The 280,726-nt window shown below is 49.2% G+C and overlaps 7 protein-coding genes across 17 annotated transcripts; 3 read left to right on the top strand and 4 right to left on the bottom strand.

Moving 5' to 3' along the window:
• Positions 1–18,509: 18,509 nt before the first annotated feature.
• On the bottom strand, positions 18,510–20,642 carry C13H11orf86 (chromosome 13 C11orf86 homolog). 3 transcript variants are annotated; one of them, XM_048359922.1, is made up of 2 exons: positions 20,351–20,642; positions 18,510–19,386 (listed from the first exon to the last, which is right to left on the bottom strand). In XM_048359922.1, the coding sequence occupies exons 1-2, from the start codon at positions 20,609–20,611 to the stop codon at positions 19,249–19,251; spliced, it is 399 nt and encodes a 132-aa protein (XP_048215879.1). In that variant the 5' UTR covers positions 20,612–20,642; the 3' UTR covers positions 18,510–19,248. The 3 variants fall into 3 exon arrangements, with proteins under 3 accessions (XP_048215879.1, XP_048215880.1, XP_048215882.1); XM_048359923.1 differs by having other exon boundaries at positions 18,510–19,383; XM_048359925.1 differs by lacking the exon at positions 18,510–19,386 and adding an exon at positions 19,558–19,678.
• Positions 20,643–113,939: 93,297 nt separating this feature from the next.
• Pc (pyruvate carboxylase) lies at positions 113,940–138,806 on the top strand. 3 transcript variants are annotated; one of them, XM_048361478.1, is made up of 21 exons: positions 113,940–114,095; positions 118,735–118,864; positions 118,979–119,163; positions 119,343–119,508; positions 119,601–119,746; positions 119,890–120,007; positions 120,281–120,432; positions 121,667–121,785; positions 123,730–123,892; positions 126,883–127,065; positions 134,497–134,641; positions 134,894–134,983; positions 135,070–135,291; positions 135,926–136,082; positions 136,229–136,469; positions 136,550–136,799; positions 136,912–137,156; positions 137,245–137,424; positions 137,500–137,748; positions 137,982–138,122; positions 138,200–138,806. In XM_048361478.1, the coding sequence occupies exons 2-21, from the start codon at positions 118,735–118,737 to the stop codon at positions 138,446–138,448; spliced, it is 3,531 nt and encodes a 1,176-aa protein (XP_048217435.1). In that variant the 5' UTR covers positions 113,940–114,095; the 3' UTR covers positions 138,449–138,806. The 3 variants fall into 3 exon arrangements, with proteins under 3 accessions (XP_048217435.1, XP_048217434.1, XP_048217436.1); XM_048361477.1 differs by having other exon boundaries at positions 136,550–136,852; positions 136,887–137,156; XM_048361479.1 differs by lacking the exon at positions 113,940–114,095 and having other exon boundaries at positions 118,734–118,864.
• Positions 129,238–132,975, bottom strand: Lrfn4 (leucine rich repeat and fibronectin type III domain containing 4). 2 transcript variants are annotated; one of them, XM_048361481.1, is made up of 3 exons: positions 132,188–132,975; positions 130,412–131,770; positions 129,238–130,078 (listed from the first exon to the last, which is right to left on the bottom strand). In XM_048361481.1, the coding sequence occupies exons 2-3, from the start codon at positions 131,758–131,760 to the stop codon at positions 129,517–129,519; spliced, it is 1,911 nt and encodes a 636-aa protein (XP_048217438.1). In that variant the 5' UTR covers positions 131,761–131,770; positions 132,188–132,975; the 3' UTR covers positions 129,238–129,516. The 2 variants fall into 2 exon arrangements, with proteins under 2 accessions (XP_048217438.1, XP_048217437.1); XM_048361480.1 differs by lacking the exon at positions 132,188–132,975 and having other exon boundaries at positions 130,412–132,165.
• A 1,568-nt stretch (positions 138,807–140,374) lies between the features above and the next one.
• Positions 140,375–143,369, bottom strand: Rce1 (Ras converting CAAX endopeptidase 1). Of its 3 annotated transcripts, none has more exons than XM_048359637.1 (8): positions 143,157–143,369; positions 142,917–143,019; positions 142,731–142,814; positions 142,420–142,498; positions 141,802–141,969; positions 141,620–141,691; positions 141,328–141,390; positions 140,375–141,016 (listed from the first exon to the last, which is right to left on the bottom strand). In XM_048359637.1, exons 1-8 carry the CDS (start codon positions 143,339–143,341, stop codon positions 140,781–140,783), a joined length of 990 nt encoding a protein of 329 aa, XP_048215594.1. In that variant the 5' UTR covers positions 143,342–143,369; the 3' UTR covers positions 140,375–140,780. The 3 variants fall into 3 exon arrangements, with proteins under 3 accessions (XP_048215594.1, XP_048215596.1, XP_048215595.1); XM_048359639.1 differs by having other exon boundaries at positions 142,731–142,810; positions 143,157–143,192; XM_048359638.1 differs by lacking the exon at positions 141,328–141,390 and having other exon boundaries at positions 143,157–143,356.
• Positions 143,370–143,510: 141 nt separating this feature from the next.
• C13H11orf80 (chromosome 13 C11orf80 homolog) lies at positions 143,511–205,618 on the bottom strand. Its single transcript, XM_048359641.1, has 16 exons — positions 205,481–205,618; positions 202,951–203,089; positions 197,340–197,390; positions 179,554–179,663; positions 174,644–174,727; positions 172,258–172,313; positions 171,821–171,892; positions 169,520–169,700; positions 167,364–167,520; positions 164,916–165,062; positions 160,355–160,476; positions 158,668–158,778; positions 154,933–155,031; positions 145,506–145,581; positions 143,733–143,932; positions 143,511–143,657 (listed from the first exon to the last, which is right to left on the bottom strand). The coding sequence occupies exons 1-16, from the start codon at positions 205,508–205,510 to the stop codon at positions 143,592–143,594; spliced, it is 1,701 nt and encodes a 566-aa protein (XP_048215598.1). The 5' UTR covers positions 205,511–205,618; the 3' UTR covers positions 143,511–143,591.
• A 13,819-nt stretch (positions 205,619–219,437) lies between these two features.
• Positions 219,438–263,315, top strand: Sptbn2 (spectrin beta, non-erythrocytic 2). 3 transcript variants are annotated; one of them, XM_048359628.1, is made up of 38 exons: positions 220,420–220,462; positions 220,504–220,524; positions 229,170–229,348; positions 233,749–233,900; positions 234,282–234,455; positions 235,436–235,527; positions 235,698–235,778; positions 236,065–236,180; positions 238,441–238,553; positions 238,670–238,857; positions 242,157–242,274; positions 242,717–242,875; positions 242,982–243,284; positions 244,533–244,686; positions 244,846–245,716; positions 247,543–247,680; positions 248,615–249,371; positions 249,760–249,962; positions 250,570–250,660; positions 250,906–251,052; positions 252,865–253,128; positions 254,798–255,022; positions 255,188–255,277; positions 255,502–255,762; positions 255,852–255,982; positions 256,136–256,340; positions 256,994–257,368; positions 258,750–258,994; positions 259,085–259,223; positions 259,467–259,551; positions 259,966–260,162; positions 260,370–260,500; positions 260,591–260,666; positions 260,737–260,787; positions 260,927–261,147; positions 261,364–261,537; positions 261,927–261,969; positions 262,491–263,315. In XM_048359628.1, exons 3-38 carry the CDS (start codon positions 229,192–229,194, stop codon positions 262,716–262,718), a joined length of 7,155 nt encoding a protein of 2,384 aa, XP_048215585.1. In that variant the 5' UTR covers positions 220,420–220,462; positions 220,504–220,524; positions 229,170–229,191; the 3' UTR covers positions 262,719–263,315. The 3 variants fall into 3 exon arrangements, with proteins under 3 accessions (XP_048215584.1, XP_048215585.1, XP_048215583.1); XM_048359627.1 differs by lacking the exons at positions 220,420–220,462; positions 220,504–220,524 and adding an exon at positions 219,438–219,869; XM_048359626.1 differs by lacking the exons at positions 220,420–220,462; positions 220,504–220,524; positions 229,170–229,348 and adding an exon at positions 231,423–232,026.
• A 3,968-nt stretch (positions 263,316–267,283) lies between these two features.
• Positions 267,284–278,157, top strand: LOC125361276 (RNA-binding protein 4B). Of its 2 annotated transcripts, XM_048359635.1 has the most exons (4): positions 267,286–267,577; positions 268,236–268,659; positions 274,361–275,022; positions 277,575–278,157. In XM_048359635.1, the coding sequence occupies exons 2-3, from the start codon at positions 268,248–268,250 to the stop codon at positions 275,011–275,013; spliced, it is 1,065 nt and encodes a 354-aa protein (XP_048215592.1). In that variant the 5' UTR covers positions 267,286–267,577; positions 268,236–268,247; the 3' UTR covers positions 275,014–275,022; positions 277,575–278,157. The 2 variants fall into 2 exon arrangements, with proteins under 2 accessions (XP_048215593.1, XP_048215592.1); XM_048359636.1 differs by having other exon boundaries at positions 267,284–267,577; positions 274,361–278,157.
• The last annotated feature ends 2,569 nt before the right edge of the window (positions 278,158–280,726 follow it).

Here is a 280,726-nt window from a genome sequence, read left to right as displayed (position 1 = left end):
CCGCGAGCCGGCGCGCGCTCCGCCCCGGGAACTGAACCCGAGATCCCCAAGCGTCCTCCAGGACCCCCCTCCCCCCCCCCCGCGCCTGCCCGCCGCCCAGCCCGGCCCCGGGCTCCCATCGACAGGCGCGAAGCCCCAGGCGCAGCGGGCGCAGCGGACCGGCCGGACGCCGCCGCCCTCAGCAGGCCCAGTCTCAGCCCCGGCCTGCTAAGCCCCGGCTTCCCTCTCTGGGCCTCAGTTTCTTTATCTGTCAAATGGATACTGGGGCGCCGGTGCCTCCCGCCTGTAATCCCGGCTACTCGGAAGGCTGAGATCTGAGGATCGAGGTTCACAGCCAATCCTGGGCGGGAAAGTTGGTGAGACTCCCATCTCCAGTAAAGCACACAAAAAAAAGGCCGAAAGTGGAGCTGTGGCTCAAGTGGTAGAGCGCTAGCCTTGACCAAAAAAGCTTCGGGCCAAGGCCCAGGCGCTAAGTTCAAGCCCCAGGACTGGCACAGAAGAAAAAGAAAGCGTAAGGTTTCCTTCTCCGAATGGATGACACCCCCTCGGGCCAGTGAGCTGTAGGCCGGATCCATGCTGGCCAACGGTGGCCTAATTGGGTGGCTCGTGTCTGCTTTTGTTTTAAACAGAAGGGAGCAGGCTCAGAGGGGAGACCGGGGTCACACAGGGCCCAAGGTCAGAGCCAGCACTTGAATCCAGGTCTGCATGACTTCAAAGCCTTTGCTTTTTAGCCTTTTAAAGGGTGATGGTTTCTTTCACAGAGAAATGAATGAATCATTCGGGAGATATTTATGACGCCCTTCTCGGGCTCTTGGGCGCAGTGCCAAGTGTGGGCGATCCACCATCTTCCGGGAACAGGGCACAGGTCCCTCCCTGCCAGCGCAGTCTGGCGGGGAGGCCGGGCACTGAAGGGTGAGGCTCCCAGGTGGGAGCCAGTGTGGGAAGGCCGCAGTGCTTGCTGGGTTGTCCACACTCTGGGCCTTTGGAGCTGAGAGTAGCAGGTGGGCCCTGCCTTAGAAGAAGATTCGGGGAGGCTGGGTTTGTGCCAGCCTTGTGGAGAGCAGACATCCTGGATCCAGAAGGCCAGGCCCTGGGGAACCCTGGGAGAGAAAGACAAAAGGTGTGAGCCATAGGTACCTTTGGGCTGGGGAAGGGGCTGAGTACTAGGCCACCTCCCAACCTTACTTGGGTTTGAACTCAGGACTCCTACTTGCTAGGGAGCTGTACCACTGAACCACATCTCCAACCCTGATCATGGGCTTTTGCTGTTATTTCCTTCCTTCCTTCCTTCTTTCCTTCCTTCCTTCCTTTCCTTCTTCCTCTCTCTTTCTTTCTTTTCTTCCTTCCTTCTTTCTTTGAGCTCATTTTCTTCCTTCCTTTCTTCCTTCTTCTTCTCTCTCTCTCTCTCTCTCTCTCTCTCTCTCTCTCTCTCTCTCTCTCTCTCTGCCAGTACTGGGGCTTGAACTCAGGGTCTTGTACTCTCATTTGCATTTTCCCTCAAGGCTGGTACTCTACCACTTAAGCTACACCTCCACCTCCAGCTTTTTGCTGGCTAATTGGAGAAGAGTCTCATAAATTTTTCTGCTGGGGCTGGCTTTGAACCTTGGTCCTCAGACCTCAGCCTTCTGAGTAGTCAGGATTAAAGATGTGAGCCACTGGCGCTAGGCAGCGACCCCCTTTTATGTCAAGGCCCGCAGATTGACTGAGTTCTCCCTTAAGGAAGGAGAGGGGAGTTAGACGCACAGTCTGTCTTTACAGACTGCAAGGGGCTTCCATTGGGGTAACCAAAGGTGAAGCTTTGACTAGTCCAGTTTGGGTTGTAACCTAGGAGCTTGCTGCAGGACCTGAAGTGAATGCAATCTTGCTAATTTCATGCTTAAAACCCTTCAGTGGGGCTGGGAATATGACCTAGTGGCAAGAGTGCTCGCCTCATTTACATGAAGCCCTGGGTTCAATTCCCCAGCACCACATATACAGAAAACGGCCAGAAGTGGCGCTGAGGCTCAAGTGGCAGAAAGAAGCCAGGGACAGTGCTCAGGCCTTGAGTCCAAGCCCCAGGACTGGCAAAACAACAACAACAACAAACAACAACAACAACAACAAAAACCCTTCAGTGACCAGAAGAACGTTCACATGTGCATCAAAAAACATGACTAGTCGCCTGGTAGCTCACACCTACAATCTTAGCCACACAGGGGACTGAGATCTGAGGAGAGTGATTGGAAGCCAGACAAGGCAGACAAATTAGACAGACTCATGTCTTATTAAACCAGCAAAAGTGGGCCTCAAGTGGTAGAATGCCACGTTCTTTCTCTTTTCTTTTTTTGTGCCAGTCCTAGGGTTTTTTTTTTTTTTTTTTGGCCAGTCCTGGGCCTTGGACTCAGGGCCTGAGCACTGTCCCTGGCTTCTTCCCGCTCAAGGCTAGCGCTCTACCACTTGAGTCACAGCGCCGCTTCTGGCCGTTTTCTGTATATGTGGTGCTGGGGAATCGAACCCAGGACCTCGTGTATACGAGGCAAGCTCTCTCGCCACTAGGCCATATCCCCAGCCCCCAGTCCTAGGGTTTTAACTCAGGGCCTGGGTGCTGTTCCTGAGCTATTTTGTTCAAGACTTAAGCCACGGGACCACTTCTGGATTTGTTTTTAATAGTTAACTGGAGCTAAGAGTCTCATGGAATTTCTCACCCAGGCTGTGTTTGAACTGTGATCATCAGAACCCAGCCCCCTGAGTAGCTAGGGTCACAGGTGAGCCAGGGTCTTACTACATAGCCCAGGCTGGCCTTCAACTTTAGGATCCTCCTTTCCCAGCCTCCTTAGGGATTATAGGAATGAATGACCATCCCTGGCTCAAACCTCTTTTCTTTATGCATTACCCAGGCGTCCCTCTGGTATTTCATTATAGCATCAGAAAATGGATTAAGACAAGGGACTCTGGAGTGCTGTTCCTATCCAATCTTGGTTCTCAGCCCTGGTGTCCCAAGTATGTACACTATATGACATGGTACTGTGTGATCTGTACAGAAAAATTCTGCTCCAGCTTCAGAAGACCTGTATGGCTGCGAGCTGCACGGGACAAAGACAGCAAACTCCTGTGCTCCGTGAGGTGCAGCCGAGTGACGCGGCTCTTCTGGGGTTTCTGAACTGTCAGGCCACCAACGTCCTCACCAACCAGCTTCCCAATCCCCATACCTTCTGGCATTTCCCTCCCTCCCCTCCCCCCCCCCCCCCCCCCCGCCATTTTCTGCCTCAGGGATTCTCCTGCTTGCCGGCTTCTCTGCTCTCAGCACACCTGCGTTCTCTGCCTTGCCCACGTCATCATCGTCATAGAGGGCGGGGCCTCCCGATGACCCCACTAGAGGAGCCCTCCACCCACACTGCTTCCCACAGCTCCAGCCATCATCTCTGCAGCAACCTTTCCCCTTTGTTAATCACACTCCAGGCTGGCCTGGTAACAAAGGGAAACTTTACTGTGAAAATATCCAAGGTGGCCAGGCACTGGTGACTCACGCCTGTAATCCTAGCTACTCACAAGGCTGAGATCTGAGGATCATGGTTCAAAGCCAGCCTGGGCAGGAAAGTCTCGGAGACTCTCATCTCCAATAACTACTCAGAGAAGGCCGGAAGTGGCACTGTGGCTTAAGGGGTGGAGCGCTAGCCATGAGCAGAAAGAAGCTCAGGGACAGTACCCAGGCCCTGAGTTCAAGCCCCAAGACTGGCAAAAAATAATATCTAAAGCAAAAAAAAGTACATGGAGCTTCTCAAGCGATAGAGCACCAGAGGCTCTGAATTCGATCCCTAGTACTGCCCCAAACCCAAACAACAATGACAGGACAAAAAGAGAAAAACATTAGGCACACCAAAGGACACTGGGAGGAAAGTCTGACTATGTGACATTTCCAGACCTTCTTTATATTCATTACCTCACTTAATCCTGGAAGGTTAAAGCAGTTCCAGATCCAGAACCCTGGTATTAGCAGGCCAGGGGACCCCTTTGTCCTGGCTTCCGGATTGTTATCTCCAGACATGACCTTTAACCTATAGGGCAGCATCAGGACGTATTGGGACACATGGCAGCTGTCACCAGCAGGGCGCCAAGCGGCTAGTTAACCCAGAACTGGAATAGGCCTGGTCAGACCGCCCATGGCATGAGCCTAGGGTTGGGCATGGAGTCCAGAGAGAGGTTGGAGGGCTTGGCACCGCCTACTTCCAGCTCTACCATGCGGCTCCCTGTCTATCGACATTGCGAACGTCCTAGCTGCCATCTGCTCCGCCCACAGCTCAGGACCCAGCATGTCAGAGCTAGAGCCTGGATTTGGGGCGAGGTGGTTAGCTCCCTCCCTGGGAGGGGGTCTGGGTACAGTTAGCGCAGTTTCTACAGTGGAGGAAAGAGTGAAGGAAGATTCCTCTTCGTGGTGATTCCTGGGACTGTGCTCTTTGCTTTTCTTCTCTCCCTCCTCTCCCCATGGAACTGAAGTGCTCAGCTGGTGCTCTGACACTTGAGCCGCACACCTCCACTTCTGACTTTTTGCTGGTTAATCAAATATAAGAATCTCTCAGCTTTGGGGCTGGGGATATGGCCTAGTGGCAAGAGTGCTTGCCCCGTATACATGAGGCCCTGGGTTCGATTCCCCAGCACCACATATATAGAAAATGGCCAGAAGTGGTGCTGTGACTCAAGTGGTAGAGTGCTAGCCTTGAGCAAAAAGAAGCCAGGGACAGTGCTCAGGCCCTGAGTCCAAGCCCCACGACTGGCCAAAAAAAAAAAAAAAAAAAAAGAAAAAAAAAAAAAGAATCTCTCAGCTTTGTCTGGCTTCAAACCCTGGGCCTCAGCTCTCAGTGGCCTGAGTGGCTGGGGTTATGGGTGAGTCACTGGCCACTTGCTGGTTTTTTGAAACACTTTCCCTCAGGCCACAAGCTTTACTCTGGCTGGAATGCCCCCTCCCCCCACCCAGCCACCCTAAGCCTTTGCCTATCTCCATACTGGGCTCAATGCATTTGCTCCCCCCCCTACTCCCCCTCATCCCTGCATTTACTTTTACCTGGAATGGCCTCTCTCTGCTTCTTTCCAGAGGATGTAAACTCCTCTTCATCCTTCAAAACCCTTTCCTGTGAAGCCTCCCATAACTGTTCCAGCAAGCCAGGCACTCTCCCCTCCTCAGCAACAGGTCTGTCTCTCAACATATTCACATTTGCTGCCCCTACTGAGTGCTAGAGACTTGAAGAGCAGATGCTGGGCTTCCGCATCTAGCCAAGGCTTTGCCAATATTTAAAAACCAAGAACCCACGTGTGGTCAGGTGCTGGTGCCTCATGCCTGTAATCCTACTCAGCAAATGGAGATCTGAAGACTAGCGAAGCCAGCCTGGGCAGCAAAGTCCTTGAGACTCTCCACGTAACCAGCAGAAAGCCAGAGGCAGAGCTGTGGCATGATGCCAGCCTTAAGCAAAAGAGCTCAGGGACAGCACCAAGGTTCTGAGTTCAAGCCCCCAAACCAGCACTACACACACACACACACACACACACACACACACACACACACACACACACACCCTGCCCTAAACCCACAGTATCTCCAGATGTTATACGTACTGACTCATTCAATCTCCCCAGCCACCCTTATGACGAGGTTTCATTTATCAGCCCTCATGGACCATTCAGAATCAAAGACAGAAAGAGGTTCCAAAACGTGGCCAAGAACAAACACTAGTAAGTAGCAGAAGTCGGATTCAACCCCATAGTAACAAGTAGTAATAATAAGTAATGAGCTGGTGGATAAACAGGTCAGTAGAAGAATGGAAAGGAGAAAAATCAGATGAGGAAGGACTTCCTCAGGATGTGGAGAGGGGCTCCCCCTCAGACATGATGAGAAAGAAATAAAAAAAAAAAACCCTCAATCCAAACCCAGTCTTTCAATAAAAAAGAATGCATCTTTCCTTCTCCCCTTCCCACTCGCTCATTACCACCTCCCACTCGAGAGCCCAGAACTCTCCAGGTAAAAATAGCAAACCTGAAGGAAGACGTTTGAAGGAAGTGCTCCTCCAATCGCCGGGCGCAGCTGAGACCCTGGAGTCCAGCAGCACCTGAGAGGCCAGCCCTGGGCAAGGCCAGGGGTCAGCAGTCAGGCCACAAGGTCATTTGTCCCCACATCTGATCCAGGGCACAGATTTCCTCAGTTTCTCTTGGGGATAAGGTTATGTCTCAGCCTGGCAAGGATGTCTCAGGCTTGTAATCCTAACTACTCAGGAAGCTGAGATCTGAGAATCACGGTTATTTGCTATAACCCATGCACATCCTCCCCTTTTTTTTTTTTTTTTCCAAGATTTAGCAATTATTTATCTTAGTGTAGCAGGGTAAACCAGGGAGGAACGAAAAGAGAATCAATTCTCATGTGCTTTAAAAGGTCAGCTCTGGGGCTGGGAATATAGCCTAGTGGTAGAGTGCTTGCCTTGTATACATGAAGCCCTGGGTTCGATTCCTCAGCACCACATATATAGAAAAAGTCAGAAGTGGCTCTGTGGCTCAAGTGGTAGAGTGCTAGCCTTGAGCAAAATGAAGCCAGGGACGGTGCTCAGGACCCTGAGTTCAAGGCCCAGGACTGGCAAAAAAGAAAAGTCAGCTCTATATTACTCATCTTTTTATAATATAAATGTAGATAAATAGTTGTTATTTACCTATTTCAATATAAGTGTATGTGAAAATGTATTGTTTAGGGTATGATGTCAAGAAAAGGAAGTCAGTGACCATTTAGTGCAGATTTAATTTTTTCCTTAATTTTTTGGGGGAGGTGATACTGGGGATTGAACTCAGGATGTCACACTTGCTAGCTAGGCAGGTACTCTACCGCTTGAGCCACACCTCCTGCCCCCACTCTAGTATTTTCCATCTGAAGTTGGTTGAACCCATGGACACAGTCCCACAGATAAGTAGGACTGACTGTATGGTCAGTCACCTTAGGGTAGAGCTCTGACCCTGGAGTTGCTGGGTGGGGGGCATAACCAAACTCAGCCCTAACGCTGACTTTTTCCCTTGGGCAGACTCTTCGTGTTGACCCGGTGATTACTTAGCTTCAGGTTTTTCTCCTTGGGAAGCACCCTGTCCTACCCAGTCTATTCCCATGACCTTGTCTGACATGGCCCTTGTGGGCCAGCCAGGAGGTGGGCATGGCTGGCTGCTCTTCCGTGCTTGGTGAGAAGCTCTCTTACCCCTGGGGCATTCTGTCATTCCACTAGAAGGTGCTTTCCCAGCATGCCTCACTCACACTCAGTTCAGAACTTGGCTCAGACTCCTCTTCATCCTACATACTGTTCTGCCCACCCCCACTGTCCTCATGGCTGGGTTCAGAGTTCCCTCCTGTGAATGGGATCTTACCCCATTGACTCTCCTGTCATTCCCTGTCAGTGACCAATTTGTACCTGTGAGACAGACCCACTGGTCCCTTTAGGATGACAGGGACCATCATTAACACTTTTAGTTACAGAAGGCATATAGTTATAATTGTCCTTTGTTATCCATAGGGAAATTGGTTCTAGAACCACCCTCGGGACATAAAGATTCTCCAAAATAAAATGATACAATGTTTGCACATTCTCCTGTGTTTTTTAAGTCATCCCTAGATTACTTGTAACAGTCAATTCAATGCAAATGCTATACTTTTTTTTTTTTTTTTGCCAGTCCTGAGCACTGTCCCTGGCTTGTTTTTGCTCAAGGCTAGCACTCTGCCACTTGAGCCACAGCACCACTTCTGGCCTTTTCTATATATGTGGTGCTGAGGAATTGAACCTAGGACTTCATGTATACAAGGCAAGCACTCTACCACTAAGCCACATTCCCAGCCCCACTTTTTTTTTTGTACTGGTCCTAGGTCTTCAACTCAGGGCCTGGACACTGTCCCTGAGCTTCTTTTGCTGAAGACTAGTGCTCTACCACTCGAGCCACAGCTCCACTTTCGGCTTTTTCTTTGTTTTTGGTAGTTTAGAAGGTAAGAGTTTCACAGATAAACTGGGTGTTGGTGGATCACGCCTGTAATCCTAGCTACTGAGGAAGCTGAGATCTGAGGATTGGGGTTCAAAGTCAACCCAGGCAGGAAAATCCTATCTTCACTAAATTACAAAAAAAAAAGCCAGTAGTGAAACTGTAGCTCAAGTGGTAGAGAATCAGTCTTGAGCACAAGAGCTCAAGTGCCCAGGCTGAGTTTAAGTACCAGGACTGGGGGTGGGGGTGGGGAGGAGAGTCTCACAGAGTCTCTTGCCTGGGCTGGCTTCGAACCATGATGTTGGGTATCAGACTCTTGAGTAGCTTGGATTACAGGTATGCTTGTTACACCATATGTACACTGTATTTAGTCAAGGAATAATAGCAAGAAAAAGTTTCTTTGTTTGGTCCTGGGGCTTGAACTCTGGGCCTGGGTGCTATCCCTGAGCTCTTCAGCTCACAGCTAGCTCTTTACCACTTGAGCCACAGTACCACTTCCAGTTTTCTGGTGGTTAATTGGAGATAAGAATCTCATGGACTTTTGTGTCCCTGGTTAACTTTGAACCCTGATACTCATATCTCAGCCTCCTGAGTAGCTAGGATTACAGGCTTGAGCTGAAAAAAGTTTTTATATGCTCAGTATGGGTGCTTTTTTCCCCCAAAGATATTTGATCCATGGTTGATTGTGAGGCAGGATAGATTACGTGCTATGGGATATGAGAACCAAGCCAAATTAAGAAAAATGCCATACTGATGCTAAGTTGATTAGGAACACTATGCCTTTTTCTTTAGTCTCCCAATTCCCAACTGAGCTATCGTATAGAGTAGGAAATCAGCCCCTGTTGCCTATGTCCTGGGAATTGGACAAACAAAACTTAAAGAACGCTTAGTATGAGAAAGATATTTGATCAAATGACTCCTGGGATTGCAAGAATATTTGCGGAGGAGAAAAAGGCATTTATGTTGGAATGACTCAGATCTAGTAAGACTGACCTAGACTTAATGTCTCTGTGCCACACTGATGTGAACACTTTATAGCAACCAGGATGATTAAATAAACCAGGGTCTCAGAACAAAGGAACTCCTCCTATCTAAAGGAGTGTTTAAGCTAATCTTCCTGCTCAACATTACTTGAGCATATATATTCCTGATGCTGGATAGATTGATGACATACCCCAGAACAGCTGTTCCACCCCACCTTTGTGTGTGTGTGTGTGTGTGTGTGTGTGTGTGTGTGTGTGTGTGTGTGTGCTGGTTTCTGGGGCTTGAACTCAGGGCCTGGGCCTGGTCCCTGTCCCTTAGCTTTTTTTGCTCAAGGGTAGCACTCTACCACTAAAGCCACAGCACCACTTCTGGCTTTTTGGGTGCTTAACCAGGGATGAGTCTCACAGACTTTCCTGCCCAAGCTGGCTTTGAACTGCCATCCTCAGATCTCAGCCTCCTGAGTAGCTAGGATTATAGGTGTGAGCTACTGGTGCTGGCTACTTTCTGCTTTTGGTTGAGGAATGAAAGTGAAAGTCTCTTAATTGCTATTGCCTCCTGAAGTTATTTTCTGGGTTGTGGTCAGATATCTACACAGGGTAAGTTGAGATGCCTCTCTCTTTTAGAGACATCTTTGGACCCTTACTTTCCTGTAATGACAGCTATATTTTTAAGTGTACAATGTAACTCACAGACATGGAAGGCTGAATATATATCCCTGTAGTACAAAAAAAAGTCAAACAAATGGCTCTGGCTTAAATGTCTTTTCTTTTTGGCAACAGTGAGGTATGAACTCAGAGTCTTATGCTTGCTAGGCAAATATTTTTGTCACTTGAGCCATACTCCCCCAAGGTCCTTCCCCCCTTTTTTCTTCATTTGTCTGTTCAGATAGAACCTCACGTTTCCCCCCCCCACCCCGCCCCAGGGGCCAGCCTTAGATTGTGATCTTCCTATTTATTCCTCCTTCCTGGACAAGAGTGTGTTTGCAGGGAAGCACGGAGGGGGGGGAGGGGGAGGGGAGTAGTACCCATGGCTGGCTCATGTCTGTAATTTTAGCTACTCAGGAGGCAGAGATCTGAAGATCACCGAGATCACAGACCTGAGATCTGAAATTCAAAGCTAGCCTAGGCAGGAAAGGCTGATCTCCAATTAAGCACCAAAAAAAAAAAAGCTCCAACTGGAGCTGTGGCTCAAGTAGTAGACTGCTACTCAGGGACAGGACCAGGCTCTGAGTTCAAGCCCTAGGACCAGCACACATATACAACACAAGAGAAAGCACAATCTTCTAGCGATCAGCTACACTAGAGTTCACAGGAAACTCACCTGGTCTGTCTGACTGTGGACATGACTGCCAAAAGGCAGCACTAAGGTCCAGATATGCTCCTTTCAGCCCACTCAGCAAGTTAGTGGGCCTGCGCAGGCCAGCCCCTCAGACCAGGCCGCCTCTGACACTGCCCACTCTGCGGTGGCTTCCTGTTCTCTTGCCCTGGACTCTGCCTACCCCCTGCTTTGTATCCTTCAGTCACCGTGGCTTCCAGCACTCACAGAGGAAGAGACCCAGACTTCCCAGCAAACAAACACACCCACAGCTTTCCACGGGGACAAGAGTGTGCTCCCACTGCAGCTGGAGTGGGCTGGAATGCCAGACATTCCACCTGGATTCTCATGTCCCGGTGATGGTGGCGAGTTCCAGGTCCTCAGTGCCCTCCCAGTGTGGTGGAGGCAAAGCTGCGCGCACCACACAATCAGAGCAACAGCAAAGTAGTAATAGCAGCCACAAAGAGCAAGTGTGTGTGTGTGTGTGTGTGTGTGTGTGTGTGTGTGTTGGTCCTAGGACTTGAACCCAGGGCCTGGGTGCTGGCCTTGAGCTTGCTCAAGCCTGGCACTTTACCACTTGAGCCACACCTCCAATTCCAGATTTTTGCCTGTTAATTGGTGATGAGTGTCTTGGATTTGTCAGTCTGGGCTGGCTTTGAACCTCGATCCTCAGATCTCAGCTTCCTGAGAAGCTAGGATGACAAGAGTGAGGAAGCAGAGGTCTGGCTGCTTCACTTTCTCTGATGCAACCTTCTAAGTTGTAACTCACTCTTCTCTGGTGCCTCTGCATCCTGAGCCAGTCCCTGCGCTGCAGCCAGTCCTGGGGCGTGTCCCTGCTGGGCTTCGGCGGTGGGGCTGGGGAGAGAATAGGTCTCATCCTTGGAGGTGATTCCTGGGGCTTAGATCAGATCGAGGCTTAGATCCACTGCTTGTGCTAGCTCCATGGAGGGAGCCTAGGCCTGGCTGGGGGGAAGGGGGTTTGTCAGGGGAGGGCAGAGTGGATCAGAGGTAGCCACAGCAAGCGTGAGGTGGGAGCCAGGCCTTCCTCCCACACCATCCCTGCCCATTCCCACATAGCTCTGAGGGAGATGCCTTCCCCCTCCTGGGAGGCCCCCAGGGCCATCTGGTCTGTGGCTGGTCCCCATTTCCTGGATGTGATGGCCCCTCCCTTCTGCCCACGGCCCTGCCAAGGCCAGGCACAGCCAAGGTGAGCTGAGGACACCCAGGCTCCGGGTGCCAGGCTTCCTGAGGCTGGAGTGGGAGCTTCTGTGGCCTGGCCCTGGGCTCTGCACAGTGTGTGCCTTGGCCCCGTCTCATCCTCCAGGTGTCTCAAGCCAGGGGCTATTATTAACACCCCCAATTTCCAGAGAAGGCTGCTGAGGTACGGAGAAGAGATCTGTCCAGGCCACGTGCACAGAACCCCCCTGGGAATAACGACCAGGAACCAAGGGCTGACCAACTGCTTCAGTGTCTTCTGTGTGTGTTGACTCTGCAGCCCAACAGTCCCGGAAGGAGCCGCTGCTATCATTTCTATTGGACAGATAGGAAATCAAGGCACAGAGAAGTCGAGCCATTGGCCTGATGTCACCCAGCTTAGCAAGCTGGAGGCAGGATCCACACTTAAGACAGATGGCATTGGACCTTTCTCTAACCTTTCCCTCCAGTTTGATGATGAGGGGGGATGAGAAGTGGAGATGAGGTTCTGTCTGAGGACACTGCCCCATGAAGCTTTTGCCTACTTTTGCACACCGTGGCATACTTTTACCTGCTTTGCGTACATTTGCATATTTTACCTGCTTTGCGTGCATTTGCATATTTTACCTGCTTTGCATGCATTTGCATACCTTTGCCTAGTTGACATTTAGCTGCCCTGCAGCCTAAAGGAGATATGGAACCCACCATCCCCATTTTACCAAGGAGACAATTAAGAGCAGAGAAGGGGAGTGATTTCCCCAAGGTCACCCAGCAAAGAGCTCAGATCGCAGGCATGGACTTCCTGGCTCTCCTGACTAGCTGTGCACTCTGACCTCAGTGTTCCCCAAGGAACAAGGCTTTGGACACCTGCTGTGGATAAAGAGCTGCAGTGGGGGGGGGGGGCAGAAGTTCTTGGAGGAGAGCTGTGGAGCCTCCTCATCCTCGTCTGGAACAGGGTGTGCTGGACCTGCCGGCCCTCCCCGCCGGGATCCGCAGCCTCGCGCCTCCCTGGTTAGAGCAGCTGAGAGTTCGCACTGATTCCGTGGGGTATCTGCTGTCCACAGGAGTCTTGACACCATAGGAAGCCGGGCAAGATGTCCACCCATCTCAGGTCCGGTGAAGTTGGCTCACAACCGTAATCCTAGCTACTCAAGGCGGCTGAGCTCAGAAAAGGCTGTGCAACTCTTATCTCAGGTGAAGCAGAAACAAGGGGCTCAGTGCTAGAGCCCTCGCCGTGAGCAAAATAGCCAAGCAAGGGCGTCAGGCCCAGAGTGCTGGTGAACGCGCAGGCTCAGGCGCTCCCGCCCACCGCCCACCGCCCACCTCCACCGCCCACGAAGACGTCCATCTCAGCCCAGCTCGGGAAGCCTCTCTACACTGCCTGGTCAGCGCTTACGCCATTGTACCTTGCAGCAGAGCAGCACTCACAGTCCATCTTCACAGTGAGTGCCCAGGCCCAAACCCACCCCAGCAGAGGCTACCGAGGCACAAGAAACGAGCAGGAGGTGTTAGAGCCATATGCCACCAGGACCAGCACAAGCTGATCTCCTTCTATCAAGATCCTTACATTGATCTCATCTACAAAGGATCTACAAAGATCCTACTCCTGGCTCCTCCCTCTCTCCCTCCCCTTCCTCCCTCCCCTCCCTTCCTCCTTTCCTCCCTTCCTTTCTCCCTCTCTCTCCTGCCAGTACTGGGGCTTGACCTCAGGGCCTCATGCTCTCCTTACTCTACGGTTGAGCCATACCTCTATCCATTTTTATTCTTGTTATTCTTCGAATATAGTCTTGTATTTATTCCTGGGGTAGCCTGGACCATGATTCGTGTGTGTGTGTATGTGTGTGTGTAAGTGTGTGTGTGGTGTGTGCGTGTGTGTTGGTACTGGGATTTGAACTGAAGGTCTTGAGCTTTCATTTAGCTTTTTCACTCAAGGCTGGTGCTCTACCACTTGAGCCACACCTTCAGTTCTGGCTTTTTGCTGCTTAATTGGACATGGAGTCTCGGGGATTTTTCTGCCAGGCTGGTTTCGAACCTTGAGCCTTAGATGTCAGCTTTCTGAGTAGCTAGGATTACAGGTATGGGCCACCAGTGCCCATCTTTTTTTTTTTTTTTTTTTTTTTTTTAAATCTCTGTAATGCTGAGGGTAGAATCCAGGGACTCACATATGCTAAGCAAGAATTCTACTGCTGAGCTCCACCCTTGCCAGAACTTTTTTTTTTTTTTTTTTTTGCCAGTCCTGGGCCTTGGACTCAGGACCTGAGCACTGTCCCTGGCTTCTTTTTTGCTCAAGGCTAGCATTCTACCACTTGAGCCACAGCGCCACTTCTGTCCATTTTCTGTGTATGTGGTGCTGGGGAATCGAACCCAGGGCTTCAACCCAGGGCTTCATGTATTCGAGGCAAGCACTCTTGCCTCTAGGCCATATCCCCAGCCCCGCCAGAACTTTCTTTTCTGAATGAAGTCATGCCTATAAATTCTAGAATCAGGATATGGAAAAACTGTGTGTGTGTACATCGTTAAACCTACTCCATATCTGTTGTCAAATTGTTCTTGAGCTCTGGGTAGGAGCCCAGGGTTCGGGAAGGAGAGTAACAAGGAGACAGCCCATCCTGGAAGAAGAAGGGAAAAGACATCTGTGAGGAAGCCTGAGGGCTAAGAGTAAACAGAGAGTCAACCAGAAAAAGGCAACTGGAACAATAGGTACAAAGGCCCAGAGGCAGCAGGGAGCCGGGCCAGTCCAAGACCTGTGTGGCCACAGTGCGGGAGCAGAGGCATGGAGAGCGGCTGGGATAGGGTGGGGAATGACCAGGCTACCCGGCATCAGTACCGTCTTCCCCAGTGACCCTGGCCAGCAGAGGCATGGCCCTGGAGAGACCCTGCAAACACTCCTTTCTTCTACTGGTTAGGTATCGTGGTTCCCCAGAGACGATTACTGATCATAATGTGACAGCCCGATTTAAGAACTCCAAGGTCACCCTTTTGCCCTCTTCCTGCCCGGGGACTAGTTGGTTGATGGGTCTGGAGCCTGTTGCAACGGTTATACCCCTATTGTAGAAGCCGGCCTGCACTATTGGGTGGTTGTGCTCCTTCAAGAAGGCATAGCAAGGGCTGGGGATATGGCCTAGTGGCAAGAATGCTTGCCTCGTATACATGAGGCCCTGGGTTCGATTCCCCAGCACCACATATACAGAAAATGGCCGGAAGGGGCGCTGTGGCTCAAGTGGCAGAGTGCTAGCCTTGAGCAAGAAGAAGCCAGGGACAGTGCTCAGGCCCTGAGTCCAAGCCCCAGGACTGGCCAAAAAAAAAAACAAAAAACAAAAAACAAGAAGGCATAGCAAACACTTTGACAAGAGGTCTTGAGTAAACTGTCCCCTCGCTGAGAGCTGCCCTCACAACCGAGCCCTGGGGGGAAGTGTGTTCTGGTTAGCTGTTGTGCGTTTCAAACTGCCTCCCTCTGTGGAGTAAATTTGTCTCCCTAAAGTTCGTTCATATCTGCCTAGACTCTGTAAATATGACCTGATTGGAAATAGAGTCTTTTCAAATGTAATGAAAATAAGATACAGTCATATAGATTAAGCTGGCCCCTAAATCTAATCCAGTTAATGTCCTTAAAAGAAGAGGGATGATCACACACTGATAGCTCATCCGTGTAATCAATCCTAGCTACTCAAGAAGCTAAGATCTGAGCTGGGAATGTAGCTTACTGGTAGAGTGCTCGCCTTGCATGCATGAAGCCCTGGGTTCGATTCCTCAGTACCATATACACAGAAAAAGCTGGAAGTGGTATTGTGGCTCAAGAGGTAGAGTACTAGCTTTGAGCAAAAAAGAAGCCAGGGACAGTGCTCAAGTCCTGAGTCCAAGCCCTAGGACTGGCAAAATATGAAATAAAATAAAAATAAGAAGCTAAGATCTGAGAGTCACAGTTCAAAGCCAGCCTGGGCAGGAAGCCCATGAGACTCTTATCTCCAATTAGTCACAGAAAAATCTGGAAGTGGAGCTGTGGTTCAAGTGGTAGAGTGCTAGCCTTGCACAAAAGGAGCTCAGGGACAATGCCCCAGCCCAGAGTTCGAGCCCTAGTACTGGCAAAAAAAGAAAAAAAAAAAAAGGAGGGATGTAACCAGCAGGCTGAAATCTGAAGATCTCAGTTTGAAATTAGCCTAAGTAAGAAAGTCTATGAGGGTGCTGGGAATATGGCCTAGTGGCAAGAGTGCTTGTCTCGTATACATGAAGCCCTGGGTTCGATTCCCCAGCACCACATATTTAGAAAATGGCCAGAAGGGCTAGGAATATGGCCTAGTGGCAAGAGTGCCTGCCTCACATACATGAGGCCCTGGGTTCGATTCCTCAGCACCACATATGTAGAAAAGGCCAGAAGTGGCGCTGTGGCTCAAGTGGCAGAGTGCTAGCCTTGAGCAAAAAGAAGCCAGGGACAGTGCTCAGGCCCTGAGTTCAAGCCCCAGGACTGACGCAAAAAAAAAAAAAAAAAGTCTATGAGATTTTTTTGTCTCCACTTAACCACCAGAAGTGGAGCTGTGGCTCAAGTGGTAGAGCCTGGAATAATAAAGCTTGGGGACAGTACCCAGGCACTGAGTTCAATCCCTAGGATTAGACGGAGGAGGAATAGGAGGAGGATGAGGAGGAGGAAAAGGAGGAGGAAGGGGGAGAGGAGGAAGAGGAGGAGGAAGGGAGAGAGGAGGAGGAGGAGGAAGGGGGTAGGAGGAGGAGTCAGGCGCAATGGAGTGGAATGCACTTATAATCTCAGGTACTCAAGAGGCAGAGGTAAGGAGGATCAAACTTTGAAGCCAGCCTGAACAAAAGCATGAAACCTTGTCTGAGAAACAAAAGCAAAATGGACTGAGGCATGGTTCAAGTGGTACAGTGTTACATGAGGGCCTGAGCCCTGGTACCATGAAGAAGGAGGAGGAGGAAGAGGAAGAGCACACAATGATTTGTGGACAGACACAGGGAGAATGCCACATGCGGATGGGGGACTGTCACTGACACCCCACAAGCCAGGGAATAAAGCATTGCCAACAGCCTCAAGAAGTTGGAAGAGGCAGGAACACATGGCCTCCAGCTCTGTGAAGGAATAAAGTTCTGTTGCTCTAAGCCAGGTGCTCTGTAGTTATTTGTTACAACAGCCCTAGACCGAGTGGTGTCAGCCAGAGGGTTTCTCAAATCCCCATTCTGAGGGTTAGCTGGGCTGGGCTGGATGGGTCTTCGGTCTCATGGTCAACCTTGAATGACAGGCCGCAGTCCTCTGGGAGCTGGGCCAGGGCCTCATGACTGGTAGTTGGTGCTGGGTGCTGGCTGTTGGCTGGGGTGCCTCCGTCTTGCTCTATCTGATCTTCAACTTCCTTTCTCTCGCAGGCAGCTGGCTCCCAGAGGTGGGAAGAGAAGGAGCTGCGAGCCTCTTCCAAGTCCTAGGCGCTACAGTCCTCTAATAGTATCCCTGCATTCATGCTCTGTGGGTAAAGGCAGGATACATGGGCCACCCAGATTTGAGGAAAGGAAAAATGGACTTCATTCTTGATAGGAAATGTGTTATCTGCTTTCTAGGGCTTTAACAAAACACCTGAGAAAAATCACATTATAAAGAGGAAAGATTTATCCTGGCTCCTAGTGTAGATTCCAGTCCAGGATCGGTGGCCTTGCTGCTTTGGACTCGTGATGAAGTAACACATCATGGTGGAAGGCTTGTGGCAGGGCAAAAGTGCTTACCTCAGGGCCAGGAGGCAAAGAGGGGACAGGAGGAGGCTGAGGTCCCACAATCCACTTTGGAGGCATATCCCCAATGACCTAACAGCCTCCCGCTAAGCCCCGCCTCCCAACAGTGCCACGCTGGGGACTGAGCCTAAGCTTCAGAACGAAAGCAGTCGATGTGACAAGGACGCAAGGCCGAAGGTACCCCTAAGGGGAGGGACAGTCATGGCCAGTTTTGGAAATGACTCAGCAGAGTGCGGGTTGGGGGAGCAGTCTCTGTCAAGGACCCCAGAAATGTGCTCCCCAGAAATAGAGTTGCTGATGTGTTGAGGCAGGAATTGTGACCTCAGGTCTACAAGGAGAAGATCAGACTGTTAACTCACCGGGTGACCTTGAGTGGATCCTTAATGGACTCAGTCATTTATGGAGTACCCACTAATTGTCAGGCCGAAATCTTGGCACTGACAAGTGAACAGGCCAGGTCCCTGTAGGATTTTTTGTACCAGTACTGGGGCTTGAACTCAGGGCCTGGCTATTGTCCTTTAGCTTTTTTCCTCAAGACAGGCACTCTACCACTTGAGCCACAGCTCCACTTCTCACCCTTTGGTGGTTAATTGAGATAAGAATGTCACAGATTTTCCTGTCTAGGCTAGCTTTGAACTTTGATCCTCAGATCTCAGCCTCCTGAGTAGTTAGGATTATAGACATGAGCCACCAGCATGGCTCTCTGTGGAACTTTGGATCTGGATGAAGAAGGAAGTGCATAACTAGACAGATCTCAGAACCTGTGGAACAGAAGGAGAACGGCAGGGACCTGGAGGCTGAGCTTCTCCCAGACACGGAGAGGCCTAGTCAGAGTTGTAGAATCCAACTGCTTTCTGGAGTCGGGGGTTTCTTGGGGGCATCCTGCTAATGCAAAAGGGGCCTGAGAAGTAATCTGAAGTTTGGAACTAATGAGCCTGTGTTCGAATCTCACGATCTGCTTTTCAGGCTAGGCTCTAGTGACTGGGATAAACATTTCTCAAGCTCATTCTTGTACCTGGGAGGCCCTGCTAGAGTTCTGAGCTCTAGGGGACCAGGGAGCCCACCATTCTGTGGCTGGGACATCCTAATCTCCAAGCATGCCAGATGCTTGGTTTGCCTTGACCTTGGGCCTGGTCCAGGAGGCCCATAGGAAGGGCTAGTATCTCTTAAAGAACTCAGGCTCTTCTGGTCAGATCCTGTTTCTCTGTGTGGCCCTGGGAGAGTCCCTTGCCCTCTCTGAGCCTCAGCATGAGCTCTGTGTGTGCTCTGGCCCAGCCTGCCTTGCCTGGACTGCTGTTGGGAAAGACTGAGCCAGCAAGTTAGTCATGAGGCAAATTGTTTATTTCAGCTCAGCACCTTTATTACTTTGTTTTCAGCCCCAGTCTTGGCAGCCATTGGGGGGGGGGTGAGGTGGGGCTAGAGAAGTCATAAAGAGCAAATCCCTTCCATTTCCAGGCCTCAGTTCCCCCCTTTACTCCACCTTGGGCCTCAGTTTCTCCCTCTGTTAAATGGAGATGGAAGGTTCCCCTAATTCCCTCATTGGGATACTATGAGTCCCAAAGGCAGACACATTCAGGCCTGTGCCTCTCAGCACAGAAGACCCAACTGAGGACTGAGCAGATGGGGTCCTTGCCCTCGAGGGCTCGCCATCTGTAAGGGAGACCTGCCATTTTCTGGCTCCTCACAAGCAGGTGACCAGAAGGTGCAGGTGACCGGAAGGACAGGCCAAGCTTGGCCCTGTGACCAGATGATGTCCAAGAGCCTCAGTCATGGGTTGACTTCACCAAGCTCTGTCCTGGACGTGGATGCCTGGTTTTGTGGGGGGGCCAGGGGCACTGACACCCCCCCCCACTTCTGTGGAGATGAGCACTTCCAAAATCTTAATATGCGTCACGGTCCAAGGGCCCAAACTCAGTGGGCAGAGAGCTGAGCCCTTTCTCTGTTCTGTTGAGGTTGTGGCCAAGATATCCAAGCAGCAGGACCGGCCTGCAAGGCGCAGAGTTGATTGCAGAGCCTCCTCCAGGAAGGCAGGAGCAGTCCAGAGTCCAGAGGAGAAACAGATCAGCTGGCAGGCATTCCCAGGGGGGCGTCCTGCATCTCTAGCTGGGGGTGCTCACAGGGGGTTTCCTGGGTGGCTGGCCGACTCAAGGTCACGCTGGGGAAGCTGGCGACAAAGTTCTCCCACCTTCTCTTCACCTGCTGGAAGACCAAGGTAGGGGGAGAAGCTGGCTGAGTGGTGGGCTTCAGGTGCTACTCCACTCACAGCCACCAGGTGGGGGTAGAGCCCGGAGAGAAGGCTGCTCCCTCTGGGAGACCCTCCGAGCTGGAGCCCGTGCAAAGAATCGGCCCTTGTCAAAATGCAACTTGTGAGAAGTTGGTTGTTCTCCTGGCCTCCTGCCAGGTCCATTCACCCATTCAACATTTGTACATTGATCATGGAAAATCGCTCTGGAATCTGGGTGTGGTGGCACACACCTGTGACCCCAACTCTCTGGAGGTGGAGACAGGTTGATCATAAGTTCAAGGTAACCCTGGACTGTGCAACAAGATCCTACTTGAGAGAGAGAGAGAGAGAGAGAGAGAGAGAGAGAGAGAGAGAGAGAGAGAGAGAGATCCAGACAGGCAGCTGGTGGCTCACACCTGTAATCCTAGCTATTCAGGAGTCTCAAATCTGAAGACTGAAGTTCAAAGCCAGCCTGGACAGAAAAAGGCTATGAGGCTCTTATCTTCAATTAACCACCAAAACACCAGAGGTTGAGATATGGCTCAAGGGGTAGAGTGCCAGCCATCAGTTAAAAAAAAAAAAGCCAACCAAACGCATCAGGCCCTAAGTTCAAGCCCAGTATTGGCACAACACACACACACACACACACACACACACACACACACACACACAAATAACAACACCCTCCTCCCCCAAAAAGAACCCAAACAAAAGCCAACAAATCCAGCTCTGACTATTACTTCCTCTCCTCCTCTGGAACTTTAAAATGACTCCCCAGTGATATGGAATAAATCTCAACTACACCCCGGGGGTGGGGGGGGGGTGTTGTCTCCTCCAGACAGCTGCCTTGTTTTCCTGATCCTGGACCTTTGTTTTCCTGGGTCCCTCTCCTGGGAACCCTTACCCCAGCAGCACCCCAACTTCAGCTCTTGGCCATACCTGTCGGTACTGCCTCAGCCACCGCCGGCTGCCTCCTCGCTGGGCTTGGATCAGCTGCTCTGTGTCTTCCAGGGTCCCCGACAGCCGTTCAGAAACAGGGGTGTCTAGCCCTTCTGTGCCACCATCCAGACCTTGGGACTTGGCCTTCTCTTGGCCCAGTCTGAGGCTCAGTGCCCGGCGGGGTGTTCCCCGGGGCTCCTGGAGCTTCCCATAGGAGGGCCGGGGTCCCCGCAGGGACTGACTGCGCAGGCCAGTTCCCATGGCTCCGGAAGCTGCTCGCCCTCTGCGAAGGCGGCTGTCTCTCCCCATCTGATGAAGGAGCTCTGGGGGGCAAAGGTTAGTGCTGAGTGAGGTGGCGGCCATAAACCAAAGGGCAGGTCACGGAGACTGAGTGTCCTGAGTCACCCACCTTCTGGGGCAAGGAGCACAGCCCAGGGGGCGCACGCTCCCTGTCTGTCTCTCTGTACCTGTCCTGGGATTTGAACTCAGGGCCTGGATGCTGTCCTTGAGCTTTTTAGCTCAAGGCTGACACTCTATCTCCTTCTAGATTTTTGTGGTTAATTGTTGATAAGAGTTCTACAGATTTGTCCTCAGATCTCAGCCTCCCGAGTAGCTAGGATTTACAGGCATGAACCAGGGGGCTCAGCGCTAGCTCTCTCTCTCTCTCTCTCTCTCTCTCTCTCTCTGTTGTTTGAGATAAGGTCTCACTGAGTAGCCCAGGCTGGTCTGGAAGTCTCCATCCTCTTGCCTCTGAAGGGTGGCTCTGGCTGTCCTCACCATCCATCCTGATGACACTGAGTACAGATGTCTCGGTGGCAAAACAGACAGGATTTTATAATTCAGGACAGCATCAACCTAATACAATCACATTTGGAGCGTTACAAGATAGTACGGGGCTTGCCAGCTGCTGCAGACGCCTGTTCAGTGGCTGTGGATGCTTAGTGTTATGAGCTGAGAAGACCTCGGGGGCTGACTGCACAATGCTGAGTGCACTTGTGCTACTTCACTGTCCACTTCAAACATGAGGTGGGGGCTGACGCCAATGGCTCCCGCGTGTCATCCTCCCTACTCAAGAGGCTGAGATCGGAAGACCGAGGTTCAGAGCCAGCCTAAGCAGGAAAGTCTGTGAGATATACATACCCGCTTTGGTCATGGGCCTTGAACTCTGGGTTTGGGTGCTGTCACTAAGCTCTTCAGCTCAAGGCTGGCGTTCTTACCACTCGAGCCACAGCGCCACTTTCCATTTTCTGGTGGCTAATTGGAGATGAGAGTCTCACAGACTTTCCTGCCTGAGCTGGCTTTGAACCGAGACCCTCAGATCTCAGGCTCGGGGTAGATAGGATGACAGGCTTGCGCCATCGGCGCCCGGTTTTCTGTGAGACTTTTATCTACAATGAACCAGCAAAAAGCTGGAAGTGGAGCTGTGGCTCAAACTGTAGAGCACCAGCTTGAGCACTAAAGCTAGGGGACAGTGCCCAGAACCTGAGTTCAAGTACACACGCGCGCACGCACGCACACACACACACACACACACAATGAAGAGGTAGTAGATTGTATATAATACATATTTCACTATGCTAGAAATATGTGTGTGTGTGTGTGTATGTGCGCACGCACGCGCATGCTGGTACTGGGGATCAAACTCGGGGCTTTGTACTCTCCATTAGCTTTTTTGCTAAAGCCTAGGGCTCTACAACTTGAGCCACATCTCCACTACGGGGCTTCTGCTGGTTTATTAGAGATCAGAGTCTCTGAGACTTGTCTGTCCAGGAGGGCTTTGAAGCAGGAGCCTCGGGTTTCAGTTTCCTGAATAGCTAGGGTTACAGGCAGGAGCCACCAGTGTCTGGCAATTTTTTTAAAAAGGAGGATCACAAATTTGAGCCCAGCCTAGGTTACATAGCCAGATCCTGTCCAAAAAACAAAAAGAGGAAGGGGAGAGATGAGTGGGAATATTGAAAGGGGTGACATTGCTTAAGATATAGTGTATTCAGGCTGGGAATGTGGCTTAGTGGTAGAGTGCTTGCCTAGCATGCATGAAGCCCTGGGTTCGATTTCTCAGTACCACATAAGCTGAAAAAGCCTGAATTGGCACTGTGGCTTAAGTGGTAGAGTGCAAGCCTTGAGATTAAAGAAGCTCAAAAACAGAGCCCAGGCCCTGAGTTCAAGACCCACTACTGGCAAAAAAAAAAGTATATATATATATATATATATATATATTCAGAAACTTCTTTGTTAAATGGCAACTCCTTTGTACAACTACTTGAAGATAATAAAAGAAAAAAGGGAAAGAAAACAAACAGGAACAGTGGATCAAGCCCGCAATCCTAGTAGAGATCAGGGATCATGGTTTGAGGTCAGCCATGGGCAAAAAGTTTGCATGATTCCATCTCAACCAATGGCTCAAGTCAGTGGCACCTGCCTGTCATTCCAGCTGAGGCAAAACACGAGCCAGAGGCTCACAGTCCAGGCCAGCCTAGATGTAAAGTGAGATCCTATTGCAAAAATAACCAGGGGTTGGAGGTGTGGCTCAGGCGGTAGGGCACTGGCCAATGAATATAAAGCATCAGATTCTGACTTTGAGTCCTGGTCTTGGAGCAAAATGAAAGTATCCAGTCCAAAGAAGGTTGGCAAAATGGCTCGAGTGGTAGAGTGCCTGCCTAGCAGGCCTTGATTTAAACCCTAGGACCATAAAAGACTGAGAGCGGAGACAAGAGGCCTGGATATTTCCAGATCTAGCTAGGTTTTTCTAGATCTAGCCCAGCAGAGCTAAGATCTCAGGCTCCAAGAACCAAGTGCAATGGGGAAAAGCCATCATGGCTTGATGCTCTGTGACCGTGGGCAGCCTCTCGTGGGTGCCCTCTCTCGGGCTCCTGTCTGTAGCAGGGACAAATGACTCCTAGATGTTCATGCGAAGGAAACGTGGTCCACAGGGCCTGGCATTCAGCCAGTGTGTTAGTGATAATTCATTAGTGTGGGTGAACCCTTCTCATCTATAAAATGGGTGGTTTAGGAAATAAAATGAGGCCGAAGTCGGCTGTTGGGGAGTCCGGCACTGGTGGAAGGGAGTTAGGCCGACAGGGAGAGTGAATAGGATGAATATGGCTGAAATGGCTTGTGTGCATCTATGAAAATAGAAAAATGAGGCCAGTGGAGATTGTGTAGGGAAGGAAGGGGGAGGCAGAGGGGAATGAAAAGGGGGTGAGCTTGATGGGGATCCCTTGAGTATATGCATGGAAATGTCACAATTTCCCTTGTAGAGCTAATGAATGCTAATCTTAAAAATGCTTTAAAATCTGGCACTGGTGTCTCATGCTTTTTGGCCTAACTACTCAGGAGGTTGAGATCTGAGGATCACAAAACCAGCCCAGGCAGGAAAGCTGTGAGACTTATCTTCAATTAGACACCAAAAAGCTGGAAGTGGAGCTGTGGCTCTAGTTGGTAGAGCACTAGCCTTGAGCAAAAAAGTTCAGGGACAGCATCAGTCCTTGAGTTCAAGCCCTAGGATTGGCACACACACACAAAAAGATTTTTTTCTACTTTTTTCCCTTTATTAAGTTTAAATAGCTACATAAATTTTACAGTTGAACCTTCCCAATGATGGACATCATCATTCTAATCTACGAAGCTTATGAACTCTATGAACATTATGAACATTAACAATAAAACGATTTCTCCCAGATCAGGTGATATGTGCACCTCTTTCCTTTTGCTTAGTATTGTCAGTTCCCTCTTTTTTCTCTCATTTCCTCCCTTCTGTCACCACCCTTGAGTTGCGTAGTTCACGTTCACCAATGCCTATTACAGCTGTTGGGCCCCTCTGCTGTATTTTTTCATCTGCTTTCCACTCATTCTATGCTCTCCTCCCAGCTTCCCTCAGATGTGCATATGTATATACCATATGTGAGATAAAAAATATATAAACTCCTCTAAAACCTACAAGACAAATTAAAAAGAGGTCCTTTGTTTCCTTATCTTTGGGGTTCTTTTTAGTCGGTATATTATCTTATGTACATATGAGGAGATGCTGTCCTTCTTTTGGTCTCACTCTGTATTGGTATCTTAAGTCCTGTTTACTTTGTTATACCCTGTTGCATTTAAATTCTAACATCTGCATATCAGGGAGAACATGCACTGTTTATCTCTCTGATCTTGGCTTATCTCACTCAACATGATTTGTTCTAGTTTTGTCCGTTTCCCTATGAATGACATTATTTTTATTTATTGATTGATTGATTTTTGCCAGTCCTGGGGCTTGGACTCAGGGCCTGAGCACTGTCCCTGGCTTCTTTTTGCTCAAGGCTAGCATTCTGCCACTTGAGCCACAGCGCCACTTCTGGCTGTTTTCTGTATATGTGGTGCTGGGGAAACGAACCCAGGGCTTACATGTATAGGGGCAAGCACTCTTGCCACTAGGCCATATCCCCAGCCCCGAATGACATTATTTTATCTTTTCTAATGGCAGCGTAAAATTCCATTGTATCTAGGTACCACATTTTTAAAAATTCATTCATCTGTAGTGGGCATCTGGGTTGTTTCCATATCTTTGCTATTGTGATCAGTGCGGCAGTGAACACGGATATGCAGGTGTCTTTGTCGTATCCTGGTTCCTGTTGCTCAGGGTAGATGCCTAGGAGTGATATGACTGGGTTGGAGGGAGGGTCTATGTTTAGTATTTTGAGGAACCACCAGACTGCTTTCCAGAGTGGTTGCACTAGTTTACATTTCCACCAGCAGTGCAGTAGGGTTCCTCTTTCTCCATTACCCTGCCAGCATTTGTTGTCTGAGTTCAGAATATAGGCCATTCTGACTGGGGTAAGGTGGTATCCTGAGTTCAAACCTCAGAAGACACACACACACACACACACACACACACACACACACACACACACACACAGCTTCTTGCAGAAGCTGGGAAGCTAGGATGACAGGCATGTGTCACCCACATCGCTGTTTCACTTGAGACAGAGTTGTCTTTTGAATTACTTTTCCCGGGCTGGCCTAGAACCACACTCTTTCCAATGTCAGCCTCCCTAGTACCTGAAATGTAAGGCACCACTGTACCCAGCTATCTTTTGGTTTTAACCACTACTTTTTGTTAAAGCATTTTTTTTATACTGATTCTAGAGTTAATCCCTGGGTGGATTTCATTTAAATCTCATGATAGAGTAAATGAAATTTAGTGGCTTAAAGGAATTTAGTGGCTTAGGCCTGCACACAGCTGTCATTTCAGACTTTCCGGGGTGGAGCGTGACTGCGCCTTGCCTTGCACAGGTGCACTTCATGGTCCTTTTCCTGGTGCCACTGGGGGTGGTTGCATTTCCAAGCTCATTCTTGGGCTTGCTGGAAGAATTCTGTTCCTTGTGGGGTGTTGGCATGAAGGGCTCAGTTTCTTGTTGGTGGTTGGATGTCACTACCGAGTTGTCCCCAGACAGCTCACCACGTGGCAGCTGCCTTCAACCCCACTTAGCAAATGAGAGCCAGAGATGGGGAGCAAGACCAAGAGCCAGGGTCTCTGGGGACTTCCTTATGTCAGTGACACTTCTTCGGCTGTATTCTGTTCCTTAGAAGTCATTAGGTGGGATGTCTGTGGCTTATACCTGTCATCCTTAGCTGCTCAGGAGGCTGAGATCTGAGGATCACAGTTCAATGCTAGTCTGGACGGGAAAGTCTGTGAGACTCTTGTCTTCAATGAACCACCAAAAAGTCAGACGCGGAACAGTGGCTCAAGTGGCAGAGTGCTAGCCGTCAGGGAAAAAGTTAAGAGACAGTGATCAGGCCCGGAGTTTAAACCTAGTTCACAACTGGCGGGGGTGGGGTGGGGTGGGGGGTGGGGGGTGGGGGAAGCATTGGGATTTAGGCTTCTTTAACCTCAAAACTGTTCCCTGGGCAAGAGTACTGGGCTGCTTTGTGCAACAGTTCCTACCCTGCACAAATGGTGCAAGAGAGGGCTGCGATCCAATCCATGCTCTGCCGGCTCAGTCATGCGCTGATAGGACTCCACAAGGACTGGCCTCAGCCCCAAGCACGTCCAGGGAGCCGCCTTTTCCTCACTGTCCGTGAAGGCCCAGGAAGGCTTAGTGGTGGTTGTGGAGGGAAGCCCAGTTGTTCCAAAAGTCCTTCTGGAGTGTCCTGGAAACCGGGAGAGGGAAACTTACCAAAAGAGAGCCAAAGAAAGCCAGGCGCTGGTGGCTCACGCCTGTAATCCTAGCTAGTCAGGAGGCTGAGAACTAAGGATCTTGATTGGAAGCCAGCCCCGGCAGGAAAGTCAGAGAGACTCTTGTCTCCAATTAAGCACCAAAAAAGCCAGCAGTGGAGCTGTGGCTCAAGTGGTAGAGTGCTAGCCTCCAGCATGGAAGCTCAGGGACAGTGCCCAGGCCCCAAGTTCAAGCCCCAGCACTAGCACAAAAAAGAAAGAAAGAAAGAAGGAAAAGGAGCTACTCCTGCTGCCCCCACCCCCCACCCTGTCACCCACAGAAGGGTTCTTGCTGCTTAGAAGGCACAGGACAGCCAGTGGGGAGTGTCCTGGCTCATCTGCAGATGTAGTAGGAGTTTTTGTTGTACCTTAAATCAGATATATAAATGCAGCCACAAGAAAATAGAGAAGCCACATTTTGAGAGGTGGAATTTAGTAGTCTTTAGTGGAGCGCTCGCAGTCTGCAGGCAGCCAATTACAAAGACCAACGGCCTCACACAGAGCTTGCACCAAGCTTTTAAAGACCACCCTCACTTGTTAGAGTGGAGACCAAGCCTCGGTAAAGCACACACAAACACAGCCCTAGGAGCAGGGCTCCCCCGCTGGCTCTGCCCATTGAGCCAGACATCTGCAACTCAAAGGATGGCTTGTCTCACTTCTAGGCCTTAGAGCTGGGTGGATAGCCCCCATCTCCTGGCTAGGTTCCTGGATGGCTTTGCAAACAGCTCCCAGCAGCTGGCCAGGCGCCCAGACGCTGTGACTCAGTTTCCCCACTACACTTTCACCAAGTTCATTGTCCTGGCCGGGTCTCTCCATCAAGGGCTAACCCCTCTGAATTGCCAGCAACCAGGTCCTCTTGAGGCTCAAGTTGCCAGAATTTGGTCTTCCTTCCTTTGTTTGGTGTGGGTCCTGGGGCAGCCTGGGTATTGACCCTGAGCTTTTTTTTTCTTTTCTCTCAAGGCTAATGCTCTACCCCTTGAGCCACAGCTCCATTTCCAGCTTTTTGGTGAGTAATTGGAGATAAGTGTCTCATAGACTTTCCTACCTGGCTTCAAACTACGATTCTCAGATCTCAGCCACCTGAGTAGCTAGGACTACAGGCATCATCCTAGACAAGTAGAACTGACATATCTGGAATGTCCTGTCAGGACAATGCCTGACCTCTGAGCTGTAAACTCAGAGGGGGGTGGACTATTCCTGGGCTCATAGTCTCTGTGTTAAGGAGCTTGCTGGTGGGCTGTCCTCACTGCACCTCCGACCCTCCGACCCTCGTCAAATTAACTAGAAACCCCCCCCCCCTCTCTCTCTCTCTCTCTCTCTCTCTGCCTAGGCACTGACTCCTTCAGGAAGTTCTCCAAGGTTCCTTTCGTGAGGTCGGGACCTCCCTAGACTCCCATGACTCTTGGCTATTGTCTCTGACACAGTGACACAGTGTCATGGTATTTTGAAATCAAGGATTGTCCTTTCCCCCTCTCCTCAATGATTTGTGGGGGGTGAGGGGTGGGGGGGAAAGCAGTGTGATGATGGAGTAAACAGCTCATTCTTCTCCACAACTCTAGTGTGTGCAGTTGACAAGGTCTAGTTTCCTCCTTGTATGGTCCAGGGACTCTGCCAAAACCACTTCCTCACAGTTTGCAGTTCATTGATAACACCCTGACCTAAATCTGGTCTATTCCAGGTTGTTGTCTCTTTAATTTTCCCTACCCCTCTAAATGTGGGGCCTTCTGGGTTCCTTTTTTTCCTGCTGAACTTTTGGATTCTGGGACCAGGCTTCTGGGGAAGTCTTGTTCACTCTTTCCTTCCTTCTTTTTTTTTTTTTTTTGAATTTTTGCTGGTACTGGGGTTTGTACTCAGGGCTACGCAATTGCTAGGTAGGCACTCTACCACTTGAGGCAGACTGGCATTTCACACTATTTTCTTTTCTCTTCCTTCCCTCCTCGTCCTTTTTCTATATCTTTTTTTCTTCCTTTCTCTCTCTTTTCCTCCTTCCCTCCCTCCCTCCCTTCCTCCCCCTCTCCTTCCTTCCTTCCTTTCTTGTGCCAGTACTGGTGCTTGAACTCAGGGCCAGGGCACTGTCTTTGGCTTAAGGCTGGTGTCCTATACTTGAGCCATAGTTTATTTTTGGTCTTTTGGTGGTTAGTTGGAAATAAGAATCTCACAGAGTTTCCTGCCTAGGCTGCTTTTCAACCACAATCTTCAGATCTCAGCCTATTGTGTAACTAAGATTACAGGTATTAGTCCCTGGTGCCTGGCGGGAATTTCATTCTGGCCTGTTTATATACACATACAATGTACCTTGATCAGCCACCTTCTCGGTCACTCTTCCTCATCCTCCTTCCTCTCTCGCCTTGCCCTTTCTAAAGGACACAAGGTATGGCCTATGCAGCAGAAAGATTAGACAGGAAGTCACATGGTAGATATTTTCTAGAAGACTAGAAGAGACAATAAATAAATGATAGGCTGTCCTCAAGTCTCAGGGATTTAACTCTTTTCCTGAATAAATAAAAGTTTGGTTGGAACTGGGTGCCTGTGTCTCACGCCCATAACGCTAGCTACTCAGGAGGCTGAGATCTAAGGATCACAATGTGAAACCAGAACAGGCAGGAAAGTCCCTGAGACTCATCTCCAATTAACCACCAAAAAATCCTACAAGTGGAGCTATGTCTGACATTGTAGAGCACTAGTCTTGAGCACAAAAGCTCAGGGACAGTGCCCAGGCCTTGAGTTCAAGCCCCAGAACCAGCACACACACATTAGGTGAGAAAAGTCTTTGTACTAGACCATCCAAGAATGTGAACTCTATGACATAATGGTAAAGCTGGATGGGTTTTGCCCACCACTGTCCCAAACATAGCATTGATATAGAGTAGGTGCTGAAAAGGAATGGGTGAGTCTAGAAAATTGGGATTTAAATTCTTCTACTGAAATGCTAGTGTTGAATCCACCCAGTGGTGAGATTTTGACAGGTAAGTTGGAAGGAAGTCAAGTTGGGAGTGTTTTTTTTTTTTTTTGCCAGTCCTGCGGGTTGAACTCAGGGCCTGAGCACTGTCCCTGGCTTATTTCTGCTCAGGGCTAGCACTCTACCACTTGAGCCACAGCACCACTTCTGGCTTTATCTCTATATATGTGGTACTGAGGAATCGAACCCAGGGCTTCATGCATGCTAGGCAAGCACTCTACTGCTAAGCCACATCCCCAGCCCCTTAACCAAGTCTAAGAAGAGAAAAGTCATAATCTCTCTCCCCATGCTCCATAAACATTTTCTAGTTATTATGACATTCTCACAGTCCTCGAACCTCCCATCTGGAAGCAGATTTAAAAAAAAAAATCTATGTCCCTATTGCTATTTCATGTGCATTTTAATTAGTGTCCGGTCTCCTTTCAGTGGAAGACAGGAGTGTGGGGTTGTTTTGGTCTCTTCCCTCTCCCTTGGTTGGCACAGAACCCAATTTCTGGAGCTTTCCATTCCAATCTCGAGCAGCCTCCTAAGCCCAGTCCTGAGCGGCTCAGCTTTGCAGATTGGGAAACTGAACTCAGAGACGTGCAGCTGCTCGTCCAAGGTCACGCAGGGGCGGCCTCCGGACCACCCAGGCCACCCGCGCAGCCGCTAAAGGATGCAGGCGCGTGAAGGCGGGTGGCAAGGGCGCTCTCGCTCTCGCTTTCCTCCCGCGGGGCGCTCGTCGGTCCTCCGGCCCGTCCTTCCCAGCTCTCCTTTTGCTAACATGCAGGGCCGTGTGGACCGGACGCCTCAGCCCCAGCGCGTCTGTTATGCTTGCGGTTACGGGAGACACGTGCTACAACCAGTGAATGAATCGCACGTCCCCACCCCCGCCAGCAGCCAATCACAATGCGCAGGAGGCCGGCAACTTCCGCCTATTGCGGACCGCCGCCAAGCCGGGCGGCCCACGTGAGGCTCGGGAGACAAGGGAGTAGGCGGTGGCGCGACGGAGGCGGGCTTTCTCCGTTTTTGTACCAATCCAGAGGCCCGCCGGGGGCGCGAGGGGCGGGGTTGACGTGGGGCGCCAAGGCTCAAACGCGATGAGTAGGCGGGCGCGGGGAGGAGTCGTGACTGGGGGAGCGGTGAGTGACGTAATGGATTGCCCAATACCAGGAGGGGTTGGGCTGCCTGAGCCAATAAGAAGTCCGAGAGGCGGGGCCGGGACTGCAGCAAGTTCGGTTGCGCGGAGACCGCAGCTGTTCCCTGTCAGTGGAGGCAGCGGCTTGAGAGGCGGCGGCGGCGGCGGCGGCGACGATTTGCAGCGGCGGGGCGGAGGTGAGTGTCCGCCGTGCCGCGCACCTTCCTCTTCCTGCGGCGGGTCGGAGCGGGTGGGCGTGCACCGGCGCCGCCGTCAGGGATGCTTATGTAAGGGTCGCGCGCGCGGAGACGACGCGGTCTTCGCGAGTGACGGCTGGAGGAGACGGCGGCGGGCGGTGCGCGACGCGACGCGGCACGACGTGCGGCGTCCCTCCCCCTCCCTCCGGGGACCCGACCGGTGCGGACCCGCCCCCCGCTCTGCCCGCGTCGTGCAGCGCCCCACGACCCCGGTCCCTCCGGCCCCGCTCCCGCGCTGCGCGGTCGCGTCCCGCCCCACGGCGGCCGCCGGAGGCGTCAGTCTCGCCCTCCGGTCCATTTTGCAGATGTAGAAACTGACGCACCGCGCCCCAACCTGCCCCGCGCCCGGCCCCTGAGGGCCGGAACCCACCGTCGGCTAGAATCGGGCACCCGATCGTCCCCGTCTAGACCTGGAGAGACCCCGGGCCGTTAAGGGAGGGTTGTCCTCGTTCCCCGTGGATGCTCCAAGCACATCCCGGAGCAGGGATTCGCCCGGGGTTGGCCCAGCCCGTTATTTCTACTGCTTTCTTTCCTTTCCATTTTATGAAGTTGATTCAGCAAGGCTCTCCTGGGCAAGGAGTCAGGATCCTTGGCTTTTAAGGACCTGCCCTGCAGGTTCCTCTCAGCATGAATTACACTGTGTCCTTTGTACAAATTGTTTTACTTTTAGAGAGCTCTTTCCTCATCTCGAACTACGGAATTAAGCCAAGTTCCTGGCTACTTTGACGTGTGTGTGTTGGTACTAGGACTTGAACTCATGGCCTGAGTGCTGTGCCTTAAGTTTTTCACTCAAAAAAATGGCTCTCTGCCACTTGAGCCACACAGCTCCAGCTCCATTTCTGGCCTTTCGATGGTTAATTGGAGATAAAGAGTCTCATGGACTTAACTGGCTGTGCTAGCTTGGAACTGTGATCCTCAGATCTCAACCTCCTAAGTAGGATTACAGAGGTGAGCACTGGTGCCTGGCACCTTTGACATTCTTTAAACATTGATTGCACTTTCATTTTATTAGAGATAAGTCACAGCTTATTATTCACTTTGTGCAGCTGAGAAAACAGACTCCAAGAAGTGGCAACACTCACTTACTCCATCTCTAGAGTCCCCAGAGTCAGCCATGAGCCTTCCCTCTTACCCAGTGCCACCAGCAGCCTTGGATGGCCCATGTCACCCTTTTCCTGTGAAGGAAATACTTGTGCCTGATGGGCTTGTGCCATGCTTTGCACTTGCAACTTTCTGTTTGTCTGCTCTTTATCCTAACTCTTGAACTCTTAATCATATTCTCTTGTACATTGACTTTTTGCAGAGACCTAGACTGAGAAATGACCTAAGTGATGAAGCTTATCCTTTGTCTGAGAATTACTGACAAACTGGTTGGAGGAGAGAAAAATAAAGCCCAAGCCACAAATGGACATACTACAGGTGTTTGTAGAGAGCAGGTGAAGCAAGGCACAGTCTAGAGTAGGAAAGGAAGTTGAGCAGAGTTCAGTAGAGTCCCCCAAAGCAGGACAGACCACATGTAAAAGCCTGGGAGAAGAGAAATCAACTGGCCTGGGCTAGAAGGGATGGATTTGAGCAGGCTTCATGGAGGAAATTTCTTTTTGATGCTGGCATTGAAGCAGCGGTGGTGATTAGAGGTTTTATTATGGAAGAGGAGTGGATTTCAAGTAGCTAGAACCTGCAAGAGGAAATCCTGGAACATAGAAGGAGAGTTTGCAGGAAGTGGTATTTCTCAGTTGGATGTGAGAAATCTGGTTGGCCACTGAGTAGCCGGGGTAACCAGATGAGGACAATAGGGTTTTCAGGTAAGTCAGTGAGGAAATGAGATCAGATCTGAAAGTAGCTAGGTGCTTGGCTTGACTTTGAAGACCTAAGCAGTAGACTTGAACTGTATGTTGTATGTTTGTGTTCTGGTAAGCACTTTAAGAACAGCCATCCTTTTTCCCTTTGCTGGGAATTGAACCCAAGGCCTTGCGCTAAGTATGCCTCTCCCACTGAACTACACTCTAGCCTATTCTTTTGTTTCTTAATAGTTTCCCTGTTCCCTGCCCTTAGGGGAAGGTCTCTGCTCACTGTGGTTGCTTAATGTTAATTTAGGTTACCCCAGTGAACCCTTCTCCTTGTCTCTCCTTACAGAAGCCTGCTGCTTGCAGCCTGGTTGAGCTAATTAGCTAATTCTATCTCTAAGATCTCCCCATGTCCTGGTGGCCCATGTCTTGCTTCTCCTGCCTTTGATGTAGTGATAGAGGCTGTTGCCCTCTTTGTGTCCTGCTCCTTGCTTTCTTCCTGTCTCCCAGTACCCCAGGCCATGTGCTGGGTGTCTGTTCCCCCAACAAGCTCTGGAGGCACTGAGCCCAGTGACAGGGCTGGACCTCAGACCCATGTCTCTTGTTCCATGCTATAGATGTCTGCATCCGTCTTTGCTGGATCCTCAGTTCTTAACACAGCACTGGGGACAAGTTAGAAACGGCTCAAATTGAGAGCCAGTAAGGTGAGAAGGGTAGAAGCTGATAAGGGATGATCAGCAGCAATGACAACTCAGTAAATTTGGGAGCAAGTCCCATTTCTCCCAAGCATCTTCTGTGTGAGCTAGATGCCTTTTATTCACTGCTTCATGGAAGATAATGTTGACCTCTTTTTTTGGCTGCCTCCTAATAATAACCCCAGCTTCCCCCTTCCCCACCCAGTACTAGGGATTGAATTTAGGAGCCCTGCTGCTAAGCAAATTACCACTTGAGCCATACTCCTAGTTCTTTTGCTTTTCATTTGTTTTTCAGGTAGAGCTTGTGTAGTCGGGCTCAGATTGCTATCCTTCTGCCTAGCCTCCCATTGCTGAAATCACAGGCATGTGCCAAGATGTCGGGTTTAAACTTATTTTTTCAGTGCTGGGGATTGAATCTGGGGCCTTGGGCATCCTAGGCAAGTGCTTTACCACGGAGTCCCATCCCCAGCTCTTCTTTACTCTCTTCTGAATGGGCCCTGTTCTTTGTATTGCAGGAATACCAGGCTGGGGCTATTTTCTCATCAGAGATAGCCATCATGGGAGCAGGGAGTTGTGCTTGCTCCCTACTGAAACCTCACCTGGCCTGACTGAAGATTACTCACTGCTTTGTCTTAGCCTTCTAGTGTCAGCCATTGATGTTTGGACATAGGAGGAAGGATTGATAGTGGAACATGGGAAACTGACAAAGAATATCCATTATTTCCTCTTGTTCAATGGGAGTTTGCCTCAGCTTGGCAATCAGGATTCAAATCTTTTCTTCCATTGACCTCGCAGGTTGGTCACTTCTGCTTTAGTTCCCCATGAGACGATTCACTGTTCCTCCCAAACTTGTTTCCTACCCACCTCTGCTTTTGGTGACTTGTTTCCTGCAGAGTCTGATCTCTAATCTTGTTTGTCCTGTCAAAATTAGGACTCAGGGATTATCTATATTAAGCATTGCCAAATCTATTAGTTGGAGGGGGGCTCTCTCTTTTAATAGTAATGATGATAAAATAGTGATTTATTGCTGTTAATAATAAAAGCCAATCTGAATGCACTCTGTCTCCTATATACACAGAGAGTGCATACCAAGTCACAAAGCTAGGAAATGGCAAGGCTGGAACTGACACTAGGCTCTTGGCTTGGGTGCCTGTCAGGTGTCATCTGTCTCAAAATCAGCCCCAGGAACTTAATTTGCTTTTTTGGCACTTTTTGGGCAGAGCTTATGTCTTCTAGCATAGCTCTTTGTGCAAGGTGCACACTCAATAAATATTTGATTGAATGCATGCCCCAAGCATCGCATTTCAGCCTTGACATAATCTACTAAGGCAACTGGTTTTCTGTGAACATGGATTCAATCCCTTTGACAGCTTGCTGGTTGGTTTCCATTTGGTGTTTATTGACTAGCCACTTTGGCTGTCTCACAGCTGTCTTACAGATTGAAAAGAAGCAATCTGTAAACTCCAAAAAGTGGTCAAACACTGTGGGCTCCTGTGGGCCAGAATTTGGTATGTACTCTTAGGCATGACAGGATGGGGTTCTGCAGGAAATGTCAGGGCTCTGAGGAAAAGGTTGGGGAGCTAGAGACATCTTAGATCACATCAAAGAGTTTCTTATTAGTGTCTTGTTGCATCCTGAGATAGAAACCAGAGTCCACAAAACAGGAGCACAGGTAGTGATGGAAGATTAGAAGCAGCAGCAAGGAGAAAATGGATCTGGGACCAAATGAGGTGGGCAGGAAGAGAAAGTGCTTTAGATAAAACAAGCACTCGTTCTGGAACTTTTTGTTCTTGTGCATTGGTTTTGGACAAAGGTTTGACTTAACTGTTTATTGCCATCCATGCTGGTTAAAGTCAGAATGTGTCCTTTGTGTTACCTCATCAGGCACTCCCTAGAGCCTATGAAGTGGGTATTGTTTCTGTTCCCATTTTACAGATGAGGAACCAGGTACAGCAACATGGTCTGGGGCCTAGGTAGCTGGACAACAAAGCTGGCTATACCCCCAACCTTTTGCTGTCCCCCAAGGCCCCTCTGAGCTAGAAGCCAACAAGCAGTTCTTGTCTGAGTTCTAACTCCTAAGATCTTTGTGAACTGCTCAGCTAAGTGAGGTTATTATTTTTTTTTCTTTAGATAGCACCTGTCTTCTGAGGAGATCCACAGAACGCTAAAGGTAAGTCCTGTGTCTGCATCTAGACCAGTGGGTTGCCGGGGGTCATTGCCAGCAGTGGCAATGCACATCTGGTCAGTACAAAAGGCATTCTCTGAGTTTTGAAATCTTCCTTTTATCTTGGTCTCTGCATTTTCTTGCTTTTCACAGGAAAGTAACATCTGGCTCCCCACTGGGCCCAGTTGGCAGCTGGCCAGCTGTAGCAGGAGGCCCTACTTGTGAAAGGATGTGGCTTGGGAAGCTGGGGCAGGAGCAGGACCTTGAGGCTTGACCACCCTACGGCTGGGAGTGACTCAAGGAAGCATGCATGCATGCGTCTGGGATGGGAGAGGTGGCTCTGCAAAAACCCTTGACCTGTGTTTCCCGCCCCTGCCAGTCACAGTGTCAAGGAGGTAAAGGTGGACTTGTCCTTTAATCCTCCGTCTGGTTCCCAGGCTATGCTGCCATTTATAACCTGGGCTCTGCCTCTGAGATTGTTGGCTCAAGGCTAGTGTGTTATCATTTGAGCCATAGCTCCCTTTTTGGCCTTTTGGTGGTTAACTGGTCATGAGTCTCACAGACTTTCCTGCCCTGGCTGGCCTCAAACCATGAGACTCAGATTGCAGCCTCCTAAGGAGCTAGCTATGAGCCACTGGCACCTGTCTATAATCTATTGCTTTAAGGTTTCTCCTAATATGGTTCTCCCTGAATTCAGAGGCCTGGGAGATGCAATTGCACAAGGGCCTGGACCCTACCTGATACCCAGTCCTGTCTATATGTCTCAAAGAACAGCCTGGCCAGATACTGTCCTGATTTTGGGACACAGTAATACCCTTCTGTGTTTCTTAGCTAGGTGCTCTGGGACTTTGTAGTTCAATTTTCTCTAGAGCTCATGTCTAGTGTGAAGTGGGGAATTCCTTTGTATAGGGATTTTTCTTGTATTCTATCCATTATGTAGGGATTTTCCTCAGGGCACCTTTTATGATCCACGAATCGGTCCTTATAGATTTCTCGCAGTCCTCTTGCTCTAGGCCTTGGGTCAGCAGTAGTTGTCATCTTATGCTTGATTTCTTTTTAGAAAGCTGGTGGAGAAAGCAGATGGGTACTGACCTGGTAGAAATGGTTCTGGATGAGTTCCACCCTTTGCCAGACCCTTTCTTTCCTCTTGCTATGTACACTAATTCTTGATTGGTAGAATTGAATGTCATTTCTCTTGTATGCATCCCTGTAAGGAGAGGTGGAGGAACAATGAACCTCAAACCACCTATCTTATGGAGTAGAAGAAACTGAGGCTCAGAGAAGGCTCATAAGCAGAATCCATGGGGCCATATCTAGTTTTATGAGTTTGTCATCTTTTACTCGTTTTCCTCCAACTCCATCAGGAATTTTTTTTTCTTTTGTGCTAATACTAAGGCTTGAACTCAGGATCTTTCTCTTCCTTCCTTCCTTTCTTTCTTTCCTTCTTTTCTTTCTTCCTTCCCTTCTTTCTTTTCTTTCTTTCTTTCCTCCCTCCCTCCCTCCCTCCCTCCCTCCCTCCCTCCCTCCCTCCCTCCCTTTCTTTTTTGTGGGACTTGAACTCAGGCCCTAGGTGCTCTCCCTGAGCTTTCTTGCTCAAGGCTAGTACTCTACCACCTTGAGCTACAGTACCACTTCCAGTTTCTGGTGGTTAATTGGAGATGAATCTCACAGCCTTTCCTGCCTGGGCTGGCTTTGAACCACGATCCTTAGATCTCAGCTTCCTTAGTAGCTAGGTTTATAGGTGTGAGCCACTGGTGCCTGGCAGAGCCTCACATTCTTGCTTAGCTTTATCTGCTCAAGACTGGTGCTATACCACTTGAGGCAGACCTTCACTTCTGGTTGTTGTTGTTGTTTTTCCTGCTGGTTAATTGGAGTGTCTCAGACTTTTCTGCAGGTTGACTTTAAATCTTCATCTTCAGATCTTAGCTTCCTAAGTAGCTAGGTAGCATTACAGATAAGAGCCACCATAGCCCTGGAAGGGAAATGTAATCACCAAGAGCCCTCTCCTCCCAGGTCATCTGGTTTCTCTCCAGTTCAGCTCATCAGTTCCCAAGGCCCTGCTGATTCCCCTGCGCTTTCCTTAGTTATAGTAACCAAGGCTCTGTCGTCTTGTCGGGGGAGCTCCCCCCTCTGTAGCTTTCTCCTGGGTAATCTCTGAGGGAAGTGGATGTAGGCTGTTGTTATTGCGCCCTCAAAAGGCAGAACCCCTGGTCCTTCCAGCCCACCTCAGCCACAGCTCTTTTCTTACCTTCTTGTCCTGGTTTGCTGCCAGGGCATGGGCGGGGCCTGGAATATCACAGACCTGCAAAGCCCATTTCCACTAGCAGGGTGGGGAATGGGCGGGGGGGGGGGCTGCTCGGGCTGCTCCTCTCCAGACCCACATGCAACATGACATCTGAGGCTGAGGCTGCGGAAAATTCCGAGTCCTGGCTGTGCTGAGTCATGCTTAGACTCTGAGCCACGTGGGTTCCCAGCCCAGGGACTGGGAGGTCAGCAGTTAGGCAGTGAGATACTGTGCTGCTCATTCTTACCCTCTGCTCACTTTCTGCCTGAGTACTTTCCTTTAGCAATGTTCTGTGCATCCATATGAAGTTTATTCATAGTAAATGATTAATCATAAGTACATTGTTTATTCTGGGAATCATTCCTCTCTTACAGATGAGGAAACTGACAATCTGAGAGCCCTGAAAGGGTGAATTTCGGGTGACCTGTGAGTGGCATGTGTGGGTGGGGTTATAAATGCCACACCCCATCCCTGCCCCTGAGTAATGCAAATTATTCAAGAAGTGCTTTTGACTGGAGAAAGTTAATTTTCAATTTGTCAAAGTTGAAAATTTAAAAAAATCTAGTTCTTAGCCTGGCTCCAGTCTGTGAGATCTCAGGACCACTATTCAAAGCCAGCCTGGGCAGGAAAGTCTGAGAGACTCTTACCTCCATTTAACCACTAGAAAGCTGCTAGTGGCACTGTGGCTCAAAGTGGTAGAGGGCCAATCTTGAACTGAAGAGGTCAGGGGCAGCACCTAAGCCCAGAGTTCAAGCCCCATGATCGACCTAAAAAAAAAAAAAAATCTAGTTCTTCATTTTAAGGGTTAGATTTTTAAATTTATCTTAAGAATAATCTCCAGATCTTTCCATTCTAGTTATATTCTAGAAAGTTTTAACAGTTACTTCAAAATTTCTTTTGATTAATGCTGGCTCTATCTGAACACCTAATTAGACTAATTTGAAAATTTGTAATTGAATTTATCAATTGCAGTTACTTTCTTTTAATTATTTTAATACTTTTTCCAATTGCCTGTAACTTATATAATTCCTATAAATTGAATAAGTTAAGCTGATTCTTAATTTTTCTCTGTCCTGCTTTATATTTTATTCCCAAAGCAACTTTTACTGAAGTATTATTTGCATAATAAACTGCATACATATGCTTGTATGGAATTTGTTAAGTTTTGGTAAATGTGTGCACTTGTGAAACCATCACCACAGTCTAGACTGTCAACACACTGGGTACCTCTTTCTATTCTGTCTCCCTCATTCCAGATAACCATTAAACTGCTTTTACTTACTATAAATCACTGCATTTTCTGGAATTTTCCATGAATGGGTTCATACAGTGTTTTATCTGCCTTCTCTTACTCTTTTGTTGCTGAGTAACTGTTCCATTATGTAAATGTCACACAATTTATCTGTTCACCTGTTGTTAGTCATTTATCTCAGCTGCTTCCCTTTTTTTTTTTTTTGGTAATTATAAAGTTGCAGTGAATATTTGTGTACAAGTCTTTGAGTAGACATATATTTTATTTTATTTTTTAACTCTGGGCCTGGGTGCTGTCCCTGAGCTTTTTTGCTCAAGGCTAGTGCTCTACCACTGAGTCACAGCACCACTTCTGGTTTTCTGGTGGTTATTTGGTAAGAGTCTCATGGACTTTCCTGCCCATGCTGGTTTTGAGCTGCAATCCTCAGATCTCAGCCTCCTGAGTAGCTAGGACTACAGATATAAGCTACCGGCACCCAGCCTATTTTTTTTTTTTTTTCGGTGGACAAATGCCTTGTGGAGTGGTTCGGTCATACCACAGCCCAATGTAACTGAAACTGAAATTGCCAATTTTTTTTTTTTTTTTGGTAGTGTTGGTGGTATTCCAGTACCCAGGGTTTTGTGCTTGCTAAGCAGGCATTCTACCTCTTAAGCTATGCCCTCAGCTCCAAGCCCTTCTAACGTGGTTATACTATTTTATGGTCCTACCTGCAGGAGTTCAGCCCCTTTCTGTCTTCCTTAGCACTAGGTATGGTCAGCCTTTTTACTAGTTATTTAAGAAGTTTTATAGTGGTATCTCACTGTGGTTTCTTTCTTTCTTTTTTTTTTTTTTTTTTTGTTGTTGTTGTCAGTCCTGGGGCTTGGACTCAGGGCCTAAACCACTCTGCCACTTGAGTCACAGCGCCACTTCTGTATATATGGTGCTGGGGAATTGAACCCAGGGCCTCATGTATACGAAGCAAGCACTCTTACCACTAGGCCATATCTCCAGTCCCTCACTGTGGTTTCAATTTTAGTTTCCCTAGTGACTAATGATATTTAGTTTCTTTTCATATGCTATTTTTTTAAACTTGGTAAAATTCCTATCTAAAAATCCCCAATCTAATCACATGTTTTAAAGGGAATGGACCACACCCCCCCCCCCCAACTCCTTTTATCCTACTTCAATGTTGGGGATTGAATCTAGGGCCTTGAGCTTCCTAGGCAAGTACTCTGCCACTTGAGTCCCTCTAATTGGAATCTTCAAACTGATTTGTGGGAGAATAGAAAGGATACATTCTTATGTAATTGACACGCTTCATTGATACTATTTATGACATATTTCAAAACAATAAAAATAATAAAAAGAACTTGTTACTCTGCTCAATTTCCCTTAAACATTAAAGTACACAATGTAACAGATGTGGCTGACTCTACTGGGACAGAGTGTTCAAGGCCAGCCTCAACAAAAAGTTTGTGATAGCCCCCTACAACCAATAACTAGTCATAGAGGTGTGTGCCTGTCATCCTAGCTACTGGGGCAGGGGAGCATAAAATAGGAGGATTGCTGGGTGCTCGTGGCTCACGCCTATAGTCCTAGCTATTCAGAAAGCTGAGATCTGAGAATCACAGTTCAAAGCCAGCTGGGGCAGGAAGGTCTGTGAGATTCTTACCACCAAGAATCTGCTAATAAACCCCAGTAGTGGAGCTGTGTCTCAAGTAGTAGAACACTAGCCTTGGCAAAAAAAACAAAAACCCAAACCAAACAAAAACAAAAACCCAAACCAAATGAAAAAAACAACAACAAAAACCCCCAAACAAGACCAAAACAAAACAAAAACCCTCAGGGATAGTGCCCAGGTCCTGAGTTCAAGCCCCAGGGTAGACACACACACACACATACACACACACACACACACACACACGATTGTGGAACAGGCATGGTCCTTGGCAAAAAGTGAGACCCTATCTCAAAAATAATAACTTCAAAAAAAAAAAAAGAGCTGGTAGCATGGCTGAAGTCTGAAGTGGTAAGGCATCTACCATATACCTAGGAAGTAAGAGATCGTGAGTTCCAGAGAGAAAAGAGGAGGGGAGGTGCTTAGAACTTTAAAATTATTGCTTAATTGGTTACCAAGAAATTCTGGCCACTGGAACCAGTGAATGTTCTTCCTCTCACTCTTTAGTGCATCCCCAGGCACGATGAGAACTTGACCTATTCCCAACCTTCTTTGAAGGGGCCATTTCCATCACATTTCTTGTGAGAGGTTGGATTTTGGCTGATGAACAGATGTGGAATTGCTCTTCTGTTGTGGTCAGTGGGTTGGCCCCAGGAAGTGGGTGGATGATGAGTAGCCTGCCCTGGGAATTAGTTCTGCAGCTTGACCTCTCTCCCTTGATGTTGGATGATTGGTAGCCCTACGTAGGTATGTTGGAGCACTGTGATGTTCCAAGGAAAAGGACCTTTGGGCGTGGGAGAGAGGCAGAGAGGCAGGATTTTACCTTAGATTCTTTTTTTTTTTTTTTGGCCAGTCCTGGGGCTTGGACTCAGGGCCTGAGTACTGTCGCTGGCTTCTTTTTGCTCAAGGCTAGCACTCTGCCACTTGAGCCACAGCGCCACTTCTGGCCGTTTTCTATATATGTGGTGCTGGGGAATCAAACCTAGGCTTCATGTATACAAGGCATGTACTCTTGCCACTAGGCCATATTCCCAACCCCTTACCTTAGATTCTTGCTCTGAAGTAGTACCCCTTCTATTTTCTTTCTTTTTTATTTTTTTGTAAATTATGGTTAAAAAAAATTCGGAGTCCATTTTGGTTGTATAAGAAAAATACCATAGTGGCTGAGGATATGGCCTAGTGGCAGGAGTGCTTGCCTTGTATACATGAGGCCCTGGGTTCGATTCCCCAGCACCACATATACAGAAAACAGCCAGAAGTGGCGCTGTGGATCAAGTGGCAGAGTGCTAGCCTTGAGCAAAAAGAAGCCAGGGACAGTGCTCAGGCCCTGAGTCCAAGCCCCAGGACTGGCCAAAAAAAGAAAAGAAAAGAAAAGAAAAATACCATAAACTACATAATTACTAAACAACAAATTTATTTCTTACACTTTTGGAGGGTGCCATATCTAAGATCAAAGTGTTGGCAGATTTGATGTCTAATGATGGCTTGTTGCTCATAGGGAGCACCTACTTGCTGTGTTCTCACTTGGCAGAAGGTTCAAGGCAGCTCTTTCACTCTCTTTTATATGGGCTTTAGTTTTGTTCATAGGGTGGAGCCCTCATAATTTAATAGTTCCCTAAAGATTTCAGCTGGAAGCTGCTCTTGCATTTGGTGCTGGATTTCAATATCTGAATTTTGGAGGGCACCAATATTCAGACTATATCATACCTATAAAATCTACCATTGTAGTTGGGCACCAGTTGCTTATGCCTGTGATCCTAGCTACTCAGGAGGCTACGATCTGAGGATCACGGTTCAAAGCCAGCATGGCAGGTAAGTCTGGGAGAGACTTATCTACAATAAATTACTGAAAACTTGGAACTCTGGCTCAAGTCGTAGAGCCTTGAGCAAAAAAGCTCAGGGATGACGCCTAGGCCCTGTGTTCAAGCCCTAGAACCATCAAAAAAAGTTGTGTTATTTTTAAGTGTACAATTCTGTGTCTCAAGTACATTCATGTTGTATAATCATCACCCACCATGTATCCCCAAAACTCTTTTCATCTTGCAAGACTAAAATTCTATAGCCATTAAGATAATTCCTCATATTCTGCTTCTTTTTGTCTGTGCTTTTGACTGCTCTCGATGCCCGGTATAAATGGAATCATGAAGTATTTGTCTTTTTGCAACTGGCTTATTTCATTCAGAATAATGTCCTCAAGGTTCACCATGCTATAAATGTATGCCAGAATTTCCTTCTTTGGATTCTTGTTTCTATGTTTTAGCTATTATGAATAATGCTACTATGAATGTGTTTAACTATCTCTTCCATACACTGTTTTTACTTCCTTTGGGTCTGTATCCAGAGCTGTATCATGGCAATATTATTTTAATTATTTTGAGGAGCCATTGTATTGTTTTCCATTGCAGCTGCATAATTTTGCATCACCATTAGCAATTTGCAAAGATTTCAGTTTCTCTCTCTATACTTACTGTCCAACACTAGTTATTTTCTGCTTAAAAAATTAATTTATTTTGCCCAGTACTGGGGCTTATATCCAGGGTCTTGAACTCTTACTCATCTTTTCCAGATCACAGCGGGTACTCTATTACCTGAGCCATGGTCTACTTCCAGCTTTTTGCTGCTTGTATGGAGATTAGAATCTCAGAAATTTGTCTGCCCAGGTGCCTCAACTATGATTCTCAAATCGCAACTTCCTGAGTAGCTCAGGATTATAGTTGTGAACCACCTGCTCTCTTGTCAGTCATGGGGCTCTAACTCAGGACCTGAGTGCTGTCCCTCAGCTATATATATATGAGTTTTATTTATTTATCTATTTATCTATCTATTTATTTTTGTGCCAGTCCTAGGGCTTGGACTCAGGGCCTGAGCACTGTCCCTGGCTTCTTTTTGCTCAAGGCTAGCACTCTACCACTTGAGCCATAGCGCCACTTCTGGCTTTTTTTCTATATATGTGGTGCTGAGGAATTGAACCCAGGGCTTCATGTATACGAGGCAAGCACTCTTGCCACTAGTCATATTCCCAGCCCACATCCCTGAGCTTTTTTTGCTCAAATGCTCTACTACTTTGAGCCACAGCACCACTTGGGGTTTTCTAGAGATTAATTGGAGCTAAGAATCTCATGAATTTTCCTGTCCTGGCTGGCTTTGAACTAAAATTCTCAGATCTCAGCCTCCTGAGTAGCTAGGATTACAGGCGTGAGTCACCAGTGCTCGGTTTGGCCTTCCCTTCCCTTTCCTTTTTCCCTTCCCCCTTTCCCTTCCTTTCCCTTCCCTCCCCTCCCCTTTCCTTTTCCCTTCCCCTTTTCCCTCCCCCCCCTTTCCCTTCCCTTCCCCTTTTCCCTTTCCCTTGCCTTCCCTCCCCTCCCCTTTCCCTTCCCCTTCCCTTTCCCCCTTCCTTTTTTTTTTTTTTTTTTTTGCCAGTCCTGGGGTTTGAACTCAGGGCCTGAGCACTGTCCCTGGCTTCTTTTTGCTCAAGGCTAGCACTCTACCACTTGAGCCACAGCTTCACTTTTGTTTTTTTGTTTTTTTGTTTTGTTTTGTTTTTTGTAGATAGTTAATTGAACATAAGAGTCTCATGGACTTTCCTGCCTGGGCTGGCTTTGAACCCTGATCCTCAAATCTCAGACTCATGAGTAGCTAGGATTATAGGTGTGAGCCACTGACGCCTAGCTTTTCTGGTTCATGATAGTAGCCATCTCCATGGATGAGAGGTAATATCTCAGTGTAGTTTTGGTTTGTACTTCCTTAACAATTAATGATGGTGAGCATCTTCTTCTGTTATTGTCTGTTTATTTTCTTTGGAGAAATGTCCATTTAAATCCTTTGCTCATTTTGAATTGAGTTGTTTAGGGATTTTGTTGTGGAATTGTAGAAGTTCTTTATTCTAGTTATTAATCTTTTGTCATATATATTATTTGTAATTTTTTTTCTATTCTGTAGACTGCCTTTTACCTGGTAAATAGGTGATTTTGATGACCAAAAATTTAAAACTAAAAAAAATTAAAACTATTATCTATTAAAAAACTATTAAAACTATTATCTATTAAAAACGATTAAATCTAGTTGTCTTTTCTTTTGTTGCCTATACCTTTGGTGTCATATCAAAGAAATCATTGTCAAATCACTATGATGAGACATATCTTTTATATATTTATATATAATATATAAAATATATAATAATTATATATAAATATAAGTATATTTATTTATATTTATTTTTTTCTGTCATAGGTCTTGAATTCAGGGCCTGGGTACTATCCATGAGCTTTATGCTCAAGGCTGGTGATCTACCACTTTGAACCACAGTTCCATTTCCAGTTTAGGGGTGGGTAATTGGAGATAACTGTCTCATGGACTTTCTTACCCGGGCTAGTAGCTTCAAACCACGATCCCTCAGCCTCCTGTGTTTCTAGAATTACAGGAGTGAGCCACTAGTGCCCATATTTCATTAGTTTTATTTTGTTTTTAAAGCATTTATTTATTATTATTTATTTTTTATTTATTAATTATTTATTTTTGCCAGTCCTGGGGCTTGAACGCTGTCCCTGCCTTCTTTTTGCTCAAGGCTAGCACTCTACCACTTGAGCCACAGTGCCACTTCTAGCTTTTTCTATATATGTGGTGCTGAGGAATCGAACCCAGGGCTTCATGTATATGGGCAAGAACTCTACCACTAGGTCATATTCCCAGCCCCTTTTATTAGTTTTAAAACACACTGTTCTGAGTATTGTGATGAAATCTGTGACCAGGACATGAATTATCTTTGTTTAACAAATCTATACTATATACATTACCTGCCCACTAATCACCTAGTAACAATCTTGGTTATCCAATTAGCTGGGCTGGGATTACAGTGAAATGTTCAGGCAACTTGTATGTAGTAGCCTAACATTACATCACAGTGCCTGTGCCATCTACCTCCCTTCATCTCATCACAGAGACATTCTGTCATCCTCATCATCACAAGAATGATAGTGAACCTGAAGCATGCATGGCTCAGAGGTAGAGAACCTGCTTAGCCAATGTGATACCCTGTGTTCGAATCCCAATACCACCAAAAGAAAAAAAGAATACAGTATAATGTTATTTTCAGAGAGAGAGGGAGAGGGAGAATGTTGAAATTACTTTTTTTTTTTTTGTCAGTAGTAGGCCTTGAACTCAGGGCTTGAGCACTATCCCTGACCTCTTTTGCTCAAGGCTAGCACTCTACTACTTTGAGGCACAGCTCCACTTCCCATTTTCTGGTGGTTATTTGATGATAAGGGTCTCACCCACTTTTCTGCCCTGGCTGGCTTTGAACCACAGTCCTCACATCTCAGCTAGGATTATAGGCATAAGCCACCAGCACCTGGATTAACATTGCTTTTGTAGTAATACATTGTTAAAACTGTCTTATTTTACTGTTGTTACTTTCTTACTGTGCCTCCAGTTAATCTCATTTTATTTCCATTTAACCAGCAAAAGGTAGAATTGGAGGCATGGCTCAAGTAGTAGAATGCCAGACATAAGTGGAAAAAGCCAAGTGAGAGCTTAAGGCCCTGAGTTCATGCCCTGGTACCAGCACCAAAAACAAAAACAAAACTAGTCTCTCTTCACCTGTAGTTCTGTGTTCATTCCTCCTTCAAGTCATGAAGGGACACTGTGTGATAAGTAGTGTACCATCCTCCAGTCTGGAATCTACACCTGTGGATTCAGAGCCATTAGGACCTGTTCCCCTTGTCATGATTCTCTAAGCAATACAGCATATCAACTATTTATCTAGAATTTAGATTGCATTAGGCATAAGTAACCTAGAGGTAATTTAAATTATACAGGAGGACGTGTGTGGGTTGCACATCTGCTATTTTATTATATAAGGACTTCACCTGTACATATTTTGACATCTAAGAGGGGGTTGTATGTCCTAGAATGAATCTACCTCATGTACCCAGGGATGACTAATATTAACCTGATGGTAGTGGTGTCATGAAGACAGGCTCTCCTTGTCCTCCAAGCTAGGGTGTTAAGTAGTACAGAGTGCAGACATGAACCTAAGTGAAGAACATTTGACCTAATTCCAGTTTGAGAAGTATAATGGGATAGGCACAGCATTTTTGGAGCAGAAAAATGGGAAATCACCAAAATGTACATAGGGTAGGGTGGCTACACCTGTGATCTGTTTGGTGTCGTATGACACAGCCTTTAAAAATAGCTCTTGTAAGCTGGCGTCAGTGGCTCAATGTCATTCAGGAGGCTGAGATCTGAGGACTGCGGTTCAAAGCCAGCCCAGGCAGGAGAGTCCTTGGGACTCTTTTTTTTTGGCCAGTCCTGGGGCTTGGACTCAGGGCCTGAGCACTGTCCCTGGCTTCTTTTTGCTCAAGGCTAGCACTCTGCCACTTGAGCCACAGCGCCACTTCTGGCCATTTTCTGTATATGTGGTGCTGGGGAATCGAACCCAGGGCCTTATGTATACGAGGCAAGCGCTCTTGCCACTAGGCCATATCCCCAGCCCTCCTTGGGACTCTTATCTCCAATTAATCACTGGAAGTGGCACTGTGACTCAAGTGGTAGAGAGCTAGCCTTGAGCTGAAGAGCTCAGAGACAGCACCTAAGCCCAGAGTTGAAGTCCCACCACCAACCCCAAAAAAAGCTCTTGTACCCTAATCAACTGTTACTCCATATTTATTACCCAGAAAAAGATCCATGATCTCTTCACATAAAAAAGTTATAAAACAGAATGAATAGCATCTCATTTATGGTTACTTTAAAATACTAAACCAACCATTTTTTTTTTCTGCATGCTGGAATTCCAACATTGTGTTTAACTTTTTCTTTGCAGTATATTTTAATTGAGTTTTGTGCTGAGGATTGAACCCAGGGCTTCACATATCTGAGGAAGATGCTTTTCCAATAAACTATATCCCCAGTGCATGTGTTTTGTTTTGGTTTTATGAAGACAGGGCCTCACTGTGTAGCTCAGGCTAACCTATATAATTCCTGATCCTCCACTCTCCCAAGTGCTGAGACTACAGGTCTGCGCCACCATGCACATCTTCCTATTCCATATTTTGGTTGTAAATAATCAACTGAAAAACTTTTTTAAATAAGAAAAGACAGATATAACTCATAACACTAACTTGGGGCTTAAGATAAAATGTAGGAAAAGTTCTACTGTTTTACACTTCTACTCAAAGAAATGATGGTGATGGTGGTGTTCCTGGGTCCAGGCACTGTCCCTGAGCTTTTTGCTCAGGGCTACTGCTCTATCACTTGAACCACAGCTTCACTTATGGCTCTTTTTGGTAATTGGAGATCAGAATCTCACAGGATTTCCTGCCTGGGCTGGCTTTGAACCACATTCTCAGGTTTCCTCAGATTTTAGTCTCTGAGTAGTTAGTATTACAGGTGTGAGCCACTCGCACCTGGATCAAAGAGATTACTTTTGAGGACTAGCACCTGGCTCAAAGAGATTATTTTTGAGGATTAAAACCTTCCTAAATGCCATGTGAATTATAGCTTCACATTGTTCTCATGGGGCTAGTCAAGGGCAAGGTTAAGGTTCTGGTTTCTCTGTTTGTAGAAGGGAAACCTGAGTTCAGAGAGATTTAGTGAGTCACTCAGCTTCACTGTCCCTGGCTTCCTTTTGCTCAAGGCTAGCACTCTGCCACTTGAGCCACAGCGCCACTTCTGGCCGTTTTCTGTATATGTGGTGCTGGGGAATCGAACCCAGGGCCTCATGTATACGAGGCAAGCACTCTTGCCACTAGGCCATATCCCCAGCCCGCATAAGGACTTCTTAAAGGCTGTTTCATCTGGGAGCCCATGGCTCATGTCTGTAATTCTAGCGACTCAGGAGGGATCTGAGATCTGAGATCTGATGATTTTGATTTGAAGCCAGCTTGAGTAGTAAAGTTTATAAGACTCCTATCTTCAGTTAATCACTGAAAAGCTGGAAATGGAGCTGTAGGTCAAGTGATAGAGCGCAATAACCAAAAAAAGGGGGGGAAAAGCGGGGAAGTGGTACTGTGGTTCAAGTGGTAGAATGCTAGCCTTGAGCAAAAGGAAGCCAGGGACAGTGCTTAGGCCCTGAGTTCAAGCCCCAGGACTGGCAAAAAAAAAAAAAAAGAAGAAAAAAAAAGAGTGCAAGCTGGGTGTTGGTTCCTCACACCTGTAATCCTAGCTACTGAAGAGGCTGAGATCTGAGGATCTTGGTTCAAAGCCAGCTCAAGCAGGAAAGTCTGTGAGACTCTTATCTCCAATTAACCACCAGAAAACCGGAAGTGACGCTGTAGCTCAAGTGGTAGAGCGCTAGCCTGGAGCTGAAGAGTTCAGGGACAGCACCCAGGCCCAGAGTTCAAGCCCCATGACCGACAAAATAACAACAACAACAATAATAATAAAGTGCAAAAAAGGGGTGGGGGATGGCTCAGCCATAGATTAGGGCTCTAAATAAAAATTAAAAGAAAATAGAACAACTGCCATAATTTAACACTGTCAACCATCCATTCCCTGTCCAACAGCCATCAAAGTTCAACCTGATACTGAGATTTGATCTCAGTGAGGGCGCCAGGGAGCTGACTGCTGATATTCTATTGCTTTTGTTGTTGATGCTGTTTCTTATGTGTGCAGAGTACTTTATAGCTACATTGTTCTTGTGGGGCTAGTCAAGGGCAAGGTTAAGGTTCTGGTTTCTCTGTTTGTAGAGGGGAAACCTGAGTTCAGAGAGATTTAGTGAGTCACTCAGCTTCACTAGGAAGATGCTCTCAAAGAACAAAATTACAACAATTAGATTTAAAAACCTTAATTGGCTTAATTTTTGGCTCAAGAGCCAGGCAACACTTCATAAAATAGAATAAATGTTCCAGTGAGCTTAGCAGAGGAGGCTTGTTTTATAGACAGAGGAGAGAAACAGAAAATAAGCATATTGCTCATTTCAGTGTTCCTATAAGTTGGGGACAGGGAAACAGAACTATAGAAAATTAATTGATTGGCTAACACTTGATTTTTTTTTTACTGTTTTTATTACACCCAACCTTATTGTTTAAACAGCACTACAATTCACTTTCACCACTGTAAAAGCATAGAACACTGCTATATTATAATGCCCATACAGGAATGTGCATTTTTAGGCCACATCACCAGTCTAGTCAGCATCAACAAGATGATTTCATTTTGGACGATTTGTCTCTATGCACAGATAGAATAGCATGAAGGGTTGACTTAGATATTTTTAAGTAGATGGCACAAGTTAGGGTATACCTGTGCAGGCACAAAACAGAAGCACATATGTAAATTCTAATCCTAAATTCAGCTATTCACTATTTTCTAGGTAAAAACATGGAAAAATATTTAAATTTTAATCAAAGGCATATTACTAAGGCAGAAGCCAGTGCAGATACTGAAGCTTGTACAACTGGTACAGTACAGAGAAAAAGCGACTAGCAAAGCACTGGGCATACATTCCACGACGGATGAACAAACGGTAGTCGTGATTTACAGCAGCAAAAGAAACAAAGTTGTTTGTTCAGTTCAAGTGTTAGAGAAAGGACACAATACTTAAGACAAATTTTACACTTCCATAATTTCAAAACAACTTAGTCAAGAGAATCCACACTAACCTGTCAAAAGTTCCAACAAAAATAATCTAAACAAGATTCGATCATTTCTTGTTTCTCCAGTTGTTTTAATTTCATCGTGAGGTTATTCACCTGCTCTGCTTCCATTCTTTTTTTTTATTTTTTATTTTTTTGGCCAGTCCTGGGCCTTGGACTCAGGGCCTGAGCACTGTCCCTGGCTTCTTCCCGCTCAAGGCTAGCACTCTGCCACTTGAGCCACAGTGCCGCTTCTGGCCCTTTTCTGTATATGTGGTGCTGGGGAATCAAACCTAGGGCCTCGTGTATCTGAGGCAGGCACTCTTGCCACTAGGCTATATCCCCAGCCCCTGCTTCCATTCTTTTAATGTGAGTGCTGAGGGCAACGATCTTGCCCCTCAGTACTGCCTTAGCTGTGTCCCATAGGTTTCTTTGTGATGTATTTTCGTTATCATTGTGGCTTATGAATTCGTTGATTTCATCTTTAATTTGGTCTGTGGCCCAACTGTTGGATAACAGTGTGGGGTTTAGCCTCCAAGAATGTGTATAGCCTCTGTGGTAACCGTTGTTATTGAGGGTTACCTTTAATCCACTGTGGTCAGATATAATACATGGGATGACATCAATACTTTTGTATTTGCTGAGGTTCTTTGTGTGGGCTATGACATGGTCTGTTTTGGAATATGATCCATGGGCTGCTGAGAAGAAGGTGTATTGAGTCTCTGTAGGGTGGAAGATTCTGTATAGATCTGTCAGATCCATTTGGGATATGGTGTTACTTAGGTCCTCAGCTCCCTTGCTGATCCTCTGGGTGTTGGATCTGTCTCTTGGAGAGAGTGGGGTATTAAAGTCTCCCACTATGATTGTGTTTGGGTCTATCTTGTTCTGTAGTTCTGTGAGAATTTGCTTGACATGTGTAGGGCCACACTTGATTAATAAGGATTAATTATTACCTTGCCAATTGAAAGTGGTCTGTTTGGAAAATTTAGCTATCACCTCTATAATCCTAATTTCTCCAACATCAGATAAACTGTAGTTTCACTGGTCCAAAATACTGGCTTCCTATAATATTTGTTTAGTTAAAGCCAAGTTTGGAAAGCTGCAATCCTGATTTGTGCCCTAGGATTCTAAGAGTGGGCTATTGATCCACAGGACACAGAGCTGAAAGATAACTTGAAACTCCCTTTTTCATTCCTTTATTTCTTCCTTCCTTCCTTCCTCCCCCCCTCCCCCGCCTTCCTTCCTTTTCTTCCTGTTTTGAGGTTTGAATTCAAGACTTCAAGTCCTTGTTCACCTTCCTTGCTCACAGCTGGTATCCTACCACTTGATCTATGCCTCCACTACTGTTTTGGGTATTTTTGTGTGTGTGTGTTTTTTTTTGCCAGTCCTGGGGCTTGAACTCAGGGCCTGAGCACTGTCCCTGGCTTCTTTTGCTCAAGGCTAGCACTCTACCACTTAAGCCACAGCACCACTTCTGGCTTTTTCTGTGTATGTGGTACTGAGGAATCAAACCCAGGGCTTCATGCATGCTAGGCAAGCGCTCTACCATTAAACCACATTCCCAGCCCTTCCACTACTGCTTTTTGCTGGTTGTTTTAGAGGAATTTTGCACCCTTGCTGGCTTCAAAGTAAGACACTGTGGATCTCAGCCTCCTGAGTGGATAGAATTATAGGCATGAATCACCAGAGTTCCTTCTGGTGTGTTATGTGTGTGTGCTGGTATGGGATCTTGAATTTGGGGCCTGGGTGCTGTCCCTGAGCTTTTTTGCTTAAGGCTAGCATTTTTCCACTTGAGCCACAACACTACTTCTAGCTGTGTGTGTGCATGTGCGTGTGTGTGTGTGTGTGTGTGTGTGTGTGTGTGTGTGTGTGTGTGTGATTAATTGGAGATAAGAATTTCCTGCTGGGCTGGGGATATGGCCTAGTGGCAAGAGTGCTTGCCTCGTATACATGAGGCCCTGGGTTCGATTCCCCAGCACCACATATAGAGAAAATGGCCAGAAGTGGTGCTGTGGCTCAAGTGGCAGAGTGCTAGCCTTGAGCAAGAAGAAGCCAGGGACAGTGCTCAGGCCCTGAGTCCAAGCCCCAGGACTGGCCAAAAAAAAAAAAAAAAGAATTTCCTGCTTCAGCTAACTTTGAATTGAGACCTGAGTACTAGGATTATAGGTTTGAGCCACCAGTGCCTGGCTCCTGCTATTTTTAAAAGGAAAATACAACATCTGGCAGAATAAATTCCCTGTGATACAATTTTGAGTTTTCTCAATCAACTGAATGGTTTAAGAAGGACAAAAGTTACCTTGTTGCAGTGTAGGAAACTGATCTTTCCGCAGGCATTTACTCCACACTGATGGTGAGTACAGCTCTTCATTGGATACTGGAAGGCTACAGAAGATCTGGCATGGCCCTTGCCCTTGGTGGCTTTCCTGTGGTTGAAACAAAATACCTACTTACTCAAGTAGTGACTAATTAATATAGGACAGTAGTAATTACTGTTGGTTGAGTGCTATTTCTGGGCAGGCAAGGTGCTAAATGCATAAGCACAGACTGGGGGTTACTAGGGAAATGGTGTAGCAGCTTTGAACACCTGGACTCTGGAGTCAGATGGATACAGTGTAGTTCAAGCCTAGGCAATTACCATCCACCTGTCACCACTTCTTAGTTATTCTGTGACATTCCCCCCTCTGCCCAGCTGTGTGTTGGAACTTGAGATATTATGTAGCCCCTGAGATGCTAAAACCTCCATGATGAATAGGGTTTTGGAAACCTCTTCTGGCAGGAGTGGGTAGACTCACAGGAACTAGAGGAAGTCAAATGGTGTAAGTGGGCAGCTTGGTATGGTGGAGTGGGCACGTGGTCATCCTGGAAGGAGAAGCAAGTGCAAAGTGGCACAGAAAAGATGGTGTCAAGGCCTAAAGTAGAAGGTGGGCGGGGGGGGGGATTAGGAAACTCTAATTTACAGTCCTGTCTTCCTTCTGAAATGCAGGTCTGGAAAAGCTACATTCATGCAAACTGAAGGTAGCTGACCCTAAGACCTGAGGTCTAGAAGAGAGGGAGGGAAAATAGGGAACTCTGAGAGACTTGAATTCACTTGAGACCAGAGCAAGGCACGTGAGGAGAAAACACTGCTCGAGAGGGGAGAGACCTGGCACAGCACACTGATTCCAAAGCTCAGTGCTGCCTCTTGCCTCATCTTTTTCTCCTTTTGACCCAGGATCTCTGGGTGAGACAATAGAATGTCTGTGTGAGCTGCAGCTGCTAGGAGAGGCTAGGCTGGAAGGTCAAAGCCCCTGGAAATACTAATTTCAAGAAAAACATCTTCCCCAAGGTACTTGGAGCTTTTCCTGTGCATCTAGGGCAGGAGAAGCAAAGCAGTGGACCTTTGGAGCAAACAAGAAGGCTGCAGGAGTGAGATCTGAGATGGTTAGAGTTTTTGTTGCATTTCTTTGGTGCATGGTGTCAGGCAGACACTTTTAGAAAGAGGTTCCCTGTATATTCAGAACAGGGATTTACAACACTTAATTCTGTTTCTCTCCCAACTTGTTGATGAAACCATGATGATAGGGATAATAGGATTTGGTCAGCAGCACAGACAGATTGGGACATCTGCTGCCACTTTGAGTCTAAAGTCACAAAATACGCTTTGCCTTCTAGGAAAAGCTGTGTCTTCTGTCTGGTTTCATACTTTGTGCTGAGCTCTGAGTCAGGTTTTCATGTCCTGATGTCTTGCTTCTTACATAGTTGGAGACAAGTCACAGTTGAAGGAGGCTTTGTCCTCACTGAAGTCCAGATTGGGGGTAATTTTTTTTTAAGCAAAGGACAAATGCAGCTATTCCTAACAACTTTATAGCTTCCAAAGGATATTTCAGCTACTGCCTCTTAAGAGTTTTGTCCCGCATCAGCCTGCTGATCATGATTCCATTCAAGGTGAGTATGAGGGGCCTTTAAGATGACAAGAAGGGGGGCTGGGAACATGGCCTAGTTGCAAGAGCGCTTGCCTCGTATACATGAAGCCCTGGGTTCAATTCCCCAGCACCACATATACAGAAAAGGCCAGAAGTGGCACTGTGGCTCCAGTGGCAGAGTGCTAGCCTTGAGCAAAAAGAAGTCAGGGACAGTGCTCAGGCCCTGAGTCCAAGGCCCAGGTCTGGCAAAAAAAAAAAAAAAAAGACAAGAAGGTGGCATTGTTTGTTTGAGGGACAGTCTGCCCTCTGTTGTAAGATGTTTTTCTGTTCTTTCTGGAGCTCAAAGTGATTGCAAAGTGACTGCACCAGAGCACAGCTCAGATCAAAGGACAGGGATGCCCCCAAAGTTGTGCAGGGAGCACTTTTGGTTAATTTACATGCCCAGAAAAAGCATCTTTTAAGATGCTCATGCTCTTGTGAGCTGGAGTCTGCCCTCCAGGGAAATCCTCTGAAAATATGGAGTGCCTTCCATACTGAAAACCAGTCAAGCAAAGAAAGCCCAGGTGTGACCCAGGCAGCCGCTTCCGTGATGCCACCAAGCAGCAATTCAAAGGGTTAGTGTTTAAATTTTAAAAAGTTACCTATTTTTGCTGAGTAATATTTGTATCCTGCACAAACATTTGAACTATAAAAGTCTACTTTTATTTTCTCTCTCCAGAAATGCAGTTCCTTTCCCTAGAGGTTGCCTCAGGTTGAATTATCTTCTCTATTCTTTTAGAAACCAAGTGTCCATTTAAAATACAGATATTGCCAGGCATGGTAGCACATGCTTATAATCTCAGTTACCCAGGAGGAAGATGGGGAGGATAAGGGTAAGGATAGGAAGGATATGTACATTAAAATAAAAGGGTTGACATTGTCCAAAAGAAATGTTTCCATTAGCTGAGTTATATAATTATAACCCCTCTGTGTATCACCTTTATAATAACAATAAAAAAATTCATACAAAAATTTAAGATTAAAAAACAACAACAACAAAAACCCAAAGTAATAGGACTGGAGCATGGCTTATGGTAGAGTACTTGCCTGGGAACAGTGAGACCCTGAGTTTAAACCCCATTACTGCCAAGAAGAACTAAGAGTTAAAAAATTGGAGCCAAGCGCTGGTAGCTCTTGCCTATAATCCTAGCAACTCAAGAGGCTGAGCTCTGAGGACCACGATTCAAAGCCAGCCCAGGCAGGAAAGTCAGTGAGACTCTTATCCAATTAACCATCAGAAAACTGGAAGTGGCTCTGTGGCTCAAGTGGTAGGGTGCTAGCCTTGAGCTGAAGAGCTCAGGGACAGTGCCCAGGGTTCCCCCCCTCCTCCCCTAGCAATTAATTGGATATCTTTTTTTAATTTTTATTTTTTTGGCCAGTCCTGGGCCTTGGACTCAGGGCCTGAGCACTGTCCCTGGCTTCTTTTTGCTCAAGGCTAGCACTCTGCCACTTGAGCCACAGTGCCACTTCTGGCCATTTTTTATATATATGGTACTGGGGAATCAAACTCAGGGCTTCATGTATACGAGGGGAGCACTCTTGCCACTAGGCCATATTCCCAGCCCTTAATTGGATATCTTTTTATCATTTATCAGGTTATGGAATAATATAAGTGTTAGGACCATACTGGCCTATTTCCCCTTACTATAGCTATTTTTGTAACAGATGCCAAAGAGCTTCTTTTGCTAAAAAGCCCTAACTACTACTTACTTGGGTCCATGAACTAATTAAAAGCAGGAGAAAATCTTTTCATTCCAACTTCCATTTTGTATCTGCTTACTTCATCCCTCCTGTAATCACTTTACTGCCATCTTGGAAGCTAGGAAGAAGGATATGAGATTGGACCACATATCAGGCATCAAAGACGCTTACTGCAACGAGCTCTCCTAGCCAATCTTGAGACAACAGATTGTCAGACCACATTTGACCACCTTTAAGCATGCCTGTGACCGGGACTGTTATGTATACCTTTTGCCCCTGCCGTTAATTCTTTGTTTTAAGCAGTACCCTGAAGACAGCTGGCAATGAACTGAAATTCTGTCTTCCTGAGGCTGCAGGTGTTGTGGAATAAATCTTTCTCTACCCATTGCCATGTCTCTCTATTTGGTGTAGAAGGACTAGTGGGGGCTGGGGATATGGCCTAGTGGCAAGAGTGCCTGCCTCATATACATGAGGCCCTGGGTTCGATTCCCCAGCACCACATATACAGAAAATGGCCAGAAGTGGCGCTGTGGCTCAAGTGGCAGAGTGCTAGCCTTGAGCAAAAAGAAGCCAGGGACAGTGCTCAGGCCCTGAGTCCAACCCCCAGGACTGGCCAAAAAAAAAAAAAAAAGGACTAGTGGGTGAACAGTTTGGAGTTTGGTCCTGGGGTCTAAAACTCTTACTTATAAAGTGAGTCTTTACCTTGGAAATAACTAATGCAAAGAGGACTGGAGTCATGCCTGACAAGAAGAGACATGTCTCAAAGAATTTTCGTTTGAAGAGTTTTACCCTTTATCAGACCCTGATCTTTCCCACCCTCCTAGTCCTTGGTTGTAAATCCCTGCTTTGGCATATTGCTTTTTTTCAAAATATTTTGGTATTTTGCCTTTTGAATTCTGAAATTCCTATAATAATGCTCACATTCTTTGCATTCCTGGGCAGACTATGTGAAACCCATTGTTATTCTGCAACAGCTGAGTCTATCTTGCTAGCTGTTAATTTCACACTGGCCTGATTCTTGTTTTTTTTTTTTTTAAAGACCATTTTATGTTGTCATGTTGTCTTGATACTAGAAAGGCTATTTTATTTGAAATCCTTCCAGTTTGTCATCTTTTATAGTGCCTTCCTGGTTCCAAGTACCTACATGTGTGTGATCTCATTTCTGGCCTGCGTTGCCATTGATGGGTTCATAATATACAAGTGTTATTTCTCATATTACTATTTTTTTTTTGTAGAACTCTACAATTACATGAAAGTGTTTAAAACTCTTCCTCCAGAATGATGCCTGTTTTTCATGTTCTTCTTTTCTAGTGTTTTCTTTCCTTCCTCATTTTTTTTTTTTTTTTGGCCAGTCCTGGGGCTTGGACTCAGGGCCTGAGCACTGTCCCTGGCTTCTTTTTTTTTGTTTTTTTTTTTTTTTGGCCAGTCCTGGGCCTTGGACTCAGGGCCTGAGCACTGTCCCTGGCTTCTTCTCGCTCAAGGCTAGCACTCTGCCACTTGAGCCACAGCGCCGCTTCTGGCCGTTTTCTGTATATGTGGTGCTGGGGAATCGAACCTAGGGCCTCGTGTATCCGAGGCAGGCACTCTTGCCACTAGGCTATATCCCCAGCCCCCTGGCTTCTTTTTGTTCAAGGCTAGCACTCTGCCACTTGAGCCACAGCGCCACTTCTGGCCATTTTCTGTATATGTGGTGCTGGGGAATTGAACCCAGGGCCTCATGTATACAAGGCAGGCACTCTTGCCACTAGGCCATATCCCCAGCCCATCCTTCCTCATTTTCTACACCTGAATACAGATTGATTGATTGTGGTGCTGAGGATAGAACCTAGGGTTCCAGCTGAAGGTATAGCTCTTTGGTAGATGCCAGCATCTGCTAATTTTTATTTTTATTGCTGCCATTCTATAAATTGCCTTCTGAGTACAGTTGCTGTACCTATCACCTTTCTAGCATGTCCGTCTGCCCTGGAGTTTTGCCTAGCACAGTGCCCAGCTGCCCCTTTGCCTTGTTGTGTCTGCTAGGTCTTATTTCCCTTGCTGTGTCTCTACTCTCTAGCTTACCTTCCTTTCCAGGGAAGTTCCAGGAAGTGGAGTGCACCCCAGGGTCTTCCTGGCTCTCCAGTGGTTCTACCTCCTGCTCCTGAGGTGGTCTTTGTTCTCCTTTGTCCTTTTGATGTCAGCTGTCATGCTGGGCCATTTCAGCCTTAGATCACTTTTACAATTAGAAAACCTTACTCAGAATATTTATTGAAATCCTCAGACAAACTGGGTGCTGTAGCTGCTGCCTTTTGGGTCCATGCTGGAATCTATGGGGAATAATTTCTATGAATCTCATTTATCTGGTCCTGGTGGTGGTTTGCCTTTTAGTCCTGACACTCTGATTACACTTTGTACTTTTCCATGTGGCTGGGTAGCCACATTTGCCACAGGTCTGTTTCTGAAGGTGGCAGGCTGAGGCCACAGGAGCGGCATAGTATAGGAGCCTCTGTGACACTTATCAAACAATGGTGCTCCTTTGACATCTCACTTCTACAGGTGAGAACAAAGAAAAAATGTATATTCTTATGTTTCCCTTTCTTGATTGTCTTGATGCCTATAAGCCTATATTTTAGTTGGCTTTCTTTTGCTGTGACAAATACCTTCCAAAATCAACTCAAAGAAGAAATTCATATTGGCTCATGGCTTTGGAGGTTTTCATGGCTAATCACTTGGCCCTGTTGTTTTGAGCTTGTGCTGGCATAGTTCACCATGGTGAGACTATGTGGTGGAAGACCTGCTCACCTCATGATGGCCAGGAAGGGAAAATGAGACATAAGGGGACCAGAGTTCCAGTGACTTACTTACCTTCCTTCCACTAGGTTCTAACTCCAAAAGGTTCTACCACCTCCTACTGGTGCTACATAGCTTGGCAACAAAGCATGCAGGTTTGGGGAGTACATTCAAGATCTAACTCATGCTTTGCTCCGAAAATTTAATATAGTTAAAAAAAAAATTCTTCCTACGCTATGCTTAAGAAGTACTCTGTACATACTTATTGAATTATCTGTGCTTGCTATTTCCATTTCATTAGTGTGGACAAATTTCAGGTTAGTTATAATTATCTATTGTTCCAGATTAAATAATGTTGCCATTCCTTAAATCAGGTGCTTTTTAGTAAAAGCTGTCCATTTTACATTTGTAAACTGTGTGTGCATTTTTTTCTAAATAGAAAATAAATAGTTTGCTTACCTTTTCTGGTCACAAAGGCAATGTCTGGTACATATAATTAGATACTGGCCTTGTTAAATTGTGGCCTTTATATTTTAGAGGCCCATGCACAATTACGTATCTGTGAAATAACTTGCTTCTTATTTATTTGCCTTTTCAATTTGTCTCTGTCTGCTCTTCATCTTGAATTTTCTTTTTTTTTTTTTAATTTTTTTTATTATTAATTGAACATAAATTTTTTTTTACAAGGTGTTGTGCAAAGAGGGTGCAGTTACATAGTAGGGCAGTGTGTACATTTCTTGTGATATCTTACAACCTGTTTTTCCATCCCTTGTCTAGGTCAGGTAGACCCATATGCAATATACAATGTATCAAGCACATATACAGTGTTCACAGACTTGGTCTCTACTGTCTCTCCATCTCCCTTTGTTAACAGTCATATATCAGGGATATCATGCCCCTTTGTTTTCTGTGTTCTAGGCTTATCTCGCTCAACATTATTTGTTCGAGTTCTGACCATTTCCCTGCGAATAACAATATTTCACCATTCCTAATCGCTATGTAGTATTCCATTGTGTATAAGTACCATATTTTTTGGATCCATTCATCTGTGGAGGGGCATCTGGGTTGTTTCCAAATTTTGGCTATTGTGAATTGTGCCGCGATAAACATGGAAGTACAAATGTCCTTTTGATATCTTGGGTTTTGCTGTTTAGGATAGATGCCTAGGAGTGGTATGGCTGGGTCATAGGGTAGGTCTATATTGAGCTTTTTGAGAAACCTCCATACTGTTCTCCAAAGTGGTTGTACTAATTTGCACTCCCACCAACAATGGAGAAGGGTTCCTCTTTCCCCACAGCCCCTCCAGCATTTGTTGTTTCCTGAGTTCAGAGTATAGGCCATTCTAACTGGGGTGAGGTGGTATCTCAGGGTTGTTTTTATTTGCATTTCCTTTACTACCAGGGATGTTGAGCATTTCCTCATGTGTTTCTTTGCCATTTTTATATCTTCTCTTGTGAAGTCTCTCTTTAGCTCTTTTGCCCATTTCCTAATAGGTTTATTGGGCTTGGAGGGGCTTAGTTTTTTGAGTTCTCTGTAGATGACAGATATCAGGCCTTTGTCTGTTGCTGTGCTGGTAAATATCCTTTCCCATATCGTTGGCTGTCTTTCTATTTTGGTGGCTATGACCTTAGCTGTGCAGAAACTTTTTAATTTGTAGTAGTCCCATTTGTTGAGTCTTTCCCCTATTTGTTGTGCCCCTGGGACTCTATTCAGGAAGTTCCTTCCTGTGCCTATAAGTTCTAGTGTCTTTCCTACTCTGTCCTTCAGTAGTTTCAAGGATTCAGGTCTGATGTTGAGGTCCTTGATCCATTTTGAGTTGATCTTGGTGCATGGTGATAGGCTTGGGTCTACTTTGAGTTTTCTGCATATGGCTGCCCAGTTCTCCCAGCACCAGTAGTTGAAGAGGCTATTTTTATTCCATTGTACGTCTTTAGCTCCTTTGTCGAATATCAGTTGGCTGTAAGAGTGCGGTTTTATTTCTGGGTCTTCAATTCTAATCCACTGGTTTTCCGATCTGTTTTTATACCAATACCATGCTGTTTTTGTTATGATGGCCTTGTAGTAGAGCTTGAAGTCTGGTATGGTGATACCTCCTGCACTATGTTTTTTGCCTAGAATTGCTTTGGCTATTCTAGGTTTTTTGCTGTTCCATATGAATTTATGGATTGGTTTCTCTATTTCAGTGAAGAATGTGGCTGGGATTTTGATAGGTATTGCATTGAATTTGTGTAACAATTTGGGCAATATGGCCATTTTCACTATATTGATTCTGCCTACCCATGAGCATGGGAGGTCTTTCCATCTCCTTGTGTCTTCTTTGATTTCCCTTATTAGATTTTTGTAGTTTTCATTGAATAGGTCCGTCACGTCCTTGGTTAAGTTGATCCCTAGGTACTTTATTCTTTTTTTGGCTACTGTAAATGGAATTGTTTCCATAATTTCCTTTTCTGTTTGTCTATTGCTGGTGTACAGAAAAGCTGCTGACTTTTGTGGATTGATTTTGTATCCTGCTACTTTGCCAAATTGGTTTATTAGATGTAGGAGTTTGGGTACTGAGTTTTTTGGGTCCTTGAGATGTAAGATCATGTCGTCTGCGAATAGGGATAACTTGATTTCTTCCTTGCCGATGTGGATCCCTTTGATGTCCTCCTCTTGCCTTATTGCTATGGCTAGGGATTCCAGCACTATGTTGAACAGAAGTGGAGAGAGTGGGCATCCTTGTCTTGTTCCTGTGTTTAGGGGGAATGATTTAAGTTTCTCTCCATTTAATATGATATTAGCAGTTGGTCTGTTGTATATGGCTTTTATTGTTTTGAGGAATGTTCCATCTATTCCTGTTCTCTCCAAAGCTTTTAATAGGTATGGATGTTGTATTTTGTCGAAGGCTTTTTGGGCATCGACTGAGATAACAATGTGATTCTTGATTTTAGTTCTGTTTATGTGGTGAATTACATTGATTGATTTACGGATGTTGAACCATCCTTGTGACTGAGGGATGAAGCCTACTTGGTCATGATGTATGATATTCTTGATCACTTTCTGGATCCTGTTAGCTAATATTTTATTGAGGAGCTTTGCATCTGTGTTCATTAGTGATATTGGTCTGTAGTTCTCTTTTTTTGTTGGATCTTTGCCTGGTTTGGGGATGAGTATGATATTAGCTTCGTAGAATGAGTTTGGGATTTCTCCCTCCGTTTCTATTTCGCGGAAGAGTTTGAGGAGTATTGGAATTAGCTCCTCACTAAAGGTTTTGTAGAATTCGTTTGTGAATCCATCTGGGCCTGGACTTTTCTTAGTAGGGAGGTTCTTGATTACCTCTTGTATCTCACCGTAAGTTATTGGTTTATTTAGTTGATTTATTTCTTCTTGGTTCAGTTTGGGCAGTTTGTACTTCTCTAAGAATTGATCCATTTCTGTAAAATTATTGTTTTTTGCTGAGTAGAGGTTTTGGAAATAGCTCCTTATGATTGTTTGAATATTGTGTGTACTTGTTGTAATTTTTCCTGTGGAGTCCCTGATTTTACGAATATGAGTCTCTTCTCTTCTTTTTTTTGTGAGTCTTGCAAGGGGTCTGTCAATTTTGTTTATTTTCTCAAAGAACCAGCTTTTAGTCTTATTTATTTGTTGGATGGTCTTTCTATTTTCAATCAGATTTATCTCTTCTTTAATCTTTGTAATCTCTCCCCTCCTAGTCGTTTTAGATTCTGTCATTTCTTGTTTCTCCAGTTGTTTTAGTTTCATCGTGAGGGTATTCACCTGCTCTGCTTCCATTCTTTTAATGTGGGTACTGAGTGCAATGATCTTGCCCCTCAGTACTGCCTTAGCTGTGTCCCATAGGTTTCTTTGTGATGTGTTTTCTTTGTCATTGTGGCTTATGAATTCGTTGATTTCATCTTTAATTTGATCTGTGGCCCAAGTGTTGGATAGCAGCGTGGGGTTTAGCCTCCAAGAGTGTGTATAGGCTCTGTGGTATCCTTTGTTGTTGAGGGTTACCTTTAATCCACTGTGATCAGATATAATACATGGGATGATGTCAATACTTTTGTATTTGCTGAGGTTCTTTGTGTGGGCTATGACGTGGTCTATTTTGGAATATGATCCATGGGCTGCTGAAAAGAAGGTGTATTGGGTCTCTGTAGGGTGGAAGGTTCTATTTAGGTCTGTTAGATCCATTTGGGAAATGGTGTTATTTAGGTCCTCAGCTCCCTTACTAATCCTCTGGGTGTTGGATCTGTCTCTTGGAGAGAGAGGAGTATTAAAGTCACCCACTATGATTGTGTTTGCATCTATCTTGCTCTGTAATTCTGTGAGAATTTGCTTGACATATGTCGGGCCTCTTTTGTTCGGTGAGTATACATTTATCACCGTGATGTCTTGGTTCTGGATTTTTCCTTGTTTGAATTTTCTTGACTTATACCATTTTCTTCCCAATGGCTTTTTTTTTTTTTTTTTTTTAATTTTATCATACTGAGAGTTGAATTCCGGGCCTCCCTCTTGCTAGGCTGGTGACGTGAACCACTTCCCCAGGGCTTCCCAGTGGCTTCTTAGAGGCCTTTCCTGAAATCGGGCCCTAGGCTCTCATTGTCTTGTCTTCCAAAGATCATGTCTATCTTGTTTGCAGATAAGAAGGAAGAATAGATTGTTTGTTGTTTATGCTGCCAAAGTAGCACTCTTAATTTCTTTTTCTTTTACTTTTGCCTCAAGATTTTCTGATTTCTGTGACCCATTTAAAACTCTCCTCCATTACATAGCCCTCTGCTGCAGAAAAGAAGAAATGACCTTCAAGGATTCTTCCCTTCTCTGTTGCAGCGTCACTGCTCAGTGGGCCCCTCCATTTACAGTGAAGGTTACTGACCTATGCCTTTCTTTTCTCTTTGGAGAAGGGAGGAGAAGTTCATATTCTCTACCTCCTTATCTGAAACCCTCTTTGTAACTAACAGCAAGCTTGGCTGAACAAGTGCATCAGGGTAGGGGAAGTAGTATGGATGAAGATCTTATGGCTCTGGGCATCCTTCTGGATGGTGAACAACCTATGCCCATGTTTCTTGTATTGCTGCAGAGGCGCAGCAAGTGAAAGCCTAGAGCAGAGGAATCATGATGCTCTGACATTGGAAATGAACTTGGGAAGTGCTGGACTTGTTGGTTTTGTTCACTGATGCTGATGTGTGCAAGTGTGTATTCACCATAGGATGGGGCAGTTGTTTGTTGTATGAAAGTGAACCTGTCTATAGTTGTCGCCACATCCTTCTTGTCATAATTCTCTTTATTTAGATTTTAAGCCCCAGAGATTGGGGCTTTGTTTAGATTTCCTACTTTTCCCCCTCTAAACTTAGGTGAAGACCATTGGAAATCCCTTTACTTCTTTGAGAAGTCTGTTCTGGTGTAGTTGATGGGATAGATGGGGTGCAGGATGGGATAGATAGAGGGACTCCCAACGTCATTTATGAGCAGAGGGGAAGTACAATTATGAAGATGGTAGGCCTTCTTTTTTCTATTTAAGGTAGGAGTTAGGGAAAGAGCTTCTTGTGAATTATATAGGTGATAGGTAGCTTTCCATCACCGTGACAAAATACCTGAGGTAATCATAAGGATGAAAGGTTTATTTTGGCTCAGTTTTAGATGTTTCAGTCCATGATCAATTGGCATGTTGTTTTGGGGCCTGTAGTGTTACATCATGGCAAGAGCATGTAACTGATAAAATTGCTAGTCTTATGGTAGCTAGAAGACAGAGAAAGAGGAAGAAGCCAATATCCTCATAAAGGGTACACTCCAATGACTTCCATTAGTCTCTGCGTCCTAAAGCCTTCTCAGGAACAGCATGCTGACAACCAAACCTTGAAGACAGGTGTTTGTGGGGCAGAATCCAAATGATTATAGTAGCATTCTTTCCATACAGCCTTGCTAGTCTGAATTCTCAGGGACTGTCCCAAAGGGTGTGTGGGAAGCGAGAGTGTGTGTGTGTGTGTGTGTGTGTGTGTGTGTGTGTGTGAGAGAGAGAGAGAGAGAGAGAGAGAGAGATTAGATGTCTTGGGTGATTTTCATTCTTTCTTTCTTTCCCTCTTTCTTTCTTTCCTTCCTTCCTGCCTTCCTTCCTTCCTTCCTTCCTGCCTTCCTTCCTGCCTTCCTTCCGACTTGAATTTGGTATCTGATGGTTTTGTGAGCCAGGCCTCTAACCCTAGGGGTTGGATCTTTTTTTCTTTTTGTATTATTTGGATGATTTTGTATCTACTGGTTAGATTTTCCTTAGAAATGTGTATATATATATATATATACACATATATACTATACACATATATACATATACTATATATATACTATACATATATACATATATATACTATATATTTTAAAATGATCATGGTAGCTATAAATGATAACAGCAACTAATTTTGTTCTGCTTTCATGAGCACAGGGGTTTTCTTTACAGGTCATCTCCTCCTTCCTCTCCCCTCCCTTCCCCTCTCCTCCCTACTCCCCTCCTCCCTACTTACCTCCTCTCTCCCTTTTTTTCCTTCCCCATGCCTACTATTAGCAGTTGAATCCAGCACCTCACAAATGCTAGGTAAGCACTCTACCACTGAACTACACCCTCCCGCCAGCCCTTCTATTTTGTTTTGTTTTGTTTTGTTTTGAGGTAGGGTTTCAATAACTTTGCTCTAGCTGACCTTGATCTGGCTATCCTCTGTCTCCTAAGTAGCTGGGATTACAGGTGTGTACCACCATACCTGGCTTGTCATCTCTATTTTTTTTTTTTTTTTTGCCAATCCTGGGGCATGGACTCAGGGCCTGAGCACTGTCCCTGGCTTCTTTTTGCTCAAGGCTAGCACTCTGCCACTAGAGCCACAGCGCCACTTCTGGCCGTTTTCTGTACACGTGGTGCTGGGGAATTGAACCTAGGGCTTCATGTATACAAGGCAAGCACTCTTGCCACTAGGCCATATCCCCAGCCCTCTACTTTCTTATAACCATTCTGGAAGTAAAAGGTGTCACCTTGAGGACACAGAGGCTTCAGAGCTACAAACCCAAGGTCATTCTTCTGGAAGAGCTCAGATACAGACTCCAACGAAGGACCTGCGCCTAGGCTTTCCCATCACCATCTGGTCACTGTAAGAGAACAAAGCACACCCTACCCCCTGCAGACCGCCTGTTTGTGCTGTTTCTCTGAATGGTGCCTGGTTTTCTCTTTGTCATTTCTCCTGTATGTCCTTTGCAAAGCCAGGAACTTCCTTTTACATATCCACCCAGCAGCCTATGACATGATGCCTGGGGTTCAGGAACAGTGTTCTTTGCTCAGACATCTTGACTTTCATCTATTTTGCAAAATTATCCTTGGCCTCTGTTCTCTTTTTGCTTTCACCAGCTCTCAAGAATGCTGCTGCTTTAGGGCTACAGGAAAGATAAAGATAATCTTGCCCAGGGGTTTGAGGAAGTATAAAGAAGTTTTTTCAGCATGTGGAGTTGTTACACATTCCTTGCTGCTGTAGTGAAAGTGAGTTTTCTTCCTCACACACATAGAAATGGAGGGTATAAGTAGGCATACTTGTCTGGTAGTAAAGCCAAGGGCCTAGGAAGGGGTCTCTCCCTTGGCCACCCTTCCTTTGCACCGTGCCTGTATTCCTATGCATTGAATAATTTAAATTTGGATCCAGGCCCAGTTTCATTCTCTGAGGAAATTAGAGTTCTAAGACCTGGCAAGTAAAAGGAGGCCAAATGAATGAGACTGCTTGGCAGAGGGTGTGTGAAGAAAGGGCAGTGACTCTGAGCATCTTGGGGTTGAGGTGAACCTTTGCCTAGAACTGGCCTTTTGTGTCTTCTCAACTCCAAACAAGTCCACAGGAGACAGACCTCCCAGGGACTGCCATACCACCTGGCGTTAGGTCCCTGTCCCTTCTCCTGTGCCCAATACCTATGTCCTAGTCCCATATTGTAGGATCTAGGACTTCCTTCCAAAGTGGTCTGTGTTTGAGAGCTTCCTAACTTTCCAGATATTTGACAAGGCTTGTGGTAGGGAAAAGAAGACAGAACTTCTGTTGCCGGTAGGAGGGGGACAGAACACTGCATCAATACTTTGTTAGGATGTGCTACATTGCAAGGTGTCTTCTGATCCAGCTTCCAGGCACATGCGCCTGTGAACGCCATTGTCCTGGCTTCCCCTCTGATCTTCTCCTTCCTCTCTGTTTCTGCTTGAGCCATGCTATCTATGTTCTGAGTCATCCCTCCACTATACAAATTTACACCTTCTCCCAGTATTTGCTAATTTGATTACAGTAAACCTATCTTGCTCATAGGTTTCTTACATGTGATTTTGATGACAGTTAAAAAATAATAGTAAGGGGCTGGGGATATGGCCTAGTGGCAAGAGTGTTTGCCTCGTATACGAGGCCCTGGATTCGATTCCCCAGCACCAGAAGTGGCCAGAAGTGGCCAGAAGTGGTGCTGTGGCTCAAGTGGCAGAGTGCTAGCCTTGAGCAAGAAGAAGCCAGGGACAGTGCTCAGGCCCTGAGTCCAAGCCCCAGGACTGGCCAAAAGATAAAAAATAAAAATAGTAAATAGGCCAGCCATTGGCAGCTCACACCTGTAATCCTGGCTACTCAGGAGGCTGAGATCCGAGGATTGTGGTTTGAAGCCAGGCCAGGCAGAAAAGGCTGTGAGATTCTTATCCCTAATTAACCATCTAAAAACCGGAGGTAGAGCTGTGGCTCAAAGTGGTAGAGTGCTAGCCTTGAGCAAAAAAGCTCAGAGACAGCACTCAGGCCCAGAGTTCCAGCCCCAAGACCAACAACAGTAGGGACAACAATAGATGAAAAAAAATCCCAAAATAAAAGTTTTTCCCATGTACATTGCATAGTTCAGTGGATGTCCTGCATGATCATTAGTTATGTTTAAGTCATTGTAGGATTTGCTGAATGTTTTCCTGTCCTTAATTTTGTCAAAATATGCCTTATAAAGCAAATGATAACCAAAAAGAAAAGAGTTAAGGTGCTTAAAGCCTGGTGCTGGTGGCTCACACCTATAATTCTAGCTACTTAGGCTGAGATCTAAGTAACTGACATCTGAGGATCACAATTCAAAGTCAGCCTGGGCAGGAAAGTTTGTGAGAACACTAGCCTTAAACAGGACAGCTAAGGGTCAATGCCCAGGCTCTAAGTCCAAGCCCTAGTAGTTGTGTGTGCATATGTGCTTAAGTGAAGTGATAAAATCTGCGATTTGTTGAAAGGCGGGAAATGAATCAAGCATCTGCAGTATCCTATTGAATTCTATGGATACTGAGGCTCTACTGCACTTCAGATGTAACCAGTCTTAATCGGAATCCCTTCATTCACATATTCATTCAACAAGCATTTTTGTGCCAGGCACTGTAGTAGCAAATATTTTCAAGGCTGTTACCAAACTAGTATCCCTTGTCCCTGATATGCCTTTGACTAAACCTAGCAATTCCTCTGGACTGAAACAGTCTTCATTCTTCAAAAAGATAAGGCCTGGATGTGACTTCTCAGTTCATACTGTGAGACATCTGGACCAGACCCACTCACTTCCTCCTCTCATTCTTTTGTCAGCTTTTGTCCCCTACCCTGTTGTGTGTTTGCCATTCCTAGCACAAGTTCACATCACTGGTCCATTCACAGCCTCTGGCCTGGGGCCCGTTCCACTGTTGTCCCCTGTCCCCCTGCTCAGTTCCATGCTCCCCCTGCCAGCCAGTGGCTTCTCATTCCTTCTCAGCTTCTCACTTCCAATGTCTCAGAGTCTCTGATGCTGGCATACCTTCTGGAACTGTTATACCCTGGGCTGTACAGAGCACTCTTTAATGTGCCAGGCAAAAGAGAACTTGCTAATAGAAATAGAATTGTCCCTTTTGAATTCTTTGCCAAGCCACTCAGGCCCATGGTGCCAAGATTGTGAATGTATTTATTACAAGGCAAGTCCTGATACTCTCTTGTTTACACGGGTATTGGGAGCCCATGGGGCTTGGTCTGCTGCTTTCTGAGCTCACTTCAGAAACATCTGGGCTGACCTTTTCTGGAGAGAGGCTGCAGGTGTTACTGCCCATTCCTCCCAGGCCTGCTCCTCACGTTCTATTCACAGGCCAGCATGAGGAGGCCGTCTGCAGGTCACTGACCAGTGTGATACAGGGGTAGGAAAGTCTTTCCTTAATTTTTCGGTTTCTCATTTCCTGGCCCATCTCATCTTCACAACAGTGCCCCAAAAGAGAACCTTAGGGGCTGGGAATATGGCCTAGTGGCAAGAGTGCTTGGCTTGTATACATGAAGCCCTAGGTTCAATTCCTCAGTACCACATAGAGAGAAAAGGCCAGAAGTGGTGCTGTGGTCCAAGTGGTAGAGTACTACCCTTGAGCAAAAAAAAAAAAAAAAAAAGGAACCAGGGACAGTGCTCAGGTCCTGAGTTCAAGCCCCGGGACTGGCAAAAAAGAGAACCTTAGAAGTAGACTGGTAATAGTGGAGTTGTCATGAGGACTTAAGACACTTCCTTTTCGTAGAGCTAGGGGGATAAGAGGAAGAAATCTAATTGTTGTGTGTGTGTGGATGCATGCACATTCATACACACTTGTGTATGCCAGTACAAAAATTTGAACTCAGGGTCTGGGTGCTATCTTAGTTTTTTGCCCTACTACGGGAGCCACAGCTCCAGTTTCGTTTTTTCCTTTGTTAATTGGAGATAGAATCTTCCAGACTTCCTGCCTGGGCTAGTTTGAATAACAACACCCACATCTCAGTCTCCTGAGTAGCTAGGATTAGATTAGAGGTGTGAGCCACCAGTGCATGGCTGTGTGTGCATTTTTCCCTCATGTAGAATTCTAGGAAAACAAATAGTCCAGGTTTTTTTTTCCACCTCGGTGAGTTGCTTGTAATTTAACCTAAGCTTCAGAACATATAATTCTAAAACCAAATCAATACATGCCTACTGGCCTGGTGGACACCACGTTTACCCCGAAAAGGGAATGATCTGGAAAACTGCTGGCTCTCGGAACATTGAGAGAGAGATTTGTTGGCAGCTGTGAAGGGATGGACTTGACTTGGACACGTGACTACTGATTTGACTGATTGTACAGTTGGTGATAGGCACTCCAGTGTGAATAAGATATACCAACTTAGCCAGTGCCAGTGGCTCATGCTTCTAATCCTGCCTACTCAGGAGATCTGAAGGATGCTGGTTCATGGCTTGCCTGGGCAGAAAAGTCTGGAAGATTCTATGTCCAAAATTCTAGTTATTTTGGACTTAGAAAAGCCAGGTAAGCCTCAAGTGTAGCCAGCCAGCCAGCCAAGTAAGCAAGCCAAGTGAGCATGAGGCCCTGGTTTCAAATCCCAATACCTGGGGGGGAAAAAAGGTACTTACTTAGCTGAGAACTGAGCAACTTCCAAGTTTGTCTCTGTATCAGAAAGTCCTCCTGGACTCTCCAGGACTCTAGACCCCCTGGAAGACCTTCTCCATAGTCCATCCTGGGCTGTGAATGCTGCTGCCCCTTGGTGCTGAGGCTGTGCAGCGGTACCTCTTGTCCCAGGTCACCCAAGTGCAGGCCAAAGGTCTCCCTCAGTTTTCCACACTGTCCCCTCTTTTGGGTAGCTGTGATGTTCACTAGGCTGTGTACTGATTTGGGCTTAAACATTCTGAAGCTCAGGTATAGCTTCAGACAGAACACGAGACAAAGCTGAGGGTAAAGTACAAGCAGCTCAGCACTTACTCTAAACCAAGATCAGCCCAGTTTTTCCTTAGAGTTTATTTCTAGAATTGCAGACGTGGCCTCATTTCTTAGCTATCAGTTTTTTAAATCCTTGAACTCTTTTGTCTCAAGCAGGAGAAAGCGTGAACTGTCTTTGGAAGCCTACTCTAATTTGCATAGGCCCTTCTAGTCTGCAAACAGAGTATTTCCACACACATTCCTGAGGGGGATTAGGGGCCATGTTTTCTAATGATCTATGAGAGTTTATAATAAGGACCAGGGCTGGGATCCAGGTATCCTGCCACCTAACCCTGCATGCTTTCTGCAATGCCACGTTTTCCCCACTTTAGGTTTCATTGGTTTCTTAACTATTTACCCAGTTGGAATTGACATGAAAGCCAAGAAAGAGATCTGGTCCCTGCACAAAGGTCATTTGTTCTCGGGAACTCCTGCTAGCATTCTAGCCTAATCTGTGGTTTAAAGACATACAGGTTGTTGGGTTTATTTGGAGGGGGGAGGAGGAGGGGGAATGAGGAAGCGGAAGGACGGGAGAAGAGGTGTGAGAGGAATAAAGAGTGCAGAGAATACTTATCTTGAAATGCTGCAGAGTGTGAGCAGTAACTGGCGCCTAAGAGGGCTGAGAAAGAAGGAAGACAAAACCAAAGCTGGGGCCTCGGAAGCCTGAAGCAGGATCCCCCACAAATGCATGCTTGTCAGGGCCAGGCCTGTTGCCTGGTTACCCTCTCGGCTCCTTTAGCACGGGTCTTTAGGACGTGTGACGGGAGCCTTGGAACCTGGCACACTGCCCCAGGAGGAGTTGCCCCTGCCAGGCCTCTGCCCCTCTTCCCAAAGTTCCCAGTGCAGAGAAGGCACCAGTGCAGCCTCTCTGGGATGGAGTGGAAATCACCCTTGGGTGCTTGGTCTTTGCCTGGACTCTGGGCAGCGTGGTCTGTACCCGGCTTTCCACTTTAGGCCCCTCTGTGGTGCTGAGGGAGATTGGCCTTTGCTCCACAGCTCTGTTCTACATCCCTGCTATCTGCTGAAGACGCAGTAGGGAAAAGAAAGTCTGGGCATGTCCTGTCATCAGAGGAGATGGGCAGAAGGCCAGGTCCTGTTCAATGACAACAGCTATCTGCCTCCTGCAGCTGGCAGCAGTGGGGTGTGGATCTTGGCAGAACACCAAAACTTAGGCATATGTCAGACTCCAGTGCTCTCCCTCAATTAGTGGAGCTGTGTAGCCTCTCTGGACTCCCCACTGGGGGCTGTGGCTGGTGCTCTCCTTGTGGAAGCCTCGGAGCATGTACGGCATTTGCCTTTAACTGGCCCTTACTATTGGAGCTGATGGCAGAAAAGTATGCAGATTATCTGAGTTGTTTTGCCTTTTGATTGAGCATTCCTGAGCTGGGAATATGGCCTCACACACATGAAGCCTTGTGTTTGATTCCTCAGCACCACGTATATAGAAAACGGCCAGAAGTAGTGCTCTGGCTCAAGTGACAGAGTGCTAGCCTCAAGCAAAAAGAAGCCAGGGACAGTGCTCAGGCCCTGAGTTCAAGGCCCAGGACTGACCCCCCCCCCCCAAAAAAAAATAAAAGACTGAGCATTCCTGCAGGCCAGACTGGTTCTGCCCTCCCAGCAGTCTTCCTTTCTGCTTTCTTCTTGGCTTCTCACTGGGATTAAGATGTGAAACTCCCAGCGGGAACCCACAGAGATTAGGAAAGGCCTGGTCACTCATTGTAGAGTTTGGTTGTCTGAGGTTTTGGACTGCTCAGGTGGCTAATCCCAGACGGTAGGCAGCAGAAGATCCTGGGCTTGGAGTAGGTAGTGTGTGCTCCTAAGGACTACCACCACCCTTAAACCCTGGCTTACGTAGCCCTGTTCCTCACATGGACTACTTATTGAAGCACCTCCTTTGAATGGCCTCAGTCTTCTAGTACCCTTCTGGCTGGTGTCTCATCCCGGAGGCTGAGATCCACATTGTTCCATTGTTCTCTCCGGTCCCTGCAAGGAGATAACCTGGCCCACATCGAAGCCCATCCCAGGAGAAGGCTACCATATTTCTTCTGGGTCATGTGACCCTGAGATACTGGGATGGTGCTGGCACACTAAGTTTGAATGGCTCATGGTTATTACATACACAGATCCTAAAAATATATTTTCCTGGGGCTCCACACATTCTAGGATCAGTCCTGTCCAGGGGCTACCCATTGTGCCCTACAGCTCTGCTAAGCAGCTCTGGGCTAGAATCAGAAAAGAGGATAAGGGACTATTTATCCCTGGAGCCTGAATGGCGCTTTGTGTTCTGCCTTTGGCTTTAGGGGCCAAATGCCTTTACTGTCTCATTCCTGATGAGGAATGAGTTCCCACCAGGCCTCATGCTATTCACTGACTATCTGACAGGATAGGGCTTAGAGCCAAACAGGAGTCTTGTGTTGGTGGCGGCTGAGTGGGGGGCTTATTACTGTGGAGCTGAGAGAAGGAGCCTTCTCTACCAAGAGGCTGTAGCTAGAAGGGAGGACAGGCAACTTCTTATTAACATTGAACTTGGGACTAGCTAGTAGAAAACTAGACCAGCTGTGACTCTCCAGGGAAGGAATGTGGTGGGTACTTTTGAGTGGACCAGGCTGAGCCCAAAGACAAGGTATTAGATTGAGCCACTCTTTCCCTTCCTGCCTTCCTCTGCCCTCCTTCCTGCCCTCCCTCTCAGTCACTACTGTCACCCTGACTCTCAGTGTGGAAGCAGGAGGAGACAATTGGCAGGATCTGTCTTGTGTTTTGAGGCAAATAGCATGATGGGTTTGGCGACTAGGAGCCACCTGTTCAGCAACATTGCCTTGTGCTTTCAGGCTGTCTGTCCTGCAGGTGCAGGTCAGCCCATACTTTAGGGGAGTGCATGAGACAAAATAATTTTCCTAAGACTATGGACATGTTACTGTTCCTTTCTGATGCAAAGGCAGTGTTGGGAGCCAGAGCTACGCCACCTGTCCAGTGGCCCCTAGCCCTTCATGTGACATGGCCTTGCTGAAGAAGGAAGACACTTTCATCTTATTGACTCGCTGTGCTTGGGTACTCATCCTTACCATTCTTTGGGATGAAATGAAGTGGAAAGTAGACAATTGCCTTAGCCAACTTCAGGGTTGCCCAGGAGAAAAGCAGTAGAGGTTGTGTGGTTTGAGCATTGCCTTAACAGTTTTCAAGGGACACGATTTTTACCTGAAAGAACACTGACACAGAACTGTGGTTACTCAGAGTTTGTGTATCTGACAGATTTGCTCTAGAATGAATGTCTCAAGCCTGTTGCTTCAAAGAAAACAACAGCCAATCCTTGTGGTGAATGGTGGAATCAGAGCTTCTGAGCACAAATTAGAAATTAAGAAATCTATTCATTGTCCTGAGCTTGTTAGAATATATTAGACATTTCCAGAAACCACGCAGACATTCAGGTACAGAAGAACAAAGGGAAAGTTTATTGCCAGAAAAAGGGGACTGGCAAGACCCCTTCTCACCAGGAGAAGTGAGAAGTGCGGTCTATTGTCTGGGGGGTGACATATAGAACCTAGGAGGTCTTGGAGGCGGGGACCTCAGTGTGGATGTGAAGACCAGGGGGGCTATGATTGATAGCTGCTGTCAAGGGCGTCCTGCAGCTGCCTTGACCCTGGAGGTCACTTGTAAGGGGATCTTGTTACCTTATGTGGTCATAACATGTACTAAAGGAGTGCCACCTCAAGGAAGAGGGGGTGGAGGCTAGTTATTTAGTGTCCTTACTACATGGGCCTAGTGTTGCTTATGGAAAGAGCACGCTAAGCTATGGGAGAGGATGCTATCAGGCTTACAGAGCTGTTACCTAAAAGCTTTTCTGATGAAGTTGGTGGTGAAGGTACACAAGTGACATATGGCACTGTTTTCTTTCACTAGTCCTGGGGCTTGAACTCTGGGCTTAGGTGCTGTCCTTGAGCTCCTTTTGCTCAAGGTTAGCACTCTACCACTTGAGTCATAGTGCTACTTCTGGCCTTTTCTGTGATTAGAGGTAAGAGTCTCACAGACTTTCCTGCCCCAGCTGGCTTTGAATTACAATCCTCAGATTGCAGCCTCCTGAGTAGCTAGGATTACAGGTGTGAGCCACTACCACCCAGCACATTTGGCACTTTTATTATTAAAATAGTGTGTCAAAATCTCCATTTGTATAATTCACAGGGCCAATATTATTTATGTGACCAATATGTAAGATTACAAAATCATTTGAGGTTAAAAGGTCCATTAACAATTTGTAAAAGGTCAGTGGGTTTTAAAAGTTGGCAGGGTTTCAGTTCCTGGTCCCAGGAAATGATTGAGTTTATTAAACACAATGAACCTCTTGAGTTTTGGTGTAATGTCAGAGGAGTGACCAACCACAGTTGTCTAAAAAGGCTATTAAAATATTTCTCCATTTTGGACATGTCTAGAAGAGCCCAGCTTTTTTTTTTTTTTTCCTAAACATCACTATAAACTGAGCATAGAAGTGCAAATATAGGAAACTTTTCGGGGGGAATGTTAGGGATGGAACTCAGCCCTGATTTTATTTGTTTTAGTTTTAAATTTTATTTGTGGTGCTGATGATGGAACCCAGGGTCTTGTGCATACTAGGTATGCAATTTACCAGTAAGCTACACTTTGTCCCTCCTACCCAACCCTTATCGCTATTTTTTTTTCTGGTGCCAGTCCTTGCACTTGAACTCAGGGCCTGGGTGCTGTCCCTGAGCTTCTTTTGCTCAAGGCTAGCACTTGAGCCACACAGCCCCATTTCTGGCTTCTTGTGGTTAATTGGAGACAATAGTCTTAGGGATTTTTCCTGCCTGGGCTGGCTTTGGACTACCATCCTCAGATCTCAGCCTCCTCAATGGCTAGGATTACTATTTTTAAATTAATAAATATGAATGAGGACACTACCTCCCAGAACAACCCAACACTGCATTTGCTTTGCCTGCAAAAATCCTCCCTCCCCTACCAAGAAGACTCCCTAAGGTCAAGGGGCAAAGATTTCATATTGATGGCTAAAAAGCAAAAACAAATGCCTTTTATTTCTATAACTTTGCAATAACCTTTAACATGTATTACTTAAAATGTCTTTTAAAAACATCTTTATTGAGGGTCTGGGAATATGGCTTAGGGCAAGAGTGCTTGCCTGGTATACATGATTCCCCAGCACCACATATATAGAATATGGCCAGAAGTGGCGCTGTGGCTCAAGTGGCAGAGTGCTACTAGCCTTGAGCAAAAGGAAGCCAGGGACAGTGCTCAGGCCCTGAGTCCAAGGCCCAGGACTGGCAAAAAAACAACAAAAAACCCCAAAACCTTTATTGAGACATAACTCATGTACTATACACATTTACTTAAAAAAAAGGTTTTTCTATGTTACCCAAGCTGGCTTTGAACTTGTGATCCTTCAGCCTTAAGCCTTCCTGATGCTTATAGACATATATCATCATACCCAACTTACCTACTTCCTACCCTACCTCCCTCCTTCCTTTCTTCCCTCCTTTTTGCCTTCCTCCCTTCCTCCAAGCTTCTCTTTCTTCTCTTGCTAGGCAGACATTCTACCGCTTGAGCTACACCATCCTGAGACAAAGTCTATAAATAGCTGGGAATATGGCCTAGTGGCAGGAGTGCTTGCCTCATGTACATGAAGCCCTGGGTTCGATTCCTCAGCACCACATATATAGAAAATGGCCAGAAGTGGCGCTGTGGCTCAAGTGGCAGAGTGCTAGCCTTGAGCAAAAAGAAGCCAGGGACAGTGCTCAGGCCCTGAGTCCAAGCCCCAGGACTGGCAAAAAACAAACAAAAACAAACAAACAAAAAACACAACTCTAAAAATATGTTGTCCAAACTAGTCTTGAGCTCCACTCCTGGGCTCAAGTGAGCCTTTTGCTCACTTTTGGTCCCAGGCAGCTAAGACCATAATAGTGCATCACTGTGCCAGGCTAACACTCACCCTTTTGAAAACATGTACAATTCATTGCCTTTCAGTATATTCACAATGTTGTGCAAGTATCTTCACTGCCTTAATTCCAGAACGTCCTTATTCTTACCTCAGAAGGAAACTGTGTTCATTACCAGTCACTCCCATTAACTGCCAGAAGTTTTCCCTAGCTCCTGGCAACCATTAATGGACTTTCTGTGTTCCGGACATTTTGTATAAATGAAATCATATGAGATGTGGCCTTTTGTGTTCAACTTCTTTCATGTAGGATGTTTTCAGGGTCCATTTACTTTGTGGCAAATAACAATACGTCACTTTTTTGGGGGCCAGTCCTGGAGCTTGGGCTCAGGGCCTGACCACTGTCCCTGGCTTCTTTTTGCTCAAGTCTAGCACTCTGCCACTCCAGCCACAGTGCCACTTCCGGCTTTTTCTGTTTATGTGGTTGCTGAGGAATCAAACCCAGGGCTTCATGCATTCAAGGCAAGCATTCTACTGCTAAGCCATATTCCCAGCCCCAATACTTCACTTTTAAGTGACAAATAGTGTTTCATTGTGGAAATACTTCATGTATTTGTCATCCATTCATCAGTTGATAGCCTTTTGGATTGCTTCCACTTTTTGCCTGCTATGAGCAGTGCTTCTGTTAACATTGGTGTTTGAATTTTTAGGTGACTATATTTTCAGCTATCTCATGTATATGTCTAGGAGTGGAATTATTAGATCTTATGGTAACTGCCTATTATCCAAATGGCTTACACCATTCATTTTCCTACCAATAGTGTATGAGAATTCCAAACTTTCCATGTCCTCACCAACACTTGTTATTGTCTCATTTTATTATTATACCCCTTGGGGGTGTGAAGTGGTCTCAGTCATTGTAGTTTGATTTTCATTCTCCTTGTGGCTAATGTTGTTGCAGATCTTTTCATGTGCGTATTAGCCGTGTGTGTGTATATATATATATATATTTTTTTTTTTTTCAAGCAGAGAAGAGTTTATTGGGGGAGAGCAAACTGCAAGCCCACACAGACAAGGTATGGGGAGACAGAGGGGAAGGAAGAAGGGGGGGGGGAGTTGTATATCTTCTTAAAAGAAGTACCTGTTAGAATTCTTAGTCTATTCTTTTTTTTTTTTTTTTTTTTTGTCAGTCATGGGGCTTGAACTCTGGGCCTGGGCACTGTCCCTGAGCAATTCAGCTCAAGACTAGTGCTCTACTACTTTGAGCCACAGTGCCACTTCTAGTTTTCTGGTTGTTAATTGGAGATAAGAGTCTCACAGACTTACCTCCCCTGTCTGGCTTTGAACCTCAATCCTCAGATCTCAGCCTTCTGAATAGCTAGGATTACAGGCCTGAGCTACCAATGCCCGGCTTCTTAGCCTATTCTTCTTTTTCTTTCTTTCTTTTTTTGGCCAGTCCTGGGTCTTGGACTCAGGGCACGAGCACTTTCCCTGGCTTCATTTTGCTCAAGGCAAGCACTCTACCACTTCAGCCACAGTGCCATTTCTGGCTTTTTCTGTTTATGTGATGCCAAGGAATTGAACCCAGGGCTTCATGCATGCTAGGCAAGCACTCTACCACTAAACCACATCCCCAGCCCCTCTTAGCCTATTCTTAAAGTCCATTTTCTTGTAATTGGTGAACTGTATGAGAATTTGGGGTGGTGGTAGAATGGTTTAATGGGGTTTGAACTCAGGATCACATACTTACTAGGCAGATGTTCTACCACTTGAGTCACACCTCCATACTTTTTGCTTTAGTTATTTTTAGGTAGGGTTTCATGCTTTTGCCAAGGACTACCCTCAGCCTTTGATCTTTCTGTCTTTGGCCTCTTGGATATCTGGGATGACAGGTACCTGTCACTATGCTCAGCTTATTGATAGAGGAGAGGGTCACACTAACTTTATACCTAGTCTGGCCTGGGATGGAGATCCTCTCTACCTCTGAGTAGCTGGGATTACAGGCATATACCGCCACACCTAGCATGAACATTAGACTTATCAAAATTATATGCTTTGTAAAAATTTCTTTCAAGGGCTGGGAATGTGGCTCAGCGGTAGAGTGCTCGCCTAGCATGCATGAAGCCCTGAATTTGATTCCTCAGCACCACATTAACAGAAAAGGCTGGAACTGGTGCTGTGGTAGATGCTAGCCTTGAGCTAAAGAAGCCCAGGGACCGTGCCCAGGCCCTGAGTTCAAGCCCCGGGGGCGGGGGGGGAGACTGACAAAAAGAATTCTTTCAATATATGAACTGTATTTCAAATTTTTTCTCCTTTAAAACAAGATCTTGGGGCTGGGAATATGGCCTAGTGGCAAGACCAGCTTTTTCAAGATTCTTTTGACTATCCTTTGCATTTCAATGGAATTTTAGGATCATCTTAGGAAGTTGCAATTTTTGACAGAGGTTGTATTAAATCTGTAGATCAATTTAGAAGTATTGCCATTTTTATAGCATTAAGTCTCTGGCCCATGAATACAGAGTACCTTTCCTTTTGTTAGGTCTTTAATTTCTTTCAGTATACAGGCCTTACATTTCTTTTGTTAAATTGATTTCTCAGTATTTATTTATTGCCAGTTCCAGGTCTTGAACTCAGGGTCTTACATTCTTTGAACTTGCTTTCTTGCTTGGCTGGTGCTCTTACTACTTGAGCCACATATCCAGCCCTGCTTTTTGCCGGTCACTTTGGAGATGGAGTCTCTCACTTTTCTGCCTGTCCTGGCTTTGAATTTCAGTCCTCCAATGTTGGCCTGCTGAGTAGCTAGGATTACAGGTGTGAGCTACCAGTGCCCAGCTCTTTCTAGTAATTTCCTTTGATGTTGTTTAATCTTATTCTCTCCATCTCTTCCTTCTCAGCTAGACTGTGAACAGGGCCTAGTGTCTTACAGTGTGATGCACTGCAGCAAATGGGTTATGTTCTTGTTTGTTTGTTGCCCACAGTACTGCTGCGTAAAAGGCATGCAATTATTTCCTCTCATCTGATTGAGAGGAGAAACTGAAGCCCCGGTGATGAAGTGGCCTGTCTCCAGTCTCAGCTTTGATTGGTAGTAGCAGATGTAGGACCAGGTATTTCTGATTCATAGTCTGCTAGTCCTTCCAGCAATTGCCCTACATGGAATTGACCTCCTATTCTTAGCCATCTGGGGCTTATGTCAGGTCCTCTGCCTTTATTATTTTGGAGCCCTAGGACAGGATGGAACTGAGAAAGATTATGGCTGATGTCCCAAGACTGGCCACTGGGGCTCATTGTCCTGGGCTTGTCTAATGTGCCCGACTCTCCTAGGTGTTGCAAAAATACATTACCTCAAGGAGTTCTTATAGTAGCTCCACAGATGATTGGGATCATTGTGCTTTTATAGATCAGGAAACGAAGGCTCAGCAACTTACAGAAATCCCCAAGTGGAGCAGCACTTAAGCGTGGGTGCAGTTAACACTGGTCCCAAAGGTCTGATTGCAGCACTGGAAGAGGGAAATGGTGGATCCATGTGAGTTCTGTGGGGGAGGCAGGGAATGGTGACTTTCTGGAAATTGTGAGGCTCTGTCAACACTAGTTTGGGTTGCATCAATCCAAAAGCATTTGCTCATCAAGCTGCAACTGGAATCACAGTATGGTTGGCTTGTGACATCTTCCTGGAAGCCTCAGCCCAATGACCCCATAGTCTGTGACATTACCCTGTGGTGATTGACTTTGAGAGTTCAAGCCCAATTGCTATGTTTGGTCTTGTCTCCACCAGCTATTATAGTGAGTTAGTATAGTGTGGGACCCATTGGCAGAGCACATAGTTTCCCATAGCACACGGTGTCATATCGGATATGTACTGAGTCTTCCTTATAGCTTTGGATAAATGAAAGGATTTCTCCCTGCCGGCTTTGCTGCATAGCGTTCAGACAGCCTCAGTGTTTCTGGTTGGATTTGGGTTGGGGGGGGGGCAGCAAGGCCATTAGAGAGCTCCAGCTACCCCAGAGGCATGAGTTACTTGCACAGGATGTACTGTAGTGAAGATAAGAAGGGTGGGACAGGTACATGATCTTCCTCTTTGTCAGCACGTCCCTCTTCCCAGAGCAGAGCTCTGACTGGCTCTCCACTTAGAATCACTGATAGGCAGTGTCACCCGGGTTAGCAGTGCTGTTTAACATCAGAGCAACCCATTAACCCGGCAGCAGTGTACAGCCTTGCCACCCACTTAACTGAGCCAAGCACTTCACCCTCTCCACTCCTGTTTTTCTAAGGTGAAGAAAGAAAGAAGGTGGCTGGCAATGTGACTTAGTGGTAGAGTGCTTACCTAGCATGCATGAAGCCCTGGGTTTGAATCCTCAGCACCACATAAACAGAAAAAGCCAGAAGTGGTGCTGTGGCTCAAGTGGTAGAGTGAGTGCTAGCGTTGAGCAAAAAAGAAGCCAGGGACAGTGCCCAGGCCCCGAGTCCAAGCCCCAGGACTGGCAAAAAAAAAAAAAATTTAAAAAAATCAAAAACTTATCTGCCCTCTGTTTCCATGGCTTCAGAACAGTTGTGGATCAAAGTTACTGGGGAAAAAAAGTTACATTATTGTTCACATATACTAGGTGGTTATTCCTGTGGTAGTTGCTGATTACACCTGTATTGAACATGTATGGACATTTTCCCTTGTCATTATTCCCAAAATAACACAGCATAGCAGCTATTTACACAGCACTTACATTTTACCAGGTTTTATAAGCCATCTAAAGATAGTTTAAAGTACAAGGGAGGGGCTGGGAATCATAATTCAAGTGGTAGAATACTAGTATATGCAAGGCCCTAGGTTCAATCCTCAGTACCCGGAAAAAGAAGACGCATATGAGTAGCTGGGAGGCTGGGCTGGGCTGGTGACTCACACCTGTAATCCTACCTACTCAAGGAGACTGAGCTCTAGGGAGTGAGGTTTGAAGCCAGACTAGGCAGACAAATCTGAGAGATTCTTACCTAAAACTAAAGAGCAAAAAGCCAGATATGGAAGTATAGCCCAAGTGGTGAACTCTAGCTATGATCACGGTTAAAAAGAAGTATATGGGAGGGCACTGGTGGTTCACACCTGTAATCCTAACTACTCAGGAGGCTGAGATCTGAAGATTGCTGAAGCCAGCCCTGATAGGAAAGGCCCCCATGGAGACTCCAATTAACTATCAGAAAACTGGAAGTGGAGCTGTGACTCAAAGTGGTAGAGCTCTACCCTTGAGCAAAAGAGTTCAGGGGCAGCGCCTAGGCCCTGTGCTTAAGTCCCACAACCAGAAAAAAAAAAGTGTGTGTGTGTGTGTGTGTGTATGTGTATGAGGATGTGTGGAGGTTATGTGCAAATATTGTAGCATTTCATATAAAGGGATTTGAGCATCCGTGGAGGTCTTGGAACCAATCCCCCTCAGATATAGGATGACTATAGTCAATTGTTGGCTTTGCATAGAGGAGGAGGAGTTGCATTTTTATGTGGATTTTCTGCTATAAAGGAAAACAGCAGAAGGGATTGTACTGGGCTTTTCTGAGTGAGTTTGGGGCCCTTGCCTTTGTCCCTAGCCTGGTTCTCCAACCATGCCAAACTGGACATGGTTTGGGACCACACATGGTTTGGGCAGATAGTGCCCTGCCACTCTGCTTGCTCTCCTTTTCCCTTTACTTCCTGTCACCTCCTCATCTCTGAGTCTCCTCCCTGTAAAGCTTATTGGATACCTGATTTCCCCTTGTCCTCTCCCAGCTTCAATTGTCCTTGTTTTCCTAGCTTCCTCTTCCTGTTCTATTGGTGTGTGATAGCATTCCGCAATTGATTTCACTTCTTGTTGTGTGATAGCACTCCGCAATTGATTTCACTTCTTGTTTTCCATCCTGGTGATCATGTCCAAGGCACTGGGACTCCAGTGGCAGTAGACTCGGGCAGGCTGTGCTGCACTGAACAGACCCATAGTTGTGATGATCTTTGTGGTCTGATCCAGTCATGTCCTGTGACATGCCCACTATGGGCAGAGCTAAAACATTGTTCATCTTCTAAGGAAAGAGAGACACTATTTCAAAGATTTTTCCCCCCAGCTAGGCACTGGTGGCTCACTACTTTAATCCTAGCTAGTTAAGAAAGCTGCATGGGGGCTGGGGATATAGCCTAGTGGCAAGAGTGCCTGCCTCGGATACATGAGGCCCTAGGTTCGATTCCCCAGCACCACATATACAGAAAACGGCCAGAAGCGGCGCTGTGGCTCAAGTGGCAGAGTGCTAGCCTTGAGCGGGAAGAAGCCAGGGACAGTGCTCAGGCCCTGAGTCCAAGGCCCAGGACTGGCCAAAAAAAAAAAAGAAAGCTGCATGGGCAGGAAAGTCCCCGTGAGGCTCTTCAATTAACCACCAGAAACCAAGAAGTGGTGCTGTGGCTCAAAGTAGTAGAGTGCTAGCCTTGAGCAAAATAGCTCAGGGACGGCACCTGAGCCCTGAGTTCAAAAGTCCCATGACCACCACCACCACCACCACCACCAAAAAGATTTTTCCACATCCTGTGTATGAACTAAGAATGAAACGTGAGCAGAGGTGGCTCATGAGAAGTGGCATCTGCACATTGCCCAGTGCCACTGGACATTATCTCTAGGCCCCTCTTGCTTGAGGAAGGCCCAATAAAAGACCTGCATTCTGTCAGAGACCCTTGTCCCTCTTCCTCTAGGAAGGCTCCTCAGCCATGCTCGTCCAGGTATAGGCAGATGTGGCCAGTCTCTCCAGCTCCACACCTACCCAGCCACCACCACTGGGGAGCAAGTGTCAAGGCAGGTGTGGAATCAGTAGCCTCCATCTGGGGAGGAATCCACAGCACCTGTCTTGATTCCAAGGTGAGGCTGCCAGCAGCAGCAGCACAGGGAGCCAGGATTTAATGTGGTCTCTCAGCCTGGCCCTCTACCTGATGACTCCTGGGCAGAGCTCTGGCTTGAGTGTCTAGGGCTCACCTTCTGGCATTTCCTCCACCCTCCCTTGGTGAGTTATGAGGAAAGCTGAAGCCACTTGCCAGCTCTGATGAAAGGGGGAAAAGAGGTAGAAACAGAAGGTCATTGCCAGGTGGGGTCCTAGACCTGAAGGACCCCAGTTCTCACACTGAGTTTTCAGTTCTGGCTCGTTCTCTAGAGACTGTATTCAAATTCCATGCACTTAAGACCTTGCCCTGGGTCAGGGCGACTTGCACTTTACTAGTAGGCTTCTGTAGGTACAGTCTTACCACTGTGAACCAGGCAAAGGTCTCTTTGAGTGGGGTTCAGGAGGCCAAGCTAAAGACAGAACAGTGCTCTATTGACTACTTCCCCAAGGGACCTGGTTCAGGCTCAGTAGGGTGCTTTGTCTTTTGTGATAGGGTGGTGCTGGGAGGAGAAGATTCTTCCTGTTTCTGCTGGGTGGGCTTTGGGCTGACCCTGCATTTAGTGCAGTGACTTGGGTGGTGTTCAATGGGATATTCAGGCATTCAAACTTGTGGATCAGTGCATGACTCAAGTAGTGGAATGCTTGCCTATTGAGCCCTGAGTTTAATCGCCAGTGTTATAAAATAAATAAGAATAAAAGAATGAATGAGTGAATAGATACGTGTCTAACTTGCTGATGAAATCATACCTAGCCACCACTCACTGACTACTGGCAAGGTAGCAATCTCCTAACCTTATGGGGAGAAACAACTAGACTGTCACCTGTTCTCAGATGGACAACTTGAGGCATTGTGAGGACTTGGCAGATGGAAGGAAGACACTTTTTTTCTTCTCCCCATGATCCTCTCTTTTCTCCTCATGTCATAGGCCCCATCCTTCTCCTAGCTTACCACTCCAGCTCTGGTCCTCCCTCTGTTTTATTTTGTTATTTTTAAAATTTTTTATTGCTGTTGTAAAGGTGATGTACTGAGGGGTTACAGTTACGTAGTCAGGTAATGAGTGCATTTCTTTTTGGATAATGTCGCTCCTCCCCTTGTTCTCTGTTTCCCTCCTGTCCTCACCCACAAGTTGTGTAGTTCATTTCCTACATAGTGTCTAATGAGTACCACTGCTGCATTTCTTCCCTCTCTGTTTTGGCAGCTCAAATGCCAACTGCCCTGTAATCCTTACACAAGAACTCGTGGGTAGTGGCTTTTGATTGCCTCTCTCCCAGCTCATCTGACCTGGTTTTGTTTTTATCTTCCTTCTCTAATAGTCTACTGCAGGTCCCTCAGTCAGACAGAGCAATCTGTCTCTCTTTGAGCCAAAGGGGAGAGCAGTACTGGATCGTCAGTGACAGGACTCACTCAGGAAGCTTAGTTATAAATAGGCAGAGGACACTGTGCCCAGATTTGAGTGTCCTGACATCAGAATCATCCTGCATCTCTACAGACCAACTGCCAGGTAAGAGGACCAACTTTTGGACCTTCTGGACACTGGCCTCGTATGAGTGTGCCTATCTGTGTCCATTGTCACTGGGAACCTTTTAGTAAGAAAAGGAGAGGTCAGGGGCATTCTGAGAATAGGTCTTTAGAAGACAGGCATCTAGTGGATGGTGAGAGCCAACCACTTCTCAAGATCCTTCATGGACATTTGTGCTGAGGGGTGGACAACCTGCTTGGCAGTTTAGACAGATTCTGTTCCAGACCCGGATGAGGAATACAGGCTGTGGATCACAGAGCTCTGGGCCAGGATGCCTTTGTGTGAATGAGGTCATAGGGAAGAAGGGCACAAGTTCCCTGTGGCTGGGGTCCCCTGTGGACATGCACAGCTGCCAGTGGTCAGGGTGAGTTCTGTGCTCAGGCCAGTTCCAGACCAGGGCCTGGTGTGCTGTGCTCCAGCTGCCCAGCCACCACAGCAAGCCTTGGAGCTTGAGAAGGCCTGGTCTGCCTTCCAGCATGTGCTAAGGCAGCTGTCCAAGGTGTGAAGCATCCTGGGTGGCAGGGAGAGCAAATGCCCTTGCTTGTGTGTTGGAAGGCCAGATGCTTGGTGTATAAGTGAGACTCACTCCCACAGGGGGAAAGAGAACTTGGTTTGCTTGGGAGGAACCTTTCCCTCAGTTCAGGAGGAGAGCTGATAAGGCCCTGTGGCCCCTGGCTCTTTATCTATGACTGCAAACAGGCCACTCTCCTGCCAAGTCATGGGACAACCACTCAAGGAGAAAGTGAAGGCTCTGTGTGTGTTTGGGCACAGGTGAAGGGAGGGGTACAGGTGACATGGACACTCAGTTCTTTTTCCCTCTGCTTTGTCCCAAACTCCCCAAAATCAGCACTTGATAAGAACTGTACCTTCTCTTGCTATGTGCTAGACCTAGAGGGGCTGGCTCCTCTGGCTTTGTTCTCGGCTGGGGCGTTTTCTCCATGACACTGTGGAAAACCTGCCATCACCAGGGGGTCTGAGGCAAAGGACAAAGTACTTACTAATCTAGGCGAATCTAGAGTAGCCTTATTTGTGCACTTGGCCCCCTTCTTACTGGAATAAAAGGTCAGTTTCATGTTGACCAGGACTGCTTTTCTGCTGTTCAAGTTTGTCTCTAGTGCTTAACAGGTACTATGTTTTGTAAAGGCTCTGTCAAGATTGATTGACCAAATGAATGTAGTTTTTTTTTTCTTTCTTCTTTTTGTGCCTATCATTCTTTAACTCTGTGGTGCTATTCCGGCCTTCTGGCTGGTTATTGTCCACCTTTTTCACAGCCTAGAGGGTTCCTGTTACCACAGAAACCCTGGCTCGCTGTCTGAAGCTTCTCTGGGGCTCCTACTCTGCTCATTCCCAGCTTGGTTTCTCCTCCTTGCATTTCTGCTTTCCACTCCTGGTCCTCTGGAAACACCTGCTGGGTGAGCTGGGCTAAGGTCTCCACAGAACATGGTGGCTCCTCCGCACCTTGCCAAGATCACACTCTTCCTTAAGGTTTTACCTGTCACCTCTGTGCTGATCACCACAATCAACATGCGTACATTTTCCTGATGGAATGTATGATTGTGGTAGTCAGCCTTGTGTCACTGGGACAAAACAGTTGACATGGGAAGCCTGGGGCAGAAAATATTTATTTGGGCTCATGGTTTCAGCTCATGGTAACTTGGCTTTGTGGTTTCTGGGCTTGTGATGAGGCAGAACATCATGGTGGAGAAGACATGGTGGAACTGGTGGGGAGGGGAGAAAAAGGGAGGGGGAGAGAAGGAGAGAGAGTGAGACAGTGGAGGCTCAAGACAAGATATGCTTCCAAGAATATACCTCCCCCCACTCCAATGGCTTACTTTCTCCAACTAGAACCCACTTTCAAAAGTTTCTGCCATCTTCCAATAATGCCACCAATTTCTGAATAATACATCAGTGGATTGCATTGATTAGGTCAGAACCCTCATGATCCAGCGCGCTCTGTTATTGGGTTTGCCTACTAGACACTAGGCTTTCAATACATGAGCCTTTGTGTGTATGTGTGTGGGTCTTCCTGGGACTTGAACTCAGCCTGAGAGGTTTTTCTTTGTTGTTGTTGCTGTTCAACTATTCCTGAGCTTTTTTTGCTCAAGGCTGGAACTCTTTTTTTTTTTTTTTTTTTTTTTTGGCCAGTCCTAGGCCGTGAACTCAGGGCCTGAGCACTATCCCTGGCTTCTTTTTTGCTCAAGGCTAGCACTCTACCACTTGAGCCACAGCGCCCCTTCTGGCCATTTTCTGTATATGTGGTGCTGAGGAATCGAACCCAGGGCCTCATGTATACGAGGCAGGCACTCTTGCCACTAGGCCATATCCCCAGCCCCCCAAGGCTGGAACTCTTAACGCCTTAGCTACAGCTCCATTGCTGGCTTTTTAGTGATTAATTGGAAATAAGAGTCTCATAGACTTTCTTGTCTGGGTAGGCTTTGAACCACAATCCTCAGATTTCAGCCTCCTGAGCAGGATTACAGGTGTGAGCCTGCCTGTGAGCTTTTTAGGGGGACATTTCATATTCAATATAAAATCATCTCCCAAAGTCTGATTGCAGATTGGCAATGGAGCCTTGTTCAAGGTTGATAGTTACTAGTTGGTAGATGTGTTAAATCATCCCTGTTGTGAGCTGCTTCACACAAATGCTCATATTTAATCTTCCCAATAAGTATCTAAACTCAAATTTCTATTCCTTTTTATTTTTCTTCAGGGTTTCAGACAAGTTAGTGCTCCCAGAAACCTGACTTAAAACTATCAGGGGTTCAGAATCAGGATTTGAACCAGCTCTGCTGGACCCTGACCCTGACCAGAGCCGGCCTGGCCAGCGAGGAATATTTTCCTCTCACTCGCTGGGCATCTGTCGGTGCCATTTGCCAGGTAACAGGTCTTCTGGGCCTCAGCAGGTCTTCCTCAGAGCCCAGGTCTAGCCCCTCCCCTGTGACCCTTTCCTTCACTCTCCTCAACTGAGTCACAGTATTCTCTAGGTCCCTTACTGCAGTTCCTTCCTATGTAAGATGTTTCAGATATCCAGCATTTGGGGGAAATAGCTTCTTAAAAGCAGAGGCCGGGCTGGGAATATGGCCTAGTGGCAAGAGTGCTCTCCTCCTATACATGAGGCCTTGGGTTCAATTCCCCAGCACCACATATACAGAAAATGGCCAGAAGTGGCGCTGTGGCTCAAGTGGCAGAATGCTAACCTTGAGCAATAAGAAGCCAGGGACAGTGCTCAGGCCCTGAGTCCAAGCCCCAGGACTGGCCAAAAAAAAAGCAGAGGCCGTGTTTTATACTGTCTATAGCCACTCAGGTATGTGTGATTGGCAGTCAGCAGTGCTCAATAAACACCCATTGGCTTTGGTTGTGTAAAATCTAGTCCTAATCCTTTAAGCATGTATTGTTTACAGTTTCTGAGGCTGAAGGGACAATCTGGAGTTTCACATGCCACAGGATCCCTTCATTGTCAGCTCTTTATGTCGGGCTGGAGGAGGTTTAAACCTGTTGCACAGATGGAGGTCAGGCTACTTGGCAGTAGCAAATCCAGAATCTCAACTTACTTTTTCTTTGGCAATACTGAAGTTTGAACTCAGGGTTTTGTGATTGCCAGGCATCTATTCCACTGCTCAAACTATACCTCAGTTCTTGTAGCTTTCAGTTATTTTTTTGAAAAGGGACTTGATTTATGCCTGGGTTGGCCTGGACCCTGATCCTCCTATTTATGTTTCCTGCGTTGCTGGGATGACAGACATAAACCACCATGCCTAGCTGGCCTCAAATCACTCACTAATTTCCCAATTCCTAAGTAGTTAGTACTGTAAGTGTCAGTCGCAATGTCCAGCCAAACCAGTTTTTTTGGTTGTTGTTGTTTAAGGCCTTTCCCTTTCTCAAATCACAGTGGTGACACATGGTCCAGACTCGATCCACATGGACCCCGCCTGTCTCCAGCGTCTCCAGCCCACCCGGGGCAGTTCCTACCTCAGCGCACCCTCCCAGGCACCACGGTCCCCTTGCTTCCCACTTGCCCTTCTTTGCTCCCATGGCCATGGCCTTTCCTGTTTGTGTTTGTCTTTTTTCTTTCATTAGAATTGTATCATTGCTTCTTCACACCCTTCCCCCCACCCCCAAGAATTGCTGTCTCTTGAGGGTACAGACCCTGATGCTCTCACCCTGATTCTCCTAAAGCTCCAGGGCCATGAGCTGGAAGTCATTTCCTCAGAGATGTGAACACAGTAAAGGACTCCTTGACTGACCTAAGCACAGCCAGGAGACAGGCAGTGCAGGAACAGAGTCAGAGAGAGGGAGCTGAGTATGGGGGACTGAGATTGGGAATCCGTCCTCCTCCCCTGTAAAATAAAGGTGATATCTGCCCTGCCCATTAAACAAGGGTATAGTAAGTAACAAGTAACAGCACCTGTTAGATACAGTGAGTACTTCTGTACTGCTGAGAGCACCAGGAATGCTATTGTTTAGTATAATTGTAGTAGGCAAGCCATGGCTCAGTAAAACCATCAGATGGAATAATGCAGTGTCCAAAGTTCTCAACTGGTGTCTGCATGGGAATTATGAGACTAGATCCCTATCTCTTACCAGCTACAAAAACAACTCAAAATGAATGAAAGGCTTAACTATGAGACCTGAAACAATGAAACTACTAAAAAAAATGTATGTAGAAAAGCTAGGCACCAGTGGCTCATGCCTAGAATTCTGGTACTTGAGAGGCTGAGATCTGAGGATTATGGTTCAAAGCCAGTCCAGGCAGAAAAGTCTGTGAAACTCTATAATCTCCAGTTAATTGGCAAAAAGCCAAAAAGTGGAGCTGTAGAGCACTAGCCTTGAGCAAAAAAGCTGAGGGACAACACACAGGCTCTGAGTTCAAGTTCCAAGAACAGCAACACACACACACACACACACACACACACACACACACACACACACTTGAGGGTATACCTTAGGATATTGGAATGGGCAAAGAGCTTTTGTCCAAGACTCCAAAAGCACAAGAAACAAAAGTAAAATAGACAAATGGAATTCCATCAAATTGAAAGCTTCTGTCATCAGCAAAGAGAGCTTATAGAAAAGGAGGAAACATTTGCAAACTTGCATTTGACAAAGGGTTGATATCCAGAATATATAAGGAACACAATACAACAGCAAAAAATCAAGTCTGAAAAAAATGCTCAGTAGCCCTCATCATCAGGGAAATATAAACCAAAGTTACAATGAGACATCACCTGATCCCAATATGAATGGCCAATAACAAAAAGATAAATGAGGGGGCTGGGGATATGGCCTAGTGGCAAGAGTGATTGCCTCGTATACATGAGGCCCTGGGTTCAATTCCCCAGTACCACATATACAGAAAATGGCCAGAAGTGGCGCTGTGGCTCAAGTGGCAGAGTGCTAGCCTTGAGCAAAAAAAAAGAAAGCCAGGGACAGCACTCAGGCCCTGAGTCTAAGCCCCAGGACTGGCCAAAAAAAAAAAAAAGATAAATGATAACAAGTGCCAGTGAAGAATGTGGGGAGATGGGCACCCTTAACTACTGTTGTAAACTAGTATGGGCATTATGGAAGACAGCATAGCACTTCCTTGAAAAATTAAAAATAGAAGTATTAGGAGCAAGAAATCCCACTCCTGGGTGGGCTATTTCCAAAGGAAATGAAATCAGTATGTGGAAGAGATATCTGCATTCTCATGTTAATTGCAACATTATTCACAGTAGCCAGGAGATGGAAACAAACTGTCTATCGATTGATGGATAGATTTTTTAAATGTGTTATATATACACAATGGAATACTATTCAGCCATAAAAAGTAACGAAATCCTGTCATTTGCAACAACATAGATGGAACTGGGGACTTTATGTGATGAAATAATCTAGGCACAGGAAGACCAGTGCCTCATGATTTCATTCATACAGAATATAAAAGTGTCAATCTCACAGAAGCAGAGAATACCAGAGACTGTGGAGAGTAGAGGCAGAGATCACCCCTAGAAGTAGACCAGTGGGAACTAAGTTACAATGATACAGGAGCAAGAGGCTCTGGACGCTGTTGCACAGTGAGGTGAATATAGATAATAACCTTACACTGCTTATTGCAGAAAGGGGTTAGGAAAGGATTTTCAGTGTTCTCATTATAAGGAAATGATAGATGCTTTAGGAGACACATAGGTTTTATCTAATGTAAACATTAAAGAGGGGCTGGGGGTATAGTTCAGTGGTATAACTGATGAATGTGTGGTGCCTTGGGGCTCGATTTCCAGCACAGGAAAAAAAAAAAAAAAAGACAGTACATATGTATTGAGACAGCCCATGGTACCCCATTAATATGTACAATCTTTATTATTTTTAGTTATAAAAATGTTGCAGCCAATAAGGCAAAATCTAAAACTTACCAAGTTTTTCAGTAGTTAAAAACTACAAAATTTCCAGGCACCAGTGGCTCATGCCTATAATCCTAGCTTCTCAGGAGGTTAAGATTTGAGGATTGGGGGCTGGGGATATGGCCTAGCGGCAAGAGTGCCTGCCTCATATACATGAGGCCCTGGGTTCGATTCCCCAGCACCACATATATAGAAAATGGCCAGAAGTGGCGCTGTGGCTCCAGTGGCAGAGTGCTAGCCTTGAGCAAAAAGAAGCCAGGGACAGTGCTCAGGCCCTGAGTCCAAGCCCCAGGACTGGCCAAAAAAAAAAGATTTGTGGATTGCAGTTGGAAGCCAGCACAGGGAAGAAAGTCCATAAGACTTTTATTTCTAATAAACTATTCAAAAAAAAAAAAAAACCCAAGACCCCAAAACCTGGAAAGGGAGTTATGACTTAAGTGGTAAAGCACTAGCCTTGAGCAAGAGAAACTCAGGGACAGCACCCAGGCCCAGAACTGATAAAACAAACAAACAAATAAATAGTAGAAATATGGGACCTCTTCCCTCCCTCCCCAGGGCTCATTTAGCACTCTTAACTTTTCACCCTGAGGACAGGCAGTGCTCTGAGAGGAACACCTCCAGTAGCAGTAGTGAGCCTCGGCTAGGCTTTAGCTGCCTGTGAGGCCTCTTCCCTCAGCTCCATGTTCATTTCAGTGCAAGGCCGGGCTCCACAGCAGGGGGTAAAGTACAGTTCATCTGGGTGCCATGTTGAGGTGGTCACTACCCAAGGGTGCCCTGAGTATGTGTACACTGTGAGGGAATGGCTATGGGCAGAGGCGGGGAGAGAAGAAGTGAGACTGTGATGGGTGGAAGGACTTCACGGAATGACCACGAGGCCCAAGGTGGCCAGTGCAGAGGCGGCATCAGAGGAGGGCAGCCTGGGTTGGCAGGCAGGGGGAGGTGATGTAACCATCAACCATGATCCAGCCTCGTGATCTGCCTACTGGTGACGCCTGGGCAGCAGGACAGAGCAGTGCCACACTCCACGGCTCTCTCTCCCGACTATGATTCCTACTGACTGCACCATGGGGACTCAGCCAGGGATCCCAGGTACTGGCAGACAAGAAAGAAAGAGAGGGAAGTGAGAGCCAAAAGGCGGGAGAGCCTCTCCGGGGAAGCCCTGGGGGCCGGAGGCCTGGGCTGCTGCTTGATGGCAAGAAGCTGGCTGCCTTCAAATCATGGCTAATTGAGTTCCAAATCTGTCCACCAGTGGAAAATAGGAAAGATAATGGAATGACTGGCATCCATATTAGAAAGGAGGAAGTAAAAGAATCTGCTGACATGGTCTTGTATAGGAAGCCTGGGGAATCACCTAAGAATCCGTTAGAAGTAATAAACATGTTCAGCAGGATACAAGAACAATATACACAAATCAGTTGTTCACTCATCTCTGGCTGGTGGCAGGGGTTGGGCTCCAGGACCCCCATAGAATTCAGAATCCATGGTCCTTATGTCCTTCATAGAAAGTAGTTCAGTAAGCTGGGTGCCAGTGGCTCACGCCTGTAATCCTAGCTACTCAAGAGGCTGGGATCTGAGGAAAACAATTGAAAGCCAGCCTGGGCAGAAAAGTCCCCATGAGACTCTTATCTCCAATTAACCACTCAAAAACCAGAAGTGGAACTGTGGCTCAAAATGGTAAAGTGCTAGACTTGAGCAAAAGACCTCAGGAATAGCACCCAAACCCTGAGTTCAAGCCCCACAACCACCACCACCACCAACAAAAAGTAGTTCATTATTTCCATAAAGCCCACACATCTCTCCTGTGTACTTTAATCTTTTGATATTTTTGATACCCGAGACAATGTAAATAGTTGTCATACTGCATTGCTCAGGGAACAATGAGAAAAAAAAGCCTGTACAACTTCATTATAGACAGAACCAGCACTAACCTAACTACATAATATATGTCAACAACAATGTAACATTAAAAATATTAAAAAAAAACTCCAAGGTTGGTTGAATCTTCTTATTTTTATTTAGTATTAGCAGTGAAGGAAAAAAAAAGGAAGAAAATTCCATTTCCAGTATCATCATAAAGAACAACATACTTAGGAATAAATTTAATAAAAGCAGTGCAACGTTCATACTCTGAAAACTGCAAAATATTTTAAAAAAGAAATCAAATAAGCCAGCTGCTGGTAGCTCATGCCTGTAATTCTAGCTACTCAGGAGGCTGAGCTCTGAGGATCATGGTTCAAAGCCAGCCCAGGCAGAAAAAGTCCCCATGAAACTCATCTCCAATTAACCACTCAAAAACCAGAAGTGATGGGGGCCGGGAATATGGCCTAGTGGTAAAGTGCTCGCCTCGTATACATGAAGTCCTGGGTTCGATTCCTCAGCACCACATATATAGAAAAATGGCTCAAGTGGTAGAGTGCTAGCCTTGAGCAAAAAGAAGCCAGGGACAGTGCTCTCAGGCCCTGAGTTCAAGCCCCAACAACCACCACCAACAACAGCAACAAAAAAGAAATCAAAGCAGACACAATGATAAATACACAGAGCATCCAAGGTGCCTGTGAGACAGGGACCTGCAGGTTCATGGAAGTTCCCGTCACAATTGTAGATGCCTTTATTTGCAGAAATGGTGATTAGATGATCTGGGAGTCATATGGAAATGTAAGGGACCCCAATCTTGGCTGAAAGAATCTTGAAAAAGAACAAAAATGGAGGATTCAGCTTTGCAATTTGAATAGTTATTACAAAGCTACAGTAATCAAGAGAGTTTTGTGCTGGCTTAAGTGGAATAGAACTGAAAGTCTAGAACTAACCCCTCACATTTATGGTTAACTAACTTTCAATGAGAAAGCTGAGACAATTTAATGAGAAAAGTCTTTTCAATAACTGTACGGAAGCAACTTAATTCTACATGCAAAAGGACACCTACCGTATACCACACACAAATAATAGTTCAAAATGAAGTAGTTCAAAATGCCTCACTGTAGGAGAGAAGACTGTGCTGGGTGCTAGGAGCTCAAGCCTATAATCCTAGCTACTCAGCAGGCTGAGATCTGGGATTAATGATGATTAATTTGAAAACATAGCAGGTGGGCCAGGGTAGTATTCCATATACTTAGGAGGCATAGATAGGAGGTTCTCTGTCTAAAGGTGGCCCAGGGCAAAGCACAGGATCCTATCCGAAAGAGAAACGAAAGCCAAAAAGGGTTGAGGATGTGGCTCAAGCAGTAGAATACTTGCCCAACAAGCATGGAGTCCTGAGTTCAAATCTCAGAGCTACCTAAATGGTCTCTACCATCTGTAACCACTGGCTACCACTGAGTTCCTTCAGCCTCTTTTTCTAGATCCTAGAACTCCTGTAGAACTTTTGCATTCCAAATCTATTTTATTTTGGTCCAATTAAGCGTTTTCTGGAACTGTACTAGGACCAGGCACCAAGCCATGCTGCTTTGGTGAAAAACCAGAGGCCCTGAAATTGGATGGCCTTAATTATTCCTGAGTTGGCTACTTCTCGCAGGCTACTTCGTGCAGGTCCTTCTGAGCCTCATTTTTCTTATCAGTAAACCAATGAGAACAAAGTGAGCCAGAAGGTATCTGGCATAGAGCAGGCAGGAAATGAAAGTTCCCTTGCTGGGTTCCTGGACCAAGTTCTGGTTGCTGTATTTATATAACAAAGGAGTTGGATATGCTGGATACCCCTATCTTCTGAATTCTGGCCCAGACCCCCCAGTAGATGCCTGGATCAACTCTTAAAGATACTTTGCTTTGGGGAGGGGGGAGGGGGGAATGAGGGAGGAGGTAACAAACAGTACAAGAAATGTATCCAGTGCCTAACGTATGAAACTGTAACCTCTCTGTACATCAGTTTGACAATAAAAAAATTTTTAAAACGATACTTTGCTTTATCCTATACATACAGATCTTACAGTAAAGTTTAATTAATAAATTAGCACCATAAGAAATTAACAAAACTACTCCTAATAAAATGAAACAATCACAGCAGTCCACTCTAACAAGTTACCTGAATGCACTGGCTCACTTCCTTGTCTGGTGGGATGACGCAGGCTTGCACGCGCAGGATGAAGTGAGGTGAATGACTAAGCACATCACGCACTGTGGCCCTAATTTTTGCAGTTTGAGGTGCAACAGCAGAACTAGCACGATTCTTTCCCTCTTCACAGTTTCACAAATAGAAGATTTCTTTCTTGCCAACGATCTTAGTCTCAGCGAGGGTTTTCTTTCCCTTATTAAGTCAGGAGCTTACCTTTCCACTTAAAGTCCTGCATGGCCTCATTTCCACAGATCTGAGACAGCCTCACTACTCTTGGAGCCATTGTTAAATAAAACAATGGCTTTTTTGAGGGTTAAATAAATAAAACAATGAGGGTTATTTGAACACAAGCACTTTGATACCAAGATAATCAGCTTGATGACCAGCTGCCTTAGTGAGGAAGAGATGGACAGCACGTGGGTAATTCGTGTCTGTGAGGGAATCTCGTAGATGTTCAGAATGCTACACAGTTTAAAAGTTAGGAATTGCTTTTAGACTAGTTTACCACAGGTAAGTGAAACAATAGATATCACCACCTCAGAAAAAGCGAAGGACTGTCACTGTATCTTCCTCCCTGACAAAGAGCTCTATTTGTTTTTTTTTTTTTTTTTTTTTGTTTTTGTTTTTTTTTTTTTTGCCAGTCCTGGGGCTTGAACTCTGGGCCTGGGCATTGTCCCTGAGCTTCTTTTGCTCAAGGCTAGCACTCTGCCATTTGAGCCGCATCACCAGTTCCACCTTTTTCTGTTTTTTGTGGTACTGACGAATTGAATCTAGGGCTTCATGCATGCTGGCAAGCACCTTACCATTAAGACACATTCCCAGCCCCCCAAGGAGCTCTTGAATGGGTATACACCCATGACCCAGTAGGAAGCAGGCCAGAAAGTGGATGTGAGGTCAAGTTAGGGAACCAGAGGAAGCTTCCCCGAGGAGTGGGAAATAACACGGAGCCTTCCTGAGTGGAAGATATGCTTTTCACACTATTATATTTTATTCACTTTTGAATAATTAAGTACCTTGTTCAACAGACAGCACCGCCTGAAAGTCTCACTCTTAGAAACTTTTTCTGGTGTACTAGGATTTGAACTCAGGGACTTGTGCTTATTAGGCAGGTACTCTGCTGCGTGAACAGCACCTTTAGCCCTCATTCTAGAAACAATCTACACGTGTGAGCAGAGCTGTTTACATACAGGAGGACCCCAGTGTCTGGGCACTGTCTGTCTTGTGTTCTGCAGGGACGGGTATGCTGTTGCTCAGGAGCAGGGTTGGAGTGCCGCAGCCGCAGGTAGTCCATGCTGCTCTCTGGTCTCAGTCAGCTTCAGCTAGAGGCCATGCACTCAGGGTCTCATTAGTAAGAATGATGGCCCAAGCCAGGTGCTGGTGGTTCATGCCTACAATCCTAGCTACTCAGGAGGAAACATAGTTCAAAGCCAGTCTAAGCAGAAAAGTGAGAGATTCCATGTCCAATTAACCGGAGGTGTGGTTCAAGTGGTAGAGCACCAGCTGCTAGCAAGCAAGTGGAAAAAAGAGTGTGAGACACTAAGTTCAAGCCCCAGTACCAGCATAAAAATTCAGTGTCTTAAATTAAGCATGTTTTAGCTAGTGGTTTACATTTATAATCCATAAAATGTAAGCCAGTGGCTTACATCTATAATCCTAGCTACTCAAGAAGGCTGTGATCTGAGGATTGAGTTTGAGGCCAACCCAGGTAGACGAACCCGCAAGACCCTTACCCCTAACCATCAAAAAGAAAGAAGTGGTGTTGTGATCAAATGGTAGAGTGCCAGCCATGAGTGGGAAAAGCTGAGCATGAGTTAAAGCTCCAGTACCAGCACACAAACCAACACAGAATGTCTTGGTTTCCCTGGAGAGAGGGATGTCCATGAAGTGGTGGCCAGTGCCCTTGACCCTCTGCATGCTGCTGTTACCCTGGCCAGCTCCCTCTGGGATCCCTTGGCCTTTTTCCTGGCAGAGTTCCAGTCTGCTTCTTCATTCCCGCTCCCTTGTTGTGTGGAGTCTATCTACAGCTTTCTGGAAAGAATGTTTAGTCCTTGCTCCTATTATTTATTTAGTTGGTTTTAAGACAGGGTCTTGCTCTATAACCTGAGCTGGCCTCAAACTCCTTCTCCTCCTGCCTCTGTCTCCCAAGTGCTTGAGATTACAGGAGTGCACCTTCATGCCTGGCTCATGCTTTCTCTTTATTTTGCCTTCACACATGATCAATAGCTTAGCTGGATAGGGAATTTCAGGTTGGAAATAATTTTTCCTTGACAAGTTTGAAAAATTGCTTTGTACTTTTCTAGCTTTTCAAATTGCTGAGAAAACTAAAACCTTTCTGATTTCTGACTCTTCCTTCCCCCTCTCCCCCATCCCTTCTGGCGTTACAGAACATGAAGGTTTACAGGGCGGCTTTGGTGCCTCCATGCCTGGGAGGGGATCTTCCTGGGACACTGTGTGGAATGCTCTGAGGGAGGAGAGGACCATTTGGGAACAGAGGAGGCAGCCGGGCTGGGCTTCGAGGATACAGGACGCTGAGGAGGATGGAAAAGCAGGCTGGGGAACTGGCTAAACTGCTCCATGGGGCACGGCCTCAAACTATCAGCAGAACATCTTGAGTATCAGTGAATAAGCCATGGTGATTGTTAGAAGGCTCTTACAATAGTTCGAGTAAACAGAATAGGACAATTTAGGATGCTTTCATGGAAATGGAAGGCCAGGAGTCTGTGCGACTTAAGAGGTAAAACAAACAGGATTTCTTCAGTAGATGATGGGTGAGAAGTAGGGAAAGAGAAGAAGATGACCCCAGAACCTGGTTTCTAGGAAGAAGGTGGTAAGGAAGACGGAAGGAGGCGTTTGACCTGGTTTGTGTGTGCGCATGCTGTTTGGGTGGGAGCATAGAGGAGAGGAGAGAGGGAAGGGATAAGTTCTGCTATACAATAGATATTAGGCATGCACATCAAAAAGCTATGGTTCTTAAAATCCTATGTTGGTGGAGAGAGAGGAGGGAGACGTGAGGAGGGTATGAACAAGGAATTCAGTCCCTTAGAAGATGGAAGAGTAATTTTCAAGTTGTTAAGAGAGATTATCAAAGGCAATTTTATTTTGTGATGCTCATAGGTTAATTAGTGCTGCCACTGGCTTCTGAGGTATCTTAAAAACATCCACAGAGCGCCTGTTTGCTTAGTTCTTCTCCATGTTTTGACAGAATTCACTCCTCTCTGTGCTGAGCCCTTAAAAAATAGAAAAGAGCCTTCATGTGAGATCTGTAGCTAAAGGGAAAGTAGAGAAGGGGCTCCCTTCACCATCTCTGACTTTGTCTCTCGCCCCCTTAGAGGGCATCTGCATGCCGTTGTCAGCTGTGGGTCTTGGGGAGGTAAGGAAAGGGTCCTGATCACAGGATTTGCCGATTTAAGCCTCCTGTTTTGATGCCTGGAGCATGGAGGCAGAAAGACATCTACACACTAAGGTGGGCCAGAGGAGGGAGCTGACAGAAGCAGGTGGCTTTTTCTAATCTGTATCTTTTGCTGGTCAGACCAGCTATGTGTTTTTCTTAAAGATTCTGGTCCAGCTTGACCTCATTCATCCAAGCTCTTGAAGATGCTGTGGTGCCAGATAGCTTGGCTGTCAGTGGGCAGTCATGTGATTGCATGTGGGTCTGTTGGGCTGCTTGGTTCCTTTGGTTATGGGGGAGTCAGAGTAAAATGCTGCTAAGCCCTTCTAGGCTTGGTGGCTCAGTGCACTGGAGGATACTGCTGGTCAGATGTTCAACAATTGGGTGTTTTATAGTTGGGACCAACCCCCAAAATCTTTGGTCCCTAAGGGAGAAGGGTTTCATGCAGTTGAAGAGCCTCCTCTCTGGACTTGCTCCATCTCTTATCCCCTGCCTTCTTCAACCTTTCTTTCCTCTTCTTCTTCCTAATACCCAGTAAATATCCTCCATGTAGGAGATTCCATAGAATACCACATTGTCATGAAGTATGAATTCACAACTCAAGTACGGAAAGATTTCTCACACCCCAGGAAGAAAAAAAGACAACCAGGTCAGCAGAAAAATGGGCGAGTGATATGAACAGGCAATTCACTAAAGAGAATAGCTAAAAATACATAATCATGAGAAAATAGCCAACTGCATTGATAATCAGGGAACTGAAAATTAAGACAAATTTAATGCCATCTGATACCTACAAGATTAAAAAAATCAAAGTCTGGCAGGCAAGAGTTGATAATAGCATGGGGAAATAGCAATCTTGTTGTATTTTGGTGACTCTACACATATTTACGATGACTAGTTTGGAGAAAGAATTGGCAGTACTTACATTAATGATGTGTCTGTTGCCAGGTGCTGGTGGTTCACGCCTGTAATCCTAGCTATTCAGGAAGCTGAGATCTGAGGATCAAGGTTCAAAGGCAGCCTGGGCAAGAAAGTCTGTAAAACTCTTATCTCCATTGAACCACCAGAAGAACTGGAAGTAGCACTGTGGCTCAAATTGATAGAAGGCTACCTTGAACTAAAGAGCTCAGGGATAGTCCCCAGGCCCTGAGTTCAAACCCCAAGACCTACAAAAAAAAGTGTGTCTGTTCTTTATGTCCTCAAAAGATTCTTGTACATCTTTTTATTTTTATTTTTTATTTTTTTTTGCCAGTCCTGGGCCTTGTACTCAGGGTCTGAGCACTATCCCTTGGCTTCTTTTTGCTCAAGGCTAGCACTCTGCCACTTGAGCCACAGCGCCACTTCTGGCCATTTTCTATATATGTGGTGCTGGGGAATCGAACCCTGGGCTTCATGTATACGAGGCAAGCACTCTTGCCACTAGGCCATACTCCCAGCCCCTCTTGTACATCTTTTGTATGGGGTAATTCACTTTTTTTTTTTTTTTTTTTTTGGCCAGTCCTGGGCCTTGTACTCAGGGTCTGAGCACTATCCCTGGCTTCTTTTTGCTCAAGGCTAGCACTCTGCCACTTGAGCCACAGCGCCGCTTCTGGCCGTTTTCTGTATATGTGGTGCTAGGGAATCGAACCTAGGGCCTCGTGTATCCGAGGCAGGCACTCTTGCCACTAGGCTATATCCCCAGCCCCGGGTAATTCACTTTTAACATTTTGAACTCAATTTTTTTTTTTTTTTTTTTTTTTTTTGGCCAGTCCTGGGCCTTGGACTCAGGGCCTGAGCACTGTCCCTGGCTTCTTCCCGCTCAAGGCTAGCACTCTGCCACTTGAGCCACAGCGCCGCTTCTGGCCGTTTTCTGTATATGTGGTGCTGGGGAATCGAACCTAGGGCCTCGTGTATCCGAGGCAGGCACTCTTGCCACTAGGCTATATCCCCAGCCCCGGGTAATTCACTTTTAACATTTTGAACTCAATTTTTTTTTTTTTTTTTTTTTTTTGGCCAGTCCTGGGCCTTGGACTCAGGGCCTGAGCACTGTCCCTGGCTTCTTCCCGCTCAAGGCTAGCACTCTGCCACTTGAGCCACAGCGCCGCTTCTGGCCGTTTTCTGTATATGTGGTGCTGGGGAATCGAACCTAGGGCCTCGTGTATCCGAGGCAGGCACTCTTGCCACTAGGCTATATCCCCAGCCCTGAACTCAATTTTTTTAATGACTGTTTTCAGTCATACTCAGAAGTGGCACAAATACTATCATGGACTCCATGTACTTGTTACCCATCTTTGACAGCTGTAATTTTTACCATCTTATACAGTGTGGTTGTTTATAGCTTTAGGGGGAAAAAAAGGAAACAGACAAGAGCTTGGTGGCTTATCCTTGTAATCTTAGCTGCTCAGGAGTCTGAGATCTGAGGATCAAAGTTCTAAGCCTGAGTAGACAAATCTCTCAAGAGTCTTGTTTCTCATTAACCAGGAATAAAGGAGTGACTCAAGTAAAAGGAAGTCATCAGTGTGCATAAAAACCAAGAGAGTACCCAAAGTCTTAAACTAAAGCCCCCAGTACTGGCACATACACACACATACAAATCTGTCTGTTGGCACTGTTTAGGTCCACGTGGGTTGTTAGAACACAGTACTATAAACCTGGAGGTTGCTAAACAATAGGAATTTGTTCTTATCTTTCTAGGGGATGAGAAGCCCAAAATCAAAATGGCTGATAAAGGTTCACTTCTTTGTTCATAGACCATAGTGCCTTGCAGGGCTGAAGGGCATGAGAGAGTTCTCAGGAATCTCTTTTATAAGGCTATTAATCCCGTTCAGGAAGGCTGTGTCCTCATGGCCTTATCATAGACCAAAGGCCGCACCTCTAACACCGTAACTTGGCTGGTAGGATGGTCACAAATGAATGGGAGGAATACAGAACAGACATGTTCCATCAGTTGCAGTCCCTTATTTTGGCATGAATAAATGGTGTATATATAATACAAAGTACATCTTTTAAAATTAGCTCAAATGAAAAAAGGGCTAAAAGGGTGTTGCTTAGTGGTGGATTGCAAGCCTAGTAGGCCTGAGGCCTTGGATTTGATCCTCAGGACTGCAACCTGGGGCTTGAACTCAGAGCCTGAGCGCTGTCCCTGGCTTCTTTTTTTTTTTTTTTCTCAAGGATAACACTCTACCACTTGAGCCACAGTGCCACTTTGGACTTTTTCTATAGATGTGGTGCTGAAGAGTTGAACCCAGGGCTTCATGTATACGAGGCAAGCACTCTACCACTAGGCCATATTCCCAGCCCAACATGTTTTTTAAGGAACAAAATATTTTAAAAACAAAAGTGCAAGTGGCTCAATGCATATAATAGCTACCCAGAAAGCTGAGATCTGTAGGATCCCAGTTCAAAGCCAGCCCAGGCAGAAAAGACTCCCATCTCCAATTAACCAACAAATATTCTGTATTGGAGGCATAGTAGAGTTCCAGCAAAGTGACCAAGCAAAGCTTGAGTGAGAGCACAAGACTCTGAGTTCAAGCCACAGTACTGGCAATCAATCAATAAACAAATCTATGTATACCAATGTGGGTAGATATATTGGTTTGTTTTTTTTTGCTAGTCCTGGGCCTTGGACTCAGGGCCTGAGCACTGTCCCTGGCTTCCTTTTTGCTCAAGGCTAACACTCTGCCACTTGAGTCACAGCGCCACTTCTGGCCATTTTCTACATATGTGGTGCTGGGGAATCGAACCCAGGCCTTCAAGTATACGAGGCAAGTGCTCTTGCCACTAGGCCATATCCCCAGCCCGATATATTGTATTTAAAAAGCAGGGTTAAAAACTGGCTTAATAGGTCTGAGGGAGTGGTTCAAATGGTAGAATATGAGGCCCTCAGTTTAATACCCAGTTCCACATTGTGTGTATGTGTGCATGTAAATGTCACTACGAAATCCTCCCTTGCACAACTAATATATGCTAATTTAAAAATTTTTAAAAACAGTTTAATATTCATGAAAAATAAAACGCAAATCCCTGGCTACAAGTACACACGTGTTTAATCAGTGTGAAATCAAGGAAGGAGAACATGTCAGCTACTCACCCCTAGGGAGAGAAGGTGGAGCAGCTGGAGTAGGATTAGAAGGAGCCACAGAACTGTTTATTGAGCATTTTTCCTTCCCATTTGGTAAATTTAACTTTTTTTTTTGTAGCATGGGGGTTCGAGATCAAGACCTCGCGCTTTCTAGGCAGGTGTACTATTACCTGGGCCACATCTCCATCCCCTTTTAGCTTTAGTTATTTTTCAAGTAGGGTTTTCTGTTTTTACCAGGAGCTGGCCCCACACCAAGATCTTCCTGCTTACACCACCACATATCTGGGATGACAAGTGTGAATCTCTGTGTCCCACTATACGTGACCTTTCTCTGAGGATACTGAGGTCCTAATCTAAACATGAACCTTAGAAGCTAAAGGGCCTCTGTCTGTATGATTGAGGATCTTGGCAATGAAAGATTAGTCAGGATTATCTAGATAGACCCTAAATGCCTTCACAAATGTCCCAAAATGACGGCGCGTTACCCTGAGAAGATGATGTGGAGGCAGCGGCAGGCCTTGACGTGATGTGGCGACAAGCCAAGGAGCCCCAGCTGCCGCAGGAAGCTGGAAGCAAGGACTGGGTTTTCCCCGGAGCCTCCAGAGCGAGGGCAGCCCTGCCCACGCCTAGATTTTAGTCTTCTAGAATTGATGTTGAATTTCTTGCCTCTAAAATGGAAAGAAGATGTATTTCTGATGTTTTAAATTACTAAGTTGGTGGTAATTTGTTACCACGGCCATAGGAAACTAGGATCCGTAGCGTCTGAGGTTCTTCCTTGTCCTTCAGTCCCCGCAGTGGGTGGTAGACTGCTTTCCTCCCTCTGCCTTTCTGCTCCCCCTTTCTGGGGTTCCCAGGTAGCCGGATATTAGGTTCACTGAATTTAGTCTCTTACTTTCTTACCTTTTTCTTATTTACCATTTTTTTCTTTTCCTGGATATTGTCCTGCATTGTCTTGTAATTCTTTTATTTATTATGCTTACAATTTCTATAACTCTATTTTTAATTTCCTAGAGAGCTCTTTTCTTCTTGTTGCCTTTTTAAAATAACTGCCGCCTCTTACTTAATGGATGCAATAGCTTTTCTTGTTTCTCTGAAGAGATTATAGTTCCGTTTTGATTAAGTGTCTTCTTTCTGTATTCGTTTTCAGAGCTCCCCTTTAAGACGACAATTTGTTTTGCTGATCTTTATGCTGCTGGCCCTTCGTATTAAAGGGCCATGTAGCTTTTTGCCTGCAAAGTGTAGGCATATAAAGCTTGTAGGCAGTGGTCCTCCATGTTAGGGGAGAGAGGCTTTTTCTTAGGAAGCCACCAAAATAAGCAGCTACAAAACTACTGTTCTGTATTGGTTGTCTATGTTGGTTGCTTTGTTAGCCAGCTTTTTATTGCTGTAGCAAACACCTGAGACAATGAACTTACAAAGAGAAGAAGGGCTCACAGCTTCAGAAGTTTCAGTTCCACCCTCCCCTCTCGGTGAGCAAAGCTTGTTCAGGTCAGGCTTCCACACACATTTCAAAGGAAGGCCCGAGAGGGCCGGCCACGTGTGGCAGATTGAAACACCTGGAGGAGGCCCCGAAAGGAGGTGCATAAAGCTGTAAGGCGGAAGCCTGAGCTCTGGTGGAGATCCTAGTCAGTTGGAGGTGCCAGGAATGTGAAATGTCTGCTGAGGAAAGCTGCAGGCAGTAAGTACACTCAGCCCAAGAGAGAAGCCAAGTGGGCTGAAAACAGCAAGGCCACAGGGTAAAGGCTGCCTAAGCCCATCGAGACCCATCATGACACCACATGCCCCAGGTGCCAGACCTAAGATCTATAGGATTTCATGTTTGCCTGCCTCAGTTCAGTTCGGCTTTAGTCTAATCCTTTTTTGCTGTCCTCCCTCCCAATCCTTCCTTTTAAAATAGGAATGTGTACTCTGTGCCACTGTATCTTGGACGTATGTAATTTGGTGTGTTTTTGTTGTTTTTTTTTTTGCCACTCCTGGGGCTTGAACTCAGGGCCTGAGCACTGTCCCTGGCTTCTTCTTGCTCAAGGCTAGCACTCTGCCACTTGAGCCACAGCGCCACTTCTGGCTTTTTCTATATATGTGGTGTTGAGGAATTGAACCCAGGGCTTCATGTATACAAGGCGAGCACTCTTGCCACTAGGCCATATTCCCAGCCCCTGTTTTCATTTTACAGGGGTTCATGGCTAAATGTTTGCCTTCAGACTCATAAGGGACTTTGAACTTGTGCTTTTGAACGATGTTGGGACCTGAGGGGTCTAAATGCATTTTGCGTTATGAGATAGACACGAGCCTCTTAGGGGGAGGTGTGGAATAGTGTGGGTCAGATGTGAATTATCCCCCCAAAAGGTGTCCATGTGAGGACACCTCCCCATTTGGGGAGGTTCTAGAAAGGTTAGGAGATGAGACCTAGCTGCAGGAGGTAGGCCACTGGAGGTTGGTTCTCGGGGTTCCTTTGTCCTTGGACTTCTCCTGTCTCTCTCTCTCTGCTTCCTATCCACAATTAGGTAAAGAAGCTCCTGCACCACATGGTTTCACTGCCACAACGGTGGAGCCAAGCAACCATAGACCATGAGCAACCAGTGAAACCTTAGGTTCCAATAAATCCTTTCTACTTGTCAGCCATTTGTTCATAGTGACAGAATAGGGACCCTTTAACACTAGGGTCTTGGGGGGCACTCGGGTTCCATACTCTAGGAGTTTCCTGGAGAGTAGTCTTCCGGCTCATCTGTGGAGCTGAGGAGCAGCTGACTCTCTTGGTAAACCTGCCCTCACTGCCTGGCACAGCTTGGTGGCTGGGTCTGCAGCCTCTCACTGCAGAGCCCGAGCCTCTTGTCTCCTGAAAGTGCCATTCCATAGTGATCCCGTGACCTGGGCATGCACTCTGGCCCTGAAGCATCCTGGCAGTGTGCCTTAGGCACGCCGCCCAGTCTGTCCTGCCAGGGTGTCTGTCTCTGTGGCTCTGCACCTGGGAGCAGCTGGTAACTGTGTCACAGGCGTTGTGGTGAGGAGTTCGTGGGTGAAGGCACAAGGCACTCAGAACCGCACAGATACATCCAGGACCATTGGTGTTGGCTGTCACTGTCCTTCCGTGCAGATACGAGAAGCCCCTGGCTGCATGATGGGGGGGGGGCATGGGGGCCATCTACTCCCTCAGAGTTAAATCTGGCCATTTTGCAGCTCTGCCTCTCTCACGTTCTGAGGTATTGGCCACAGATTCTGACCTCCGATGTCTGTAGCTCCAACTCACTCCCAAGGTGGGCTTCCTCCTGTGTCCTTCACCCCCTCGGGTGGAGTCTATGCACCACCTGTCACTCTGTTTTCTTGCCCTCTGTCATCCACCCCACTGTCAGGGTCCTCACTCAGTCCTCATGGCGTGTGCTCTTTAACAAAGAAATTTCTTGCCGATGTTTTAGTGGGATTTCAATAGGGAATAGAAATGAGCCATTGTGTTTGACCTGCTGCATTTCACTAGCTCTAGTTAGTGTTTTATTTTAAAACAGTATCCTCTATCTCACCTTGCTTTTCTCTTTCCTAAGCATTCTCAAAGTTTGTGTCCAAACTTGGGTAGTTGGAGCAAAACTTCCCTCACCTCTCAGCTCACACCTGCCCTTGCCTCCTCCCCCTCCCTAAGTCCACTGCTTAGGCCACCAGGGAGCCCTCTGGGGATGAATCTGGACGTTGGTTTTCTGTTGTTTATCAGAGCTCTTGCAGCCTTGCTATTCTTCATCCCCAGCCTTGGAGCCCTGAGCTCTCAAGGTAGCGCTCTGGCCTGGCCTGGATGCTGTATCTTCTCTCTCTGCTTCATCCCTGGCTGTGAGTTTTGCCACGTCATGTCTTTGAGGACAGCTCCCTGATCTCCAGCTCCAGCTCAGAGCTCTCTGTGGGTGGGAGGTTCACATGCAGCTGCCCTAGTGTCCTCTGTGGCTGCAAGTTGTCACTGACCTCCCATTCTTCGGGGGCCCTGTTGAGCCAATGGTTTCTACTTCCATCTACTTGTGTGGTCTTTGATTTTATATTACCTTTGTTCACTTTAAAGCAAGAGCCCAGAATTGCCCTTCCACACTGTCTTTGCCTCTCATCTAATGGGTGGTGTTGATTTTTGCCTTCTAAGTGTTCTGTTTGTCTGTCTGTCTCTTTTTCTCAGTGCTTGTGTTTAACAAGTCCTTATGTCTCCAGACAAATACTCTACTAGTTGAGCCACACACCCAGCCCTTTTTGCTTTAGTTATATTATTATTACTTTTGTTTGATGCCAGTCCTGGGCTTGACCTCAGAGCCTAGGCTCTATCCCTGAGCTTTCTTTGCTTAAGGCCAGCACTCTACCGCTTGAGCCACAGCTCCCACCTCCAGCTTTTGCTGGTTAATTGGATATGAGTCTCATGGACTTTCCTGCTCAGGCTGGCTTCAAACCAAGATTCTCTGATCTCAGCCTCCATAGTTGCTATAATTACAGGTGTGAGCCACTGGTGCCTGACTTACTACTGCTACTATTAGAAGGGTCTCATGCTTTATGCTTAAGCCTACCTCTGTTTGCCACATAGTTGAGATTTGGGGCATGAGCCACTCTGCACAGTCTCCTAAGTATTTCTTGCTCAGTCCCTCATTCCCCTGTGTCCACCTTGGCTCAGGTCCTTTTTACCTCTGATTGGCATTACAGTGTCTCCCTGATTTATCTCCCACATCTGGTCTTTGCTCCCCTGCCAGCTTCCTCAGAACCTCTGGAGTCATCCTTTTAATTGCAAATCTGTCTTCTTCCTAATTTCTCCATAGCATCCTTGATCTTGAGGGTGCAGCCCACGCTCCTCTCAACCAGAAGCCCAGGTATCTACCCATGGGCTCCACTCTAGCTCCTTCAATCCTTGCCTCACTGGTTCACTTACTAGGCTTTTTGCTCCTGCTGCCCCCCCCCCCCGAGCCTCCTCCTCCCCTCCTTTGTGCTCCCCTTCTTTGAATACCCTTCTTCTTCCTCCTCCTCCTCCTCCTCCTCCTCCTCCTCCTCCTCCTCCTCCTCCTCCTCCTCCTCCTCCTCCTCCTTCTCCTCCTCCTCCTTCTCCTCTTCCTCCTCCTTTAAGATTGGTCCCTGGTGTCTCTGCTTCAGGAGGCCTTCCTGCTGGCTCAGCCTAGCTCTTGGAGCAGCCGCGCATGCCAGCTTGTCACTGTTCACTTCTCCTTTCTGCAGCCTCCCACTCAGCCTTTCCTGGCTGAGCACAGACCTAAATAGCTGCAGGCTCAGAAACCACCACTGTGGCCTGCAGTATGATGAACAGATGAGAAACAGGGGTGCTTGTATCAGCCCTGGTTTTAGGCTCCATGTATGGGTGAGTGTCTGCAGGAAATCCAGCTGCACTGGATTCACAGACTGCTGGCACAAGACCAATACCAGGTGGCTTAAAACAAGTGAAGATTTTTGCCTCACAGATCTGGAGACTAATCAGGGCATCTGAGAGATGCTCAGGGAGAGGGAGCCAGAAGGACCCTCTTCCAGCTCTGGTGTTTGCTCCCAACCTTTGTTTTCCCAGGTTTGTGGATGATCATTCCAGTCACACGGTCACTGTCACTCTGTATCTTCAGATCACCTCTGTGTGATCTGTGAGCATGCCTAACCCTTTCTTTCCTCCCAGGACACCGTGTATATTGGGCTAGGGCCCAGCCTGATGATCTCCCCTTTTGCTTGGGTCCCTTGGTAAAGACCCTCTTTCCAATAAGTCACATTCTGAGGTCCTGAGGTATGATTCAACATGGCTTTTTGAAGCTATGAAGCAGATGAAACCTGCTTGTTCTGGGCTCACCAGGCCTCAAAGTCACTAAGGCTTTTGAGAGTCCCTCTCTAATCCAGCCCGGGTTCACTGCCTGTAATGAGGGGAGGGGAGCAAATGAGTGGGGAGCAGGCCTCTGTGACTGTCCAGCCAGGGCAGGGCAGTTAGGAGGAGGCCAAGAAGCTTCCTAGGTTGCTTGAAAACAGCTGTGATATATGGTATCTGTGACCCTGCAAAGGGAGAATTCTAAATCCATGTTGTTTAGAGCTCAGCCCTATTACCTCACTCAGCCCTGAAATAGCTTTCATGGGTTCAACCCTCCAGCTTTGTCTTGAGTGTGTTCTGGCCACTTTAACCAAATATTACCAACTGGTAGCTGTTCTGCTGCTGTAACAAAGTACCTGAGAAAACACATGAAGGGAGGAAAGATTTATTTTGGTTCATTGTTGCAGTCCATAGCCATGTAGGCTCGTGGTGAGGAAGGATATCATGGCAGAGTGATGGAGGATCGAGCCAGAAGGAAGGTTTGGAAATATGTCCTTCACAGGCATGCCTTCAATGACCCCCTCCTCCAACCAGGCCGCCCTCCTCGCTCATCCCCCCCAGTAATGCCATCAGATTGTGAATCCAATCCATTGGTAAGCTCGGAGCCCTTATATGTCACAATCATGATCAATGCCTAGTTGTGGACGCTGGGGACCCAGCGTGTAGCACGTGAGCCTTCAGAGGACATTTTACATGCAAACCACAACAGTGACTTCTAAATACCAGCTTACTTCTCACAGTCTGGAGGCCAGGAAGTCCGAAGTCCGGGTTTCAACACGTGGATCTGGGGAGAGACAAACATTCCGTGTGTGGACACTGCCCTTTTGACCATCCTTGTGTCCTGTCAGCAGCACTTTGGGCACTGGTCTATGTGGAGGGGACCCTTGGGTGTCCTTAGTGTGTGTGTGTGCTGCTTCTAGGGGAGACCATGGCTTATTAATCTTTGCCAAAATGCTCGGTGATGCTTCTTCATGCATCCTCGGAGCCGCACACTGATCCGCAAACTCACTGTGTGGCCTGAGCACTCCTCGCCTCATCCATCCGTTCCACTTATTTATATAACTTTGCTGTCAGGCACTAGGCAGAGTGTTGGCTAGACAGTAGGAGCAAAGGTGCTTAGCACCCTGAGCCCGAGGTGCTCACAGTGTCTGGGAAGGGGGAAAGCAGCTCCGCATTGTAACATCATGTGCTCCTGCTGAGGACAGACTCAAGCTTTGGGAGCCTCCAAAGCAGGACAGGACAGAGCTGATGGAAAAAAGATGGCTGCCCAACGTGGTTAATGGAGCCAACTAGGCTGTTGGGTATCCAGGGAGGTGTTCCTAAATTGAGTCCTAAAGTATGTGGAGAAATTAGAGCAAGGGACTTTCCCCTGGGAGCCTTTCCCTGGAGGCTGGGTGCCACTGAGAGAAATTCTGCCCTCACTTGTTTCCCTGGCCAAGCCTGGGGGCTAGGGCCCAGCCTGGACCGGGGCTGTGGGTCAGGTTAGCAATGGCAGCTCCCCGCACCAGAGGGCAGTGTTGGTCCTGAGAGAGTCACTGTTACCGCAGAGGTGGACAAAGCAGCCACCTAGCAGCGCCCCCTCTTCTTCCTGCCAATTCCCTCTAGGCCCTCAGGACTCTCTCTTCCTTCCTATTCTGGGTCCCCCCTCTGTCAAAACTGAAATCTCGAGCTCTATGGGGCACGGACAGCTCAGGCTGCCCCTGCCCTCCTCAGCAGCCTTCGAGTGATGGGACCATTGGATGGCCGGTGACCGCAGCTCTGGCTGCCACTGTGCTGCTGAGGCTCAGAGACAAGGCGGCCGGAGCCCCAGCTGGTGCCTTCATGCTGAGTCTCTCCACTTTGGTATTTTCTCTTCTGTCTCCTCTATCTGTCACCTGCATTGTCCCCTCCATCCTCACTACCCAGAAATCTTAGCCTCAGTCTGTCCTCTCCTGGGTGCTTTGATAAGCGGCTGTTGCAACCTGAAAGCGAGCACATCCTCCTTTCATCTGTCCCTGCTGGCTTCCAGCCCCCGAGCCCCCAGTAGACACGGTCAGGACAGCGCAAAGCAGCCTGGGGAAAGCAGCCCATCCATCAGAGGCCACTGCCACCGGGGCGCAGTTCTGTGCCAAGACTTTTCTGGTTCACCCACATTTGCTGGCAGTGGTCCAGGCTGACTGGGAGGATGGAGCAAGCTGGGTGCAGGGGGTGGAGGCTGATAGGAGGGAGACAGGGCCTGCTGGTTTACTTGGAGATTCATTCCTGAGGCCTGCTTCTGAGCCCTGCTTCCTTCTTGTCTCTGGCTACTCTCTAGTGAATCTCTAAGATGGCAGAGGCACTTAGGTCTGCTGGCCTGGCCCTTCCCTTCCTATGAGCGACCTTCACCTTCATTTGTTCTCTGATGCTTCAGATGATGCCATGTGAACACAAAGCTATTTAGGACCTGAGCAATGCGGGTCCTGGAAAGAATGCTACAGGCCTGTGGCTTGGCCGCAGTGGTTCTGATGCCCAGCCCGGCCATTCCGTCGGGACCAGATCTTCTCTGCACAGTGACCATATTGTCTGGACCCAAACTGGCCTGACACAAAGATTGGTGCCACTGCGCGGTGCAAGGGGTAACCTAGGAGCTAGTTTAAGTTTGAAGCAGCAGGGTTATCGGGACATGGTTGGTTTTGGGGGAAATTGAACCTACCCTGGCTTATCTGGGACTCATGACCACGGCACTACTGGTCAGCTCCCTGGAGCTGCTAGAGGGTTTTTTTGTTTTTTACATCAGAAGTACTTTTCTAGTTCTGATATTTTTGGTGTCCAGGTACCTGTCTCACACATATATAACTTAGTCCTGTAGTTAGTTGGGTGACATCTCCCTAAGACAGCAGAGCCATCTTCTGGGAAGGCATAAATGCTGGGCTCAACCTTGACTGGCGATGTTGAGTATGTTACATAATCGCACTGCACCTGGTTCCAGATGTGTAAAAGGGAATGATGGGTTGGTGTGCGCTACATGTGGGCTATACCCTGAACCCCTTAAGAAGTAGAGGTCTCTCTGGCTCACTATTCAGCACTGGGCTCCTACCAGCTGAGACAGAGCCAAGCCCACGGGCAGAGCCCAGTGACCGCTGTGCCCTGTAGAACACGTGGTGGCGCAGTCGGCCTGGGTGGTGACGTCAGGACCTTTGCCCTGCCTCATCTTGCCGTGTTGTGGGCACGTTCCCAACTGCATGATTTCCACTGCCTTCTGGAAAGGAGAATGCTGAGTTCATGGATCCAGTGGCCGGGGAGAAAACTGAAACCAGAGGAGAGGAGGAAACTCTGGGCTGCCCTGGGAGGCGGCAGTGGGGAGACCGGTGTGCCAGACGCTCCTTGCTTCACTGTGGCTTGTCCTTGCTTGCAGGAAGTTATTTACATGTCCCTTGGTGACAGTCATAGCTGTCTGATTTCCTTGTGTCTAATGCACAACCAGAGGCTAAGAATGGGGTCTGTCAGTCGGCATTTGCAGAAAATAGCAAACAGACCTCTTGGCTGTCAGCACGCTAGAGAGAGGAAAGGGGGTGAAGGCTTTTGAGAGGTGGTATCGGCTTTTCTCCTGTCATTTCTCCATGCTGTGGCCAGAAAAGGAGTTTTGCTTGTGAATATCGTCATAGCATGCAAGTTTGCCTGGTATCCCTGAGCCTGCTGCTGAGCCTGCAGAATTAGAGATGGCCCGGCCTCCCTGGGGAGAGAGCCCCTGCCTCTGGTTGCAGCCTTCCTTCTGGAAGGACTTGAGCGCAACACAGGGAGCAGCCAAGTGTCAGGACCAGCTGACACAACTGAGTTCAAGGCTCCCTAGGGGGAAGCCTTTAAGGCACATTCCCAGCCAAACTGTCAATCTGGATGATTTCCTGACAACCATTTTACCCCCCCCACCCCCTCCAAGCAGAGCACAGTGAGGGCCCAGCAGAAGCCTGGCCCCGCCCCACATCTATTGTGTGCCTAGTGTGAACTGAACTGCCTCCAGTGGGACAGTGATGACCTAAGGGCCACATGTGACCACCTCCTGGGAAGGTGAGGAAAGAGGCTGCTCACACCAGGATGCTAGGACTTGGCCTTGGACAAGCTACTAATGCCAGAGGCTCCAGGGGACTTCAGGGGGCCTGCAGCCTTGTCATTAACACTGGACTCCCACCTTAGATGTGCTTCTCTTCCTGGGGGGTCTCTCTGGGAGGAGAGCTCTAACCTGTGGTGTTCCCTATCCACCACCAGTGCCTTCAAAAGCCTCTCCATCAAGCCAGGCACTGGTGGCTCACGCCTGTAATCCTAGCTACTCAGGAGGCTGAGCTCCGAGGATTGCAGGTCAAAGCCAGCCCAGGCAGGAAAGTCCGCGAGACTCTTATCTCCAATTAACCACCAGCAAACCAGAAGTGGCTCAGTGGCTCAAGTGGTAGAGCACTAGCCTTGAGCTGAAGAGCTCAGGGGCAGCGCCCAAGCCCTGAGGTTTTGAGGCAGCAGGATCTGCCCATTCAGCTCCTACTTCCCAACCATTGGCCCCTCCCCAGCCTAGCCCCCCAGATGAGCTACTCTACCAGCACCCTGCTTCCAGACAGGGCTGCAGCTCTCCTTCAGAAGGGTTTCTCCAACTGACCTTGATTTTGGAAAGGCCTTGGCTTTGAGTGTAGGAAGGCAGCGAGATTCAACAAAGGAAAAGCTAGGTTAAGCCATTTGCTAAAAATGGTGCACATGTTCTTGACCTAAGATGGTGTTTTTATTTATATTTGTGTCTATGAGGGAGGCCTTGCTCTGTTTTCCTGTGTTGGGCCAGACATCTTCAGAAGAGATGTGGGGGGCAGGGCAGGTTCCTCCTGGTCAGAGCAGGCACCTTTAGATCCTGCAAGCCCAGCAATTGGTTCTGTGATCAGGGACAGGGATACCATACTGCCTTGCTTGTTGCTGCTACTACTCACAACGAAACTGCTTTTCTGCCCACAGAGACAGAGCTGGGCTCACTAGACATCTGGAGTTGCATGGGGATAGGGGAGAGTCAGGGGGATAGCCAAAGCCAGGGGAGAGTGAATATACACTGGTCTTCGAGGCCAACCCCATCAGCACACAATATTCCCTCCTGAGCGCCCTCCCAGGCCTGTTCTACCTGCTGGCTGATGTTTTTGTTTTGTTTTGTTTGCCAGTCCTGGGGCTTGAACTCAGGGCCTCATCTTGAACTCACTGTCCCTGGCTTCTTTTGCTCAAGGCTAGCACTCTGCCACTTGAGCCACAGCACCACTTCCGGCTTTTTCTATATATGTGGTGCTGAGGAATCGAACCCAGGGCTTCATGTATATGAGGCGAGCACTTTACCACTAGGCCATATTCCCAGTCCTGGCTGATGTTTTTGTGCCTTTGACCTCAAATGGCAGGTTGTCCTGAATTCATCCAGGAAGCCAGTTTGCAGCCTTAGGCTTCCTTCCTATAGTCTTGCCCATGCCTGCGGTCCAAAGGAGCAGGTTCTGGGCTGTGGCTTACCTCCGCCCTGCAGGACCGACCATCCACCTCCTCTTCCCAACCTGGTAGCCAGCAGCCCATCCCAGCCTCATGAGGCGTTGCCCCCTCCCTTGATTTCAGCCTTGGCTACAGCCCAGGCCTCCTGCAGTCTGGTGCCAGAGACCTTTGTATTCTGGGGCCAGTGACCTGTGAGCAGTGGCCTGTGGTGGGTTCTTTGCCACGTCCTCTTGTGTGCTGGGAGCCAGGAACAGAGTGAGTACTCCAAGCCAGTGCCCCTGTCCACACCTGCTCCAGCCCTGAGGTAGGTTTCTGCGTGTGGAGGGAGGGCTTGGTGTGTGGGGCTGGGGCTGATGCTGGCCGGGAGTGGGTCTCCCTATAGACTGCGCAGGGTGTGTCGCCCGCAGGCTCCGTGCCGCCCACCCGCAGCGGAAGGCTGTGGTGGAGGGCATGGAGGCCAGAGGACGCCCTTGCTGGGGGCAGTGAGGGAGCCGGCGTGCAGGGCTGCGGGGCGGCAGGGGGGCCCTGCTCCACCTCTGCTTCCACCTGGGAGGAGGAAAGCGGGACAGAGGCCGGCATGCATGGCCCAGTCCTATGCACGGCCTTGGTCGATCCCCAGAGTGGCCTAACCAGATTAGGGTGCTGGTACCGGAGCTTAGAGATGAGGACGGCCTCAGATGTGCCACATCATGGAGCTAGGACAGGGAGACCTGGGCTCAGCCCAGACTGGGCGACTGCGGGCTTGTGTTGTGCCCCCTGCCTGCGCTCTGCCGGTGGGCCCCGGCGGGGGCTTCTCTCCACTCTGACTCCATCTAGGGGCTGTCACCATTTCCTGACTAGAAACATCTGCTAGGCCAGCTCACAGCCGGCTCCCACACCCCAGGGGCTGGTCGCTCAGGTCTCACCTCCAGGCCTGCTTTGATGGTGCCCTGCAGGAACACAGGGGGCAGGAGGGGTGTCCTACACCCCCACCGCCCTCAGCCCTGGGTCCCTAGTGCAGAGTGACTGTCATTCAGCACCGGAGAGGCCGGGTGGTCGTGCTGGGAAGCCAGCTCAGCCTTCCAGGGGCTCCTGAGGGGACAGCGCTGCCGCTGCCATCACGCTCACGGAGCCTCTTCCTTTATCTGGGTGGAAGAGGACAGTGGATGTGAGAGAGAGGAGAACGGGGCAACAGAAATGTCCTCCTTAGCCCTAAGATGATGGACAAACGCACAGAGGCTTATACGCGCAAACTCACCTGGTGGGAACAGACTGACAGCCTGGAAATGGCTTGAGAGTTCCGTGGGGGGAGGGGGGGAGGGCCTTGGTGTTGGTGGGCTGTTCTCAGGGTGCAGCTGCTCACCTGAAGATAGGGCGGACTGTGGGCGCAGCACTTCTGACTTCCTGGGCAAGAGCAGCCCCTCATTGTTTATTTTCTTTGCCTTCATGTCCGGTGAGGAGAAGCTCCCAATGATGAGCATTTTGTTGGGTTTGTTCCAAATGGGGCTCATTCTTGACTTCAAGAATGAGCTCATCCAGCGCAGCCCCCGTGGCCCTCACCAGAGTGGGCATTTGGTGCCCAGGATAGTTCTGCCGAAAGCAGAGCTCAGGATCCAGGAGGTGGTGCAGATCTATGAGTGGGAGATGGCAGATGTTGATGTCTGCAGTCACCACTAGGAGCAGCTACCAGAGCCACTGTCGCCCTCCTCCCTGAGCCCCGGCCCCTAGTGGGGCCCCTCCTGTGAAGGGGTGCTGGGCTGTGTGACCCCAAGGTCTCGTCTTGAATCAGCCACAGGTTTGAGCTCCCCTTGAGATTTTGAAGTGATTCCAGACCCGACATAAACTTGCAAAAATATACCCTGCTCCAAACTCCCCAAGCTCTAGTAATGAAGCAAGCACTTCATTATTCTCAGATTTTCCTCAGAACATTTGCATGTAAATTGCAGACATGATGCTCCCAAGCCCCAAATACTCCAGCATTTTCTCCCAAGAATGAGGATGTGCTTTCACTAGCCCGCAGTCCAATGTGCAAGATCAGAAATAAACATGGATACAGCACTGTTCAATCCACAGACTTTACTTGAACTTTGTCAGTTGTCCCTCCATGTGTCCCTGGTTGCAAGTCCAGGGTCTGATCCAGCTCACGCGTGCATTTCGTTGTTGTCTTTTCGGCCTCCTTTCATCAGAAACCATTTTCAAGTCTCTGTCGCTCATGACCTTTGACATGTTTGGGGAGTGCAAGCCAGTTGCTTGGTGGGTTTCCCCTAGTTAGAGTTTGCTTCTTGTATTTGGGTTACATCCAGGCTGTGTGCCTGAGGCAAGGAACCCCCAGAACTCCTTGGCGGCTGTATCAGGAGCTGCACCGTGTCAGTCTGGTGCTGGAGATGTGAACTGTTACCTCTTGGTCATTGAGGTGTCTTCCTCTTCTTGCTACGCCATAATCACAATGATCTCCTAGCTACAGCTTCACTCTCCTCAGTTCTAGTTACTTAGGCCAATTACTGTTCAAAATTATAAAAAAGGAAATTCCAGAATTATCTGGGTCCTGGGGGGCTCATGCGTAGAAGCCCAGCTACTAGGCAGGCTGAGGTCTGAAGATCAAGGTTGAAAGCCAGCCCAGGCAGAAAAGTCTTGAGAGACTTCTTCTCTCCAATCAACTGGCGTAAAGCTGGGAGTGGAGGTGTGGCGCCAACGGTAGGGTGCCAGTCGTGAGCGCAGAAGCTGCGTGGGAGCTTGAGGCTTGGAGTTCAAGCCCGATATGAGGACCCACCCCTCCCTCCCGCCTCCCCACCCAAAAAGATTCTCTCTTTTTTCCCCTTTATTTTCTTCCTCTCTCCATATTGTTGGCCATCATGTGACACAGGGGTTCTACCATATTTGTTTCATCTGCTGAATTTGTTTTTAATGCTTCTTAAACTGAAATGGCTGAGTCAAGCCAGGGCACAAGGTAGAGGCTGCCATGGAGTAGAGAGGCTGGACCTCTCTGCTCTGAGCGCCCAATTGCAGACTAGCTTGGGCCAGGATGGTTGTCATTTATAAAATGAGGATGTAAATTGCATCACTTGGTTTAAATTTTTTAATTGTATAATCCATATGACAGGAATTCTCTCTCTCTTTCTCTCTCTCTCTCTCTCTCTCTCGGCAGTACATAGTTCTATTCTGGATTTCTGGTGGTTAATTGGAGATAAGAATCTCACATGGGGCTGGGAATGTGGCCTAGTGGTAGAGTGCTCGCCTTGTATACATGAAGCCCTGGGCTCGATTCCCCAGCACCACATATATAGAAAACGGCCAGAAGTGGCACCATGGCTCAAGTGGTAGAGTGCTAGCCTTGAGCAAAAAGAAGCCAGGGACAGTGCTCAGACGCTGAGTTCAAGGCCCAGGACTGACAAAAAAAAAAAAAAAGAATCTCACAGACTTTCCTGCCTGGCTGGCTTCAAACTATGATCCTCAGATCTCAGCCTCCTGATTAGCTAGGACTATAGGCATGATCCACCAGTTCCGGGCCCATCTTACTGTTTTTAAGTGCACAGTTCAAAGGCATTTTGTACATCCACATTGTTGCACAACCATCGCCACTGTCTGTCCCCAGAACTCTTTCATCTTGTGAATCTGAAACTCCATCCCTATTAAACACTAATCCCCCAGTCCCCTCCCCAACCCCTGCCACCCACCACTCTTTCATGAGTTTGACTGCTCCGGGGGCCTCCTATAAGTGAAATCTTAACAGCATTTGTGTTTCTGGGTCCAGCCTGTTGCACTTGCCCTTAGTCAGTTTTATTAATAATTAATTTAGTAGCCATCAGTAGAAAGAAGGATTCCTATCACTATTTGAAGAAAGCTACATGCTAACAGCAGTGGCTTCCTCCTGAAAGAGCAGGCTGGTGAGAACCAGTGCTTGGGATGGTCTAGATTGTCACCTGGCCTGGCCAGCAGGACCTGAGAGGAGATGCAGGCTGATTGTTGGTCCAGGAGATTCTCCTGCTGGGGCCTGGGCCCTGTGCCAGGCTCACACTGAGGAGAGACTTGCCTTCCCCCACCAGCCCTGGGGCTTGTACTCCAAGCCTCAGGTGTGCCGGGCAAGTGTGCCAACTACCACTTGAGCCATGCCCCGAGTCATTGCTTTAGTTATTCTTTATTTCTTTTCTTTTCTCTCTCTCTTTTTCTCAGTTCCTGGGGCTTGAACTCAGGGTCTCATACTTGTTCCACTTGCTCAGCTGGTGTTCTACCATGCAGACCATGCTGCCAGCCTGTGCTTTAGTCGTTTTCCAGATAGTTTCTCCCATTTGCCTGGGGCCGGCTTTGGTCTGTGCACCACCACCACCATTCCTGGTTTGTTTGTTGAGGATGGTTCTCACTTTTTTTTTTTTTTTTTGGCCAGTCCTGGGCCTTGGACTCAGGGCCTGAGCACTGTCCCTGGCTTCTTCCCGCTCAAGGCTAGCACTCTGCCACTTGAGCCACAGCGCCGCTTCTGGCCGTTTTCTGTATATGTGGTGCTGGGGAATCGAACCTAGGGCCTCATGTATCCGAGGCAAGCACTCTTGCCACTAGGCTATATCCCCAGCCCGGTTCTCACTTTTTACTTGGACTGGTTTAGAACTGTGGTCCTCCTTATCTCTGTCTCTTGAGAGCCACTGCACGCACCTCTTTTTCTCTTTCCTGTCTGCTCTTTTGTTTCCATGCCATCTTTAGTTCCCCTGCTGCGTCATCGTCCTGGCTGTCACTCTCTAGGCGTACTTTCTGAGCGTGCAGTGTCATACGTTAACCACTGTGGTGGGTACCAGAATGTTAGAGTGAGTGGGAATTTGGATTTTCTTCTTCTCTAGAGCTTGGCCATACATGGAAGAGAGAGCCGGCGCTGGCTTCTGTGTGGCCTGTGTGGGCGAGGGCCCCTCACTCTTTGTGGGTTTGTTTGGCCTTGGTGCCAAAGCTGCTCTAACCTGGGCTCGGCTCGCCCTCTGCAGATGCTGAGGTTCCGGACCATCCAAGGGGGCCTGCGGCTCCTGGGTATCCGTCGGAGCTCCACCGCCCCCTCTCCAAATGTGGGGCACCTGGAATACAAGCCCATCAAGAAAGTCATGGTGGCCAACCGAGGTGAGTGCCGCCAGGGGCCAGCCCCTCCTTGGCTTCCTCCTCACCCTGCCTCCACCCCTCCCACCTGCTTCTCTCCTGACCCATGCACCTAACTTCTCGCCCTGTTGTCCCCAGGCGAGATCGCCATCCGTGTGTTCCGGGCCTGCACGGAGCTGGGGATCCGCACCGTGGCTATCTACTCTGAGCAGGACACAGGCCAGATGCACCGGCAGAAAGCAGACGAAGCCTACCTCATTGGCCGTGGCCTCGCGCCTGTGCAGGCCTACCTGCACATCCCAGACATCATTAAAGTGGCCAAGGTGAGCCGGCCTGGCCTGCACCCAAGTAGCTGTGAGTGCCCAGGGCCCTCCTGAGGCTGGAGCCAGGTCTTGTGCTGTGCCTGGCACCCATGCCAGCCAGCATTAGGTCAGGGGAGGGAGAGGTGCCCAGAAAGGGATGAGCAGAGTCTAAGGGCGTCCGCCTCCCTGGCCCTCTGCAGGAGAACGGGGTGGACGCAGTGCACCCTGGCTATGGGTTCCTCTCGGAGCGAGCAGACTTCGCCCAAGCCTGCCATGATGCTGGGGTCCGGTTCATTGGGCCAAGCCCAGAAGTGGTCCGGAAGATGGGAGACAAGGTGGAGGCCCGGGCCATTGCCATCGCTGCAGGTGACGCGCAGCTCCTCGCCAGCAGGTAGACGGGGAGGGGCTCTTTGGCAGGGAGCCAGCCTGTCACACCCGCCCTGCGCCTGTCCCCATAGGTGTCCCTGTGGTCCCCGGCACGGACGCCCCCATCACTTCCCTGCACGAGGCCCACGAGTTCTCTAACACCTACGGCTTCCCCATCATCTTCAAGGCTGCCTACGGGGGCGGGGGCCGAGGCATGAGGGTCGTACACAGCTACGAGGTGAGCCAGGCATTGGCCCAGTGGCCGAGGGGGGCAGGCAGCCCCTGGAGGAACCCCAGAGGGGTCTGGAAAGTGGCCAGGGGTCTTGGCGGAGGGCACACAGCCAGGGCCCCACATCTGCCTGGCTTTGCCCTACCTCGCAGGAGCTGGAGGAGAATTACACGCGAGCCTACTCGGAGGCGCTGGCGGCATTTGGGAACGGGGCACTGTTCGTGGAGAAGTTCATCGAGAAGCCACGGCACATCGAGGTGCAGATCTTGGGTAAGTGGGGATCATGCAGACTCCTCCACTCAGATGGCCTTGCCGGGTGACATGAAGCCCATTTCTTTATGCTTTATAGCTGCCATCTTTGGGATAGCCCCAGGCCTCAGGATTGCCCAGGAATTCTTCCAGAAATGGGGTTCTGAAACTAGGTGGCAGTTGGTTATCGCCACTTAAGCGCCACCCCAGCTGCCTGGCCCCTGTGTCCACACGGGGGCTGTGGGAGGCATCTGGACTCCACAGAGGCTGAGCCCCATTCCCCACCTGCTCCAGGGGACCAGTATGGGAACATCCTGCACCTGTATGAGCGGGACTGCTCCATCCAGCGGCGGCACCAGAAGGTTGTGGAAATCGCCCCCGCTGCACACCTGGACCCCCAGCTCCGCTCGCGGCTCACCAGCGACTCCGTGAAGCTTGCCAAGCAGGTGAGGGCTGGGCCCGCGGGGCGGGCAGGGACAGGCTCGTGCCGCTCCCCTCCCAGTGGGCCTCATGGCCAGGGCTGCGAGGGCCCCCCCGGCCAGCTGATGGGCAGCAGGGAGGCCCAGGCTGCCCAGTTCAGGGCTGAGATGAGATGCTGGCCTCTGCTGGCAAAGGGGCCCGGATGAGAGGCTAAGCAGAAAGGGAGGGAGGGAGGAAGGGAGGGAGGAAGGGAGGGAGGGAGGAAAGGAGCCCCCAGCCATCTCCCCTGCCTCCAGTGGCACCAACTCACCCCGGGTAAAGGGAATGGGATTCCTTGGACACAGAATTAAGGCACCTGGTCCTTACTGGCTCTTAGCCTCTCTTGCATCACAGTTGTCCCAACCCATTTCCTCACTGAGATTCCTCTTCTCCCCAGGGAGGCCTGGGGAGTTGAGTTCTAGGTGTGGCGGTGGCGAGAGGGGAGCCATCACCCCCAGTGGTGACCTGCTCCTGGCCTGGTTCAGATCGTCTATGGGAAAGGTGGGCCGGGCTCCGCCTCTGGTCTTCCCGAGCCTGTCTTCATCCTATCCCATCTTCCCGACCCCCAGCCTTCCGAGCTGCCCACTTCCAGCCTCCGGGGCAGCCTGGGCCCGGGAGAGGGGCAGCCAGCGCGGTTCTGCACCTTCCCCAGGATAGGTTGCGCCAAGTGCCAAGCCAAGTGGTGCTGGTGAGGGCCCCGTGCAGAGCTGGAGTTTGGGCTGCCCAGGAGTGGCCCGACCTTGACCTTGCTCTGCTTTGTTGTCCATTAACCACCCCTCTGCAGAGCGGAGGGTTTGTGATTCTGGAAGGAGCAGAAGTAAGACTGGATTTAGGGCTGCAGTCCAAGTTTGTCGGACATCTCTTGAGGTGCTGCCTGAGTAGTGGAGAAGGGACTTCCTGAAAACCCCTCCCGGAGAGAAGCAGGGCTGGGGGACCCCGGGAGCCAGCGCTGCCAGGCTGGAGAGCCTGGGGGGGGGGTGGTGAGCCAGTGAGGCACTGGGCACAAGGGTGCCAAGCTGGGGCATGCTGGAGCCGAGGTCACCCTGAGGCGCCTCCCCTGGGTGCTAGTGCTGTCTTGAGCCTCTCGGGGTCCTTCCGGGGTGCTGGCCTTTGGGGCTGGGCTGGCAGCCACTTTGTTCTGGAGCCAGCCTGGGAGGTGGGCTGGAATTAGGCACGGTTCCCCCCGGGACACCGGCTCACCTCCCCGGCCGCCCTTCCCAGGTGGGCTATGAGAATGCGGGCACTGTGGAGTTCCTGGTGGACAAGTACGGCAAGCACTACTTCATCGAGGTCAACTCCCGGCTGCAGGTGGAGCACACCGTCACCGAGGAGATCACCGAGTAAGCCTGGGGAGAGAGACCGTGGCGGCCGGAGGGGCGGCGCGGGGGAGGCCCGGGAGAGGCCTGCCAGCAGGGGCCACGGCGGGGCTCCCTCGCTGGCTGGGCCTCCACTTTGGTGGACAACACTGAGGGACCCAATGACTTCATCAAAAAGGTGTTATAAAGTATTGCAGGGCAATTGCAAAAATGAACACAGGAGCAAACACAGCAGATTCAGAACCTGCCCCTTAGGGTCGGGATGCTGATGTCTGCGAACCCTAAGTCTGTACTGTGAGAAAGAAGTCCATCACCCTGAGGAAACAAGGCTCAGAGGAGTGGGGAGCTGCCATGGCACACTGTGGAAACGGCAGAGCCCGTCCCTCTGGCTCTGCCTCCAGCTGTGCATTCCCTGTACCCACTCAGCCTTTATTTCAATTTTTTAGGTTGACTTTACAAATACATGGATACAACTGAGCTTTTTTGCATAGAATTTTTATTCCATCTGAAAATGCTGTTTGCTGACGATATTCCCCAGTACTTACTATAAGTACTTTTAATGGCTGTATACTGTTCCACCATCTGTATGTGTTAAAACTCCCCATTTCTTGTCAGGCACGTCGGTGGTTCTGGCTTTTGTGGTTCAGGCGTGTCTGTGACCACTTACATGCTGGGTCTGTGCTATGATCTGGAGAGTCCTGAGGAGAGACACCATCAGTGGAATTACCTGATCAAAAGAGAGGCAGTGTCTTGCCTCCGAGCTTTCTAGATGATTGTACGCTACATTTCTCCTCACACCAGCTTTGAGTTCAAACCTTTAAAAGTCTGCCTGGTCTCTAAGCAATTTAAATGGCTTTCATTGTTTCAGGATTTTGAGCCATTTAAGCATTAAACCTTGGCTTTGGGCCAGCCTACCTCCTGCACTGTGGAACCTTCCTGATTCCAGTTCCTCCTGAACCCTTGGCCTCACCCACCTGAGAGGAGGCAGCTGCCTTTGCCCCGCAGGTGCCCCGCAGCCCCCCTCCTGTCTTCAGGGTAGGGCAGGAATGAAAGCAGGTGCTCTGGCTGGACACCGGTCCCAGGAGTCGTTCCTCAGTGTGCCGCCAAAATTGTCAGCCTCCCCCCGCCCCTGCCTCCCCTCCCCCCCTCCCCGAGCCTGCGCTGTCAGGGATGGAAGGCCTTGCTGCTCTGGAGCAAGGGCTTTGTGTCACCTGGATTGGGGAGGAGCCTGGGTGAGCTGCAGCCTCTCTGACCCCCAGTACCTCCTCCGCTGGGCGTCGCGGTGCTCCGTCTGCTGCACGGTGCCTGGGGTGGCGGCACATAACCACCGCCCTGGGTGCTAGCAGGTGACACGGAACAGCTGGGGAAATCTGCCGGCACACAGCTCGCCTCAGCGTCAGTGATGACCAGCCGAAGGGCGCCAGGCTCCTTCCCCACAGCCACTCCGCTCGGCTTTGGCCGTCAGTCAGGCTGAGCTTATAAAACCCCGCCCGTGGGAGAGCCTGGAACTCTGAAATCTCCCCTGCTGGGGGTCTTGGGTCCAAACCCCGGGGGGGGGCCAGCCCCAGCCAGCCAGCATCCTGACCACCCCCACCGGAGCAGCACCCCTGTGCGCGTAGCTCCCGCTGCCCCTAGAGAAGCTGTGAGCTAGCGTTGTGCAGAGCCCGGGCTCCACCCCCCCAGGCTGGGGGGAAGATGGGCTTGCACACCCGAGGGCAAGCGGGGAGATAGCATCAGCAAGCGGTGAGGAGCAGGTAGATCTGGGGTCCCTTGGCCCTGGCTGCCAGGTTCTGCAGTGCTGATGGAGCCTCTCCGAGAGGCCCAGGGACAAGTAGGCCTGCTATGGAGCCGTGGGTGGGAGGAGCCGCCTGAGGGCCACATCCGGTGTGTGTGCAGGCCACACCTGGGGGGAGGCCCTCCCTGTGCCTGCCCGCCGCCTCACGCTCTGCCCGCATCCTCTGCCCGCAGTGTGGATCTGGTGCACGCTCAGATCCACGTGGCCGAGGGCAGGAGCCTGCCTGACCTGGGCCTGAGGCAGGAGAACATCCGCATCAACGGCTGTGCCATCCAATGTCGGGTGACCACGGAGGACCCTGCGCGCGGGTTCCAGCCCGACACCGGCCGCATTGAGGTAGGCCCTGTGTCAAGACTTCCGTCTAGTGGGGGAGCTCCCCAAGTCGGGCCAGGCCCTCGAGGCTGCTTCTGGTGGAGGGCACAGGCCTCAGGCCTGCGGGCAGCACTGCCTGGAGATGCACCCTGGGGCAGTCAGGAGAAACCCCTCAGGCCAGAGTGAAGCTGACTGGCACCCTGGGAGCCCAGCATACCCCAAAGGAGAAAGCATTCTTGGAAAGAGACTGGCCTGCCCAAGGCCAAGAGGGAACAGGAGGGAGGGGCCTACACGGACAGGACAACCTGGACGAGCAGAGTGCTGGGGTACCAGATCGGAAGCCTGGCTTGGCACTGAGGGAACCCTCATGACCGCTCAGTTGTGCCCTCAGTTGGGGACTGGGTGGTGGCAGGCAGCAGAACCCTGGGGTGGGGGTAGGGAAGCCAAGGATTGGAGTCTCTGTGGAGGAGTCAGGCCCTGTGTACCAGAACCTGGAGAGCACCTGTCTCCATCCCTGCCTCCACTGCAGCATCTTGGAAGCCCCAAACCGGCCTCCTGTTTGTCCCTGCAGCCCTGTGGTGAATGAGGGAGCTCCGCAGAGGGCAGCTGCAGTAATGAGACACAGACTGAGCCGGGGGGGGGGGGGGGGGGGGAGGGGAGGGAGGCTGCTGCTTCCTGTCCCGAAGCCCTGCCATCTCCTCCCCTCTCCGGTCTCTGACCCCCCCCTGTCCCTGGCCCTGAATGCTGGCATTGCTGCGACCGCCCTCTGCCCAGCTCCTGCCTACTGGCCTGGGCCCCGAGCACGCAGGGCATCGTAGGAGCTCGGGATTGGTTCCTGAGTCCAGGATGGAGGGCCTGGGCCTGGGCCAGAGCTGAAGGCCCCCGTAAGAGGCTCATTCTGGACTTCTGAGGCCGTGGATTGAGGCGGGGGGCGGGGTGGGGGAGCAGGGGGAGGTGTCTGAGAGCCGTGCAGATCTGTGGGCCTCTGCAGGGAGCTGGCCACCTGCATTTGTTTCTAGAAGGATCAGAGCTGATAAGTAGGGGCAGCCCCAGGCTGGAACCGCTCCACGGGCCTGACTCCTCTGCCCTCCGCCAGAAGGGGCTGCCCAGGGGCCGGCTCCGCCGCCAGCTGCCACCTCCACCTCCACAGTGGGCTGCTCAGAGCCGCTCGCCACAGAGTATTTTTAGCCAGCAGTTCCTGCTCACAGCTGAGTGTCCACCCTTAAATACTTTATCCAGTTCCTCTCTATCAAGCACAGGCCTGTCCCCCCCAGACGCAGAAGGTGGTGCCCTGGGCGTCCCTAGCTCCTCCTTCCTTCCTCCCCCTCTTCCTCATAGTCACCCGAAGGTCCCCACCCCTGCCTGCCATGGGAAACACACCTGCAAGTGTCTGTCCCCAGACACTCCAAGCCTCCATCTCCCCTTCTCGCCATCTGCTGTGTGTGTGTGTGTGCGTGTGCGTGTGTGCATGCACGTGGATGATTTCTGCTCCACCTCTGTGTGCCTCAAGAAGGGCCATGTGATCTAGGCGTACACCTGTCTCTGCTCGTGTCAGAGACAGAGCAGTGTCTTTATTCTGTGTTCTCAGCTCCTTGCCTGCTCTTTCCTTTTTCCCCTCCAGGATGGAAGGGAACCTGAGTGGATACTTGAGGCCTCCCCATTACCCTATCTATTTAAAAAAAAAAAAAAAAAAGAACAAAGACAGCCAAGTATGGTGGCACAATCTATAGTCCTAGCATTCGAGAGGCTGAGGGGAAGGATCATGAGTTTGAGGCTCGTCTGGACCGTATAGCAAGACCATGTCTCAAGAAAAAAACAAAAACAAAAAAACTAAAACAGGCCACATGCTGGTAACTCACGCCTATAATCCTAGCGACTCAGCTGTAATCTGACTGTTATTACAGTTCAAAGCCAGCCCAGGAAAACAAATCGGGGAGACTATCTCCAACCAGCCAGCAAAACGCTGAGCCATGGAGGCAGAGCTCGAGTGATACAGTCAGAGTGTGAAGCCTTAAATTCAGCCTCAAGATTCTCACACATGGCCTGGGAGTGTGGCTTAGTGGTAGAGTGCTTGCCTTGCATGCATGAAGCCCTGGGTTCCATTCCTCAGCACCACATACACAGAAAAAAACGGAAGTGGCACTGTGGCTCAAGTGGCAGAGTGCTAGCCTTGAGCAAAAAGAAGCCAGGGACAGTGCTCAGGCCCTGAGTTCAAGCCCCAGGACTGGCAAAAGAAACACACATCCCCCCCCCCCGCAAATAAAAAGTCAGGCACTGTGGCTCAGGCCACAGGCTATAATCTCACTGCATATGAAGCACAGAGAGGATTGTGGTTTGAGATTAACCTGGGCAAAAAGCTAGGGGGACCCCGATCTCACAAAACGATCCGGGTATAATCCCAGCTACCAGGAGATGATGGTAGGAGGGTTACAGTCCAAGGATGGCGCAAGGCAAAAGCAGAAGACCCTATCTGACAAACAAAAGCAAAAGGGCTAAAGGCTCAAATGGCAGACTACCTAGCACTGCTAAAAAACACCAAAATACTCCTTTCCCGGCTCAGTTTTCTGCTGCGTCCCCTTGTCAGTCTATACATTTCCGCGTCTGTCCTAGAGCCCCAAGCAAGCCCTCCACCGTGGGGGGCTGGCGCTGGGCATTCCAGGCAGCTCCTGGAACAAGTGAATGCCCATTGTTGGTGCTGGTGCGATGGGGTTGGTGGAACTTTGCCCCTGAGGTCCGCTTGGACCTGGGCTGGCTGTGCCTGCCGCCCCAGCGTGCCCCTCCCTGTCCCCTCCTGCCCTGAAGTCACAGGCAGCAGGGACTGGCCAGGGGCCCTGGATTTGCTGATAGATGAAGAGCAGACTCGACAACAGAGTCAGGGTTCCCTGTAGTGACCCTTGAGCTCAGTTCTTACCATGCAGCGGCCCCCGTGTGGGGCTGCAGCCGTGAGCCCCTCAGTTCTTAGCACCCAGCCGCCCCGTGCCGTCCAGCCGCTGACCGGGGCTTCGTCTGCACAGGTGTTCCGGAGCGGAGAGGGCATGGGGATCCGCCTGGACAACGCCTCCGCCTTCCAAGGGGCCGTCATCTCGCCCCACTATGACTCCCTGCTGGTCAAGGTCATCGCCCACGGCAAAGACCACCCCACAGCCGCCACCAAGATGAGCAGAGCCCTGGCCGAGTTCCGCGTCCGCGGCGTGAAGGTGAGAGGCCGCCCCTGCCCACGTGTGCCCTCGGGCACCCACGTGTTTGCCCAGGAGCCGCCGTGGCTCCTACCTCTCCCCAGCCCGTCAGCGGCTCTCCTCAGGGGGCTCAGCCTCCATGGTGTTAAACTGGCTCCATTTAGACACTGCGGGGGCCACAACCAACCGAGCACCGGCTGGTCAGGGCGTGGTGTCCCTGGGCACCGCTTCCACTGTTGCTCCGAGGCCCTCACGCCTGCCCCGAGCCTCCGGTCTGGAGCACGCGCCAGGGCACCCGCGCCGTCTCATTCCCCTTGCTCCAGGCCTGCTTCTAGAAGCCGACCTCCCAGGCGGAGGTACAGGCCCCAGAGCTTGTTTTCTACAAGCTCCCCCAGGAAATTCCTCCATGCAGTCAGCCTGGCACCTGAGGGCGTAGCCCCCCGGGGCTGCGGTGCGGGCGGTGCCCCCCCCCCCGCCGTTCCTTCCTAGGGTGTGTAGCTACAGGAGAATTCACAGCCAAGAAACGCTGCCCTTTAAAGCCAGCACTGCCCACGGATCTGGCGGGCACGGTCTCCGGGGCTCTCCCGGGGCGCTCTGCCCACCTGGGCGCGATGAGTGCCGCGTCTCTGCCCTCCAGACCTGGGGGGGGTGGTGGCAGTGCTGTCCCCACAGCGCCAAGGCCTCACCTCCCTCCGTCTGCCACCGGGCTCTGTGGCAAGTCCGGGAAGTCACCCCTCCAAGTAGAGACACTCGGGGGAAAATGGCGTTGGAAGGGAGCGCCAGGCCTGTCTCCCGCAGCCCACCTCGGTAGGAAAGAGCAGGCTTCCCGGATGCTGGGGTCTGCCCCTCCCTGCCCTTGCAGGGCCTGTGTGCTGCTCTCAGAACCGGGGCGCTCTGGGGTGTGGCTTTCAGGAAAGCCCCCAGCACGGGGAGGAGCTGTGGGCCGCACCGCACCCAGAGCTATCCTCTTGTCCTCTGCACCCTCCCCCTCAGGACTTGCTCCCCTGGACTAAGGAACCCCACACTTGCCCCACACCCCACGCTGGCCCAGAAACATCCTCGCCTTAGGGTGGGAAAGGAAAACAGGGCTCGTGTCCACGCAGACCAGGCTCCTGCCACAAGGCTGAGTGTCTCGCTAACACCTGGGTCCCCGTGTCCCATGGTGTTCCTGCCCTGCACACCCCAGGGCGCCCCCCCATCCCCCGTCCTTGGGGTCAGATGTGCTGTCGCGGGGCCGGCGGGCAGGTACTGAGGAGCTCGGCCTGCACAGAGAACGCCCGTGGCAGGACTGCCCGGCAGCACCGTGGCCTCTGTGCGGCAGCGCGTGTGACCGTGCGGCCCGCTCGCTCCCCCCAAGAGCTGGGTGCTCAGAGCGGGGAGTTGTGTCTAGGGTTCACACAGGAGGGCTGAGGCCCGTCCACCCCTCGGGGGGCTGCTCAGGGGGCTGTAGGGGCCTGGCAGCCAGCAGAGGAAGCAGAGTGGGGCCCCGGCTTGCTCAGCTCTCCAGGTGAAGGCTGGAAAGGGAGGAGGGCCCACCCGAAGGCTGCCTGCAAGGGTGCAGCCGGGCCAACTCCCCAGAAAAGCCAAGGGCAGAGCCACAGGCGCTCCACGTGGAGGGGCGGCGGGGAGCGGCCGTCTCACTTGGGCCTGGAAACAACAGGACCTTCTGGCCTCCCCGAGCCCAGCCCAGCCTCCCCGAGCCCCTCTGGACGGCCTCCCGCCAGTCCCCCGGGAGCCGTGCTCAGGATGCAGGTCCCGCCAGGTCCCCTCACCCAGAGGCCATGCCATCCGGGGTGTGGAGAGTGGCCTTGCTGCCACTCCTTGGAGCTGTGACACTCGGAGCCCTGCCAGGGGCCGTGCTCACACCAGCTCGAAGCGCCTGGCATCACACCGAGGGCACTGGGCCTCCGCACACCCACCGGGAAGGCGTGGCCTTGGCACTCTCGTGCAAGGGCGACCAAGCCCAGGCTGCTCAGCGGCTGTCCGAGGCCTCGGATGCTCCAGGGCCGGGCTCCCCCGGGACAGAGGGCAGCAGGCCCCGGCACCTGCCCCTTGCCCTGGGCTGAACCCGGAGGAAGGCCGGGCGTCGTAGGCTCCTAGGGTCAGCTGGAGCCGGCCTCGAGCCTGGCACTGGTCTGTGTGTCCTGCCAACCCGTCCCACCCTTCCTTCCCAGAGGACACCAGAAACCAGCATGGAGGGGTGTCCCCAACATTTTATTATAAATAGAAACAAGACTCCCACTTGGTGGCTGCAGCCTCTGCCTTGGTGGCTTTGAGCACCTGTCGGAGGGACCTGTCCCTTTACCCTGGCCTGGAGGCCAGAACCAAGGAAAGGGCTTGCCGTCCCACCAAGAACACGGGGAGCCTGAGGTACCGAGGATAAAAACCGGGAGGAGCCAGGGCGGTGCCGCCATCCTGGACCGCCGGCCAGCACCCCACCTGCTCCTCCGGGCACCGGCGGAGTCGCCCCCATCACACCACACTCTCCTCCAGCCGCTCTGCGCTGCCCCCCAGGCCCCGACACCCCGCCCCCAGCAGCCCCCCATGCACAGAGTGGCTCCGCCGTGCCCAGGCGCCCCCAAGACGCCTGGCATACCCGTAGCAGCCGCCGCTGTCCCCCAGGTCCAGGGAGCAGCTGCGCTGGGGGCGGGGCGGGGGGCTCCGCGGCGCGTGGGTCTTGGGGGTGGGGCTGGGGCCGCCATTGGTCTGGGACTGGACGTGGCTGAGCTTGAGTGGGAGGCGGCCGTTCCCAGCTCCCCGGCCCCGAACCAGCAAGGCCACAGTGAAGACCAGTAAGGCAGCCACCAGCACGCCACCAACAGCCACAGTCAGGGTCCCGCCCAGCACGTGGGCCTGCAGGGCGTGGCACAGGGGGGTGGCTGGCAGCGTGGAAAAGTGGACGCAGCCCAGCAGCCTGGTGGCGGTGAGGTCCGAGGGCCCCGCGGCGGGGGACAGGGCCAGCAGGCAGAGGTCGTAGTCAGCGTCCGGAACCAGGTGCTTGAGCAGGAAGTGGTGGCTGGAGGCGGGGACGATCCTGAAGACAAGGGCGGGTGGTCAGGGCTGGAGGGCGGGCACTGCCCGCTCCCTCGGGAAGGCAGGGCACCCGTGTGCGCACAGGCCCCAGGCAAGAAGAGGGGGCGGGAAAGGCACCAACGGAGGCAGAAGCTCCGTGCAGTGCTGCCCAGCTGTCCCTGCTGGGGCCGGCGGCTGGCACGCCCGCCGCCACCTGAGGCCTTGCGCAGGGCACCCGACTCCCGCCCCCCAGCAGCGCGACACCTGGGCGAGTGCCCAGCCAGGGAGGGGGGCCCAGGGCAGGAGGGCGGGGCTGGGAGGGGCGGGGGGGGGGGCAGAGAGGGCCCGTCCTCACCGGTAGATGAGGGTCTCATCCTCGCTGCTGTTGTACTGGATTTGGAACATCCACACGGGGTCCGCGGGCCGCCCCGGGCCCCAGCTCACGAGCCCCGAGGTGGCCGTCACCTCTGTCACCTGCACTACAGGCTCAGTCTCCAGAGTCCCCTCGCCCTCGGCAGCAGTTCGGGCGGAGGCGGCGATGTCGGAGGGCCCCGGCCGGCCGCCCTCGGCGCTGGCGTTCCCGCCGTGGGGCAGGGCCAGCACCCGAAGCTCCACCTGGGCGGTGGCCTCGCCAGCAGGGTTGGTGGCAATGCAGGTGTAGCCTCCGGCGTCCCCGGCGCTCGTCACCCCGATCTCGAGGGTCCCATTGGGGAAAGCCCAGGCCCGGGAGGTGTTGCCCACCAGCCGGTCGTCAGGGCCCACCCAGTGCATGGTGGGCGGCGGGTCCCCCAGCGCCCGGCAGCGCAGCGTGGCCCGCTGGCCCTCGAGGACCCACAGGCGCTGCGTGTGGCGGGCGATGAGGGGCGGCTCGCAGGAGAACTCGCCCTCGGGCACGGCCCAGAAGTAGCGGCCGGCCAGGCCGGGCGGGGAGGCGCAGGTCTCCAGGTCGTCGGGCCGCGCCAGGCGCCGCAGCCACAGCAGCTCGCAGTTGCAGTGCAGCGGATTCCCGCTGAAGCTCAGCACCAGCGGGGCGGGGGACGCCTCGGCCTCCCGGCCGCGGGAGAAGAGCGGGTCGGGGGCCAGGGTGGCCAGGCGGTTGGACGTGAGGTCCAGGCGGGAGAGCTGGCCGAGCTGGGCAAAGGCGCCGGGCGGCAGCGCGTCGATGAGGTTGTGGTCCAGGTTGAGGGTGTGCAGGGCGGGCATGGCGCCGATGCCCGCCCAGGGCACCTGCCGCAGGTTGTTGTAGGACAGGTCCAGGTCCTCGAGGCTGTCGAGGAAGTCATCGAAGGCCCCGGGCGCGATGCGGCCCAGCTGGTTGCCGCTGAGGATGAGGTGCTGCAGGTTGACGGGGCCCCGCAGGCTGCCGCCGCCCAGCTCCACCAGCCGGTTGCCATCCAGGTGCAGGGAGCGCAGGCTCTCCAGGTCCCCGAAGGCGCGGGCCCCGATGCGCGTGATGGCATTGCGGGACAGCGTCAGGTCCACCAGCCCGGTCATGTTGCGGAAGTCAGGAGGCCCCAGGGCCTGGATGAAGTTGTCGGCCAGGCGCAGCTCCACGGTGCGCCGGTCCACGTTGGGCGGCACGAACAGCAGGCCTCGGTGGGCGCAGAGGGTGCTGAGCGACTCCGACAGGTTCTGGCAGACGCAGGGCAGCGGGCAGGCGGCTGCTCCACTGGCCAGCAGCAGCAGCAGGAGCGGAGGGGCCATGGCGCGCGCCCTGCGGGGAGGGGCAGGCCCGGGCACAGGTGTGGCGGGTGCAGGTGCCCACTTGTGCCCGGCACGGTCCCGGGAGGCCGTCTCCGCGGCCTGGCTCGGGGAGGACCGGGAGGACGCCAGGCGGGGGCGGAGGGCCAGGCCCCCGGAGCTGCGGTCACATTGCCCGGGCAGGTAGGGGCCGTCCACCCCGGGCACGAGGTGGGGCGGGAGGCAGGAAGCGGAGGTGGGCCCGGCGCAGGGAGGGTCCCGGAACTTCCTCCGCCTGGCGGCCCCGGGAGCCGCTCGCCCCCTCCCCCCGCCGCGCCATCGCGTCCCCGGCCGGGGAGGCGCCCCCGCCCCCCCCCCGTCCTCCATCCCTCCCCGCGTGGACCGCCCCCCCCCCGGCGGCCCCGCGCTGCACCCGCGGCGGCTCCCTCACCTGTGTCCGTCGCTCAGGGGGCTCGGGCCGGCCTCCCCGCGGGCCCAGCCGGCCCCCGCCGACTCCGGGGCGCTGTGTGGCGGGGGCGAGGCCTGGGCCGCCCGCCGTGCGCCCTCCGGCCCATGGCGCTCGGGCCCGCGGCCCCGGCTTTCTGGTTCCCGGCACCTTTTCCCCGCGCGGTCCGCGGTGGCGGCGGCCGCGACAGGCAGGCGGGCGCGCGCCGCCGGGCACGCGCGCCGCGAACACGCACGTGGAGGGCGGCGGGGAGGGGCGCGCGGGGATCCACCCGGGCCCGGGCCAGCCCCCGAGGTCACGGGGACACGCGGCCACTGCGGCGCCCACGGGAGGCGCCCGGTCACGCCCGAGGCCCGGGCCGGCGCGGGCTCAGCGCGCGGCCCCCCGCGGCCGCCGCAGCGCTCTCCTTCCCCCGGCCCGGCGCGCGCGCCCCCGGCCGCCCGGGCGCCCCGGCATCCCGCGCCGCCCGGCCCGCCGCGGCTCTGCAGACAGCAGACAAAGCGCCGGCCCGCGGGCCCCTCGGCATCCCCGGGACGGGCCCCCGTCACGCGTCGCCGGGCGCCCGCCCCAGCACGCCCGCAGCGGCCCGCACCCGCTCCGCGGCCGGGACCCCCGCGCCCACAGACGCGCGCTGAAGGTCACCACCGTTCTGCATCGCCGAGTCACGTGGCGGGTCCCCCACGGCGCGGGGTCCCGGGGGGCTGGGGCGGCGCCCCCGGCGGGCCGCTGCGGGGTGGGGCCGGGAGGGCTCGGCCTGGGACCCGCGCCGCGCCCCGCCCCGCCGCCCCTCCTCCCCGGCTCCCGGGCCCCCGCCCGCCCCGCTGGCCCGGCGCTGGGAGCCAACCGGCCTCCGCCTCCGGCCCGATTGGTCGGCGCCGCGCCGCTTCCCAGCAGGCCGGCCGGGGCACGCGCCGAGCCGCGCCCGCCACGCCACGCCACGCCCCGCCCCGTCCCCGCGCGGGCTGGGGGCGGAAGCGCCGAGGGCCCGGGCCCCGCACCCGGCGACGCCGGGGACCCCGAGGCTGGGGTCTAGTCCTGCCGGCCCAGCCGTGGGCCTCTGGGCTTCTTCACGCCCGCGCCGTGTCCTCCGGTGGACAAGGGGTCCACGCAGGTCTCCCGGGGGGGGGGGCGGCCCGAGGGCGCAGCCTCCGCAGAGGACAAGGGAGAGGCCGGGTCCTCGCTGCCGTGTGCTGGGAGCCGCGTGGGCCGCCTCCTGCCCCCCCCAGCGTCTCGTGGGCTGCCCCCCCCCCCAAGCGTCTCGTGGGCTGACCACCCAGACTCCTGCCCCCCCAGCGTCTCGTGGGCTGACCCCCCAGACTCCTGCCCCCCCAAGCGTCTCGTGGGCTGACCACCCAGACTCCTGCCCCCCCAGCGTCTCGTGGGCTGACCCCCCAGACTGCCCCCCCCAGTGCCCCATACAGTGTCCAGGCCCGCATCCGGACCCCAAGGGACAAGTTGTGGGTTCTCTACTGGCTCAGCTGGTTTGGGGGGGGGGCGCTTGTGTCTGGGTGGGGGAAGGGGTGCTAGGCTCAGGGCAGGTACAAGCGAGGGCTGCGCCCCATCTCTGGGAGGCTGGTGGACGGGACGAGTCCCTATTGGAGCCTTGCACAGCGCTGCTCCGCCGGGGCTGCGCCCTCCACGCGGCCATGGCCTCGCTGTTCTGCTCTGGCCCAGCGCTGCCCCGGCTCCCCCGGGCGTTCTGGGTTCCTCACCCAGCCATTTCCCCAGCAGACCGGACCGGCACCCCTGCCGCCAGAGGTCTCAGCAGGGGGAGGGAGGCAGACAAGCCAGACGCCCGGAGGACGCAGGATGAACCCGCCAGGAAGGGGAGGTTGGGGGCCTTCCATCAGGCAATGCGCAAGGCCTCGGCCTAAAGATGCCCCTGGCCAGGCTTTGGGGTGGGGATTTTGGCAGCTCGTAGGTGGGAAAGCACCCCGGCCGGATGCGAGGTGGACTTGCTGAGCTCCTGAAGACCGGGAGAGGCGGGGGCAGTGCCACCTCTGAGTCTGGGCTGTGGAGACAGGCTGTCACCCGACCCCAGGCCGAGGACAAGGCCATCCTCGTCCCGGGGTGTTTCTGCACCCCAGAAGAGGCAAGAAGGGGCACGTGCCAGCCTCTGGCAGCTTAGGGGACTGCCAGCATAAGGGGTGAGGAAAGCTGGGGAGGCCCTGAAGCCGCGCTGTCCTGTCCCCCCCCCCCCCCCACACACACACAGCCTCTTCTGCCCTCCTTCTCCTGCCCTCCCTCCCCTCCCTGCGGCGTGGTGACGCCTTCCTACTTGCTCTGTCTCGCAGACCAACATCCCCTTCCTGCAGAACGTGCTCAACAACCAGCAGTTCCTCGCAGGCACCGTGGACACCCAGTTCATCGACGAGAACCCCGAGCTATTCCAGCTGCGGCCTGCACAGAACCGGGCCCAGAAGCTTCTACACTACCTGGGTCCGCCCACACTCCCTCTCTCCCGCGCCTCCTCCCCCTCCCCCTCCGCCTGCCCTTCTTGCTCCTGACCGTAGAGACCTCTGTTCTACCCACACGGCCCCAGTAGGTGTCTCCTGCTCGGACCCAGGAGCCCTGGCTGTGGAGTGGACGGGGCACCGGAGGACCGGGTGTCCTGGAAGAATGCCCCCGCCCCGCCCCTGCTCACGCCGCCGCCCTCCGCTGGCCCTGACCCCTCGCCGGCTCTCTCCCCAGGACATGTGATGGTGAACGGCCCTGCCACCCCCATCCCCGTCAAGGCCAGCCCCAGCCCCACGGACCCCGTGGTCCCGGCAGTGCCCATAGGTAGGTGACGCCCACTCCTCCGGCTCCGGGGCCGAGGGGGGCGAGGGCGGCCCGCAGGAGGAGAACCGCGTCCCTGTCTCTCCCAGGCCCGCCCCCAGCAGGCTTCAGGGACATCCTTCTGCGAGAGGGGCCCGAGGGCTTTGCCCGGGCGGTGCGGAGCCACCAGGGGCTGCTGCTGATGGACACGACCTTCAGGGACGCCCACCAGTCCCTGCTGGCCACGCGCGTGCGCACCCACGACCTCAAGAAAATCGCGCCCTATGTCGCCCACAACTTCCACAATCTCTTCAGCATAGAGAACTGGGGAGGTAGGCGAGGGGGGGCGGGGGGGCAGCATGGGCGGGAGCCAGGTGCCCACTAGCCAGCCCCCAAAGCCTGGAGAAGCTGGTGGTGAGGAGGACTGAGGCCGGATGCCCGCCTGTTCCACTGGGCTTGGTGCTGGGCTTGCGGCTGCGGAGCTGAGCCGCGGCTGCGGAGCTGAGCCCCGGCCCCTCCTGAGCGGCGGGGGGCCCTGTTCATCACTACCCAGAGAGGCAGGGAGAAGGGGGGCTCCTCCAGAAGGAGTACAGAGAGGGGGGCCCCAGAGGGAGCACAGAGAGGGGGGCTCCCCCAGAGAGAGTACAGAGAGGGGGGCCCCAGAGGGAGTACAGAGAGGGGGGGCTCCCCCAGAGAGAGTATAGAGAGGGGGGCCCCAGAGGGAGCACAGAGAGAGGGGCCCCAGAGGGAGTACAGAGGGGCCACCGCAGCCAGAGCTGCCCTGCGCCCGCTCGGCGCCGCCATGGGGTTGGGTGCTGTGGTTGAGATCTGGTGGATAGCGGGGCGGAGGTTCGGGCCGCGGGACGGCGGCAGCGCGTGACCGGCCTCCCTCTCCCTCTCCCCCCCCCCCCCCCCGCTCCCGCTCCCCCCCCTCCCTCTCCCCCCCCCGCCCCCCCCCCCGCGCAGGAGCCACGTTCGACGTCGCCATGCGCTTCCTGTACGAGTGCCCGTGGCGGCGGCTGCAGGAGCTCCGGGAGCTGGTCCCCAACATCCCCTTCCAGATGCTGCTCCGGGGGGCCAACGCGGTGGGCTACACCAACTACCCCGACAACGTGGTCTTCAAGTGAGCAGGCGCGCGCCGGGCCGGGGAAAGCGGGCAGTGGGCCTCGGGGGGCGGGGCGGGGCGGGGCGCCGGGCCGTGGGGCTCCTCGGCGGTCTCCCTGGTCCCGGGGTGGGGCTCACCCGCCCGCCCGCCCGCCCGCCCGCCAGGTTCTGCGAGGTGGCCAAGGAGAACGGCATGGACGTCTTCCGGGTCTTCGACTCGCTCAACTACCTGCCCAACATGCTGCTGGGCATGGAGGCGGCCGGCAGCGCGGGCGGCGTGGTGGAGGCCGCCATCTCGTACACGGGCGACGTGGCCGACCCCAGCCGCACCAAGTACTCGCTGCAGTACTACCTGGGCCTGGCGGAGGAGCTGGTGCGCGCCGGCACCCACATCCTGTGCATCAAGGTGCCCGTGGCCCCGCTCGGCGGGGGGGGGGGGGGGGCGCCGCGGGCCCGCGCTCACCTCGCCCCTCCCGCCCTCCCCAGGACATGGCCGGGCTGCTGAAGCCCGCGGCCTGCACCATGCTGGTGGGGTCCCTGCGCGACCGCTTCCCCGACCTCCCGCTGCACGTCCACACCCACGACACGTCGGGCGCCGGCGTGGCGGCCCTGCTGGCCTGCGCCCAGGCGGGGGCGGACGTGGTAGACGTGGCGGCCGACTCCATGTCCGGGATGACGTCGCAGCCCAGCATGGGGGCCCTGGTGGCCTGCGCCAAGGGGACGCCCCTGGACACAGGTAGGAAGCCCGCAGCGAGCCGCCCCCGGCGCGTGGGGAGCCCCGACGCCCCGCCTGGGCCCCGGGAGCGGCTCAGCAGCCCCTGCTGAGCCCCTGGCCCGTCTCTCCGCAGAGGTGCCCCTGGAGCGCGTGTTCGACTACAGCGAGTACTGGGAAGGGGCCCGGGGGCTGTACGCGGCCTTCGACTGCACGGCCACCATGAAGTCCGGCAACTCGGACGTGTACGAGAACGAGATCCCCGGGGGCCAGTACACCAACCTGCACTTCCAGGCCCACAGCATGGGGCTCGGCGCCAAGTTCAAGGAGGTCAAGAAGGCCTACGTGGAGGCCAACCAGATGCTGGGGGACCTCATCAAGGTGAGGGGGGCCCTGCGTGCCTGCCTGGCACCGAACCCGGAGCACGCCTGCCTCCTGGCAACCTGACCCCCGAGGTCCTTCTCCCCAGGTGACGCCTTCCTCCAAGATCGTGGGGGACCTGGCCCAGTTCATGGTGCAGAACGGGCTGAGCCGGGCCGAGGCCGAAGCTCAGGCAGAAGAGCTGTCCTTCCCCCGTTCTGTGGTGGAGTTTCTACAGGGCTACATCGGGGTTCCCCACGGAGGGTTCCCCGAGCCCTTCCGCTCCAAGGTAGGGAAGGCCGGGTGTGCGGCGGGGCCCAGGCGGGGTGTGCCAGTCAGGCCTGATCCTCTCTTTGCTCCCCAGGTGCTGAAGGACCTGCCACGGGTAGAGGGGCGGCCTGGGGCCTCCCTCCCACCCCTGAACCTGCAGGTGCTGGAGCAGGAGCTGGTGGAGCGGCACGGGGAGGAGGTGACCCCGGAGGACGTGATCTCGGCGGCCATGTACCCGGATGTGTTTGCTCAGTTTAAGGACTTCACCGCCACCTTTGGCCCCCTAGATAGCCTCAACACCCGCCTCTTCCTGCAGGGCCCCAAGATTGCAGAGGAGTTTGAGGTCAGTGGCTCTGGTACTTGCTCTGCCCGGCCTGCACAGCCCCGCCCCGCCCTGCCCCACCCTGCAGGCCTGCCCTGTCCACCCTTCGCTTGGTCCCCCCCACTCTTGGGAGCTTCAGAAGAAAGGACCCTCGGGAGCCCAGGTGCAGGCGCGTGGAGGGCTCCTCCGTGGAGGTCCCGGCCTGCTCCTCCCCAGCTGGCTTCCAGCTTTGCTCCCCCACGCCCTTCCTGCAGGTGGAACTGGAACGGGGCAAGACCCTGCACATCAAAGCCCTGGCCATCAGCGACCTCAACCGGGCGGGCCAGAGGCAGGTCTTCTTTGAGCTCAATGGGCAGCTGCGGTCCATCCTGGTCAAGGACACCCAAGCCATGAAGGTGCGGCTCCCCGCGGCCGGCCGGGCGGTGGGGATGGCCGGAGCCAGGGCCTCACGTCCCCTCTGCTCTGTTTGTAGGAGATGCACTTCCACCCCAAGGCTCTGAAGGACGTGAAGGGCCAAATTGGGGCTCCCATGCCCGGAAAGGTGATCGACATCAAGGTGGCAGCAGGAGACAAGGTGGCCAAGGGCCAGCCGCTGTGTGTGCTCAGCGCCATGAAGATGGAGACTGTGGTGACTTCGCCCGTGGAGGGCACGGTCCGCAAGGTCCACGTGACCAAGGACATGACGCTGGAAGGGGACGACCTCATCCTGGAGATCGAGTGACCCTCCCCACACTGACAGCCGGCCACCTCCACCCCGAGCCTTCAACAGAGCTGTGCTGCTAGGGCAGGCCCAGGCCAGTCGGGGCCCACGGGCAGGGAGGCCTGGTCCTGGAGGCCCCGTCCTCCGCCGACAGCGGCCATGCCCTTCGGCCATTTGTCCTTTCCCCGGCGGACAGACATTCACATACTCATCTCTTGCCAAATCAGGGTCTTCTCCTCATGAAGACTCCAGGTGGAAGAGCAGGAGGGCTCAGGCCCTCGGAGAGATCTGGGGCACCTGCCTCCTGTGGGGGTGGGAAAGGCCCAAGTCCAAGGTCTTGGAAACTTTGCTCAATAAAACTGGTTTCCCCTGCCCTCCACGCCGGGTCCCTGCTGCCTCGGCCCAAGCCCCAGGGCAGGGCCGCCTCTAAGTCCTCATGGCACAGAGGGCAGGGTTTTTGTGCCAGTCCTAGGGCTTGAACTCAGTCTGAGCCTCTGTTGCTCAGGGCTAGCACTCTACCACTTGAGCCACAGCTCTACTACCAGCTTTTTCTGAGTAGTTTATTGAAAACGAGTTTCAGGGACTTTCCTGCATGGTTGGATTCAAACCATGATCCTTAGATCTCAACCTTCTTAGCAGCTAGGATTACAGATGTGAGACAGGTGTGCCCAGCTGTCAGCTTTTGAAACTCCTTTGAAGGTAGCATAGAGGACAATCGCAGCTGCCATTACCAAAGGCCTGTTATACACACAGCCCCAACAGGGCTGTAGGCCAGCGCTTCGGCACGTCACTGATGTCAGAGAATCAACTTTCACCCATCTTGACACCACGTCACAGGAGGGTTAGGTGAATGTCCAGACCCTCACCCCAGAGCGAGGCCTAGGGAGTAAATCCAGGCTGTTGGCAGATCCGCTTCCTAGACACACTGGTTTACTTCTGTTTCTATGAAGCCCAGGCTGGCCTAGAACTCGGGATCCTCCTGCCTCAGCTTTCAGCGTGCTGGTATTTCTTACAGTATGTACCATCATGCCCTGCTCTCGTTCACTTTCTATAACCTCCCACCTCTGGCTAACTCAGGACTAAGTGGGAGCCCTCAAGGCCGCCAACCCTGCTAAGCCATGTAAGGTTAACCCTAGAGGAAGGGTCACCCCTGCCACCCGCACACCCCAGCAAGCCCCTCACCTACAGCAGGGACAGCAATCCGGCTGCAAGTTTTCCCATCCACCGCCAGGGGTGGCAAACGACTAAGGAGCATGGGAAGGGCGGCTGGGAGGCATGCTGGTCCTGGAGTCTTCCCACACACAGCTTCCACATGGGCTAGGGGAGAGGGGAGCTGCTTAGACCCATGACAGCGTGGTCAGTCATGCCAACCCGGGGTACCACGGCGCACCCCCTGCCCCCCCCCACTGGCCTCCGCTGTCTTCTGGCAGGTAGAATGGACCTAAAAGCGTTTTCTCTCAAGAATTAAAAAGGGGTCCAGACCGGGGGGTGAGAACCGTTCCAAAAGGTAGAACAGCAGGTTCTTAAAAAGCCTCAGCTCCTGCTGTACTCCTTGAGAGTCCTTGAGATGCTGCCCGTTCTGCTCCTCCAGGACACCGCCTGTAGCCCCTAGGAGACCTGAAGCAGACTCCTCCCGCTCTGGGCCCACTCCGCTAAGATCTGCAGAATCCGAGAAGTCCTGGGAAAGTCCTCCACCCTCCCAGCGGTCAGAGGCTGCATCATCAGGTTCAGGGCTACCCTGGTCCCGGTAGCCTGGTCCCGACAGCCTCAGCCCCTCTGCTCTAGAACTTCACGCATGACTCACGGAGGATGAAGGCCCCCCCCCCCCACCATCTTTAGAAGCTCTTAGAGGTTAGTGTTCAGGTTTAGCTAGGAAAGGGTGGGTACACACCCGTGAGCTGCTTAGGGTCCTGCTCCATGATCCCCAAAGTCCAAGGCCATGTTTAGCCAAGTTAAATCTCTTTAATATCCCAATACAAAGTCCCAATGCAAAAAGACAATGAGAAAACCCTGGGAAGTTTGGAGGCGGGGTTTTATAAATAACCCCCCTCCCCAAGCAGCTCTTCAGAGGCAGAGGGGGGGCAGAGTGGTCCAGAGAGAGGGAGTAAACGGCTCCTGGGATTTCCCCGTCCTCTCACCCTGGGCTGCTCCTCAACTCACTTATGAGAGGGGCTGCACCCTCTGAATATTTGTTCCTTCTTCATGGTCCCTGGAATTCAACTAGCTCTGGCTTCAATCCCCTACAAAAATTCCTGAGATCTCGGGGACACCAGCCGGCTCCTCCCTTGTGGTGCCCCTTGATGGGGAGGGGCTGGGGAGTCAGAGTTCACCGGAGTGTACACAGGAGCGAGGGTCAGGAGCACAGAAGAGCCTCTGAGTCCCCTGCCCGCTCCAAAAGCACACAAAGGGGGAGGCTGCCGTAGAGCTTGGGGTCCGTGAGGGGCTGGAGCAGCAGCAGGAAGAGTCCCACGCCCAGGGCGTAGCCTGCCAGCAGCGGCCGCCTCTGCGGGTGCTCCAGCGCCGCCCACACCGCAGGGAAGCCCATGTAGTTGCAGAAGGAGTGACAGAGGACTGGGCCAATCAGATGTCCTGAGGAGAGGAGACAGCATTCATGGAGCAACCCTACCGCCTCCTACTGTCCTTGCGGGGCTGGAGACCCTCAGGACCCCCGGAGAGGAGCTCCACAATGCGCCACCCATATCCACCCAGCCACCCGCCCATCCACGGCCTCTGCTTCCTTCCACCTCTCAGACTTCGCCAAGCTTAGGGTCGTGGGTCGGCTTGACTCACAATTGTTGTAGGAAAAAGAGCTAAGATTGTCAGTCTGTATAAGCAACAGCATTCCCACTCTCCCATCCATTCCTGAGCCCCTGAGGACCCAAGAGAGACTGAAGACCAACCTGTTCGGATGAAGAGGAAAGCAGTGTAGGCACCGAAGACAGCTGTGTAGGAGAACTGGAACGCTGGAGACGGGGAGGCCACGAGTGACCACACCTGCCCACCCAGAGGCCATCCTTTCCCCTGGGGCAGTGGCGGTCTGCTCTGCCTAGAGCTGTCCTCTGTACCCCAACTCCCATGTCAGTAGCCCCTCCAATTCTCAGCCCTCTCTTTTGAGTCCTCCACAGTGGCTGCAAGGGGCGCCCGCGCACACGCCTGCCCAGGGCTGCCCCTGCCAAGCTCTCCAAGACTCACCTGCAGACAGGAAAATGCTTCCCACACTGCTCTGGCGGAAACGCAGCTGCTCAATAATGTGGTGAAAATGGGCTGGGAGGAAGGTGAGAGTCACATATCCCTCTAGGACCACCCCATCCTAAGGCCAATTTTCAGCTCCCAGGCTGGGAACATCTGAGCAGAGCCATGTTGGACAGACTCACCGACTCCAAAGAAGAGCGGGCAGGTGAACACAGCAGGGCCCAGACCTGTGCATGGTGCTAACATGGGCAGCATACAGGCCCGGAACACTAGCTCCTCTGTCAAGGGTGCAATCACTTGGTTTCGAAGCCAACGCATGTCTGTGAGGCAGCGAGCCCAGGAGCGAGGAGCTAGGGGAGCAGGTTCAGGGCAATGAGTGACTAGCGACTCCACAGTGACACTCCAGAGACCTCCCTCTCTCACAAGTTTTCCCAGGCCAAATACAGGTTGGGCAGTAATACTGAAAGTGAGAGTGGGGAAGGGAAGAGATGTTCACACGACCCAGTGTAGATCACCTTGAGTGGATCATGTCTGGGACATCAACCCTCAATCAAGACCAGTCTGTTCTGGGGAAGCCAAAGGTTGAGGAAGCAGGGGATGAAGCTCTCTGGCCTGCGCCGAGTATTGAGTAGGTCTCGGTGGCCTCTTTGAAAGAACTCTCAGAGGCTACCCAGTGACACAATTCCATCTTACTGATAAACCCAGACACCCTGTCCTGCTCACACCTTGAGCCCACTGACTCCTTTCCCATTGTTCTGGAGTATTTGTGCCTATATTTCACCTCAGCCTCCAAGACTCACCCAGGACAACCTTCAATCCATCTGTCAGATCACAGGGACAATCCATAGAAAGCTGCATCAGTGGACCCAGGAAAAGGATCTAGGGGCAGGAAAAGAGCAGAGGCCAAAGGAAAGACTTTCATCATAATCGACTCCCCATCCTCATAAGACTTCAGGTTTCTTTAGTTGCAGGATTTCCTACTCTTGCATATCGGATGAGCAAGGGGAGGGGGGATATCACAATTCTGGTCGGCCAAAAAGCTAGACATAAGAAAAGTCCACGAAGGATGCATTATGCTCATGACGAGAGTAGAAAAGAAAGCAGGACTCACCATGGTTAGAAGCAGGGGCAGCAGAGCTGCTGGAAAAATGCCCTCCAGCCTGAAGCCCATCAGGGTGAGCAGGGATGTGCCTGGCTGAGCCACAGGAAAGGGGGCATCAGTGTTGCTCCCTCCCCCAAAGAGCGCCCCGAAGTCGCCCCCCCCCCCCCGTGGCTCTCTGCCCCACCTCCTTCGCACCTGGATGCCGGTGAGTTCCCTCCAGAGCAGCACGCAGAGGGGTGAGAGACTGGAGACCACCAGGACACTGGTGAAGCGCCGCTTAATGACGGCGGGGTGGTCCCTACGAAGAGGCGTAGTGAGTCCAGGGGGTCGCAGCCGCCACCTGTCAGCACGGCTCCGCCCCCCGCTCACCCAAACTCTACCCGCAGCCTCGCCTCGCGAGGACGCGGGATCAGGCCGCGCGCGCAGCCCCCGCACCTGGGCAGCTCGCTCTTCCAAACGTAGAGGCTGCCCACGTAGGAGCAGGCGAGGCTGAGGCAGGAGAACACGGACACCCAGCAGCACAGCCCGGGCCCCGGGCCGCTCAGCGCGGCCGACTCGGGCGCCCGCTCCGGCCGCGAAACCGATAGTAAGCGCAGCCCATCCCCGCCCAGCGCCGCCATCGCGCCCGGACCCGCGGCGCGCACCAGTGACGCCGCGCCGCGGAGACGCGGATGACGCCAGGGACGCCGCGGCCCCGCCCCCGCCCCGCCCCCTCGGCGCCCCGGCCCCGCCCCCTTGGCGCCCGGCCCCGCCCCCCGCCCGGCGCTGAGAGCAGACGGCGGCGCGCGTGGAGCCAGCAGCTTTATTGAACGGCGGGGACGCTCGGCGGCCCGCGGCCGCGCCACCCCCGGGGCCCCCGCGCGGCCAGGCTCAGCGCTGAGGGCCGGGGCTCAGCCACTCGGACAGATTGGAGACCTCCTGCCGCCACAGCGCGTCCTGTGGGAGCAAAGGGGCTCGGGGTGAGGACGCGCGGCGCGGCCGGGCCCTCTCCCCGCGGCGCCCGCCGGTTACCTCCAGGCCGCTCCCGGGGCCGCCGCGGGCCGCGCGGGCCGCCCCTCCGCCCGCGGCGAGGGGAGCCGCGCTGGGCGCCGGGCGGCGCCGGGCGTCTTCGGGCGGGCCCGGGGCCCTGGCGGCGTGCGGGGCTCCGGTCTCCACGCGCCGGTGCTCGCCGCCCTTCTTGAGCCTCTTGCTTTCCGCCTGCCCGCCGGTCCCTAGGAGGAAGGAGGCGGCGTCGCCCCACGAGCCGGGAGCCGCCCTGGGCTCTCCCCACCCATCCCCTCCTTCAGGCCCGCTCCGGGGGAAGCCCGCAGCTGGGGTCGTCTGGACCCGGGTCTGAGGAGCCGGCCGCCCCATCCCTCCTGAGCTGGGCCTTTTCCTCCTTCTCCCTGGTGATGGTCCTGGGCCTTGAACTCAGGGCCTCAGGCCCTCACTTGGCTTTTCTGCCCAAGGTGGATGCTATACCACTTGGTCCACACCTTCAGTAGCGGCTTTTTGCTAGCTTTATGGAGGTAAGAGTCTCACGGATTTGTCTGCCAGGCCGACTTGAACCTTGCTCCTCAGATCTCAGCCACCTGAGTAGCTAGGACTAGGGGCGTGGGCCGGGCCTCTTTCGGGGCATCTAGAATCCTACCAAGCCCCCACTTGGAGGCTCAGGCCCTTTCAGTGACTTTGCACACACAAATTGTGCTGAGTGCTGTTCAAGCTCCTCCCTCCCGGACAAGACCTGAATCCCCAGAAAGCTCTCCCCTGACACAGGGCAGCGACCACAGGCAGCCCTGCTCTTAAACGACACACGTGTTCAAATTTAAAGCTCCATTGCCTATGGTTGCTAACATTCTAGAGCAGGTTCTGGAAATGTAGATCAATGCCACACACACCACACCCCCAAGCTCACAGGTGCTGGGAGGGGATGCTAAGCCAGGGGTGGAACAGAGAAGGATGCAGTTAGCCAGGGGAGACTACCTGAGCTAGGCTTGGAAGGATGAAAAGAGAAGCCAGTCAGAGAGGGGAAAGAGGAAAAAAGAGGGAGAGGGAAGGAAAGAGAATTCCGAGCTGAAAGCCATGTAAATGAACTATATCAGGGCAAAAAACAATATCCTACATAAGGTGTAAGGTTGAGGGTTCTAGAAGCTGATCAATTGAGGAATTGGTAGGAACCAGAGAAGGCTGAAAAACAGATTTATTTTTAATTTTTTTCTCCAGTCCTAGGGCTTGAACTCAGGGCCTGGGCACTGTCCCTGAGCTTCTTTTGCTCAAGGCTAGCTCTCTACCTGGTGCTCGCTTGTGATTGTGAGGATTGCTTTCTGGCTGGTCCTGAACTGTGTATGAGGGGTGGGGCACAGGTGGAGAGAACACTTAAGCATAATTTGCCATCACATCACCACCCCATCTCAAAATATACCTCACGTCAAGGAACCTCCAGATCCCCAAATGGGGAGTGGGGGTATGGAGGAACTGACTGCACTCAAGGTCCTGAATCTGCTCCGTCTTTCTACCCTGTTCGGTCCCATGCCGTCACAAGTAACCACAGACTGTGGTGGAGACTTCTAGTCCTGCCTAGGGATGTATGTAGCTCAGTGGTAGAGCACTTGCCTACAATGCACAAGGCTCTGGATCCCATTTCTGGTAAGGCAAGAAAGGAGAGGAGGAAGGGGAAGAAAGAGACAAGCCAGAAATCTATAGTCCTATCAACCTGCTGCCCTAGGAGCCACAGTAGGAAAGGAGTCCAGCCAGGTCCTAGAAGGTGTGGGATAGTTAGGAAATTTGGTGGGGCTGAAGCCTTACCCGCAGGGGGCTCCGTGCTGCCGCTCTCAGGTGCGTCCTCGGGGCTCTGGGCTGGATCCTCCTCTGGGGTCAAGTGCTTAAAAAATGACAAGTCCCAAGTGAGTTTTGCAGAAGCCTGAAGGAGTGTCAGTGAAACAAGTATGTATGTGCGTGGTAGTGTCACGAAAAGTAACCGCAAAAGAATGAGTATTTGTAAGTCATATTTGACAAGGGGCATGTTTTTGGACCTCAGCACTGTCCCTGAGCTTTTTGGCGCAAGTGCTCTACCACTTTGAGTCACAGCGCCACTTCTGGTTTTCTGGTGGTTAATTGGAGATAAGAGTCTCACAGATTTTCCTGCTCAGGCTGGCTTTGAGCCCTAATCCTCAGATCTCAGCGTCCGGAGTAGCTAGGATTACAGGTGTGAGCCACCAGCACCAGCTGATAAGGGACTTTTTAATTCAGAGTCAAGAATCTAACTGGGCTGAGGGTGGTGGCTCACACTTGTGGCTCCAAGTACTTGGGAGGCAAAGGTTGGGAAGACTGTGATTAGAGGCTAGGCTGAGGGGAAAGTTGGCCACGACCTTAAGTGAATACAGTGGTGTACAGTTATCTTCTCAGCTGTGTGGGAGGCTGAGCTTAGGTGGATAACAGCTGCAGGCCTGCTGGGCAGAGAAGTTAGTAAGACTCCATCTCAACGGACAGAAACTAGGCGTGGTGGTGTGCACCCAGCATCCCAGTTACAAAGGAAAGCCTAAAATAGGAGGACTGAAGACAAGGACTGCTCCTGGGCAGGAAGCGAGACCCTGCCTCAAAACCCACCAGTCATAAGAGGGAAGGGCTCATGCCTCAGTGGTGGAGTGTCGGCCTAGGAAGCATAAATCCCTGAGTTCATACCCAAGTACCACTCAAAAACGGAGTTAACAAGACTCCTCCCATCTCAATAAGCCCAAGCAGTCCCCGCTGTGAGAGGCCTCGTGTGAGCTCGCCTCTGAAGCCGGAACCAGGCAAAAACAGGACACTACCTAAAAAATAACAACAAAAAGACTGGGGGTGCTTCAGGTGTAGAGCACTTGCTTAGCAAGTACAAGGCCCTGAGTTCAAACCCCAGTACTGCCAAAAATAAAAGTCACAAAGTAATAAACTTAAAAATGGACAAAGGATGTGTGTGTGCGTGCGCACATGTGTGTGCCAGTCCTAGGGCTTGAACTTAGGGCCTGGGTGCTGTTCTTAAGCATTTGTGCTCAAGGCTAGCACTCTACCACTTGAGCTACAGCTTTATTTCCAACTTTTTGGTGGCTATTTCAAGATGAGTCTTCATGGATTTTTCCTGCCTGAGCTGGCAGCATACTTTAAATCTCAGCTTCCTGAGTAGCAAGGATTATAGGCATGAGCCACTGGTGAGCAGCTTGGACAAAGGATTTGAATAGACATTTTTCCAAAGACATCTAACTTGATAATACACATGTACAAAATGCTCCATCTTATTCATTAGGGAGTACAAATTGAAGCCGCAATAAGACGCCACGAGGATTGCAATAGCAACAATAAAATAAAAAAATGACATTGATGAGGATGTGAAGAAATTGGATAGGAATATAAAATGCAACCATTTTATATTAAAGTTTGGAAGTTCCTTAATGAGGAACTGGGCACTTCTGTGGTCCTAGCACTTGCAATTTTTTGAGATTTTTGTTTTTGTTTTTGTTCCTGTCTTGGGGCTTGAACTTGGCCTGGGTCCTATCTGTGAGTTTTGTTTTTGTTTTTTGTTCTTAAGGACTACCATCCAGGGCTACACAAGTGAGACTGTGTCTTGAAAAAAAGAAATGCCCCAGTATCATGCTGGGAGTGTGGCCCGAGGTAAAAGTGTGTGCAAAGCCCCAAGTTCAACCATACAATACAGTTTCCACGTGATCCAGAAATTCCACTCGTACATATGTAGCCAAGAGAATTAAACTTATGTCCACATAAAAATGCTCACAGCATTCTTCATAGTCAGCAAAAAAGTGAGAAAACTGAAGTGTTCCATCTATTGGTGAAGGGATAAAACATGATCTATCCATATAATTGGGTAAAAATGAAGTACTCCTATGCTACAAAGGAATGAATGAATGTTGGGAACATATTAAATGAAAGAACCACATGTTTTATAATTGTATTTCTTTGAAGCATGCAGAATAGACAAACCCATAGAGATGGAGTGTGGATTAGAGGCTCCCTGGTCTTAGAGGGAGGAGTCAGGGACTCTGCAGCCTCACGGGGATCTTGTCAGTAAGATGGAGATATTCTGGAATGTGCTGATAGCTGTGCAACAGTGAATATCATTACGAACACGTGAGTTGCACACTTTTTAAAATGGGAAGTCTTATTGAGAATTATGTCATAAAAGATGTGCATATATTGCTCACTTAAGATTTCAATGTCTAACTAATATATCCAAGGAACATGGAGCAAAAATAGCCAAAAAGGTAAAAAGAAGCTGTACTTGTGGGTGTCTGGTTGTCACATATTAAAAACAAGCAGTATCTGGAAACTTCCCAAGCCTTTTTCTTTCTTCTTTGAGAGAAAGTCTGCCCACCTTCACTTAACTCTACGTAATAGATAAACTGTCTCCTTTTTTGAAGTTGGTCTTAGGATTATGACATGAGGGCTAGGGCTGTGTGCGCTGACAGCCGTGAACTCCCCTCCTCTGTCATCCGGGCCCCCAGAAGAGGCAGTCTGACCGTGGACTTAGCTCTAGTCTGCACCTCCTGGGTAACAATGCTTTTCCTTAGAAAACTGTCTCCTTGCTGCCTGTCCTTTTCATTCTGTGTCCTCAGACATCAATGCATTAAGCTCTGTGGTGAAATCATTCTTACTCCTTCCAGGACCATTGTCTCTATTCTAACATGTTGTACTACCATGCCATGAATATACTCTACAACACTGTTAAATCCATACTTCCATATTTATCTCATTTCTTCACAAACTATATAATGACTATACATGGCTTAGAGTGGGGGTGCTGGTACTGACTGAGGCAAAAGGTACTGACTTAGCTCCTTGATCTTGTAGTGTGCAGCGGAAACCACTGGGTGGCACTCTTGTGCTGCTCGTGATCGCTTGGTGATGATTACCGGGAGGAAGCCCCAGTGATGACTGAAGGACAGGATCTGCCAGATGCCTGACTGCTCTTTCTCTCCAGGCTGGCCGCTCAGTCCTCCATAATCACAGTGTTACTCTGCTTTGGAGCCCAGTACAAATCAGCCTTTCCAGTTATTAGCTGTGTGCTCAGGCAAACTACAAAATTTTATAACTAGTTTCCTTATCTGTAAAATGGGTAAACACTACCTAAACCCTTATTTGTGGAGCTCAAAGTGGAAATCTTGGCATAGTTTAGGGATTCAGGAAATGTTTCTGTTTCCCTCCCAAACCTATGACTGTTGGTAAGACCTTGAGTTCACTAGCTATCTGTCAAGTTAATTGGGTTATGAATGGCCCTGAGGGTACAAGCCCTCACTACCACCAAAGGAAAAAGAGGTCAGATCATTTCTTTTGCAGAACTCACTGGATTATCAGAGTTACAAGCAAAAGGGACTTGATTGTAGTCTTCTGTGCCCATATGCGCAGTCCTGTGACAGTGACACTTGCCTTACCTTGAACATGTGCATGGCTGTAGATGCGGATGCTTGCAGTGAATTGAATTGTCCAAGTGCTAACCCCTAGAACCTGGGAATGTGAGCTTATTTGGAAAAAGGGTCCTTGTAGATACAATTAGGGTTTAGATATGGGTCATCTTGCATGCTGGATTTAGAGTGGGCCCCTAAGGCCAGTGACTGATGTCCTTATGAGAAAAAGGCAGAGAGAGACTTGATGAGGAAAGGCTCAGTGAAGAGGAGGTAGAGACTGGAGTTGTGCAAGCTACTCCCTCCCGAAGCTGGAAGAGGCAGGAAGCATTCTTCCCCTAGAGCCTCTAGAAGGCATGCATCCTTGCCCATACTTTGATTTTGGACCTAAACTTCCCCATCCAATTAAGCAAGCAAAGGTAGGAGGGGAGAGAAGATGTGGAGGATCTCCTAAAGGTCTTGTTATTCTCAGGAACCATGTATAGTTTTTTTAAAAAACAACTTTAGTAAACTATAACTGATACATAGTAAAGTGCACACACACACACAGTTGGTAAGTTCTGATAACGTGTTCATACCGCTAATGAGCATATCCATCATCTGTTTCCCGCTGCCCTCTAAAATCATTCACTGTAACTCACACTTCCAGTCCTTAAGAAAACACTGCCTGTTAACTACACATTGGCATTTTACAGAGTTTTATGTAAACTTAAGTGAACAGTATGCACTCCATCTGCTGGATTCCATGTTGTTGGGACAATCATCCTTTTATTGCTGCAGTGTATGTATGTATGGTAGTATTATGGACATACTACAAGTTGTTCAAACATTACCTGTTTACCTAATTGTTTCCAGTTTGGGGCTTTAACAGGTAGAGAGGTGCTTTGAACATTAGTGTTCAGGTATTTGTATGGACTTAAGTTTTCACTTCTCTTGGGCAAATACACAGGAATAAAATAGGTTGGTTATGTAAGTGTATATAAACTGCCCCTAAGTGTGGTGGTTCGTGTCTGTAATTCCAGCCATTCAGGAAGAGGAGATTGGGAAGATCATATGCACAGAGTTAGTTAAGACTCCCATTTTAACCAGTACCTGGGAGTGATGACATTCAATATCCTTTACATAGGAGTATTCTCCTTAGCAAACTTTAGTTTTAGCTTTTAAAAATTGGTGTATTTCACCTAAATTGTCAAATTTACTGCCATAAAGTTATTCACAATATGCCCTGATAATTATTTTTAAATATCCATTGTCATCTAACTTCCAATGGTAGCAACTTGTGGGGTTTTTTTGTTTTGTTTTGTTGTTTGGGTATGGGGGAAGTTTTGTTTAGCCAAAGCTGGCCCTGAACTTGGCATTCTTCAGCTTCTGCCGCCAGAGTTCTGGGATAACAGACATGTAGTGCTACACCCTGCCCCTTTCTTTTCTTTTTATTGTTAGTCTGGCTATATATTTATTGATTTTACTAGTCTTCTCAATGAAAAACGCTTCTATTCCATTCATTTTGTTCTATATTCTGTTTCATATTACTAATTTCCACTCTTTTGTCATTTCATTTCTTCTGTTTACTTTATGGAAATTTGCTAATTTTGTTCTAGATTAATAGAACTGAAAAGTGAGGTAGTTTATTTGAATTTTTTTCTTTTCTTTTCTTTGGTTGGTCATGGGCACTCAACCTGGGCACTGTCCCTGAGCTCTTTTGCTCAAGGCTAGCTCTCTACCACTAGTCACAGCTCCATTCCTGGTTTAATTGGCAATAAGTTTCACAGATTTTCCTTCTCAGCTGGCTTTGAACTGCAATCCCCAGATCTCAGCCTCCTGAGTAGCTAAATTACAGGTGTGAACCACCAGTGCCTGTCTATTATTTTTCTTTTCTAACACAGGCACCCTTGGCTACTGAATTTTGCTCATTATAATTACCTTTATTTTAAATATTTCGAATTTTTCTTTTGATTTTTGAGTTTGACTCATGCATTATTTGTAATGGTGCCATTTATTTTCCAAATACTTTGGAATTTTCTAGATAATGTTTCTGATATTGATTTTACTTTAATCATTCTATTGTAGTTAAAAACATAGTTCACATGGCTTTAAATAAGATAACTCCAGTGGGAAATTTCTAATGGCTAAGAATATGGTCTGTCTCATTCCTTGTGAACTTGAAAAGAATGTATACTTTCATGGTTGGGCAGAACGTTTTTATAAACATCAATTAGATCAAGTTGATAGATAACACTGTTCAATACTTCTATACACTTATTGATTTTTGTCTGCCTGTCCTATCAATTTCTGAAAGAAGTATATTGAAATCTCCAAAAGTAACGGAAGATCTGTCTATTTCTTGTTACAATTTTATTAGTTTTTTTTCTTTTTGACAGCGCTACGTTTTTTTTTTGTTGTTGTTGTTTTTTGGCCAGTCCTGGGCCTTGGACTCGGCCTGAGCACTGTCCCTGGCTACTTCCCGCTCAAGGCTAGCACTCTGCCACCTGAGCCACAGCGCCCCTTCTGGCCGTTTTCCATATATGTGGTGCTGGGGAATCAAACCGCGGAGCTTCATGTGTAGGAGGCCAGCACTCTTGCCGCTAGGCCATTTTCCCAGCCCAGCGCTGCGTTTTTTTAACTCAGGACCGCCTCCTTGCTAGGCAGGTGCTCTACTACTTGAGCCATGCCCTCACCCTGTTGCTTTAGCTATTTTTCTAATAGGATCTCACTTTGTTTTTTTTGGCCAGTCCTGGTGCTTGGACTCAGGGCCTGAGCACTGTCCCTGGCTCCTTTTTGCTCAAAGCTAGCACTCTGCCACTTGAGCCACAGCGCCACTTCTGGCCGTTTTCTGTATATGTGGTGCTGGGGAATCGAACCCAGGGCCTCATGTAAACGAGGCAAGTGCTTTTGCCACTAGGCCATATCCCCAGCCCAGGATCTCACATTTTTGCCTGAGATGGCTTAGATCATGACGCTCCTATTTATAGCTTCCATGTAGCTGGAATGACAGGCTGTCCACCATGCCCAGCTTATTGGTTGAGAAAGGGTCCTAATAACATATATTAGCATATATTATACAAAGGGTTTTCATTGTGATATTTCCATACATGCATATAACTCACTTTGATTAAATTTACCTCCTCTATTATTCTTTCTTTCTCATCTTCCACTTTTTTTTTTTTTTTTTTTGCCAGTTCTGGGGCTTGAATTCAGGGCCTGGGCACTGTCCCTGAGCTTCTTTGGCTCAAGGCTAGCACTCTACCACTTGAGCCTCAGTGCGACTTCCAGGTTTTTCTGTATATGTGGTGCTGAGGAATCAAAACCAGGGCCTCATGCATGCTAGGCAAGCACGCTACTGCTAAGCCACATTCCCAGCGCTGTATCTCTTATTTTATGTGGACTTACATTCCTTTGGTTATATGCCCAGGACTGGTATTGCAATGGTATAGTAGTTCTATTTTTGTTTTTTAGTTTAGTTTTTTTTTTTTTTAAGAACTTCCATACTGCTTTCTACAATGGCTACACTCATATTTCCACTAACTATAAGGGTCCTCCCCCCCAGCATCCCCAGTTGTTGCCTGATATCCAAAATCTCTTTTCTTCCTTAACTTCCTTCTTTCCTTTCTTCCTCCTCATCTCCCCCCTCCCTGTTCTCCTCCTCCTCCTTCTTTTTTGGTTGTTCATGGGGCTTGAACTCTGGGCTTGGGCACTATCCCTCAGCTCTTTTGCTCAAGGTTAGCACTCTACCACAGTGCCACTCTGCCACAGTGCCACTTCTGGTTTTCTGATGGTTAATTGGAGATAAAGAGTTGCAGACTTTCATGCCTGGGCTCATTTTGAACTGCAATGTTCAGATCTCAGCCTCCTGAATAGTTAGGATTTCAGGTATGAGCCACCAGTGCCCACCTTCCTTCCCTCCCTCCTGTTCTCTCTCTAACTCTCCCTTCTTTCCTTTCTTCCTTCCCTCTTTCCTGTAATACTAGGGATTAAATTCAGGGCCTTCTGCATACTAGGCAAGCACTCTACCCTGAGCTACAGCTTGAACCCCTCTTGTTTTGAGACAAGGTCTCACTAAATTGTCTAGCTGGGAACTTGCAGTCTTTTGTTTTGATCTCTCAAGTAGCTGATATTACAGGAAATGAACTACCACATCTAATGGTTGTCCAGTGTCTTGAGAGCCATTTTTTCGGGTGTTATATCTGAATTTTTTGTTATTTTTGGCAAGAGGGCAAAGCCACCCTCATTATTCCATCTTGGGCAAAAGCAATAGTAGTAATAATTTCACCTATAATCTCTTTCATTTACTTAATATATTCTTTAGTCCTAAAAAAAAGTCAGTCCCACCAATCAGAGTAAAGAGAGCCAGAAAGGGAGGCTTAAGTTGGACTATCATTACTAGCTACACTTGGAATCTGAAGATGGACAGAGTTTAGTTGCTGTGATCTCCCTTCTCTTGTTACAGGGGACTACAAGACCAGCTGAAGTTCTTTGATCTTTACCTCCTAGAGGGTAGAGACCACCAACTAATCTAACCTTAGATCTCCAGTTTCCAGAGAGAGAGCACTAGCTCACCAGGGAGCTTTCCTTTACCCAGAAAGGTGGACAGATAAACGTATTTGTGTGTGTGTGTGTGTGTGTGTGTGTGTGTGTGTGTGTGTGCGCGCGCACGCTGATCATAGGGGCTTGAATTCAGGGCCTGGACACTGTTGCAGAGCTTTTTTTTTTTTTTTTTTTTTTTTTTTGGTCAGTCATAGGGCTAGAACTTAGGGCCTGGGTGCTGTCCCTCTGCACTTTTGCTCCAGGTTAGCAATCTAACACTTTGAGCCACAGTACTGCTTCTGGTTTCTGATGGAGATATGAGTCTCATGGACTTTACTTCCTGGCTGGCTTCAAACAGCAATCCTCAGATCTCAGCCTCCTGAGTAGCTAGAATTACAGGTATGAGCCACCAGTGCACAGCTCCAGAGATTTTTTTTTAACCCCCTCTCAAGGCTAGTGCTCTACCACTTGAGCCACAGCTCCACTTCCAGCTTTTCGATGGTTAATTAGAGATAAGAGTCTCACAGACTTTCCTGCCTGGACTAGCTTCAAACCGCAATCCTTATATCTCAGCCTCCTGAGTAGCTAGGATTACAGGTTTAAGCTACCAGCTCCTTGCAAGTTATAGTTTTAACAAGGTAAAACTAAACATGAGAAATTCAAACTATCATTACCATTATAACAGCAGCTATGCACTTAGCAGGTTACACATATTATTTTCTTCAAATTTCACAACAGTAATTTTAGGTATTCCTATTTTACTAATGAAGATGAAGCTTTAAAATATTAAATATCTTGTGCCAGGGCCATGGTATCTCATGTCTATAATCCCAGCTGCTCAGGAAGGGCCAGCCCAGGCAAAAAGTTACAGCAAGACTCCATCTCAAGCTGGACACAGTGTTGTGTTCCTGTTGTCCTATCTACACAGGAGGCATAGGGAAGGAAGATCACAGTCCAAGCCTCAAGCAAAAATAGGGGACTCTTATCTCCAAAAAGTTCAAAGTAGAGCTGTGGCTCAAGTGGTAGAGTGTCAGTCAGCCTTGAGGAAAAATAAAAAGCTCAGAGACATCACCCAGGTCTTGAGTTCAAGCCCCAGGACCAGCACAAAAGAAAAAATAAATGAGGAACTTAATGCCTAACCATACTCTCAACTTAGGTGCAACACTTTTTCCCATAGTTTTTCTAAATCACAGGCTTCTTAATTGATAGGTTAGCTTGAGATTGTACAATCCAAACCACTTGTACTTACCTTAAATTCAGGATTCTTACATTTAAAAAATGGAAGATTCTTAATAAAGTACTGGTTATTACTTTGCACTTACCTGCTTCATGTCACATGAGCAATGGTGAAAAAATCGGTGCTGGGTGATACCATGAAATATTTTGTGCAGTTTGGTCCCAAGCTCCTGGCTGTCAGATGCCTAAAATATGCCAGAGATACAAAGTGCTGAGTTCTGGTACTGACAGAAAGTTTAAATGTGGAGAGGCTGAGGCAGACAGGACACTAACATTCCTCTCAATGAGTACTTGACATTATACAAGTAGTTATGGCTCCTATATGTCTTCTCTTTTCTGTAACAGAGCAAGATCTTCAAACAAGGTCTTTGTTCTCCTATGTCTGCTACAGTAGATAAATGTCCCAGAGATCCTTCTGTTTATGAAGAGGTTATAGAAACAGTTCTTAGCCGAGCACCAGTGGCTCACACCTGTCATCCTACCTACTGAGGAAGCTAAAATCAGAGGGCTATTCAAAGCTAGCACAAGCAGGAAAGTCCACAAGACTGTTACCTCCAATGAACTACCACGAAGCCAGAAGTAGAGCTCAAGTGTAGAGCACTTAGCTTGAGCAAAAAAAGCTAATGGTCTGTGCCTGGACCCTAAGGTCAAGGCCCAGGACCAACATGTGTGCTCTCTCTCTCTCTCTCTCTCTCTCTCTCTCTCTCTCTCTCTCTCTCTCTCTCTCTCTCTCTCTCTCTCTTTCTCTCAAAAAGGTTCTTCTGTGAGACATGTTCCACAAGAGCAGAACTACATTGAACCACTGAGGTTGACAAGAAAGCTATTATTTTCCAGACAAGACTTTAGGGGAAGAGAGGAACGGAAGAGTACAGTCTGCATACATGGGAATGGGAAAGCCTTTGACACTGCAAGATAGAATTATATTAGCACTAAAAGTAGGACAGAGTAATCACCCAATAGAACACATTAGTGTTACAAATTCAAAAGGGAGTGGCCCACCCAAGATCAGCTGGTATAAACATTAAAGCTTTGACTCATTATACATATCCACATGACCCCCAAAGGTGAAGCTGAAATAAAAGGCACTCACTTATAAAGCTACTAGACTTATTGATCCAGTAACCCTACTTATTCCTATGAGGAAATTATACAAACAAATTCATATTGTAGGAGACAATCCAAAATAAGCAGGATATCAAGGTATTAAATGAAAAATAATCAAGATATCATGTGAGGTACTTAACAAAGCACCGTTTATATCAGGAAAAAAGCATTTTCAATTTAAATGTCTTAATATTAGAGGTATGGTTTATTACATTAGATTAAAACAATATTGTGGAATTACAGTAGAACACTGGTTAACCAAAGGAAAATTCCAAGACTGTTGAAACAGGAAAAAATACCAAATTATGTGTGAAAATACAATGCCTTGGTTGCAACTATAATATATATATGTGAGGGGCTGGGAATATGGCCTAGTGGTAGAGTGTTTGCCTCGCATACATGAAGCCTGGGTTCGATTCCTCAGCACCACATCTATAGAAAAAGCCAGAAGTAGCGCTGTGGCTCAAGTGGTAGAGTGCTAGCCTTGAGGAAAAAGAAGCCAGGAACAGTGCTCAGGCCCTGAGTCCAAGGCCCAGGACTGGCTAGAACAAAACAAAAATCCACAAAATATATATGTGATAACATGCAAAAGTGAAAATTATAGTATTAAAATGACTAGTTGTTACTTGTAGTTTTCTGGGTGCTATACTATCTTTTCAAGAAAATTTATAGGGGCTGGGGATATGGCCTAGTGCCAAGAGTGCTTGCCTCGTATACATGAGGCCCTGGGTTCAATTCCCCAGCACCACATATACAGAAAAAACGGCCAGAAGTGGCACTGTGGCTCAAGTGGCAGAGTGCTAGCCTTGAGCAAAAAGAAGCCAGGGACAGTGCTCAGGCCCTGAGTCCAAGGCCCAGGACTGGCAAAAAAAAGAAAATTTATATAAAAATGAGGCAACATGCCAGACACTTGTGCCTCATGCCTGTAATCCTAGTCACTCTGAAAGCTGAAATCTAAGTATCATGCTTAGAAGCCAGCCCAGGCAGGAAAGTCCATGAAATTTTTATCTTGACTAAACTACAAGAAAAATTGGAAGTGGAGCTGTGGCTCAAGTGGGAGAGTGCCACCTTGAGCACAAAAGCTCAGGGACAATGCCCAGGGCCAGGTCAAGCCTCAGGATCTGCAATAATAATAATAATAATAAATCAATAACTCTGAAATGAATGCATTACCCACTGATAATCCCAAATGGTCAGCATTCATTCTTAAATGGAAGGAAAAAAATTAACATTTGTCGAGAACCTATTGTGTGTTATGTACTTTCTTTCACATTATCTCAGTTTGTTCAGTCTGCTACAACAAACTACCATAGACTAGGAGCCTTATAAAAAATAAAAATTTCTCACAGTGAGGCTAGAAGTCTGGGGGTTAGCACAGCTGGTTCTGATGAGGACGCTCTTCAAGTTGTGGACTGCCTATTTCCCCCTGTGTCCTTACATGGCAGAAAGAGCAAGGGTCCCCATGTGGCCTTTTAAATTTATTTTATTTTATTCACACGTATGTGTACATATATGTATGTGTGCACATATATATGTATGTTTGTGTTGGTTCCAGACTTGAACTCAGGATCTTGTGTCCTTTCTTATTCACTCGCAGTTGGTACTCTACCACTTGAGATTTACCTCTAGTCCAGCATTTTGGTAGTTAATTGGAGATATAATCTCAAAGACTTTTTTTTTTTTTTTTTTTGCCAGTCCTCGAGCTTGGACTCAGGGCCTGAGCACTGTCCCTGGCTTCTTTTTGCTCAAGGCTAGCACTCTACCTCTTGAGCCACAGCGCCCCTTCTGGCTTTTTCTATATATGTGGTGCTGAGGAATCGAACCCAGGGTTTCATGTATGTATACAAGACAAGCACTCTACCACTAGGCCATATTCCCAGCCCCGGCAGGCTAATTTTGAACCATGATCCTGAGATTCCTGAGTAAAAGGATTACAGGTGTGAACCTGTATTCAGTTGGTCTCTATATTAAGAGCACTGGGGGCTGGGAATATGGCCTAGTGGTAGAGTGCTCACCTCATATACATGAAGCCCTGGGTTCGATTCCTCAGCACCACATATATAGAAAACAGCTAGAAGTGGCGCTGTGGCTCAAGTGGTAGAGTGCTAGCCTTAAGTAAAAAGAAGTCAGGGACAGTGCTCAGACTCTGAGTTCAAGGCCCAGGACTGGCCAAAAAAAAAAAAAAAAAGAGCACTGATCTCATTCATGAAGATGGAGCCTAAGACTATTATCTTGGGGATTACAATTTCAATATATAAACTTTGGGAAGATACAAACATTCCGACAGTTGCTTATTTTTTTCCTCACCCTATGAATGTCTATGATTTTTCCTACTAATTTGTAGACAAGGCTCAGAAAATTACATGCAGGCACAAGTCCACACAGTAAGTAAATTAGTTGATCTGAACCATTGCCCCAACCCCAAACTCCCGATACTGTTCCATACTGTCACAACTTGTGGTTGCTTAGTTATTTCCAGTGTATGCTATGGGACTTAAAGGAGCTACAAATCTTAAATAACTTTCCACATTCATAAATGTTATACATACTACTATTCACTCAGTAAATACTTTTAAAAATACTTAGACCTGGTACTCTGTAGGATCCAAGTAGAAGCAAATGAAAAAGTTTCTAAAAGTACTGCACATATTATAAAGACAGGTAGGAGCATGTCATTGAAACCATGGCATTTGCAAACAGCCCAATCTCCTACTAACCTGGAAGGCCTGGAGACAGGTGTTTCTGAAGCTACTGCTGGTGCTTCCAGTCACCACACTCATGATGGAATTCACAGCCACTGAGAGTGAGGCCTGCAGTTTCTGGTAAGCCTAGGGAACAAAACTGCCAGCTCAGAAACTCCCAAAGAGGACGAAAGCTTCAGTCAGAGCAGGACAGTAACTAACAGTCCTTCCCTCCCACCAACACTGGCAGATATCTTCTTGTTAAGATCCTTAGGTATTAAAGTAAACTTTGTGTTTTTTTCCCAGTCCTGGGCCTTGGACTCAGGGCCTGAACACTGTCCCTGGCTTCCTTTTGCTCAAGGCTAGCACTCTACCACTTGAGCCACAGCGCCACTTCTGGCCTTTTCTATTTATGTGGTGCTGAGAAATCGAACCCAGAGTTTCAGGCATGCTAGGCAAGCACTCTACGGCTAAGCCACATTTTCAGCCCTAAAGTAAACTTTAAAATTGCTCCCTGCAACCAGGCTCTGGTGGCTTCTACCTGTAATCCTACTACTCAGGAGGCTGAGATCTGAGGATCTTGGTTCAAAGCTAGCCCAGGCAAGAAAGTCTGTGAGACTCTCATCTCCAATTAACCACCAGAAAACCGGTAATGGTGCTGTGGCTCAAGCAGTAGAGCACTAGCCTTGAGCTGAAGAGCTCAAGGACAGCACCCAGGCCCAGACTTCAAGCCCCACAACCTACTAAAAAGAAAAAGAAATTCTCACTGGTGGGCAGGTGCTGGTTGCTCATGCCTGTAATCCTAGCTACTCAGGAAGTGGAAATCTGAAAATCTCAGTTTGAAGCCAGTCTGGGCAGGAAAGTCCATGAGACTCTGATTGCTAATTAATCACTAGAAAATAGGAAGTGGTGCTGTGGCTCCAAGTGATGGAGCACTAGCTTTGTGGGAAAAAGCTCATGGACAGCACCCAGGCCCCGAGGTGAAGTCCCTTCTACAACAATGACCTCATTGACACAGAAAAGACAAATAGTAAGATAATGGGTGGCAAATACAGTTATATTTTTGGAAAACAAGTTTTCTGCGAAGGAAGTGAACTATATGAAGAAATGTGTCCTCAAAAATGATGGGATGGGGGCTGGGGACATGGCCTAATGGTAGAGTGCTTGCCTCGTATACATGAAGCTTTGGGTTCGATTCCTCAGCACCACATATACAGATAAAAGCCAGAAGTGGCGCTGTGGCTCAAGTGGCAGAGTGCTATCCTTGAGCAAAAAGAAGCCAGGGACAGTGCTCAGGCCCTGAGTCCAAGCCCCAGGACTGGCAACAAAAACCAAACCAACCAACCAAACAAAAAAAAGATGGGATGGAGGAACTCAGAAAGTCAGCTAAGAAGAGAATGTAGTATTATAAAGAATTAGGAAAACAAAGGAAGAAGGAAAGGTTTAGTGAAGCAGCAGCTCCAGAGGATGTGCAGGACAAGGAGACATGAACAAGGAAGCATGTGGTATTAGGCATTTTTTATACTACTTCTGTACCTATTTGCTCAAACTCGCCTAACAGGAGGTACAACTAAGTGAAAGCCTGAGCTCCTAGATGTGGGGTTATAACATCACCCAGCTAGCAGAGGATCAAAGGGGTATTCAAGGAGTAAGCCTCAATCCCTGTGGCTACGCACACTCTTTTTCTTAGAAAGTAGGGGAGAGGAAGTTGTGAGCTTATTACCTGGGAGGCAAGGTGATGCGGCTCCAAGACCTGATCCACAGTGAACTGGATGGAATCCCGTACCACACTGTGGCTCTCCATGAGAATAGCACTGAGATGAGCTGTGAGCAGAGGATAGACTCCTAAAGGGACATAGAACATCGGTAACCATGAGTAAGGATGACTGCAAGACCACTGTTCCTAGCCTCTGAGGCAGGGCTAAGACTGGGGAAGGTGCCTCTAGAGAGAAGTGGCTACTTCTAGCTAACCACCAGTAATTATGTTGTTTAGACATGCCCTCTTATTTCCCAGTTGCCAATGAGAGAAAGCTCAGGAAAATGAAGCATTACACTTTTTGAAGAAATAAATGAGGGATCCTGCTTAATTCATGCTATAAACAATGATATGGGGTGAACTCCTAAAGGAGAGGACAGGAGAGGGGAAGCCTGGACAGCATGTCTAATCCTCCTCCATTCTAGTTGAGCATCTCTGTTGTGTCGAGGCGAGCCACTGTTACGGGAACTGTGCCATTTCTTTCAAATGTTCTGTGGTTAAAAACAACAAAAGACTAAAACAGGTGCTGATAGCTCCCACCTACATATAATCCTAGCTGTTAAGAAGGCTGAGATCTGAGGATTGTAGTTCAAAGCTCGTCTGGCCAGGAAAGTCTGTGAAACTCTTATCTCCAATTAACCACTAAAAAAACTGGAAGTGGAGCTGTGGCTAAAGTGGTAGAGTGATAGCCTCAAGTTAAAAAAAAAAAAAAAAAGCTCAAGAACAGTGCCCAGGCTCTGAGTTCCAATCCAAGACTGGCACACAAAAAAAAAAAAAAGAAAAAGAAAATCCCATGATGAAGCAATCTAAGGTTGACTGGCTTTTCTTAGGACTTGATTAGAAATATTACCCCAGGCTGGGTGCCAGTGGCTTACACCTGTAATTCGAGCTATTCAGAAGGCTGAGATCTAAGGATCACAGTTCCAGTCCAGCCTGAGCAGGAAAATCTGTGAGATGCTTATCTCCTCTACACTACCAAAAAAGCCTGAAGTGGGGCTGGGGATATAGCCTAGTGGCAAGAGTGCCTGCCTCGGATACACGAGGCCCTAGGTTCAATTCCCCAGCACCACATATACAGAAAACGGCCAGAAGCGGCGCTGTGGCTGAAGTGGCAGAGTAGCCTTGAGCGGGAAGAAGCCAGGGACAGTGCTCAGGCCCTGAGTCCAAGGCCCAGGACTGGCCAAAAAAAAAAGCCTGAAGTGGAGCTGTGGCTCAAGTGGTAGAGAAACTAAAGGACAACAACCAGGCTCTGAATTCAAGCCCTAGGACAGAAACATAAAAAGAATGAACAAATGAATGAAAGAAAGAAAAGAAGGAAGGAGAAAGACAGACAGAAGAAAGGAAAGAAAGAAGAAAAATACAAACCCAGAAGGAACACTTCCCAACACAAAGCACCATGAAGATTTCTGGTAGAGAAAGTTAGTTATATGTGGATCCAAAAGAAGTCTGGAACTAGATGTAGGAGAACACTGACTTAGGGTCAGGTCTTCAACCAGTGACAAGGTCACTTCACTTGTCTCTGTTTAAGACAGAAAATGGCTATAGTCCTACTTGCCCTCTCAGATATGTTGAATAGATAAACTGAGATAATGTAAATGAATTATTTTGGATACATACATTAAAATAGCTGCTGTTGCTATGATGCTAGAACATATGGGTTACTATTTTCTACAGTTTGGCCCTAGAAAAGTCTCAAGAAACCAGATCCCTTTTAAGAACAGACATTTAATTAAAAGGTCAAGGTTCATTCCTAAAACTGCCGATATCAACACATGCTTTTGACGTTGTAACAAACTGGTAATGTGTTAATCATAGAAAAGTTACCATGACAAGGTGGGAAGAAGGCCAATTAAATATTTTTTAAAGACAAGTGGAATCAGATTGTAGTTTTGCACAATCTGTTTCCCAAAGAAACACAGGAGAAATCTTTCACGGACCTAAGATGAAAAGAGATGAATAAAATTATCTCTACTTTCCTTCCCTGTACATCTTCAGAGGCTCATTGTAAACTCCCAGATGTGTAAGATTTTAAAAGACATTTGGTATGTTTACTATTCAGTGATGGATTTCTTTTTAATTCCAAACTGAGGACAAATACTGATATGCTGCAGGCTTTCAGAATTACATTGAACCGAGATGTATAAATTATAGTACTACAAGAATGACATTTCTGGGTTCTTAAGGTATGTTCAATAGAACTCAGAACACAGTATCAGGCTTATGTTATCTTACCATTATCCTCTGGCAGATCTTAAAAAAAATACCAGAGAGTAGCAGATCTTAAGCCTCAAGAGGATCTTTAGCGCTGGAAGGGCTTCTGATATCACCAAGCTTAACAATCTCATGTTTAAGACATAAAAGAAAGGCTCAGATGATTTCTGTGACTTGCTTTCTGAATATCACTGAAGAAGTTGATACTGGAGTTCAGATTAAACTCAGTCCTCTTAATTCTTTCCTGAACTTCTCTGCCTACAGATCAGACAACAAATCCAGGAATCCTCACAGGAGCCCTCAACCTCCTTGTTAGACTTCATTAGTCTAGGTTTCTTCCACTTCCCATTCCCTGCCCCTAATCAGTGGGACAGGAGCACCAAAGAATACTATCTCCTCAAAAACAATTCAATCCTAAGCCTCTTAGAAGAGCGCTTCTCTTCCAAGGGTGTGCATCTTGGGAAAAGGAGAGAAGCAGGGAGAATCTTATAGCTGACAGTAACAGATTGGCCTGATCACTTCTCAGCCTTTTAGCCAGCATCAAATATACAGATTACTGGCCAGCAACAGCTGGGGTTGTAAGTAGACTCATTGCTCCCATGATGCAATGTGGACAGCGCCACATGGAAAAACAGTAGAATACATGGAGGGCAAGCCCTGTGGAAAAAACACTGGCTCATGTAAAAGGAATACCAAAAGGGAGACTTTCAGCTCTTCTTCAAATATGACAAGCTCTACTTATAACTTCCCTCAAAGCTGAGGCAGATCTTGATAAACGCTTATTAAAGTCTTATTAAACTTTCATCCCATGATTTATTATACCAGGATGGATGAAACAACTCTCACTTCCATTTGAGAATTACTTGAGACTCTCATTGGAAATGAAAATTATTGAGCCGCATTAGATTTTTACATTATAGCAAAATAACAGCCTATGTCGTTGCATGTCTTCAAAGGACTAAGACAATTTTGATTATATGATTCACAAGCCACAAACTGAAATTGCTGCTTTGCCTCTGACAGACCCTTTCTGATAACAAGTTAACCGCATGTGTAATAGATAAATGCCAAAGCCCTGCTACTTGTGCTCCTAGATGAAGTCAAGCTACTTTTCTTGATCCCAGCAGGGCAGCAGGGTGATGAAAAGTTCTCAAGCCTACCTGCATATTGGAATCATCTCAAAGTTTACATACTGAAAGAGGTTGTAGCTCAGTAGCAGAGCTCATGTTTAGTAGTACACAAGGCCCTGGGGCTTAAGTCCCAACATCAAAACAAAACAATAACACACAAAACAAACCCTACAGACACCCACACCCCACTTCAGTCCAGGGAAATCAAGTTTGTTGTGTGTGTATTCCTCAGATTTAAAACTTAGAGCCTTGAACTTGGTAGGACTGTTTTCTGCTGGTGTTTTGATAATTTTTCATTTTTGTTTTATTACTAAGTAGTTGTACAGAGACTATAATTCCATAAGTCAGGTTATGAATATAATGCTTCTTGATCAATGTCATCCTTCTGTAGTTCTCTCCCTTTTTCTACTAGCTATTTTTAATAGAGTCTCACTTCCTGCCCAAGTGTGTGACTGGACCCCAATCTGTCTATTTTAGGCTTCCTATAGTTGCTTAAGTGAAAGGTTCTTGTAGCCAGCTTCCCTGCATTGCAAGGGAGTCTTGCAGACTTTTCTGCCTGAACTGGCCTCAAAATATAATTCTCTCATTCTTCGTCTCCTACGTAGCTAGGATTATAGGCATGAGTCAGTGGTACCAAGTTAGGTTTGGCCTTTTTTTTTTTTTTTTTTTTTTTGCCAGTCCTGGGCCTCAGACTCAGGGCCTGAGCACTGTCCCTGGCTTCCTTTTGCTCAAGGCTAGCACTCTGCCACTGGAGCCACAGCGCCACCTCTGGTCGTTTTCTATATATGTGGTGCTGGGGAATCAAACCCAGGGCAAGCATCCTTACCACTAGGCCATATTTCCAGCCTGGCTTGGGCATTTTTTAAAGTTCCTCAGGTAATTTATTGTGTAACTAAGGTTGAGAGCCATTGATCTAAGGTAATACACTCCCTAGGAAACACTCTGAGAGTGCCCATTGGGCTCTGGCTGTCAAAATCTGGGAATGTTATTATTTAAGTAATGCATCAACATACAGATCTTTTCCACATGGCATACAATTTGCTTAATTTGCTAAGTAGGGTATTTCACTGGAAAACCTTTCATAACATAAATATATTTAATTCAGATGTGTACTTTATACATATTGCCCTTTCTTTATCCTCTTAGCATTTGGCAAGCCCAAACTGAGCCTTCACACTTTTACCTACCCCAGATTTCCTTTTGCTGGACTGTTAATCCACCGTGAAAATCCACAAAGAGAAAAAGCAGAAGAGCTGGTCCCTGAGAGTCTGTTTTCTGAGATTCAATTCCCACACTGGACTCTACCCGATAACTCACATCTGGAAGTACCAAATCTAGAGAACAAGAGGTAATACAAATTTCTAAGGTAAGGTGACTATAGAACCTGTTTTCTAAGCAAAGAGGTATCTCACCATAGGAAATCCCAAATCTAAATGGAAACGTTCAGCTGAGTATGGCAGTATACTTGTAGTCCCAGCATTGGGGAGTCTGTGGAGCAAAAGTACTGAGAACTCAAGGCCAACCTAGGATATACAAGGAGGCATTGTCTTAAGAAAACAAAAATAATTTGGGCACTGGTGGCTGTATAATCCTAGCTACTCAGGAGGCTGAGATCTGAGGACTGCAGTTCAAAGCCAGCCCAGGCAGGAAAGTCTGTGAAGCTCTTACCTCTAATTAACTACCAGAAAACAAAAAGTGGTGCTGTGGCTCAAAGTAGTAGAATGTTAACCTTGAGCAAAAGAGCTCAGGGACAGTGAGTGCCCAGCCCCAGAGTTCAAGCCTCACAATTGACATAAATAAACAAATCAAAATATCCAGTTCCACTCCTGAATTTGCTTTTCTAGCCACATGATGGAAACAAATACTAGTAACTCACATAACATCAAAATGACAACTACGTGTAAAAAATAAACCAGAGTACTCCTTTTCACTTACTAGGAAATACTACACAATGAATCTATTTATTTCCTATATAACTTTTGAAAGCTGGTAGGACTAGTAACAGGCAAAGACCAAATTTAAATTGGAATGATGATGTGAACAGCTAACATAATAAGTAGCAAGTTGTACAATATGCCAGGTATCCCATTAAATTCTTTGCAAATTCTATTAATTTCTTTTTTTTGTTTGTTTGTTTGTTTGTTTGTTTGTTTTTTTGCAAGTCCTGGGGTGTCAGCTCAGGGTCTGAGCACTGTCCCTGGCTTCGTTTTGCTCAAGGTTAGCACTCTACCTCTTGAGCCACAGCACCACTTCTGGCTTTTTACTATATATGTGGTGCTGAGGAATCGAACCCAAGGCTTCATGTATAGAAGGCAAGCACTCTACCACTAGGCCATATTCCCAGCCCAAGTTCTATTAATTTCAATGTTTAGATTTCACCACACTCCTGGGTACACCTGTCCTTATGACCTTTTACTGATAAGAGGCACAGACAGGTTAAATAATTTGCCCAATGTGAATCAGTAAGTGGTAAAACTGAGATACAGACTTTGCCAGACTGACTCCAAATATGCTCTTAGTTCCAAAATTGTATGATATGTATTTTTAAATCACAGTGCGTATGGTCACTTTCTATCAGGCTGATCCTTTTGAAGCTGTCTGGATAGCCTCACATTCCAGATCCATACAGAGAAGTGCTGGTTTCCTCTCCATGTGTGATCCTGGTTCTGTTCCTTAGAGAAGTGGAGGAGGGAGATAAGGGAACATTTTCTACATTATTCACTTCCAAAGTTATCTGAGCAAGTCTAGACATTGAAAATTGGAAAATAAAGGAAACCAATAGTCTGAATATGAAAATGAAAGAACCAGATACAAAGACCCCTAGTCACTTGGGTCATTCTTCTATTCAAGATCCCAGTGGCATGGCATCCTCTCTATTAAGGTCAAACGTTGTTTCCTTGCAAAACTACATACAAGCAGAGACACTATCTGAAGATACCTCCTCTCCTCCCATCCTTTGGAATAACCATGCTCTCAAGAGAAAGGAACTATCTCTGGAGGCTGACTTCCTAGCTGAAAATTCTATCATTCCTTGGAGACACTGTTGTATCCCAAGAAGTTTCAAACCTCTCATACCAGGTATAGTCCTAGAACACCTATTCCCTTCTGCTCATCTTCCTTAGGCCCAAATCCTGGCCACTTTCTGCACTTCCAAGGAATTTAGCAAACAACAGTCATACTCAGTATTGTAAACCTCATAGACATAGCCATGGTTGTGTAGTCCTAGTTCCCAGTTTCAGCTCTGAGTTCCATTGGTAGCCATCTGACTTTTAGAAAAACCCAAAGCTAATGTTGTTAGGCCCTACATGAATTTCATGTAGTATTTATATTTTGATCTTTTCCAAGTAATTTTATGCATGCTTCCTCTTTTCATTAATAAGCATTTTCCTTCCTTAATTGTTCAGGGAAGAAACGGTAGCAAGCTGCAAAGCCCAGACTGCTAGTCTCTGTTGGATTTTTCTTGTATGATACATTTATCTAGTTCCAGTGGCCTCTTAAGCTTGGACAGAGCCCTAAGCCATAAGACCACTGGGTCCTACCTATTTCAACATGCAGGTGTTGTTGTAGTCCTTCATTTTAATAACACTCTTCAGGTTTCTTCATCTCTTACAAAAAAAGAAAAAAGGGTGATATACCTGTGTCCAAATTGAGATCCACATTGGGCACCATGCACAATTGGTATTTTTTCCAGTCAATGAAATAAGAGGTGTCTTTGAAGACAATAGTGCTTTGCTTCTCCCCTTTGGGCAATATCAGAGGTAGACCTGAAGGTCCATATAGGAATATGTATAACTGCTAAAGAAAACTGCCACATTTTAGCTTCTTATGACTATGTATTCACTCGTATAAAATAAACAGTAACCCACCAGTGACTCACACCTGTAATCCTAGCCACTCAGGAGGCTGAGATCTGAGGACTGAGGTTTGACGCCAGTGCAGGCAAACAAATCCGTGAGACTCTTATTTTTAATTAACCAGCAAAAAGCCAGAAGTTGAAGCATGGTTCAAGTGGCAAGGTGTCAGATATGAACCCACGGAGAGAGGCTCGGAGTTCAAGCCCCAGTACCAGCACACATACACAAGAAAAGACAGATGTGTTTCAGCATCCTGGTATTTATTTTGTTAAGCTGTCAATTAATTGTTCAAAGGAGTTACACCATTGGAATCCACCCCTTTGTATACCATACTTTAGTCAGTGTGTGTGTGTGTATGTGTGTGCACATATATGTATGTGTGCCTTACCATACACATACATACATGTTTTCATATATGTTTGCAATTTAGACTGGATAGATGGGGGGGGGGACTGATGTTGAGGAAAGGGGTGACATTGATCAAGATGTGCTGTACTCATAAACTGACCTGTTGAACTGAAACTCCTTTACACAACACAACTACTTAAAAATAACAAGGAGACCTAAGGATCACAATTTAAAGCCAATTTGGGCAGGAAAGTCCATGAAATTCTTTTCTCTAATTAACCACCAAAACCCAGAAGTAGAGTTGTGGCTCAAGTGGCATAGCACTAGCATAAAAGCTCAGCAACAGTGCCCAAGACCTGAGTTCAAACCCCAGGACTGGCACACATACAAAATAATAACAACAACAAACAAGATATTCTAACAAGACAAAAAATGTATAGAAGCTACATGTAAGAACTACCATTTCAAATCCTTAAATCTATTTCCTACTTTAACCCTGTTATACTAAAATAACTCCTTGCTGAAAAAAATTCCTTGCTCCCCAATCTCTCAACTGCAGTAACTAGCTGGTTACATCATTGCATTCATTTCTTGTTTATTTGTTTTGTTTTTGTTGCCAGTCCTGGGCCTGAGCACTATCCCTGGTTTCCTTTTGCTCAAGGCTAGCACTCTACCTCTTGAGCCACAGCACCACTTCTAGCTTTTTTCTATATGTGTGGTGCTGAGGAATCGAACCCAAGGCTTCATGTATACGAAGCGAGCACTTTACCACTCGGCCATATTCCCAGCCCTGCATTAATTTCTTTTTGTGATATATTTTGCCCTTCATGCCTACCTCACTTTTAACTCAGGCACTTATTAGTTTTTAGCCCAGTTCATACACTTTTGTGCATGTATGTATGCCAGTCCTGGGGCTCTAACTCAAAGTCTGGGAGCTGTCTCTGCACCTTTTTGCTCAAGGTTAGTGTTCTATCACAGTGGAGCCAAAGCTCCACCTTCCAGTTTATTATTATTTTTTTGGTAGCTAAATGGAGATAGAGTCTTAAGGAATTTCTTGCCATGGCTAGCTTCAAATCCTGACCCTCAGAACTCAACCTCCTGAGTAGCTAAGATTACAGGTGTGAGCCACTGGCTCATTTACTTTTTACATAGAAATTACTAACTTTTCTCTCTTATCCATCTGTATAATGCTGCAAGATACTCTTGCCAAAGCACCCAGTGGCTTCTTGTTATACCGAAAATAAAGACATACCTTTGAGTATGGCTTTCAATATCTACTATGTACAACTACTTAAAAAAAACAAAACAGAGTCATGCTATGTATTTCAGATTGGCCACAAACTAACAGTCTTTTGCCAATGCTTCCCAAGTACATCTCTCCTTGCATTATCCATGCTTTTGGTTATACTGACTTAGATGAACATTTTATAATCGTTAGCTCCCTCGTAAAATGTATGAATTTTATGAAATCTTACCTTCCATACTGGGCTAGGTACTTTCATACAAATTGTATGTTCTTCTAGACATAGAATTCATATATAAAGCTTTCCTAAACCGGATGGAACTTGTCATCAGAAGGATATGGAAGCTGACGAAATCCTGCTCGACTGGCTGGAGAAGGCCTGTGGGCACAGAGCGGCCGCTGGGGTCAGCACCAGTCCCCCCGCGGCCACGCCAGCCACCCCATCAGGGAGGTGCAGTGCCACCGGATGTCCCAGCACGGGGTGGATTCTGCGGCAGTAGGGTTCCGTTGGATTACATTTTTGTCTACTCCTAAAAATAATTTAAAAAAAAAGACAATTTAACTTTTCCCCCTCTTAAGAAATTACTTAATAAGAGTGTTGAATTTTATTCAAACATATACATAACCACGTAATCCACCATAGCTGTTTCACTGCCTTAACTAATTTATATTTCACTTAGAGAATCACAGCACTGGACAGCGTAGAAAACTGGCATTTCGGAGATATCATAGCTCTAGCCTTTTCTGTCTTTAATGGCATTTTTCTCATCCCCAAAAGTGAATTTCCTCTACTAAAACTACTGTAAGCTTCAGAAGTTTCTAAGATCATTCAAAGATCAGCATTGTGTATTGGGATCTATGCGTCACAAATGACCTAACTGGCCCCATGATCCTTAAAATTCTGCTCTCACACGCCCTCTCTTACATGGATCTGAGGTTATTGTTAGATGAGAGCAATGAAAAGAAATAGGTTGTCATTCTCTCCAAGAAAGAATCTAGAAATTTGGTTTTGTTTGCTTACTTTCCAGCAACTCTTTGCTAAACAGAACCACTACTGATTAATCTTTCCTCTCCCTCCAAACTAATCAGATCCTACTCTTAGGAGAGGAACACAAAGGTGTAATGCTTATATGACTCTGATCATATAAAATAATATTTATCAAAATGAAAAAATAATTAATCAGATCACCCAAGGAAACACGCTAACATTGATTTGTAGGCTTAAATTCTTGTCACTAAAGCTGTGCTAGTGAGCTGTTTACCTGTAAGCACTGGATTACATTACATGATTTAATTGTTTTTGTTTTGGGAAAGATTTTTCCAAGGTAGCTGAGTTGACCTTGAACTCTAAATCCTCCTGCCTAAGCCACCTGAGTACTGGGATTATAGGCATATACTACCATACCCATACTATAGGATTTTGAAAGAAAGATGTAGATAGGATTTTCTTACTTTTTACTAAAGAATAAAGAACATTGCCAAGGGTAGATGTAGTCTCAAAAGAAAAAAAAGGAGGGCTTAGGGATATAGCTTGGTGATCGAACATTTATTTAGCATGCCTAAACTCCTCAGCTCAATACCCAACACTTCAAGGAAACCAAGAGGGGTTGAAGACGTGGCTCAGATGGTAGAATGCCAGCCAATAAGCCAAAGCATCAGATACTGAGTTCTAGTCCTGGTCTCAGATAAAAAAGAAAACAAATAATTAGTTGGACTTAAGGACACATTACATCTTTCCTGGATGTAACCTATGTTCACTTTGGAAAAGTGAAGTTGGAAGTAGTAGCCAGATGGAGAAAGAAGGTAGGAACCCCACCTGTTCAGATAATTTATCATCTCCTCCATGGATTTATTGTTTTTAGAGTCTGAAGGAAGTGGAAGTGAGGAAAGTGATAATTTTCAAACCAATCCAGAAGGCTGATGCATGAAAGGTAACATACAACAAATTCCTCTGTAATCATAATACCTCCCTATCCACAAATTCAAGTAAACTTTTGAATTCCCAGTCTTCTCACTCATGTCTAAATGGAATTAGAATTTTTGGAGTTTGTTTCATTTCACTCATAGAAGAAAATAAGGCATGGAGAAAAGGACTAGGAACATCCTCAGGTCAATTACAATGTATTCAGGGAGCCAGAAATAGTAAGTTTTCAACAGAAATGATATAAGAGCTTTATTTCTATTTTTCTTTTAGAGAGGCTTATACCTCTTGGAAATGATAAAGGTAGAGGTAGTGGCACAGGTCTAAGTTTAGCTATGGCAGGAGGCAGAAATCAGGAGGATCATAGTCTGAGATCAACCCCATACAAAAACCAGGGTGCCCTATTCCCAAATCAAGTAAAGCAAAAAGATCTAGAAGTGTGTGTCTCATGGTAGAGTGCCTTCCTAGCAAGTGTGAGGCCCTGAGTTCAAACCCAGCACTCCCCCCCAAAAAGAAAGAAATGACAAGAACACCTGGGCATGATACTGCATATGTATAGCCCCAGCTAGTGCAGCCCAAGCTGTTTGGAAAGATGAAGTAGGAGGACAGCTTGAGGCAGGACTTTCAAAAAAGAAAGGGAATACAAGGGAAACTATGTCCAACTTCTACCCATCCTCTTAATAAGAGAACACAATATCAAAGGGACAGCAATGCTTTTGCTTTCACCTCACATAATGCTGACAGTTTACAACAAGAGCAATTCCACTCCACAGGTTCAAAGTTGGTTCATTCTCCAGCCTGCAAAGCAAAGGAAAGCTAAGCCATCTCTCAAATCAAGGTCTGCTTGATACAAAACTTGACCCATGACTTCTACCACCCATGAGCTTACCAGAAATCAGTAACCCAATAACCAAAAAGAAAACGGAAAAAATTATAAAGTTCGCCAGCTCTAATGAAAGTCAAAGCCATGAAAGGTTTTAGATGAATCTAATTACTCATTAAAAGTTAATATAGAGTTAGAAAATGTGAGAATCTCATGAGATTAGTTTTAAGTGACTCTGAGTCAAAAAATCAAGCGGTAAGGCAACTGGAAATAGGGAATCATGGCTGAGGAACACTACAGAGCCACAGCCTCATCTGAAGTCATGGGCTTACAGACTTACCCAATGATCTCCGTGGAGACAACCCCATTTACCTTTACACTGAAATTAAACCTGATCTGCAAAACAACAAATGAAGTGTGAGATTTTATCTAAGCCGTGGATTACATACCTAACCCCTGAAGGAAAATATATTCTTTACTTTTAAGTTAATATTATTTTAATTGGCAAATCCCCCATAAACTGCACTGTGTAGTCTTAGCTCGGTCAGCCTCTCCTTCCGTCTAATAGCACCTTGGAGCCAACTCCCATATATTAGTACTGGATTGTTAATAGAACAGCAATAGATCCCCAGCACTTACTTTCTCAATTAATTGTACCCTTTGATTCTATTCCTTCTTTCCCCATCATCCTCCTGTTCTGGAAAACATTTCATTTACTATTCCTATGATTTCAACCTTTTTAGACTCCACACAAAGGTGAGATCATGAGTATTTATCTTTCTGTGCCTGGACCATAGAATGGATGAAGAAAATGTAAATTCATACAAAATGAGCTAATCTACAATTTAAAAAAATATTGTTTACAAAAATATGGGTGAATCTGGAGGAAAAGCATATTCTTTAAAAAATATTTTTGTTTATTTATTTTGTTGGTCATGGGGCTTGAGCTTTGAGCCTGGGCACTGTCCCTGAGCTCTTCAGCACAAGGCTAGTGCTCAACCTCTTTGAGCCACACAACACCACTTCTGGTTTTCTGGTGGTTAATTCTTGATAACAGTCTCAAGCCTTTGCTGCCCTGGCTGGCTTGAACCATGATCCTTAGATCTCAGCCTCCTGAGTAGCTAGGATTATAGGCGTGAGCCACCGACACCCAGCTCATTGTTACATTTCCATACCTTTAGCATACATCCCAATCTTACTCCTTCTTTCACTCTCCCTTTCTCCTCCCCCAAATAATTTCAATGATCTTCACTGTTCTGGGTGTGTGTGTGTGTGTGTGTGTGTGTCTGTGTGTCTGTGTGTGTGTGTGCGTGTGCCAATCCTGAGGCTTGGACTCTGTTCTAAGCACTATCCCTGAGTTTTTTTGCTCCAGGTTAGCATAATCCATAGCCCAACTTCTGGCTTTTTGAGAGTTAATTGGAGACTTTTCTGCTCAAGCTGGCTTTGAGCCATGATCCTCAGATCCCAGCCTTCTGAGTAGGCAGGAGTACAGGCATTAGCTACAGGTGCCTGGCTTCCTTGCTCTCTTTTTATAGATGCAAACAATACACTTTGTCCATATTAATCTCCTTTTCTGCTCTGAAAAGGATCATCTTTATCAGCTTTATTCATATGCATTTTCACTAACTATACTCAATACTGGCCAATGTTCATATTCTCTTATGTATGTTAAGTCCTACACTACAGTAATCCCAAGTGGTCTCAATTATCAAGAAATCTTCATCTCTGCCATTCTAACTCCTCCTTTTCACAAGAACTATCAATTTTTATTTCTACATTTTCCTGATATGAATCACAGTGTTATTTTTTTCTTTGCTTTTTTTTTTTTTTTTTTTTTTTGCCAGTCCTGGGCCTTGGACTCAGGGCCTGAGCACTGTCCCTGGCTTCCTTTTGCTCAAGGATAGCACTCTGCTTGAACCACTTGAACCACAGCGCCACTTCTGGCCATTTTCTATATATGTGGTGCTGGGGAATAGAACCCAGGGCTTCATGGATACAAGGCAAGCTCTCTTGCCACTAGGCTATATTCCCAGCCCCCTTTGCTGTTTTTAATCCCCATCTCTACCTGACTTTATATCTTCTCTCCAATTCATATCACTATTTAATTTTCTCTTGTCTTCAACCTAGTCTTCTTTCTATATAACATACATTAATAAGGGACTCTATAGCCAGACTGCCTAGGTTCAAATCCTGATGTTGCAAGTTACTTAACCTAACCTTTGTTCCACAGTTTGGATGATGATGACAAAACCTACTTCATAAGAAATGTTGTAAGGGTTAATGGATGAGTGTATAGAAGCAGAATAGTGACTGACAAACAGTAAACACATGACTTAGTAAGGACATAAAAACAGGAAGATAGTGTTAGAAAGGGAGTAAATAATATGACAATTAACTATGTTGACATTTACAATCAAATATATCAAACTATAGATAATAAAATATATCTAGCTAGATAACTGTTTAAAATATTTATCTAGGGGCTGGGAAGGTGGCCTAGTGGTAGAGTATTACCTAGCATACATGAAGCCCTGGGCTCAACTCCTCAGCACAATATACAGAGAAAAAGCCAAAAGTGGCGCTGTGGCTCAAGTAGAGCACTAGCCTTGATCTGAAGAGCTCAGGAACAGCGCCCAGGCCTAGAGTTCAAGCCCTACAACCGAAGCAAAAAAAAAAAAAAAAAAAAAAAGGAAAAGGAAAAGAAAGAAAGAAAGAGACACTTTTACCTGGTGGTTTACCATAATGATTTTACGTAAAAAGTGCTTTATAACTAGACAATCTGTCACCAAAGTTCTGGACGTTTCATCCACCTGTAACAACACAACAAAAACACCCACCGAATGTATGCAAACCCAAAAGTACAAATGAATCAAACAGGTATTTCTTCCTATAAAAGTATCGATTTGGGCTGGGAATATGGCCTAGTGGCAAGAGTGCTTGCCTCGTATACATGAAGCCCTGGGTTCGATTTTCCAGTACCACATATATAGAAAACAGCCAGAAGTGGCACTGTGGCTCAAGTGGCAGAGTGCTAGCCTTGAGCAAAAGAAGTCCTGGGGCTTGGATTCAGGGCCTGAGCACTGTCTCTGGCTTCTTTTTTTGCTCAAGGCTAGCTCTCTACCACTTGAGCCACAGTGCCCACTTCTGTCTTTTTCTGTGTATGCGGTGCTGAGGAATCGAACCCAGGGCTTCATTCATGCTAGGCAAGCACTCTTCCACTGGGACACATTCCCAGCCCTAAAAGTACCTATTCTTTAAAATACTTTCAAGACATCTAAGGAAACTGCATCATCCTAACCACTGAAGAGGCTGAGATCTGAGGATCACAGTTTGAAGGCAGACAAGCAGAAAAACTTTTGAGACTCATTTCCAGTTAATCACCAAAAAGCTGTTGCACCAGCCTTGAGTGAAAAAGCCAGCAGACAGCACTCAGGCCTTGAGTTCAAGCCCCAGTACTGTCGCACACAAAAAAAGACATCCAAGGAGAAACATCTTTGAGAATGAGAAATGTACACAAAAAAGAAATTAAAACAGCCATCACTTATTTTTTGTTATTTTCAAAGAGCTGTACAAAGGGGTTACAATTTAACATGATTTAACATGTCAATTTATGTGTCTAATGCATCTTGATCAGTGTTATACTTTCTTGCTTCCTGTCTGAGTGTGTGCCAAGATCTTCCTAGTTTATAGTTCCTGCTACAGGCAAGATGACAGGCCACATTTATCTTCCCTCTGCTGAATTGGAGACTCGTGGACTTTTCTGTACAGTCTGCCTGGAACCATGATCCTCCCATTCTTAGCTTCAGAAACTGCTAGAATTACAGGCATTCACCAACAGCACTCAGCTCCTTCTTCAATTTATTTTTTTCATATAGAATGTTTAAACAGTAGAAAAGCTATGGTACCCTAAAGGCATTTTCTGTACTTGACATTTTCAAAACAACTTCTTGGAATAGTTTCAAATCTCTGTAACCTTGGTGATTACAGGGTATATCATTGAGCAGTCTAATTATAGCTAACAGTAAAGCAACAAAATAAGTCCATTGAGCAGCTCTCAAAAAGGGGCTACAGCCAATAACAAGGACAAATCTCAGTTACTGAACACCTGCTTCATGCCTGAGTAACACTGCACACACACACACACACACACACACACACACACACACACACACACACACAGAGCTAGTCAACTTGTCACAGTTCACAGAACTAGTAAGTGGGAGCACTGGGATTCAAACCCATATCTAACTTCAAAGTCCACATGCCCCTATGAGTGCTGCCCCTCCAAAAATATTCATTCTCTGTTCTTATCACTAGCTAATTGAATAGCAGACCAATAGATAGTCTATCTTTTCTATTCTTATAGGTACTGGAGATTAAATCTAGAGGCTGTGCACATGCTAGGCAAGTGTTCTACAGAGTCTTGCTAACTTATCCTAGGCTGGACTTAAGATCCTCTTACCTCTATCAAAGTAGCTGGGATAGAAGGTATGTACTACCATGCCCAGCAATCATTTTTTATGGAGACTGGCGATGTTGATGTATGACTACTCTATATATGTATTTATTCACTCATAAATACTATGTAGCTTGTTGTGTATATCTAGACCTACAGAGATAAATACGATGATCTATAAACTAGAAGAGTTCATAGTTCATTAGAAGAGAAATTCAAGTTTTATATTTAAATATCTAAAGGAATATAAAAGGACTGGCAACTAACCATCACATAGCCTAATGTCAGATTAGCAGAGAATAGTACAAAGCAATACCCTCTTTTTTTTTTTTTGCCAGTCCTGGACCTTGGACTCAGGGCCTAAGCACTGTCCCTGGCTTCTTTTTGCTCAAGGCTAGCACTCTGCCACTTGAGCCACAGTGCCACTTCCGGCCGTTTTCTATATATGTGGTGCTGGGGAATCGAACCCAGGGCTTCATGTATATGAGGCAAGCACTCTTGCCACTAGGCCATATTCCCAGCCCCAATACCCTCTTTTCTTCAAAGAATAGAGAGGGAAAGTACGTTTAGGTGTATCACAGACCCAATACCTCATCCTGGCACACCTACAAAAGCAGTTAACTTACTAACGGGCTTTTATGGAAAAAAAAAAAAAAAAAGGATTCTAGAAACCCTAGGCAGCAGAAGCCACTATTTAATCATGTGGTTTTAGCCTTCACCCTAAAAAATAAGTCTGATTATATGCTAGATGTTTATTTACATGAACTGAGACAGTCATGGGCCCTATGTCCAAGGAGAGTTCCAGTGGGGCTGGGAATATGGCCTAGTGGTAGAGCGCTCGCCTCCTATACATGAAGCCCTGGGTTTGATTCCCCAGCACCACATATATAGAAAACGGCCAGAAGTGGCTCTGTGGCTCAAGTGGCAGAAGCCAGGGACAGTGCTCAGGCCCTGAGCCCAAGGCCCAGGACTGGCAAAAACAACAACACCAAAAAAAAAAAAACAACAACAAGGAGAGTTCCAGTGTTTCCCCTTCTCCTCTCCTTCCTACAGATTGACACATTGTTAGACAGACAGACAGAGAGGTTTATTCATATAGATGTTTGTGTATATGTATATCTCCTTTCATTTTATCACTTAAGACTGGATAAAATTGTTAAGAGCTCGTAAAATCAGATTTCTTTTGGAGCAATGAATCTTCCTATCTTTCTCTTGAGCTGACTTGAAAATACACAGGTTTCAGAATGAATGAATACTGAAACAGCATTGACTTCTAGGTGCCAAACTCTGGTTCAAGTTCTACTTCTTCCACTTAACTTTAAGATGACACTGAGGAATTCAGTCAGATTCTCTGAATCTCAATTTTATTATTTGTAAAATGAGATTACGATTCCTACCTTGTCCACTTCACAGACTTGTCCGGAGGCTTACTATTTGTAAATGTGAGGTAGACATATTATCATGACTTGTTCAAACTGGCTAAAACACATGATCTCATTTCCTAGAATTGCTTTCCTTGGTTCACTGAAACCACATTTTTAATGGCTTCTTGACTCGCAGTTTCAGAGCCGACTAACCACTAATTGCTCTAGACTGTTTACCTCTCATTCTCCTAAAAGAGATAAGGCACAGCCAGGGGGTACCTGTTGTTCTGATTATTGTAACCATTTCTTTCAGAAGGAGCATATAATTATTCAAACATGGAGAAAAGATTCCCGAGTGCTTTCTGGGACAGTGTTTAACTCATTTTAATTCTGGCTGTTTTTATTTTTTTTCAACATTCTAATTGTTCACATCTCCACCAATACCAAGGAAGGAAAGATAGGGGACTAGAAAATAGCTAAAGAGAATGGAGAACTCACTGTCATTATCATAAACCTAGACTACAGGGCTGGGAATGTGGCCTAGTGGCAAGAGTGCTTGCCTCATATACATGAAGCCCTGGGTTTGATTCCTCAGCACCACATATATAGAAAAGGCCAGAGGTGGCGCTGTGGCTCAAGTGGCAGAGTGCTAGCCTTGAACAAAAAGAAGCCAAGGACAGTGGTCAGGCCCTGAGTTCAAGCTCCTGGACTGGCAGAAAAAGAAGAAAAAGAAAAGAAAACCCCTAGACTACAAATAAATCAATGAAACAATCTGGAAATCAAACAAAAATCCATCCAAATAGGACCTATGCTGAAGATAATCAACTTTTATTGTATCAAGTGATCCAGAGTCAAATAAAGATCTTTTAGTGGTTCCCAGACTTAGCTACACATAAAGAATAAAGATTTAAAAATACTCCAAAGCTACCAATTGAACTATATGCCCCTCAAAATCCATGTGTGGAAACCCTAAACCCCAATGTGACTGTATTGGAGTTAGTACCATAAGGGGGGTAATCAGGGTGCTTCTTCACATAGATGCTGGAGATGTCTCTTTATACATCCACAGAGACAAGGCATGTCAGGATGCCATGACAAGACAGCAGTTTGAGAGCCATGAACAGAAAGCAAGTCTGATGGCACCCCTTTTTTTTTTTTTTTTTTTGGCCAGTCCTGGGCCTTGGACTCAGGGCCTGAGCACTGTCCCTGGCTTCTTCCCGCTTAAGGCTAGCACTCTGCCACTTGAGCCACAGCGCCGCTTCTGGCCGTTTTCTGTATATGTGGTGCTGGGGAATCGAACCTAGGGCCTCGTGTATCCGAGGCAGGCACTCTTGCCACTAGGCTATATCCCCAGCCCTGATGGCACCCCTTTTTATACTTTTTCAGATAGGGTCTCATATTGCCCAGGTTGTTTTCACATGCCTGGTCTCATAGATACTCTTACCTTAGCATCCCAAATGATGAGACTACAGGCTGAAACCATTATACCTGGCCCAGACAGAACCTTAATCTTTGACTTCTTAGCCTACAGCTCTAAAAGAAAATAAATCTCTGTTGTCTAAATCATCTGGTCTGTGGTATTTTGTATTATGGCAGCCCCAGCAGACTAATACAACTCTCAAATCTATTAAATGACATCTTTTGGAGTAAGACACAGATATTAGCATTTTAGAAGCTCCCAGGTCACCTATATAATGCCTTTTATATTACTTCAACTTGGAACATGATAGATCTAGGCTTTGATTTCCTAGCATTAGATTTGCATATAAATAAGAACTAAAATGCCAGTAATTTATAGACCCACAACAAAACTTGCCTCAAAAGTTATCTGGAAGGGTGTTACCCCTGATTTGTCCTGAGACCAGCTGCTTTCCTCTGATGTCCAAGTCAGCTTTGCAGAGAATGCAGGCAGTATAGTTTGTGTTTCTGTGCAAGAAGAAATGATAACAGTAAAACAAGCAGTTTGGATAAGCACCAGAATCTCTGGAATTGTTTATTAAACTGGTGGGCCAAGGTTTTTCCTTGATGAAAAGATTACCTGAAAAATTTTAAGATATGATTTGAAAGGGCTACGTATCAGCAAATCATTTGGCCATTTAGAATCACATTCTGGGACTGGGAATGTAGCCTAGTGGTAGAGAACTTGCCTAGCATACATGAAGCCCTGAGTTTGATTCCCTAGCACCACATACACAGAAAATGGCCAGAAGTGGCGCTGTGGCTCAAGTGGCAGAGCGCTAGCCTTGAGCAAAAAGAAGACAGGGACAGTGCTTAGCCCCAGTGAGTCCCCAGAACTGGCAAAAAGAAAAAAAAAGAATTGCACTCTGGGTTAAGATATTTAATCGCATGCTTAGAATTTTTCACATTTGCTAAATCAATTTGAATTTTCAGTTAATTTCCACAAAGTAATGTTCAATGCCAGAAATCTTTAAAACCAACGGTTGTAGCTGGTATTATTGTATTTTCAATAAATCAACTCACTTAATAAACACAAATCCAACAAGTGAACTGATTTAAACCTGAAAGTAGAAATACTCAAGAATGACCATCACATGATTTTTTTTTTTTTTTTTTGGCCAGTCCTGGGCCTTGGACTCAGGGCCTGAGCACTGTCCCTGGCTTCCTTTTGCTCAAGGCTAGCACTCTGCCACTTGAGCCACAGCACCACTTCTGGCCGTTTTCTGTATATGTGGTGCTGGGGAATCGAACCCAGGGCCTCATGCATACGAGGCAAGCTCTCTTGCCACTAGGCCATATCCCCAGCCCCCCATCACATGATTTTATTTAATACAGTATGCTTTTCTGATTTGTTTTTGTGCCACTACTGGAGCTTAAACTCGCCACTCTCCCTTAGGTTTTTTGCTCAAGGCTGGTGCTCTCTACCACTTGAGCTGAATATCCACTTCTGGCTTTTTTTTTTTTACTGGTTAACTTGAGGTAAGAGTCCAGTGGACTTTTCCATCTTTGAGCCAGTACAGGTTTCAGGTGTGAGCCACCCACAACTGGCTTTAGTACTACTACTCTGTGTGTGTGTGTGTGTGTGTGTGTGTGTGTGTGTGTGTGTGTGTGTATGTGTGTGTTTGGGTCCTGAAGCTTAAACTTACTGCCTGTGCACTGTCCCTGAGCTTTTTCACTCAGGGCTAGTGCTCTACCACTTCAGTGATAGCTTCACTTCTAGTTTTTTGGTAGTTAACTGGAGTCTCACAGACTTCCTTGCCTAGGCTGTTTTCCAACTGCCATCCTCAGATCTCAGCCTCCAGAATAGCTAGAATTACAGGCTTGAGCCACTGGCACCTGGCCCCATTTATTTTTTTATTTTTTGCCAGTCCTTGGATTCAGGGCCTGAGCACTGTCTCTGGCTTTTTTTTTTAATTAATTAATTAATTTATTTATTTTTGGCCAGTCCTGGGCCTTGGACTCAGGGCCTGAGCACTGTCCCTGGCTTCTTCCCGCTCAAGGCTAGCACTCTGCCACTTGAGCCACAGCGCCGCTTCTGGCCGTTTTCTGTATATGTGGTGCTGGGGAATCGAACCTAGGGCCTCGTGTATCCGAGGCAGGCACTCTTGCCACTAGGCTATATCCCCAGCCCCTCTGGCTTCTTTTTGCTCAAGGTGAGCACTCTACCCCTTGAGCCAAAGCCCCTCCATTTACTTCTTAGTTCTGCTTTTCCTTCCCTTCATTCTCTCTGAAGTCATCATATCTGAATTACAACATTTACCCTTCAGTATTTAATTTGAATCATATTTTCTTTCAATAGCTCTTCCCCATTTATACTTTCCTTTTATCTAAAGTAGAACTATTGTCTTGTTCCTACCATCCCTTATCCTTCATTACCTGGTAGCTAGAGTGCCCCCAAATAATTTGGTTTTGTTTGTGTAAGTTGTTTCATATTTGGGGGATTTGTTTGTGTATGTGCTTATTTGTTTAATTTTCTTCATTTCTCCACCTCATTCCTACCAACACAATGCTAACTAGATCTTTTCTATTTACTTCACTCCACTTCCTCATTACCCTCTCCTATCAAGCTTAGCTCCCATCCCTTCCTTCTCTATAGAGCCAAATACCTAGTAATATGTATTAGTGTTATCCCACTATCTCCTCCCTATTACTATGGTGTTCCTAGGTCATAAAGATGTATCTTCGTATCCATATACATCTAAAGACATTGAAGCAGTACTGGTGATTGGTCTTCATTAGAGATAGCCACAATCACAAAATTGTGGTTTATTAACTATCATATCTTTTCCTGGGTGCTCTCCCTGAGCCTCTTTGTGCTCAAAGTTAGTACTCTACCACTTGAACACAACTTCTATCTTTTTCTGATTAGAGTCTCACAGTCTTTACTGCTAAGGCTGGCTTTGAACAGTGATCCTTAGATCTCAGCCTCCTGAGTAGCATCGATTACAGGTGTGAGCCACCAGCACCTGGCTTACAATATATTTTATAACCAAGCTTCCTCACTCTTATTGGAGCAAAGATACAAAAGCAGTATTTTTAGTACTGAAATTGATGATTTTATAACTGAGCCACATCTTTTCAATCTAGTAATAGAAAGGTACACACCCAGGGCTGGGAATATGGCCTAGTGGTAAAGTGCTCATCTCATATACATGAAACCCTGGGTTCAATTCCTCCGCACCACGTATACAGAAAAAGCCGGAAGTGGCACTGTGGCTCAAGTGGCAGAGTGCTAGCCTTGAGCAAAAAGAAGCCAAGGACAATGCTCAGGCCCTGAGTTCAAGCCCCAGGACTGGCAAAAAAAACAAAACCAAACAAACAGAAAGGCACACAACCCAATTACTCAGTCTTAAGTAACTCTTGAGAAATTACAAAATAAAAGGACACAAGGGATTGAAATTCCACCAAAACTTGGCTTCAGATAAATTCCAGCAAAAAGAAACTGCTGAGTTCATGAATAAACAAGGTAATATGTCACCCTCAAAAGACAACTCAAGGCCTGGGAATATGGCCTAGTGGTAAGAGTGCTTGCCTCGTATACATGAAGCCCTGGGTTCAATTCCCTAGCACTACATATAAAGAAAATGGCCAGAAGTGGTGCTGTGGCTCAAGTGGTAGAGTGCTAGCCTTAAGCAAAAAGAAGCCAGGGACAGTGCTCAAGCCCAGGACTGGCAAAAATTAATTAATTAATTTAAAAAGACAACTTAAAATTAGATGACTTAAGTTATAGTAAAGAGGAAAAAATTTCAAAAAAAATTTTTTTAATGACAAGAATGATCAATGAAATTAAGGAGGTTGGATGCCACTGGTTCACATCTGTAAGCCTAGCTATTCAAGAAATGGAGAGTGGGAAGACCATAGTTCAAGGCCAGCCCCAGCAAAGAAGATCATATGACCTGAGCCAAAAAAGTAATCAGCAAAGGGGCTGGGGATATGGCCTAGTGGCAAGAGTGCTTGCTTCGTATACATGAGGCCCTGGGTTCAATTCCCCAGCACCACATATACAGAAAACGGCCAGAAGTGGTGCTGTGGCTCAAGTGGCAGAGTGCTAGCCTTGAGCAAAAAGAAGCCAGGGACAGTGCTCAGGCCCTGAGTCCAAGCCCCAGGACTGGCCAAAATAATAATAATAATAATAATAATAATAATAATAATAATAATCAGCAAAAAAAAAAAAGGGCTGAAGGCACTGTTTGTGTGATAGACAGCCAGACTAGCAACCACAGGCCCTGAGTTCAAACTCCAGCACCAGCCTTGTACCAGTGGCTTCCTGTAATCCTAGCTACTCAGGAGGCTCCTAGCTACTCAGGAGGCTGAGATTTGAGGATGAAGGTTTAGAGCCAATTTAGGCAAACAAATCTTTGAAACTCTTATCTCCAATTAACTAGCAAAGTGGAGGTGTGGCTCAAATGACAGAGAACTAGCTATGACCAACAACAACAACAACAACAAAAAACAACAAAGGAAAAGCACAAGACCCATAGTTCAAATCATAGTACCAGCACCAAACAAACAAAACAACAACAAAAACCCAGTACCACAATAAAGCTTATAAGGCAATGTATAAACAACTGAATTCAAAAAAGATATAAATGAACTAACTGATCTCAAAGAGAATTCAACCAAATAGGTGAATTAAAAGAAACAATCCAAGACACTAAAGAGGAATTCAATAAACATGTAGATATCTTGGAGAGAAAAAAACCAAACTGAAATCTTGGAAATAAAAAACAAAAATACAAAAAAATTCAATAATAAGTCTAGCCAGTAGAACAGAACAGATTGGAGGGGGTGTAAATCAATGGAGATATGAGTGGTGGGCAAATACAGTCATAATATTCAATGTATATATGTGAAAATGGAACTAGGTAACTTGAAGGGATGGGAGGGATTGGAATAGATGAAGAGGAGAGTAATGGAAGGAGTAACATTGTTCAAGATGTACTGTACTCAAACTGACTTGTTGAGTTGAAAACCTTCCATAAAACTACTTAAATGACAATTAAGAAGTACATCAATTACACAGAAAAAATAAAATATTTGATGGGAAAAGAGAACAGAACACTTAATTGAAGGTAACTCAGAGAAATTAAAGACTTTGAAAAACTAAGAAAAATATGAATGGACTATATAAGGCTTCTTGGAGTCCATAAAAAGATCAAAACAACGAATCATGGGCATTAAAGAAGAGATATATATAGCCAGGTGCGGGTAGCTCATACCTGTAATACTAGCTACTCAGGAGGCTGATATAGCATAAAAAATGCTTAATGTTAAATAAAAAAATAGGATAATATTGTACATATATTGTGATTACAACTGTATTAAAAGTATATAGTAAGGGGAAAATCTAAGAATAAAGTAAAAGGCCAATATTTATTAAGAAGTTTTTCCCCTGTTTTCTAAAATGAGCTCTACTGCTTCTATAACAACAACAAAAACTATTTAAAAATAATCTCTCACCAAGCAATGGTAACTCACACCTATAATCCTAGCTACTCAGGAGGCTGAGATCTGAGGATTGCAGTTCAAAGCTATCCCAGGCAGAAAAGTCCCTGTGAGACTCTTATCTCTAATTTACCACTCAGAAACCAGAAGTAGCACTGCGGCTCAGTAGTAAAGCACTAGCCTTGAGCACAAAGAGGCTCAGGGACAGTGCCCAGGCCCTGAGTTCAAGCCCCACAACTAAAATACTACTACTACTAATATTATTATAACATTATTATTTTTTATCGTTATTATATAGTTATTATTATATGGTTATTATTATTACTTCTCTGATTCAGGCAAATTGAAATCCAGTTATTTGTTTTGTTTTTCCAAGAAATTCAGCAAACTAATAACTATTTGGTTTTGCTTAACCTGACTCTTCTCCTTTAACATAGTAATAGTCCTTGCAAATAAAGTATCAATAAATAAAGCAGCAATATTACTGCACTTCTAAGAATAAGGGTAATTAAGACAAACGATGAAAAGCTCTTTGGGTGGCTGTGTGGTTCGATGTCATTAGTTCCATTGGCTAATTGTTTCCATATTATAAAACAACCCTAGCTATACTTTAGAGAAGGAAAGAAAGAAGGATCAGAAATCCTTCAGAAATGTATCAAGTCTTCTTTCATTGTAATGAATAAAGCTCATCAAGCTCATCCAGACAAGTAGCTACAGCAAAAATGCGGTTACTCTGGTCTCCATTAAAGGAAAAAGCAACTGAGTTTTGTACTACCATGGATTCCTACACAAAAGGAACCTAGACTTGAGAATAGTAGGAAAAAACTCAAATTACCTTTACAAGCCTGCATGTGTTCTACACAAATCTATAGTATAAGCCAAAAAAAAAAAAAAATGACACAAGCTACTGAGTGCCAATTTTGTAGATTTCTTCAACTTGTGGTGTAAAAGTGAATTGAGAAACTGGTAAGGGAAGAGATACATTAATATACCACCAAAAAGGGAAAAAAAAGTGGACAAAGGAAAGACAAAATACATGGATCAGAAGTGCCATCTTTATCTGCAATTAGCCATCAGTAAACAAAAAGTGGCACCATAGCTCAAAGTGGTAGAGCGCTACCCTTGAACAAAAGAGCTTAGGGACAGAGTCCAGGCCTTGAGTTCAAGATCCATGACCAAAAAAAAGTATCATAACAGATATTAGTAGCCTAGTGCCAAAGCACTTGCCCAGGAAGTATAACATCCTGTGTTCAATCCCCGGTACCCCTCGCCCCCAAGTTGATCTGGACACCTAACAGGAGCGCTATAAATATCCCAGCAAACTTTTTAAATAAACATTAACAAGTAGATTCTAGATTCATTTGGAAATGCCAAGGGCCTATAATATACAAAACAATTTTAAGAAAACAAAATTGAAGGACTTGCACTATTTGATCTGAAAAGCTATTTTTGTTTTGTTTGTTAGCTTATTTTGTGCAGATACTGGGGCTTAAGCTCAGGGCTTGGGTACTGCCCCTCAGGATTTTTGCTCAAGGTTGGCATTCCACCACTTGAGCCATAGCTCCACTTCTGGCTTTTTGGCGACTAATTGCCTGGGCTGGCTTTGAACTATAATCCTCGTATCTCAGCCTCCTGAGTAGCTAGGATTGACATGGGTGAGCCACTGGTACCCATCTTACTTTTCTTTTCTTGAGGTTTGAAACAAGAAACTATTTTTCCAGCTTTTTTAGGTATAATTCACCTTTTTACTTTCTTGATAATATCTTTGGAAACACCAAAGGTTTTGTGTATATCTTTGTTCTGGTGACAGAGATTGACCCAGGCTCTGTGTATGCTAGCTATACTTTACCACTGAGCTACACTCCTAGGCCATGAATGGCAGTTTTTAATGTTCTGAAGTCCAATTTACCTTCTTTTGGCTGCTTGTGCTTTAAATGTCCTATGTAAGAAAACACTGCCTATCCAAGATCATGAGATTTATATCCATGGGTTTTTTTTTTCTAGAAGTTTTATAGCTTAGCTCTTAGAATTAGGTCTTTGATCCAAATGATGTCATCCAATCACTTTTTAGAATGTATTAAATGAGTAACCACAAAGTCTAAGGGGAAAATACCATACCAGCCAAATTCACCATTATACAAAGCCAACTTCTGTGTTCCAGCTGAGGAGATGAAAGGTATGTGGTAACCCCAAACGCCAAAGCTGGAGCAGTAAGTACCAGCTGCTTACTCAATGAAGAGTAAAAACAGTTCAAGGATTTCAAGCCAAAGCAAGTATAAGGCAGTCTAGTTTCTACTGACTCCTGGATAAAAACATGTATATATCACTCAGCCAGGGCGTAGGCCTCCATGGACCTCTAATAATAAGAATCCTCTTTTCTTTCTTTTATTTATACAAGCTAAAAACGAAAAAGAATATGTCCATGTTGGGTATGAATCATGTCTGTCCTTGCCCTTCCTCTCTATCCTGTCAACATCAAATCTTGTGTATGTTGTCATTAGTAAAGTGCACTTACACAAATGTAGCAGAGAAAAGGGTAAAGAAACATTAATGAAGAACAATAAAGCAGAAGTATATTTGTTTTAGCTTCTCTTGATCTTTAATCCATCTTTATAAAAGCTTGCCAAATGTAAGGCACATTTGACAGGAAAAAAACTGTTTAGAATGTACCAAACACTTGAGAATTAAACGTAGTCTCTAACAGGGTCTAATGGATAACTAGAGAGCTATGACACCACAAATTCTTCTCCGTCTTTTAAACTCAGATTGTGAGATTTAAGTCTCATTTTCTTCATCTCTCTAACAGAAACAGTGATAAGACTCATGTCTGACCTACCTCCTAAAAGTGAATGAGATCATGTCTATAAAATGAGCCCTTGGGGGGAAAGTATTAGACAGATTCATAGTCTTAGAGCATAACGGACAGGAGTCCGTTGGATAGGAGTACCCACCTGTAATCCTAGATACTAAGGAGGTGGAGGTAGGACTATCTCAAGCTCAAGAATAGCTTGGGCAAGGCAAGGATGCCTGTTATCTCCACAATTCTTCAATATAGTTCTGGAATTCTTAGCCAGAGTAATAAGGCAAGAAAAAGACATAAAAGGGATCAACATAGGGAAAGTTGAAATGGAGCTATACCTATTTGCAGACAACATGATCTTATACCTAAAGGACCCCCAAAAATTCCACCCCTAAACTCCTACAGCTGATCAACTACTTTATCAAAGTAGCAGGATACAAAATTAACCCACAAAAATCAGTAGATTTCTGCTTGCCAACAATACACAAGCAGAAATGGAAAGAAACCCCTAGGAATTACCATCACCAAAGATGTAAAAGATCTTTATAGCAAAAACTATAAAAATTTGAAGAAAAAAATCAAAGAGGACACCAGGAAATAGAAAGACCGTCCACGTTCATAGATAGCTACAATTAATATTGTGAAAATGGCCATACTGCCAAAAACAATATACAAATTCAATGCAATCTCCATCAAAATCCCAATGATGTTCTTTACTGAGATAGAGAAAACAATCCAAAAATTCATGTGGAACAACAAAGGACCTAGAATAGCCAAAGCAATTCTAGGCAAAAAAGCAGTGCAAGCAATATCACAATACCAGACTTTAAACTCTACTACAGAGCTATAATAACAAAAAACAGTTTGGTATTGGCACAAAAACAGACCAGAGGAGCAATAGAACAGACTAGAAAACCCAGAAACATGAAGCCCTGAGTTTGATTCCTCAGCACCACATACATAGAAAACGGCCAGAAGTGGTGCTGTGGCTCAAGTGGCAGAGTGCTAGCCTTGAGCAAAAAGAAGCCAGGGACAGTGCTCAGGGCCTGAGTTCAAGGCCCAAGACTGGCCAAAAAACAAAACAAAACAAAAAGACATACAGTGGGAAAAACATAGCCTCTTCAACAACTGGTGTTGGGAAAACTGGGCAGCCATGTGCAGAAAACTGAAAGTGGATTCCTGCTTGTCATCAGGCACTAACATCAGCTCAAAGTGGATCAAAGACCTCAACATCAGACCTGAAACTCTGAAACTACTGCTACAGCAAGAGAGAGTAGGAGAAACATTAAAATTATAGGTATAGGCAGGAACTTCCTGAATAGAGTCCCAGGGATACAACAGATAGGAGAGAGACTTGACAAGTGGGATCACATTCAACTAAAAAGTTTCTGCACAATTAAGGACATAGTTCCAAACTAGAAAGTCAGCCAACAAATTGGGAAATGATCTTTACCAGCAATGCATCAAACAAAGGCCTAATATCTAATATATACAAGGTGCTCAAGAAACTAAGCCCTTCCAAACTTAAAAAAACAATTTTTACTAAGTGGGCAAGGGAGCTAAGGAGAGACTTCTCAGGAGAAGGGGTAAGAATGGCAAAGAAACACATGAGGAAATGCTCATCCTCCCTGGCTATAAAGGAGATGCAAATCAAAGCAACCCTGAGATTCCATCTCACCCCAGTTAGAATGGCCACCATTTTGAATTCGAACAACAACAAATGCTCAACAACAAATGCTAGAAGGGATGTGGGGAAAAAGGAACCTACTGCACTGCTGGTGGGAATGTAAAGGAGTGCCACCACTCTGGACAGCGGCCTGGAGATTCCTCAAAATAACTACACATAGACCTTCCCGCACCCAGCCATATCACTTCTAGGCATCTGCCCTGAGCATGGTGAGCCAGGATACGACAAGAACACCGCACTTCCAAGTTCACTGCTGCACTGTCCGCAGCAGCCAAGATAGGGAAGCATCCCAGATGCCCCCCAATAGATGAGTGGACCCGAAAAATGAGGTACCTAAATACAATGGAATTTTACACAGCCATTAGAAAGCATAACATAATGTCATTCACAGAGAAATGGACGGAACCTGAACAAATCATGTTGAGCAAGGTAAGCCGAGCTCAGAGAGACAAAGAGCGCATGTTCTGTCTGATATGTGGAAGTTAGATCTAAAGTGCACTGGGATGTGACAAATTGCACAGGATTCTAGGTACTCACATACAGTGAGACCAAAAGAGGATAGTCTTAGAAGAGAATCACAAAGGTGCAATACCCATGCGTCTCTTCATATGTATATAAACTAATATACATGCTGAAATGAACTCGGAAGATATGGGAACAAAGGACTCTTTTCTTTATTTGTTTTTCCTTTTGCCGATGAGTCTGTATTCTTTACATTATATACAGTATATTCACATGCATGTCTACAGGAGGGTGGGGGGGGGCACAGAATGCAAGGAAAAAGGGTGAAAAGTGCAGCAGAGGAGCACACCAGACACTGATGAAAGTGAACTGTGCACCTCGTGGATGGAAATGGGAGGGAGGAAATAGAAGAGGAGGAGGGAACAGATGACACCATAGGAAAGGAAATATACTTATTAACTGACGTATGTAAATGTAACCCCTCTGTATATCACCTCTATAAAAACAATACATAAAATTTGAAATGAACAGCACCCAGGCCCTGAGTTCAACTGACAAAAAATTAGATAAGTAGAATAAATAGGGTTCGTTGCTTATTAATACAAACATAAAATACTCAAAAAGTACAAGCCTATTTTGTGAAGAAAACAATCTGAAGAATTCCAGATCTTGAGAAAAAGTATCTTTGTGTGTACATGCATGTGTGTACATGCGTGCATGTGTGTGCACCCATGCGTGTCTTGACACTAAGGCTTGAACTCCCAGCCTTCTCTTGCTCAGCTTTTGCTGCTCATGAGTGGCATGAGCCAACACTTGTGGCTTTTTTTTTTCTTGTGGCTTTTTCGTTAAATGGAGATAAGAGTTTCATCTCAAGGATTTGTTTGCCTGGGTTGGCTTCGAACCACGATCCTCAGATCTGAACTTTGGAAGTAGGATAACAGGCATAAGCCACTGGTGCCCAACACAGAAAAAAGTATCCTGAAAGAAGACTGAAAAGAGAGCTGGGACGTGGTTCAAATGGTAGCACAAAGCTCTTCCCTGGCAAGTACAAATACCTGGGATCAACCCCCAGTTGTTGTTGTTGTTGTTGTTTTTAAAAACCCACTGTGGAGCTGGACAGCCTCACAAGAGTTAAGTTCCCTTAACGAGTGGTGACATTATTCTAGGCACTGAGAGAAATCAACTCGGCAATGAAGGTGGCACTATAGTTATACCAAAATAAGAGGTACATTATTAATTTTGTACAAATACATACACTGTAGCATATGACAACCTGATGATTGGGGAATCAGCTGCCAGAGACTCCCTGATGAAGCTAATTAAACAGCATAAGGATTAGTAAATGGACCAGTTTAAAGCAGTTTACTAATAGTGCTACAGTAATGTTAAATAAATAATAATAGTAATAAAGGCATAATTAATGGCGCATAAGCCAGGGAACTAAGGGATTAAAGCCTTACTCTTGGCCAATTTTTTTGTGAGCTTCACTGAGTAATTTATGTTACTAATTAATATGAATAAATATAAGTGGAAGTTAGTATTATGATTCCTAACAGCTGAAGACTTAGGCTGCAATTGACTACTAAATGTGACTGACTATGAATAAATGACTCGATTTTTATTGTATTCCTGAGCCACCCACTCTATCACGGGATATAAAAATGGATTAATCAAATTGTTTTGAGCTTTTAAAATAACAGTTAAGGGGGGCTGGGAATGTGGCTTAGCGGTACAATGCTTGCCTAACATGCATAAAGCCCTGAGTTCGATTCCTCAGCACCACATAAACAGAAAAAGCTGGAAGTGGCGCTGTGGCTCAAGTGGTAGCCTTGAGCAAAAAGAAGCCAGGAACAGTACTCAGGCCCCAGAACTGGCAAAACAACAACAAAAGTTAAGGAAGTGGCACTGTGGCTCAGAGTGGTAGAACACTAACTAATCTTGAGCAGAAAAGCTCAGGGATAGCACTCAGGCCCTGAGTTCAAGCCCCATGACTGACTTAAAAAAAAAAAGAGTCACTATAATACAAATTGTCTAAAATTTGTATTAGCATAATAAATAGGTAGTTATTCCAAATCAATACTCAATACCTCCTCCCTAGCAGTGGCAATGATAGTACAGTAAACACATTCTTTTTTTTTATGGACTTTCATCTTTTTTTGGTCATGAGGCTTGAACTCTGGGCCTGGGCGCTGTCCCTGAGATCTCCAGCTTAAGGCTAGTGCTCTACCACTTGAGCCACAGCGCCACTTCTAGTTTTCTGGTGGTTAGGCAGAGATAAGAGTCTCAGGGACTTTCCTGCCAGGGTTGGCTTTGAACCATAATCCTCAGATCGCAGCCTCCTGAGTAGGTAGAATTACAGGTGTGAGCCACCAGTGCCCGGCTTGGACTTTTCATCTTTAAAAACAATTTCATAGGGCTGGGAACATGGCCTAGTGGCAAAGTGCTCGCCTCCCATACATGAAGCCCTGGGTTCGATTCCTCAGCACCACATATATAGAAAAAGCCAGAAGTGGCGCTGTGGCTCAAGTGGTAGAGTGCTAGCCTTAAGCAAAAAGAAACCAGGAACAGTGCTCAGGCCCTGAGTTCAAGCCCCCAGGACTGGCAAAAAAACAAACAACAATTTCATAAACAATAGTTGAAAAAGCAGCCATATGTACAATCAGAACACTCCTTCTACAGGTATATTAAGTATGAATTTATGTTGTAAAAAATACCCTTATCTTCTTCCTAGTGCCATTAATGTATTCTTTTTATTTATATGGATTTTTCACTTTGTTCAAAAGCATTTTTACATATATTAACTGGACAAGTGGTACTAGGAATGATCGATTTACATAATCCCAATGGAATAATTTCCCCCAAAAGAATTAAAAATCTGTAAATAAGCTAATTTTGAGAGTTAACCCATGGTCCTTGGACATGGATTAAGACTTCCCTAAAGTCTCAGAATCAGAGCAACCAGCAGGACAAACTAACCGACTCTTCCTTTCTTTTAGATAGAAGCTAAAGAGGCAGTGGAACAGTGATTAAAATACATGTATGAAGACTGATGTTGGTGGCTTATTCCTGTAATCCTAGCTACTCAGGTGGCTGAGACCTGGAGGTTCACAGTTTGAGGCCCACCCAGGCAGAAAGTCTTCAAGATTACATCTCTAACTAACCAACAAAAATGCTGGGCTGAGGCATAGCACAAGCAAGAAAGCTAAACAAAATTGTGAAGCCTTGAGTTCAAGTCTTAATACTGGAAAACACACACATACACACACACACACACACACACACACACAAAGACATAAATATGAGCATGAGAGAAGAAATAAAATCTATCTTGTTCATTGCTGTTAATTCTTCTGTATTAAATATAGCTCTAAAGCATAGTAAATGCCCAATAAATCATTATTATGATTTATCATTATTACTAAAGAGAGAACATTCTACTCAAATTCTCACAGAATATTTGCTCAATAACTAAAAGCAAAAGCGTTTTGTTGTGTTACTTTTCCTCCACAATTGCTGTTTTTAAATGTAAGTATAAGATGCCAGGTGCTGGTGACTCATGCCTTTAATCTTATCTATTTGAGGGCCTCATGAGATTCAAAGGAATGAGGTTCCAGGCCAGCAAGGACAGAAAAGTCTGCAAGACTCCATCAGTAGGGAAGGAAGTTGAACAGAGTGGTGTGTGCATGTTATCCCAGCACAGGAAGCCTAAAGTAGGGGAACTGTAGCTCAAGCACATGCTACAGCTGTAAGCAATACTCTATCCTAAAGTAACTAGCAAATAAACAGCTGGAGGAGTGTCAGTCTATACTGTCGACATATTGTCTAATGTCGACATTACATTTAAAGCCCTAGGCGAATTTTCTTGGGCGTAGGCCACATGGCTACTGTATATGTTCTTGGTACATTGTGTATTGTATATATGTCTACCTGACCTAGGGAAGGGAAAGAAAAACAGGGTGTAAGATATCACAAGAAATGTATACACTGCCCTACTATGTAACTGTACCCTTTTTGCACAACACCTTTTCAAAAAAAATTGTATAACTAATAAATAAATTACAAAAAAAAGAACCTTGCTTTACTATGATAGAGAGTTTGGGGGATTTTGCTTAGAAGAAGAAACTTAGGAAAAAATTCTTAAGAGTCTGGTTCTCGGGCTGGGAATATGGCCTAGTGGCAAGAGTGCTTGTCTCCTACTCATGAAGCTCTCGGTTTGATTCCCCAGCACCACATATATGGAAAACGGCCAGAAGGGGCGCTGTGGCTCAGGTGGCAGAGTGCTAGCCTTGAGTGGGAAGAAGCCAGGGATGGTGCTCAGGCCCTGAGTCCAAGGCCCAGGACTGGCAAAAAAAAAAAAAAAAAGAGTCTGGTTCTCCCCTACTTCATTGTTGGTGGGAATGTAAACTGGTTCAGCCACTCTGGAAAGCGGTATGGAGATTCCTCAGAAGGCTAAACATAGAGATACCCTATGACCCAGCAGCCCCACTTTTGGGTATCTACCCAAAAGACCACAAACAAGAACACACTAAAGCCACCAGCACAACAATGTTCATCGCAGCACAATGTGTCATAGCTAGAATTTGGAACCAACCCAGATGCCCCTCAGTAGATCAGGAAAATGGGGTACATATACACAATGGAATTTTATGCCTCTATCAGAAAGAATGACATTGCCCCATTCATAAGGAAATGGAAGGACTTGGAAAAAATTATACTAAGTGAAGTGAGCCAGACCCAAAGAAACATGCACTCTATGGTCTCTCTCATAGGGAATAATTAGCACAGGTTTAGGCTAGTCACAGCAGAAGATCACAAGAGCCTAATAGCTATGCCCCTATGAATGCATAAGATAATGCTAAGTGAAATGAACTCCATATTATGGAAACGAGTGTTATATCACTGTCATAATTACTTTCAACATGCCATGTGAAACCGTAGTTTCTATTGTTGATGATCCCTTGTATCCCCTTCCTGTGGTTGTACCCACACTATCACTGTATCTTATCTGAGTACATTGGAAACTGTGTATACTGGTATTAGAACTAGGAAAGTGAAAGGGAACACCAAAATCAAGAGACACAGGATAAAAAGACAAATGACTACAAAAGTAATACTTGCAAAACTGTTTGGTGTAAACCAACTGAACAACTCATGGGAGGAAGGGAAAAGGGGAGGGGAGCAGGGGGAATGAGGGAGGAGGTAACAAACAGTACAAGAAATGTACCCAGGGGCTGGGGATATAGCCTAGTGGCAAGAGTGCCTGCCTCGGATACACGAGGCCCTAGGTTCGATTCCCCAGCACCACATATACAGAAAAAACGGCCAGAAGGGGCGCTGTGGCTCAAGTGGCAGAGTGCTAGCCTTGAGCGGGAAGAAGCCAGGGACAGTGCTCAGGCCCTGAGTCCAAGGCCCAGGACTGGCAAAAAAAAAAAAAAAAAAAAAAAAAAGAAATGTACCCAATGCCTAACGTATGAAACTGTAACCTCTCTATACATCACTTTGACAATAAATAAGAAAAAACAAAAAGAGTGTCAGTCTAGCAAGTGTGAAACCCTGAGTTCAAATTCCAGTAGCACCACTAGGAGCTGGTGGTTCATACTTATAATCCTAGCTACTCAAGAAACAGATCTAAAGACTGGGATTCAATCCAGCCCAGGTAGGAAAGTCTCTGAGATTCTTTTTTTTTTTTTTGGCCAGTCCTGGGGCTTGGACTCAGGGCCTGAGCACTGTCCCTGGCTTCTTTTTTTTTTTTTTTTTTGCTCAAGGCTAGCACTCTGCCACTTGAGCCACAGTGCCACTTCTGGCCGTTTTCTGTATATGTGGTGCTGGGGAATCGAACCCAGGGCCTCATGTATACGAGGCAAGCACTCTTGCCACTAGGCCATATGCCCAGCCCCTCTCTGAGATTCTTATCTCCAATTAACCACCCAAAAGCCAGAAGCGGTACAGCACCAGCTTTGAGCAGACAAAGCTAAGGGGCAGTGCCAAGGCCTCAGTAGGGCATACACACACACACACACACACACACACACACACACACACACACACACAGTAACGCAATTCTTAAGCATTTATTTTATAACATATACCTTTCTAATATAGCTTTTTGTCAGTACTGGGGTTTAAACTCAGGGCCTCATATTTGCTAGGCAGACATTGTACCACTTCAGCTACACCTTCTGACTCTTTCAGATAGTGTTTTGTGTTTCTGAGGCTGGCCTAGACCACAATCTTTCTACTTATGGACTCTCACTTAGTAGGGATTGTGGATGTAAGCCACCACACTCAGCTTATTTGGTAAGATAAAGTCTCATTCAGTTTTTGCCCTCTACCTGAGTTGCTAGGATTACAGGTATGTGCCACTGTATCTGGTCAAAGAAGAAATTCTTAAGCCGAGGTCAACAAAAACTCTTAACCCATATCAATGGTATGGGTTACATTAATATGGACACTAATATCAATAGTAGCCAAATCATTCAGAGCAAAAGCGTCTTCATATATTCCTTTTTTAAAGTACTTGGGTACAAATACTTTTGAATTTTTTTTTTTTTTTTTTTTGCCAGTCCTGGGCCTTGGACTCAGGGCCTGAGCACTGTCCCTGGCTTCTTTTTGCTCAAGGCTAGCACTCTGCCACTTGAGTCACAGCGCCACTTCTGGCCATTTTCTATATATGTGGTGCTGGGGAATCGAACTCAGGGCTTCAAGTATACGAGGCAAGCGCTCTTGCCACTAGGCTATATCCCCAGCCCCTCGAAAAATTTTTGAAACCTGGATGTTAATGACTCACACTTGTAATCCTACCTACTCAGGAGGCTGAGATCTGAGGATTGTGGTTCAAAGACAGCATAGGCAGGAAAAGTCCACGAGACTTTCATCTTCAACAAATCACCAGAAAACTGGAAATGGAGCTGTGGCTCAAAGTGGCAGAGCACTAGTCTTGAGCAAACAAGCTCAGGGACAGTGCCCAGGTCCTGAGTTCAAGCCCCACAACTGACAAAAAAGAAAAAAAATGGTCCAAGAAACTTTTTTTTTTTTTTTTGCCAGTCCTAGGCCGTGAACTCAGGGCCTGAGCACTGCCTCTGGCTTCTTTTTTGCTCAAGGCTAGCACTTTGCCACTTGAGCCACAGCGCCACTTCTGACCACTTTCTGTATATGTGGTGCTGGGGAATCGAACCCAGGGCCTCATGTATACGAGGCAAACACTCTTGCCACTAGGCCATATTCCCAGCCCTCCAAGAAACTTTTGTCTGTGGTTGTATAATGTTCAGAAATGCTATAGTTAACCTAAGTTATCTTGTCCATTCCTGTATCTCTACAGTTTTATAGATTTTTCAGTAGAGATGCCAAATGAAATGAAGGTAAAGTATTACACGACACGATTATGCTTAAAATAATTGCTTATGGGGCTGGGAATATGGCCTAGTGGCAAGAGCTCTTGCCTCCTACACATGAAGCTCTCGGTTCGATTCCCCAGCACCACATATATGGAAAACGGCCAGAAGGGCCGCTGTGGCAGAGTGCTAGCCTTGAGCGGGAAGAAGCCAGGGACAGTGCTCAGGCCCTGAGTCCAAGGCCCAGGACTGGCCAAAAAAATAAAATAAAATAATAATAATAATTGCTTATCTGAAAATCAAATTTAAGTAAGCATCCTATACTTTTATTTACTAAACTCAGGAGATCAATTTTCCGAAAATACAAAATTCACTGCCAGAGAAAGATTTCATATCATCAAAGTCGGGTAATTTTTTACCTTTCAGGAACTTCTTAAGGCTCAAACCATAAATGTTTCCTGAAGATGCAACTGTAAGAAATAGGATACAAAGGAATTACCAAAAATGAAAAAAATTACATGAGTTTTATTTTTAAAAAAATCAAATGGAAGTCTAAAAATATTGCTCATAGATGTAGAACATAGAAAGAGACAATACCAATGAGTCCATTAAAAAAAAAAAAGATTCAGGTACCAGTACTCATACCTGTAATCCTAGGGTATTCAGGTGGCCGAGACCTGACAATCCTGGTTCAAAACTAGCCTGGGCAGGAAAGTCTGTGAGACTCTTTTTTCTTTTGGCCAGTTCTGGGGCTTGGACTCAGGGCCTGAGCACTTGTCCCTGGCTTCTTTTTGCTCAAGGCTAGCACTCTGCCCCTTGAGCCACAGCGCCACCTCTGGTGGTTTTCTGTATATGTGGTGCTGGGGAATTGAACCCAGGGCCTCATGTATAGGAGGCAAGTGCTCTTGCCACTAGGCCATATCCCCAGCTCCCTGTGAGACTCTTATTTCCAATAAACTACTCAAAAAAGCTGGAAGTTGAGTTGTGTCTCACACATCAGAGCACTTAACCTTGAAGAAGGAAGGGAGGAAGGAAGGAAGGAAGGAAGGAAGGAAGGAAGGAAGGAAGGAAGGAAGGAAGGAAGGAAGGAAGGAAGGAAGGAAGGAAGGAAGGAAGGAAGGCAGGAAGGAAGGAAGGAAGGAAGGAAGGAAAGAAGGAAGGAAGGAAGGAAAGAAGGAAGGAAGGAAGGAAGGAAAGAAGGAAAGAAGGAAGGAAGGACCAAAGTACTATAAGGTATGATTTTTGAGGGCATCAGTTCTTCATGAAAATGATGACCAAATGACAAGTCTTTTTTATTCAACACTTAACCTATACTCTATACCAGGACTATCCTTTTGGATATTACTATGTTTGACAGAAAAAGATTGAGAAGACTGAAAGTTGCAATTAGTAATCAGAGTAAATGTTAATAACTCATACTTCAGTATGATTCAATTACAATTTTAGCCCTTCTAACAATTTACTATTCTTAAAAGTGTTTTTTGCGCATTGGTGGCTCATGTCTATAGTCCTAGCCACACCGGAGGTTGAGATCTGAGGATCACCGTTTCAAGCCAGCCCTGACAGAAAAGTCCGTGGAATTCTTATCTACAAGTATTACCACCAAAAGGCCAGGTGTAGAGCTAAAGGTGGCTAAAGTGGTAGAGTGCTAGACTTGAGCAAAAAGCCCAGGGACAGTCTAGGCCCTAATTTTAAGCTCTGGGGCCTGCACACACACACACATACACACACACACACACACACACACACACACACACTTTTTTTTAAGTTTTATCTTTTTTAAAGCTTACATTAGTGATATAGAGGATTTCATTGTCTGTTTCCACATACACTTACAAAATGTTCTAATCAATCTCATTCCTCTATTACTCTCCCTTCTCCAGCTCTTGAAAAAAATTATTGGCTTATATTAGTTATATAAATTGGGACTTCATTGTTACATTTTCATATAAAGTTATTCTTTAAATATTTGATATTTTACTAGATAAGAATTATTTGTACCTGAAGTTCTAGATCTGAAATTAGAACATTTAGAACAATAAATGGGACTAAGGGGAAAGAGGGAAGCAGGTATTTAGGAGGGTAAAGAAGATCAGAGCCATACTGAGATACCACCTTACCCCAGTAAAAATGACCTACATTCTGAATTCACACAACAAATGCTGGTGGGGCTGTGGAGAAAGAGGAACCCTACTGGACTGCTGGTGGGAATGTAAACTAGTGCAACCACTCTGGAAAGCAGCCTGAAGGTTCCTCAAAAAAACTAAACATAGACATACCCTATGACCCAGCCATACTACTTCTAGGCATCTATCCTGAACAACAGGAAGCAGGATATGACAAGGACACCTGCACCTCCATGTTCACTGCTGCACTGTTCACAATAACCAAGATATGGAAACAACCCAGATGTTCCACCACAGATGAACGAATTTTAAAAATGTGGTACCTAGATACATGGAATTTTACACTGCCATAAAAAGGATAAAATAATGACATTCACTGGAAAATGGATGGAACTAGAACAAATCATGTTGAGTGAGACAAGCCGAGAACAGAGAGACAAAAGGTGTATGGTCTCCCTGATATGTGGATATTAGAATTAAAATGCAAAGAGATACAATAAAGTAAACAAGTCTCAAGATACCAAAATACAGTAAAAAGAAAAGAGGACACAGAATGAATGGAAAGTGTGTGAGAATAGTAATAATAATAACAACAATAATAAAATAGCAGAGGGGATCATCACTACATTGGACACTGACAAAAGGGAACTAAGCAACTCATGTGTGGGAATGGGAAGGAAGGAATGAGGGAAGGAGGGAACAGATGTTGCTAAACAAAAGGAATTTAATGTACATATCATTCAAAATAGAGAAAATAATTTTATTGTTAAAGTTCATAGGCTTCACAAGCTATGTAGAGTAGAAGGACAATTTTCATCATTGTGAAAGTTAAAATGTATACTGTGAAATACATGTAATAACTTAAACCCAATTAAAAAAAAAAAGAAGTGACTCCAATACCCAGTTAGGAACCCATTCTAGTTTTGGGGGACATAATGAGAAGGAATAAAGGGATGGGAAGCAAAAGAGAAAGAAAGAAAGAAAGAAAGAAAGAAAGAAAGAAAGAAAGAAAGAAAGAAAGAAAGAAAGAAAGAAAGAAAGAAAGAAAGAAAGAAAGAAAGAAGAAAGATCAGAACCACCTCGAGGCTCTTTTCTTTTTTTTTTTCTCAAATTTTTATTATCAAACTGACGTACAGAGAGGTTACAGTATCATACGTTGGGCATTGGATACATTTCTTGTACTGTTTGTTGCCTTGTCCCTCATTCGAGGCTCTTTTCTTTTCCACATGGAACATACCTTTCCCCACAAGGATATACCCTATAGTTAAGAATCTGAGTCATTGTCTTAGGATCCAACTGGAAATGTGTCTATTCTTCAAAAAATTCATATTTGCATGCAGGGAAAAAAGTTTACAATCACTGGACTAGAGTGAGTGACACCACTGTTCTTTAAGTATATGCCATCAGGAAATGCAAATCAAAACTAAATTGAGGACAAGCTAGGAATGGTGACTCAGCCTCTATTCTTAGCTACTTGGGAGAGATCAGAAAGGATTTCAGCTTGAGCACAACCCAGAGAAAACGTTAATGGGACCCTATCTCAGTCATAAGCTGGGTGTGATAGCATGTTTATGATCCTAGTTACATGGAACTACCATATGATCCAGTTGTACCACTCCTGGGTATATATACCTGAAAGAATCTAAGTCAGCATGGCACAGACATGCCCGTACATCAATGATTTATGGCAGCACTATTCACAATACTAAATTATGGAATTATTCAAGGTGTCTATCAATAGATGAATGGATAAAGATGTTGTATATAAGCATAATGGTATTTAGCCATAAAGAAGAACAAATTGCTGAGCACTGGTGGCTCATGCCTGTAATCACAGCTACTCAGGATGTTGAGATCTGAAGACCAACGTTTGAAACCAGCCAAGGAAGAAAAGTCCCCATGAATGTCTTACCTCCAATTAACCACTAAAAAACCAGAAGTGGTAGAGTGCTAGCCGTGAGCAGAAGAGCTCAGGGACAGTATCCCAGTCCTGAGTTCAAGCCCCACAATCGACAAAAAGAAAAGAACAAATTTAGTGGAGCACTGGTGGCTCACATCTGTAATCCCAGCTACTAAGAAGGCTGAGATCTGAGGAGTGCCATTCAAAACCAGCCTGGGCAGAAAAGTCCATAAAACTCTCCAATCTCCAATTAACCAGCAAAAATCCAGAAGTAGAAGTGTGGTTCAAATGGTATAGATCACCAGCAATGAGCAGAAAAAGAAAACCAAGTAAGAAGAGCACAAGGCCCTAAGTTCAAGCCCCAGGATTGGCCCCCCAATTTTTCTTTCTGCAGAAAAGTGGATGGAAGTGAAGATCATAAGGTGCAATCAGCCAATCACAGAAAGAAAAATATCATTACTTCTAAAGAAGAATCTAAATTTAAAAAAATAGAGCTGGGTGCAGGTGACTCACACCTGTAATCAAGTTACTCTGGAAGCTGAGATCTGAGGATTGTGGTTCAAAGCCCAGGCAGGAAAGGCCCTGAGACTCTTATCTCCAATTACTCACCAGCAAACGGGAAGTGAAGCTGTGGCTCAACGTAGTAGAGCGCTGGCCTTGAGCACAAAAAGCTCAGGAACAGCACCTAGGCTGAGTTCAAGCATCACAACTGATCCCCCCAAAAAAGAGAGAGAGAGAGAGAGAGAGAGAGAGAGAGAGAGAGAGAGAGAAATGAAAATAGAAGTACTATTTTGACTATTTTGGAAGAGAAAGGGGACTGGTGGGAAGGGGTAGCAAAGACAAAGAGTACAATGGGTGTGTGTGTGTGTGTGTGAATATAATATATATGCATATGTGTGGAAATGAAATTGTAAAACTAATTAAAATGTACCAAAAAAAAAGAAAATTAGTTGTTTCAGAGCCACTCAGCGTATCCATTTTCTCTTGAGAGTATAAGGAAAAATGATGGAAGAGAAGAGGGAAAACCAGCCAGTTGCTGATGGCTCACAGCTGTAATACTTGTTACTCAGCAGGCTGAAACTGAGGTTCCAAGGCAGTCCCAACAGAAAAGTCCTTGTGATTCCAAATCCAATTACCTAGCAAAATGCCAGACTAGAGGTATGGCTCAAATGATAGCGCACCAGTCATGAGTAAGAAAGCTGGGTGAGAGCCAGAAATCTAGCCCCAGTACTAGTGTGCACAAGTGCACATGCATGCGCACGCACGCATAAGTGCCAAATGGAAAAGATATTTTCAAAGTGCAGGTCCAGTTTATTAAAGTATGCACCCTTCATCTTTTTTGTTTTTGCCTTTAATTTTTGCCCCTTTTGCAATTGCCAGCAAGTGGACAGGAAAGAAAAAATAGATAAAACTCAATAAATTTTATGGTGAAAGAGCAGATTATAACTGAGCAAACATGAAATTGTTTTTGAGCAATTTTAGTTCAAGCCAGTAAATAATCTCACGGTAGTTTTCCCACTGTTGTATGAGTAGCTGAGATGAAACTTGAGTCCCAGGGTGCATTGAGGTAGGGCGTCTCACAAACACTTTCCCCGAGCTGTCCTGGAACTGCAATCCTCCCTGTCTCTACCAGCCAAGGACAGTTTGGGTTGTTTTGGTTTTTGTTTAGGCAGTACTAGTGTTTTAACTCAGGGTTTGCCCTGGTATGGCTTACTTGCTGGGCTGGTTCTCTACTACTTGAGTCATGCCTCCAGCTCTGCCTTATACTGTTTACTTTAGAGACAAGAGTTTCATAAGCTTTTCTGCCCAAGCTGGCTTTGGATCATGATCTTGTGGATCTCAGGCTCCTGAATTACTAGTATTATAAGCATGTGCCACTAGTGCCCACCCAGCTTTTTTTAAACTACCTGATAAACAATTATGATTAACTGAAATTACTATATAAACTATGACATAAATCATAACAACTCAATAGAAAATTGATAATTTTCTTCCTCTACTTACTGGTTGCTACACAATGAAGAGAATTTGGCTGGTGCTTAGAAGTTAATGCTTCTATGGAAATCACTAGCTGCCCTTTTAGCAATGTTCTCTTTGATACTCCAGCTTCACACTTCCAGTGAATTATTAAGTATCTCAAAGTCTGAAAAGAGTACAATGAAAACACAATCTCTTTAAAAATTACAGTAATAATAAACTTGTATGACACAGTTAAATTAGTAAACTTAACACAAAATATTGTTGTCTTGCCTGTAAAATGTCAGATTTACATTTGTTCAGGGCATAGCATTGTGTCTCACAGAAAAAAAAATAGCTAGGAGAGTAACATAAGGGAAGAGTCAGTGGGCTGGGAATATGGCCTAGTGGCAAGAGTGCTTGCCTCATATACATGAAGCCCTGGGTTTGATTCCTCAGCACCACATATATAGAAAACAGCCAGAAGTGGCACTGTGGCTCAAGTGGCAGAGTGCTAGCCTTGAGCAAAGAGAAGCCAGGGACAGTGCTCAGGCCCCGAGTCCAAGGCCCAGGACTGGCAAAAAAAAAAAAAAAAAAAAAGGGAAGAGTCAGTGAAATTCAACACAATGCCCTACAAGACAGAAAACAAAATAAATTGCTATATTCAGAGAGAAGTTCATCTAAAAAAGAAAAACTAAGGAAAAATTCAGTGGTAGTTTTTGTTTGTTTGTTTTCCTCCCCAAACAGCAACACAAAGATTCTGAAGAATGATCTATGACTATAAATCATCTTTACTTTTCATTGAACCAACACTTCTGGGATTTTGTTTTGTGCTGGACACTGTCTCTTAAGCTTTTCCACACTCTACCACTTGAACTACAGCTCTCTATCTAAACCAAGGAAATAATTTTATTTAAGTGTTGGAGGCAACAGTATAGGTTTGTATTCCTAATGTACAAATTCTAGCCTGTGACCTTGAGCCACTTTCTCAACCCCTCTGTAATCAAGTCAGATTCATTATCTATGAAGAATGAACCCATCACATAGGTATGTATACACTGAAAGTAAAGAAATATGTGTAAAATGATTAACAGTGTCTGGCATAGAGTAAATGCTAAGTAGATATTTGCTATTACTTATCACAAGTTCATCTGCAGTAAAGATTATCCACAATATTCTAAACTGAATAGGACTTCAAAATGTTTGAATAAAACATTCAGTCTTGGCTGGGAATGTAGCTTGGTGGTAGAGTGCTTGCCTAGCATTCACGAAGCCCTGGGTTCAATTCCTTAGTACCACATAAAGAGAAAAAGCCAGAAGTGGAGCTGTGGCTCAAGTGGTAGAGCACTAGCCTTCAACAAAAGAAGCTCAAGGACAGTGCCCAGGCCCTGAGTTCAAGCACTAGGACAGGCAAAAAAAAAAAAAAATCAATCTTTTCTGCTTATATTTGAGTTTCTGGAGGTATTTATTTGTCTGTTTGAAACAATGTCTACTATGTAGCTCAGGCTGGCCTAGAACTGAAGATTCATCTTGCTTCAGCCTCCCAAGTATTAGGAGAACAGATACGTATTACTGTACCCAGCTAGAACATTCCATCTTGATGACATAATTAAAATACAATATATTAAAATACAATATACAAATACATCATTATTCAGGAAAGTGGACTCGCATTCCACAAGGAAGATTATCACCTCCTTCCCCTTTTTCTTAAAGGAAGGGAGATCTAAGTAAGAGAACTTGGGAACCAAGCTCTTAATTTGCACTATAGATCCCAGGGGCAGTTTCTGGGCATTCCTACAGTGTATGGCTTTCTTTCACACCTCCCTCTATCCAGACTCTCCCAACATGTCTTTACACAAGGGAACAGTTGGGGGAAAAGAACATCAGCCGGACTCAGCACCCTGGGTTCCATCACAGGTTCTGTCATCTCTACAGTCAAATCTTCTAACTTCTTTTGGCAGGAACAAAGACGACAAGGAGGCGCAAGACCCTCTGAGGTGCCCTCTCTACTTCACCCGCCCAGGGTTCCTTCCAAGGCCATTCGGTAAGATAGCTGCCAGTGTTTTCAATGGGCGTGAAGCATATGGCGGAGCCACCGTCAGTTTTTCAGTGCCGCGTTTTGGGGCTGCAGATGTGGAAGTGGGATGAGGCCTCCAGATGTCTCTCCCCCTCCTCACCCGGCGGCTCCTGGGCCGGGACTAGGCCTCCCACCCCACCCCCCACCCCTCACAGCTTCCCGAGCCTCGATGAACGATGATGATCTCCTGGGCAATGGGGGTGGTCTCTTCCCCACGCGGGCGCGAGCCTCCCCGCCCAGTGGCTGCTCCTCCCAAGCCGCCCCCCCCCACCCCCGCACTGCCCCCGGAGTCCGCCCAGGGCTTCCCAGGCCCCAGGGTCCCCTCAGGGCCCGAGGCAGAAGCGTCTTGTCTCGGTCACGACCTGGCGCGTTCCCGAACCTCCTTCCTCCACTCGCGGCAGCGGCCGCCCCGCCTCCACCCCAACCTCGAGGGCCCCTCACAGAGCCCATCTCCTGAGAAAGTGCCCGTCTCTAATTTCGCCTCCTTCCGGGCATCACCTCGCAGATGGCCAAAGCCGTCCCCTCCATTCCGCAAGAGAAGCGGCGGCCACACTCCGCTGAGAGGCCCCAGCCCGCGGCCACCGCCTCGGCCCAGCGCGGGCTTCGACCCTGACAGGCGCCCACGCTCGGCCGCCAGAGCCCTTCCCGCCCGCGCCGGCCCCGCCCCCGGACGGCCCCGCCCCCGCGGAGACCACGCCCCCTACGCGGCCCCGCCCGCTCTGGCCCCGCCCCGCGGGCCCCGCGCCTGCGCGCAGGGCGCCCTCCCACCCACCGCCACCCTGCAGGAGCATCCGGGAGCGGTCGCCGGCGGGAGGCGGCTGGCTGTGGCTGGCTGGCTGGGTGGATGGGCGGTGCGGCCGGCTGGAGCCCGGGGGCGGCGGCTGGAGCGGGAGCGGGAGGTGCGCGGGAACGCGGCCAGCGACGGACTCCTCCCGAAGACACTTTCCCACGGCTCCGCGAGACGCGGCGCTCGGCCTCGTGCGAAGCGCTTAGCCGGCTTCCCACCCCCAGCGAAGAGATACGCAAATGCCAGCCAAGACAGACTTTCAGATGACCGCCCCCCCCATACATGACCCATGAAATATCTGAGACAGATAATGGGGAAATTATTCGTTAACCTGAAATTTAGGGCTGGGCGCCATGAGTTTTATCTATTTGACTTGTTCTAAGCCTCGCTGCGGTCCGTACCCCATCCTCAGAGGGGACCCGAAAGCCAGGCCCTTTCCCACTTTTTTTTCCCCCCTGTACTGGGACTTAAACTCAGGGCCTGGGCCCCTGTCCTTTAGCTTTTTTGCTCTGCTTGAGCCGCAGCCTCCCTTCTGGCTATTTTAGTAGTTAATGGGAGATAAGAGTCGCTGTGACTTTCCTGCCTAAGCTGGCTTCGAACTGCGATCTTCTGACCTCAGCCTCCTAAGCAGCTAGGATTACAGACGTGAGCCACTAGCATGGGCTCTTCCCCAGTTGGACTGCACTCATTGTTAAATAACCCGGGTTAAGCCCGGGTATTTTTCCAAGACCTATCCCAGGTGGAACGGAGGAAAGTTATGACAAGGTCCAGGGGACTTAAGCCCTTAACTGTTGACCTGGCAGCCCAAGGAAGACGCTGGTGAGAGAGCTTCCTGCCAAGCAAAGAGTTGCCCAAGGAGGAGGGTGGGACAGGGTGTTGGCTGCTTTCCTTCAGGGAAAATTCTTCCACTCCAGCTCCAAATAACCAGGAATCAACAGATCAGGCTGTGGAGCTGGCCGAGTGCCTACCCAGTATGCAACCTTGGTGCCACTCCAAAGAAAGTGTCTGTCAGAACCTGAATCATACTCTTCTTCCAGTCTGGGCTCAGCCTAATGCTTCTCTTCCCCATCTCAGCTGATCACAGGTAGATATATTGGACACTGGTGGCTTTTGTTTCTGAGAAATTCATTATAACCATCAGGTTTGACAAAAGAACAGGAATTTGGGGAATAATCTGTGTCTCTCCCCTTTTAGAAGTTTCGGAAGGAAAAGGAGCTAACATTGTTGAATGATTATGAAGTGATACCACAATAGTATTGGAGATGACTCTTTAAAATAGCCTCTATTGAAAGCCAGATACCCAATGGCTCTTATCTGTAACCCTAGCTGCAAATATCTGTAGGTCATAGTTTGAAGCAAGACAGGACAGAAAAGTCTATGAGACTCTTATCCCTAATTAACACCAAAAAGTCATAAGAGAAGTTATGGATCAAATGGCAGAGTGCCAGCCTTGAGTGATAGTACCTACGCCTTGAATTCAAGCCCCAGTACTGGCACCCAAACAAAACAAAAGAGCCCCTATCAAAAGCAAGGAGAGGGAAGAGAATGATGGAGGGTGAATAACACCAAAGTACATTGCATCTAGGTGTGAAGATAGCATAAGAAACATCACTGAAAGCTGTCCAACAATAGAAAATGGGGAGGATGGGGAAAGAGCAGTCGAGAAGATTATTCTGATTAAAATATATGCACCAGCAAAATACCATGGTGAAACCTTGCTACAGTTAATGCACACTAACTGAATGAATACAGAGGGTAAATAAGGACAGATACAGTCAAAGTACTTTATGTGCATGTATGAAAATAGAACAGTGAAGCCAGTTGAAATTGTTTTAAAAAGGGAGTAAGGGAAATTAATAGAGTGTGACTGAAGTGCATTATATACATGTATAGAAATATCATAGTGAGGGGCTGGGGATATAGCCTAGTGGCAAGAGTGCCTGCCTCGGATACACGAGGCCCTAGGTTCAATTCCCCAGCACCACATATACAGAAAACGGCCAGAAGCGGCGCTGTGGCTCAAGTGGCAGAGTGCTAGCCTTGAGCGGGAAGAAGCCAGGGACAGTGCTCAGGCCCTGAGTCCAAGGCCCAGGACTGGCCAAAAAAAAAAAAAGAAATATCATAGTGAAACCCCCACTTGTACAACTAGTTTATGCTAATAACAAAAAAATTAAAAGTCCGCATGGAGAGTGCCAGCTCAGTAGAAATATTCCACTTTGAGAATGGCTTTGATGAAGGGTAGAGGAATAGTTGCCAATGGCAACTATTGGTCATCCTGGCTTCCAGTCCTCCTCCATGGAATGGGCCTAAAGGATGAAGTTGCAAGGAATGCCCAACGGCCATCCTAGAAGCAGAGAGGCCTAAGAAAGGTAGGCAGGGACACAGCGCTCTTCCTACCCAGTCTGGACAGAAGTGAAGGAGGAAGCCTTGGGTATGAGGGCCAATCACCAGGACTTCTAAGCGGTTACCCTTGTAGTCAAGCAGGGCTTGACATTCAGTGAGTATTGGCTCTGTGCTACACACTCTTCGCCTTATTTCCCCTAAGTCATCATCCCTTCTAAGGGAGGTGTTGTTATAAATGATGAAAATTATGCTCTGAAGTATAGGTAGCATAACACTACATTTATAGATATCAAAGTCAGATAACGAACCCCAATTCGGCTTCCTACCAGCATCCCTGGCTGCTTGGAAGTTCTGTAGTGTGGGAGCCTCCACATTACTGTGAGAGCCCAATCACTCTCTGCAAAAGCTTTATCTCCCTCAAAGAGGGCCGACACGAGCTGCCACTATGCAGGTCCCAACCTATCCGCGTATGCCACCAACCTGTTCAGGTCTAGCTATGGGACTCTACATTACTAAAAGTGTTTTTACTCAAATCCTATCCACAGAGCAATCACTTGTCGGTTAGAGTCAGAAATGACCACTGAGGCAATCACTTATCTTCAACAGATAAAGCTATATGAATCACAAAAACATTAAGTCACCTGCCCAAGGTCAATTTATTTATTTATTTATATATTTTTTTGCCAGTCCTGGGCCTTGGACTCAGGACCTGGGCACTGTCCCTGGCTTCTTTTTGCTCAAGGCTAGCACTCTGCTGAGCAAAAAGAAGCCAGGGACAGTGTTCAGGCCCGGAGTTCAGTCCCCAAGACTAGCAAAAAAAAAAAAAGTCAAGGCTAGCACTCTGCCACTTGAGCCACAGTGCCACTTCAGGCCGTTTTCTATATATGTGGTACTGGGGAATTGAACCCAGGGCTACATGTATATGAGGCAATCACTCTTGCCACTAGGCCATATTCCCAGCCCCCAAGGTCACTTTAGTCATCAAAGGAGATTTTGACTATGGCTCTGAATATTTCTAGGTCAGATTTTCATTGTCTTACAGGGTTTCAGGGTCTAATTCTCCCTGATTCTTAAAATGGATAACATACTGGTTTTGTGCCCATTCTGCCACCCATTCAGGAATTGAATGACTGTTTCATGTCCACTTTGGATTTTTTTAATTTTTATTTTTTGCCGGTCCTGGGGCTTGAACTCAGGGTCTGGGCACTGTTCCTGAGACTCTTTTTTTTTTTTTTTTTTTTTTGGTACTGGGTATCAAACCCAGGACCTTGCACTTGCTAGGTATGTGCTTTGCCATTGAGCTACATCCCAGCCCCCTGAGCTTCTTTTTGCTAAAAGCTAGCACTCCACCACTTGAGCCACAGCACCACTTCTGGCTTTTGCTGTTTATGTGGCACTGAGGAATCAAACCCAGGGCTTCGTGCATGCTAGGCAAGCACTATACCACTGAGCCACATTCCCAGTCCTGGATATTCTTTTTGTTTTTCAGTTCCAAGCATCAAATACAGGGCCTTACACATGCTAGGCAAGGTACGAGTTCTACCACTGGAGTACATCCCAGTACAAGCTTATTTGCATTTATTTTTGAGAAACAAATACTGCTCGGCCAAGGGAAGACCCACCCTCAAGAGCCCCACACTGATTCTGACCCCAAACCAAGTGTTGGAATGGAACCAGAATGTCATAGGCAATGTTACCAGATGAACGGTGACATTGCAGGGACTCCTAAGTTGCCTTTCCCTTTTAAGTGTGCCTTCTCTGTGCATCTCATTCATGAACACACCTTAAGTCAGACTTCATTCTCAAGCTTCCCTGGAACATTCAAATATCCCAAAGAAGTTGACCCTAAGAACTTAAGTGGAAAATATCCCTGGGCTCCCCTTTATCAGGCTGATGTAAAAATGAAGTCCATGTGAGAGCTTTTTTTCCTAAGAAAGAATCAAACAACACCAGAGAATCTGTTTCCCATATAGACAATAAGAAAGGGTTAATGGTTTCTCTTGGGTCCTGTGAGAAGTCTGTCCCCCACCGGTTCCCATAACCGGGTTTCCTGAAATGGAACATGTCCCCCGTGCCTCTCCACTAATCACATCCTTGGAAATGGGGCCATGAAGCTCAGATTAGCTCATCCCTTCACCTTCTCGAGGCCTTCTCCACCTGGAGCACAGAAGTGGGGCAGCTTCACCACGGCTTTCCTATTAGGGGTCAGACAGGGATGCTCTTGCCAAGGGAGGTTAGGTTGGGGAAAGGGGGCGGGGGACACCAGAGGCCATAATGGCGCCGCTTTCTGTGCCAGTTTCGTGGACCACGGCTGATATTTTTCTTCTAAGACTTGGAGGCAAATGAAAGATTCTCTTCCTAGGATAATCCTGACTGAGCTTTACATAACTAGGATATTTTCTTCTTCGCCCCCATTCCCGGTGCTTTCTTCCTCTCCTTCTTAAAATGCCTGGCTCAGATACTCAGTAGCTTCCTGTGTTTCCTGGCTGAGTCACCTTCGCACAATTTCTGATTTCTCATCTACCAGTAATAGGTGCTGGGCCAGCCAGGAGATTTCATGTCTCTCCTGTGTCCAACCCTACTTTGCCTGGATAACCAATAAAAGCAAGAGTGTTTCTCCTCTCCATAATTGGCTTTTTACCTTCTCTATAAGCAGGATTGGATTTGTACTGCCAGCTGATGTCCATCCGCTGGAAAGGAAAGTGCTTTGTGCTCAAGAGCCCTTGGGGATGAAGCATCTGTGTTGTGTAATCTGGTCACATGCAACCAAGTAAGCCTATTGATCTGAAGGCCAGCTGATCAACTTTATTTGCAAGACTAATAGGCTAATTGGGACATAGATCCTCCTCCCAAGAGCCCCACAAAAGTGGATATTAGCGCCATATGTTCAGTGGTAGGTTGGTCTTTGTGTGAGACCAGAACCCTGGGGTTGGAGGTGTGGCGCAGTTGGTAGAGTGCTAGCCAATGAGCAGAAGCATCAGGTACCAAGTTCAAGTCCCAGTCTTGAAAAATAAAAGAGAGAACAGTCTCTGAAGTGCTTTACCTGGAAAGCTGGGAATCTGAAGCCTTATATGAGTTTTTTTTCCCCAATTGGTCTTAGTCTAAAGTTGATTTTATCTCTTCTAGCCTTAAGGCTAGTTTTCCCAACTTTCAGTCTCACCAGTTGAAATGAGGTCATGGGATCCAAAAGGATCAGGATATCTTAATTCTTTTCCCATTTTACCACTTACTTTTGGTGTTATGTTCCAGTTTTCCACAGCTAAAATAGGAAAACTCTCCCAGGAATATAGTTAAAATAACATGTATGAATAAATTATGAGTTGTGGGATCTTTAAATTAGATGAAAGCTTAGAGGTCACTTAATCCAGTATTTCCAAGCCAGAGAAACAATGGTTATCCCATTCATTTCCTTCATCCCAACCCTTCCTCCCATTCCTCTCTCTTATCTCCTTCTGTAACGTCTTCCTGGTATCCAAGGTAGGGAATCCATCCAATTTGCAAAGTATATTTAGGATTGAAGAACGCTGAACTGTGTGACCTCACTATTTCATGTAATAGTTGTGTTAGGAAATTGGCCACTTTGTAAGCAACCTGTAAAATCATCTGTGGACATCAGTGGCTTGGCAGTTTTTCATTGTGTCAACCTACAAAATCTCTCCATCTTTCCAGCCCTGTTTCTTCCACTCATTAGTCCCAGGATCTGCCCTTTGAAAGCACAAAGAAGCCATCTAATCCCTTTATAAAGGAGTCTGGGGAATACTCAGGATTGTTATTGTTAACTTGTCACAGTGGCTCAGACCTGCTCTGAGTGATTGTATTACAGATGCCTGTGCTTGGGTCACTAGCTGTTTCTAAAACACACTCTATATACCAAGTTTTGTATGAATTAAGCCATTCCAGGCACATTGGGAAGTGACTGTTGAAATCCTGTTATCAGTTCTTTCATAAACGGAAGAATCTTTTCCTAATGCAAATAGCCTTCCTCACTAACCTTTTACACAAGTCCACATTTTCATGCAGTATGTCTTTCTTAAGGCAAGATTTGTCTACATACAAAATTATGTAAACTAGTGATCGTAGCCATAGCTAATAATCATTGAGTCTCTATGTACAAGCAGGCACCTTGAACCTGACATGCACTGTTTAATTTCTCACCACAACTTCCTTCTGTAAAATTATCCCCTAATTGTTTACAGATGAGGAAACTTAGGCTTAGAGAAATTAAATACTTTGTTCAAGGTCACACAATTAGAAAGTGATGAGCCAGAGTTCAAACAAGTTCATAGTGTCTTGGTGTCTTTACCCCCGGGAAGTTTCAGATGACACTGATAGTTGAAATGACTAACCCCTAGCCATGTGCCACAACACAAGTGAATTAGGCTGAAGTAATTGAACACTGGCCTAAAATGTCTACAACTTTAAAAAATCTACCCCATACCTACTCTTTCTGGCACTGTAGTTTTCCCACCACAACTTTCATTTACTAGTGCAGTTTGATCAATGAATCCCACAGACATTCCTGCAACTATTAGCATTAAACAGTTGTTGTAAAATTCACTTCCGACACATGGTTGTGAGCAGGCTCTTTTCACAAGAGTGTGTATGCTCCAAGGGGTTGGTTGCAGGAGTTTCTTAGAAGAAAGAAGTGGTTCGTGACTGGCAAAATCAAAGGTATTGAGAATCACAGTTGATCCCAGCCTGCTCCGAGATGGGTCAGAATCACTCAAACAGGCCCAGTTTTTAATGGCATTTAGGCTTGCAAGTTAAAAATAGTTTAGGAGGGCTGGACCATAAATAAGTGATGTTTTGAATCTGAACTGGACAAAGATAAATGAATGTAACATTTCTGTGTCCTCAAATCAGTTCCAGGCTCCCACATTGACTCAATAGCAGCAGGCATTCACAACACTGCTAAGAACAGAACACAGCTGTTGGGGCTCCTGGAACCCAGCTCTTCTGTACTGGGTAAGGATGCTCAAGGTAGGATCCTCTCAGTCCTCTATGCCCCGCCCTATCCACCCTCAAATTTCACAATGCCCCATTTTATGTGTAGGATCTTATCCGCAGTCTCATCTGCAGACTTTCACTTTCAAATGCATGTCCCTCCTTTGCAAATCTTGTCTTAAGCTGGCTAAGATCAGGCTGGTCTCCTGGTCTACACTAGTCACTGGAAATCAAGCCAGTCTTCAGAAGAGGCTCAGTTTTACTTGAAACCCACCTTTCTTACCTTTACTTCCACAGACTTACTTACCATTTCAACTAACAGACTCGGGCGAGGAAATATATAATTTTATTTCTCAGTCCCCATTCCTACTGATGGCAGAAAAAGAATAACCATAACCAGTTCAAGACAACTCCAACATTGTACATTCGCCTAGTCTGCTTCTTGTGATGTCCTAGTGTATGTGTGGGTAGGTATTGTTCTGATATCAAAATGAGCCATAAAGGCAAATGTCATTTTTTTTGTCTGTCTTGCCTAACTAATAAACTGTAGCTTCCTTCACTTGGTCTTGGGCATTGGACTCCATGGCACACAGTTCTCTGGCAGTTGACACCTGTGGTCTTGGTGCAGACAAAACATAGCAATGGCTCCACGCTTCCACCTCAGCTCTTCCTGACGCTGCTAGACCTCCACCAGCCCCCCGGTTTGTGCCATCTACCCACCCTCTGCCTCTGTGGTCCCCACTCCACACCAATTCCCACGGGTATCCTGGCTTTCACTCCTCAGCTCTCTCCTTCTCTCTCCCTCTTTCTCTCTCTCAGAGGATGGACGGCCATGTGGAACAGATTACCCCATATCTGCTGTGCCTACACAGATGACAATATCACTTCTCCTCCGTAGTTGTTGTCCTTGAGTAGCACTGGCTACTTTGAAAGATTGTCTTCTCTGGTTCCAGAAATTAAATGGAACCCAAGCTTCTTCCATCTACTATTGGGTGGTGGTGGGGACAGAGAGCAGAGCCCCAGGGCCATCTTGACTCGCTTGCTCTCCTATCCCCATCATTTCTAGTTCTTCTTCTCCAGTCACAGGAAGGATTATATTTTCTTTGTAGAAGGTAAACTCACATGTTCTTCCTAACTCAACAGATGATGGCATCAACTCTGAGCTTCAGGCTTAGCAGGTTCTGTCTCTTGATATTTAAAAGGAAGCTTCCAGAGGAGGAAAATAAATTCCCCTGAAGCATTTAATTCTTGCAATTTAAAAATGGAAAGTTTCAACAACATTATTCCATGCTATTTTAGAATTTAGCTCATTTCATGTTGAGACAAGGTACATTTTGCCAATATTGCCAAGCCTGGCCTCAGACTCCAGAGCTCAGAAAAGCTGCCTGTGTCAAACTCTGGAATAGCTGGGACTACAGGCATATATTACCACACTCCTGGCTCTCAGTGCAGACTTTAAAAGGTCTGTTGGGCTCAAAAGCCAAGAATGTAACTCTGATTTCCCTGTAGTATTCCTATGCAGACGGCAACGTATATACAAAGCCCTCACTTCTGCTTAAATGCTGGAACACGGATTGGGAGTGAAATAGGTGGGAATCAAGAGGCTGGCTCAATGGTAGTGTATTTGCCTAGCATGCATGAATCTCTGGGCTCCATCCCCAGAATCCCCCCACACACACCTCAAAAAAAAATAGGTGGAGGCAAATACACAGGTTAGTATGAAAACATTTAGTTTCATCTCTTTATGATAAAGACGTCTATCTCAAGGTCTTTCTTGCCATTCATTAGTTTATTGCACAGATACGTGTACGCCTGCTCTGCTGGGGCTGTATCTACACATGGGCTGCATCTACACACAGTATCCTCCCTTGCACAACTCACAGTCCCAAACATAACACAACCTGTGTGCTATGACAACCCTCCCCACACCATCACATCTATCTTGAGTGGAACCTTCGATGCATCCACCCCAGAAAAGAAAAAGGTCTGGATTCATCTTCTGCCCAGTGGGAAACCACTGACAGGTTTTCAGTAGAAGAATGATCTATCACATGGACATATTATTAAATATATGACTGAAGGTGCCCAGGGGATGAGATGGCCCTGAAATCAGGTATAGAGTAAGAAGCCCTGAGAGATAACCGTAAATGACCAGGAGAAAAGGCGCCTGCAAAAGAAAGAAGGGCATAATGAGTCATTGCTGCCAAGACTGAAAAGTACGATAGCAATTAGGATAACCACTAGTTTTCACAGTAAGATCATTGATGACTTTGTTGGCCTTATGCTTTTTTTTTTTTTTGGCCAGTCCTGGGGCTTGGACTCAGGGCCTGAGCACTGTCCCTGGCTTCTTCTTGCACAAGGCTAGTACTCTGCCACTTGAGCCACAGCGCCACTTCTGGCCATTTTCTGTGGTGCTGGGGAATCGGACCCAGAGCCTCATGTATACGAGGCAAGCACTCTTGCCACTAGGCCATATCCCCAGCCCCATTGACTTTGTTGGAAGCAGCTTTATGCAAGCAGAAGATACTGTGCTGGGATTAGGTCAGTCCATCAGTTCTTATCTAGTCCCTTCAATTACCATCTGTCTACACTGATGTCTTCCAAGTGGCTATAAGTCCAGACCTTCCCTTTGAACACCACACTGGTAATTGATTACTCAATCTCCACTTGATTAATTCAAAGGCATCTTAGACCCAAGTTCTAAGATCAACAATTTCCCCCAACTAAACCTGGTTTTCCTTCCCCATCTCAGCGAATGGCACCTTCTTTCCATCCTTAACAAGCCCCTTTTTCTCTCCACTACCCCTACATCTAACTCGTTTCCACATCTTACCAATTTTTCCTACTATATATTTCTGCATCCACTGCCAACCTGAGTCCAAATACCATCTCCTCTCTCTCACTCCAACTGTGAACTTCTTCACCTACTCCAACACACCAGCAAATCATTTGTATTTGTGTGTGTGTGTGTGTGTGTGTGTGTGTGTGTCTACGCACCAGCAGTGGGGCTTGAACTCAGCGCCTGGGGGGCTGTTCCTGAGCTTTTTTATTCAAGTCTAGAACTCTACCACAGTGGTAGAGCCACATCTCCACACCTGCCTTTTTGGTGGTTAACTGGACATAAAAGTCTCATGGACTTCCTTGCCTGTATTGGCGCTGAACCTTGATCCTCAGATCTCAGCCTCCTGAGTAGCTAGGATTACGCGTGAGCCACTGGTGCCTGGACAGCTAATCTTTTTAAATTACAGAGTTGATCACCTCACTTCTTTATAGCCTCCCAAACCATTACAGTCTTGGCACTAGAGCCAAGGGCTATAATTGTTGTGAATAAATGTTTGATGGAATGAAGGAAAGAAAGAAAAGAATGAAGGAAAGAAGACTGTGAGCATAAAGAGTAAGGGCAAAGTGGGTACCAGTGGCTCACACCTGTAATCCTACCTACACAAGGCTGAGATACCAGGATCATGGTTTGAAGCTAGACCAGGCAGGAAAGTGATGGGACTCTTATTTCCAATTCACTCCCCAAAAGCCAGAAGTAGAGCTGTGTCTCAAGTGGTAGAGCACCAGCTTTGAGCAGAAAAAAGCTAAGGGACAGTGCCTAGGCCCTGAGTTCAAGCCCTGCTTCTGGTGCATGTACACACACACACACACACACACACACACACACACACACACACACACACAGGCAAATGGCTCAGGGTTTAACTCGGTAGCAGAGTGCTTGCTTAGCATGCACAAAACTGGGCTCAACCCCTAGAGCTGCAGGGAAGGGGGGAGCAGGAAGAGTGAGGGTGATAAATACAGGCCATCAGGGCTTCTCATTTCTTAAGCTAGCAGAAATTTGAGAATGCTCAAATACTGATGGGAAGGAGCCAGCAGAGAGAGAGCGAGCAAGCACCAGAAGGAGTGAGGGCCATAAAGAGTGTGGGAGGGGATGAGACTTAGAGCAGGAGCCAGAAGAATTGGAATCTCATATGGAAGGAGGGATACCTCTTCCATGGCATAGAAAGAGCTGCGAACTCCGCTACATCTGGAGGATAGATGGCAGGGGTCAAGACCTCTCCATGAATCTTAAGCAGCATTTCTGGAATCTCTGAGCTGCTCAGCATACTTGGTGGACATCATTCCATTCACTTTTGCAGCCCACAGAAAAAAGGAAGCAGCCGTTGTCTTCATCATTGACTGTACTGATTCACTACAGAGCAAAATAACTAGTTTCCAAAGCAACCCAGTTGCACAGCCGAGAGAAATGATCTCAGTGTTCCCTGTATTAGGCATGATTCCTTTCCAAATTGGGAAACAGTACAGTAAAATAAGAATTTGGTAAAAGAATAATGGCTGACACTGATTGAGTGCTTACTACAGGGCAGTTGTTCTAGTGCTTTACCTGCACTAACTCCTCCCCCCACCCTGTCCCCACAGTGCTGGGAATTAAACCCAAGATCTTCACACACACACACACACACACACACACACACACACACACACGTCATCTGTTCCACCACTCAGCTGCATTCTCAGCCCTGCAATGTATTTTTTAATGCCTGTATTTTACTGGTGGGAGGGTAAGTACATGTCCAAGGTCAGACAGCTAGAAAAATCAGGATTTAAACCTAGTTGACCCCAAAATCTTTTTTCTTTCCTTTTTAAAAAAATATTTTTTTTTTTTGGTACTAGACTTGAGTCTTAAACTCAAGGTCTGGGTGCTTGTCCCTGAGCTGTCTGTGCTCAAGGCTAGCCTCTAGTTCTATCACTAGAGCCACAGCTCCACTTTCAGTTTTTTTTTTTTTTTTTGGTTTCTTTTGGAAGTTTATTGGAATTCCAAGTTGCACGGACTTTCCTGAATGGTGATCCTCAGATCTCAGCCTTCTGAGTAGGCTAGGGAGTTTTGTTTTTTATTTTCCTAAGTCTAGATCTCAAAGATAGGTCCTGTGTATGCCAGTGAGATGCTCTGTTACTGATCCACAACCCCAGCCTCCAAACAGATACGTTTAATTACTCTGCCACACTCTGTGTCCATTAGGTACCAGGAATCAGAAGGTCTGGGATCATTACTATGAACAAATTCTATGAATTTTCACTCAGGTATCTGAATATCAGTCTGCTCAACAGTAAAATGAGAATAAAAATTAGAATACTTACCTTATATGGCTTTTTGTAGAATTATGAAGTGCTGAAAATGGGAAATGATTCTACAGAAGCTATCATCATGCTATTCGCAAGGCCCTAGAGTGTTTCACTTCTAACTAGGTCATAATCTAACAGGCTGTGGGCTGAGACCCTTAGTTCCTATAAAAAAAATATAGCAGCAGTTTGATGGCTCCAGTTTCTTTGGCAGGTCCTGTCAACTTTAATGTCCCTGTCCAAGAGTCTTCCATTATACACACCTTACTTTCCATCTCCTCCCTGAATCTTCCAACACACGCGCGCACGCCCACGATTGACTGAATGCTTGATCCACTACACCTGGGGCTCTAAGGGCCTGGGAACTGTCCCTTATTTTTTGCTTAATGCTAGTGCTCTACCACTTGAGCCACAGCTCTAGCTTTTTCTAGCTTTAGCTTTTTGCTGGTCATTGGAGACAAAGAGTGTCATGGATTTTCCAGCCCAGGCTAACTTTGAACTGAGAGCCTCAGGTCTCAGCTTCCTGAGTAGTTAGGATTACAGGTGTGAGCCACTGGTGTCTGGCTTCCAACACATTCTCTACTTACCTCTAGGGACGGTTGCAGTTTATAGCCCTTGCTCCTTGGAACCTGTCATTTGAAGGAGTGACTATTAAAACACATCACAGGTAGTCTCAATCACAGCTGATGGGGTGTACCCCAGAAGGCGGAGGTCACATCAGAGCTAGGAGAGAACTTCAGGATAACCCCTTCTAAAAGTGCAATTCCTGAACTCTTCGCTCATCTCCTCTTACACACGAGGGAAACCAAGGCCAGGTAGATGAAATGACACTAATTAGGGGTGTGGTTTTACCTTGCAAGTTGTTTTCAAGTACATTTCACGCAAGTGATTTTATTTTGTTGGAACCCTATCTGTTTCAGTATCTTTTCAGAAAGAAGCAGAATCCTGAAATTCATGACCGATGAGGCCATTACGAAACCTGAAATTCAACCATTCACTCAACGCGCGTTCCTGGCGCTGCCTGTTGTACTCGGCCATTTTCAGGCTTTCTCCAGGCCCACCTTCATCAGGAGCAGGAAAATAACCTCAGAGATGGCCCCAGGCCCACCCGGCTATGAGACTGGTTCCTCTCGGAGCTCAGCTTTCTAGTCTGGAAGAGCAGCATCTACCTCCCAGAGCCAGCGAGGGGGTGGGAGTGTCACATGACACAGTGCACTTTTAGCACCCACCACTAGCACCCACCCTGGGCGTGCGTCCGTTCCCATTTAGGCATAATTCCTCCCTCTCCTAAGCAGAGAGCACCGCACCTTGGTCTACGTATGACCTTAAACCTTAGCCCATCCGACGGCCGATAAACCGAGGAGCTCAGCCTGTGCCAGGCCTAGAAATGTCCATCCCCGCCCCCAGCCCCCTGAAGACAGTGACTGGGCCGCAATTCTCCTTGGTTGATAAATGAGAGGCGCCGAGGAGCCGCTGTGATGACTGTTCCGAGAATCTGATTTGTGAGCAGGCAGATCTCCACCAGCACCATGGAGATGCTCTTGGAAAGCGGGCCAGGCTACCTGCCGGAAGGAGGGCGCGAGAGAGGGGGCCCGGCGGGGACCAAGGCGTGAGGGCGATGGCCCGGGGGTGCCCGGAGAGGAGGATCTGACGAGGAAACAGAGGCCACATCTCGGGGAGACCTCGGCGGTGAGCGGCGGCGGGGGGGGGGGGGCTGCGCCCCCCGGGAAGCGGGGGTCCGGGGCCCCCAGGCGGGAGAGGACAAAGGTGGGGCGTCCACCCCGGGAAGGTCGGGGGCTCCCGGGGCCGGGAGGGGGGGCGCGCGGGGCCGGCCGAGGCCGGAAGACGGCGGGGGGTCGGAGCCGGCCAACCAGCGGCGGCCGCGGTGGCCCCGGGGAAGGTCAGCGACCCCGGGGCCGGGGCGCCGCGGGGCGAGCCGGCAGGGGCCTCGGTTGCCATGGCGCCGGGCGGGGCGGGGGGGGGCGGCTGGGGCCCCGCCCCGAGCCCCGCGGGGCCGCGGGCTCCAGATGGTCCCGGGCCTCCCGCGGGAGCCGGCGGCCTGTGGCAGGGGGGAGGCTATTGTCCTCCATCCGCGGCGCCGCGGTCCCGCCGCTCGCGCCCGCGCGCCGCCGCCGCCGCCGCCGCCGCCGCCGGCCCCGCGCGCCCCCCGCGCCGCTCACGCCCGGTGACAGCACCCGCCGTGCGCCCCGCGGCCGCCACGCCACCCGCCACCGCCCCTCGCGGCGGGGCTGCGGCCGCGGCGACGACCGGTGAGCGCCGCCCGCCCGCCCGCGCGCCGCGCTCCCCGCTCCCGCCCGCCGCCCGCCCGGCGCTCCGCGTCCAGGTAGGTGCCGGCGCCCCGGCCCGCTTTGTCCCGCCGGCCGGCCGGGCGGGCGGCGGGCGGCGGGGGCGGCGCGCTTTGTGCGGCCGCGCGCGGGGTGCGCCGCGGGCGGCGGGGTCGGGGCCGGGGTCGCGGCCCTCGCTTCTGCGGCCGGGGGCCCAGGGCCGGGATGCGGAGAGTCATGTGCCCACCGGCCCGGCACCACGTGAAGGCGGCGGCGGGGGCCGAGGCTCCGTCCGCTCCGGGCCGGCGCGCCGGCGGGCCTGCGGGAAGACTCCGGGAGAGTTGGGGGTGGACCGACCGCGGACGGACCGGGTCGCCCGGGCTCGGAGCGCGGCTGTCAGCGCCGGCGGGTCGCGGCTCCCGCGGCGGCGCCTGCGGGCCGGGCCGCGGGCGCGGGGGACGCGCTGGGCCGGCGCTGCCCCGCCGCCTCCGGCCGCCGCCGCGGGAGCCGCGTGGGCGCCTCCTCGCCCCCTCGCCGCCTCGCCGGCTGGCTCCGTGCCGGCGCCCGGGCTCCCTCGCCGGCGTGGGAGAGGGGGCGCGATCGGCGGGGGTGCGAGCAGCGTGGGCCGACAGGGGATGCGTTGAGCAAGGTGTTTGCGGGTGTGGGGGGGGGGGCGCTGGACATGTGAAGGGCCCTGGAGGCCCCCGGCGCGCATCCATCCTGGCTGGGCTGTGCCAACTCCAGCAAGACAGTTGGCAATCGCCATCCACCCCGGCTCCGACCGACTTGGCCTCATTCACCCCACTGCAGCTTGCGGGTTGACCGAGGGGCCGAGGGACGGAGGGACCGTCTGACCCCAGCTACATCCTGCCCGGTATTACCAGCGGGCTCCGTGGGTTGTTTCTCAGCTGCCTTCCCCCGTGGGGAGCAACCACAGTCTTCCGACAGTGAGAGCTGGGACTTGCAGGCCATGGTCAAGGGTTATCCACAAACCAGTTTACCTTGAAGGTGAAGAGGGCAGCGTGAAGTTTCCATTGTGTATCTTAGCCTGATGTATGGGGCAACCTCTTGGGGTGTGCAAAAATGCAAAAGATCCGTGAAGGAAAACACTTAAGACGGAGCTTAGGAAACTCATGTAAGCTTGGGGTTTGGGGAGGGAAGGGGCAGCCAAGTGAAAATGAGGCAGGTTCCAGACAACCATGGCTTACACCTGTAATTCTAGCTGCTGGGGAGACTGAGAATTGAGGATTGTGCAGTTGGAAAGCCAGCCTGGGCAGGAAAGTCTGTGAGACGTTATTTTCTATTTTTACCAGCAAGAATCTGGAAGTGACACTGTGGCTCAGGTGGTAGAGCACCAGCCTTGAATGGAAAAGCTAAGGGACAGTTCCCATGCCCCGGGTTCAAGCCTCATTCTTGGCACATACATACAAAATGAGGCTGAATAATTCTTTCCTAAGAGAATGAAAAATGCACCACCACCACCACCCCTTCAATCTACTTCCTAAACTCCTGGGGAGCAGATCACTTACGCTTTATCAAGAGCATGGTCCAGGAAATAGGTTGGGATTTTGTTTTTCCTACCTTCTATTCTGGGGCATCTTTCTTTTGCCTTCCTGGGAGTGCTGGATTTAATTATGACTCCTTTTTCCTTTTCCTCTCCCTGCCATTTATAGTTTGAGTCAAATAAGATTTTTACTTTGCCAAAGTCCCCATCTCTTCTAATCTATTATTCATCCTCCTGTCATTTATTCAATTCTGCCTTCCCATGGCTGCTGCAACCCCGTCCTTCCTTCCTCACAGCTGTGATTCGCTGTGTCAGACCCAGTACCTCTGTTTCATTAGCTCTAGCGCCCACTCTGTCTTCATTTTCTTCTCGCTTGGAAGCTGCATTTGAGTTCAGCATGAGGAGGGAGGGCCTGCACACACCTAGAAGTACTCCAAGTTATACCTACATTGCAAACAGTCCTCACAGTGCCTCTAACCAACCGGCCCCAACTGCTTGTCATCATTGGACAGCTGTGGCCTTCAAAGTGGGTTCCCCAAATGCAGGCTCAGTGCCACCTGGGAACGAATTAGAAATGCAAATTCCCAACTCCTCCCCCAGATCTGCCAAAAGAGAAGCTCTGGGGGCAGAGCCCAGTGGTGTGCTTCAGCAGCCCTGCATGCCAGGCGATTGTGATTTGTGGGAGTTTGGGAATCCCTGGTCAGGAGCTCTGGTGCCCAATCCTGAAAGTCCTGCAGCTGAAGAAGCAGAGCGGGTCATTTCTAATCCCACCTAAATTCTTTCCAAGCTTTTCTTTGGCCCTGAGAAAGACATCAACACTCGTGGCCCAAAATGCATTGTAGTCGCTTTGTACACTGTCTTTTTATTGAATATCTATTGTACTGGACCCAGAAAGGAGTGAAAAAGGGAGTAAGGAGCTGGGAATATGGCCTAGGGGCAAGAGTGCTTGCTTCATGTACATGAAGCCCTGGGTTCGATTCCTCAGCACTACATACATAGAAAAGAGCCAGAAGTGGCACTGTGGCTCAAGTGGCAGAGTGCTAGCCTTGAGGGAAAAAAAAGCCAGGGACAGTGCTCAGGCCCTGAGTCCAAGCCCCAGGACTGGCAAATAAAGCAAACAAAAAAACCCATAAAAAGGATATAAGACCCAGTCCCCCAGGTGGAGTGAATGGAGACACATAAACAAGTAACCGCAATACCATGGGACCAGCGCAGGCACAGCTAGCTGCCTGTGAGGTTCTAGCAGCGGGCGCAGGGGCGGAATGATCCACTCTTCTCTGAGGGAGTTAAAGAATCAATCGAGCCGGATGTGGTGAGAGGAGGAATTAGGTACAGGCCAGTCCCAGGGACAGGATTTCCAGCTTTAGAGGCCAGGCCAGCGGAGGAAAGTCAGTGGAGGCTGATGTCTTAGAGGACCTGCCTGAGGTTGAGCAGTTTGTAGGTTCCAGCCTGCAGCTGGAGGGAGGTGACACTGTTAGGGCACTAACAACATAAGCTACTTGGGCCCCACTGAGGTCAGTGGCTAAGAATAAGAGAGGGGTGAAAATGGTAATCAGGATTAGCTGCTGCACTGCTCTCTTGCCAGAGTTCAGGGATCCCTGGAGGAGAATAAGTTTGGAGGTCCTCCCGTGCAGGGAGGCTCTGAGGGTCCAGTGTGTATGTGTTGGGGGGCGGGGTGAGGATTTGCTCCCTGACAGCATGAGGAAGTATGAGCATGGAGACCCAGGTCATAGGTAAGGGAAGATCGACTCAGTGAGAGGGAACCAGGATCTGGGTAGGAGAAACTCAAAACAGAAAATTATAGGAATCTGGAGATGGCAGCTGGGAACTTAGAGAACATATTGTCCAAAAAGGCAGAGGGTGTGGGAGAGGCTGCAGACCCAGAATACTTGGAACCCCAGACTCTGCATGCACAGAGCTGCAGTGCTTCACAACACTGTCAGGAGCACTGTTCTCAGTGAAATCTCCGGGAATGAGACCTCTACAGTCTCAGTACGGTGGCCCTGGAGGGGGGTCTGTGACCAAAGGACAAGAACGCCCTCTCGGTTCCTTTTCTTTATCATGACATCTCTGGAAACTCAGGTCAGAAAACATGTAGGCCTCAGACTTGGTTTGGAGAGAGGAGCATTTAAGTGTTTGGAGTTTTATTTGGAGGAGACAGAGATTCTAGCTCTGTCCTTCTCCTCTCCCCCTAATTTAAAAAAAGATTTCACAGAGAGGCCCTTCCAGCTGGGCCTCCCCAGAAGGTCTGAATTCCATGCCTGGCGTCTAATGGGTTCTTAGGACCATTGGGGGCACCAAAGTGGTACAATTTGGGTACACTGAGCATATAGGGGCTTTGGGGCGAGTCATTTGGAGACAGTGTCAGACATGTGGCTTCCTTAAATGTCTGCTCTATGGAATACAGAACCCTAACGCATAATTTGAATGCCTCAGAGTCTTCAGAGGCCTGAGAGGTAACATATCTGTACGGGAGACAAAAAGGGAGTGGCAGGGTCTGCAGAGAAGTGGGGGGCTCTGCCCCTCCTAAAGGAACCTGAAATCAGTTCTTTCAAAATAGTTTTGCTGCATCTTTTTTTTTCCTCTTTTAAATCCCCTTCTGTTTAAAAAGTCAACATTTCTCTGCTTCAAACTTTTCTGAATTTGAGGTGTTTGCTGTTCACTAGATGTTTTGTTTTATACCTGTACTGGGGTTTAAACCCGGGGCCTTGTGCTCTCCCTTGGCTTTTTCTGCTTAAGGCTAGAGTTCCACCACTTGAGCCACACCTCCACTTCTGGCCTTTTACTGGTTAATTGGAATAAGAATCTCATAGACTTTTCTTTTTTTTTCTTTCTTTTTTTCTTGCCAGTCCTGGGGTGTGGACTCAGGGCCTGAGCACTGTCCCTGGCTTCTTTTTGCTCAAGGCTAGCACTCTACCTCTTGAGCCACAGCACCACTTCTGGCTTTTTTTTCTATATATGTGGTGCTGAGGAATCGAACCCAGGGCTTCAGGTATACAAGGCGAGCACTTTACCACTAGGCCATATTCCCAGCCCTCTCATAGACTTTTCTGACCAGGCTGGCTTCCTACTGCAATCCTCAGATTTCAGCCTCCTAAGTAGGTTAGATTACAGGCATGAGCCACCAGTGCCCAGCAGATACGTTGGGTTTTTGTTTTGTTTTGTTTTCTAGTCCTGACACTTGCACTCAGGGGCTAGGCACTGTCCCAGAGCTTCTTTGGCTCAAGGCTAGCACTCTTACCTCTTGAGTCAGCCTTTTTGTTTATGTGGTACTGAGGAATCGAACCCAGGGCTTTGTGCATGCAAGGCAAGCACTCTACCACTAAGCCACATTCCAGCCCTGTTTTGATTCTTTTTTAGGGCTGGGAGTGTAGCCTAGTGGTGGAGTGCTTGTCTAGCATGAATGAAGCCCTGGGTCCGATTCCTCAGCACCACATATAATAGAAAAGGCCGGAAGTGGTGCTGTGGCTCAAGCAGTGGAGTGTTAGCCTTGAGCAAAAAGAAGCTCAGGGACAGTGACCAGGCCCTGAGTCCAAGCCCCAGGACTGGCAAAAAAAAAAAAAAATCTTAAAAAAATTTATTTCTTTATTGTCAAAGTGATGTACAGAGGGGTTACAGTTTCATATGTAAGGCAGTGTTACCTCTTCCCTCATCCCCCCCTTCCGTCCTCCCCATACGCCCCCATTTTAATTCTTTACAGAGTTTTTTTTGGGGGGGGGAGAGGTAGGCATGTAAAAATCAGCATTAAATTTTTGAAACAGCAGCAGAAAGGATTTCATTTTTCTTTATTGTTGATGGCTTTTTATTTGTAAACATTTCAGGAGGGCGGGGGAGGAAACAACAGGGAGGAAAGTAACAATAGTTCGAGTCCCTGCCATTTGTTCAGAGTAATGTGCCGAATGTAATGCTCTTTTGTAAGGAGTGTTTTATGATTTGAAAAATAAGCTTGGTGAACCAAATAAATGAATAAATACAGCTGTTGGCCAAACAAAGCACTCCTGGGGGCTGCTGGCTTTGGTACGTTTGTGCCTCCTGGTAAAAGAACAGGGGATCAAGTAAATGGACAGTTGCTGGGCACTGGTGGCGCGGTGCCTTCTGGGGGGTCTCTGCATAGATCCCTCCCAGAGCCACGCAGCAGCGCTGGCGTGGTGGCGGCTGGTCTGAGGGGCCACGCGTGAGACCCCTAACCCGCAGACTGCCTTCGTACCTAACAGCTCACTGAGTTCAGGTCATGCGTTGTCCACAGTACTCGCTCTTTGCTCAGGGTGATTCAACTCTGCCCCAGAATTTATTTTTATGTAAATATTTACAGAGCAAATCCAGAGACTCTGTTGGGGGAAGTGATGGGAAAGGAGTCATCTGCCTAGTGGGAATTAAGTTCTCTGCCTTCCTATAGGGAAGGAAAAGCCCAACTCCGGGGACCTGAGACCTCAGCTCCCACACACTTTGCCTAGACTGTGGGGAAATGTTCCTGGTACCCAGGGAAAAGGAGGGTGGGCAGATCTGGCCATCAGGCCAGTCAAGATTCAGCTCCTTGGGACCAGGTACTGATCGGAGCCAATTTCTCCCTGTCCCACCCACCCAAGCCCTTTTGCCACCCCCAAACCACACGTTAGGTTTTCCTTACCCCATTTTTTCAGGAAGGATACTCACTGGTCTCAAACACTGCCCAACACTGCTAGTGTCACAGCCCTGGACTAGGAAGTAATACTCAAAATTGAACCGGTGTCCTAGGAGCCAGGCGCAGGTAGCTCATGCCTCGCCGCTACCCAGGAGGCTGAGATCTGAGGATCAAAGTTCAAAGCCAGCAGGAAACTCCATGAGACTCTTCTCTCCAATGAACCAGCAAAAAGTCAGAAGTGGAGCTGGGCGCAAGTTGTAGAGCACTAGCCTTGAGGGGGGAAAAACCCACAAAACTCAGGGACAGTGACCAAGACCTGAGTTCAAGCCCCAACACTGGCACAAAGAAAAAAATAAAGCTAAATGAGAGTGTTGAGGTACAGAGCTCAAGCCTCAGTCCTGGCACACAAGTGTGCATGCACACAGGCACACATATACACACAGACACACATATACACACAGAGCTGGGAACATGGTTCAAGGGGTCCAGCACTTAACACTTAGCTCTGAGTGCCAAGCCTCAGTACCACCCAAAGAGCTAAATACATAAAGATGTCTTCACACTTAAGATGTCATTAATTTAAGAGAAATTTAACAGAATATGTGATTCTGTTAAAGTTAAAAAATCTCCTTTCAGCCAGGTGCTGGTGGCTCACACCTGTAATCCTAGCTACTCAGGAGGCTGAGATCTAAGGATAGTGGTTCAAAGCCATCCTGGGCAGGTGAGTTCCTGAGACTCTTATCTTCAATTAACCACTAGAAAGCTGGAAGTGGTGCTCTGGCTCAAAATGGTAAAGCACTAACCCTGAACGAAAAAGCTCAGGAACAGTGCCCAAGCCCTGAGTTCAAGCCCCACAACAGACCAAAAAAAATCTTCCCTCAACATTCCCCTTGAATGGCTGATGGGTGCTATATTACACAAGAACTTTGGGGAGTACAGGTATGTGTGGGGCGCGTTGTTTTTCATTTTTGTCAAAATCTCCAGGAGCTAACAGTTATTTTTTTGAGGACAGTATATTGCCCAAGTTAAGATCAAAAGTAGTGTTGGCAAGCATACCTAGCCCAAAGAAGACGGGGCCCTGGAAGGCTGGTTGGGTGCTGATCCCTCTAGGAAGAACTAAAAGACTCGAGGGTAGTCAGGGAACATTAACTGTTCTCTATTCCAGAAGCTGTGATTATGAGTCAGGGCTGGGAATATGGCCTAGTGGTAGAGTGCTTGCCTCACATACAAGAAGCCCTGGGTTCAATTCCCCAGCACCATATATATAGACAAAGCCAGAAGTGGCGCTGTGGCTCAAGTGGCAGAGTGCTAGCCTTGGGCAAAAAGAAGCCAGGGACATTGCTCAGGCCCTGAGTCCCAAGCCCCAGGACTGGCAAAAACAAAAAACAAATACAAACAAAAAACACACTGTAGTGCTCCTTCCAGCTGCATGACCTTGAGGCAGTAACAACTTCTTTGGAGGCCTCCAATCTATGAAGTGACAGGGACACATATGTCACATGGGTGTCTTTTAAGCACTTATTAAGCATTCTCTGTAACAAAAGGGAAAAAGTGAGAACTATACTGTGTCCTTTGAACTCCTGGGCACTTGGTCTATTCTTGCCTGTCAGTACATTGGTCTCCCTGTGGTATCGACCGCATGTTTGTTGGACTTAGCTCAAGAGGAGAATTGGGGTCTTTTCATCTCCCATGGCGAACATACCACAAAAGGCTCAGAGATCCAGTGGATTCTCTCTCGGTATAACTAATACAAACTAATGATTTTTTAAAACTTTTTTTTTGTTTGTGTGCTGGTCCTGAGACTTGAAATCAGGACCTGGGTACTGTCCCTGAGCTTCTTTTGCTCAAGAATATACTATTCTACTACTTGAGCCACAACTCCACTTCTGGGTTTCTTTCTCTTTTTTCCCCTCAGTCATGAGGCTTGAACTCAAGAGCTCAGGCACTGCCCCTGAGCTCTTTTGCTCAAGGCTAGCGCTCTACCACTTGAGCAACAGTTCCACTTCTGGTTTCCTGGTGGCTAATTGGAGATAAGAGTCTCTTGGACTTTCCTGCCCAGGCTGGCTTTGAACTGTGATCCTCAGATCTCAGCCTTCTGAGTAACTAGGATTACAGGCGTGAGCCACTGGCGCCTGGCTAATAATTTTTTTAAAGAAGGCTCAGAACTCAAATAGAACTGGGAAATGATAGAACTCGAGTTTGCACTCATTACTGCCCAACAAGACCCCCATCTGCTGCCTGCATCACCCTGGTCCACCCACTGGTATTCCCACAGCTGTCTCCAGGCTGAGCCCCTGGGCTCTGCTCTGTCTGTCTCTGGTTTGAAGCCCTCCAGGCCGGTCCTCAGGCTCAGTAGTGTGGTCCTTGCAGCCTCTCCCCGGGCAGCCGCCATCTCCGCGCCCCTTCTCCCACTGATCCAGAGTGCTGATGGCCACTGTCTAAAAACAAAAGGTCAAACTAGCCACAACCATGGCCACAAGGAGATCGGAGCCGAGAGAGGGCAGAAATGTAGCAGGACGTGGTGAGTAGGGGGCTTCGCGGCCCCCAAGACGCCCCTCACCAGCCACGTGTTCTTTCAGGAGCAGGAAGCCACCCACCACCATGAGCAGCACTCTGTCGCCCACAGACTTCGACAGCTTGGAGATCCAGGGCCAGTACAGTGACATCAACAACCGCTGGGACCTGCCCGACTCCGACTGGGACAATGACAGCAGCTCAGCTCGCCTCTTCGAGAGGTCTCGAATTAAGGCTCTGGCAGGTGAGGTCCGGGGTAACTGCGGAGGTGCTGAGGTGGGTTTGTAGAGTCGTTTGTCTTTATGGGGAGACAGCTGTCTTTCTAGGCTGCTGTGTTGAAGTGGGAGAGCCTGAGCTCCCCCGGTCAAGCCCTTTGGTCCCCGGTCCATGCAGGAATCAGTCACACAATGCCAGGCATCTCCCAGCCTCCCAACCCCCAAGCCCAGGATGCCAGCTGAGCTGACCCCTGGACTCGCCCAGCTGGCTGAATCGGCTTCCCTCCCTGCCCTGGGCCCTGAGTCATGCCCCTTCTCCTCTACACTCTTACTCTTGCTGTCGCTCCTGTCTCCACCCACCTCTGCCTCACCTTTCCTGCCCTGGTGTCATCCTGGGTTTCCACTGTCAGTTCCCACACCTGTTCTGCTCCACCTGCCGTCTGTTACTCCCATTATTGTGGCTACCTGTTCCCTGAAGCAGGATCCCTTTGCCTGCTGCCCCACCATACTCCAAAGCCACCTATTCCCCGTGGGTTTCCTCTCCACCCATCTTGGCCCCTGCCCTTCCCTGTGGCCAGGGCTCTCCCCTTCTAGGCACAAACAAACCCGTCTGACGGGCCTCCTGGTGTTCAGGGGGAGGGGTTGTCATGGCAACAAGAGTAGGGTTGCCACCTGACACCACCAGCGGCTGCTGGCATGGGGCTGAATCACCCACACACCCCTGGGCCACCCACCCTGTCTGACTTGCCGCCTCCATCCCACCCCTGTCATCACCACTGACCTGCCAGTTGCCCAACCCAGCTCTGTGTAAGAGGTCGTGACTCCTCCCACCGGAGAGGTGGTGCTCCCTCCCAGTGGGGAGGCACCCACAGCGAGAGAGAGGATGGAGGAAGCCCAGGTTCCCAAACCAGTGGTATGTTTTACCCAGAGACAGTTTTGATAAAAATAGCTTCCCAAGCCCCTCCCTGGGCACAGTGAATTAGAATCTCTAGACATATGGTCCAGAACGCAGGGTTTAAAAAAGCTCCCTAGGAAATTCTCAGCCAGCCCAGCACCAATCTGGGACAATGGTAGCTGCAGCTTCTGAGGAACCTGGGTCTGTTTCAGATGGGTCCTCTGTGTGTGTGTGTGTGTGTGTGTGTGTGTGTGTGTGTGTGTGTGTGTGTGTGCCGGTCCTGGGGCTTGAACTCAAGGCCTGAGCTTTCTATGCTCAAGGCTAGTGCTCTGTCACTTAAGCAACAGTTCTACGTCTGGCTTTTTAGTGGTTCAGTGGAGATAAGTGTCTCACAGACTTTCCTACCCAGGCTGGCTTGGGTCCTGAGATCTCAGCCTCCTGAGTAGCTAGGATTATAGGCGTGGGTCACTGGTGCCAGGTTCAGATGGGTTCTCGAGACTGGCTGGCAAGCTATTCCTATCTGTTTCTAGACCAGAGCTCAGAGAGGACAAAAGACAGGAGGGATGGACAATGTCAGTGATGTGTGTGGGAAACATCTCCCTGGCACCCCAGTTTTAGACTCACGTGTCCTCTAGGACTGTCGTGATATCTGTGCCATTGCAACTGTTGCCCAGGACTCTGAGCGCGTCTGCAATGATGCACAGTCCAGGACTGTCGCTGTCTGTGTACAGGAGACACGATGTCATGGCACCTGTGCCCATAAGCCAGTACCGGCACTAGTGCCATGCCTGTGCATTTGACGTGTTCCACCCCACATTGTCCTAAGTGTGCACACAGATCCATGCTACCAGAATCGTCCCTGTGCACGCACACGTGCCACCCAGAGCTCAGGGAAGTGCCTCAACCACTAAGCTGGGTCTCACCAAAGAGGCGTTCCGCATGGGCTTTGCCTTGTGGCAGAAGGTGCCAAGCAAATACTAGATGACTGGATTTGAGGTGTGGGGGTGTGTGTAGGCTGCCAGCAACAAAAGCAGAAGCCCGAGGAAAGGGCAGAAGAGAGGCTGGTAGTTTGTGGCCAGCAGTGGGGCAGAGCTGGGAAGCTGGATGGAGGGCCCTGGTGGGCAGGGAAGGGGAAGCTCTCTGGGCTGAGCTCAAAGCCCCTGGGCCCTAGACAGGGACTGCCTCCTGGTCTGTCAGCAGCCCTTCAGGAAGCGGGAGTTTGCTTTGGGGGGCCCCCTCTGGCGAGTCTTCCCCAGTCTGAGGCAACCTGTGGCCTGACAGGCAGGTCTCCTGGCAAGGGCAGCTCCCTCCTCCGCCCCAGCAGGGACTGGCCCTGCCCCGTCCCAGCTCCGCCCCCTGCCCCTCCCCCGACACCGTCCGACCTGTTTGTCTGGAGCTGCCTCTGACTCCCTGTGGCCAGGTGTGCCTGCTCACTCTTCTCTGGAGCTAGAAATCCCATAACTCTGTCTTTCCTCCTTGAAACTCCCAGGATCCTTGAAATCCGCGCTACCCCATAGCAGCCTCTGGGGACCTCCCCAAGGCAGGCTAACGGACAGAGGCTCGCCGCCCAGCCCTGCCCGGCCCGTGGGAGCATGGACTCTGGGCCAAGGGCTGTGTAGGAGGCAGCAGGCACCATGAGTGCGAACGGATTGGGCAAGGTGCATGGGAACGGCCTGAATGGGGCCGAGGAGTTTTACTATGAGGCCTTGGAAGGGTCCCAGAACCCCGGGGGGCTTCTGCTCTCCCCAGCTGCCTTCATCAACCCTGCTCAGTACGCTAGCGTGCTGGAGGGACGCTTCAAGCAACTTCAAGGTGAGTTCCCCTGGGTGAAGGGGAGCCCCGGCCAGCTGGAGGGGACCAGGGGCTGGAGAGCCTGCCCTGGGCTCAGAAGCTAGAGCCAAGCTCTTCCCTGGACTTGAGGGCCGATACCATGAGATTTAGGGGGAATCATGTCAAGTGGCCACAAAGTCTAGGGATGTAGACAGAACCGGGGAAGGGACTTGTGTGGGACACTGTGACCTGAAGGCAGCCTGACAAGGATGCAGGGGGGGGGGGCACGGGCGGCAGGGAATCCAGCCACTGGACCCCCCTCCCTCCCCAGGCAGCCCATCCCTGGCTCACCCAGTTAGGGAAGGAGAGGAGTGGGCCAGAGACCTGAGCTTAAGCCTGTTTGTGTTCCCCTGGCCTTGAGAGTGGGTGTCTGTGTGGAAATTGGGGAAAGTGTTGAAGGAGAGGGTTGGAACAGAGTCTGGGAAGATGTCTAGGCAGGGGTGTTCATCCTGGCACGGCTAGTCAAGCACATTTCTGAAAGGCATTGCATTTCGGGGCCTGTGTGTCTAGGATGTTGTGAGTGACTTGTGACATTGCACTCTGTGCTTGGTTTTGCCCATTTTTCCTAGTTACCCCTCTTTCTACTTTCTACCTGTGTGCCAACATGGCCTCACCCCAGGCCTAAAACCAGGGCAGGCTCTGCCCTCCCTCTCCACCCAGTAATGTCTGGAAATCCTGGGCTGTCCCCAGCCTGGGCGGGGCCCGTAGACCCTGAAAAGAGGCTCAGAGACACCTGGGTGCCACCGGTGCTACAGTGCAGCCCACGCAGCCATTAGGACCCCGGGCTTGGCACAGGTACAGGGGCTGGAGGTGAGGTAGGCAGGAACAGACTTGGGCGTGTTGCTGTTTTATGGGTGAGGTGTGCAGGAACGTGAGATTAAGGGAGGAGTCTGTTCAGTTTCTGAGATGCTGGTGCTGAGATGGAGTCCAAAGGAACTCTTCACACCCTGGTGACTGGGGCTGGGCCCTCGCGAGCACACGGGAGGCCATCCCCGAGGTCAGGGCAAGCTGGCCCGTGGAGCAGCTTCCCAGGCCTGAGCCTCTTCCCTCCCTCTGCAGTGAATAGAGGGGGGAATTTCCATCCAACCGTATCAAGAACCCTCCTGCATGCTTTGCCTCCCTCCCTTTTGGTTTTTGAGGTTGGCATCTGACTGCCAGCTCCACCTGTCGACCCCCTGGAAGGGCCACTGCTCTGTCTCCAGACCATGCCTCCTTAAAGCCACAGCTAAAAGGATGAGGGTCTACCTCTATCCCAGGACTTAACCAGGGAGCCGCGTTGCCCCGGACACCAACTTGGTGCCCCATACTACTATCTCACTTAATCAACATAGATATTCACTGGAGTAAAAGGAATGTGCCCGTGTCACAGATGGGAAAATTGAGGCCCTGGTGGATGGAAAACTTGCCCAGGGTTTCACCACGGTCACAGGGTGGAGCCCAGTCCCAGCCCTTCCCTGTACAGTCTCCTCCGTCCTGTCTTCTCAACGTGTGTTTCCTCTCTTCCCTTTCTTTTTCTTCACTTGGCTCTCAAGCTCCTTTCCATGTCTTCATTCCCAGCTCTTGTGGGTTCTCCTCCTCTCCCAGACATCACTTCCTCTGCTTTCTCAGGCCCCCCTTCCCTTCCCCCTCCCCCACCCCAAGCTGGTTTTAGAAGCAGGCACACTGTCCTGGAAAGACAGAAATGACCTCATGTTGCCACCACAGATGAGCGAGAAGCGGTGCAGAAGAAAACCTTCACCAAGTGGGTGAACTCGCATCTGGCCCGGGTGACCTGCCGGGTGGGAGACCTGTACAGCGACCTGCGGGACGGGCGCAACCTCCTGAGGCTCCTGGAGGTGCTCTCAGGAGAGACACTGGTGAGCACCCATCCCGGAGAGGGGAGGGAGCCCGAGGGACATTGGGCCAGGCCCCAGGAGGGGCAGAGCACAGGGCCCCTCTGGCCGGAGGATGGTCTCGTGTGGATTACACGGGCGCCCGGCTTTGCAGAGACAGGAACAGTGGCCCCATTGAAAGTATTTCTTTTCCCACCCACTCTGGGTGCGATTAATTCCCTTGGGAATCTTAATCTGGCCGAGCCTAGTCTGTGACCTCAGCTTGGGCTCCATGACCTTTCGCCTGGCCCTGGGGCTGTCTCTCCCCCTCCTCCCCCCCGCCCCCCGGTTCCTGAAGGGGAGCACTGGGGGGAAGAAGAAGGAGGCCCACTGGCTCATGTCTCTACTCCCCCTGCCCCCTGACAGCCAAAACCCACCAAGGGCCGCATGCGAATCCACTGCCTGGAGAACGTGGACAAGGCCTTGCAGTTTCTGAAGGAGCAGAAGGTGCACCTGGAAAACATGGGCTCCCACGACATCGTGGACGGGAACCACCGTCTCACTCTCGGGCTGGTCTGGACCGTCATCCTTCGATTCCAGGTACGCTCACACAGCGCCACCCGGACCCTGCACCGCTTCTGCGCCACGGCTCCTGCCGGCCTATGACAGATGAATAAAAACACAGAAGCCAGCCACCAGGCCCACACCCGCCATCCTAGCTACTCAGGGGGCTGAGATCTGAGGAGTTTGAACAGCCTGGGCGGGCAAGTCTGGAAGACTCGTATCTCCAGTAAACTACCCTCCAACCCCCCAAGCTGGCAGTGGAGCAGTGGCTCAAGTGGTAAGAGCATTGACCTTGAGGAAGAAAGTTCAGGGATGGCGCCCAGGCCCTGAATTCAAGCCCCAGGATTGGCAGCAACTCTCCCCGCCCGCCCCTCCCAAATGAGCATCCACATCTCGCACCTTGTAGAGCAGTTCTCCAGAGCGACAGTTTCCAGACGCCCAGTGAGGCGGCTGGCCTCACTTCACATGGCGGAGATCCGCTTGGTGTTGGCAAACTCGGTGGCAAGTTCCCGGGGACCTGTTCTGGGTGCTAGCCTTATGTGTTAAGGACCCCAGCGTGGTCCACGAGGAACCGGAAGCTTTATAAACTGGCCCTGCACTGCCCAGAGCCTCAGAACTCCAGGACACTGTTATGCTCCTGGGTCCCAATCTCATCTCAACTGCCCCGATGGTGCCCTGTCCCCCCTGCTTGTCCTCTCTGTCCTCTTCAGTCCTGAGCAGAGTTCCTTGGGCCTCACCTCTGAAAGCCATGCCGAAAATGTTCACTCACCTGCATGCCCCACCTGGAAGAACCAGCTCCCTTTCCTCTCAGGCACCTCCACACCGCCGACCCACCTCAAATTCCTTGGAGCCAATGATTCGTGTGGCGAGTCCAGGTTGAAGGGAGCCCAGGCTCTGTCCCTTCACCCCTTCGGCGCCATTGCCTTCCATTTCTCTCTGAGAGTCTCTGACAACACCAAGAGCCCGTGTCCAGGGCGTGAGGGACACTCCCTCGACTCCCTTGCTTCCTTCCTTAGATCCAAGACATCAGTGTGGAAACAGAAGACAACAAGGAGAAGAAATCGGCCAAGGACGCCCTGCTGCTGTGGTGCCAGATGAAGACGGCAGGGTGAGGCAGCCTGGAGCGTGGGGGGGGGGGTGGGGAGGGGGGGGAGCGGGGGGAGGGGAGGGGGGCACCCCTAAGCTGCACAGGCCGTGGAGTGGCTCCAGGGTCCGCGGCCTGCGTCACAGACCGGGGCTCAACCCCACTCACCATTTTTTTCTGGTCCGCGTCTGTAGCTATCCCAACGTCAATGTACACAACTTCACCACCAGCTGGCGAGATGGCCTGGCCTTCAACGCCATCGTGCACAAACACAGGTGAGAAGACAGCTAGGGAAGCCGTGGGTTTGTGGCCCAGGGGTGTGCGCACACCTGGAAGGCAGGAGGGGAGCCGTGAGGAATGTGGGGTGCTGTGCCCCACAGAGGACTTGCGACGGGAGGCTAGGGATGGGAGCAGTCGGGGCGGGGGGAGGGAGAAACGCTTGGGGCGCTCCCCTTGTGGAAAGATAATTGAGTTGGAGACAGAGATAACGGTAGGAGTGGATTTGCTTTACTTCTTCGGGATCCCAAGCGCTTTTGGTGTCTTCTGGCCTCTCCCCTCCAGGCCAGACCTGCTGGATTTTGAGTCCCTGAAGAAGTGCAATGCCCACTACAATCTGCAGAATGCTTTCAATCTGGCTGAGAAGGAGCTGGGCCTCACCAAGCTGCTGGATCCTGAAGGTAGGCCGGAGCTCTGCATAAAGGTAGAGGGCAGACAGAAGGCAGATTCGGGCTGCCGGGACCTGGGAGAGGGGCGGGTGGAGAACTGGCGCCTATGGTTACAGGGGTTTGGGGGGAAGGATGAAAAATGTGCTGGAATTAGGTAGTCATGATGGTTATGAATGTAACAAAAATCACTGAAGTATACTTGAAAAACAGGATTAGTACCGTCATTTACATCCAAGACCACTTGCTCTGCTTGGCTTTTTCCTCTCAAGGCTGACACTCTACCACTTGAGTTACACTTCCACTTCTAGCTTTTTGCTAGTTAATTGAAGATAAGAGTCTTATAGACTTTCCTGCCTGGGATGGTTTTGAACCACAATTCTCATATCTCAGCCCCTTGAGTAGCTAAGATTACATGGGTGAGCCACCAGTGCCTAGCTTAAAAAATGTGAATTTTTCAGTGGGATGTAGTGGTTCATAATTATAATACTACTCAGGTAGAAGCGGAAGAACTGCAAGTTCAAGGCCAGCCTGGGCTACATAATGAGACCCTGGAGAGAGAGGAAGAGAGAGAGAGACAGAGAGAGAGAAAGGGCCAGGAATAGTAGTGCATAGCTGTAATCTTAGCTACTCAGAAGGTTGAGATTAGGTTCAAGGCCAGCCTTGGCCAAAAGTTCACAGGACTCCTTCTCAACCACCAGTTAAGTGTGGTGACATTCACCTGTCATCTCAGCTGTGGCAGGAAGCAGAAAATAGGAGGATTGTAGTCCAGGTACAGGCCCAGGCAAAAAGTGAGATCCTATCTCAACCAGTGCAAACAAAGGCCGGAGGTGTGGCCCAAGTGGTATAGCACCTGCTTAGCAAGCAAGAGACTGAATTCAAACCCAAATACTGTAAAAAAGAAAAAAGGAAAGGAAAGGAAGAAAAACGTCTATAGGAAGATGGATCCGGTTCGATCCTAGCCCCATGCCCGAGCAGGTTTGTCACTTAGATCCAATCTCTTAGTCTCTCCGTGCCTCAGTTTCCTCAGGCTTAAAATAAGAGGACTAGTTCATGAGATCTTTGAGGACCTTACTTCTAAAATACTAGGGTTCTTAAGTAATGCTACATAACTTTGAGATAACTTTGTCCTCAGTCTCCCAGGCTCTTACTCTGTGCCTGGCCCTGCACAGTACTTGACATACTTTAATTGAGTCCTTACAAACCTCTTTGAAATCAGTACCATTATTATCCTCAGTTTATGGAAGAGAAGGCAGGGCTTATACAGGTCAATTTATTTGCCCAAGGTCATACAGTTGGCAGAGCTGAGATTTGTGTTCGGCAAGCCTGGCTCCAGAGCCCAGGTCCTCTTTGCCTCTACAGAGCAGAACAGCCTGGGTCGAGCCAGGAAAGGAAAGGAGAGCTCTCCCCTAGTGTCAGGTGTGGATCTCAGTCACTTTCTCCTTTTCCTGGGCCACCTGTAATAACCTGACCTCCTGTCCAGGGTGACAAGCTTGAGCTATCTGGGACACAGCATTCCTAGACCAGTGTTTAAGAAGCCTGGCTATGATAAGATGTGAAGTGCGAAGTAAAACCAAGTGTTCTGTGTGTGGCTTGTGAGATGACTTGGTAGCCGTGTGAATGACTTCGGACACCTGTGGGAATGTTTTCAGGAACGTAGAGGGGCTTCCAGTCTCATGGTACTACTTCCAGTAGCATCAAATCCAGTCCAATTCAGAAAACCCAGGGATTCCAAGTCATAGGCAGCCTTAGTCTTGTGATGGAAGCTGTTTGGGCTTGAAGGATGCTCACCTGCTTGGATGGATCCTGGCTGAAAACCAGCCCCAAGATGGTGCTGAGAGCTGGCCTCCCTCCCTGCTTTGTTGCACCTGGGGTCAGGAAGCTTAGTCTGTACCTGCTGTCCCCCTGTCCCTGAAGCCGTCAACGTAGGTGTCTGTAAGTCTGTGACCTATCTCCAAATGGACATATTGTTTCTTTGCTTGCTTTCGGCTCCCCCCCCAACCCCCGCTTCTCCAGAGCCAGAGACTCCTGGGCTCCCAGGTTTTGTTCTCAGCTTGTTGGGGGGCCCTTCCCATGTCTAGGAGAAAGCAAAACAAAAGGGGAGCTTGGCTTAAGCCCTTTTAGTGGAAATGGTGAGGTGTGACTTGGATCTGAAGAGGGCCGGAAAGATGTCAGCCTTAAAGGGCTGGGATCCTGGGTATGCAGGGGGTGATTCAGGCTTGGGGCACTACCACTGGGGCGCAGGTTTCGGATGTCTGCCTGACCTTTTCCTCAGATGTGAATGTGGATCAACCGGATGAGAAATCCATCATTACATACGTGGCCACTTACTACCACTACTTCTCCAAGATGAAGGCCTTGGCTGTCGAAGGCAAAAGAATTGGCAAGGTAAACTCCCCGACCCCCCATGATGCAGTAGGTGGAAAGGCTGGAGGGGGCCTGGCCCAGGTGTTCCGCCTGCAAAGCTGTGCGGTTCACCCCGTCTCCTGCCTCCTGGCGCACAGGTGCTGGACCACGCGATGGAGGCAGAGCGCCTCGTGGAGAAGTATGAGTCCCTGGCCTCGGAACTGCTGCAGTGGATTGAGCAAACCATCGTGACCCTCAACGACCGGCAGCTGGCCAACTCTCTCAGTGGGGTCCAGAACCAGCTTCAGTCCTTCAATTCCTACCGCACGGTGGAGAAGCCACCCAAGTAGGTGCCCCTGGGTTTCCCCCTGCTGGGGCATGCCTGCCGGAGCCGCTGCTCCCATGAGAGGAAGCCGAAATGAGGGCGGCCTTTTTGGGGAGGGATATTTGGCAGTACATAAGTGCATTAAAGATGCATTTACCGCAGCCTAAAGCGTTGCAAACATCCAAACCACATAGCTGTTCCAAAACACGTTGTAAGTGACTGAAGCCATTTTTTAAAAGTATACTGTGGAGGTGCTTGTGAGGGTGTGCCGAGGCAGGGCAAGCCAGCGGGCGCGGCGACTCCGCCCGGGCCCTCGCGCCGGTCCTCGCAGGGCAGCCAGCGGGCGCGGCGCCTCAGCCCGGGCCTCGCGCCGGTCCTCGCGTGGGAGCAGGCGGAGTGCAGCCCGGGCCCTCGCGCCGGTCCTCGCAGGGCAGCCAGCGGGCGCGGCGACTCAGCCCGGGCCTCGCGCCGGTCCTCGCGTGGGAGCAGGCGGAGTGCAGCCCGGGCCCTCGCGCCGGTCCTCGCAGGGCAGCCAGCGGGCGCGGCGCCTCAGCCCGGGCCCTCGCGCCGGTCCTCGCGTGGGAGCAGGCGGAGCGCAGCCAGCCGCGGGAAGACGGCTGCTCACGTGAACGTTGGAGAGGTTTCTGTCACTTATATAGTGTAGCAATTAGCTGATTTCATATGTGGACTTGCTGTGTGCAGTTCTGTACAGCACGTGCTTTTGTTGATTTTGGGGGGGGGTGTTTTCTTTTGTGCCAAGAGGGGGGCTTGGAATCAGGGCCGCCTCAAATTCTTACTCAGTTTTTTGCTCAGTGCTTAGTGCTCTACCTCTTGAGCCACACCTCTATGGCTGGCTTTTTTTTTTTTTTTTTTTTTTTGGTGGTTCATTGGGAGAAATGAGTCCCATGGATTTGTCTGCCCAGGCTGGCTTTGAACTTCAATTCTCAGATCTTAGCCTCCTGAGTAACTAGGATTACAGATGTGAGCCACCAGTGCCTGGTCTTCTTCTTCTCCTCCTCCTCCTCCTCCTCCTCCTCCTCCTCCCCCTCCTCCTCCTCCTCCTCCTCCCCCTCCCCCTCCTCCTCCCCCTCCCCTTCCTCCTCCCCACAGCACCACTTGGCTTTCTGGTAGTTGATTGGAGATGAGTGTCACAGACTTTGTAGCCTGGGCTGGCTTTGAACCTCAATCTCATATCTCAACCTCCTTAGTAGCCAGGATTACAGGCATTAGCCACCAGTGCCCAACTTCCTTTTTTATTTATTTTTTTAAATGTATTTATTTATTTTGGCCAGTCCTGGGGCTTGAACTCAGGGCCTGAGCACTGTCCCTGGCTTCTTTTTGCTCAAAGCTAGCACTCTGCCACTTGAGCCACAGCACCACTTCTGGCTTTTTCTGTGTATGTGGTGCTGAGGAATAGAACCCAGGGCTTCATGTATTCGAGGCAAGCCTTCTACCACTAGGCCATATCCCCAGGCCCCAACTATTCTTTTCTTATTGGGTTTAAGTTATTACATGTATTTCACAGTATACATGTAACTTTCACAATGATGAAAATTGTCCTTCTTCTCTACATAGCTTATGAAGTAAGCCTATGAACTACAACAATAAAGTGATTTTCTCCATTTCGGATGATAGGCACATTGCGTTCCTTTTGTTTAGCAACATCTGTTCCCTCCTTCACTCATTCCTTCCTTCCCATTCCCACCCATGAGTTGCTTAGTTCCCTTTCACCAGTGTCCAATGTAGCGATGGTCCCCTCTGCTATTTTATTATTGTTGTTATTATTATTCTTACACACTTTTCACTCACTGTGTCATCTTTTCTTTTTACTGTATTTTACTGTATTTACTTACTGTATTTTACTATATTTGAGACCTGTTTACTTTATTGTATCTCTTTGCATTTTAATTCTAACACCTGCATGTCAGGGAGACCATACTCTTTTTGTCTCTCTGTTGGCTTGTGAGACAGCATGATTCAACAACTATTCTTCCTCTTTTTTTATTTTTTATTTTGCCAGTCCTGGGCTTGGACTCAGGGCCTGAGCACTGTCCCTGGCTTCTTTTTGCTCAAGGCTAGCACTCTACCACTTGAGCCACAGTGCCACTTCTGACCTTTTCTCTATATGTGGTGCTGAGGATTCGAACCCAGGGCTTCATGTATCCGAGGCAAGCACTCTTGCCACTGGGCCATATTCCCAGCCCCTCAACAACTATTCTTGTATAGTGTGGGGAAAATGATTTGAGTTGTGCCCTTTGCCTGGACATTCAACAAAGATATAACTTCAAGGATGTTCATCAACATGAGCTTTGTGAAAGAAAAATGAGTCATGAGACACTACAGAAAATAGTATCTAAGAAATGCTTTTATTGACATGAAAAGTTATATGAAAAACAATTGAAGAAACAGCCTCCAAGAGTTCTGTGTGGGTCACAGAGAAGAAAGTGCTTGGTGCCAAGGCTCAGAGCAGCTGAGTTCAAATCCTAGTTTTAGCACTTAGCCGGTATGAGTATTTGGCAACTTATGGGACCTTCCTGCACCTCAGTTTTGTCAATCAGAAAACGGGGGCTGCTCAGAGAATGAGCTCTAGCCCAACTCACAGCAAGTGAGTTTTTTTTTTTGCCAGTCCTGGGGCTTGGACTCAGGGCCTGAGCACTGTCCCTGGCTTCTTTTTGCTCAAGGCTAGCACTCTGCCACTTGAGCCACAGTGCCACTTCTGGCCATTTTCTGTATATGTGGTGCTGGGGAATCGAACCCAGGGCCTCATGTATATGAGGCAGGCACTCTTGCCACTAGGCCATATCCCCAGCCCCAGCAAGTGAGTTCTTGACGTGTTAGAAGTTACTGGCTACACTGGGACCCCGGCAGAAATCAACTCTGCAAAAGGATTACTGTGGCTCTCCCTTCCCCGTGGTGTGTGATTGCTTTCAAGTGATGTTCTTTGGGTTTGCCGGGTTTCCCTGGGTTGTATTGGTTTTGTGGGGTTTTTTGTTGTTGTTGTTGTTGTTGTTTTGGCCAGTCCTGGGCCTTGGACTCAGGGCCTGAGCACCGTCCCTGGCTTCTTCCCGCTCAAGGCTAGCACTCTGCCACCTGAGCCACAGCGCCCCTTCTGGCTGTTTTCCGTATATGTGGTGCTGGGGAATCGAACCGAGAGCTTCATGTGTAGGAGGCAAGTGCTCTTGCCACTAGGCCATATTCCCAGCCCTTGTATTGGTTTTGTGAGAAGACAACAACCCAGGCCACACTGTGTTGTAAAGTCAGCTTCCTGGGCCCTTGTGGCGGCTGGCGCCCGTGCTGACTGCCCCACCCCCCCACCTCAGGTTCACCGAGAAGGGGAACTTGGAGGTGCTGCTGTTCACCATCCAGAGCAAACTGCGGGCCAACAACCAGAAGGTCTACACCCCTCGAGAGGGCCGGCTCATCTCCGACATCAACAAGGTCTGTGAGCCGCCCTGCTGCCCTCGGCCGGGGCACATTGCCTACGTGCCCTAGTCTGGGGCTGTCTTCCCAAGCCCCACTACCGTAGCCAGGTTCTCCATCGCGCGGCGCCCAACCCGTTCCCCGTCCTTCTCATTCTTCAGACAGGTTCACGTGACACTCAGGCTCCACGTGGCCCCAACTCGCTATCTCTGTTTGTATTTTTTCACAAGCAGCACTGTAATAAAATGAGGGTTCCCCCATAGTCCTGCCGCTGCCCTCTTAGCCCTCTGTCCAGAAGCAAAGCTATTTGTTGCCTGGCTGCAGGCCGCGCCTCCCGCCTCCGGTTCCCACACTGCCATACAGCACAAGCCTCACTGACTGCCTTCTGAACCCCCGGGGCCTCGCCCCGCTGGCCCTCCCCGCCCTGACCCTGTCTGCGTTCCTCCCCCGCACCGCACAGGCCTGGGAGCGGCTCGAGAAGGCGGAGCACGAGCGTGAGCTGGCCCTGCGCACAGAGCTGATCCGCCAGGAGAAGCTGGAGCAGCTGGCCGCGCGCTTTGATCGCAAGGCGGCCATGCGGGAGACCTGGCTCAGCGAGAACCAGCGCCTCGTGTCCCAGGTAGGACTCCGGGGTGGTGGGGGGGGGGGGAAGAGGAGACCACAGGGCGGGGAGGGGCGGAAACACCGCACCCATGACCTCCCTCCCCTCCCGGCCTCTGCCACAGGACAACTTCGGGCTGGAGCTGGCGGCCGTGGAAGCAGCGGTGCGGAAGCACGAGGCCATCGAGACGGACATCGTGGCCTACAGCGGCCGGGTGCAGGCGGTGGACGCGGTGGCCGCCGAGCTGGCCGCCGAGCGCTATCACGACATCAAGCGCATCTCCGCGCGGCAGCACAACGTGGCCAGGCTCTGGGACTTCCTGCGGCAGATGGTGGCCGCCCGGCGGGAGCGGCTGCTCCTCAACCTGGAGCTGCAGAAGGTGTTCCAGGACCTGCTCTACCTCATGGACTGGATGGCGGAGATGAAGGTGGGTGGCCGTTCCGGGTGGGCAGGAGCCCTGGGTGTCGCTGCAGTATCCCAGTCCTGCCACGCAGAGCACGGGGCTCTCGTGGCGCGGGGTGACAAGAAAGGCTGTAGTTATGCGGGGCTGTGGAAAGACATAAAGGATGGAGCAAAGGCAGGTATGGTGGCTCAGGCCTGTAATCCCCAGCCCTTGGGGAAGTTGAGGCTGGAGGATGAAAAGTTCAAAGCCAGCCTAGGCTACACAGCAAGAGCCTGCCAGAGAAAAAAGTGATAGAGGGGGTGAGATTGATTGGAATACGTTGTAAATGTGTGGGAATGTAGCTGTGAAATCCCCCTGTATGCAAGCTAATAAAAAATAAATAGATAAACTAAAAGCTGGGACTGAAGATAGAGCCCCGTGGTAGAGTGCTCGCCAAACATGCCGAAGCCCCTAGGATCCATCGCTAGCACTGGCGGGGGACATGGGGAGTAGCCAGTTGTCTTAGGGGTGTTAGAGGTGTGTTAGAGGTCTAGTCAAGGAGTTGGAATATTTTTTCTGAGTAACATAGAGCATTTGCGGTGCTCAGGAGGTTTTAGGGAAGGGAGAGATGGGATTCCGTCTTACATTAGGAAAAGTGGCTTGGGCACCGTGCGCAGAAGGCCTGCGGGCAGCCGGCGTGGGTGCACACAGAGCAGTCACCTAGGCAAGAGGTGGGCCTGAGGGCAGGTCTGGGAGACACGAGGAAGGGTGCCGGGGTGCCGGGGCCGAGCCGCGACCACAGGGGCTGCCTGGGATTCTAGGGCCCAGAAGACGAGAGTCACAGCAAATATCCTAGGAGCAGGATTTAGCTGGAGAGTCGTTCCACACAGGGGGGGATGTTGAGGATAAGGAGCCAGGCGCCAGGGCAGAACTTGGACAGCCCATGTGTGCTCACGCATGCGCGTGCACACAGCCCCTGCAATTACCTTTTTTTTTTTTTCTTTTTGGCCAGTCCTGGGGCTTGAACTCAGGGCCTGGGCGCTGTCCCTGGAGCTTCTTGTGCTCTACCACTTGAGCCACAGCACCACTTCCAGCGGGAAGCTTGTGGTGCTGTTTATGGGTGCTGAGGAATGGAACCCAGGGCTTCCTAGGTGCAAGGCAAGGCCTCTGCCACGGAGCCGCCTTCCCACCCCATCCTGCACCTCCCTTAAGGGTGTGGAGGGGAGGGGGAGCGAGGCTGGCACGCGCCCCTGGCCGGGGGATGCACACCCGCGTGCCGTGTGTGCCCGGCAGGGCCGGCTGCAGTCTCAGGACCTGGGCAAGCACCTGGCGGGGGTGGAGGACCTGCTGCAGCTGCACGAGCTGGTGGAGGCCGACATCGCGGTGCAGGCCGAGAGGGTGCGCGCCGTCAGCGCCTCCGCCCTGCGCTTCTGCGACCCCGGCAAAGGTGACCCTGGGGAGGGTGACCCCGGGAAGGGAACTGGGTGATTGGGGGACCGGCGACAGAGCTAGAACCAGGGAGGGAGGTGTGTCAGGGCAGGTGAGGGGGTTAGGAGCCGGAGTGGGGAGCGGGCAGGGTTCTTGACCTCTGGCCTGACTCTTCCAGAATACAGACCATGTGACCCGGAGCTGGTGTCGGAGCGGGTGGCCGCGCTGGAGCAGAGCTACGAGGCCCTGTGTGAGCTGGCAGCAGCCCGGCGAGCCCGCCTGGAGGAGTCCCGGCGCCTGTGGCGGTTCCTCTGGGAGGTGGGCGAGACGGAGGCCTGGGTGCGGGAGCAGCAGCACCTGCTGGCCTCGGCCGACACGGGCCGGGACCTGACGGGGGCCCTCCGCCTGCTCAACAAGCACACGGCCCTGCGCGGCGAGATGAGCGGCCGGCTGGGGCCCCTGAAGCTCACCCTGGAGCAAGGCCAGCAGCTGGTGGCCGAGGGCCACCCTGGAGCCAGCCAAGCTGCTGCCCGCGCCGCCGAGCTCCAGGCCCAGTGGGAACGGCTGGAGGCCCTGGCCGAGGAGCGCGCCCAGCGGCTGGCCCAGGCCGCCAGCCTCTACCAGTTCCAGGCAGATGCAAACGACATGGAGGCCTGGCTGGTGGATGCATTGCGCCTGGTGTCCAGCCCCGAGCTGGGGCACGACGAGTTCTCCACACAGGCCCTGGCCAGGCAGCACCGGGCCTTGGAGGAGGAGATCCGAGGCCATCGGCCCACCCTGGAAGCCTTGAGGGAGCAGGCCGCGGCCCTCCCCCCTGCACTGAGCCACACGCCCGAGGTGCAGGGCAGGGTGCCGGCTCTGGAGCAGCACTACGAGGAACTGCAGGCCCGGGCCGGTGAGCGGGCACGGGCCCTGCAGGCTGCCCTGTCGCTCTACACCATGCTCAGCGAGGCCGGGGCCTGCGGGCTCTGGGTGGAAGAGAAGGAGCAGTGGCTTAACGGCATGGCCCTGCCGGAGCGCCTGGAGGACCTGGAGGTGGTGCAGCAGAGGTAAGGCCCGTGAGCCGAGGCGGGGCTGGGGGGGGGGGGGCTGCCCGGGTCCACTGCACACAGCCCACCACCGGCCCTGAGCCTCCCGGCATCCCTGCACACACACACACACACACACACACACACACACACGAGCCTCCCGGCATCCCTGCACACACACACACACACACACACACACACACACACACACACGAGCCTCCTGGCATCCCTGCACACACACACCACCGTGGTTAGCATTTTGACACACACACACACACCCACACACCCACACACACACCCCGTGGTTAGCATTTTGGCTTTTGACGGTAATGAGGTTTAATCTGAGGGCCTTGAACCCGAGCAAGTTTTCAGCCACGTTAGTCACGCCCCAAGTGTTCTGCTTTTTTGGGGGGGAAGGGATTTGAATTCAGAACCTTATACTCACTCAGCTTGTTTGTCTGGCTGACACCGTACCAATTGAGTCATGCTCTACCCCTGCTTTGTGCTGGTTATTTTGAAAACGAGTCTCACAGACTTTTCTGCTCAGGCTGGTTTCAAACTGTAATCCACCAGATCCCGGCCTCCTGAGTAGTTAGGATTATCAAGGCGAAATACTAGTGCCTGACTTGCTCCCTGCCTTTAGTTTTATTTAAAATGTTGAACATACTCAAAAGCAGAGAATATATCATGACACAGACCTATACACTCATCACCCAGATTCTATAATAGCCAGTATATTTCTCTACGCGATCTCCTTCCCCTTCCCTTCCCTTCTCCTTCCTTCCTTCCTTCCTTCTTTCCTTTCTTCCCTCCCTCCTTCCCTTCCTCTCTCCCTTCCTTCCTTCCTTCTTTCCTTTCTTCCCTCCCTCCTTCCCTCCCTCTCTCCCTTCTTTCTTTCCTTTTTTCTTTCTTTTTTGTCAGTGCTGGGGCTTCAACTCAGGGCCTGAGCACTGTCCCTGGCTTCTTTGTGCTCAAGGCTAGCACTCGACCACTTGAGCCGCAGCACCACTTCTGGCTTTTTCTATATATGTGGTCCTGAGGAATCTAACCCAGGGCTTCATGCATGCCAGGCAAGCACTCAACCGGCAGGCCATGTTCCCAGCGTGTCATTGCATTTTTTTTGTTGTTTTGTTTGTAAGATATCCTCTTACAGGACTTGACAAACTACAGCCCTTGGGGCTGGCTGTTACTACACTAAAGCTTTATTGGAGCAGAGCTGTGTCTGCCCCACACTGCAGAACTGAGAAACTATGACAGGCTGAGGCTACAGTCTGTGAGAAATATACCACCATGTTTTATAGAACATGTTTATAGTACTGGATCTTGAACTCAGGGCCTGGACACTGTCCCTCAGCTCTGGTCCTCAGTTCTCAGCCTCGTGGGTAGCTAGGATTACAGCGTGAGCCGTGTTTGTGAACCTCCCCTGTTAGGACGTCCGATCTCCCTGTGAGCCGTGTTCATGACCCTCCCCTGTTAGAATGCCCGTCTCCTGGGAAGAAGGCGTGTCTACCACTTTATCACTCAGGCACATTTCTGATTACCCCTTCATTTATATCCTCATTGTGTGAGGATGGGGCCCAGGCCACTGGCTAAGGCTGAGCCCCAGGGGGAACAGCAAGGTCCTGATGAAGGGGGCGCCTGGCAGTGCCAGGGTGGAGTTGGGCTTGTGCCAGTCATGCCAGTGTCTGACCTTTGACCTGAGCCTTCCTAGGAAGAATGGTTTTCCTCCTGGAGTTGGAGGTTCCTCTCCTAGTACTGCAGGCTGAGAAGGGCGGAGAGGCTGGGACAGAAGCCTCTGGCTGCCTCGCTGTGTCCCACTGTTCACATGCTGCTCTTCTGCCCCCCAGGTTTGAGACCCTGGAGCCTGAAATGAACGCTCTGGCTGCGAGAATTACTGCAGTGAATGACATTGCGGAGCAGTTGCTGCAGGCCAACCCCCCGGGCAAGGACCGCATCGTCAACACCCAGGAGCAGCTCAATCACAGGTGGGCTGTGAGGGGTGGGGCGGCCCTGGCACCCGAGGAAGACGGGGGCAGCTGGGGGTGGCAACTGGAAGAGCTCCGCAGGATGCGGACGGGGGGCTAGAAATGAGGACGGGAACTAGTCTGGAATACGTTGGGAGAGAGAAAGCAATGAAAGGGATGGAAGAGGAAAGTCGTCAGTCCAAAGAGACTGGAGACTGGATGGGAAGCCATTAAGAAGAGGAGATGGGGGCTGGAAACGTGGCCTAGTGGTAGAGTGCTCGCCTGGTATACATGAGGCCCTGGGTTCGATTCCTCAGCACCACATATATAGAAAACGGCCAGAAGTGGCGCTGTGGCTCAAGTGGCAGAGTGCTAGCCTTGAACAAAAGAAAGCCAGGGACAGTGCTCAGGCCCTGAGTTCAAGGACTGGCAAAAATTAAAAAAAGAAGAAGAGGAGGAGGAGGTGTTCACACCTGTAACCCTAGCTGCCCAGGAAACTGACAGCAGGAAGCTCACAGTTCCAAACTACCCCAGGCAACACCCCCGCGACAGTGGGAAGGATCGATAGGAGGACTGGAACGGGAGGTGTGGCTCCAGTGGTAGAATGTTAGCTGTGAGAAAAAAAAACGGAACCAGAAGTTCAAGCCCCAGTATCTGCAGAAGTAAAAATAAATTATTTTTAAAAACCAAACAGATTCTATCTCACTGTTAAAAAAAAAAAAAAGTGGGGGGGGAGGTGTAGGTCTTCGGTAGAGTACCTGTGTAGGAAGCATAAGGTCCTGGGTTCAAAACTCAGTATCATCGGAGAGAGAGAGGGAGAAGCTGAGGGGCAGGATGGAGGGCAACTCCTTCCAAAAGCATAAGCAGGGGGCAGCAGGAAAGAAGCTTCCAGATGCACGTGGCTAGGGCAGGAAAGGGAGCAGCTCCAGATGCCAGAGCTGCCCTCTGCTTGCAGGTGGCAGCAGTTCCGGTCCCTGGCCGACGGCAAGAAGGCAGCGCTGACCTCCGCCCTGAGCATCCAGAACTACCACCTCGAGTGCACCGAGACGCAGGCCTGGATGAGAGAGAAGACCAAGGTCATCGAGTCCACGCAGGGCCTGGGCAACGACCTGGCGGGGGTGCTGGCTCTGCAGCGGAAGCTGGCGGGCACCGAGCGCGACCTGGAGGCCATCGCCGCCCGCGTGGGTGAACTGACCAGAGAGGCCAACGCCCTGGCTGCCGGCCACCCAGCCCAAGCCGCTGCCATCAACGCTCGCCTTGGAGAGGTGCAGACGGGCTGGGAGGACCTGCGGGCCACCATGCGGCGCCGGGAGGAGTCCCTGGGCGAAGCGCGGCGGCTGCAGGACTTCCTGCGCAGCTTGGATGACTTCCAGGCCTGGCTGGGCCGCACACAGACCGCCGTGGCCTCTGAGGAAGGGCCAGCCACCCTGCCCGAGGCGGAGGCCCTCCTGGCCCAGCACGCGGCCCTGCGCGGAGAGGTGGAGCGGGCCCAGGGCGAGTACAGTCGCCTGCGGGCCTTGGGAGAGGAGGTGACCCGAGACCAGGCCGACCCCCAGTGCCTCTTCCTCCGCCAGCGGCTGGAGGCCCTGGGAACCGGCTGGGAAGAGCTGGGCCGCATGTGGGAGAGCAGACAAGGCCGCCTGGCCCAGGCCCACGGCTTCCAGGGGTTCCTGCGGGACGCTCGCCAGGCAGAGGGCGTGCTCAGCAGCCAGGTGAGAGCCCAGGGACCGGAGCCCGGGAAGAAGAGGAAAATGGGGCAGGGAGGGGTCGGTGTTAGCGAAGACGTATTTGAGGAAGCCGCCTGCCAGGAAGAGCGTTGGAAGCCCGGGAGTGAGCGATTCCAGTGTATCTTACTCACATTGACTTTAGAAGCAAGAAAAGAGGGGCCTAGCCATATAACCATCTCAAATAAGTGCCATCAGGTCGGGACTCACCCCGCTATAGAGCTGTGGCTCAGCTCCCAGGCCCCCTCGTGGGAGAGCCTCTTCAGGGCGCTCCGCCCGGGCCCCTGGCCTCAGATGTGCCTCTGGGCGGGTCCCCTGTGAGGGGAGGGGTCTGTGTGCTTGACCTCAGGCCCTCCCTCACCCGCCCCGGCCGCAGGAGTACGTCCTGTCCCACACGGAGATGCCGGGGACGCTCCAGGCTGCTGACGCCGCCATCAAGAAGCTGGAGGACTTCATGAGCACCATGGACGCCGGCGGCGAGCGCATCCGCGGCCTCCTGGAGGCCGGGCGCCAGCTGGTGGCCCAGGGCCACATCCACTCGGAGAAGATCCAGGAGAAGGCAGACTCGATCGAGAGCAGGTACCGCGGGGCCGTGGGCGGGAGGGGAGGTGCGTGGAGACAGAGCCGGGCCTGGAGGGGGGCCAGGCGGCACAGGCCACCTCTGACGTTCGGCGGGGACGCGGAGGCTGGCAGCCAGCCACGCAGAGAGGAAGATGGGGGGCGGTGGGAGAGGGACTCGCCCAGGGCCCGGGCCAGCCTTCCTCCCCCACACGGGGGCAAAATGGAGCCTAGTAGAACGCAGGTCTGGAAATGAGATTTCCGGGGTGTCTTGTAGGCCCCCAGGGAACACCATCTGTGTAGGAGGTGGACCAGGGCCTCTAAACACGTGGAAGAGCCATAACTGGCCAGGCCCAGGGGCTGGTTAAAATTCTAGGACAGCCAAGGCAGAAAAAAAAAAAGGAAAAAAAGTTGTCAAGATACCCAGACCAATGAACAGAAAAGTGTAAACTGGAAAATTAAGTTCCGGCCCAGCCCAGCTGAGGGTGTGTGGCTCAAGTGGCAGAGTGCCTGCCTGGGAAGCACCAGACTCTGAGTTCAAATCCCGCTACTGCCAAGAAAAAAATGAAGCCATCCTCCCCTCATAGCAAGGTCAAGGTGAAGGGTTTCCACGGGGCTGTCATTGTAGACACAGAAAGAACCAAGAGGCCGCGCAGCAGCTTTTGGGCCGCCTCCGCGACAACCGCGAGCAGCAGCACTTCCTGCAAGACTGTCACGAGGTGAGGCTCTTGTTGTCGGTGCCCCCGCCCCAGCTCCCCCTGCCCCAGCCCCCCCCCGCCTCAGGCCCCCCCTACCCTGCCCCGGCTCCAAGCCGGGCATAGACTAAGTGCACTGGATGTCATCACAGCCCCACAGCACCTTTCGTGGTTTCTTCCCATCTTTCTTCTCTCCTCTCCCCCCCTCCCCGGTTCCCTCTCCTCTCTCTGAAACACCCCCCCTCACCCCTCCACTCTGCCCACTCCAGCTCAAACTCTGGATTGATGAGAAGATGCTGACCGCCCAGGATGTGTCCTACGACGAGGCCCGCAACCTGCACACCAAGTGGCAGAAGCACCAGGCGTTCATGGCTGAGCTGGCGGCCAACAAGGACTGGCTGGACAAGGTGGACAAGGTGAGCAGAGCCGCGGGCGCGAGCCTCGGGGCGGGTCTGGGCTGCCCAAGACAGGGTCCTCACAGGTTAGAGATAGGAGACAGGACTCCAGAAATTGAAATGTGAAGTTAGAAATAGGAGAGGGGGAGGCGGCGGCGGAGGCGGAGGGACAGTTGAACCACACCAGCTTTGAATCAACACCATAACTGTTGCTCTGACTGGAGCAGAAGGACTCTCCTCAGCCGGGATCTACAAACACTGGCAAGTACCAGCGAGTAAATACACCAGGCTTTGAGGGTCATCGTTTCTGCTGCGGCTCTTCGCTTCTGCCGTCATCGTGCAAAAGCAGCCATACAGAAAGAGCAGGGCTGCCTCCCAGTACAGCTTTATTTAGAAAAGCAGGCTGTGGGCCTGATCTGCCTCCCTCCTCTGCCATGGGGTGCTGGGCGTTGGGAAGACCAGTCTCCATGGAGCCCTGCCTCCGCCTCCGCTGCGGAGGATAGATGACACGGTCTCTGTACTCGGCCACTATTCCTGGATACCCTTGGTGTGCTCAGCACACAGCTAGTGCTGCCTGGAATAGCGAGAGATGCCTCCTTCCTCGAAGGACATGGTCGAGGGCCAGGGGAGACTGGTGCATTTCCGTGTGTTTCTGTTTATTTGGCAACATTTGCCCGGTGCCATTTTATTGCAAAGCATCATGATAGGCACCGACTGGGGAACAGAGGTGACGCCACCGCGGGCTGCCGGGGGCGAGGACCAGCACTGTAGCCAGGGTGGGAGTTGCTTCCACATGAACAGCCCAGGCAAATCCAGAGCAAGGGTGACGGGTGCCGAGAGGCCATCCAGAGAGCCCGGGGGTGAGGAGAGGCTGTGTGGGGACGCTGGCCGGAGGCAGGACTATCCAGGGCAGTCCAGGAGGGCGAGGGGAGTGTGGACAGAGATATCGGGGAAGGAAAACCTGAACGGAGGGCCCATCAGGTGAGGAGAACTTAAGGGAGGACTAGGAAGCCAACCCAGTGGGAGTGCAGAATGGCGAAGGGCGCCTTGAAGTGTTTCCAGCTGAAGACTGTGAAACTGCCGAGCAGAGGGAGCCTCTGGCACCCCTCCTCCTGACAGCCGTGTAAAAACACACAACCCGGCCTCTGGGGTTGTGTTCCCAGAACCAGACCCTGAAACCCGAGTTCTGGAGCAGCTTGCTCTCAGGAGGGGTGAGCCCCAGGAGCCTCCCGAGAGGCGTGGGGAGATGCGATGGAGGGAAGTGCAGTCCAGCTTGGGAGCATGGGGGCTGCCATGTAGCTAAGTGGTCGCAGGATGAGTGCGTAGCATGTAGCCTGCGTGAGGCCCAGGTTCTGGCACAAAGAGGGGGGAGGGAGGGAGAGAGGGAAGGAGAGAGGAAGCAAGGAGCAAACAGCACAGGAAGTTGGGAAAGGAGGTAGACTCACTTGAGAAGTTGAAGTGAGAAGTATTGTGAGTGATAAACAAGAAATGATAGCAGTCAAGTCCATATGCAACATAGCACTAGAAACTGCAAGCACCTAGGAACCCCTAACAGTGGCTTCTTTCTTGAATGGAGGAGGGGCTGGGACCTCGAGGGAGGAGGAGGGTAGCATCAGCCGTGTGGACAAGGCGGTGTTGAAGGGCTTTGAGACCTCTGAGAAGCACATGTCAGTAAGTGGCCAGGAAAACCTGGAATAATTTGCCACACTTCAGATCATGCTGCCCTTCAGGTCTCTGGTCTGTTGTCAGCCTGTGACATGCAGTGGTGTCTAATTATGGCACTTACACCTTCTTTGTTCTGCCCCCTCCCCGCCCCCCCCCCCCGCCCCGCAGGAAGGGCGGGAGCTGACTCTGGAGAAGCCGGAGCTGAAGGCTTTGGTGTCGGAGAAGCTGGAGGATCTGCACAAGCGCTGGGATGAGCTGGAGACCACCACCCAGGCCAAGGCCCGCAGCCTCTTTGACGCCAACAGGGCCGAGCTGTTTTCCCAGAGCTGCTCTGCCCTGGAGAGCTGGCTGGAGAGCCTGCAGGCCCAGCTGCACTCCGACGACTACGGCAAGGACCTCACCAGTGTCAACATCCTGCTGAAGAAGCAGCAGGTGGGTGCGGGCTTTCGGGGAAGGAGAATGGAAGGAGAACACGGTGTCAAGAGCCAAGGACGTCCCGAGGTTGTGCTAAGGCCTGGCAGATGACACGTTCTGTTATTTCTTCATAGTTCTGTGGGCTCCCAGCATCAATCTCCAGGGGTGACATCAGTCAGGGTAAAATCGGGAGATAACCTAGTACAAAGTACTCATTAGCAAAAAGTAACTACTGAAGGTATGTTCTTAAGTGTTCCATTGCTATAACACAATCACACGAAGCTGGGTTATTAGAAAGAATCGAGGTTTGTTCCAGTTCACGGTTCTACAGGCTACAAGTCTAAGAGCACCATGCTGGTATTTTCCTGGTTTCTGGTGAGAGCCTTGTCTCATAACACGGTTGAAAAGCGGAGGGAAGAGAGCGCACGTGGAAGAGGCAAAGCGTGAAAGGCTGCCTCACTTTATAATAACCCGCTCTTATGGTCACTAATCCAGTCACGTGGGATCTACATTAATCCCTCTTAGTGACCTAGTCACCTCTTAAAGGTCCCACCCCCTGTCCACACTGCTTTACCTTGGGGACCACATTTCAATGTAAGCTTTAGAGGGGACAAACCACATCCAAACTCTGGCGGTTGTAAAGAGAATTCCACAGCAAGTCAGTCAGAAAACATTGTTTTGTAGAGGGCGGGTTAGTTAATGTCTCGGGCTTTGTGGATGTGGATCATATGGTGGTCTCTACTACAACTCTTCTGTAAGGTAAAATGAACAGCCATAGACACAAAACAGGAGTGGAGCTAGAGTCCCATGCAGTGTCGTTTACCAGGTAGGCAGTGGGCTGTTTGCTGACCCCTGCTCTTAGGAATCCTGAGGTAGCGACTGTAGGGGGGGGGGGGAGGGGGGAGGGGGGAGGGGGCGCTATGCACAGAGCCTTGGGGCGGGAATAACCAAGGAGGAATGTGATTGACTCAGGCCTTGGTGAAGAGGGCAAAGGCCTCTAAATGACCAAAAAATTTGCCAGGGCAGCGCTGCAGCCGGCAAGCTAAGGCTGTCCAGCAGGCAGCCTCCTCTGGAGTGCCCGCAAAGCCCACTGGAGGGGGAGCGACACCCGGTTCCTGGCACCCCGTGGGCAGTATTGCCAGTAGAGCAGGAAGAAAAGCGTCTTTTGCCCGGTTGTGCTGCTCCTCCGTCGCCCTCTGCTGGCACGGGGTGGCGTTGCACTCACTGGTAAAGGAGAGGTTCCAAGGTCCTGGTTCAGCATCTCAAAGCAGGGCAGAGATGAATTTGGGACCAAGGGACAATGGATTCTCAGTGGCACAGGTACCACGCCACCTTGGGTTCCTGTGTGTAGGAAAGTTTGAGATCCACCAATCCAGGCCATGAGGGGGCGCTCTCCCTGGCTTCATCCCTGGGGATAAGAAGCCAACGTTGGCTAGCCAGGTACTCATGGCTCACGCCTGTAATCCCAACCACTCAGGGAACGGAGATCCTGGGCAGGAAAGCCCATGAGACTGTCATCTCCCATAAACTACTCGGGAAAAGCTGGGAGTGACTCTGTGGCTCGGAGGGTGGAGCGCTAGCCTTGAGCTCAGAGAGGCTCCGGGACAGCGCCCAGGCCCTGAGTTGGAAGGAAGGAAGGGCGCGTGGAGCGGGGCGGCGGCTCTGATGCCCCCTCCCCCGCTGGCAGATGCTGGAACGGGAGATGGCCGTGAGGGAGAAGGAGGTGGAGGCCATCCAGGCCCAGGCCGAGGCCCTGGCCCAGGAGGACAAGGGGGCCGGGGAGGTGGAGAGGACCTCGCGGGCCGTGGAGGAGAAGTTCCGAGCCCTCTGCCAGCCCATGAAGGAGCGCTGCCAGCGCCTGCAAGCCTCGCGAGAGCAGCACCAGTTCCACCGGGACGTGGAGGACGAGATAGTGAGTCACGGCTTCTCCCTGACCCTGGCACTGCGGACCCTCGGGGAAGCCCTCTCGGTCCCTTTACCCCGGAGGCAGAAGGCCATACACCCGCCGTGGCTCCCCCCTCCCCTCCCCCCGCTCCCCGGTGCTGGCCCTGCACCTCCTGACTCCGTTCTCGTCTAGCTGTGGGTGACCGAGCGGCTGCCCATGGCCAGCTCCATGGAACATGGCAAGGACCTGCCCAGCGTCCAGCTTCTCATGAAGAAAAACCAGGTGAGGCAGGGGCTGAGGACGCAGGAGCCCTCCCCTTCCCCCGCGTGGCTGGCGCGTTTTTTCCTGACCCACCTGCACGCCCCACACTTGAGCGGTGTGCCTCTTTCCCCCGCGTTGGGGGGCGGGTTCCCGCGGGGAGGGGGCGCTCCTGGGCCAGGGCACGCGAGCCGAGGGCTCCCCCCTTGCAAGCCGTTCAGGGCGTCCTCTCCCGTGGCTGGGTACAGACCCTGCAGAAAGAAATGCAGGGCCACGAGCCGCGGATTGCAGACCTCACGGAGCGGCAGCGCGCCCTGGGGGCGGCGGCGGCCGGCCCCGAACTGGCGCAGCTGCAGGACCTGTGGAAACGCCTGGGCCACGAGCTGGAGCTCCGGGGCCGGCGACTCGAGGAGGCTCTGCGGGCCCAGCAGTTCTACCGCGACGCGGCCGAGGCCGAGGCCTGGATGGGGGAGCAGGAGTTACACATGATGGGCCAGGAGAAGGCCAAGGTGAGAGCCAGGGCGCGTGCGGGCTGTGCGGCCCCATCTCCCCCCCGCCCCTGGGCCCTGTGCCCGACGCCCGGTGTCCCCTCTCCCAGGACGAGCTGAGTGCCCAGGCGGAGGTGAAGAAGCACCAGGTGTTGGAGCAAGCTCTGGCCGACTACGCCCAGACCATCCACCAGCTAGCGGCCAGCAGCCAGGACCTGATTGACCACGAGCACCCAGAGAGGTGAGCACGCGGCGCCGAGGGCTCCCCGCCCCTGGGGAGACAGACGGACCTGGAGCATCTAGAACATTCTAGAAAGCTTGCGAAGAGGAGCAGGCTGGGCGTGGCAGCCATGCCTCCCGAGCCCAGCGGCGCCCCTCCCCCTCGCCCCTGCAGCACTCGGCTGTCGATCCGCCAGGCCCAGGTGGACAAGCTGTACGCCAGCCTGAAGGAGCTGGCGGGGGAGCGGCGGGAGCGCCTGCAGGAGCACCTGCGGCTCTGCCAGCTGCGCCGCGAGCTCGACGACCTGGAGCAGTGGATCCAGGAGCGGGAGGTGGTGGCGGCCTCGCACGAGCTGGGCCAGGACTACGAGCACGTGACCGTGAGCGGGGGACGAGGGCGGGAGGGGTCGGGACCCCCGGGAGGCCGGAGCCCCGTGGGGCAAGGGCGGGGAGAGACCTGCTGGGTCTGGGGCCCGCGGCAGGGAGGTAATTCATTACTTCGGTTCAACAGGTCTCAACAAAACGCGGGGGGCGCATTTCGATTCTCTCTGTACTTTGGGGGTTTGGACCCTCGTGGGTGCAGAAATGCAGACCATGCAGAGGGAGGGATTCTATTGTCTTCTTTTTGCTCAGCGCTCTGCCACCTGAGCCACAGCGCCGCCTCCCAGCCTTTTCTGTTTGTGTGGTACCAAAGAATTGAACCCAGGGCTTCCTGCATGCCAGGCAGACACTACCGCTAAGCCCCGTTCCCAGCCCAAGGGAGGGTTTCTTGTCTGAGAGCTAACGGTTCCACACATCTGGAACTGCAGCCCTGAGGGGTGTCAGGCAAACACAAGCGTGTACCGCATAGAACAGCCACAGGTGTGACCGCGGCCCTGTGGGTGTGTCACCTCGTGACACCATGGCACTCTGCGTGGAGTGAATGCTAATGACACATTCAGGACAGTTAGCAGGGCAGAGGAGGGAGTCCGTCCCCCGTGAGGGTCACCCGCCAAGGTGACATCCCTGTCCCTACCACTGCTTCCTCCTCCAGATGCTCCGGGACAAATTCCGGGAGTTCTCCCGGGACACGAGCACCATCGGTCAGGAGCGCGTGGATGGCGCCAACACGCTGGCCAACGGGCTCATCGCGGGGGGCCACGCCGCCCGGGCCACGGTGGCCGAGTGGAAGGACAGCCTCAACGAGGCCTGGGCCGACCTCCTGGAGCTGCTGGACACGCGGGGGCAGGTGCTGGCCGCCGCCTACGAGCTGCAGCGCTTCCTGCACGGAGCCCGCCAGGCGCTGGCCCGGGTGCAGCAAAAGCAACAGCAGCTTCCGGACGCGACCGGGCGCGACCTCAACGCCGCGGAGGCGCTGCAGCGCCGGCACTGCGCCTACGAGCACGACATCCAGGCCCTCAGCGCGCAGGTGCCGCGGGGAGCGGGGAGGCGATGGGGGGCTGGGGCAGAGCGCGGAGGAAGGGCGGGAGGGCGGCTCGGAGGTCAAGTGAGAAGCACGCCACAGAACCTCCACCGCATCCGGTTGTTGTTTTATTATTATTATCTGGGGTTTCCACTCTGCACGACAGGCGCCTCCCGCCCAGCCCCCCCCTCCAGCTTCTTCATTGCTCCCAAACGATTTGCTCGGGCTAGCCTCAAACCATGATTTTCCCCATTTCCACCTCCCTGTAACTAGGACTACAGCAAAAGTCACCAGCACCCAGCTGCAGTCACGCTTTTTTTATTTATTTATTTTTGCTTCTGCCTTGCTTAATTTCTCTTTGATGATGAGGATGTAGTTGTACAAAGGGTTCCATGAGTCAGGTTATCAGTGCGATGCTTCTTGATCCATGTCAGCCCTTCCATGGTTTCCCTCGTTCCCCTTTCCCGTCCCTAACCTCGTTACATAGCTTATTTTTTACATAGTGTAGGTAGAGCATAATGACTTCATTTGCTAACCCTTTCTCCCTCCACTCCTGTGCCTCCCACTAAACATGTTCCCACTGTGTGATATTCATTTTGATAAACAGCTCGTTAGTTATTCAGAGGCATTGCGCCTTCGGACTCCTCCCTTAACCCTATCCTTTGGTCAGCTTGTTTGTGTGTTGTGCGTGTTGTGACACGTGTTTGGTGTAGGTCTTGTGTCGTCATAAGAGACAACATGCACTGTTCGCTTCTCTGAACCTGACTTACTTCACGTAATGTGATTTGTTCTAGGTCCATCCATTTCCCTGCAAATAGCCTCATCTTATTCTTTCTAATGGATGAGGAAATTTCCATCGTGTATAGATAGGGACCACATTTTCCTGGTCCACTCATCCATTGTAGGGCATCTGGGCTGTTCCAGAACTTGGCTATTGTGTGCGTTCACACTTTTAATGACAGCCTTCCCTGAAGGCACATGACATTGGTGTCCACGATGACTAGAGATTCTCCATGTTTTACTAAAATCTGCCTGCCGGTGTCACCCAGGCTAGGGCTCCAGGCTCAGTAACAAATGGAGACCCTTCCTCCACCTCCCATGCCCCAGTCCGCTTCTCCGGGTTTGTTCTAGCAATCCTCCGCCAGCCTCCCGGCACGGCGAACCAGGCTCAGCCACCTGGGATCCTTTCGTGGCCCATCCGCCAGGTGCCACCCAGCACGGCAGAGCATAGCAGCCCTCCGGGTCGCCATCTCCTTCATTCCTCCCCCTCCGCGGGCTGCTGAGGCGGGCAGGGGGTGGACGGCAGCGGCCAGGGCTGTGGGAGGCCGCGCTCCTCGCCGTCTCCCTGCGTCCCCGCCCTGCCTCACTCCGACTGGCGACTCCGCAGGTCCAGCAGGTGCAGGACGATGGCCAGCGGCTCCAGAAGGCCTACGCGGGAGACAAGGCCGAGGAGATCGGCCGCCACATGCAGGCCGTGGCCGAGGCCTGGGCCCAGCTCCAGGGGAGCTCTGCTGCCCGCCGCCAGTTGCTGCTGGACGCCACGGACAAGTTCCGCTTCTTCAAGGCGGTCCGGGAGCTGCTGCTGTGGATGGATGGGGTTAATCTGCAGATGGACGCCCAGGAGCGGCCACGGTGAGCCCAGGGAGCCCCGAAGCCTCCCCAGCCTCGGGGCCCCGGGGGGGGGGGCGGGACAGCATGTGATCCTGCCTCTGTGTCCCCCAGGGACGTGTCTTCTGCAGACCTAGTCATCAAGAACCAACAAGGCATCAAAGCGGAGATCGAGGCCAGGGCGGACTGCTTCTCCTCCTGCATCAGCATGGGGCAGGAACTGCTGGCCCGGAGCCACTATGCAGCCGAGGAGGTGCGCGAGGCCTGCGGGGGGGGGGGGGGCGCGGGCGAGCCTCACCCCGTGCGGCTCAGCACTGCCCCGCCCCGAGCCTGTCCCGCCGCCCGCCCCCATAGTGCCACCTAGAGGGTCCCCGCATCCCATTTCCCCCAGAACTGTCTTCTTCTGGATGTCAGACATGCCCAGTCTCCCTGGGTGACACCCTGGGGACCCTGGAAAAGCCCGGCCGGGCGTGAAGCCATGTCTCTGCACCCCCAGATCTCCGAGAAGCTGTCTCAGCTGCAGGCCCGGCGCCAGGCGACCGCTGACAAGTGGCAGGAGAAGATGGACTGGCTGCAGCTCGGTGAGCCGCTGGGGGGCGCAGGTGCTGGGAGGGGGCGCTGGCCAGCAGAGGGACCCGGAGCCCTGGCGTGCGGGGCTCCCGGGGCACACCCCAGGACCGCCCGGCGGGGCTCTCGTCTCTGTTCTTTTGCCTTGTGCCCATCTGGGGCTTGAGCCCTGAGTTTTTGTGCTCAGTGCTCGCGCTCACAACTAGCAGGCCCCAGCCCCACTGGATTTTGGTGGTTCATAGCGTCTCACGGGCTTTCCTGCCCGGGCTGGCTTTGAACTGCGATCCTCAGATCTCAGCCTCCTGAGTAGCGAGGGTGATGGGCGTGAGCCCCCGGTGCCCGGCTTCCTGTCCTTCTTCTTGAGGTGGCTAGGGTGCCCTTCCAGTGCCCACTGTGACACGCCGTCTCTGAACCCCAAACCCCGGCAGTGTTGGAGGTGCTTGTGTTTGGAAGAGACGCGGGGATGGCGGAGGCCTGGCTGTGCAGCCAGGAGCCCCTGGTCCGCAGCGCGGAGCTGGGCTGCACGGTGGACGAGGTGGAGAGCCTCATCAAGCGGCACGAGGCCTTCCAGAAGTCGGCGGTGGCCTGGGAGGAGCGCTTCAGCGCCCTGGAGAAGCTCACTGCGGTGAGGGGCCCGGCGCCCCGGGGCGCACCCCAACACTGCCCCAGGCCCTCCTCGTCCCTCGGTGCCGGCGTCTCCGCTGTTGCCCCCTCCGTACACTCTCCTCCCCACCTTCCGTGACGTCAGACGGGAGCGTGGACGCCCCCCCCCCCCCCCCCCCCCGCCGCTCTTTACCAAGGCGTCCACGCTGACCCCGGCGTTTCTCGGCAGCTGGAGGAGCGGGAGAGAGCGCGGAAGCGGAAGGAGGAGGAGGAGGAGGAGCGGAGGAAGCAGCCGCCCGCTCCCGAGCGCACGGGGGAGCTGGTGGACGGCCAGGCGGCCCCCGGGGCACCCAGGGACGGGTGAGCACGGGGGCGCCCGGCCAGGAGCACGAGGCCCGCCCCACGCGCAGCCGGGGACTAACCATTCCCTGCCCCCCTCGGCCCTTCCAGAGCCCAGCCTCGGCCGCCGCCCTCCGCCCAGGCGCCCAGTGTTAACGGGGTCTGCACAGACGCAGAGTCCTCACAGGTAGGCCCCGCCCCCGGCGCCCACACAGGCGCTGCCCGCCCCCCACCCTCACGGCCTCCTGTCTTTGCAGCCCCTGTTGGCACAACAGAGACTTGAGCAGAGCAGCTTCTCAGAAGGGCCCGTGAGTCCCCCTAGAGGGGTGGGGGACACCGCGGGTGGGAGAGGGCAGGCTCCAGAACTCAGGGCCATAGAGCTTTCGACCCCCCAGACAAGACACCTCCCATGCCCTCCTCGACACTGGTTCCGTGTCCCCCCCACAGGGACTGGGCACAGGGGAGGAGGCCAGCGGCCCGCGGGGAGAGAAGCCGGCGCAGCCCCGGGGCCCGGCCCCTCCCGCGGGGCCCCAGAGCAGGCCCCCCGAGTCAGCCCACGGGGCCACCCTGCCCACTCGGGGCCCAGAGCTGTCTGCCCAAGAACAGATGGAAGGGATGCTGTGCCGCAAACAGGAGATGGAGGCCCCCAACAAGAAGGCCGCCAACAGGTACCAGGCCGGGCTCCCGTGGGGGCCCCGGGGGAGGGCCAGAAGGGGCCCCAAGGCGAGAGCAGAGCCGGGCGAAGTGGCTCACGCTTGCATTCCCAGCTACTTGGGCGCCTGAGGTGAACTGTAAGCCCCATGACACCCAGGGGAGCCCCGAGTCACAGCCCCCCTCGCCAGGCCCCCTGCCCGTCTGGTCTCCCGACCCCGCGTCCCTCCCAGGTCCTGGCAGAACGTGTACTGTGTCCTGCGGCGCGGAAGCCTGGGCTTCTACAAGGATGCCAAGGCCGCCAGCGCGGGAGTGCCGTACCACGGAGAAGTGCCTGTCAGCCTGGCCAGGGCCCAGGGCAGCGTGGCCTTCGATTACCGGAAGCGCAAGCACGTCTTCAAGCTGGGGTAGGAGCTGGAGGGTACTCTCGGGGGGGGGGGGGGGGAAGAAGCAGGAGAGGGGGCCAGGAGTGAGGTCCAGAGGGACTGGCTGTGTAAGGGGTACTGGTCACGCATGGTGTTGCCGAACTAGGTACTCAAGGACACCTGTCCCCGAGCGAGAGGAAGGACTTCCGGTGTATCCCACCCCAGGGGGCAGCGAGCTGAGGCACCGGCGGAAGGGGGGTCCTGGGTGGGAGATGGGAAAGCACCCTGCCTGTTACTAAGTGTGTCTGCCAGGCCTGGGGACGGGGCATCCTCTGGGGCGGGGGCCGGGGTGGCAGGGGTGGCGGGGTGTCCTCAGGGGCAGCAGTGATCTGGCAAATGCAGATTCTCAGCTCTGCCTTGTCTCCCAACAGCCTACCAGATGGGAAAGAGTATTTATTCCAGGCCAAGGATGAGGTGAGCTGCCCCCTCGGCCCCCATTTCCCTCTCTCAGGGCCGCCCTTGGGGCTCCCAATAACAGATTCCTTCTCTTTCTCTCTGGCCGTACTGGGGTTTGAACTCGGGGACTCACTTGTTTGGAAGGTATTCTATCACTCGAGTGAGCCAGCCGTGTCCCCCTTTTGCTGTGTGTGTGGTTTTTTAATGGGATCTTGCCCTCCCCTGTGTACCTCCTGGGTGACAGCTGGGGTGACGCTCGGCTTTTTGTTGGTTGAGATGAGGGTCTTGTGAACTTTTTGCCTAGGCTGGCTTCAAACTGCAATACTCCTCACTTCCCCCCGGTAGAATAGCAGCCGGGGCTACAGGCGGGAGCTACCATGCCTGGCTCCTCACAGCTTTGTCTGTCGTCTCTCTTGCTCTTAGCGGGACAGCCCACAGGGTGCCCACTGGGTGGGAGGGGGGCACCGGGAAGCCTTTCCCCCCCACCTCCCTTCCCTTCCCTGCTGTGGGTGCAGGCTGAGCCTCTCTCTGCCCCGCAGGCCGAGATGAGCTCCTGGCTTCGGGTGGTGAACGCAGCCATCGCCGCCGCATCCTCGGCCTCTGGAGAGCCGGAAGAGCCCGCGGTGCCCAGCGCCCCCCGGGGCATGACGCGGGCCATGACCATGCCCCCGGTATCGCACCCTGAGGGCCCCGTCGTGCTGCGCGGCAAGGATGGCAGAGAACGAGACCGAGAGAAACGCTTCAGCTTTTTCAAAAAGAACAAGTAGATGCGGGGTGCCACGGCCCGGGCCAGCTCCCGGCGCCGCTCAGGAACCGGGCGGGCCGGGACCGCGGACGGGGCGCCCTCCGGTCAGGACCACTGCCTGCTGCTAGGGTGTTGCCAAGGTCAGCCCGTCACCAGGAACTGACTCTGGGGACCGGTCAGGGCTCCCAGCACCCTGCTCTTCTGCTATTTAATTCCAGGCCGGTGGCGGGACCCAGGCGACCCCCGACCCCACCCCGTCCGTGTCCCCCCTCCCCAGCCTTGTGCCTCCACCCCGACCACGGTGTCCACGGCACTGGGCCCTCGACACAGGCCACGTGGAAATGGCCGCCCCGCCTCAGGGTCACCCTCCCACCACAGCTAGGGTACGCCATCCGCCACCCCGTTCCGGGCCCCGGGACCAGCCAGGAACCTCTCAGAGCTGAAGCAGGACCCGGGGTTCAGAGCGCCCCGTGACGGAGCCCTCCCTCCCCACCTCGCATCGCCTTCCCACCGGAGTGGCCGGTGTTGGCGGGGCGCGAGGCGAGGGGCAGCCCCAGCCTTGAGTCTGGCAAGGTGATTAAACAGCTCCGCTTCCCTCAGCCTGTGGGTGTCATTGCTTTCCTGCCCTCGCCGGACTCTGCCCCCACCCACCCCACGCCCTGGGGGAGCCGCGAGGTTCTGAGGGGCCCTCCCCGCCGCCTCGGGCCCGGAAGAGCCCCCTCCACCGTGGGTCAGGAGGACATGAGCCAGCGGTGTTGATGTTACAAAGCAGCAAGCGTCCCCTGCCCAGCACAAAACTCCCTTTGCTTTTATGAGGTTCTGAGGAGGAACCCAGGGCCTCCCTGTCTGCTGGGCATGGGCCGCACCTCGCAGCGCACCCTTAGCACCCACACTTTCTTCACATAGGATTCTCTACAGTTTGTAGCATTGCCGCAAACTAATCTCAGCCACGATCCAGCCACAAATGGAGAGCTGGGCCCAAGGGGTGATTACTGACCCCAAGAGAATGATGTCACCCTGTGAATACACAAAAACAGACACGACAACATATTCCAAATGGAGAATTGTTAAAAGCATTAAAATATTTTTTAAAAGGTAGATTTCAGGTTTATTTGACTCCAGATATTAGAAGTGATCATTGGTGACCTATAGAGAACTTCATTTTCCACTGTTTACAAATTGCCAGTTTTGGGCTGGGGATATAGCCTAGTGGCAAGAGTGCCTGCCTCGGATACACGAGGCCCTAGGTTCGATTCCCCAGCACCACATACACAGAAAACGGCCAGAAGCGGCGCTGTGGCTCAAGTGGCAGAGTGCTAGCCTTGAGCCGGAAGAAGCCAGGGACAGTGCTCAGGCCCTGAGTCCAAGGCCCAGGACTGGCAAAAAAAAAAACAAAAAAAAAACAACAAATTGCCAGTTTTCCAGGAAGGTCACCTAGAGTGCAATGGGCCCTGTGCTTTGAGAAGACCCATCATCAGTGCCAACAGTCCAGCCGAGCAGGTCAGGGGCTGGCCCAGCCCAGCCCAGGAGGGTCTCCAGACATGAGATCTGGTAGAGCCAAAGGCCCGCAGGGTAACTGGGTCTTTCTCTTATGATGGGCAGAATGAGGCATCAACAGTGAGCTGTGGGCAAACAACTGTCGGGACTCCACGGAACACTGAGCCGGCACTACAGACACCTTCTGGACCTCAAGTACAGCTATAAACCCACCCTCACAGTGTGGAGTGCTCAGGGCATCTGGATCCTCCTAGGGGACAAGCCTGGGGGCTGGGCACAGAAGCAATCAATAGTCGCACACTTTTGAAGGATGTTATGGAGGGAGAGAAATTCGATCACTTCATTGGGTAAACAGCCACAAATGGAAATGGTCTTGCAGGACAGACATGGCGCACAGACAAAATGCCTGAGAAACATCTGTACGCACATGGCAGCTAAAACTACTTCAAGACTCCATAGACAGGACGGCAAAGAGGACAAACGATTATGAAGTAAGCCTGGGGGAAAGACAGTGAGAGGTGGGTGCAAAGTTCCAAGAGAGAAAACAGTGAGGGTTGCAAAGAGTCAGGGCACAAAAACACCATCAGTGAAAGCCTGCTGCAAATCAGAAGGGAAAAACATTGTCAAATAAAAATGAGTAAGTTAGGGGCTGGGAATATGGCCTAGTGGCAAGAGTGCTTGCCTCCTACACATGAAGCTCTGGGTTCAATTCCCCAGCACCACATATATGGAAAACGGCCAGCAGGGGCGCTGTGGCTCAGGTGGCAGAGTGCTAGCCTTGAGCAAAAAGAAGCCAGGGACAGTAAATTGATAAACATGTTTACGTGTATGTGTGTGTGTGACAAACAGCCTGGGAACTGTGTCCCTTACATTTTTTGCTCAAGGCTGGCACTCTACCACTTGAGCTACAGCTCTATTTCCTGCTTTTTGGTGGTCAACTGGAGATACACATGTCACAGACTTTCCTGCTTGGGCTGGCTTTGAACCATGGTCCTCAAATCCTGAATAGCTAGGATTACAGGCATGAACCACAGGTGCCGGGCCAGTATGCCTTTTTAAAAAACGTCCACAGATTATCATTATTATTTTTTTTTTGGCCAGTCCTGGGCTTGGACTCAGGGCCTGAGCACTGTCCCTTGCTTCTTGCTCAAGGCTAGCACTCTGCCACCTGAGCCACAGCGCCACTTCTGGCCGTTTTCTATATATGTGTATATGTGGTGCTGCACTCTTGCCACTAGGCCATATTCCCAGCACTCCAGGGAATATTTTTTTTTTTTTTTTTTGGCCAGTCCTGGGCCTTGGACTCAGGGCCTGAGCACTGTCCCTGGCTTCTTCCCGCTCAAGGCTAGCACTCTGCCACTTGAGCCACAGCGCCACTTCTGGCCATTTTCTGTATATGTGGTGCTGGGGAATCGAACCCAGGGCCTCATGTATATGAGGCAGGCACTCTTGCCACTAGGCCATATCCCCAGCCCCTCCAGAGAATATTTTTAAAGAATGGAAAAATGCATTACAATGTCTCAAAAGTGGAGTTGTGGTTCAAGCGGTAGTGTACTAGCTTTGAGTGAAATAGACAAGTGAGAATGCAAGTCCCTAAGTTTAAGCCCCTGTACTGGCACATACACAAAAAGTTCACAGGGCATCTATAATCTCGCCATTCAAAAGGCTGAGGCAGAATTGCAAGTTTGAGGCCTCTCTAAGCTATGTAGTAAAGACCGTCTCAGCAAAGACTAAAAGAGACACCAAGAGAGACAGACACAGAGAAGAGAGAAAAGGAGGGAACGAAGGCAGGAGAGAAAATAGGACATTAATTTTGGAAATCTCAAAAAATTTGGAGAATTGGAAAAAAATACAAAATGCAGTGTATGAAGACTGGGGCTAGGAGATTCAGACTCTATACAAAGATTTTCTGGAAAGCTCTGCACATTCACACCTGTAATCCCAGCTACTTGGGAGCCTGGGATTTTAGGCTCATACTTCAAAGCCATCTTGGGCAGAAAAATGTGAGATGCTTATCTCCAATTAACCACCGAAAGTGGAGCTGTGGCTCAAGTGGTAGAGTGCCAGTGTTGAGTGGATAGACCCAAGCAAGAGTCCTGAATTCAAGCCCCAATACTGGCGTGTATGTGTGCGCACACATTTTGTGGACACAATAAAAAATAAAACAAGAATAGTAGTGAAAGGCTGAGAATGTGGCCTGGTGGTAGAGCGCTTGCCTAGCATGCAGGAAGCCCTGGGTTCGATTCCTCAGCGCCACATACACAGAAAAAGCCGGAAATGGCGCTGTGGCTCAAGTGGTAGAGCGTCAGCCTGAGTTCAGGCCCCAGGACTGGCAAAAAAGGAAAAAGAGAAGAATAGTGAACATCCGTGAAAAGTGTTCCCTCCGTGGCCGGGAGAGTCTCTGGGGTATCCAAGAGTAAAGTCTGAGTCCAGAAAGAGCGGAGGCGATGGGGGTCAGGGGAGACGAGCCTTGGGGTCGGCATTAAAACTGGAGGCGGGACTGCTTGGGGGGTGCCTGGGCGGGGGGACCCCAGGGAGGAAGGGTGGTGCACGGCCACCCCGCAGCCGTCGGCCCATCTCCGCGAGCGCCGCCTCCCCGCGGCCACCAGGGGGCGCCCTCGCGCCTCGGGCAGCCTGGAGCGGGCGCGGAGACACCCCCGGCTCACCCCCAACCCGGGCCTCGGGGGCCGCGGCGGACACCCCGAAGCCAGACCTTACCCCGCACGGCGAGGGACCCCGCGGCGCGCCTCCCCCAGACGCGCTTCCGCGGCCGGGTTCCCGGGCCCCGCCAGGGAGGAGCGGCGTCCGACGGAAGCCTTTCGCGTGGCTGAACGAGCCACCAGATAAAAGGCTAGGTTTAAAATGTGGCGCGCCGCGACTCCGGGAACGCTGCCGCCAGCGGCCACCGGCCCGCCCTCCGCCCCGAGCCCCCGGCGCCCGCGGGGCCCCGGAGCCCGCCCTTTGTCACCCAGCCCCCCGCCCCCGGAGGCCCGGCAGCTCGGCCCATTGTGAAGGGCAATGACGCCCCCCGGAGTTCCGACTTCACCCGGGCGGTGGTTGCGTCCCGAGCCTTTCTGACGCGAGAGTCGCAATCCCCTCCCCTGGCCGTGATTGGCTGGCCCGGGCCGGGGGCGGGCTGACCTCCGCTCCGCAGCGGCCTCACCCTCAGGCCCCGCCCCCGCGATGGGCGGCCACTTGTATGAAGCCTCCGGATTGGTTGTCCGGCTCCCGCGAGGGGGAGGGGAGAGAGGCCGCGCGCACTCGCGCGTGCGTGAGCTGGCGCGCGAGGAAAGGCCCGGTCGCGCCGAGGCTCGAGCGGCGGTCGCCATTTTGTCGGGTTCTCTCTGACGCGGGAGCCGCCGCCACCGCCGCCGCCACCCGGAGGTACGAGAGGGTCTCGGGGGGATGTGGGGAGGCCGCGGGGGGCCGGGCCGGGCCTCCCGCGGTAGGGAGCGGCCCGGGCGGGCCGGCTCTCACCTTGCCGCGGAAGGTCCGGGGAAGACAACGAGGGGAGGCGGGGCCGGGGGCCCGGAGGGGGCGGGGCGGGGGTCGGGCCGAGTCTTTGTTGGGCTGCGGGAGCTGGGGGTTGAGCGGCCGGGCGGGGGGTCCCGGGGTCGGGGCGGCGAGCGCCCTCTTCCTCGCGGGAGCGTCTCAGGTGATGCCACACGATGGGAGGGTACAGATTTCCCTCCAAAACCTCGTCACCGGGGACGCGGCCATGTCGCCAGCCTTTCCACCGGGGCTTTTCCTTTATCCTTCTGGTTCTAACACCTGAAGCCGTGACCCGGTGACCCGCCGAGACGGGGGGACCGGGCTGTGCACTGATTGATGTCCCCCCTCCCCACCCTGACCGACTGGTCCGCATGTCATCCACATCTTCCTCTACTTAAGAACAGACTGCTTCCTCTGTTAAGAATAATGAGCGTCCGTGGAGAGGTCGCGAAGGTGCCCACCACGTCAGGGGAGTAAACGGAAATAACTGCGGTTGCCATCGAATTCCTCATCCTACACCTGATTTGGGGAATCTTTTGTCTTCTCTCAGGCTCTTGTCAGGATGGTGAAGCTGTTCATCGGAAACCTGCCCCGGGAGGCCACAGAGCAGGAGATCCGCTCACTCTTCGAGCAGTATGGGAAGGTGCTGGAATGTGACATCATTAAGAATTACGGCTTTGTGCACATAGAGGACAAGACGGCGGCCGAGGATGCCATCCGCAACCTGCACCACTACAAGCTTCATGGGGTGAACATCAATGTGGAAGCCAGCAAGAATAAGAGCAAAGCTTCAACCAAGTTACACGTGGGCAACATCAGCCCCACTTGTACCAACCAAGAGCTTCGGGCCAAGTTTGAGGAGTATGGTCCAGTCATCGAGTGTGACATCGTGAAAGATTATGCTTTTGTCCACATGGAGCGGGCCGAGGATGCTGTGGAGGCCATCAGGGGCCTGGACAACACAGAGTTTCAAGGTGAACTGCTCTGGGTTCGGGGGCCGGTGGGGGGGGCCGGGGGGAGCAGAGTGGGTGGGGTCTAGCTCAAGGCAGAGGCAAGAACACAAGACTCTTTGCTCTTCAGCATAATTTTCTCTTGGAGAAGCAAACACTTCCCACTTTCAGGTTTGCAGAGATGTTCTTCCACCACAACTGGCTAGGATTGCAAGTTGTAGGTTACTGCATCCAGTAGTTTTCATTCATTTGAGTGCTGTGTGAAGTCTAGTCTGCCTATGCAAATGAGTGCCTCCTGAGAGAAGGAAGGGTAAAGACCTATGGCTTAACAGCTTTGCTGTGATCAGGAAACCTTTCATTTGAGAGTTGAATGCTTAGGTAATGGTGAGAAAGAAAAACAAAAGTGTCTACAGGAAACCCTGTGTTAGAGGCCTGGTAGTGTTAGAAGTCTGGGTAGTGAGTTTGGGTTTGGGGTGGGGATAGGGGAATTTCATCTGGATTATACAAGCAGAGCCAAAGATATATCATTGTTAGTTCCACCAAACATTACTTAATCATGGGTGGGGAAAGGGATAGGTAAATTTTAGAAATTTAAGGCTGAATGGAAATGATGTTGTTTCCGAAGAAATTCCAGTAAGGGCTCCATGAGTATGTTATATTGTTTATATTGATAGTAACTCTCATTAAGAGGTTTGAAAAGTTTAGGATTGTGCTAATATGGTAACCATTAGCCATTACTAATGTAAATTACTAATATAAATGTAAATTTACATTAGCCGAAATTAAATATCTAAATTCCTTTTTTTCACTTGGTCACAAGGGCAATGGCCACTGCATTAGCACATGTGAGACATTTCTGTCATCATAGAAAGTTCTGGATAATGCTATTCCACAAAGTGTCTTTTGGTGTTTTGTCAGTCTTGGCACTTGAACTCAGGGCCGGGGCTGTTCCTGAGCTTCCTTTGCTCAATGCTAGCACTCTACCACTTGGGCCACAGAGCTACTTCTGGCTTTTTCTGTTTATGTGGTACTGAGGAATCGAACCCATGGCTTCATGCACACTAGGCAAGCACTCTACCGCTAAGCCACATTCCCAGCCTCCGCTGAGGTTTTATAAACAATGTCAGGATAGACCACACATTCACAGCCAGTTTCCTTCTTTCAACACTCTTGTGCCCAAATGCCACTAAAAGAGGTATTAAGTACTGAAAGGTCCTCTACTAAGCCTAGGAAAGAGAATGAAAAGAACATTGGTGGGGAAACAGAGTATTCCTAATAGAGTTGACTCCTGCCATACTTCCCTCCCAGCCCACTAGTGAGACTAAATGCAGCACTAGATGTGAAAGTGTTTGCACTGCTTGCAACTATGAGTGCTAGAAAGTTGATTAAAATTTGAAAACCTTTCCTTATGTTTTACACTGTTTTTCTTTTTATTATTTTTGGAGTGCTGGTGCATTTCAACTTTTAAAGTATTCTTTTCATTTGATATGGAAGAAGGAATGGGCAGTGGGGAGTGAGGGGGGGTCCCCTCTCCCCACCCTTGGTGGTGCTAGGCAAGGGTTCTTCCACTAGACCCGAACCTCCAGTTCTGAAGGCTTCTCATTTGTCAGGTAATAAGCAAAATGTAAAATTATGTAAAACCAGGTACAAATTCTGCATATGTATTCTAGTATTATACCACATACCTTTTTATTTTATTTTTTGTAAGACAGATGCTTCTTTGTTTATATTTTGTTAGTGTCAATTAGTTGTCCAAGAAAGTTTCATTTTGAACATGTCCCATGTGCCTTTGATTAGACTCATCATCCCTCTCACCCTTTTTCTTAAAAGTTTAACTGAATAAAAGGAAAGAGGGAAGATATGTAAGAAAAATAGGCTAACTGAGAAGAACTGGCTTAGGAAGAGTATCTGTTTGGGGTTTTTTGTTTGGTGCTGAAGACTGAACTCAGTGTCTTATGCATACCAAGTACCACTCCACCATAGAGCTATAATCCCAATCCTGTGTCTTAATAAAATGTAATTACTTTAGGAAGTGGATATATGAATAGTGAAATAGAACCATGCAATTTTTTGAAATGTTTCACTTCCTTAGAAAGTGCAAGTGATAAACTGAGTTGGGAAGAAAAATTCATTTGGTTTTCATATATTCTGTCTGGCTCCTCTGTTCTGGGTTATAAACAGACATTTTTGTGACCATCTTTTTTTCCAGGTGACAAGTAAGTTTAGTATTGTAATATTAAGTTGCAGTTATTTTTGTGTGCTTTTTGTTTTTTAAGACACCATCTCCCTCTAGCCCAGGCTGACCTAGAACTTACCATGTTGCCCAGGCTGGCTTCCTACTAGAAGTTCTCTTGCCTCAGAGTACTCAGATTAGAGGCAAGAGCTATAGCACCTGGCTTCTGTTTTTCAATTTAAATCTTTTTCGTCTATTAATGAAGGTAGCCTCTAAAAAGTGCCACTTTGAGCTGGGTGCTAGTGGCTTCCACCTGTAATCCTTGCTACTTGGAAGCTGAGATGGAAAGGATCATAGTTTGAAGCTAACCCAGGCAGAAAAATTTTGAGACCCTTTCTAAACCAAGAGCTGGGTCCAGTAGCATAGCTACAAGAAGAAGTTTAAGATAGGCAGTTCAGACCCCAGGTGTGACCTGGACAGGAAATCTCAGAAATTATCACTAAGAAGGATTGGAGATATGGCTCAGTGATGAATGCCTGCCTAGCAAGCACAGGGTCCTGAGTCAGCACCCCCTCACCCCACCCCCCAAGAAAAAGGACAGTGCTATTTTGTTCTATGTTAATGACTGCCATTTCTAAAAGGAAGTCGTAGAATCTGAGTTCTGTCTTTCAGAATGGTTTCTTTCCACAGGCATCAGTGAACAGTTTTCATACGAGCTAGCAAGGAAACTTCTATAAGTAACCATTCATGCTGCTGAAAGGAAAGTGTGTGTTTTGGCGTCATGGTCAGGATTATTACATATTAACTACATCTCTTCTCTGCATTCTGGCACATGTAGCTCAGAAATTAAAAACCCAAGTTTCCCACATCTCAACATTTTAATACTCTTCTGCACTCACTATCAAGAGTAATTTCATTCATCTGGTTTTCTGGAACGTATTGAGAGTTCACTAACTGTACATCTCAGAAAATCTTTTGTTTTTCATGTGTTCAAATCTAGTACAGTGGTAACACTGTCGTTCAGTTTTCTTTGACCTGGTTCCTAGAAATAGTACAGCTATACAGAGGTAAATTTTTCCATAGATCCTTATAAACTTGAGATATTACCTCCAGTAAAGAAAGGCAAAACTTGAGATTGAACTTTACATTAAAATATCAAAGCAAAATTACTATTATTTTTCTAAAAATCATACAGAATCTAAAGAAGTATCGAGCAAATTCAGTTAATTATTTTTGCTTACAAATGATTTCTAGGACCCTGGACTGTCTGGCTTTTGGATTGTCATGGTTACTCTGACTTCAGAATTAAGAGTACAGTTTGTGACTCATGTAATTCAATATCACATGTATGTTTGTTTGAAAGCCACATAACTTGTCATTTTCTAGTCTAAATCATAGAGAACTATATTATATAGAAATGGTGCAGAAATGTTTCTGTTGTAAACATAGCATTGTGGTCCTTAATAACACTGAAGAATTAGACTGGTAATATTTAAATCTGAAAAAATAACAGGTTGGTTGGATGACGACTCAGTGCTTCTTTCATTTGCTATCTTTTTTTTTTTTTTTTGGTGGTACTAGGGTTTGGACTCAGTGCCTCCTGATTGCCAGGTAGGTTCTCCACCACTTGAGTCATTCTGCCAGCCCTTTTTGCCTTGGTTAGTTTTTGGTAGAGTCTTTGTGTTCGGGCCAGCCTGAACCTCAGTTCTGTTTGTGCTGTTAGAGGCAAGTGCTGGAAAGTGAGACATCTAAGACATTGACTAAATTGATAGAGCATACTAACTGCCCCCCTCCCCCCCCCAAGTTCACACAGGTGCTGTTGTGGCTGCTGTCCTGAATCCAACTCTCTCCAAAAGGATGGTTGGGGCATGAGGCCTCCTAACACCCTACCTGCCTCCAGGGCGAGTTCTGTTTAAGAGAACAACTTTCCAATGTAAACAGGGATTCATCCAGAGTCCTTGCATGACATGAAGCCCTGGTTCTCTATGTCTGTGCTCAACTGCCTTTTGGCTTCAATTTGAAAAGCTTTTACTTGATCTCCAAAATATTATGCAGTTTGAAACTAAATTACTGCTGAGATAATGTTTTTCTTAAACTGCTTTTAAAGACTGATACTTTCATCAGTAAGGGTCAAAATTCCTAAGTTTGGTACATAAGCCCCAGGGAGAAATTATTTCTCTTAGTTATTCTTCAGTGCAGGTCATTTCCTAGAAGGTGGATAAGGCTTGTTAGAAAGGGTGAGATTTTAGGTAACTGCATTTTCCTAACAAGTAGAGAATCCCTATAAGGAATTATAAGCTATGCAGGATGAATTGCTGATCACTTCACTACATGCAAACATATTGTCCTTAAAAAGCTAGTAGGGTTTGTTTTCTCGTGTTTGTTTTATGTTCTAGCTGGGGCTTGAACCAAGGGCCTGGGCACTGTCTGAGCTTTTAGTGCTCAAGGCACTAGAGCTACAACTCCATTTCCAACTTTCTGGTGGTGAATTGGAGATGAGTCTCACAGACTTTTCCTGCTCTTTAGGCTTTGAACCATGATGCTCAGATCTCAGGCTCCTGGGTAATAGGATTATAAGCACTAGCCACCAGTGCCTGGCTGTTTTGTTTTTGACGGTTGTAAGGCTTGAACTCAGAGCCTGGGTGCTCTGTCTGAGCTCTTTTAGCTCAGGGCTAGCATTCTACCACTTTGAACCACAGCTCCACTTCCAGTTTTTGAGTAATTAGAGATAAGAGTCTGGGGGACTTTTCTGTCAGGGCTGGCTTTGAACCACAATCCTCAGATCTCAGCCTCCTGAGTAGCTAGGATTACAGGCGTGAGTCACCAGCGCCTGGTCCCTGCTGGTGCTAAGACCTAATTCTTGTTGAGAGCAGTTGGTCCAGTAATCTTCTTTTCTGCAGTAGATGGATTAAGAAAAAAGGTGGGGGTGGGGTTGAAATCTTGAGGGTCTACCCCCACAGGTAGAGAGGTAAAACAAGTCAAGTAGGATTTGGGTACCCAACACAGCCTCCTGGTGATACCAGTTCAAATTGCTGCAGGAAACCGATGGACAGAAGATTTCTGTTGTTGAGGTTTTTAATCCTATTTTTTTGCTGTGCTGAGGGCTGAACCCAGGACCTTATGCCTTCTAAACATGTGCTGTTAGCACTGAGCTATATCCTGCAGCGCTTTGCTGTGGTTTGTAGATGCTCAGTAAATACAGGAAATGTCCAGGTGGGAAAGATGTCTTCAAATCTGGCCTAACTGAAGTTCTGCTTAGATAAATGATTTGGGAGTATTGGCAGGCCTTGAACTGCTAAACTACAACTAACAGGCAAAGCAGACAATGTTTCCCTTTCTGTGTTGGAAGAGTCAGGAGAGAAGTGGGAAGGAGTCTGGTGTTGATGTGGACGCTCAAGGCCTGTTGTGTCTATTGAAACTGGGGACTGCTGAGTGAAGTCACGGGAGTGTGTGTGCGTGCGTGTGTGCACGTGCACCTTCTGTGTGCTTTGATTTGGGGAGGATAAAAATACCACTGAGATATAATAAGCTATCACAATCTATTCCCTCAAGGCAAAAGAATGCACGTGCAGTTGTCCACCAGCCGGCTTCGGACTGCTCCTGGGATGGGAGACCAGAGCGGCTGCTATCGGTGCGGGAAAGAGGGGCACTGGTCCAAAGAGTGCCCGGTGGACCGCACGGGGCGCGTGGCGGACTTTACCGAGCAGTACAACGAACAGTACGGCGCGGTGCGCACGCCCTACACCATGGGCTATGGGGAGTCTGTGTACTACAACGACGCCTATGGCGCCCTCGACTACTACAAGCGCTACCGCGTGCGCTCCTACGAGGCCGTGGCGGCCGCGGCGGCCGCCTCCGCGTACAACTACGCCGAGCAGTCCATGTCCCACCTGCCTCAAGTCCAGAGCTCGGCCGTGGCCAACCACCTCAACTCCACCTCCGTGGATCCCTACGACAGACACCTATTGCAGAACTCGGGGGCGGCCGCCACCTCCGCCATGGCCTCCTCCTCGTCGTACTACGGAAGGGACAGGAGCCCGCTGCGCCGCTCCGCAGCCGCGCTCCCCGCAGTTGGAGAGGGCTACGGGTATGGGCCAGAGAGCGAGCTGTCTCAGGCCTCAGCAGCTGCACGGAATTCTCTGTATGACATGGCCCGGTATGAGCGAGAGCAGTATGTGGACCGAACACGGTACTCAGCCTTTTAAAAACTGGAGGTGAGAGTGGCACGGTGGGGGTAGTTAAGATTCCACGTAGGTCCATCCCTTGCAAGAGAACTTCTCTTCATGCAGAAGGCTTAAGCCACTTGTTTGCTGTCACTGTACTCAAAAGTTAGGTTTCTGTATTTTTGCAGCTTAGGCCTGTTCCGCGGGTTCATTTGGCCTTGTTGGGGTTCTACTATGTTGACTCCAAGCCCAGCTTGTTAGTGTGAACATTCTTTAATCAGTTGTTTAGGCAGACTTGGACCACAGGAATGCATTTGAGGAAACTAATAGTTGCCAGGTACCTTCAGTGTAGGCTGTCATCCAGACAATGAGGTTTCTGTTATACAGAAAAGACTAAGGCTCAGAGACATACTTTCAGTACTTTGCTCTAAGTCATTGGGTAAATGAGAGGTACAGCCAAAGTTCAAACTCAAGCCTACCTGACTAAAACCCATGTTCTTCCCACTGTGAAAGTCATCCTGGTCTTAAGCTGAAAGGGCTACAGGTTCAGAAACTGGTATCACAGGGAGAATTTTAACTGTAAATTTAGGCTTCCAGTTTGAAACTGTTTCTTGGGTCATTAAGACTTTATTGAAGTATCCTATCTGCAAGCCAGATCAAGTCCTATCAATGTTTCATTCTGTGATGCTAGAGGGGGACAAAGGTTCTGATGCTCTGTCCTGTGCCGTCCTTTTCCTTGCTCAGATCCAGAACATCCATAAGACCTCTCTCTGAAACCTGTGCATCCCATTTCCTTCTGCAGTTTTTTTGTTTTTGAAGAGAACACTTAAGGAATTCCCTGACATGCAAAAAAATCCCACAGGTGCTAACTAGAAATTTAGTGTTTCCTTTGAAGTGTGTATCAAAGCTATTCGAATGGAAAGGATAATTAGGAGTGTCTAGATAGGCAAAATCATCAAAATGGAAGTGGCATCATGACAACTTTAGATACTCATGGTTTTCTTTGTACTTTGAAATCAAGCATCCCTTAGAGACCACTAAGTTCCCAGATTCCTACCTTACCTTCTCCCCCAGCTTGGTGTATGTGTACAAGAAAACAGTTATAATTTGCTCTTTGTAAAGTGAGAGGCAAATGTGACCAGAACTTTGATAAATTATATGTCCTACATGACTGTGTTAGTAATAGTAAGACTTGGGAATTTCCTGAGACCATGCGCAGCACTGTGTCCGTCTTAGAACCTGTGGAGTTTGCTGTTAGTTTTCACAGCTGGATCTACCATGAGATGAGAACCTATGAAGTAAGTTGCTATTCAACTTGTCATATAACTTATTTCTCTCAATATGTTTAAAAAGTTAAGTATGTTGTAGTTTTTAGTGAGTATTGTTAGGGCATTTTAAAATTGAATTTTAACTTCAAGCAGTGGCTGTTCAACTAACCTCTTTTTAGTGATGACTTTCAAAGAAACTTACCTTCCAGGTGTGAACCTCAGATGGACTGAATAACCCTGAGTTGGTTGTAGTCCCAGGAGCCTGATGTTAATGAGGCTACCAGGATGAAATACTCCAGAACTGTTGGGGATCCAAATTTGGGTCTCACCCTAGCAGAACTGACCCAAGAACATCACAACTTTTGAAGTGGATTGGCAAAGATCAAGACCAAGATTTGGCTCTTTGTCTGTAATAAGTAGAGGAACTTGGTGTGAGTTAACTTTTATTTTTTTTTCTCCCTCCCAGCCATTGGTGAATGGAGTTCCCGTCATCAATGGAAGAATTAGAAAAACCTAGCAGTCATTTCTTCTTTTGATTTGGTCAATTAGGGGAACTACTGGCACTATGGATCTACCTCTCATACTGTGGTGTGTAGTTGTGTGTGTTGTAGATGGACAAACGGTGAACCACTTGTTGAGAACCTACCCTTTGTGACTATCATTTTGGAACATTTATGTGGAAGATTAAAATGAAACATTTAGAATAGTGCAACTAAGCTAGGCCCACTGGTATGTAGGTATAGTCAAAACGACTTGGGGGGCAGCTTGAGCCAAGAGTTCACAGCCAACTTGGGCAGCACCGTGAGGCCCTGTTCCATTTGTAAAAAGAGCAGGCTGAATTAAAAACAGACCTTTGGCTGGAGGTGAGGCTCAAGCAGAAAAACACCTGCCTAGCAAGCACAAGGCCCTCAGTTAAAACTCCAACAAAAAAGGGTGCAGTTGACTCTATTTGAGATCTCAGCATCTTCTGCTTTTCCTGAATTCCCAAATTAGTTTGAAATTCTTGGACTGTATACCTTTTGTTGAAACCTGTAACAGGTTATCCTGCTTAAAACCGGGTAAGAAAATGAGAAAATGGAACTTAACACCAACACAGCAGTCTTCCAGTTAGATTGCATTTTATACTATATATAGTGATATAAGTGGTTCTTATAGGTAGCTGGTAGAGTCCTGGGTTAATTTTGTGGGATATGTTTGATCCGGTCTGACTTGGTTTTGTTTTGTTCTTTGTTTTTCCCCCCCGCTGGAATACAGGACGTGACCAGGGCCCTTGTACTCGGAGCCAGGCTGCTGTCCAGGCATTGTGTAAGCCTCTTGTGTTGTGCTCTCTTTCAGGTAGGATAATTGCGGACTGAACCCTCGGGCTGCGGTCATATATGAGAACTTGCTCCGCGCGGTCCCCTTTGCCGGGATGTTTCCATTGCTTCATGTTTCAGTAAACAAAGGAGTTTGTGACCAACTATGTTTTCTTTCTTAATTTAATTCTTCTAAGTTGACTTTTTTTTTCCTCCTGATGCTAGTTATCTGTAGCTTTTCACTGTTCCTTATATCCTCAGCCTCTGAACAGCCCTAGGTAAGGATTATGCTGACATCCCCTTCCTCCACACAGTGGAGCCCTCTGATCGCGCTTTCCCTAGGAGTTGAGCCCTTCTCCCCGCCTGCCTGCATCTCCTCCTCTCCCTTTGAAATGACCATGTAGTGGCAAGCAGCCTTTGCTCTTCTCTGTTAGTTCTGGACTCTAACACTGAAGCTAATCTTTGAAATTGCTAGGACCATTGGGGGTTTTGTTGTTGTTTTGTTTGTTTTGTTTTTTGTCTTACCTGTGATCGTGATACAGCATTAGCTGAAATTTAGCCTTGTTTTACTCCACTTCTCCCGTTTTTTTATTTTTTGACAAATAAACGTTTCTAACACTTAATCTCTTTGTGATTATTTACATTCCCATACTTTTCCAGTTGTGCTTAGCTACAAGACTCAAGTGAATGAATGTCTAAAATTTAGAAGTAGAAATGAGGGCTGGGAATATGGCCTAGCGGCAAGAGTGCTTGCCTCCTACACAAGAAGCTCTCCCTTCGACTCCCCAGCACCACATATACAGAAAATGGCCAGAAGTGGCGCTGTGGCTCAGGTGGCAGAGTGCTAGCCTTGAGCAAGAAGAAGCCAGGGACAGTGCTCAGGCCCTGAGTCCAAGGCCCAGGACTGGCCAAAAAAAAAAAAAAAGTAGAAGTGAGATAAGTGGTGCCTTCAGAAACAGTCAATTGGTTAGCTGAGGATATTGCTTAAGTGATCGAGAACCCTCCAGAGGGTGTAGTGTAACCAAGCTCAAAACCCAGTTCATCAAATTTTATAAAAGAACTAGTAGTGAAAAGGCAGTCCAAATCTTGAGCCACTACTAAATAAGGTGAGCTCACAGGCAAGCTCTTTCTAAACCAATAGAACAACACTAACAAACCTAGAGTGTTAATGGTAAAAGCCACAACAGGACACACCAAGAAAAGGCTGAGCCAGGTTTCCACTGACCTATATCAAGATGATTTGATTGGATTTGGACTGGACCAGCACAAAGAATGTTTCCACTAATCATGGTGGTACACATCTCTAATCCCACACTTGGGAGATAGGATAGGAGGATTGTGAGCTTAACACTTGGCAAGTTACAAATGTGAAGTTAGTGTGATATGCTAGGCATCTCTTAATCATGCAGTCAGCAGAAATGACACTTTGGTTTTTTTGCTAGTCCTGGGGCTTAGACTCAGGGCCTGAGCACTGTCCCAGGCTTCTTTTTCTGTTTCACTGTTTGTGTTTCTGGTCCTGGGGCTTGGACTCAGGGCCTGAGCATTGTCCCAGAGCCTCTTTGTGCTCAAGGCAAATGTTCTACCACTTGAGCCACAGCGCCACTTGTCCTTGGCTTCTGTTTGCTCAAGGCTAACACTCTACCTCTACCTCTACCTCTTGAGCCACAGCACCACTCCCAGCTCTTTCTCTTTATGTAGTACTGAGGAATGGAACCCAGGGCTTCATGCATGCTAGGCAGGCACTCTACCACTAAGCCACATTCCCAGCCCCATACTTTGTTTTAAAGAAAAAAAAAAACCCAAAACCCAGCTTATAGACAGGAAATGGCCCTGAGTGAGTGTTATGCAGGCAACAATCTGAAGGGAATTTTTAAAACTGGAGGTGATGGATTTTCCTGAATAGTGTCTTGCCATTTTGACTGAGCCAGCCTGTGACCACAATCCTTCCTACCTTATATGCCTGCAGGTTTGGCTGGGCAGTCACTGGTGCACGCCACCACACCTCACCCCCTCTGATTTCCAGTCACGTGGTAAAATTGTAAATGAGGCAGACACACAAATACTAGATAGACCCTCTGGATACTTGGTGTATGACAAGGACCTTGTCCTTAGCTACATGGAAGATGGCCCAGAAAAGGGAAGCAGTTTGCTCAAGATTGGCTTCAAAGCTTGTCAGGATTTGACTCCTCAGAGAACAAGTCTAGCCTTAAAGACTGGGGAGGAGAGGAAGAAATAAATATACATTTCCTGGAACACCTATCAGGTTGGCCAAGAATCAGTGTGAAGGCTTTCTTGGCTGTGCTCTACTGCCAAGGAGAACTAAGATGCAGGATGGCAGAATCGGCTCCAGGAACCCAAGGGGGAAGATAAATTCGAAGAACAGTGCCTGAAGTTTGCAGGCCAGATACAAACCACACATTCACTCTTAACTGCTAACCCACAAGAACCCAAAGAGGAGCCCTGTCGGCTCTCCTACTCATTAAAGGTGACTGAAGCTTAAGGTTAAATGATCTGCCCCTCCCTCAGTGGTTTAAAAAAAAAAAAAAGGCCCAGCAAGCCATGTTGACAGCTACGGAGAGCCTTGGGGTACAGGTGGAAGTGCAGTAGAGCTGAGGGAGAACTGGTAGTGCTCTAGCTCTGGCCTCTGGTCACAGCATCTCAAGGGCACAGCTCTCTTCAGTGTTGAAACACTTGCACTTTCCTGCCTTACTAGGTTGCTGAGCTAAAACTAAGAGTGGCCACTCATGAACCCTCTAGTCTACTCCCTGAGTCTGGCCATACACACCTTGGGGCTTGAACTCAGGGGCCTGGCACTCTTGCTTGACTTTTTCACAGGCTCTACCACTTGATTCATTAGTTGGTTAATTGGAGGTAGGAGGCTCATGGACTTCTTTACCTCGATTGGCTTCAAACCGTGACCTTCAGATCTCAGCCCGCTGAGCAGGCATGAGTGCCTGGCACGAGCCTCACACTCACTGTTCTGAAGCTGCCTCTCTGTGGCTGCTAAAGCACTGAGCGGGAGAGGAGGGAGAGGAAGGAGAGGAGGCAGGAGTCATACAATATATATTCAAGGGAAGTATATTCAAGTGGCGGTTTATACATGCAGATTTATTAAATACCCACTGCTCAGTGTTCCAGGGATCATTCCAGACACTGAGGTATACATTAATAAAGCAAGTAATTTTCTGTCCC

The sequence above is a fragment of the Perognathus longimembris genome, chromosome 13, assembly GCF_023159225.1.
Source record: "Perognathus longimembris pacificus isolate PPM17 chromosome 13, ASM2315922v1, whole genome shotgun sequence".
In the NCBI taxonomy this organism is placed as follows: Eukaryota; Metazoa; Chordata; class Mammalia; order Rodentia; family Heteromyidae; genus Perognathus; species Perognathus longimembris.
This window is presented reverse-complemented; position numbering and strand designations above follow the sequence as displayed.

What these genes read in the sequence shown, in the direction of transcription:
- Rce1 (XM_048359637.1), bottom strand. Translation starts at nt 143,341, where the DNA reads ATGGCGGCGCTGGGCGGGGATGGGCTGCGCTTACTATCGGTTTCGCGG. An exon ending in TGGATTGAAGGTTGTCCTGG is followed by an intron (nt 141,970 to 142,419) that starts GTGAGTCTTGGA and finishes CTGCTCCCCTAG; the next exon opens with CTCCTCGCTCCTGGGCTCGC. An exon ending in AAGCATTTTCCTGTCTGCAG is followed by an intron (nt 141,391 to 141,619) that starts GTGAGTCTTGGA and finishes CCCCGTCTCCAG; the next exon opens with CGTTCCAGTTCTCCTACACA.
- LOC125361276 (XM_048359636.1), top strand. Translation starts at nt 268,248, where the DNA reads ATGGTGAAGCTGTTCATCGGAAACCTGCCCCGGGAGGCCACAGAGCAG. An exon ending in GGACAACACAGAGTTTCAAG is followed by an intron (nt 268,660 to 274,360) that starts GTGAACTGCTCT and finishes TATTCCCTCAAG; the next exon opens with GCAAAAGAATGCACGTGCAG.
- Lrfn4 (XM_048361480.1), bottom strand. Translation starts at nt 132,123, where the DNA reads ATGGAGGACGGGGGGGGGGCGGGGGCGCCTCCCCGGCCGGGGACGCGA. An exon ending in GATGAGACCCTCATCTACCG is followed by an intron (nt 130,079 to 130,411) that starts GTGAGGACGGGC and finishes CCTTGTCTTCAG; the next exon opens with GATCGTCCCCGCCTCCAGCC.
- Pc (XM_048361477.1), top strand. Translation starts at nt 118,735, where the DNA reads ATGCTGAGGTTCCGGACCATCCAAGGGGGCCTGCGGCTCCTGGGTATC. An exon ending in CAGCATAGAGAACTGGGGAG is followed by an intron (nt 135,292 to 135,925) that starts GTAGGCGAGGGG and finishes CCCCCCGCGCAG; the next exon opens with GAGCCACGTTCGACGTCGCC. An exon ending in CCCACATCCTGTGCATCAAG is followed by an intron (nt 136,470 to 136,549) that starts GTGCCCGTGGCC and finishes CGCCCTCCCCAG; the next exon opens with GACATGGCCGGGCTGCTGAA.
- C13H11orf86 (XM_048359922.1), bottom strand. Translation starts at nt 20,611, where the DNA reads ATGGGAACTGGCCTGCGCAGTCAGTCCCTGCGGGGACCCCGGCCCTCC. An exon ending in GGCTGAGGCAGTACCGACAG is followed by an intron (nt 19,387 to 20,350) that starts GTATGGCCAAGA and finishes TTGGTCTTCCAG; the next exon opens with CAGGTGAAGAGAAGGTGGGA.
- Sptbn2 (XM_048359626.1), top strand. Translation starts at nt 231,849, where the DNA reads ATGAGTGCGAACGGATTGGGCAAGGTGCATGGGAACGGCCTGAATGGG. An exon ending in ACGGTGGAGAAGCCACCCAA is followed by an intron (nt 238,858 to 242,156) that starts GTAGGTGCCCCT and finishes CCCCCACCTCAG; the next exon opens with GTTCACCGAGAAGGGGAACT. An exon ending in GCCACTATGCAGCCGAGGAG is followed by an intron (nt 259,224 to 259,466) that starts GTGCGCGAGGCC and finishes CTGCACCCCCAG; the next exon opens with ATCTCCGAGAAGCTGTCTCA.
- C13H11orf80 (XM_048359641.1), bottom strand. Translation starts at nt 205,510, where the DNA reads ATGGAGGGGACGGCTTTGGCCATCTGCGAG. An exon ending in GTCTCCACGGAGATCATTGG is followed by an intron (nt 171,893 to 172,257) that starts GTAAGTCTGTAA and finishes TTTGCTTTGCAG; the next exon opens with GCTGGAGAATGAACCAACTT. An exon ending in GCTCATGTGACATGAAGCAG is followed by an intron (nt 145,582 to 154,932) that starts GTAAGTGCAAAG and finishes TCATTTTTTAAG; the next exon opens with CACTTGACCCCAGAGGAGGA.